A 288,358-nucleotide genomic window follows, 5' to 3' on the forward strand; every position below is an offset into this window, starting at 1 on the left:
ATTTTGTACTTACAAGAGTTGGTTTTATTATCTGGAAAATGTGGTTAATAACAGTACTTACTAATTTTTTTAAAGGTTTGTTTATTTATTATGTATACAGCGTTCTATCTGTATCCTTGTTGGCCAGAAGAGGGCGCCAGATCTCATTACAGATGGCTGTGAGCTACCATGTGGTTGCTGGGAATTGAACTCAGGACCTCCGGAAGAGCAGTCACTGCTCTTAACCTCTGAGCCATCTCTCCAGCCCACTTACTAATTTTTATAGAAAAATTAAAAAACACTTAATATAGTATAACCACATAGAAACGCTTCATGAAATATTAGTAATCAAAGAACTATTTTAACAGGCAAGTTTACTTCCCTAATATCATTTTACTTCTTTCTTTGAACTTTTCACTTCCTCTGAAATCTACATTGTAGTTATCATTTCTGTGTGAAACAGGAACTAACCAAAGAGCATCAGATCAGGGTTCCTTAAGAAAAACCAGGGTAAAGCAGAATTTCTATGCTGCTGTAAGGTAATCTGGGCTCCTATAGTAACACAGGCATCTTTCCATTTGGATGTCGATTTACCAGAGTCAGCAGCTAGAATGAAATGAAGGGATTTAACAAAGCAAGATAAGGAAAAGGAGGAAAGAAGAATTTGGAAAGGAAAAGAGAGTGGAGTGACCTTGTAGGATGTGAATTAGATGTAGGGCAGAAGGGGAGAAGGTGACAAGGGAGGAACGAGAACGGAGAAGAAAATATGATGGGGAGAATGAAGCAAAACCAACTGCAAAGATGACATATGGATTAAGAAACTGGCATATACAGTTAGATGACTATTGTATGGTGTTTATGCTTCAAAGATATTTGCACTGTAAGTTATAGCTGGAAGAGAACATTACAAATTCAAAATTGGAGAGTCTGAGAAAGAAGCCACCTAGACTTCTGGACTCCTTAACTACAAAATGTGAAAGGTGAGTCCTCAGGATTAGAATTTCATGACATAATCAAAGCATCTAAGAATTTAAAGCATGCACTGTGCTTCCAAGGTTTATATTAAGGCATTTGGGAAGGGGGAACCTCAACTGAGAAAATGTCTCCATGAGATTGGGCTTTATGAATCCTGTGGGGCATTTTCTTAATTAGTAAATGAAGTCGGCACAATGATTGTGCTCAGTGCATTGTGGGTTGTTCTACCCATGGCCTAGTGGTCTTAGGTTTTATAAGAGTGCAAGATGAGCAAGACATGAGGAGCAAGCCAGTAGGCTCTCTTCCATAGCCTTCGTGGCCTCTGGATTAGCTTCTGCTACCAGATTCCTTCTCAGTTTGAGTTCCTACCCTGACTGCCTTCAATGAGGATTTATGATATAAAAATGTAAGTAAAATGAACTTTTTCCTCCCCAAGTTGCTTTTGCTCCTTGTATTCTATCACAGCAATAGAAACCCTAATACAGTCACTCTATGGAATAAGTTTTTTTTTAAAGATTTATTTATTATTATGAATACAATACTCTGCCTGCATGTGTACCTGCACCCCTGAAGAGGGCACCAGATCTCATTACAGATGGTTGTGAGCCACCATGTGGTTGCTGGGAATTGAACTCAGGACCTCTGGAAGAAGAGTCAGTCCTCTTAACCGCTGAGCCATCTCTCCAGCCCTGGGATAAGTTTTTTTGGCAACATATTTAACATACAGACATGCAGATCTAGTACAGACATGAAAGTTCGTTTTAGTTAGGGTTTTTATTGCTGTTAAAAGACACCATGACCACAACAACTCTTATAGGGAAAACTTTTAATTGAGGAGACTCACCATGTCAAAGGTTCAGTCCATTATCATGATGGCAAGGAACATGGCGGCATGCAGACAAACATGGTACTGGAGGAATAGTTGAGAGTCCTATGTCTTGCAGGCAATAGGAAGTCAACTGAGTCATGCTGAAGGAAGCTTGAACAAAAGAGACCTCAAAGTCTGTCCCCAATATGACACACTTCCTTCAACAAGGCCACATCTCCTCATAGTGCCACTCCCTTTGGGAGCCATTTTCTTTCAAGCCACTGCAAGGCCCAATATAGACATTCCTATTAGCAGAGCTCATAAAAATCAAATCATTCTTTACTGGACAACTCCAATACAAATGTCTTTTGGTAACTTTCATACTAGTCCTAATGCTATTAGTCAAGGCAATGATTTTCCATTTCTTTGTCATAGATCTTCAAACACTGGCTAGACATCAAACACTACAGTCCCTTAATACTCAGGCATCCTAGAACAAAGCAACATCAAGCATCACAGTACATAATTTCTTTTTAAATTAATTTTTATATAATAAATACTATATCTTAATCATGTTTTTCCCTTATACCAATTTCTCCTAGATGGTCCCATCTCTACCACTCAAATTTATGTTTTCTTTCTCTCAAAAGAAGAACCAAAAAACAAACAAGAAACAAGCTAAATAAACAAAATCTCCCACAAAAAAAGGAAAATAAAAGCAAACAAAAGATCAATAAGACAAAAATATTGCCCAAAGAAATAAACAATACAATAAATACAATTGAGATTATTTCCTGTTGGATATCTATTGACTCCTGAGCATGGGGTCTGCCCTGGATTGTGGTTGACATATGAAGTAAGGCTTCACTGGAGAAAATTGATTTTTTCATTTTTTCATTACCAGTGGGTATCAATTGCAGATGTCTTCTTGGATAGATTGAGAGCCTATGCCCGCTTCCCCTTCTCAGTGTTGGGATTCTGTCTGTATTGAAGCTGTAGAACTTGTGTGTGCTACCACAGTCTCTATGAGTTCACATGTGCATCAGTGCTATTGTGTCTGAAAAAGAATGTTACCTCGCAATCATCTGGTACTTACAATCATTATGTCTTGTTGGGGGCTGTGAACCCAGACCCTGAATTTCCTGTAAACAACCTGTTATTCTTATAGCTGCTTTGAGCAAAACAACTTGTTTTTCCTGTGTTTGTAGCTACTCTGAGCATGAGACTCTCAGGAGTTCCTGATGGCAGGGGAGTGGTTTCTAGTGGGTTTGGCTGGGGCATGGCTATCCAGATATAAGCTGCTCTGGTATACAATAAAAGGGGCACTCTTGTTTCAAGAATGGCCAATGTCTCTGTCTGTGTGTCTTGGTGTGTTTAAATCTCCAGGCCCTTGCCCGGCTCGGGAATGGTCCTATAGTGCAGGCTCCACACTAAAGGTGTAGTACTGTAATACATTAGTAGTATTGACTGTACAATGCCTCCTCTTCTGCATAGGTTCCTGAAGCCTGAGGGGAGGGGGTTGGTGATGACATCATATTTAGGACTAAGTGCTCCAGTATCTCACACTCTTTTCACATTGTCCACTTGTGAGTTACTGTGGTAATTCCCATCTACTGCAAGAAGCTTCTCTGATGGCTGAGCAAGATACTGATGTATGGTGGTCCTATGTCTTCAAGAGTCATGTTATTGCTATGTTTCTTTAGCATACTAGTAGTAGGTTTTCCCCCAGGTTCATGATCTATCTAGTTTCAAGTTCTTTTTTTTTAAGATTTTACTTATTTGGGCTAGAGAGATGGCTCAGCGGTTAAGAGCACTGACTGCTCTTCCAGAGGACCCGGGTTCAATTCCCAGCACCCACAAGGCAGCTCACAACTGTCTGAAAATGCAGTTCCACGAGATCTGACACCTTCACACCAATGTACATAAAGTTAAATAAATCATTAAAAAATTAAAAAATAAGATTTTATTTATTAATTATGTACACAGTATTCAGCCTCCATGTATGCCTACAGGCCAGAAGAGGGCACCAGATCTCATTACAGATGGTTGTGAGCCACCATGTGGTTGCTGGGAATTGAACTCAGGACCTCTGGAAGAACAGTTAGTGATCTTAACCTCTGAGCCATCTCTCCAGCCCCTAGTTTCAAGTTCTTAGAGATAATAGCACTGTCAAGTATGAGTTCTAGACATGAGCATTAAATCCAATCAGAAAATGGTAGTTACTCCCACAACATTTATGAGACTATTGCACCAGTATATCTTGAAGATAGGTAATCCTGGTAGGTATCAGGGTTTGTAGCTGGGTAATATTGGTGATTACTTTCAAGTAACATAAATTCTAGTCAGAAGGAGTGAAGGTTTTAGCTATCTACCAGCACAACTTCTCCATGTTACATGACATAAGTATTATTTTTTTCCTCATTTTTTTATTAGAGATTTCCATCTCCTCCCCTCCTCCTCCCCCTTCCCTCCCCTCCCTTCCACCCATACCCCCACTCCCTCCCTCTCCAGGCCAAAGAGCCATCAGGGTTCCCTTCACTATGTTAAGTCCAAAGTCCTCCCAGCTCCCCCTAAGTCCAGGAAGGTGAGCAACCAAACTGACAAGGCTCACAGTGAGCCCGTCCATGCTGTAGAGTCCAAGCCCATCACCGTTGTCCTTGGTTTCTCAGTCCTCCTCCACTGTCAGCCACATTCAGAGAGTCTGGTTTGGTCGCCTGTTCCATCAGTCCCATTCCAACTGGACTTGGTGGTCTCCCATTAGTTCTGTCCCACCGTCTCAATGGGTGAACACACCCCTCAGGGTCCTGACTTCCTTGCTCATGATCTCCCTCCTTTTGCTCCTCATCAGGACCTTTGGAGCTCAGTCTGGTGCTCCAATGTGGGGCTCTGTCATTTTCTCCATCCAACGCCAGGTGAAGGTGCTATGGTGATATGCAAGATATTCATGAGTATGGCAATAGGATCTGGACATTTCTGGCTCCCTCTCCTCAGCTGCCCAAGGAACTAGCTGGGGGCATCTTCCTGGACACCTGGGAACATGGGTATTATTATCTTCAGCAGCAGGGACTTACCATCATGGAAAAATCAACACCCTTGGCAATAACCTGCTTGGGAGATACCATGGGATCCCTTTGGCTAGTGACTCAACAAAATGTACCTCACTAATGACACTGGAAATTTTACTTGGTGACATAAACATTTAAGTATTAGAGATCTTTTCCCATTTTACGGGCTGACATTTTGTGCAAATGATAGTGTCCCTTGCCATCCATATAGAAGATTTTCAGCTTTATGAGGTTCTATTTATTAATTGTTGTTGTTAGTATCTATGCTATTGTAGTGCTGTTCATAAAATCCTCCCTGTGCCAATGCATTCAAGACTATTCTCCACTTTCCCTTCTGTACCTGGCTTTATGTTGAGGTCCTTGGAACTGGGCTTTGTGTAGCATGCAGATATCCTGTTTGACATGCACTATTTGTTGAAGATATCTATTTTTCCAGTGTGTATTTTCAGCTCTTTGTCAAAATACAGTTGTCCATGGGTGTGTGGACTTAGGTCTGAGTCTTCAATTCAATTGAAGTATACCCTTTTGTTCAATCAGCCCCACCCACAAAACGATCATTGCAATGAGTCATTGGTCTGGCTCAAGGCCTCTAGAAAACCATCATCACTGGACCCTCATTGAAATTCCTCTCGGATATCTTGCTACTGTCTTGAGTCATGGAGATCCTGCAGTTATCAATGCATGAAACCAGTCCCTTCACAAACTCAAGCAGGTTATAGATGGAGTAGATGTTATACCCAGGATGTGGTTCTGAGTGGTAACTGAAATCATTGGTCAGAGCCACTGGGACCATTCTCTCAGTTGAGTGACAGAGCCAGTTCTCTTAGGCCCATGCCATTGGGGCCAACTCTACTGAGTGCAGGGGCAAGCTTCTCATGGAGGGGGAGGGCAGGGGCAGCTCCCTTGCTCAAGTGTTCAGCAACGGGTAGGACCAGCTATCCCAGGGCCAGTAAGGGACAGAGCCATCTCAGAATAGCCATTGGATTCCAACACACATGGTTCCTATTACCCCCATGGTAACATGGGCCATGAACATCATCACAGACCTCAGATGCAGCAAGAACACAAATCCATAAATGCCCTTGGTAGCAGCTTGGGCCTGGACATCACCATGGCCCTGGCAGTAACACAGGCCACCCAGATGGGTATGGTTTTGTTAGCAGCAAGGCCCTTGGAGACCAAAATAGTGTCAAGTAGCTGTCTAGACCTTGGGCATCTGCTCAGTCCCTGGTGGCAACAGGAGACATGGACATCAACCCAGACCCTGGCTACTGCTCGTCTATGGCCTCAGACAATTAACTCATGGCAGCAACATGGCCCTATGTTGCAGTGCAGGACACCCAAATTGTCACAACCCCAGAGGTAGCAAGGCCCTCAGACATCACCAATATGGCCACAGGTTACAGTCTAGACCCCAGGCATCCATTGGACCTTTGGTGGTATGATGGGTCACAGACATCAACATAGAATCTGGCTGTGGTAGGACCACAGGCTCAGACATGGCCCTCAGCAGTAGCCCTGTCCAGGACAATCAATACCATGGTCCCAGGTAACAGTGTGGACCACTCAGATGAGCATGGTCCCAGTGGTGGCACAACCCTTGGGCACCAGCATGGCCACAGAAAGCAGCCTAGACCCCAGACATTTGTGTGGCCTTTGGTGGCACCATAGGTCCCTGATATCACAAACACCAACTGTGGTAGGATCATGGACCCAAACATGATGCCCAAGCTCAGATGTCACCATGACCCCAGGCAGGAGCACAGGCTACTCAGATCAGGATGGCCCCCAAAACAGAGTGGCCCTTGGGCAACAAACATGGTCCCAAGTGGTAGCCCATACCCTTGTCATCGGGATGGTCTTCAATGGTATAAAAAAACCAAAGGCATCAACACAGACCCTGGGTATGGTAGGGCCATGAACCCAGACATGTTCCCAGTTGCAGCCCAGACCTGAACATCACCATGGCACTTCCTGGCTACAAAAGCCACTCAGGTCTGTAGTATGACCCTCAGATCCCCACCTGGCCTCAGATAATTTTCCAGACACCAAGTATTTGCATGGTGTTCAATGGTATAAGAAGCCACAGATATAAATCCAGACGCTGATTGTGGTATGTAGGGCCATGGATCAAGACGTGGCCCTATGCCACAGTCTGGGCATGGAGGCCACCATGGCCCCAAATGGTAGCATGAGCCATCCAGATTAGCATGGTCCTGCTGGCAGGATGGTCCTCAGACACCAACATGGACTCAGGTGTTTGACCACAACCCAGTCATACACATGGCCTTCAGTAGTTACTGAAGTCATGGACATCAACACAGACCCTGGCTGTTGCTGGGATATGGACCAAGACATGGTCCCTGGCAGCAGCCCAGGCCCAAATGCCACCTGGTAGAGTGGCAAGCAGGCTGTCAACATCAGCCCATTCCTCAGCACCCTCACTTCTTCAGAGCTCCCTCTTAGCACAGCACACAAACCATCCTGCCTCTCTTTCTCTCCCACCTCTACCGTATACTTGTTCACCATAATGGCACTCATCCAACCAGCACTGCAAGGCACCAGGGGGCCTGCAGATGCTTCAGGCAGGCCAGACCCATGAGGACCCAGATGGCCCCAATGGTGTCTTTCACCCACCTGATCCTCATGCTTCTTCAGTCTCTTTATTCAATGTCTTCAAGTTTTTATTATTCAAGTTTATCACTTGATTGGTTAGAGTTATCCGAAGGTATTTTTGAGGTTTTTGTGAAAGGTACTGTTTCCATTATTTCTTTCACACTTTGCTTGTCATTTTTATATAAAAAGGCTATGAATTTTTGTGTGTATGTTAATTTTGTATCCTGCTACTTTGCTGAAAATGTTTATCAGTTGTAGAGGATTCCTAGTGGAGATTTTATAACCTTTTGTCAGAGCCTGCCCCAACAAAGTCAGGTGGGGTGTCTGGAAGGGGGTGCAAGGTTGAGAAAATGGCAAATTGAAAGAAATTGAGACAGAAAACCAGGATAAATACAGGAGATCTGTTGGAAATACCAACCAGCCCAGAGTTTATTTCAAAGCAGGCTTATATACAAAAGCAGAACAAAGCACAGCATAGTCAGTCAGTATCTAACCACAAGACTCTTCCTGTTCTTGAGCAAGCAGTTTCTTTTACTATCTGGACATGCCTTTGGCTGGTGTTCATCAGCCTGTGTCTTTCCCATGGTCTTAATCAGAACTTTTTTACAGTTCTTGAGGAGACTGAAACAAGCAAGTGTTGTGTGGAAGTCACTTGTTTGTCCCGGCTGCTCAGAACTGAAATAATCACACAGAAACCATATTATTTAAATCACTGTTTGCTCCAGTTTCTCATTTGCTAACTCTTACATCTTAGTTTAACCCATCTCCATTAATCTGTGCATCACCACGAGGTGGTGGCCACCAGCAAAGTCTCAGCACATCAGTCTCAGACAGCGGCTCCAAGCTAGTTAGTAATAAGCCTGAGAAATAGGCCAAATAATTACAATTAATATAAGCCTCTGTGTGTTTATTTGGGACTGAATGTCTGTGGGATTGGGTGGGACAGAAACTTCTGTCTACAGCAATGAATTAAAGTATTCCCCTTTGCCCACATCCTTGACAGCATGAGCTGTCCTTTTTTAAAACCATCTGACTTTTGCAAGTTGAAATCTCAAGGTAGTTTTTATTTGCATTTCCCCTGATGAATAAGAATTTTAAACATTTCTTTTAAGTGTTTTTCAGTCATTTGTGTTGCATCATTTGAGAACTCTCTGTTTAGTTCTGTGTGTACAGTTGTCATCAAAGGCAATCTGTGATTCAGCTAATCCTCTCCTTGGCTTTCACACATTTCTGTGGAATACTGCAGGGTGATCTGATAGCCAGAAGGAAATGCATTTAGATAAGCATTTTCAGGAAGTATATTCAGGAGGTAGTTCCCAGCCAGTATGACCTCTGAAGTTCAGGGCATGGCCTGGAACTCCCAGTTACACAACTCAGTCCTTTAAATAAACCAAACTGTAAAGTTGTTGTTCCCTTTTTTCAGTGAAAGAAACCCTGGCAGTCTATGTGACTCTCTGCCTTCAGGGCTATTGAGCTTTATCAGGTCTAAAGAAACTCCATCTCCCCAGATTCTGGCAGTTAGACAGAAGTCAACATTCCTTGGGAACTTGGGAAAAAAGTTCCTTTTTACAAAAAGATCCATTCCCTTATCACTGGCAGAAGGGACAAATGGTGCCTAATAACATACCAAAGCACATGCTGGGCTCCATGCTCCCTCAGTATTACAAGTACCTAGTTCTCCTTACCACCTAAACTTCTCCAGCTCACAGGTTTCCCTCCCTTCAGCCACTCACTTCTGCTTATAACCCTGCTATTTCAGCTATTTCTTTGTCTTCATCTCTCAATTCCACCCCCACCCTCTCTATTCAACTCCTGCTTCTCTCCTGGCCAGGTCCATGATGATGGCCATGTTGAGTCTACTCCTCTCTCTCTCCTCTCTCTCTCTCTCTCTCTCTCTCTCTCTCTCTCTCTCTCTCTCTCTCTCTCTCTCTCTCTCTCTCCTCTCTCTCTCTCCCCTCTCTCTCTCTGCTGTGGACTCTTCGAGATGTCCCCGGATGTTCTCTCCCTCATATCTGCATTAAAACCTTCCCCTTAACCATACCATGAAGTGGTCATGCCATTACTACTTACACACTCCTCTCTTCCAGAAACTCCAAGTTTGAACATTTGCTATGCTGCATATGGTTATTTTCAAATGGGTATTGGTCTTCTTGATATCTAGGTTTTTAAAAGTTCTTTATATATTCTTGATATTAATATTCTATCACATGTGTACCTGTTAAAGATCTTTCACCTTTTTTCAGGATCCCACTTTGCTTAAAGGTGTCCCTTACCATACAGAAAATTTTCAGCTTCATGAGGTTCCATTTATTAATTTCTGTTTTTAGTTACTGTGTTATTAGTATGCTGTTCATAAAGACTATTTTTGTGCCATGAGTTCAAGACTATTCCCCACTTTCTCTTCGAGGAGATTTAGAATATCTGTCCTTATATTGAGGTCCTTGATGCATATAAAGTTGAGTTTTGGGCCAGGTAATAAATATGGATCTTTTTACCTCCTTCTACATATAGCTATCCAGTCTGACCAGCACCATTTGTTGAGGATGCTGTCTTTTTTCAGTGTTTATTTTCAGCCTTTTTTTCAAAATTCAGGTATTCATAGGTATGTAGACTTATGTCTGTGTCTTAGATCCCATTCCATCAACATGTCTGTTTTTATACCAATAAATACTATGCCTTTTTATTATTACTTTAGCTTTGTGGTCCAACTTGAAATCAGGAATGTGATATCCCCAGATTTCTCTTATAATTCAGAATTGTTTTAGCTATCCTGGTAAGTGTGTGTGCGTGTGTGTGTGTGTGTGTGTGTGTGTGTGTTTGCATATGAAGCTGAAAATTGTCTTTTTAATTTCTGTGAAGAATTGTTTGGAATTGTGATGGTGATTGTGTTGAATCTATAGATTGCTTTAGATAGGATGTCCATTTTCACTATATCAATCCCTCTGATCCATGAGAATCAGAAATCTTTCATCTTGTGTCTTCAGTTTCTTTATTTACTGTCTTAAAATTTTTACTATGTAAGTCTTTTGCATCATAAGTTAGAGTTATCACAAGATACTTTATTTTTACTGAGGCTGTTGTGAAAGATGTTGTTTTCCTGATTTCTTTCTCCATCTGTCATTAATATATGGGAAGGTTACTGCTTTTTTTAATACAATTTTTTATTGTGCTACTTCACTGAAAGTGTTTATCAGCTGTAGAAGTTTCCTGTAGGAGGTCTTATATATAAATTCATAACTGCAGATAAAGATATTATGACTTCTTCCTTCCCTGTCTATATTCCCTATATTCAACAGGTCTGAAGAAAGTAGATTTTCCTGGTTTTAGTGGAAATGCTTTGAGTTTCTGTTTAGGTTGATGTTGGCTGTGGACTTGCTGTAAACTTCCTTTATTATGTTGAGGTATGTCCTTTGTATCTCCAGTTTCTCCAGAACTTTTATCACAAAGGGATGTTGATTTTGTCAAAGGCTTTTACTGCCTCTAGTGAGATGATCATGTAATTTTTATCTTTTAGTTAGTTTTATGGCAGATTATTGTCAACGTCTAGTGCGTTGGGGTCCCTGGGTAAGGGTCTCACGCAAATCAGGACACAGGGGGTGCAGAGTGTGAACAACTGCATAACAAGCTTTATTTTGTATGGCTTTTTATACAGACTAAAAAGCATTACCTCATCTCTGAAACCCCCTTTACTCACGTACATGATCATAAGAAACTCTTGCCTCACCTTGCAAGAAACAATACCTCAATTAATAACAGTGATAAAAATGAAAAGAAGTACATAGAAACAAGGCAAAATGTATACAGAAGCAAATCACTCCTTTGTAACTGGTAGAGAGTGAAGGACTGCGCTCAAAGGCCACTTCCCTATCCAGGGTACAGATTCTGACAGAACGTTTGAGAAATGGGCAGAGAAAGTTTGCTTTCATCTATGCTTGGTTTGCCAAGCAACCGTTTCCCAACTTTGTCTCATCTGTCCCAGGAGGAGCCTGCACTCTAAGCCCGTTCTGTGTCTCCACAGATTATGTTTATCGATTTATGTATGCTAAGCCATCCCCCATCCCTGGCCTGAAGCTTACTTGATCATGGTAGATAATCTTTCTGATGGGTCCTTTGATTTGGTTTCCAAGTATTTTATTGTGAACTTTTGAATTTAGAGTCATAGGTCTGTAATTTTTTTCTCTTTGTTGGATTTTTGTGTGGTTTAGGAATCAGGGCATTTTTGGCTTTGTAAAAAGAATTAGGCAATGTTCCTTCAGTTTCTATTTTGTATAATAATTTGAGGAGTATTGGCATTAATTTTTCTTTGAATGTATGGTAGAATTCTTGGCAAAATCTATCTGACCCTGAGCTTCCTTTGTTTTGGAAACTTTTAATTACTACTTCTACTTCAGTAGGGGTTCTGGGGCTGTTTAAATTGCTTATATGCTATGGAATTGCCTCTTAGAACTGCCTTCATTTTGTCCCATAGGTTTGGGTGTGTTGTGTTTTTATTTTAATTCAATTATAAAAAGGCTTTTAGTTTCCTTTTTAATTTCTGCCTCCACTTTTCCTTCAGTAGTGAGTTATATAAATCCATGAATTTGTATACTTCCTGTTATTCAGCTTTCATCCACGGTGGTCAGAATGTAGGGTATTATTTCAATTTTCTTATATCTGTTGAGACTTGATTTGTGTCCAAGTATGCTGTTAAATTTAGAGAAAGTTCTATGAGCTACTGAGAATACAGTATATTCTTTTGTGTTTGGATGAAACACTCTGTATATATCTGCTAGATGCACTTGATTTATGACATCATTCAACTCCAGCATTTCTCTGTTTGGTTTTGGTTTTTGTCCAGATGACCTGTCTATTTGGCAAAGTGTGGTATTAAAGTCACCCACTATTGGGGGCTGGAGAGATTTCTCAGTGGTTAAGAACACTGACTGCTCTTTCAGAGGACCCAGGTTCAATTCCCGGCATCCACATGGCACCCCACAATTGTTTATAACTCCAGTATCCAACATATTCATACAGATATACATGCAGGTAAAACACCAATGCACACAAAAGTAAAAATAAATTATTTTTTAAAATATGATGAAGGTAAAGTCACCCACTGTTACTGGTTGAAGGTCAACAAGTGGTTATGTTTTTGGTTTTATTTGTTTGTTTTGTTTTATAAATCCTGGGTATCTATCTTGTATTTGGTACATGAATGTTTATATCTTTTCTACCCCAAGAGTGGGGTCCTCAGAGATTTGGAAGTATTGAGGGAAAGAGGTGTAGTGATGAGCTGCAGGCAGGCCTGCTTTTCTTCCCGCCCAGGTCCCGCATGGCTAGCTTAGCCCCAGAACAATCACATGGAAACTGTATTCATTTAAACACTGCTTGGCCCATTAGCTCTAGCCTCTCACTGGCTAACTCTCACATCTTGCTTAACCTATTTCTAATAATCTGTGTAGCACCACAAGTTGGTGGCTTACCAGGAAAGATTCAGCATGTCTGACCTGGTGGCTGGCTTCATGGAGACTGTTTCACTGCCTTCTTCCTCCCAGCATTCTGTTCTGTCTTCCCCGCCTACCTATGTTCTGACCTATCAGGCCAAGTAGTTGTCTTTATTAATTAACCAATGAAAGCAACAGATAGATAGAAGACCCATCTATATCAAAGAGGAGTTCCTGCAAGTTGGTTGTAGTAAGACAAAGAATAATCTAGAGAGACGGGATAAAAGGCCTATGGGGACCCTGAGTCTGTAACAAGAACTGGAGTCTCCAGTGAACTGAGTTGAGGTGGGAGAGGGGCACCTGCAAGCATGTGGCTGATGGTGTCTGGAAGAGGCATATTGTTCCTGTTTATGGTATTTGTCCTGGCATCTAGACATCTAAAGTAATGATATTTAAAGTTTTTCTTTTTATTTATTTAATTTTTAAAGATTTTATTTATTATGTATACAGTCCTCTGCCTCTGTGTCTGCCTGTGCACCAGAAGAGGGCACCAGATCTCATCATAGGTGGTTGTGAGCCACTATGTGGTTGTGGAAATTGAACTCAGGACCTCTGGAAGAGCAACCAGTGCTCTTAACCTCTGAGCCATCTCTCCAGCCTTTGAAGTTGTGTGTGTGTGTGTGTGTGTGTGTGTGTGTGTGTGTGTGTGTGTGTATTTGGTCTTGTCTCTATTTGGTGTGCATTCTCTTCTCTGGTTCCTGTTGCCTACTCTATATCCTAGGCAAGTGGACTTCTTAGTAGAAAATGTTTCTTCCTGTCAGCCAGTGACATAAAGAATGGAGGTAGGCTAGAACAGAAGGCTGAGAAGTCCACAGTAATGAGCTATGTGGATCCTGGGTCTCCACCGAGAAGTGGAGTCTCCAGGGAATGGGAGTTAAATGCAGGGTTTCTGCAGAGTGCTACAGGACTAAGAGTAAGTCTGCAGAGACCAGAGTGGAGGGCAAAAAATATAGTGAAAATCTACTGTGTCTCAGTTTCTGTGAGTTTATATGTGCATCAGTCCTACTGTATTTAAGCCGTGTTGTTCTCCAGCTCCTCTAACTTTCATAATCTTTCTGCCTTCACTTGCACAGAGTTCCCTAAGCCCCGAGGGAACATTCCATGTAGGACTGAGTTTTCCAATGTCTGTCACTCTCTGCACATTATCCATTTGTGGGTCTCTGTTCCCATCTACTGCAGACCAAAGTTTCTCTGATGATGACTGTGCAAGACACTGACCTATGAGTAAAGAAGAATATCATTAGGAGTCACTTTATTGCTGTGTGACTTAATCATAACAGTAGAATCTTGTTTTCCCTTAGGTCCCAAGTCTACGTAGTCTCAGGTTCTAATACAGATTATTGTTTGCAACTTAGGTCAGGTAGGGCATTTATATGAGGAAACATTAGGAGACTTTAACAAGCTTTCTGTGAAGATTAAGCCATGATGGAATGGACAAGTTACATTAGAAAAAGTTAGAATATAAGCTACGAAAATTCACATTCCAAGAATTAAAGGTGACCCAACTCCAGTCTGCCCTTGGTTGCTTTCCAGGGTTCATTACCTTCTTTTAGACCCTTTCTCCTCTTTGGAATTCACCAGACCCTGTACCCCATTCTACCAGCAATCCTCTAGCCAGCTTATGTGGTGCAGAGATGCAAATAACCTACCTGCACATCAGGCAGAGCTCCACCAAACTCCAGGCACCTCCTGCTGCTGTGCCAGGCCCACCAGGCTCAGCCATGTCCACATTTCTGTGCTCTGGCCCAGCCTTATGAGTCTGGGGGAAGATACTACTGGATCTAACTTCCAGACCTACACCAGGGTCAACAAGCAGTGCCTGACCCAGCCTGATTAAGTCCTGTCTGTGTATTTCCTAACCTCCGGGTTCAGGCCAGATTGCACAACCTATGCACCAGTCCAGTCAGACACACAACCAACTCAAGAAGCATATATGCCTAAGTCTCAGCATTAAAACAATATGAAAGTCAAGACAGTACATTCCCCTAAAAATCCACCAGTCCTATAGAAGTGTTCTCCATTGAGAATTGCCCAGATGAACTCCAGTACACAGAATTTAAAAAAAAACATAAATATCATCAAAGGCTTCAAGAGGATAAAGGAGATGCAAACAGATCAATGAATATAATGAGAATAAACTCAAAGAGAAAAAATAACTAAGTGATATGTTCAACAAAACACAAACAACAAGACTAAGTGTAACAACAAAAATAATCTAAGATTGAGAATCAAGCTCAATAAAAGATAAAAATAGTGAACAGAACTGAAGCTAAAACGAAGAGGAAATTGAAGAACCTAATAACCCAACTAGAAAACTCATGGAAAAGCCTTGCAAGTACATTGGATCAAACAGAGGGCAGAATATCAGGATGTGAAGATAAAGTAGAGGAGTTAGGCCACACAAAGAAAGAGTTTGAAAAAATTTAAAAGACACAAGAAAGGAATAAGCAGAAAATGGGGTCACTAGAAAAAGACAAACTCTTTAAATTATAATCATAATAATATTGCATAATTACAATGCGTAGTCCATATCTTTAACAGGATCACTAAAGAAAACATTTCCAAAATAAGAAAGACATATCCATACAGACTCAAGAAGCACACAGAACTAGACAAGACCAGAATAGAAGTCCCTTATGGTATATCATAGTAAAAGCACTAACAATACAGAACAAAGAAAAAGTATTAAAAGCCGTGAGAAAAATACAAGTCACATAAAAAAGAAAACTCACATTTTCTCAATGGGAACTTAAAAGCCGGAAGAACCTGGAGCAATGAATTCCAAGTTCTAAAGGCCCATGACTGCCAGCCTAGAATACTATTCTCAAGAAAACTATCTGCCATAATCATAATGGAAGGAGAAAGAAAATCTTTCCATGACCTAAACATGCTAAAGCAGTTATACCCAGCTGACCATTTCTAAGCAGAACTCAAGAGACAATACTTTGGACTAGAGAGAATAAGTTCAGTGAAGGGGCTCCATAAAGAATGAAACAAAAGGCGCTCTGATTATTGAAATACAAATTACAATTAAGAACAGAAATTGCAAAAAAAAAAACCCTGCAAAGACAAAAACAAACATCAAAATGATTGTAACCAATACACACCTTTCAATAATAGCTATAAATGCTAATGGCCTTAGTTTTTAAATAAAAAAAGCCACAGGCTGTCTGCATAGATTAAGAAATTCATTTTGAGGGGCTGGAGGGATGGCACAGTGGTTGAGAGCACTGACTGCTCTTCAAGAGGAGTAAGTTCAATTCTCATCACCCATATGGCAGCTCACAACCATCTGTAACTCCAGTCCCAGGGGATTTGACACCTTCACAGGATGCACATAAAATAGAATGTAAAAGATCCATTTTCTGCTGATTACCAGAAACTCATCTTAGAATGAAAAAGAGATGCCACGTGAAAGCTTGGAAAAATCATTCCAATCAATTCAATGGGATCAGGAAGCGAGCAGGGGTCTCTTTCCTAATACAGAGCAAAATAGACTTCAAACTAAAACTAATCAGAGGAGACAAAGAAGGCTATTTCATTCAAATTAAGGGAACAATTAACAAAGAAGGCATGATGTATAGCCCTAAGAACATATACACCAAACATTTGGAGAACCCAGTTTCATAAAGGACCTTCTACTGGATTAAAGACATAGCTTAATGTCAACCCATTAACAATAATTGATTGTAATACCCCCACTTTCTCTAATGCATCTGAATAAAAAATAACAAATAAATGGTATCATATGCAATAAAAGTTAAAATGGACAGCAAACAAGTCTCTAATAAGTACACAAATTAATGGAGATTAAACAATGCATCACTGAATGATGAATAGAAAATAGAAGAAATAAGAAAAGAAAAATATCCTGGAACTAAACAAAAATGAAAATACAGCAAAATGAACCCTCTGTACTATTTTAAAAAAATATCAGAAAGAGCAAAGAAAAGACTTACTGATGCAATCCCAAAACCTGGAAAAATAAGAATAAACGAATCCAAAGTTAGATAGCAAGAAATAAATATCAAAGTAGAGACAGAAGCAAAGAGAAGAAAAAAAGAATCAGTGGATCTAAGAACAGATTCTCGAGATGATAAACAACAAAATCAACAGAACCTTGGCCCAACTAGTCCAAAGAAAAAGACAACCCAAATTATCAGAATCAGAAATAAACCGAGAAACATGGACATGAAAAAATTCAGAATATACACAGGAATAATTTAACACCATGCACTTCATTAATTAGGAAAAACTAAAATAAATGGATATATTTCTAAATTCATCCAAACCAGCAAAATTAAACCAAGAAAAGGTTAATAACCTAAACAGACCCATAATAAATGAGGAAATTGAAACAGTAATAAAAAGCCTTCCAACTAAAAGAGAAAATTCCATGTCAAAGTAGATTCATAGCGTAATTCTAACAGACTTATATAGAAGATCTCTATCCAATTCTAATTAAATTATAATTATTTTATTTTGATTTTTCAGACAAGGTTTCATGTGTAATAGCCCTAGGTATCCTTAATAAAATCATTGCAAAATGAATACCGGCAAATAAAATAAATATTATCTACCAAGACGAAGTTGAATTTATCACAGACATTCAGCGACAGTTCAGCACGAGAAAATCACTATCAGTGTAATAAGTCAAACAAATGGAATTAATGACAAAAAATCACATGGTATCACAAATACGACGTTATGTCTCACTATGGCAAACCGGTCTCAACCTTTCTTTAGTGTAAGGGAAAGAAGGTAGAGAAAAGTTGATTGCTCAGAGGTGCTGATTAAAGCTGCATTCCAACACTCAACCACGAGGGGGCGACTTTGTAAAAGAATAATTCCTTTGCCAGAGCTCGCTCTTCCGGATTTGGCTTGCGCTTTGCCAAAAACCCAGAGCTGTTGTCCTCAGGCAGTGTGAAGAGAAAAGTGGAGAAGTCGGAGCCTAGGGCTGTGTAAACTTCTCGCGCCATGTGGTACCTACCGTTGTTTTGGTTGTTCCCGTGGATCTGGGTACAACCTGAATGTGAGTAGAAGTGTGCACCCACGAAAGGGCCTAGAGAAGGAAGAAGAGAGTGCAGGGCTAGCAGCACTGTGATGGGGTGGGTGGAGGTCGACCTTGGTGGGCTTGAAGCACTATGGTGGGCAGAACATATGCTGATCCCTCTCAGAGCTAAATGCAGTTCTGAACCATAACTTCCTTTTGCAACCCAGCCCGCTGACTTGGTTGCTTACTGTGTTTATTTGGGTTTCAGCCCAGCAAAAGAATTTCCCCTTCTGCTGCCTATAGACCTCTTCCTTCCCAAACAATAGTTGCTCAAACACGAATGGCTTGGCCTGGCTGGGGGATCTGCAAACGCACCGGTGGAGTAATGCCTCGGACACCATTGACTTCGTGAAGCCTTGGTCCCAGGGCAAATTCAGTGACCAGCAGTGGGAGCACTTGCAGCGTATATTTCAAGTTTAACGATTCAGCTTTACCAGGGACATACAGGAATTTGTCAAAATGGTGCCTAATATACACTGTGAGTGGAGGGATGGAGCCCTGGAAAGGTACCTACTGGGTGATAGAGAATCCCAGACCCCAACTGTCTAGAGAGATCCTTGTCTCTTCTGAAAATAATCCCCATCTCTGTTCCAGGACACTGCAATTATTTTCTTCAACTGGGACCTAACTGTTATCTCCATGCCAGTTTCTTCTCCTTTCGTCCAAACTTCTTAACCATACTTGAATCTCTAGCCACTCTCCTTTACAGATCCCATTGAGATCCAGTTCTCTGCTGGGTGTGACCTGTACTCTGAGAACGCTTCAGAAAACTTTTTATATGCAGCATATCAAGGAGAATATATCCAGAGTTTTCAAGGAACTTCCTTTCAGAAGGCCTCAGATGCCCCACCTTGGACAGAGTTGGTCATTAAAGTGCTCAGTGGTGATCCTGGGACAACGGAAACAGCGCAAAGGCTTCTGTATGACATCTGCCCCAAGTTTGTCCATGGCCTCCAGGAGGCAGGGAAGCCAGAGCTAGAGAGAGAAGGTCAGCCTGCTAGCCTCACCCCGGCTCTCCCTATGTTTTCCCATCACTGCAAGCTTTAGAGAAAGGGTAAGGCCTAGGAGGGGGTGAATAAGGCATGTGGGGTTTATTCTTTTCACTGCCAATCACTCTGGAATCTACAAATTGAGTTAAATAAACACTGGGGATCAGAACTGATCCAGGTGGTATTTGAGACATGCTATATCAGCTGAACTCAGGGTGTTCTAGAGTACATTCATAAAACACTTGCATCAGGGAAGGGGTAGAGATGTCAGGGATGGTTTCCCTAGTCACAGTGATACAAATGGATTTAGACTAATAGGCAACATCATCTCCAGAAGTGGACCTGTGGAAAGCATGAACTTGATAGGAATTCTGGAGCCTCTACTATAAATGTTCTTGCTTTAAGATATTTTTATTCTCTCTCTGGGTACAGAGAAGCCCGTGGCCTGGTTGTCCAGTGGCCTCAGTCCTAAACATGGTCATCTACAGTTGGTGTGTCATGTCTCTGGCTTCTACCCAAAGCCTGTGTGGGTGATGTGGATGCAGGGTGAGCAGGAGCAAAATAGTCCTCAGAGGAGTGACTACCTGCCCAATGCTGATGAGACATGGTATCTCCGAGCAACCCTGGATGTGGAGGCTGGAAAGGAGGCTGGCCTGGCCTGCTGCGTGAAACAGAGCAGTCTAGGAGGACTGGATATCATCCTCTATTGGGGTAAGAAAAACAACTGTAGCCTGGGTTGAGAGCAAGTAGAGTACCATTCAAGCATGGAGTAAGAACTGAACAAACTGAGTTTCAGAAATGAAACCCCTAACTATTATAGGAGAGAGAGAACGGGGAATTCTAGATACAGAAATCAATCCCAGTAAATTTGAGGTAAGATGTTCTATATATAAGAGGAAAGTAGACCCAGAAACTCAGAAGACCCAGAGGCAAAGGGCAAATAAAGAAGTTCAGAAAGATACATGCCCCAGGATAGAGGACCCAGGGCCCGAGGTATAGCTGTAGGTTATTGATGCCTCCTGTGTGAGCACTGACCACTGTGTTACCAACATATCAGTTCATCCCTTAGCTTTGCAGCAAATACTGCTATTCTGACTTTATAGATAAAGAGGTCAGTGCTAAGATGAGGTAAGCACCCGAAGTCATTCAGAAAATTCAAGATTTGGGGGTAGACAGATTCACATCTGTCTGGATAGCATACAGTCAGATCCTGATGATAGATGGTCAGTCTAAACTCACGAAGACTAAAACGATAGAGTTTAAATAAAGAAAAAAGAATGGCATGGCTTCCTCACATGTACTTAAAATAGGGAACTTGAACTAGTTCTGGGTTCTTTGTTTAGTGATACCTTGTATTCTTCCAGAGCAGGTAGCAAACATTTATCCATGGGTTTTTTATCATCGTTCTAGTACTAATTGTAGTACTAGTACCAATATGTGTTGTAATCGGTTTTGTGATCTACACCAAGAAGCGCTAGTAAGTCTCGCCTTTCATGTGTTCCTTTCCCAACACCCCTCCTTTGTTACCTCCTTTTCTTTCCTAAGGGCCGCTTTCTTTTCTCTCAGCTCCTATCAAGACATCCTGTAGGTCTTCCTTACACCTGTCTTTCCTGAGACTCAGTCCTTCCGGCTTCTAGAACTTCATTCCTTGTTGCTGAGGAACTGAGAATAAAAGAACCTTGAAGAAAGTGAGGAACAACCAACATACTCTTTCAACATTTATTTCAAAAATTAATTTCTTTTTCATTGTATTACAAGTTTGTGAAAGCCCAGGTGGTTTAGAACAAACACAATTGCAAATACACATACCTGCCATGAACGAGCTGTGGGCAGTATTTTATGGGATTTTTACTGAACTGGAAAGCAAAAATCCTGCCCAAACCAATGGTTCCATGTTTGTTGAAAAGTGTAAAGTTCAATGCCAATATGGCTGAATTCTGCAGGTTTCAGGAAACCTAGAAATACTTATTTGGGAGGTGAGGTGACATACAGATTTTAATCTCAAATATTTACAAATATCAGCACTGTTCTTTTATCCAGATCCACACCTGATAGATGTCCATCTAATGACCACCCAAGGGCTTCCTGTTTGTGACTCTTTAAAAGAAAATATTAGTCCTACATTCCATAATGACAACCTTAGGACAGAGTCTCTATTGTAAACATGCATTTATGATTGATGGGTGTATTCTCTTTAAAATAAAATTGAGGAGGTCTCCTGAGGTTTTACTTGGAATCACTGTATTTCAAAAAAGAACTCATAGTGTATATCTACTTACCTTGAGATATTTCCCTCAAACTCTGCTATAATTTGCATTTGAAATGTATTCCAACAACCCATTTATTGAAGGTCAAGTTACCAACCCATGGCACTATCAGGAAGTAGTACGTTCATTAGCAGGTGAGGCCTAGTAGAAAGAAATTGACATAATGAGTTCATACAGTCATAGTGGAACAGAAAGTCTCTTTTGCAGTAATGTAATTCATAGATTTAGAAGGGAACTCAAGGCCTTTTTTCTTTTTCTTTTTTTCTAGTCTGAGGAAAAAGAACAGTAGGGCAGACTTAGCTTTATATATAAAGCCATGTTTATGTACATATCATCTTTGATTTCCTTGGTCTGTGTTACCTCACTCAATATGGTGTTTGCTTGATCCATCCATTTGCTCGCAATTTTCAAGATGTCATTATTTGTTAAAAATGGAATGAAATTCAAAACCTAGGAAACATTGGAAAATAAAAACAGAGATTATAATACTAATGCCTTTGAAGAAAATGAAATCTAAAATATGATAACCAATAATTGACTTCTTAAAATGATAAAAATAATTGAACACTTAGTTATGCTGACTTTGAAACAGAGTAGGCACTTCCCTGATAGGGAGAATGCCATTAGAAAGAGAACACATGACTTTGTCCCATGTAAAAAGTTAACTGCTGGGTGCTGTACACTGAAAAATGGAGTTACAGCCAAAGGCCAGTGTCTCAAGCATCTGAGCTGACTTAACTGTGTAAACCAGGATTGAACATATCTGCATGGGAGAGTTCACTAATTGGAAACTAAATATGTAGTAGTTCAAGCTATCCCCCCTAAACTGTACACCCACTGGTGTCTATCTTAATTCATATGTAAGGAATTAATGTATGATGGGAAATTACACAGAAAGTCACATACTGTGCCGAATCAGGTCCTTCTTTGTAATGGATACCACTGAAGCTCACTCCCTTAAACTTCATTCTGTGATCTAGTTATTGTCCAGTCTTTATCCCCCTTCCAGTGTACACAGTATATTGTTCCTACTCTTATGGTCTGAAGGGAGAAGCCATGCTCCATGCAAATTCTTTTATTGTTATTGCAATGGACACCCCAAGATATAACTCAAAGTGGTAATTTTAGAACTCTGTGGTGCAGCATACTTGTAATCCAGAATTTTATGGTGGTTAGCCAAAAGGATACCAAGGGTAATGCCCTGTGGGGCTACAGACAGGATTCAAGTACACCTCAATCAGTATAGGAGACATTGACTGTAAACTGCTTTTCTAAAAATGGAAAAATTCAGCTGTTCTAGAATTATAATACTTTCATGGCACACAGATTGTGACCCTGTAATGGCCCCTTGAACAGCATGTTAGGTCTTTTGACTGGGAAGTGGGTCTTTTGGCTGGTTGTAAATCATGGTTGTCTCATTTGTTATAGGAATGTACCTTAATGGCTTATTAATCCTGGTGAATAAACATTTGCATCTCATGATACTAATCTCTAATAGGCATGGTTAGCATTCTACTTATCTTTGGGGAATTTGGGATGCAGTCCTCCCTCACTTAAATTCTACTTTGTGTGACTTAATGTCTCCTAAGAACTGGTAAATTCTTATACCATTAATTCTATTATCAACTATGCTCTCCTACTTCACAGTTTAGCAGTGGAGTGCTACTCTACCCAGAAGAAACCATTTACAAGCTCCACAAAATTAACTACAGACAGATCCTAAACCTAAATGCTAAAAGTGCAGAACTTCTGAAGATATTGGAGAGACCAGTAGTCTCCAAGTTTGGAAAATTTGGTGATATCTCTCCACATGCAATAACATAAGCACTACAGGCACCACCATTTGTGGCTCCCAACTCTCTGCTCTGTGCAGACACAGCCCAGGCAGTGAAGTTATTCAGAGGCTGCCAGAAGAGTGTTGCAAGGATCACTTAGGACTACTTAGGACAAGGCAGGAACACTCTAAACTCTGTGTTTGTCCACTGGCTCCCACCCAGTCAGGGGAGGGGGCACCACACCTGCCACGAGCCTCAGCAGGCAACTCTACCTAGTTTGGGGACAGCAGCACCTCACCAGCCAAGGCCAGCCACTCCTCTGCACACGGGGAGAGCAGCCACTTGCACCAAGGCCAGCCACTCCTCCCGACCTTACTCACCTTGACCCACAGCTCCTCCCATCTGTAGAGTGCAACCACTCATTCACCATGTTGCAGCTGCTGAGCTGACAAACTTTCTCCCCACAATGGAGCCCAAGGCGCAGTACATGAGATTGTGATTTCTTCAGGAAGTGCTAAACTGGAAGCCTGGCTTCTGGAAGAACCCACCTATTTGACTGGTGGGGTCTGCTGGAGGCTCTGATTGGTTAATGAGGTCTGAGTGACCAAACCAGGTAGGCAGAAGGGACACAGCTAATCTAAAGACAGACCTATCCCAGACTGACTGCAGATCTAAGTCAAATTCAACAGCAAGTGTCTTGCTAATGTAAATCAATGGGTTAGGTTTTAAAAGGAAGTATACAAATTCAGGAGAGGATAATCAGACAATGTTGAACATGAGGAACATTGGGTAAATCAAGAACATTATAAACAAAGTCCACAATGGAGTTGGGACTGATAACCACAGTTTCTGCCCTTCTGTGAAAAGTCCTGGTTCTGATGATCTGAAACAACCCTTTTCCAAAGGCCCTGATCCCACATCTATACCAGTTCTCCCAAGCATATTCTCGAGATTAGAGACAGAGCTCTGTTGTTGCTCTATACATCAGGGCCTTAGAGAAACCACCCAAAGCCTAGGCAGATTACCAAAGTCAGAGAGGCCTAGTTTCAAATATTTTCTAGAAGTTCTGCACTTACCATTTGACATTTAGGTCTAGAGTCCATTTAGAGTTAATTTGTGGAAATTGTAAATGACATCTGATGTACTATGTAGTACTCCACTACTAAGTAGCAATGTACAAGAATAGAATTGGTGATATAAAGGATTGACCAATACTTAGGAGATAGTAAGCCACACAAAGTACAATTTAGATGAGAGGGCTGCCTCTGAAATATCCTAAAGACAAGTAGTATGTTAATCAGGACTATTAGAGATTTGGATGCTAAAATGTAAATGTTTATTTACCTTTTGTGTATACATGTCTATAGTGATAACAGCAAATGAGATGCTCACCCTTAGAAAGGAAAGAGAGTCTGCCTGTGTAACTCTCTAGAGTGAGCTGGAGCATCATAGTTTTAAGAGGGATTTCTTAGTTGTGTTGAACTGGATGCTGTAAACATCAATTCAATGATATTTTGTTATGTATTTGCTGTTTCTTGGTATCAACTACATACATTAAAACCCAAAAGCATGGTTATAGTAATGATGCCATGTATCATATGAAGAATGTGTTGTGTTTTATCTAAACTTTAGTTGAATAGTTTGTACCTAGGAAATACTAATTTATTACATTATCATATAGTTTCTATTCAGTTTTCTTTTATTTGTAGTTGCTCAGCACTATCTGAAGACAAACAATTGGTACCTTCCTGTGATAACCTGTGACTGCTTACAAAGGATGACCACCACCAGGTTTGCTGACTGTTAATACTCTATCGTGAAAGAAAGTATCCCCTACATCAGATTACACAGCCTCTTTTCCAGGCAACTGTATTCAATTCATCCCTAATGACATGTGACCTTGTGGTTTTAGGAATGAGGTAGAGTACATAGCCTGGGAAAGACTTGGCAGGATGTACATTCTGTGCATGCAGCTATGAGAAAGCTATCTTTAAAAGTGGGAATTTACATAGAGTGCTATCAGGCTGACATACTATGTCCACTGAGAACTGTATTGTAATGGAGAGTATATGGGCAGTGGAAGTGTAGAGAGAAAGTAAGCTCCACATATGCAGCTATGGGAGAGCCATTGTATATACTGGATGGAGACATGCCTGTGTGGCTGCTTTTGGATATCTTACTTAGAGCTTCTATTGCTGTGAAAAGACTCCATGACCACAGCAACACTTATAAAGGAAAACATTTGATTGAGGCTGGCTTACAGCTTCAGAGGATTTAGTCCATTATCATCATGGCAGAAAGCATGGTGGATGCAAGCAGAAATGGTGCTGGAGAAAAAGCTGAGAGTTCTACATCCAGATCAGCAGGCAGCAGAAAATGACTATGAAATACTTCAACAAGTCCACACCTCCTAATAGCGCTACTCTCCATGGGACATTGGGAGCCATTTTGATTCAAACAACCACAGAATCAAAACCCTTGTAAGTACCTTTTCAACCATGCTCAATAAGTAAGTTCAATAAACTCACTGGTTCCCCAGGATGGACTTTGGTGAAATTGTACTTTGTATCTTCAATGGGGCTTATGGTTATAAGATAGAAATTGCTTCCTCCCCCTTCACAGGGGAGAAAATTCTCACAACAGATCATAACATATTTGTTAATGTTCCTACTTACCAAGGTATTAGAAAAAGGAAGCAGTACATAAAAGGACATGTTAGAAGAATATAAATGTGTAAATGACCATAGTAAAAAAGGACTTAAATATATGAACATGATATAACTGGATTGCTCCAGGATAAAGTAGACTGGAAAGGTTTTACAAGCTATGACGGTCTGAGTAAGTTGTTTAAGGTACATAAGGATGAGACTGAGGGATCATATATTTATTAAAATTTGCAAGGTCAGATCCTAACTATTTCAAGGACTGGCTAAAAGGTATGTCAAACAAAGTTTACTGAGTTGTATCTGACTACTGAAGTATTATAAAGTAGTTAAAAGTACAAAACTAGTATAAAACTGATCTTCTAGGTGTTTAATAATCATTCTTAGAGGCTATTCTAGTGTCATTAGAGGGACCAAAAGGCGGAATATTTCTCTCATTTCTATACAAGATCAGTGACGTCCCTAGGAACAAAGGCTATTTATTGATCATTTATTGTCCTGTTCATAGAGGCAATGGATAACCCAATCAATGAATTTGAATCATTATCAAGTCTACAAAAGGAGGATCGATGTGGGAAAGATTTCTTCAAGGCTTCAAAGGAAGCCACAGTACATAAAGCAAAGCTTTTGACTTATCCTCACATTGATGGACAACTGATAATAGAGAGACTTGAAGAATCTGAGATTCCTTCCAAGCACAAGTGACCTCTCAAGACTAGATGCTCAACTGGCCTTGACAACACAGAAAGAAAGATTAATTCTGGCAACCTACATTGCTCAGTACTCAAGGAGAAAATTTAATCAAAGACTAAGAGAATTAGTAACAACACAAGCGGTCACACTCTACAAGCATTAGATGTAAGTCTACATGAGATGTTGGATAACAAATCTCACTAATATCTTCTTCTTCATTAAAAGATGTTATCCAGACGTGAGACATTAGACCTTGGAACACCTTCCCACAGTAAAGAAGGACAGGGCATTCAAGATATAGGTGAAGCTCACTACAACAGCACATGCTTGATAGGAACAAAACCATCATACAACAATATAAAAACAAGAAAGCCAGGAATGCTGGCCCACCTTTATTCCCAGCACTTGGGAGTCAGTGTTGGGGGATCTCTGAGTTTGAAGCCAGCCTGGTACATAGAGCTACTTTCAGTACAGCTAGAGCTATACAGACAAACCTTGTATTCAAAAATAAACAAACAAAGAAAAATGAAAACTGTAGGCTACCAAACTGTATTAGCAGTTAATTCTAGTTAATCATGTTATTTAGTGATAGAGTTTATAATGGTGGGAAAGTCATGACAGCAAAAGATGACACCTGACTGATTAGTTTCAACCACAATACAGCAGACACAAAGAACAGGAAATGGGTTGAGGCTATAGAAAATCATATCATATGTCCAATGAGGAATTTCATTCAGAAAGGCTCCTACTACTACTAGTTTCACAAGCAATCAAATGAAAGTTGCCAAGAAGAGGCACATGTTTAAATACATCTTCCTGTCTGGGGAGTTTTTCATTCAACCAATTATATTCTGACCCAGGTCACTATAGGCTCATGGTCACCAATGAAGAAAATGCAGTTAGTCACTTCAATGATACTCATAGTTTGCAACAGCCCCTACACTGTTGAAATGTTCAAAGTCTCTTCTGACACTCAAGACAATCTCTTGACAGTGACATTTTGTAAAATCAGAAAACAAGTTACATCTTTCCAACATACAATGGTACAGAATACCATTCACAATCCAAAATAGAGAAATGGATATATAGTGAGGGAAGATTGAACCAAGACAAGACTGAAGCATAGCAGGACAAACATCAAATCCTGTAGCTCTGTCTCAGATGCACAGAGCTTCAGTTTCAAGGGCTTAGATGGCCCTACCCCTGCATCTTCTCATAAATCTCTCTCTTTGGTTACTTCTACTCACTATATTCAGTTCTCCATAGAAGATGTCTTATAGTTTAGGCATCTCTATATTTTGTGATATAAAGATACAACCTGGCTGTTGTGGAATATTATTGTAAGATGTGTCATATTTGTTTATATTGTGAAACATTTGTTTTATTCTGTGAAACTGTGATACTTGTGAGTCTAAAATACCTGATGTGCCTAATAATAAGATGAACAGTCAATAGCTTGGCAGGAAAGAATAAGATGGGCTGGCAGGCAGAGAGAATAAATGTGAGGAGGAATCCTGGAGGGAAAAAGGAAGGATAAAAAAGGAGAGGAAAGCCAGGGCCAGCCACCTAGCTACATAGCAAGCCACAGAGTAAGAAGTAAAGAAAGGTATACAGAATAAAGAAAAATAAACCCAGAGGCAAAATGTAGATGGGACAATTAGTCAAGAAAAGCTGGCTAGAAACAAGAAAAGCTAAGGCCAGGAATTTATAAGAATTAATAAGCCTCAGTGTGCCAGGCGGTGGTGGTGCATGCCTTTAATCCAAGCACTCGGGAGGCAGAGGCAGGCGGATCTCTGAGTTTGAGGCCAGCCTGGTCTACAAGAGCTAGTTCCAGGACAGGCTCTAGGAACTACAGGGAAACCCTGTCTCAAAAAAAAAAATAAGCCTCAGTGTGTGTCATTTATTTGAGAGCTGAGTGGCAGGCCCACAAAAGAGTAAAAACAACAGGTTTTATCCTCAAAGCTTCATGAAATGAACTCTCACAATCTCTTCACTGGGTTTCTGACTCTGCCAAACATGGATGCCAGTAACAATGCTGAGTATTAACCACAAACTAAGAACCCATTACCTTAAATTTTGACTGTTTCTTGTTTCCAGGACCAGCACACGATGAGTGATCCTGAAAAGTTTAACTTCTTAATTGGGATAGACACTAACACACTTGGACCACATGTGTAGCAGATTTTGTATGAAGTTGCTTCCTGGGACTAGGACTCACTTTGTACAATGTAGTGATGAGGCGAGCAGCATACCAGCACTGGCTGATAATTATAATTCAACAGTAAGTCTCTGGCTAATGTAAATCAATGGGTTAGGTTTTAAAAGGAAGTATACAAATTCAGAAAGAGGCTAATCAGCAATGTTGCACAAGAGGAACATTGGGTAACTCAAGAACATTCTAAACAATGTCCACAGTTGTGTTGGGATGAATAACCAGTTTTCACCCTTCTGTGAAAAGTCCTGAGTTCTGAGGATCTGAAACAACCCTTTTCTAAAGGCCCTGACCTTTACCAACTCTCCCCAGCGTATTCCTGAGATTAGAGACGGAGCTCTGTTATTGCTCTATACATCAGGGCCTTAGAGAAACCTCCCAAAGCCTAGGCAGGTTGCCACACTCAGAGAGGACTGGTCACAAGTGTCTTCTAGAAGTTTTGCACTTAGCATTTGACATTTAGGTGTAAGGTCTATTTGGAGTTAATTTGTGGAAGTTGTAAATGGCATGTCGTGTACTGTGTAGTACTCCACTACTAAGTCGCAATAAAGAAGAGTAGAATTGGTGATATAAAGGATTGACCAATGTTTAAGAGATAGTAAGTCACGCAAAGTAGAATTTAGCTGAGGGAGGGCTGCTTCAGAAATACCCCAAAGACAAGTAGTATATTAATCAGGACTGTTAGAGATTTGGATGCTAAGATGTAAATGTTTATTTACCTCTGTAGTGAAAACAACAAATGAGATGCTCATCCATAGAGAGGATAGGGAGATACCTGTGTAAAGAACTCTCTAGAATAAGCTGGAGAATCATAGTTTTAAGAGGGATTACTTAGTTGTGTTGTGCTAGATGCTGTAAACATCAATTCCATGATTCTTTATTATGTATTTGTTGTTTCTTGGTATCAACTACATACTTGCATTAAAATCCAAAAACGTGGTTACAGTAGTGATACCATGTATCATATGAAGAATATCTTGTGTTTTATCTAAGGTTTAGTTGAACAGTTTGTACCTAGGAAATATTAATTTATTACATTATCTTATTTTTTTTTTTTTTTGGTTTTTTGAGACAGAGTTTCTCTGTAACTTTTTGGAGCCTGTCCTGGAGCTAGCTCTTGTAGACCAGGCTGGCCTTAAACTCACAGAGATCTGTCTGCCTCTGCCTCCCGAGTGCTGGGATTAAAGGTGTGTACCACCACCGCCCGGGTATTACATTATCTTATACAGTTTCTATTTAGCTTTCTTTTATTTGTTGTTGCTCAGCACTATCTGAAGACAAACAATTGGTACCTTGGTATGATCAGCTTTGCCTGCTTACAAAGGATGACCACCACCAGGTTTGCCGACTGTTGATATTCCATTATGAAAGAAAGTATGTATACTCGATCTGAGTACACAGCATCTTCTCCAGGCAACTGTATGCAATTCATCCCTGATGATATATGACCTAGTGGTTTTAGGGATGAGCTGCAGTACATAAAGCAAAGCTTTTGACTTATCCTCACATTGATGGACAACTGACAAAGAGGGACTTGAAGAGTCTGAGATTCCTTCCAAGAACAACTGACCTCTAAAGACTAGCTGCTCACCTGGCCTTGACAAAACAGATAAAAAGATTAATTTTTGCCCTCTGCATTGGGCTTTAGTACTCGAGAAGAAAGTTTAATCAATGGATAAGAGGATTGGTAACAACACAGGGGATCACACTCCACAGACATTAGATTGTAAGTCTACATGAGATGCTATTTAGATAGCAAATCTCACTAATATTTTCTTCTCAATAAAAAGATGTTGTCCAGATGTGAGACATCAAACCTTGGCTCCTGGAGCACCTGCGCACAGCAAAGAAGGACAGGCCCATGGTTGTTTTAACCTCCAAATTAAATGATGCTAAATACCTCTTCTCTCCCTATCCAGAAGCTGAATGGGAAGGGCACCATGCTGAATTTGGCTGATAAAACAGGTATAAAAGGGTGTGATGGTTGTGGGCTCATCACTCTGGAGTCCAACTGTAGAAGTCAAATGGAAACCTCTAACAGATGGGGTTATTGTGAGCCCATCAAGAATGTTGGCTCAGTTAAATACATTTGCTTCTATTCTCATTTTCTTCAGTGTCTCATCTTGAATTTTGTTGAATAAAAATCCTTGTGTATCTGTACATTGAAATTTCTCTTACCGGACTTCATGGAATACTTCAAACTGATTTATTCATAGGATTAATGTCCCAAATTCTGGAAAATGTTTCGAGAGAAGGCCACTGTGGCTTCTGGGAGAAATTTTGATATAACAGATAGAAAGACTTAAGGGGAAGTAATTTTCCTTTGTAGAGAACACAAGATGTCTGCATGAAATTTAAAAATACTTGTGCCATATTAGGATGACAAGGATACATGCTGATATGATGAGTTAGAAGCCAATATACAGATTTTAGATCTTTAACATCATTATTACACAACTGATGAAATCTAGAATTTTTCTGTTTCTGAGAAATGGTGGTATACTAGCTATTAAGACAGGGTTTTTACTACTGGATGCTGAAAGGATTCTAAGCAGTTCAGGATTCTCTCTCTCTCTCTCTCTCCCTGTCCCCTCTCTCTCTCTCTCTCTCTCTCTCTCTCTCTCTCTCTCTCTCTCTCTCTCTCTGTCATCTGTCTCTCTCTCTATATATATATACATATATATGTGTATATATATAAGTTTTTTTCTTTCATCTGTTGGTAAACAGCAGACAGCTCAGCTGATTCTACAATTTGACTTTTATGAATAACAAGTATTACATGCAGCATGTACAAGCAGATGTCTGAAATCTTCTGACTTAGACATCTTTGGGTATATACCCTAAAGTGTTAGAGCTAGATCATATAGCAGTTCTTGTTCTTTTTATATTTTTTTAATATTTATTTATTTATTATGTATATAATATTCTGTCTGTGTGTATGCCTGCAGGCCAGAAGAGGGCACCAGACCCCATTAGAGATGGTTGTGAGCCACCATGTGGTTGCTGGGAATCGAACTCAGTACCTTTGGAAGAGCAGGCAATGCTCTTAACCTCTGAGCCATCTCTCCAGCCCCTCTTTTTATATTTTTTAAATTACAGGCTGATTTCCACAGTGGCTTCAACAATCCACACCCACAATAAAAGTGTGTAAGGCTTACTTCTTTCTTTCATGCTCACCAGCATTTTTTATTTTCTTTTTGCTAGTTCTTCTGACTATATTAAATAAAATATCAATGGAAGTTTTGACTTTTATTTCCCTGATAACTAAGGTTAGTCAAAATTTTTTGTCATATATTATTGCCCATTTCTATCATTCTCTTTAAAAATGTCTGCTCAATTTATTTCACTATTTATTGATTTGGAATTTGATGTGTTTGTGTGTGTGAACATTTTTGAGTTCTTTATATATTCTGAATATCAATACCTTGTCTAGTTATATCTGAAACTGTCTTTCCTATTCTGTAGGCAGTTTCTTTACTTGGATAATTGTCTCTTTGCTATGTAGAAACTTTTAAGTTTCATTCAGTCTTGTCTGTCAGTTTTGGGGATTATTTCCTTTTCTATTAGACTTTTTAGAAAGTCACCACTTTTGCCTATATCTTGAAGTGTTTTTCCTCTAGCAATTCAATACTAAGATCTTACCCCAAGTTCCTTAACTTATTTTAAGTTGGTTTTATACAGGATGAGAGATACACATCTAACTGATTATATTTATAGATATACATCAAGTACTACAAACATGGACATGGACGTCCTGCTTGTATCCCAGTACTATGGATTGGAAGACAAGAGAATCAGAAGACATAGGTCATTTGTAGCTACAGAGTGAGTTGGAGGCTACATGACACACTGTATCAAAAAAAATCAATGAATAGATTAATTTATTCAACTACACAAAGATAAACTCTTGAATTGAGTGACAGGGCTAGAAAATGCTCTAGCATATTTATTTTAAAAGCAATAGCAACAATAAAAAAGGAATCCTTTATTTTCTCATTTAGTCAAAACATTTTTTATTTTATTTTTATTAAAAATTTTCACCTCCTCCCCACCTCCCATTTACCCACTTCCCCCTCCACTCCCCCTCCCTCTCTTGTCCAGAGAGCAGTAAGGATTCGCTGCCCTGTGAGAAGTCCAAGTCCCCCCCCCTCCATCCAGGTCCAGGAAGGTGAGCATCTAAACAGGCCAGGCACCCCCCCCCCAAGCCAGTATGCATAGTAGGATCCAAATCCAGTGCCATTGTCCTTGGCTTCTCAGCAGCCCTCATTGTCCGCCATGTTCAGGGAGTCTGGTTTTATCCCATGCTTTTTCAGTCCCAGTCCAGCTGGGCTTGGTAAGCTCCGAATAGATCAGCCCCACCATCTCAGTGGATGGGAGCACCCCTCGCAGTCCAGACTTCCTTGCTCATGTTTTCCCTCCTTCTGCTCCTCATTTGGACCTTGGGAGCTCAGTCCAGTGCACCAATGTGTGGATCTATCTCTATCTCCATCCATCGCCAGATGAATGTTCCCTCACTGTCCTGACTTTCTTTCTCATGTTCTCCCTCCTTCTGCTCCTCGTCAGGACCTTGGGAGCTCAGTCCGGTGCTCCAATGTGGGGCTCTGTCTCTATCTCCATCCATCGCCAGGTGAAGGTTCTATGGTGATATGCAAGATATTCATCAGTATGGCTATAGGATCTGGCCTTTTCCAACTCCGTCTCCTCAGCTGCCCATGGAACTAGCTGGGGGCATCTCCCTGGATACCTGGGAACCCCTCTAGAGTCAAGTCTCTTAATAATCCTAAGATGGCTCCCTTAATTAGGATATATGCTTCCCTGCTCCCATATCCACCTTTCCTATATCCCAAGCATCCCATTCCCCCAAGCTCTCCCCATCCTCCCCTTCACACTTTTCTTTCCCCATCTCCCCTTGCCCCCAACCCACCCCACCCCCAAGTTCCCAATTTTTGCCTGGCAAACTTGTCTACTTCCAATATCCAGGAGGATAACTTTGTTTTTCTTTCGTTTCACCTTCTTATTGTCTTCTCAAGGATCACGAATTATAGGCTCGATGTTCTTTATTTATGGCTAAAAACCGATTATGACCAGCTTCTGTAAAGCAGAGGACACTGTCACTAAGACACAAAGGCAGCCTACTGACTGGGAAAAGATCTTCACCAACCCTGCAACTGACAAAGGTCTGATCTCTAAAATATATAAGGAACTCAAGAGACTAGACTTCAAAATGCTAATTAACCCATTTAAAAAATGGGGCTCTGAACCAAACAGAGAATTCTCAACAGAAGAAGTCCAAATGGCCAAAAGACACTTAAGGTCATGCTCAACCTCTTTAGCTATCAGGGAAATGCAAATCAAAACAACTTTGAGATACCATCTTACACCTGTCAGATTGGCTAAAATCAAAAACAACAATGATAGCCTTTGCTGAAGAGGTTGTGGGGTAAGGGGTGCACTCATCCATTGCTGGTGGGAATGCACACTTGTGCAACCACTTTGGAAAGCAGTGTAGTGGTTTCTCAGGAAATTCGGGATCAACCTACCACAGGACCCAGCAATTCCACTCTTGGGAATTTACCCAAGAGATGCCCAATCATACTACAAAAGCATTTGTTCAACTATGTTCATAGCAGCATTATTTGTAATAGCCAGAACCTGGAAAGAACCTAGATGCCGTTCAGTGGAAGAATGGATGAAGAAACTGTGAAATATATACATATTAGAGTACTACTCAGCGGTAAAAAACAATGACATCTTGAATTTTGCATGCAAATGGATGGAAATAGAAAACACTATTCTGAATGAGGTAACCCAGACCCCAAAAGATGAACATGGGATAGTCAAAACATTTTAATGCATTTGCTCATCCTTCACATCTCCCATCCCTGAGGAATGTCTCACTACGTCTCTTAAGATCTTTCCTTTTAGAAAGTGACTCTCCACACACAGTCTCTCATAAAGTTTTTAGTGACAGAAACCCTGTTACCTGCCAGAACTCCTCATAATGTGTACTTTTAACACAGCTGTCAAGCTTCAGGCTGAGGACATCTGTTAGTTTTGAAGTCCAGATTTCAGTTTGTTGATGAGGGGACTCATCACTGTCCTGTTGTTGGCAGTAGCTACTATAACAATCTTCTTGGAATTTAGAAATATGTCCAAGTCTTTTGCATTTAATTATTTTTAGGTCTGACTGCTGGTTAGTGAGCAGCACAGGATCATCTGTGGATAAATCACTATAGGTTCATAGGGTTCCCTGGTAGATAAATAGATCACACAGTTGAATGAGAATATTTGACAGAAATTAAAATTTCCAAGAACAGTTAACTTCAAATATAATTGTGGTTTTCCAAAATTTCAAGAAAATACTGTCAAAAGTACAATGATTTACAATGTGCTTCCCCAGAATTCTAGGATTTTGCTTGGATAATCTTTGTTAACTCAAAAAGGAGAACAGACAAGAAAACTTTCTGATATATCACAGTCTTTTATAAAGACATATTAATAAGTTTTATATTAAATAGAAAATTACTAAATCATGTATATGTAAAGATGACACTTCCACAAGTAACCAAGTAGACATTGTACCATAAACATTTAAAGGTCAAAGTCAGGCTAGGCAATCCATCAGTCTAATCAAATCTAGTTCATGCTCTAGGTTTATCTTAAAAATAAAACTATTTTTGTTACTCTTTATTGATTTTAAAGCAGATTACATATTGCCTTTAAAATTTCCAATATTGGGGATGGAGAGGTGGCTCAGCAGTTGAGTGCTTGTTCTTTCAGAGGAATCAATTTTCATCAGCAAAACCTATAGTGGTCAGTTCATAACCATCTGAAACTACAGCTCCATGGGATGTGACACCACTCTTCTGGCTTCTTTGAGTGCCTGTACTCATGTGCACTCTCTTATATAGACATTCACACATACATATAAATAAAACTAAAATAAGTTTTAACAAACACTCAAGGGCTCTATAGGTGACATATGCTGCCCTAGAGGACATAAATTTAGTTCCCAGAGCATACAGGATGGTTGACAACAATCCAGAGCTCCAGTTCGAGGGATCTGACACCCTCTTCTGAACTTGTGTATAGTGTATATACACGTATGCAGGTTCTGGTGGTTTGAATGAGAGTGGTCCTATAGAATCTGTTGGCAGAAGTATTTGAGAAGGATTAAGAGGTATGGACTTTTGGGGGGACTAGTGTTACTGAGGGTGGGATTTGAGGTTTTTTATTTTATTTTTATTAAAAATTTCCATCTCCTCCCCTCCTCCCACTTCCCTCCCCTCCCCTCTACCCATACCCCACTTCCTCCCTCTCCAGGCCAAAGAGCAGTCAGGGTTCCCTACACTATGGGAAGTCCAAGGCCCTCCCAACTCCCCCCAGGTCCAGGAAGGTGAGCATCCAAACTGACAAGGCTCACACAGAGCCCGTTCATGTCGTAGAATCAAAGCCCATCACCATTGTCCTTGGCTTCTCAGTCAGCCTTCACCATCAGCCACATTCAGAGAGTCCGGTTTGATCACATGTTCCATCAGTCCCATTCCAACTGGCCTTGGTGATCTCCCATTAGACCTGTCCCACCGTCTCAGTGGGTGAATGTACCCCTCACGGTCCTGACTTTCTTGCTCACATTCTCCCTCCTTCTGCTCCTCATCAGGACCTTGGGAGCTCAGTTCAGTGCTCCAATGTGGGTCTCTGTCTTTATCTCCATCCATCACCTGATGAAGGTTCTATGGTAATATGCAAGATAATCATCAGTGTGGCTATAGGACAAGGCCAGTTCAGGCACCCTTTCCTCTGCTGCCTAATAAACAAGCTGGGGACATCTCCTTGGATACCTGGGAACCCGTCTAGAGTCCAGACTCTTCCCAACCCTCAAATGGCTCCCTTAATTAAGATATATACTTCCCTGCTCCCCCAACCACCCCTCCTCCATCCCAACCATCCCATTCCCTCAAGCTCTCCCCATGCCCTCCTTCTCCCTTCTCTCCCTGCATCTCCCCTTATCCCCACCTCACCCCCACCTCACCCCCACCCCGGTGCTCCCAACCCCTGCCTGGCAATTTTGTCTATTTCCAATATGCAGGATGATAACAATGTTTTTCTTTAGGTTCACTTTCTTATTTAGCATCTCTAGAATCACGAAATATAGGCTCTATGTCCTTTATTTATGGCTAGAATCCACTTATGAGTGAGTACATACCATATTCCTCTTTTTTTGGGTCTGGGTTACCTCACTCAGTAAAGTGTTTTCTATTTCCATCCATTTGCATGCAAAATTCAAGATGTCATTTTTTTTTTTTTTTTTTACCGCTGAGTAGAATTCTAAAGTGTATATGTGCCACACCTTCTTTATCCATTCTTCTATTGAGGGGCACCTAGGCTGTTTCCAGATTCTTACTATTACAAATAGTGCTGCTATGAACATTGTTGAACAAATGCTTTTGTAGTATGATTGGGCATCTCTTGGGTAAATTCCCAAGAGTGGAATTGCTGGGTCCTGAAGTACGTTGACTCCCAGTTTCCTGAGAAACCGCCACACTGATTTCCAAAGTGGTTGCACAAGTTCGCATTCCACCAACAATGGGTGAGTGTTCCCCTTACTCCACATCCTCTCCAGCATAGGATATCATTGGTGTTTTTGATTTTAGCCATTCTGAGGGGTGTAAGATGGTATCTTAGAGTTGTTTTGATTTGCATTTCCCTAATCGCTAAGGAGGTTGAGCATGACCTTAAGTATTTTTTGGCCATTCAAACTTCTTCTGTTGAGAATTCTCTGTTCAGTTCAATGCCCCATTTTTTAATTGGGTTAATTAGCATTTTAAAATCTAGTTTCTTGATTTTAGCCATTCTGACAGGTGTAAGATGGTATCTCAGCGTTGTTTTGATTTGCATTTCCCTGATTGCTAAGGAGGTTGAGCATGCCCTTAAGTGTCTTTTGGCCATTCGAACTTCTTCTGTTGAGAATTCTCTGTTCAGTTCAGTGCCCCATTTTTTAATTGGGTTAATTAGCATTTTAAAGTCTAGTCTCTTGAGTTCCTTATATATTTTGGAGATCAGGCCTTTGTCTGTTGCCGGGTTGGTGAATATCTTTTCCCAGTCAGTAGGCTGCCTTTTTGTCTTAGTGACAGTGTCCTTTGCTTTACAGAAGCTGCTCAGCTTTAGGAGGTCCCATTTATTCAATGTTGCCCTTAATGTCTGTGCTGCTGGGGCTATACGTAGAAGCAGTCTCCTGTGCCCAAATGTTGTAGAGTACTTCCCACTTTCTCCTCTAACAGGTTCAGTGTGTTCAGATTGATATTGAGGTCTTTAATCCATTTGGACTTGAGTTTTGTGCATGGTGATAGACACGGATCTACTTTCATTCTTCTACAGGTTGACATCCAATTATGCCAGCACCATTTGTTGAAGATGCTTTCTTTCTTCCATTGTGTGCTTTTAGCTCCTTTATCAAAACTAAACCTAACTCTTAAAAGTGCAGAACTTCTGAAGACCCATAAGAGACCAGTAGTCTCCGAGTTTGGAATATTTTGGTGATATCTCTCTAAATGCGACAATATAAACACTACAGGCACCACCAAAGCGACTCCCAAAGCTCTGCTCTATGCAGACACAACCCAGGCAGTGAAGTTATTGAGAGGCTGCCAGCAGAGATCACATAGCACTACTTAGGATGAGGCAGGAACACAGTAAACTCTGTGTCTGTCCACTGGCTCCCACCCAGGCAGGAGAGGACCCACCACACCAGCCACGAGCCTCAGCAGGCCCGTCAACCTAGTTTCAGGACAGGGACCCCTTACCCGCCAAGCCCAGCCACTGCTCCACTCGTGGGGACAGCAACCCCACCCCCTCTTCCGCATACCAAGGCCGGCCAATCCTCCCGCTGGGAGACATTGGTCCCTTACTCACCTTGGCCCACCACTCCTCCTGTCTGTGGAGAGGAATCCCTCACTCACTATGGTGAAGCTGCCGAGCTGACACACTCTCTCCCAACAAGGGAGCCCAAGGCGCAGTGCAGAAGCGAAACTATGATTTCTTCAAGAAGAGATAAACCAGAAGCGCTAAACCGGAAGTGCTAAACCAGAAGCCTGGTTCCCAGAAGAACCATCCCATTTGACTGGTGGGTCTGCTGACGACTCTGATTGGCTAGTGAGGTATGAGTGACAGAACCAGGTGAACAGAAGGCACACAGCACAGCATTCCCAGCACTGGCTGCTAATCTACAGAAAGACATGTCCCAGATAGACTGGAGATTTATGTCAAATTCAAAAGCAAGTCTCTTGCTAATGTAAATCAATGGTTTTGGTTTTAAAAGGAAGTATACAAATTCAGAAAGAGGCTAATCAGACAATGTTGTACAAGAGGAACATTGGGTAAATCAAGAACATTATAATCATAGTCCACAGTGGTGTTGGAACTGATAACCAGAGTTTTCACCCTTCAGGATAGCAAGGCCAGGACTAAGAATTTCAAGTCCTTTGCAGTAAGAAAAATTACATTTGAGGTATCATTTTTTGTTCCAACATTCTTCTCTGTTGCCGTGATTAAATTCTCTATCAAAAAGCAACTCAGGTAATGAGGTTTATCTGGTTGATATTCTTAGATCACAGTCCATCCTTGTGGGAGCTCAGGATAGAAACTCAAGCTATTAAATGAAGGCAAAACATGGGGAAACATTGCTTCCTAGGTTTCTCTCTTGTTTTGTCATGGTCTCATGATCTCTTCTGCAGGTCCACTCACTTAGAGATATTGTCAATTCAGTGGAAGAGCCTTCCCACATCAGTTGAAACCAATACAATCTCTCTCAGATGCAGCAATTAGATGTTCTCATCTAAGCACACCCTCAACTGATGCTCCTTCAGACAACCCTAGGCAATGTCATGTTGACAGCTGAGGCTAATTAGGAAAAGACAATAATACACAAGAAGGTTTTAAAAATACAAAGTCAATGTGTTAATCACATCCAATCACTTAAACAGCAAAAACCAAACCATGAAGATAGCAGCAACTGGAAAACACAGATATGCCAGGAAATGGAAAAAGGCAAGCCTCTAAGAACAATAAATAAATAAAAACTAAAACAGACTCTAAACAGAAACTTCTCAAACAAAAACACAAGGAACTTTAAACAAGAAATTTTCTGGATAGAAACTGTTGAAGGCTGATTATTTTCCAGAGGAACAATATAATCAGACGATAATAAAACTAACAATATAGATTGCACCACTCAAAAAAATGAGACCTAAAGACATAGCTACCAATATTGATCATAATCTCTTAAACAAAAATGCCAAGATTTTAATCCAAATCAACTACAAGAAATCACTGACCATAACTCACCCAGTACACCCCATTCTTTGGAGAGATTCACTTGAAGCCTTCTGAGGTTTTAACTTTGTAGAAAATATTGTGACTACAAAAAGGATATCATTCTATTATGATAAAGAATAGAATGTCAGTTAGGGTCACTTAGACAACATTTTGCTTACTATTGTTGGGTTCAGGTGTCATGCAATTATTGAGGAGGGGGCCGACCACTAAAATTTATTAAACATGAAGCAAACTTTATTCCAGAAAAAGGAAGGAAAAAACCTCAATGGAACACACAAAGCTTATCAGTTATATCTGACCACAGCCAGAGATTGGATTTCTATATCAGTGGCAATAGGAGATTTCCAAACTACCCTTTTTACAGCAAGAAGCAAACATTATGCATGAACAAAAGAATTTTTATAATCTCGAGGTAAAGCTCAGGTACTAATTGCTTTGTTTGTTGTTATAATTTTCACTAACAGAGTTTTTCAGTTAAACTAGTATTTGCATTTAGCCTAATGTTTCTCTCTGCCACTTTCTGATGGTGTTTATATTAAAGTTCTCCAATCCCTTGATACTGACAGTTTTGCATATCAGGAAAGGATATGGGACAATGCACAACAGAAAAGTTATGTACATCCCATCATTTAAAAGTTAACTCAGCTCATGACGGTTGTTGGTCATGAGTGGTCAGAGGGTTATCTAAAAGCTGACCCTCAGTTTGAAGTGGGACACTCAGTTCGCAGAGGGATGCTTCAGGCTTTCAGGCAGAGCTATCAGTTGTAAATCAAACTAATCCACTGTTTAATAATCCTTAATGTTGAAGAAGGCTACTGGTTGGTTCCCAGCTGCTCATCAGCTCAGACCTGAAATAATCACACAGTAACTATAGTATTTAAATTACTGTTTGGACCATTAGCTCTAGCTTGATATTGGTTAACTCTTATATATTAATTTACCCACCTCCATTAATCTGTGCATCATCATGAGGTCCTGGACTACCAAAGTTTCAGCATGTCTGTCTCCAGCAGAGGCTCAATGGCTTCTCATGACTCTGCCTTTTTTTTGCCCAGCATTCAGTTTAAATTTCCCTGCCTACTTAAGTTCTGCCCTATCAACAGGTCAAGGCAGTTTCTTTATTCAACAATGATATTTGCAGCATACAGAGGGAAATCTCACATACCTTAAGCTGCAGAGAAAGCTGCTGACAGTCTGTTCTCATTCTCCTAGGCTTACAACTTTATTTTTCATTATTTTTACATTTCTATTTCTGGAACCTAAACTTTTATATTCTTATTCTTGGACACTTCACTATGATTTTTGATTGCCAATAACTCTACTTCAAAGTGAAGAAATAAAAACATTTTAAAAATTAATACAAGATAACAGACTTTTAAAGAATTGGTATTTACCTAAAGCAACTGTTTATACTTGTTTTATAAGTCACAATCACTTTTTTCTTTTGGTTTTTAGAGACAGGGTTTCTCTGTATCTTTGGAGCTTATCCTGGAACTAGCTCTTGTAGACCAAGCTGGCCTTGAACTCACAGAGATCCACCTGCCTCCTGAGTGCTAAGATTAAAGGAGTGTGCCACCGCCGTCCAGCCACAAGCACTTTCGATAACAAGTTTATTGCTATTTTTTGCAAATCTTTGTGCATGAGAATGAATGCTCTACATATGTATACAGGATCTAGAATAATAGATATTTATGAGTCTCTGATATGGTATCTGAAATAAGAATATATGAGGAACTACCTGCAAAGACATTGTATCCAATAAACCAAAAGTCTTTCACAGATTAACAGCAACAAGAAAAACAAAACCTAAGTAAATAAAAAAGCAAATAATTAACTCTTGGGAACATGATGCTGTATATAGTAAATTTGCAGCATAAAATGAATAAAATTCAATGACAATTTCCAAAATTTATAACAGAAAGGCTGATTACAAAGCTACATTCATAGTAGGAACACTCAGAGTAATCAATGAGATTATGAAAAAATAGTACACAGATTGACATAATATGACTTCTTGCTGAAAGTGGTGGTACACATTTTTAAGCCCAGCACTTGGGAGGGAAATACAGGCAGATCTCTGTGAGTTCAAAGCCAGAAAAACACAAAACTCAAAAAAACCTTATGACAAAGCTATAACAATCAAGAATGTGAACAATATTTAGAATAAATATTTAGAAAAATATTAAGAAAAATAAAATAATTTAATATCTGCTTCCTGTCACAAGGATTGTATAACAAGATATAGATTCTGCCCTATCTGTCTGTCCAACACCATGCACACCTGAGAAACCTTGGTAGCTCCTTTAGTTGCCTAGAACTATACATCACTGAATCATATCATTGTGGCTGGTGAGAACAGAAAGTTAGAAGCATTGTAATCATGTATTGCCAAAAGACAATAAACATCACCATAATTCTACCACCTTTTAAACTATTTGAAACATTTATATTATAAACTTGAAAGTGGAATGCAATATTCAGAAATTCTAGAAACTATATCATCAGTTTTCCAGTGCACACCTAAAGCATGCCCCTGTGACATTTATGGAGCACTTAAAATTAATTACCTAGTTCCGCATTGCTAATCTCAACTACTGTTGAAGTAGGAAAGTTTTCAACCACTATCCTATCTCTCCCTTTCTGCACTGTTAATCTACCAGTTTTAAGCTTTGTCTAGGCACTCAATTCTTGCACAGATCCCTCTTCATCTATAATCACAAACTAAAAGTCAGAGAGACTGAAGGTCACTCATCAGCTGGTTTATTTTTCCTTAACACTGACCAGTCAAAGCGCAGTCCTGAAGATGTAGGACTATCTACCCAGCACTGGGCAGCAGAGGCAGGATTAATATTCAAAGCAATTCTCAATTACACAGCATGAGGCAACAACATTGCAAGCTCATAGTCTCCCATTCCAGGATAGAAAAGCCTCCCCCTCACCAAGGAATCCTCACTCAAAAAAGCTCAGAGGCCAAGAACCACTACCCAGGTCACCACAAAGAACAACAGAACCTGTTTGGCTCATGGTTCATCGCTGTTCAAGCAGCTCGGACAGCTCAGCAAACCTGTTCCTCCTAGTCTGGGAACATTCACCATGGCATGGCTTGTGGTTATCCTTACAGCTCCCTAGAGCAGAACAAGAAAATCCTAGAAAGAACCTGTAAACTACCTCCTACTGATGCTCCTACTTGCCTACAGTCCCTTATTAGCTAGGGCCGCTCAGCTGGGCTTCAAGACATTGGCAGTTACCCTACTGGGTGAACAGAGATCAAATGTCTCAGAAAGTAAAAATCCTCCAGGTTTGTCCTTTCACACTATGGTCAAACAAGATCCTAATCTGGGAAATTTGTAGTTTTGTAAAATCATCCATTCTCCCAGAGCACTTCCTGTTCCTCCTCCAATGCACAGGGTCCTATGTGTACACATTCCATTACACAATCAATGCCCAGTGTAGCCAACCCTTTACTTCATAGCTGGGAAGTCCTGCAAACATAGGTCATATTCAAACAGTAATTGTTGTTAAACAAAAAGAAGCCATGAGAATTAGAACACAACGAATGGTCTACGGGAGGGCTTAGAGGCAGGAAAGAGATAGTGGAAATAATGTATTTATAATCATGAAAAATTCTGTTCAAAAGTTGAAACAGTCTTCATGGTCATGTGCTCCAGAGACTAGGGATTTGTATTAGAGCACACCAAGTAATAGTCACATTATTTCTCTCAGAGTATACCTCTTAAACCTGGAAAATAAATCATGGTAGGCACGGCCACACCATTTTATCCAGCTCTTCTATTTTACCTAACTACTGTAACTACAGTAATTTGGTTTAAGGATAAGTTCAGTTCTTTATATAGATTCATGAATACATGGTCTGTGGACCAACAAAATGGCCAGACATAAAATTTATGGAACATCTAAAATTGATCACCTCACTACTCACTGCTAATGTCAACTGTTGTCACAGCAGGAAAGCTTTTACCCTTCTTCTTGCCCATCTTTTTCTGATGTGACTACACTGGCTTTACAGTTGGTCAGTGAACTCAATTCTTGCACAGGTTTTACTTCACTTGTAAATTCACAATAAAATCTATAGAAATTGGAGATACTCATTCGCTAATCTATTTCTCCTTCACACAGACCAGGCAAGGTCCAGCCTGGTAGGAGTTGCAGGACTGTCCAGCACTGGGTAGCAGAGGCAGGATTAGGTATTCACAGCAATTCTGTTACATAGTATGAAGTAATCCTGAGCTACAGGAGACAATAATCTAACCCACTTGTTCTCAATCTTCCTAGTGCTATGACCCTATAATACAATTACTCATGATGTAGTGAACCCCCACCTATAAAATTATTTTTACAGCTACTTCATAACTATATTTTTGCTACTGTTATGAATTATAACATAAATATCTGTAGTTTCTGATGGTCTTAGGCCAGTCCTGTGCTAGGTTCATTTGATCAATCCAAAATGAGCCATGACCCAACAGGTTGAGAACCTCTGCTCTAAACTGATAATTCAAATACTGGGAAACATTGGAAATAGAAACAAAGAGATCATAGCAGTAATGCCTTTGAAAAAAATGAAATATAAAAAATGATAAAGAATAATTGACTTCTAAAAACAATGAAAATAATTGAACACTTAGTTATACTGACTTTGAAACAGAGTAGGTACTTCCCTGGTAGGGAGAATGCCATTCATAAGAGAATGCATGACTTTGTCCCATGTAAAATGTCAGCTGCTGAGTGCTCTAAGCTGACACATGGAGTTACAGTCAATGGCCTGTGTTTCAAACATCTGAGCTGATTAACTGTGTCAACCAAGATTGAAAATATCTGCATGGGAGAGTTCACTAATTGGAAAATGGATACTTAGTAGTTCAAGTTCTCCTCCCTAAACTGTACACCCAATGGTGTCTGACTTTATTCACATGAAAGAAAATAATGTATGATGGGAAATTACACAGAAAGTAACACACTGTGCCCCATCAGGTCCTTCTTTGTTATGGAAACCCCTGCAGTCCATGACCTTAAACTTCAGTCTAAGATCTAGCTATTGTCCAGTGTGTTTACCCCTGCAGTGTACACGGTACACTGTTCCTACTCTTCTGGTCTGAAGGGAGAAGCCTTGCTCCAAACACAAATCCTTTTGTTGTTATTGATAATGGACGCCTCACCATATGACTCGAACTGGTAATTTTAGAACTCTGTGGTGCAGCAAGGGTAATGCTGTGTGGAGCTACAGACAGGATACAAGTCCACCTCAATCAGTATAGGGGACATTGACTGTAAACTGCTTTTCTAAAAGCTAAGAAATGCAGCTGTTCTAGAATTATTATACTTTCATGGCACACAGGTTGTGACACTATAATGGCCCCTTCAGCAGCATGTTAGAGGCCTTTGATCGGGAAGTGGGTCTTTGGCTGGTTGTAAATCATGGTTGTCTCTTTGTTATAGGAATGTACCTTAGTAGCTGATTAATCATGGTGAACAAATATTTGAATCTCATGATACTAATTTCTAACCAGCATGGTTTGCATATTACTTATGTTTGGGGTATCTGTGATGCGGTCCTCAATTACTTAAATTCTACGTTGTGTGACTTAATGTCTCCTAAGAATTTTTGCATCGTCAGAGAGCTTGGTTAGGAAACATTTGGAGGTTCCCACCGAGCTAGGGAAGGCCCTTTCCACGTGGGAGGCCTCGTGTTGAAAGGCCCCTAGTCTACAGTTTGAGCTCTCTATCCCAGGCTTAAAACCAGCTTCTGGGCTACAGTGGCTGCGTCTTGGTGAGTCACTTTTCTTATCTATGCTATAGGGTATGGGGGGACCCATTAGTACTTATTTTTGTCATTTTCGGATTCCCAATTAATGAACTTCCCAACCCCTCCTGTGGAGCAACATTCGTTCCCCTCCCTTTCCCCACCCCCAATTCAGAGGTTCAAGGTCAAATTCCACCTTCCCCTCTCCCTCCTTCCTCAATGCTCCACTCCTGGACCCCCTCTGCACACTGGGCTAGTCCCTCCCCTGCTCCCTTTTCTCTTCCAAATCTCTCTCAGGAAAAAAAAAGCAGCTAGCTTCCTTTTCTACTAATCATTCTGCTACCTCAGCTAGTACCAGATATTAGAAAAGAGTTTTTAAAAAAAAAGTTGAGGATGGTCCCCAAACTCCTATACGGGAATTGGTGAAAATGGCCTTTAAAGTTTTTAATGCTTGAAAAAAATCAGCTGAGTCTTCCTGACAGACAAAGCTACAACAATATACAGGCCCAGGCCTTACCAGCTGCCCTAAGGTCACAGGAAAGGGAACAAGGGAAGTCAATCACAAGACTGTATCAAGTGTGGCCTAAATGGTCACATGGCACGATATCGCACTACACCTGCCCCAAGGTTGTGCCCTATCTGCCAGCAACCTGGACACTGGAAATCCCTGTGCGGGCTTGTCCTCTATGCCAAGCCATGGAGGTCTGGCCTCATCACCATTGGCAAGTAAAACTGTGCCAGCCTTCAAACGTCTCAGCCTTGCAGAGGACTGACACTGCCCATCGCCCTCTCCTAGGCTAGGGTCAGGCTACAGTGGTGGGTAAGTCCTTTACTTTTATTTTCACTCAGGCCTTAAGTTTCCCTCATCAATTTCAGCTATAGGGGTAGAAGGGACCCATTCCTCCACACTTAAAACTATGCCAGTGCCCTACCATCTTGCAGAACATTTTTCTGCCATTCTTTCTTAGTGATACCTCCTTGCCCAACACCCTTACTGGGTGGAGATATCCTATTCCCCAAAGCTTTGTTCCACTTCTTGGAGTCCCTTTTAACACCACCCATCTCCAAGATTCTATTTTACAGGTTGACTCCTCCTGCCAGACATGTGCCCAGGCCAAACGACAAGGAGCTCTCCACATACACCAGCTTCATGGACACCAACTGGGCAAAGATTGGCAGGTTAATTTCACACATATATCTACTCATAAAAAACTTCGTTATCTCTTAACATTTGTGGACGCTTTAACAAGATGGATAGAAGCATTTCCAGTCTCCAGGGAAACAGCAGATGTGGTGGCTCGGGGTCATGGAGCTTGTGTCAGAAGCTCTCAACATCTCCTGGACAATGGGACTCATCAAACAACTAACCAAGCTCTTCACTGAACTCAGGTTAGCTTGGCCCCCGTCTCAGGGCCACCCCATGTTCCCCTATGGGCCTGAGACCTTTTGAGTTGCTTTATGGCTGGCCCTTTCTCTTTAACCATCACCTCCCAGTACAAACTCCTCCACTGGCAGGGTACCTTCCCTACCTCTCCCTCTTAAGGTCCCTTCTCCATTCACACGATGACAATTGTCTCCGTGCCCCCACACCAGTGGACCCTAATGCCCCTAAACCTACCCCGCTCTCCCCAGGGGACAAAGTACTCCTTAAACAGTTAACTCCTATGTCTCTAGAGCCTCGATAAACAGGACCTCACACGGTAATCCCCACCACCCCCTTGGCTGCCAAGGTCTTGGGACACCCATATTGGTATCATCTCTCCAGGCTCAAGCGGGCACCTACTCAAGACACTTGGTCTGTCCAGCAGACAGGACCTTCCACCCTCTGGTTTTCCAGGATGCTGCAATGAAGGGCCTACCTCCTCCTCATTCTGGCACTCTCATCTTTATCAATAACAACTTTTTTTTCCTAGACACCTGCCTTCTCATCTCCACAAGGAACAGAAGCCTGCATTCTCTGGGATGACAGTTCATGGGATGCCTTTCCAGCCACACCTCTCACTAACATAGACACCTGGCTCTCCCTTTCCCCACACTGCCCTGTGACCACAGGAAGTAGCCGGATTTGAGTCTACGCCCTTTGTTCCCAATGAGAGCCTAAGTGTTTGTCATAATTACCATTCCAATTTTCTGTCACCCCTATAGCAAAAGAGTCTGGAATGTTAGGTTGGGAGCATAGGTCACAGTCCCTCGCATCTATCCCAGCCTCCAGGCCTGGTCTGGACTTCAAATCACAGCAGGCCAGGTCCTGACCCCAGGACAACTCCCCGGGGTTTTTAAATGATCTCCCAAAAGAAAAACTCATGGTCTCTCTTTCTCCCTCCAGGGGGTCTCGTTTCCGCAGCTTCCCTGTTTACCCCTCAGGGCCATGCAAGAGCACAGTTCTCCCATTAAACATGGATATTTCTTAATTTGGCTTGTTTTGATTTGGCTTGATTGGGAATTTTTGCATCGCCAGAGAGCTCACTTAGGAAATATTCCTAACAATTTTACCATTAATTCTATTATCAATTCTACTCTTCTACATCACCATTTAGCAGTGGAGGGCTACTCTACACAGGAGAAACCTTTTACAAGCCCCACAAAATTAACTACAGATGGATCCTAAACCTAAATGTTAAAAGTGAAGAACTTCTGAAGATACTGTAGAGACCAATAGACTCCGAGTTTGGAATATTTGGTGATATCTCTCCACATGTGACAATATAAGCTCTACAGGAACCAACATTTGCAGCTCCCAAAGCTCTGCTCTGTGCAGACATAGCCCAGGCCTTGAAGTTAATCAGAGGCTGCCAGCAGGAATCACTTAGAACTAATTAGGATGAGGCAGGGCGATGCAGGAACACAGTAAACTCTGTGTCTGTCCCCAGCTCCCACCCAGGCAGGAGAAGACCCACCACACCAGCCGTGAGCCTCAGCAGGCTGCTCCATCTAGTTTCAGGACAGTGACCCCTTACCGGCCAAGCCCAGGCACTCCTCTGCAAGTGAGGACAGCAACGCCACCCTCACCCCCGCATACCAAGGCCGGCCTCTCCTCCCCTCCTGGAGATATTGGTCCCTTACTCACCTTGGCCCACCACTCCTCCTATCTGTGGAGAGCAATCCCTCACTCACCATGGTGAAGCTGCTGAGCTGATATACTCTCTCCAGACAAGGGAGCCCAAGGTGCAGTGCAGAAGCGAAACTATGATTTCTTGCAGAAGCCCTAACCAAGAAGCTCTAAACCGGAAGCGCTAAACCAGAAGCCTGGTTGCCAGAAGAACCCTCCCATTTGACTGGTGGGTCTGCTGGAGGTTCTGATTGGATAGTGAAGTCTGAATGACAGAACCAGGTGAGAAGAAGGGACACAGCTGCCAGGCCAATCACTGTTTATTTAAAACCTGATTGATAGAACACCGTCAATTCTCCAGCATCACCCCACTATATGACTCAAACTGGTAATTTTAGAACTCTCTGGTCCAGCAAGGGTAATGCCCTGTGGGGATACAGACAGTATACAAGTCCACCTCAATCAGTATATGGGACATTGACTCTAAATTGCTTTTGTAAAAGCTGAAAAATGCAGCTTTTCTAGAATGATTATACTTTCATGGCACACATGTTGTGACCCTGTAATGGCCCCTTCAGCAGCATGTTAGAGGTCTTTGATGGGGAAGGGGGTCTTTTGGCTGGTTGTAAATCATGGTTGTCTCTTTGTTATAGGAATGTACTTTAATGGCTGATTAATACTGGTGAACAAACACTTGAATGTCATGATTGAATCTCTAACCAGCATGGTTTGCACACTACTTATCTTTGGGGTATCTGGGATGTGGTCCTCCCTTACTTAAATTCTACTTTGTGTGACTTAATGTCTCCTAAGAACTGGAAAATCCTTAGACCATTAATTCTATAATAAATTCTACTCTTCTACATCACAGTTTAGCAGCGGAGTGCTACTCTACACAGGAGAAACCTTTTACAAGCCCCACAAAATTAACTACAGATGGATCCTAAACCTAAATGTTAAAAGTGAAGAACTTCTGAAGACCCAGAAGAGACCAGTAGTCTCCATGTTTGGAATATTTGGTGATATCTCTCCACATGCAACAATATAAGCACTACAGTCACCACCATTTGCTGCTCCCAAAGCTCTGCTCTGTGCAGACACAGCCCAGGCCTTAAAGTTATTCAGAGGCTGCCAGCAGGGTTCAAGTGACACTTAGAACTACTTAGGATGAGGCAGGACAAGGCAGGAACACACTAAACTCTGTGTTTGTCCACTGGCTCCCACCCAGTCAGAGGGGGGGAACCATTACATCAGCTGTGAGCCTCAACAGGCAGCTCCACCTAGTTTGGAGACAGAGGCCCCTCACTTGCCAAGCCCAGCCACTCCTCCACACATGGGGAGAGCAGCCCTGAGCACCAAGAGTGGCCACTTTTCCCTCCTGGGGACATTGGCCACTTACTCACCTTGGCCCACCACTCCTCCTGTGTGTGGAGAGCAACCCCTCACTAACCACGGTGCAGCTGCCAAGCTGACACGCTCTCTCCTGACAAGGGAGCTCAAGGCACAGTGAAGGAGAAAAACTATGATTTCTTCAAGAAGAGCTAAACCGGAAGCCTGGCTCCCAAAAGAACCCCCCATTTGACTGGTGGATCTGCTGGAGGCTCTGAATGGCTAGTGAGGTCTGAGTGACAGAACCAGGTGAGCAGAAGGAAGGTTCACAGTGCAGCATTCCCAGCACTGGCTGCTAATTATAATTCAACAGCAAGTCTCTTGCTAATGTAAATCAATTTTAAAAGAAAGTATACAAACTCAGAAAGAGACAATGTTGCACAAGAGGAGCATTGGGTAACTCAAGAACATCATAAACAATATCCACAGTGGTGTTGGGACTGATAACCACAGTTTTGGCCCTTCTGTGAAAAGTTCTAGATCTGAGGATAGGAAACAACCCTTTTCCAAAGGCCCTGGCCCCACATCTTTACCAGCTCTCCCAAGCATATTCCCAAGATTAGAGACAGAGCTCTGTTATTGCTCTATACATCATTGCCTTAGAGAAACCTCCCAAAGCCTAGGCAGGTTGCTAAACTCAGAGAGGACTGGTTACAAGTGTCTTCTAGAAGTTCTGCACTTAGCATTTGATGTTTAGGTGTAAGGTCCATTTGGAGTTAATTTGTGGAAGTTGTAAATGGCATCTCATGCACTGTGCAGTACTCCACTACTCAGTCGCAATGTAGAAGAGTAGAATTGGTGATATAAAGGATTGACCAATGCTTAGGAGATAGTGAGTCACACCAAGTAGAATTTAGCTGAGGGAAGGCTGCCTCTGAAATACCCCAAAGACAAGTAGTATGTTAATCAGGACTTTTAGAGATTTGGATGCTAAGATGTAAATGTTTATTTACCTCTGTAGTGAAAACAACAAATGAGATGCTCATCTGTAGAGAGGATAGAGAGACCCCTGTGTAAAGAACTCTCTAGAGTCAGCTGGAGAATCATAGTTTTAAGAGGGATTTCTTAGTTGTGTTGTGCTGGATGTTGTAAACATCAATTCCATTATGTGATGTATTTGCTGTTTCTTGGTATCAACTACATACTCGCATTAAAATCCAAGAGCATTGTTACAGTAGTGATGCCAGTATTATATGAAGAATGTCTTGTGTTTTTGTTTTGCAACAAAAAAAATCCCCTTTGAGTCCCATTTTTGTTGCAACTTTCTTCTATGTTGCTGTTATTAAATTATGCAATCAAAAGCAACTCAGGTAATGAACATGTTTATTTGGTTGTTAACCCTATTTCACAATTCCTCAGACAGATACTCAAGCTATTAACTAAAGGCAAAATATGTGGAACCATTGTTTTCTGGCTTTGTCACTGTCTTGTGCTCAGCTAGCTCTCCTATCTATCCCAAGGTTGCTTGTTCAGAGATATTACCAACTCAGTGAAAGAGCCTTCCTATATCAATCAAAATCAACACACTCTCCCTCAGATACCATAACCAGGTATTCTGATCTAGGCAAACTTTCAATTGGTATTTTCTTAGATAACTGTAAGCTATGTCATGCTGATAGCTGAGGCTAATTAGAAGAAAGATACAATAATGTACAACAAGGTTTTAAAGATCCAAAGGCAATGTACTAATCATACCAATCACTTCAGCAGCAAAAACACAAATGAAGATAGATATGCCAGGAAATGGAAAGAGGCAAACATCTAAGATAAAGAAGAGAAACTAAAACTATCTCTCCACAGAAACTTCACAAACCAAAAAAAAAAAAACTCAAGGAAGTCATAACATAAAAATTCTGAATACAAAATTGTTGAGACCATTATTTTCCAGAAAATAAACAACATACTTAGATAACAATGAATAAAATCAACAACATAGATGGGTAGCACTGACAAACAAAGACACAAAGACATATTATGCTCCTTTAAATAAAAACTACAAAATTCTGCTGGGCAGTGGTGGTGCACACCTTTAATTCCAGCACTTGGGAGGCAGAGGCAGGTGGATCTCTGTGAGTTCAAGGCCAGCCTGGTCTACAAGAGCTAGTTCCAGGACAGGCTCCAAAGCCACAGAGAATGGCTGTCTGTAGGCAGGCCCACAACATTTCACTCTGATCTATTTTGGTTGAACTACTGTAACTATAGCAATTTGATTTCATGATAAGTTCAGTTCTTTATCCAGATTCTTGATTGCCTGGTCTGTGGACACCAAGAAATAACCATCAAGACATCTATGGAGCATCTAAAATTGATTAACTATTCCACATTGCTAATCTCAGCTACTGTTTAAGTAGGAAAGTTCTCAACCACTGTCCTGTCTCTCCCTTTCTGCACTGTGAATCTTCCAGCTTCAAGCTTGGTATATGCACTCAATTCTTGCACAGATCCCTCTTCATCTATAATCACACACTAAAAGTCAGAGAGACTGGAGGTCACTCATTAGCTGGTTTATTTTTCCTTAGCACTGACTGGTCCAAGTTCAGTCCTGAAGAAGTTTTAGGACTATCTACCCAGCACTGGGCAGCAGAGGCAGGATTAGGTGTTTAAAGAAATTCTCAATTACATAGCATGAGGCACCAATATCACAAGCTCACAGTCTCCCACACACTCAACTGTAGAAGGGAGTGGCGGGCTGCATTCCACCTGGCTCCTGCATGGCTAGCTTTACACCCAAAATAACAACACACAAATTGTATTCATTTAAACACTGCCTGGCCCATTAGTTTCAGCCTCTTATTGGCTAATTCTCACATCTTGCTTTAACGCATATTTTGTAATTTGTGTAGCACCATGAGGTGGTGGCTTACCGGGAAGATCTTAACCTGCATCCATCTCAGAGAGGAGAGCTATGGTGACTGCCTGAGGCATCTGCCTCACTGCCTTCTTCTCAGCATTCTTTTCTGTTTACTCTGCCTACCTAATTTTCTGTCCTATTAAAGGGCCAAGGCAGTTTCTTTATTAAACAATGAAAGTAACACATAGACAGATGACCCTGCTCTATCTCTAAGCAAAGATCAGAGGCCAAGGGCCACTACCTAGGTCACCACAAAGAACAAAAGAACCTATCTGGCTCATGGTTCATCCCTGTCCAAGCAGCTCTGACAGCTCAGCCAACCTGCTCTTGCTGGTCTGGTGAAAGTGGCTCCTACATTCACCATGACATAGCTTGTGGTCCTCCTTACAGCTCCTTAGAGCAAAACAACAGAATCCCGAAAGAACCTGTAAACTACCTCCTACCCTCATTAGCTAGGACCACCCAGCTGGGCTTCAAGACATTCGCAGTTACCCTAATTGGTGAGCAGAGATCAAATGTCTCAGAAAGTAAAAATCCTCCAGGTTTGTCCTTCTACACTATGGTCAGATAAGATCATAATCTGGGAAATTCGTAGTTAATCTATTATCACAGAGCACTTCATGTTCCTCCTCCTAAAAAAAAAAAAAAAAAAAACGGGTCCTATGTATACATATTCCATTCTCCACTTAAGGTCCAGTATAGCCAACCCTTTACTTCATAGCTGGGAGGTCCTGCAACCAAATACAGGTCACATTTAAACAGTAATTGTTAAACAAAAAGCCATGAATTAGAACACAATGAAGGGTCTATGGCAGGGCTTAGAGGCAGGAAAGAGATAGTGGAAATAATGTATGTATAATCATGGAATAATATAATGAATAATTCTGTTCAAAAGTTGAAACAGGCTTTATGGTCATGTGCTGTAGAGACCAAGGATTTGTATTAGAGCACACCAAGTACTACTTACATCATTTCCTCAGAGTATACATCTTAAACCTGGTAAATAAATCAAGCTTAGGCAGGGCCACACCATTTTATTCAGTTCTTCTGTTTTATTTGAACTACTGTAACTACAGTAATTTGGTTTAATAATAAGTTCTTTATATAGATTCTTGTATGCATGGTCTGTGGACCCACGAAATGCCAGTCAGCACATTTATGGAATATCTAAAATTGGTTACCTCACTACTCACTGCTAATGTCAACTACTGTCACAGTAGGAAAGCTTTTACCCTCCTTCTTGCCCATCCTTTGTCTGTTGTGACTACAGTGGCTTTACAATTGGTCAGGGAACTCAATTCTTACACAGGTTACACTTCACTTGTAAATTCACAATAAAATCTAGAGAAGTTTGAGGATACTCATTCACTGATCTATTTCTCCTTCACACAGACCAGTCAAGGTCCAGCCTCATAAGAGTTGCAGGACTGTCTTTGCAGTACTAGGTAGCAAAGGCAGGATTAGGTATTCACATCAATTCTCAGTTACATAGTATGATGCAAGCCTGAGCTACAGGAGGCATTAATCTCAATATTAATATTAATCTCAATATTCCTAGTGCTGTGCCTCTTTAATACAGTTACTCATGATGTAGTGATCTCTCCACCTATAAAACTATTTTCACTACTACTTCATAACTATGTTTATTTTAGTTATGAATTATAAATATCAGTACTTTCTGATGGTCTTAGGCCAGTCCTGTGATAGGTTCATTTGATACCCCAAAATGATTCATGACGTACCAGGTTGAGAATCACTGCTCTAAACTGATATAAATAAAATGATGAATAAATAAACAGCACTTAAAAATGGAATGAAATTCAAAACCTGGGAAACATTGGAAAATAGAAACAAAGAGATTATAGCAGTAATACCTTTGAAGAAAATGAAATCTAAAATATGATAACCAATAATTGACTTCTTAAAATGATAAAAATAATTGAAAACTTAGTTATATTGACTTTGAAACAGAGTAGGTACCTCCATGGTAGGGAGAATGCCATTAGTAAGAGAATGCATGACTTTGTCCCATGTAAAATGTTAGCTGCTGAGTGCTCTAAGCTGAAACACAGAGTTACAGCCAATGGCCTGTATCTCAAGCATCTGATCTGACTTAACTGTGTCAACCAGGATTGAACATATCTGCATGGGAGAGTTCACTAATTGGAAACTAAATATGTAGTAGTTCAAGCTCTCCTCCCTAAACTGTATACCCACTGGTGTCTGTCTTCATTCACATGCAAGGAATTAATGTATGATGGAAAATTACACAGAAAGTCACACACTGTGCCCAATCAGGTCTTCATTGTAATGGATTGTTGAAGGAAACGGCGGGCTGTGTCCCGCCACCCGGCTAGCTTTACCCAAAATAATTACACGGAAACTGTATTCTTTTAAACACTGCCTGGCCCATTATCTGTAGCCTCTTATTGGTTAATTCTCACATCTTCTTTTAACCCATATTTAGTAATCTGTGTAGCACCACGAGGTGTGGCTTACCAGGAGAGATCTTAACCTGCGTCCATCTCGGAGAGGAGAAGCATGGAGACTCACTATGGCGACTGCCTGAAGCGTCTTCCCAACTCTCCCAGAATTCTGTTCTGTCTATTCCACCTACCTAATTTTCTGTTCTCTTAAAGGGCCAAGGCAGTATCTTTATTAATAATGAAAGTAACACATAGACACTCCTCCATCAATGGATACCCTAGAAGCTCACTCCCTTAAACTTCATTCAGTGACCTAGTTTTTGCCCAGTCTTTTTCCCCCTTCCAGTGTACACAGTATACTGTTCCTACTCTTGTGGTCTGAAGGGAGAAGCCATGCTCCATGAAAATTTTTTTATTGTTATTGCAATGGACACACAAAGATATGACTCAAAGTGGTAATTTTAGAACTCTGTGGTGCTGCATACTTGTAATCCAAAAATATATGGTGGTTAGTCAAGAGGATAGCAAGGGTAATGCCCTGTGGGGCTACAGACAGGATTTAAATCCACCTCAATCAGTATAGGAGACATTGACTGTAAACTGTGTTTCTAAAAACTGTAAAATGCAGCTGTTCTAGAATTATTAAACTTTCATGACACACAGGTTGTGACCCTGTAATGGCCCCTTGAGCAGCATGTTAGAGGCCTTTGATTGGGAAGAGGGTCTTTTGGCTGGTTGTAAATCATGGTTGTCTCATTTTTTTATAGAAATTTACCTTAATGGCTTATTAATCCTGGTGAACAAACATTTGTATCTCATAATACTAATCTCTAACAGGCATGGTTAGCATAATACTTATCTTTGGGGAATTTGGGATGCAGCCCTCTTTCACTTAAATTCTACTCTGTGTGACTTCATGTCTCCTAAAAACTGGTAAATTCTTATACCATTAATTCTATTATCAATTATGCAATCCTACTTCAGTTTAGCAGTGGAGTTCTACTCTACACATGAGAAACCATTTACAAGCTCCACAAAATTAACTACAGATGGATCCTAAACCTAAATGTTAAAAGTGCAGAATTTCTGAAGATACTGGAGAGACCAGTAGTCTCTGAGTTTGGAAAATTTGGAGATATCTCTCTAGATGCAACAACATAAGCACTTCAGGTACCACCATTTGTGGCTCCCAATGCTGTGCTCTGTGCAGACACAGCCCAGGCAGTGAAGTTATTCAGAGGCTGCCAGAAGAGTGTTGCAAGGATCACTTAGGACTACTTAGGACAAGGCAGGAACACGCTAAACTCTGTGTTTGTCCACTGGCTCCCACCCAGCCAGGGGAGAAAGCAACACACCAGCTGCAAGCCTCAGCAGGCTGCTCCACCTAGTTTGGGGACAGTGGCCCCTCACCTGCCAAGCCCAGCCACTCCTCTGCACATGGGGAGAGCAGCCATGTGCACCAAGGCTGGCCACTCCTCCCCACCTGGGGACATTGGCCCCTTAATCATCTTGGCCCACCACTCCTCCCATCTGTGGAGAGCAAACACTCACTCACCTTGGTGAAGATGCCTATGTGATAAACTCTCTTTCCCAACAGGGGAGCCCAAGCCACAGTATGTGAGACTGTGGTTTCTTCAGGAAGCACTAAACCAGAAGCCTGGCTCCTGGAGAACCCTTCCATTTGACTGGTGGGTCTGCTGGAAGCTCTGATTGGTTAGTGATGTCTGAGTGACAGAACCAACCAGGTGAGCAGAAGGGACACAGCACAGCATTTATATCACTGGCTGCTAATCTGAACACATACCTATCCCAGATTGGCTGGAGATTTATGCCAAATTCAACCTCAATCTCTTGCTAATGTAAATTAATGGTTTGGTTTTAAAGGGAAGTATACAAATTCAGAAACAGGATAATCAGACAATGTTGCACAAAAGGAACATTGGGTAACTCAAGAACATTATAAACAAAGTCGAAAATGGTGTTGGAACTGATAACCAGTTATCACCCTTCTGTGAAAAGTCTTGGGTTCTGAGGATATGAAACCAGCATTTTCCAAAGGCCCTGGCCCCACATCTTTACCAGCTCTCCCAAGCATATTCCAGAGATTAGAGACAGCTGTTATTGCTCTATACATCATTGTCTTAGAGGAAAACTCTCTATATATCATTGTCTTAGAGAAAACTTTCAAAGCCTAGGCAAGTTGCAAAACTCAGAGAGGCCTAGTTTCAAGTATTTTCTAGAAGTTCTGCACTTAGCATTTGACATTTAGGTCTAAGGTCCATTTGGAGCTAATTAGTGGAAGTTGTAAATGGCATCTCATGTATCGTGCAGTATTCATAGAAACAATTGGTACCTTCCTATTATCTACGGCTCCTGCTTACAAAGGATGACCACCACCAGGTTTGCTGACTGTTAATATTCCATCACGAAAGAAAGTATCCACTCCATCTGAGTACACAGCCTCTTTTCAAGGAAACTATAGGCAATTCATCCCTAATGACATGTCACCTTGTGGTTTTAGGATTGAGGTAGAGTACATAGTCTGGGAAAGACTTGGGAAGATGTACATTCTGTGTATGCACCTAAGAGAAACCCATCTTTAAAAGTGGGAATTTACCTTGAGTGCTATCAGGCTTACATACTATGTCCACTGAGAAATGTATTGTAATGGAGAGTATATGGGCAGTGGAAGAGTAGAGAGAAGGTAAGCTCCACATATGCAGGTATGGGAGAGCCATTGTACATACTGGATGGAGACATGCCTGTGTGGCTGCTTTGGAGTATCTTACTTAGAGCTTCTATTGCTGTGAAGAGACACCATGACCATAGCAACACTTATAAAGGAAAACACTTGATTGAGGCTGACTTACAATTTCAGAGGATTTAGTCCATTTTCACATGGCCAAAAGCATGGTGGATGCAAGCAGAAATGATGCAGGAGAAAGAGCTGAGAGTTCTACATTCAGATCAGCAGGCAGCAGAAAGTGACTATGAAATACCTCAACAAGGCCACACCTCATAATAGTGCCACTATCCATGGGACTTTGGGGGCCATTTTGATTTAAACAACCACAGAATCAAAACCCTTGTAAGTACCTTTTCAACCATGCTCAATAAGTAAGCACAATAAACTCACTAGTTACCCAGGATGGACTTTGGTGAAACTGTACTTTGTATCTTCTTTGGGGCTTATGGTTATAGGCTAGAAATTGCTTCCTCCCCCTTCACAGGGGAGAAAATTCTCACAACAGATCATAAACATATTTGTTAATGTTACTACTTATCATGGTATTAGAAAAAGGAAGCAGTACATAAAAGAACATGTTAGAAGAATATAAATGTGTAAATGACCATAGTTAAAAAAGGACTTAGATGTATGAACATGATTATGACTAGATGGCTACAGGAAAAGAAGACTGGAAAGATTTTACAAGCTATGAAGGTCTGAGTAAGTTGTTTAAGGTACATAAGGATGATACTTAGGGATCATATATTTATTAAAGTTTGCAAGGTCAGATTCCAACTATTTCAAGGACTGGCTAAAATGTATGTCAAACAAAGTTTACTGAGTTGTATCTGACTATTGAAGTATTATAAAGTAGTTAAAAGTACAAAACTAGTATAAAACTGATCTTTTAGGTGTTTAATAATCATTCTTAGAGGCTATTCTAGTGTCATTAGAGGGATCAAAGGGGGAATATTTCTCTCATTTCTAAGCAAGGTCAGTGATGTCCCAAGGAACAAAGGCTATTTATTGATCATTTATTATCCTGTTCATGGATAACCCAATCAATGAATTTGAATCATTATCAAGTCTACAAAAGGAGGATCAATGTGGAAAAGATTTGTTCAAAGCTTCAAAGGAAGCTATAGCACATAAAGCAAAGCTTTTGACTTAGCCTCACATTGATGGACAACTGATAATAGAGAGACTTGAAAAAATCTGAGATTCCTTCCAAGCACAAGTGACCTCTAAAGACTAGCTGATCAACTTGCCTTGACAACACAGAAAGAAAGATTAATTTTTCCACCTGCATTGGTATTCAGTACTCAAGAAGAAATTTTAATCAAAGGATAAGAGGATTGATAACAACAAAAGGGTTCACACTCCACAGACATTAGATATAAGTCTACATGGGATGTTAGTTAGATAGCAAATCTCAGTAATATTTTCTTGATAAAAAGATTCTGTTCAGATGTGAGACATCAGACCTTGGCTCCTAGAGCACCTACACACAGCAAAGAAGGACAGGCCCATGATTGTTTTAACCTCCAAATTATGTGATGCTAAATACCTCTCCTCTCCCTATCCAGAAGCCACATGGGAAGGGCATCATGCTGACTTTTGGCTGATGAAACAGTTATAAAAGGATGTGACAGTTGGCTGTGGGCTCATCACTCTGGAGACCAACTGTAAGAGTTGAATGAAAACCTCTAACAGATGAAATCTATTGTGAGTCCATCAAGAATGTCTTATGGACTTTGGATATGTTAATGCTTCCCAGACAACAGTATATCTTCCCAGACAACTCTGTCTACATCTGAGAGTTTGGTCTTTATGAGAGGCTCTATGGAAGGGTATCATAAAACTACCATCTGATGCCCCAAATTCAGCTGAAACAAACCAGATCAGTCATTGCCCCAGTCCTGATGGAGGAGAGTTATCTGTCTATGTTTCTTTCATTGGTTAATTAATAAAGAAAACTGCCTTGGCCCTTTAAGAGACAGAAAATTAGGTAGGTGGAGTAGACAGAACAGAATTGTGGGAACAAGGAAGTAGAGTGGGGGAGACGCTTCAGGCAGTCGCCATAGTGAGTCACCATGATTCTCCTCTCTGAGATGGACGCAGGTTAAGATCTCTCCTGGTAAGCCACACCTCGTGGTGCTACACGGATTGGATTACTAAATATGGGTTAAAGGAAGATGTGAGAATTAACCAATAAGAGGCTACAGGTAATGGGCCAGGCAGTGTTTAAAAGAATACAGTTTCCGTGTAATTATTTTGGGTGTAAAGCTAGCCGGCGGCCGGGTGGCGGGATGCAGCCCCGCCGCTTCACACTACACAGTCCCATAATGTTAGTTAGTGTTACCTCTTCAGAGGAAGGAGGGATAAGAACTGGAGGTAGAAATCAACTATACAATTTAGGGAAGATGAAAAACAACTCTCATGGCTCCCTATTGCCTCCCTCATGGCTCACAATCTACTTCCCAATGGTGCTCCTGATTGCTAGGCTTGCCCGGAGTCCCTCAATAGCTAGAATTTCCCAGCTGAGCCTCAAGACAGTAGCAGTTCCCCTACTAGATTAGTAGAAATCAAATGACTAAGCCAGCACAGCCCTTCCCAGCTCTGCCATTCCACCCTAGTGGAACACAGGGCTCTAGTCTGGAAAATTGGTCTTCCAGTCTCTCAGAACACTTCCTGTTCCTCTTCCAAAATATGGCGTCCCTTGTGTGTGTGTGTTCCATTACAGAGTCACTGACCAGTGTAATCAACCCTTTCCGAGACTCAGGTATTCTGAAGCCAAGCATAGGTCACATTCAAACAGCAACCCTTGATAAAGCAAAATTCATGATTTTTCTCATTTCTGGAAAGTCTTAGAGGAAAGAAAGTGATGAAATAAATGATGTAATTATAATCCACAAAAATTAATCTGAAAAGGTGTAACAGGTTTATGGTCATGTGCTCCAAAGTTTAGTGATTTATATTAGAGCACACCAAGTATTAGTAACACATTTTACCTCAGGCTGTACAGCTTAAATATGTAAAATAACAGTTCTTTTAGGCAGGGAAACACCATTTTACCCAGTTCTATTTTGGTCAGACTAGTGCACTAGTGCAATTTCTGTAATTTGGTTTCATAAGTTTGGTTCTTTATCCCAGTTCTTGATTCCTTACTCTGTGGATGCAAGAAATGGCCAGTCAGAACATTTAGCAATCATCTAAATTTGATTGACTAACTACCTACATCTTATGTGAGCTATGGTCTAAGGGGGAAAGCTTTCATGTTCCTTCTTGCCTATACCTCTCTGTGCTGGGACTATACCTGATTTATAGTTTGTCAGTGAACTCAGTTCTTACATGAGTCACTTTTTATTTGCAAATTCATAATAAAATACAGATTAGTTTGAGGCCACTCATCTACTTTCCTTCTCACTGACCACTTAAGGCCCAGCCTTGAAGCAGTTGCAGGACTCTCTCTCCAGCACTGAGCAACAGAAGCAGGATTAGGTGTTGAAAACAATTCTAAACTACATAGTGTTAGAAAGGTAGGTCTCTATAAATTCAAGGTCTGCCTGGTCCTCAAAGCTAGTTGCAAGACAGCCAAAGCTTCACAAAGAAACCCTGTCTTGAACAACAAAAATGAACTAATTTAGTTGTCTGTGGTGTGCCCAACTATAATCCAGGTATATTGGAGATAAGGTGGCCAAATCTCTCCGATTTTCTACAAGATCCTAGTCTATACACTGAGTTACAAGACAGCCAGAGATTCATAATGAGGCTATATTTAAGATAAAAAATAGAAAAGAAAAAAAGAACAAATTATTAATAAAATAAACATATTTTTGGTGTGACTAATTTGGAACAGTGATGAAGATATAAAGTGGTTAATTTATCTTTGGGGTCCTAACAGATTTAGATAAATGACAAGGGATATACACAACTAAGGTAATATAACTAAGTCATATAATGAAAGCATTCTCATCTCTAAAACCCTCCCCAAACCTCAGCTCTTGTCTCTCCTCTAAGGTGGTCAGATAAGGAGTAAATGTTTCTTCAGTAGACATGGTCTCACCTGGAGGAGTCCACAGTGAAATCCCCAGGGAAACTCAAATTTCATAGTGTCTATTATTTCAATGGTTGTTAGCCAAAGGGAGAAATTTAAATGTATCTTAGAATATCCTTATTCTTGCCAGGAAGATAAGTATTGGGTATTGATGGGGTGGAGACTAAAGAGCTTTACGTTCCCATGGAGACTGCAAAATGGGGGCTGTAGGATACTATCACTGACAGTTACATAAGTTGCCAAAAAAAGTAAATAGTGGAAGACCTGGAGGAGTGGGCACAGAGTACAGATGGTGCCAACTTACTTAAGTTGCACTCTATGCACTGCTCTTTGGCATTTGATCCTTGGGCTTTTGCAAAGCTCCCTCCCTAACAATTCTTTCAACCACAGCTCCATGTAAGTATCTGCTTAACTTAGCCTTACAGTGACTTCAGTTCAAGTCTCAGGATCTCCCTACAACCTGGATGTCATCTGGTCACCACCATTCAAAACTCCTAAGTAGAGATTTTGTAGGCATTAGGGAAGCACAATATGATTCGATTCAGATAAGTCAGACTTCATGCCTACAAATTCCTTTTCTCTCCTTCACAGAAGGTAAAAAACTCGACCTGGGGTCCATATGACATGTGAGCTTACAGGTTACAATAGATGCCTATTTACCACATTGGAGACAAGCTCATTATAAATATCCATATATTATATATTTATTTGTGTGTTTGTGTATATTAGGATATATACATATATTGATGTTCCATGCTTCTCCCTGTCCCCATAGTTAACTATTTGGTATTTCCTCTTGAAGAACATGAGTTTGTAAGTACAAACAGTATAAAAAGTACATCATAATGCTTGAAAAGATTGTTAACACAGTCAAATTTATTTCTACAGAGAAATAGTCTTGTGCTGTAGGTGGAGGATTCTTGTTCGTTCCTGGCTGCCCAAAATAATCACACAGAAACTATGTTAATTAAAATACTCTCTGGCCTATTAGCTCAGTATTCTTATTAACTAACTCTAACATCTTAAATTAACCCATTCCTATTATTTTATATTTTACCACAAGACTTGTGATTTACCAATAAGTTTCCAAGACATCTGTCTTCTTCAGCAAATACATGGAGTCTGACCCCACTTTCTTTTCTCCTCCATCTTTGCTTGGAATTCCTGCCTTGCTCTATTCTGGCCTGCCATAGGCCCAAAGCAGCTTCTTTATTAAGCAGTAGTAACAAAATACATTCACAGCATACAGAGGGGAATCCCATATCATTGTGTAGCTGATTATAAGTGTTTTGGCTAAAGATCTTACAAAATACTTTATAATAGGAAGTACTCAGTATCTTTTTCATGTTGTTAATGTCTATTGTAATATGCAAAGATTTTAACAGATTGATGTACATGAAAAGTTTTACTTCTATATAAAGTACAAAACTTTATCATACTGAATACATTTATAGGGTTTCTCGGCAGTATGATTTTTCTCGTGATTTAGATTATTCATACATACAAATGCTTTACTACACTGATTACATTCATAAGAGTTTACCTCCAGTGTGTGATCTTTCATGCATTTGAAAGAGTACTGTGAAGTGCAAAGGCCTTACCATACTCATTACACTCAAAGGGTTTCTCTCCAGCATGTGTTAGTTCATGCCTTTGAAGATTACTATGATAAACAAAGCCTTTACCACACTAATTACATTCTTGATGTTTCTCTCCAGTATGTTTTTTTTTTATGTTTTCAGAGGCTACTATGACAATGCAAAGGCTTTACCACACTGATTACATTCATAGGGTTTCTCTCCAGTATGGGTTCTTTCATGACTTTGTAGATGACTGTGCCATGCAAAGGCTTTACCACACTGATTACATTCATAGGGTTTCTCTCCAGTATGGGTTCTTTCATGACTTTGTAGATGACTGTGCCATGCAAAGGCTTTACCACACTGATTACATTCATAGGGTTTCTCTCCAGTATGGGTTCTTTCATGACTTTGTAGATGACTGTGCCATGCAAAGGCTTTACCACACTGACTACATTCATACGGTTTCTCTCCAGTATGGGTTCTTTTATGTTTTCGAAGACTATTGTGACATGCAAAGGCTTTACCACACTGATTACATTCATAGGGTTTCTCTCCAGTATGGGTTCTTTCATGACTTTGTAGATGACTGTGCCATGCAAAGGCTTTACCACACTGACTACATTCATACGGTTTCTCTCCAGTATGGGTTCTTTTATGTTTTCGAAGACTATTGTGACATGCAAAGGCTTTACCACACTGATTACATTCATAGGGTTTCTCTCCAGTATGGGTTCTTTCATGACTTTGTAGATGACTGTGCCATGCAAAGGCTTTACCACACTGATTACATTCATAGGGTTTCTCTCCAGTATGGGTTCTTTCATGACTTTGTAGATGACTGTGCCATGCAAAGGCTTTACCACACTGACTACATTCATACGGTTTCTCTCCAGTATGGGTTCTTTTATGTTTTCGAAGACTATTGTGACATGCAAAGGCTTTACCACACTGATTACATTCATAGGGTTTCTCTCCAGTATGGGTTCTTTTATGTGTTTGAAGACTACTGTGACATGCAAAGGCTTTACCACACTGATTACATTCATAGGGTTTCTCTCCAGTATGGGTTCTTTCATGACTTTGTAGATGACTGTGCCGTGCAAAGGCTTTACCACACTGACTACATTCATACGGTTTCTCTCCAGTATGGGTTCTTTCATGTCTTTGTAGATGACTGTGCCGTGCAAAGGCTTTACCACACTGACTACATTCATACGGTTTCTCTCCAGTATGGGTTCTTTTATGTTTTCGAAGACTATTGTGACATGCAAAGGCTTTACCACACTGATTACATTCATAGGGTTTCTCTCCAGTATGGGTTCTTTTATGTCTTCGAAGACTACTGTGACATGCAAAGGCTTTACCACACTGATTACATTCATAGGGTTTCTCTCCAGTATGGGTTCTTTCATGACTTTGTAGATAACTGTGCCACGCAAAGGCTTTACCACACTGACTACATTCATACGGTTTCTCTCCAGTATGGGTTCTTTTATGTTTTCGAAGACTATTGTGACATGCAAAGGCTTTACCACACTGATTACATTCATAGGGTTTCTCTCCAGTTTGGGTTCTTTTATGTCTTTGAAGACTACTGTGACATGCAAAGGCTTTACCACACTGATTACATTCATAGGGTTTCTCTCCAGTATGTGCTCTTTTATGCACTTGAAGATGACTGTGATGTGAAAAAGCTTTACCACACTCATTTTCTTCATAGGGTTTCAATCTAGCATGTGTTTTTTCATGCCGGTGAAGATGACTGTCACACGCAAAGGCATTAACACATTGAGTATATGCAGAAGTTTTCTCTCTAGTTTGAATTTTTTCATGCCTATAATGATAATGGTACATTTAATACATTGTTTTTAATACTTTTTATCTGTATAAATTAATTTTACAATTTAGTCCTATTTTAAAGAGGAATTATATGTTAAGGTTTTATAACCATGTTTACATTCTTGTTTTTCCCCTTCATTAAGGCTTGCTTTTCATCTTTGAAGATAACTGATAACAGCCTTTAATACATGGTTCACATTTACAGAATCTTTTTTTCTGTATGAGAATTTTCATGTATTTGAAGAGAACTGAAAAAACTCAGAGCTTCACCACTCTTATTGCATTCATAAAGCTTCCTACACTGTGAGTGATACTACATTTGCTAAGTGAACTAGGACAAACAGAAGTATTTACACAGTCCTAGTACTCATAGTGCTTTTCTGAAATGTGACCTTATTGATATATTAACAATGAGATTAGAAAACCAATTACTTATATGTGTGTACATCAAATTCAACAAGTATACTCAACATGGTAACTGCTACATATCTTCTGTTTGTTCTGAGAGACAGAGGTATGTTTCACATCACTATGCTCATGTGGCTTGTGTCCAGAGTAACATATGATATACCTAGTAAAGGAAGAATAACAAATATAAGGTTTCTACATTGAGTTCACACAGTTTGACTTTGTGTCCTCATAGACTTGTGGTATCTGAATTAAGGCCTCTCCACAACAGCTGCCCCTTGATTCGTAACTCTAACTGCCCCCTCATTAAACTTAACAAGTATATGGGTTAAACTACCTTTTCTATGAACTATTAGTGTAATAGAGAATTTTAAAAATATACTTATCACCTTTTCAACATGTATATCTTTTATAATATGAATAATATGAAATAAATGGAATGGCAATTTTACAGTATAGCTCTCATTGTATTATGATTCAAATGGTAATATAGGTTAGGACATTGTTTCCTTGATTTCTTTCTTAAAAAAATGACTTGCAAATGAAGTTCACCTATATGAAATTAAGGTTTATGATTTTGTGAGATTTTAAATGCACTTTATTATTTACACTGTTGCTTTTCTTTAAAACACATAGGATACATTACAAATTCTTCAGAGGTACATTTGTATCAGCTTATATATGAAAATTACCTTTCATGTCTTCTAGAACTTTGACAATGTTCTTCAATATTATGGTCTTCCCAACTGTATCCTAAAATATAGTGCCAGAAAAAAAATGTATGTTATATAATAAATATTGTAAAAAATTTAGTCACCATTTGAAGCAAACCTTACAACCATGCCTGATTTATTTACTCCATTCTTCTTTCTCAATCATATTACAAAAGAGCATCATTAACCAATGAACAGTTGTCCCCTTATTTGAAACATGAAAGATAATTCAGTCTTACCTATAGTAGTGAGGTTTCTGTAGGTCTCCACCATCACATCTTTGTAGAGAATCTTCTGAGAAGGATCCAGCAAAGCCCATTCTTCCAAAGTGAAGTTGATATACACATCATCATAGGTCACTGCATTCTAAAATATCCCATACATATGTAAAACAGAAAGCATGAGTTTGACAACACTGTAAATATATACTTCTTTGACAGTATAGTCATATAATTCTTGTGCTCCCCGTACTTATTCCATGACATAGACATTATAATTTAATCACCAAGTCACTTTAGAAGCAAAATGACTAGGAGGTTCACTTCTGTCATTTCTGAACCCTTTGAATGGGATATCACATTGCAAGAGAAATGCCTACTAACCAATAATGAAAGATGTGTAAACAGATCAAAAGTACAGAGTACAGATAAGAGAAATTGTATAAATGATTAATTCCTAACTACAAAAAAGAAAAGAAGATGAAAAAGCTGAATGCATTGAATCATGTCTCTAATCCTTGCACTCAGAAGGCAGAGGCATGTATATCTATCTGCCTCTGAGTTGAATACCAGCCTAGTCCATGCAATCACTTCTAGGAAAGCCCAGAAATACATATTAAATACCTGTTTCACATGAAAAAAATTAATCAAACAAACATAAAAAGTAGAAATAACTCATAGATTTTTGCTGAAGTTTCAACAAAGAGTTATGCACTTACTTAAACTCTTTATTCATCTACCAGAAACCTGAAGTGCCCCATAAATAAACTGCAACATAAATAAAATTTTACTAAAAGGCACTGTGTTTAAAAAGTTACCAATGGACAATTGAAAACAATAGCAATTAATATGCTTATTACAAATAATCAACACAGAGCAGAAAGATAGTTCAACAATACAGAGTCCTCCTGGTCTTGCATACAGGTGGGCTCAAGGACTTACATGGGGGATCATAACTCTCCATTATTCCAAGTTCAGGGTTTCTAGTACCATCTTCTGATCAAGGTACGAACTAGGTACTCACATGGTGCATATCCATGAATACAGGTAAAATACTCTTTTTAAAATAAAAATTCAAAACAAACAAAAACAGACAGGAAGAAGGTTATGCACCTGCAACCAATGACTGAGAAGGTACAGGCAGTATTAATGTTATGAATACATGCCATTCTGGGAAAAATAATGATACACTCTGTAAAATTTTAAAATTCAATATATGGGTGAAGCTCAGTTCAACAGCATATGCTTGATAGGAACAAAGCCATCATACAACAATATAAAAACAAAAAAGCTGGAAATGCTGGCCCACCTTTAATCCCAGCACTTAGGAGTCAGAGTCAGAGGATCTCTGAGTTTGAAGACAGCCTGCTATATAGAGCTACTTTCAGGACAGCTAGGGCTACACCGACAAACATTGTCTTCAAAAATAAACAAAAATAAAAACAGTAGGCTACCAAACTCCTTAGCACCAAATAGCAGTTAATTCTACTGAATCTTATATGATTTTTTTTTTCGAGACAGGGTTTCTCTGCAGCTTTAGAGCCTGTCCTGGAACTAGCTCTTGTAGACCAGGCTGGTCTCAAACTCACAGAGATCCGCCTGCCTCTGCCTCCCGAGTGCTGGGATTAAAGGCGTGCGCCACCACCACCCAGCTCTTATATGATTTATTGATGGTAGGGAAGTTATGACAGCAAAAGAAGAAAGATGACTGATTAGTTTCAATCACAACACAGTAGGCACAAACAACAGGAAATGGGTTGAGGCTAAAGAAACTCATATTGTGGGATTCTCCTCTGTATGCTGTGATTATCATTGATTAATAAAGGAACTGCTTTGGGCCTGTAGCAAAGCTATAGGACAGAACTTAGGTAGGTGAGGAAAACTAAACTGAATGCTGGGAGGAAGAAGGCACAGTCAGACAGAGAAGTCATGTAGCCCCACTGGAGACAGATGCTGAGAACTTTACCTGGTAAGCCACAGCCACATGGCGATACACAGATTAATAGGAATTGGTTAAATCAATATGTAAGAATTAGCCAATAAGAAGCTAGAGCTAATGGATTAAGCAGTGACTTAATTAATAGTTTCTATGTGATTATTTTGGGGCTGAGTAGCTGGGAAATAACAAGTGGCTTCCCACAACAAATTGGTACCCACGTGGCCAACTAAAATCCACTTAAAATCTTAGAGAGCTTGGAAAAGTCTCTTGGAAAGGTCTAGTCTCTAGACACTAAAAACATGTCTAGCTGAATTTATTTCCCCAAATGGGCTTTGCTTACTGGTGACATGCTGAGGCTCCTTTAAGAGAGGTTTTCCTGATTTAGAGGTAGCAGAAAAAAAAAGCTGTGCCATTTTGAAATGCTGGCTTTCTAAGCCATGCTGCCAACACAAATTCTGATTCCTTCTGGAGGACCAGCTATGGGGTCTGTGAGCAGATTGCTAATGGCAACTTAACCCCCCCATGTGCCTGAAAATGGGGCAATGTACATGGCTCTTGGAGGCAACAAATGTGCCTCTGCCATGTTGGACTGGGTGGAACAAGCAGTCAGGCCATATTTGCTCTACCAATGGCATAGCTTAAGTTCAAAAAATGTGTATGATATTTGGGAAAGAATAAAGAGAAGGGAGAGAAAAAGCCAAGAACAAAGGCAGGAAAATAAAGTCAGCTAATAATCAAAAGACCAAAGGAAACTTACTCAGGAAACGTGTGATCTTGACCAATGTTATCCAGCTACCTATGATTCTATGTGTATAAAAATTAAATAAATAAAGACTTCACAATTTTCACAAAATTACCTCAAAGTGACCCTTAAACTGTTGTTTCTGACTCTCTGGCTACTGGAATTTCTTCCAGAGAGGCCCCATGCTCTAGATACCTCTCTGCAAAAAGAGATGTTCTCCTGCTATGGTTCTGCAGTCCCTTAGACCTCCTTGTGTTTTCAGGTAAACCCAGCCCCACTGATGCCCAATCCCAAAACAATATAGAAAAATTTGTGCTTCCTGTCAAATGGATTATAACACAAGGTATAGATTCTGCTTTATCTACCTGCCCAACACCATACAACCTAAGAAACCTCTGCAGCTCAGAAACTCCTTTTGTCCCCTGGAACTAAACATAACTGAATCACACCATTGCAGCTGGTGGTTGCAGAAAGTTAGAAGCATTTTAATCATGTATTGCTAAAAGACAATCAACATCGCCTTAGTTCTACCAGTTTTTAAACTATTTGAAACATTTATAATATAAACTTGAAAGTAGACTGTAACATTCAGAACTTCTAGAAACCAGATTATCAGTTTTCAAATCTGTCTTCCCACTGCCAACCAAAAGCATGTCCCTGTGTGTAAACTGGACAGTGATATTACAAGCAATATATCCTACCATGCCAGTGCTGCAGAGTCTTCCTCCCCCCCCCCCAGGAAATCCATACACAGGGAGGCTCAGAGGACAAGAAGCACTGCCCAGGTCATTACATAGAGCAACAGAACCACAGACTGGCTCATGGTCCATCCAAATCCCAGCAGAAATGACAGCTCAACAGACCTTCCTGAACACCCTACACTCACTAAGGCATAGATTGTGATCTTCCTTACAACTCATTACAACAAATGTAGAGACGAATCCTGGAAAGAACTTGAAAGCTACCTGCCACTATTATTCCTGATTGCTAAGAATTTCCAGAGTCCCTCAATGACTAAGGCCACCCTGCTGGGCCTCAGAATATTATCAGTTCCCCTAACGGGTGAGCAGAAATTAAATGACTCAGACAGCACAGTACTTCCTGTTCTGCCCTTCTAGCCCAGTAGACAGCACTTTAGTCCAGAAAGTTTGTATTTTAGTAGACATTCATCCACTATCCTAGAGCATACCATGTTCCTCATCCAAAGCACAGGGTCCTTTGTATGCACATTCCATTACTCACTCAATGTGCAATGCAGCCAACCTATCACCTCATACCTGGGAAATCCTGGAGTCAAACACAGGTCACATTCACAACTGTTGTTAAAGAAAAATGGGCCATGAATTAGAAGATAATAAGGGGTCATGGTAAGGCTTGGGGACAGGAAAGAGAATGTGGATATGATATAGTTATAATCTCAAAAAATTACTTTGAAAAGTTGAAACAGGATTTGTGGCCATGTACTTCAGAAACTAGGGATTTATATTAGAGAACATCAAAGATTTCTCAAACATTTATCTCAGGCTGTATATTTAAAATCAGTAAAATAACAGTCCTGTTAGGCAGGGCCATATTTTACTCAGATCTATTTTGGTTGAACTACTGTAACTATAGCAATTTGGTTTCATGAAAAGTTCAGTTCTTTATCTAGATTCTTGATAGCCCTGACCTGTGGATAACAAAAAAAATGGCCACAAGGACATTTATGGAGCATCTAAAATTCATTACCTAATTCCTAATTAGGAAATTAGTACATAGTTAAACATTGCTAATCTCAACTACTGTTGAAGTAGGAAAGTTCTCAACCACTGTTCTGTCTCTCCCTTCCACACTGTGAATTTACCAGCTTCAAGCTTGACCTATGTGCTCACCTTCTTCATCTATAATCATACACTGAAATTCAGAGAGACTGGAGGTCACTCATTAGCTTGTCTATTTTTCCTTCTCACAGACCAATCAAGGCCCAGTCCTGAAGGAGTTGCAGGACTATCTATCCAGCACTGGGCAGCAGAGGCAGGATTAGGTGTTTAAAGCAATTTTCAATTACATAGCATGAGGCAACAATATTATAAGCTCATAGTCTCCAACACCAGTATGACAGAGCCTCCCCCTCCCCCAGGATTCCACACTCAACAAAGCTCAGAGGCCAAAGGCCACTACCCTGGTCACCACACAAACTAACAGAACCTGTCTGGCTCATGGTCCATTGCTTTCTAAGCAGCTCTGACAGCTCAGCCAACCTGATCTTCCTGGTCTGGGGACAGTGGCACCTACATTCACTATGGCATGGCTTTGTGGTCCTCCTTACAGCTCCATTCAGTAGAACAAGAGAATCCTGTTAAGAACCTGTAACCTACCTACTACTGGTGCTCCTGATTGTCAAGTAGAGTCCTTCATTAGCTAGAACCACCCAGCTGGTCTTTAAGACATTAGCAGTTATCCTACTGAGTGAACAGAGATCAGATGTCTCAGAGAGCAAAAACCCTCCAGGTTTGTCCTTCCACACTATGATAAGACAAGACCCTAATCTAGGAAATTTGTAGTTTAGTAAAATCCTCCCTTCTACTAGAGCACTTCCTGTTCCTACTCTAAGGAACAGTGTCCTATGTGCACACATTCCATTACACACTCAATGTCCAGTGTAGCCAACCCTTTACTTCATAGCTGGGAGGTCCTGCAACCAAACACAGGTCACATTCAAACAGTAATTGTTAAAAAGAGGCCATGGATTAGAACACAATAAAGGGTCCATGGGAACAGTTGGAAGAAAGAGAAAGATAGTGAAAATAATGTAATTAGAATATCAAAATGATACAGTGAAAAAGTTGAAACAAGCTTCATGGTCATGTGCTCTAGAGACTAGGGATCTGTATTACAGCACACCAAGTACAACACACATCATCTCTCTCAGGGTATACAGTCATGTTAGGCAGGACCACACCATTTTATCCAGTTCTTCTAGTTTGCTTGAACTACTATAACTACAGTAGTTTGCTTTAATAATAAGTTCAGTTTTTATACCGATTCTTGAAGGCATGGTCTGTGGTGTGTCACTACTCATTGCTAATGACAACTACTATCACATCAGGAAAGCTTTCACCCTCTTTCTTGACCATCCCCTTTTCTGTTGTGACTATGCTTGCTTTACAGTTGGTGAGTGAACTAAATTCTTACATTGGTCCTACTTCACTTATAAATTCACAATTAAACAAGGAGAAGTTGGAGGATACTCTTTCACTAATCTATTTCACCTTCCCACAGACCTGTCAAGGTCCAGCTTGGAAGGAGTTGCAGGACTGTCTTTCCAGCACTGGGTAGCAGAGGCAGGATTAGGTGTTCAAAGCAATTCTCAATTACATAGTGTGAGGGAAGCCTGAGCTACAGGAGACACTGATATAAACCAGTTGTTCTCAATCTTCCTAATGTTGTGATCCTTTAAAACAGTTCCTCCTGATATGTTGAACCCCCAACTATAAAATTATTTTCACTGCTACTTCATAACTATATTTTTGATTCTGTTATGAATTATAATATAAGATATCTGTGCTTTCTGATGGTCTTGGGCCAGTCCTGTAATAGGGTCATTTGATCCCTCAAAGGGAGCTGTGACCTCCAAGGTTAAGAAAACCTGCTCTAAACTGCTATAAATAAATAAATAAATAAACAGCACTTAAGAAAAAATGGAATGAAATTCTTAAACTAGGAAACAGCAGTAATGCATTTAAAGAAAATGAATGTTAAAAGTGATAACAATAATTGATGCTTTAAAATTGATAAAAAAAAAAACAGTAGAACACTTATCTATACTAAATTTGAAATGGAGTAGGCCCTTCCCTGATAGAGAGAATGCCATTAATAAGAGACTGTATGACTTTAATCCATGTAAAATGTTAGCTAATGAGTGTTGTAATGTGATGGTGTTACAGTCACTTGCCTGTTTCTCAAACCTTTCAGCTGACTTAACTATGTCAACTAAGATTATACATATCTACATAGGAGAGTTCTCTAATTGGAAACTGAATACTTAGCAGTTCAAGCTATCCTCCCTAAATTGTACACCCACCAACTCTGTCTGTCTTCATTCACATGGAAGGAATTAATACATGCAGGGAAATTACAAAGGAAGTCACTCACCACGCCCCATCAGTCCTTCTTTGTAATGGAGATCCCTGCAACCCACTGACTTCAACTTCAGTCTGTGACCTAGCCATTATCTATCTAGTCTGTTTTCTCTTGCAGTGAACACAGTACAATGGTCCTCCTATTCTGGTCTGAAGGGAGAGCCATGCTTCACACACAAATCCTATGTGACTCAAACACAATTTTAGAACTGTGTGGTGCTGCAGACATGTAATCCAAGGTTTACTGTGCTTAGTCAAGAGGAGAACAAGGACAATGCCTTGTGGGGCTACAGACAGGGTTCAAGCACATCTCAATCAAAATCAGTTTCAAAAAGACTGGAAATTAATTCTAGAATTAATTTATCTTTATGGCACAACAGGACTTAATGTTGATTGTGACCCTGTAATGGCCCCTTGAGCAGCATTTACAAGCCAGTTTTTTAAAGGAGGGATGGGCATTTGTGCTAGTTGTAAATCAGGCTTGTCTCCTTTGTTATGGGAATGTAGCTGGATAATCCTGGGGGACAAACTTTTATATTTTATCATACTAATCTCTAACAGGCACCATTCGAATACCTTTGGGGTATTTGGATGCAGTTCTCCCTTACCTAAATTCTACTTTGTGACTTAATGTTTCCCAAGAACTGATAATTCCTTATACCACCAATTATATTACCATTGATTCTATTTTTCTACATCACAGTTTAGCAGTGGAGAGCTACTCTATACAGGAAATACTGTTTACAAGCTCCACAGAATTAACTCCAGATGGATCCTAAACCTAAATATTAAATGTTTAAGGTGGCGAACTTCTGGAAGATACTAGACAGTCCAGGGCTATCGGACTTTGGCAGATCTGTGTTCCATTGCGAAAATACAAACCCTAAGGGAGCTTGCATTTCACAGTGAAGTTAACAAGGGTATTTCAAAGCACAGTCCCATTCCCAAATCTCTGAACAGGCACAGTAGGGATAATGAAGTTACTCAGAGGCTGCCAGCCAGCTCAGGAATTTCAAAGATCATGCAGAATCATGCAGGATCATGCAGACCCTGCTGGGATCTGCAGGACCAGCAGGACCAGGCAGAAACATGATGAACTCTGCATCTGGTCACCAGCTCCCACCCGGCCAGAGGAGGATGAACCACACTGTCTCCCATGGCTCAACTAGCAGCTTCTCCTGGTCTGAAAATAGCCCCAAACTTACCACATCATGGTTTTCCAGCTTGCCCATGCTCCTTGCTCAGCTTTCTGCACTCACAGCAGAGCACACAAAACCACTGAAGCCGGCTTCTCTTCAAAGTCAAACTTGAAAATGGCCGCCGGCAGAAGAATCTTGCACGACTTCTGACTGACAGGTCACCTGGAGGGCCTGATTGGCTAGTGAGGCCTGGGTGACAAGAGCACCTCCCATAGAGTTATGCTGTGCTTAAAGACACAGCTCAGCCAGGTGATGATGGCGGTTCATGCCTTTAATCCCAGCACTTGGGAAGCGAATCTCTTTGATTTCTAGACCAGCCTGGTCTACAAAGAGCTATTTACAGGAATATCTACAAAGCTACAGAGAAACCCTGTCTTGAAAGACAATACATAGACAGGGAGAGAGAGAGAGAGAGAGAGAGAGAGAGAGAGAGAGAGAGAGACAGAGAGAGAGAGAGAGACAGAGAGAGGCAGAGAGAGACACAGAGAGAGACAGAGACAGAGAGAGAGACAGAGACAGAGAGAGAGACAGAGAGAGAGAGAGAGAGAGAGAGAGAGAGAGAGAGAGAGAGAGAGAGAGAGAGAGAGAGAGAGAGAGAGAGAGAGAAATCTACAAGAGCTAGTTCCAGGACAGGTTCCAAAGGTGCAGAGAAACCCTACCTCAAAAAACTAAAAATAAATTTAAAAAAAAATGAAAGAAAACACACAGGAAGAAAGAAAGAAAGAAAGAAAGAAAGAAAGAAAGAAAGAAAGAAAGATCTGCAAGAGCTAGTTCCAGGAATGGCTCCAAAACTACAGAAAAATCCTGTCTTGAAAAACAAAAAAAAATTAATTAACTAATTAAATAAAAATGTAAAAAAATAAAATTAAAGACATAGCTCAATAGTTCCTGACCCTGCTTTTCATCACAAAGACCTTTTCTAGATCAGCAGAGGTGTGTTTCCATAACACGTGCCCCTGACTCCAATAGCAGACCCTGCTATCTTCCTGCTCTCCACAGGCTCTTCCCGTTCTTCTCCTTGACACAATGTGGCTAGCCAGCTTGTACAGGCCACTACAACATATTATGTCCCTGTCCCACATGTGGAAGGATGTCTGGAATATTAACAGCTAAAGGGAGATTTAAAGATACAAAAGGAGATATTTGTTATGTGACACCATACTGAGGTCAGGTGAACTGAAGGTAATTTTTACCTGGTTGTTACAGGGACTTCATATAACCAGGAAAGAAAAGTAAGAACGAGATCACAGATTAAAAACAGATAATAAGTTTCTCCCACTAGGAAGCTGCATGATGGTTCCGTTCCTTTGGAGTTTCATTCCTGAAATTCAAAACAAACTTTTGTCAAATGGATAAAAAATAAAGAGTAGTCTTCAGGAAAAGTTGAATACTTAGAGAATAATGAGATAGGAAAAAAGTGTTTATGAGCACTAATGCCATCACATCTTCCTCAATAGGCAGGTAAGAAACCCACAACAGCATTATTCAAAGTTGTCTACATAAATAGGACTGGTAGAACAAATCTCTCCATGTATATAGAATATGGACTTATTAGAATGTCTTACAAACTGTGGTCCAGGTAATCCAAAAATGACTGCCTAACAATAGACCCAAAAAGATGAATATGGTATGTACTGACTCATTAGTGGATTCTAGCCATAAACAAAGGACATTGAGCCTATAGTTTGTGTCCTAGAGAAGCTAAATAATAAGGTAAGTACAAAGAAAAACATATATTGATCCTCCTGAAAATCGGAAGCAGAGAAGATTGCTGGGCAAAAGTTGGGAGCATGGGGTTGGGGATGGCTTGGGGGAAGGGGAGATGGGGAGAGAGAAGGGAGAAGGGAAGAATTGGGGGAGTGGGAGGGTAGAGATGGAGGAAGGGCAGATATGGGAGCAGGGAAGAAGATATCTTAATTAAGGGAGCCATTTTAGGGTTGGCAAGAGAATTGGCTCTAGAGGGGTTCCCAGGTGTCCAAGGAGATGTCCCCAGCTAGGTCCTTGAGCAGTAGGTGAGAGGATGCCTGAACTGGCCTTATCCCATAGCCACACTGATGAATATCTTGCATATCACCATAGAACCTTCATCCGGTGGTAGATGGAGATAGAGACAGAGATCCACATTGGAGCACTGGACTGAGCTCCCAAGGTCCAGTTGAAGAGCAGGAGGGAGAAGATGAGCAAGGAAGTCAGGACCACGAGGGGTTCATCCACGTACTGAGACAGTGTGATTGTTCTAAGGGGATGCAAAAATTCTCAATAAATTACTGGCAAACCAAATTCAAGAACACATTAAAAAATTATCCATTAAAATCAAGTAGGCTTCATCCCAGAGATGCAGGGTTGGTTCAACATACAAAAATATGTCAATGTAATCCATCATATAAATAAACTGAATCAAAAAATATATGATCATTTAATTAGATGCTGAAAAAGCATTTGACAAAATTCAATACCCCTTTATGATAAAGGTCTTGGAGAGATTAGGGATACAAGGTTCATACCTAAATATAATAAAAACAATATACAGCAAGCCGGCAGCTAACATAAAATTAAATGGAGAGAAACTCAAAGCTATTCCACTAAAATCAGGAACAAGACAAGGCTGTCCACTCTCACCATATCTCTTCCACATAGTACCTGAAGTTCTAGCAATACCAATAAGACAACATAAGGAGATCAAGGGGATTTGAACCAGAAAGAAAGAAGTTAAACTTTCGTTATATGCAGATGGTATGATTGTGTACATCAGTGACCCCAAAAACTCTTCCAGAGAGCTCCTAGAGCTGATAAATACCTTCAGTGATATGGCAGGATACAAGATCAACCTAAAAAAATCAGTAGCCCTCCTATACACAAAGGATAAAGAAGCAGAGAGGGAACTCAGAGAAACTGTACCTTTCACAAGAGCCACAAATTATCTTGAGGTAACACTAACCAAGGAAGTGAAATATCTGTTTGACAAGAAATTTAAGGCTTTGAAGAAAGAAATTGAAGAGGATACAAGAAAATGGAAGGATCTCCCATGCACTGGGATGGGTAGGATCAACAGAGTAAAAATGACAATTCTACCAAAGGCAATCTATAATTCAATGCAATCCCTATCAAATTCCCAACAAAATTCTTCCCAGACCCTGAGAGAACAATAATCAACTTTATATGGAAAAACAAAAAACCCAGGATAGCCAAAACAATCCTCTACAATAAAGGAACTTCCGGAGGTATTACCATCCCTGACTTCAAACTCTATTACAGAGCTACAATAATGAAAACAGCTTGGTGTTAGCATAAAAACAGACACGTCAACCAATGGAATTGAATCGAGGACCTGGATATTAACCCACAAACCTATAAACACCTGATTTTCGACAAAGGAATTAAAAGTATACAATGGAAGAAAGAAAGCTTCTTCAACAAATGGTGCTGGCATAACTGGATGTCAACCGGTAAAAGAATGAAAATGGATCCATATCTATCACCGTGCACAAAACTCAATTACAAATAGGTTAAAGACCTCAATATAAATCTGACCATGCTGAACCTGATAGAAGAGAAAGTGGGAAGTAGACTGCAACACGTGGGCACAGGAGACCACTTCCTACGTATAACCCCAGTAGCACAGACAATAAGAGCAACAATGAATAAATGGGACCTCCCGAAACTGAGAAACTTCTGTAAAGAAAAGGACACTGTCATTAAGACAAAAAGGCATCTACTGAATGGGAGTAGATCTTCACCAACCCCACATCATACAAAGATCTGATCTCCAAAATATATAAAGAACTCAAGAAACTGGACATGAAAATTCTAATTAACCCAATTAAAAAATGGGGTACTGAACTGAAAAGAGAATTCTCCACAGAAGTTCAAATGGCCAAAAGATACTTAAGGTCATGTTCAACCTCTTTAACGATCAGGGAAATGAAAATCAAAACAACTTTGAGATACCATCTTACACCTGTCAGAATGGTTAAAATCAAAAACACCAATGACAGCCTATGCTGGAGAGGATATGGAATAAGGGGAACACTCATCCATTGCTGGTGGGAGTGCAAACTTCTACAACCACTTTGGAAGTCAGTATGGTGGCTTCTCAGGAAATTGGGAATTAACCTACCTCAGGATCCAGCAATACCACTCTTGGGAATATACCCAAGTGATGCCCAATCATACTACAAAAGCTTTTGTTCAACTATGTTCACAGCAGCGTTATTTGTAATAGCCAGAACCTGGAAACAACCTAGATGCCCCTCAATGGAAGAATGGATAAACAGAGTGTGGAATATATACACATTCGAGTACTACTCAGCGGTGAAAAACAATGGCATCTTGAATTTTGCTTGCAAATGGATGGAAATAGAAAACACTATCCTGAGTGAGATAACCCAGACCCAAAAAGATGAATATGGAATATACTTACTCATTAGTGGACTCTAGCCATAAACAAAGGACATTGAGCCTATAGTTCACGAGCCTAGAGAAGCCAAATAACAAGGTGAACAGAAAGAAAGACATATATAGATCCTCCTGGGAATTAGAAGAAAACAAGATTTCTGGGCAAAAGTTGGGAGCATGGGGGTGTGGGTAGGGGTGAGGTTTGGATTGGGGGAGGGGGAGAGGAGGAGATAGAAAGGAGAAGGGAAAGACTGGGGAGAGCTTGTGGGAATGGGAGGGTGGAGATGGAGGAAGGGTGGATATAGGAGCAGGGAAGAAGATATCTACATTAAAGCAGCCATTTTAGTGTTGGCAAGAGATTTGGCTTTAAAGGAGATCCCAGGTGTCCACTGGGATGTCCCCAGCAAGTCCTTGGGCCGCAGAACAGCAGAGGGTACCTGAACTGGCCTTGTCCCACTATCACACTGATGATTATTTCAAATATCACCATAGAATCTTTGTCCGGGCACAGATGGATATAGAGACAGAGATCCTCATCAGCGCAATGGACTGAGCTCCCAAGTTCCAGTGGAAGTGCAGAAGGAGGAAGGAGACAAGCAAGGAAATCAGGACTGTGAGGGGTTGGTCCACCCACTGAGACAGAGTGCCTAATCTAATGGGAGCTCTCCAAATCCAGCAAGACCAGGACTCAAGGAGCATGTGATCAAACCAGACTCTGTGAATGTGACTGACAATGGGGACTGACTGAGAAGCCATTGATAAAGGCACTGGGACTTGTTTCTACTGAATGTACTGGGTTTTTGGGACCCTAGTCTATTTGGATACAAAGATGCCTAGGCCTGGATGTAGGCGGGATGGATGTAGGATTCCCTGCCCTCTCTTAAGGAGGGAGGAGGGAAGGAGAGTGAGTTGGGGAGCAGGAGGGGATTGGGAGGAGGGGAAGAAGTGTAAATTTTTGAATGGAAAAAAATTCCTTTGGGTTTAGAGCACACTTTAGTGAAGAGCCTTCATAAAACTTATAAAAAAAATAGTGACCTACTAGCCTTTAAAAATACAGTACCTGTTTACTTTGTAGATTATTTGCCTATTATTTTATTTGAATGAATAAAAACTGGCTTAAATTTTCATGTTGTGAATTAAAAGATAATATTTGCAGGAACTTCAAGTAGTATGTTGGATGCCTTATTTATTTATTTTTAGATTTATTTTATTTGTAGGAATGTTTTGCCTTTATTCACCACATATGTATCTAGTCCTCTTGGAGATGAGAACAGGGAATTGCTGAAAATGGAACCAGGTTATTTGGAAGAGAAGCCAATGCTCTGAACCAACTGAGTCATGTACTCAATAGAATTCCATTGTTAACCCCAGCTAGAGTTCAGGTCCTGAGATGTGGAAGGACCACTGGCACAAATTAAGAATCTGACCACCAGATGGACTGTATGCAAGTATCTCGAAATAGCTTAAACCATCTTTATTTATATTTTAACAGAGCTTGTTCTAGCAGGCTTACATGTGTTCATTTTTATTATTTTTTTTATTTTTAACTGCTAAGAATTACATCATAGTCATCACAAAAGCATCCCCTTGTTCCCCTTATGCTTCCCCAAACACATTTCCCACCCCCTACATAACCTTATTCCAGACATAGGTTTCAGCATTTTTACAGACTTAACTGATTATTGAGCCAGACACATTATGTTCTTGCAGCACTTCTGCCAGATGGTACAAAGTTAAAAGGTAACAGACAGGGGTACATTGCTTTAAGGACAACAGTATTCAAACCTAAAAAAAATCTTTCATGTATGTAAGATATGCTTTTATATACTTCCCTAGACTACAAAAGGGCCCTGCTCATCTCAATCTTTCTATGAAGGGCAGACTTTGATAAGGCGCTCTTTTCTTATCTCATCATACCATTCTTCTTCCACCAATATAAATTCCTGTGTATGATGAAGGTGAATCTACTCCTCTCACATTTTGCATTGCATTTCCCCTCTTGGAGCATAATAGATTCTACCACTGATTCTACAAGCTTAGTATCCAGGGAACTTATCTTAGCAGTTGGCATTATGTACATCACTGAGGTCTTTTCCCTTTTCTGTGTATGCATCGCCTTAATCTCCTTCCAAGAACTGTGAGACACGGTTAATGTTCCAGGTGTTTCCTCCTATGTACCCATGACTTCCTATCACTACAGGTCTATGATTCACTTTCTCCACAAGATGGTGCTATCTACCTTTTCCTTAGAACAATTATAAAACCATCACCCACTAATTTTAACTGCCTCTATTTAGTCAGAAAAGTCCCCAGGATTAGGAGTTGCAGTAATGCAAGACAAGCAATTTGAGAACCATTAGCTCTCTGCTGAATCTTAGGTGAAAATGTTGGAGAAAGAATGGTATTTCTATGGAAAATTACACCTGTTACATGCACAACATGGCAAAGTGGAAACTGAAAAATGCCAATCAATAGCATAATGAAAGAGAAACAACTTGCAAGTAACAGGAATCGACAGACTTTGCCTTGTAGATTCCTCGGATAGGCATTTGTCTGCTAATCTAGGTTGCATGACTTCAACAGGAGGAGATGACCTACTCTGCAGTGATCGGCCAGTCACTGTGGACTCTCTGGTCTGGAAACAGGTCAGACGTCTGATGTGCTGACATAAGTGTGGATGACCTACTATTCACAGATGGACCTGCCAGACACCATGGACCTTCTGACCTGTAATGGACCCATCTGATGACTCCCTGTCAAAGAAGGAACAATGACTGTTCACAGACTTACCTTCCAGTCTCTGTGTGTGCATCTACAGTAATGTAGAGGTCCACTGACCACTAAATGATCTGACCGCTCCCTTGGTATTAGCGCAGGAGTCATGAGTTGGTTAAATTGTTGGTCTGTGAATAACTGGTGTGATCCAGTGGTGTGGGAGGTTCTTCTGTCTATGTGTTGATTTTACTGGTTAATGAATAAAGAAAACTGGCTTGGCCTATAGCATGGGAGGTGGAGGGCAGAGTGAGAGAGAAGCCACTGAGTCACCACCACTAGAGATAGAAGTACTGAAACTTTGCTCATAGGCCATGACCTCGTGGTGATGCACACAGTAGTGGAGATAGGTTAAAATAAGATGTAGGAGATAGCCAATAATAAGTTAGAGATAATAGGCTAAGCAGTGTTTTAATGAATATAGTTTTTGTGTGATTATTTCAGGTCTAAGCTAGCTGGACAGCTGGGGTGAACAAGCAGCTCACTCCTCCAACAAATTGGCTCCAACATGGGTAACTACATCCATGTAAAACCTGAGAGGACTTGGAAAGGAATTAAAGATTAAAAAAAATACAGAGTTTAATATAGTTTCTTGATGTTTGCTGACGTCGTTCCATAGCTCCTTTAAGAGAGATTTTCCTGATTCAGCCATGGCAGAAAAAAAGCCAAGCCATTTTGAAATACCAGCTTCCTGGGCCATCCTGCCAATGTGAGCTCTGGCTTTTTCAGACAAGAGGTCTAGCTACAGAGCATATGAGTGTGGTTTGTGAGCAGGCCACTGCAGTTTGCTTAATGGCAGCATGGACTGGCTATGTGCCTGAGAATGGGGCTGTGTGAATGATTCAGAAGTGCAAGTACATCGACCATGCTAGACTGGACTGACAAGCAAAAGTACCATATATATCATATTAATTACACAGCTTAAGTTATAGACTGGGCCAGCAAGCAAGCAGTACCATATATACCATAATAATTGTTCAACTTAAGTTTTAAGAAGCACTTAGCATTTTAAAAAGTGCTCCTGGACAGTAAAGAATAACCGATAAGGAATAAAGACATATCCAGATTAGTCATAGTGTTGGATAAATATATATAGGCTTAAAAGAGAGAAGAAAAAGAGTATAAAGAGTCATAAAATAAAGTTAATGCTTTTTAAAAAAGGAGTAAAGTCTTTAAAGAGACAGAATACATACAGATAGTCATAGATTAAAAGTAGTAAAGAAATATAATCCACATAAAATGGAAAATTCACAGAGAGCCTGGATTATGTATATTATTGTATTATCTTTGAATTTTTTGACTATGAATGAGCTAAGTACAGAGAGATATTTCATTTTATGGACTGCTAAACTAAACTAACATATATATTATAAAAGTATCATGACTTCCAAATTTGGGTCTAAGGATATGTTGCTATGGGAAAGAGGCTCTTCCCTTGTTGCCACAGAGTAAAAGTAAAACCTGTGGATTACTTCCAGACTGCTGTGGTTTGATAGACCGTGTACCCCTAAAAGGTTGCCATGAATAGCCTCAAAAAATTACTTCACCCAAGTGCTGAATGAGATGAACCTAGCACATAGGATACACCATGAAAGACCTGATTAACTGCACTGCAATCAGCAGGAAGAAGTTTGGAAAATACTATGCCCATATTCCCAAATAATGTTTATAAATGTTTGTTTACATTTAAAGGGGGGTATGATATAGATATGAATAATTTGCATTGGTATGGATCTTAGTTTGTTGATACAAATTTGAGATCAATTTTGTTATATATGTATGTATTTCTGATCTTAATTAAGGTATTGTGCTTGCACATCTCATTTAAAAATGTAGTACATGGTTAAGAAATATAGATTAAGGCATGAGTCTGGGACCTCAGAGGGAGTAGGCTTAAGCCAGGACTTCTGTGGGTCTGGGAGTTGGTCTGGTACATCAATGGGAATAGGCAGGAACCAGAAGCCTCTGCAGGTCCAGATCCAAGAGTTAGTCTGGGACCTCTGAGGGAGTAAGCCTGAACCAGATCCACTGTGGGTCTGGGCACACCCAAGCCTGGGAACTCCGAGGGAGTAGACCAGAGCCAGAGACCTTTGCAGGATCAACTCCAAGCCAAGAACCTCTGCAGGAGTGGATCCAGACTAGAATTTACAGAAACAGGTCAAAGCTGACAATGTAGACTAGAGCAGGCCTGAGACAGCAAACTTAAAGGGAGTCAAGCAAAGCCTGGGAGTGCTGAGTAACCTCCAGGAACACAGAGTGAGCAAAGGGGTAACTAGAACCATGGCACTAACTGTACCATGAGGAACAACTATCTGAGCCTTGGATTCACTGGTAACTAGAAGATTAATCAACAGAATGACCTACAGCCCCTAACACACCTATTAGAAGAAAAGATGAGTAGAAAATGTAAGAACACATGCAACACTACAAAAAACAACACGACACCAGTAAAACCTAAGGACCCTACAACAGCAAGACTTAAAAAAAACCAAATATAGATGAAGCAGAAGAAATGACTTAAAAAATAACTTTGGGAGAATTTTGAGACTCTTAAAGAGGAAATGAGAAATTCCCTCAAAGAAATGGAGGAAAAAAAACAAAAAATAGAAGACATCAGAAAATGTCTTAAAGAAAACACAGAAAAAGCAATCACACATATGAAAGAAACTATTCAAGACTTGAAAACTGAAATAGAGACATTAAAGAATTATAGAAATAGAAATCATGAGAAAATGATCAGGAACCACAAAAGCAAGCATGAACAACAGAATACAAGAGATGGGAAAGTCTCAAGCATTGATGATACAATAGAGGCAATAGACTCATCAGTCAAAGAAAACATTAAATCTAACAAAAGCTTTTTTTTTTTTTGGTTTTTTAAGACAGGGTTTCTCTGCAGCTTTTTTAGAGCCTGTCCTGAACCTAGCTCTTGTAGACCAGGCTGGCCTCGAACTCACAGAGATTAACCCAAAAATATCCAGCAAATATGGGACACCATGAAAAGACCAAACCTAAAAATAATAGGTATAGTAGAAGTTCAACTCAAGAGCACAGAAAATATATTTAACAAAATCATAGAAGAAAATTTCCCAACTTAAAGAAAGACATGCCTATGAAGATAGAAGAAACTTGCCTATGAAGATACAGAACACCAAATAGACTGGATCCAAAAAAAGAAAAGACATGCCTATGAAGATACAAGAAACATGCCTATGAAGGTACAGAACACCAAATAGACTGGATCCAAAAAAGTCACCTTGCAACATAATAATCAAAACAGTAAACATATAGAGTAAAGAAAGAATATTAAGAGCTGCAAAGGAAAAAGGCTAATATATAAAGGCAGACCTATTAGAATTACACCTGACTTTTCATTGTAGAAAATAAAAGCCAGAAGGTCATGATCAAGTGTTATGCAGACATTAAGAGACCATGGATGTCAGGCCAGACTACTTTACCCAACAAAATTTTCAATCACCATAGAAAGACAAAACAAGATATTCCATGACGAAACCAGATTTAACTTATACCTAGCAACAAACCCAGTCATACAAAATACTAGAAGGAAAACTCCAATCCAAGAAAGTTGGCTACATCAAGAAAAACACAGACAATTGATGGTCTCACAACAGCAAATCCTAAAGAAGCAAAAAATGCACAAATTAACATCACCAACAATGAAAACAATGAAAATAGGAGATAGCAATCACTGGACATTAATATCCCTTAATATAAATGGACTCAACTTACCTATAAAAGGCACAGACTAACAAATTAGATAAGAAAACAGAATCCAGTGTGATCAAATATCCTGCAACACTCCTCTACAGATTCATCAGTCAAGTTCAGAATGTGTTTGACCCTCCATATGAAAAACATACAGCATGTTTGTATTGATACATGCTGGTAGGATACACACTACCAAGGCAGAGGCAGGACTCTCATGAGTTCAAGATAAGCCTAGAGTATTCATTTAGAACTAATGATGTGACTCAGTCGGTAGAGTGCTTGCCTAGCATACACGAAGTTCAGTTCCCAATACCACATAAACCAGATTCAGTGGCACAAGCCTACTGTCCCAATATTTGGGAAGTATAAGTAGGAGGTTCAATGATATAGTAGTTTGAATGTAACTGCCCCACATAAGCTCTTAGGGAGCATGTCACAGGATATTTGATCACACTATGACCCCTTAGATTGTGTTATTTACTGGAAAAAGCTGATGCAGGATATTTGACCACACTGTATGAAAATGTGTCACCATTTTATTCAGATTTGTTTAATAAAGAGCTGAATGGCCAATAGCTAGATGGGACTTTCAGGCAGAGACAGGACTCAGGGAAGGAGAGAGGTGGAAGATGCCAGTAGAACATGGATGGAGTGGAATATACAGAATGAAGGACAGGTGGCAGGTTAATTTAAGTTAAAAGAGCTAGTTGGGAACAAGCCTCAGCTAAAGACCTCCATGTCATTATTTGGGGGCTGGTAGTCACCAAAAGAAATCCTGACTACAGGGGAGACATTCTCTTTCCATGGAGAATTTTTGGGCCAGATGCCTGAGGTTGAAGGTCAGTGTTGGTTCCTTTCTTTGCATGTGTAAAATACTAATATCTGCTTTGATCCATCAAAAGAAGTATATCTGAATCATTATACAAATTGGGCAACTATCAAAAGTCTATTTTTAAAAGTTCTTAGAAAAGTCTGTATAATGCTATTTGATCATATTCACCCTCTTCTCCAATTCTTTCCAAATCCACCCCCATTCTCTGCCTCCACAACTTTTGTGTCCTTAAAAAAATCAAATCAAATTTGTCTGTCCATATACATTTGGATAAATGGCACAAATGTGGTGATATTTTGTTTGTGATCTAATAAAACTTGCCTGAAGATCAGAGTACAGAGGTAGCCATTGGCTAGCCATAGAGGCCAGGCAGTGGTACAGACCTTTAATCCCAGCACTAGAGAGGTGGAGACAGGATGGGCTATGGCTGGGCAGAGAGAATGTAAGGTGGGAGGAGATAGAAACTAATTGCATTCAGTCTGAGTATTCTGAGGACTTGTAGAGACAGGATACTCTCGTTGGATTTCATAGAGATAAGAACGAGTGGCTATTGGCTCTGCTCTGATCTTTCAGTTTTCACTCCCTAAAAAAAAGAAAATAGAATCCATTCTTCTTCTGCAAGATGCACACCTCAACCTTAAAAACAGACATTGACTCAGAGTAAAAGGTTGGGAAAAAATATTCCAATCAAATGGACCTGTAACATGAGGTCCTGCTTCTTGGGGTTTCTATCCCACCCAGTACTTCACAGCCAGCAAGTCCCAAAGAAAATCACACAGAGGTCTCCAGAAGATTATAAATTGATTGGCCTATTAGCTTAGGCTTCATGTTAGCTCTTATAACGTATATTAACCCATTCATTATCTATGTTAGCCACATGGCTCAGTACTTTTTTTAAAAAAATATTTATTTATTTATTTTATATGCAATATTCTGTCTGTGTGTATGCCTGCAGGGCAGAAGATGGCACCAGACCCCATTACAGATGGTTGTGAGCCACCATGTGGTTGCTGGGAATTGAACTCAGGACCTTTGGAAGAGAAGGCAGTGCTCTTAACCTCTAAGCCATCACTCTAGCCCCAGCTCAGTACATTTTTCAGTGGGGCAGATCACATCCTGCTTCTTCCGTGATCTGGGCAGGACTGCCAAGAGAGCTTCCTTCTTCCCAGAATTCTCCTGTTCTCATTGTCCCACCTCTACTTTCTGTCTGGTTTTCCCGCCTATACTTCCTGCCTGGCTTTCAGCCAATCAGCATTTATTTAAAATATAATTGATATAATATAGGATTGTCCTACACCACTTCCCCCTCCTTATTTATTTATTTATTTATTTATTTATTTATTTATTATTTATTTATTTATTTATTTGGTTTTTCGAGACAGGGTTTCTCTGTGGCTTTGGAGCCTGTCCTGGAACTAGCTCTTGTAGACCAGGCTGGTCTCGAACTCACAGAGATCTGCCCCCTCCTTTTTTTAAACAAAGTAAAATAGCCATAGTCCATTTTTTAGGAATGTGGGCATAGTATTCTAGGCTACTTCCAGCTGACTGGGGGCACTGATAATCTTTTGGGTACCTAAAGAAAATTTTGAATTATGATCAAGTCCTGACTGGAGTATCCTGTGAAGTTTGATCATCTCAGGCAGCATCTTGAATCTGTTCTGGATGTAGAACTCATACATGCAGGCCATCTATTCCTGCTGTAGATTTCTCAGGTGGTCTTCCTTGATCAAACCTGAGTCTTCTTGACTCAGAATGAATCCACAGCCTCCCATTTCCTGTGGAAACAAAGGCAAAATCTCTTCTCCAAATAAAATACATTTTGACTTCAATTTTGAAGTCAAGTTATTTTCAAAATACCTATCTTGGATTAATTCAGCAGCATTTGTAAGCAAATATCTTTTAGCAGCTGTTGCTCCTTGTTCAGCATTCAAACAATTCAAAGAGAGCACAATATCGTATACTATCAAGATTCTCTGTGTATTTTTCATCTTTATTTGGCTTCATTTTAACCTCTGTTTCTTTTATTTTTACTTTTTGGCCTTTTGAGACAGGGCTTTTGTGTATCTTTGTCCTGGAACTCTCTCTGTAGACCAGGCTGTCCTTGAACTCACAGAGATCCACCTGTCTCTGCCTCCCAAATGCTGGAATTGAAGGCATGTGCTGCCACACCTTGAATTCACAGAGATCTGCCTCTGCCTCCCAAACTTTGGGTTTAAAGGTGTGTGCCACCACACCTTGAACTCACAGAGGTCTCTCTGCCTCTGCCTCTGCCTCCCAAGCATTGAGAATAAGGTGTGCGCCACCACACCCAGCTACTCTCTTTTTTGTTTTATTTTGAGGATCTTAACCACTTTCATTACCCTCCCAAGTAAATATAAAAATTTTTAACAAGAGTAAATCATTTAGAGGTTTTTTTGTCTTTGAATCTATCTTTACTGTATCTCTCTCTCTCTTTCTGACCACATGAATCTTTAATTTACTAAGCAGTATGGGTAGGATTAAAGCCATGGCTTTGGCAGTTGGGTCCAGCCCATTCCTTAGCTTTCCAGCCTCATGGCAGAGGTACCAGCCAGAGCCATGTTTATTGCCACAATTCTATGATGTTTAAAGGTCCTTGCCAGCAAGCAAGCTCAACAGTGCATACACAAACAACACTCAAATGCTCCATAGTCAGACGACTTGCCTGAAAGACACAGAGTTCTCCCAGCCAGTATGGCCCAGAAAGCCAGCATTTTAAAATGGCACAGCCTTTTTCCTGCTCTAGCTGAAGACCAAAAAGAAGGCATTCAGCTTTTCATCAACATCATTTAAGTGTTTCACAGTAGGAACTTTTAAAGGAGCTGTAAGGTTTTCCATCTAAAGCCCAGTTAGGAAGCCTCTCTTAAATGAGAGCACTTGCTTGCCTCTAGCAAGCAGAGCAGACCCAAGAAATTGCTGCTACCAAGAAACCATGCATAATGTTGTTATTTTTGTTGTAGAATTACTTCCCAGGCTGTCTCAGGTTTTATGTGGATGCAGCTGTCCACATGGGAGCCATTCTGTAACATGTGGGCCTGTTAGTTGGGGTTTCTGTCCTGCCCAGTCCTCACAGTCTTTAGTCCCAAAGAAAATCACACAGAGGTCTCCATAAGTTACAAACTGATTGACCCATTAGCTCAGGCTTTGTACTAGCTCTTACAACTTATAATTAGTCCATTATTCTAGTATATGTTAGCCACATGGCTCAGTACCTTTTTCAGCAGGGTAGGTCACATCCTGCTTCTTGGTTATCTGGGAAGGACTGGGGAGGAATGGGCTTCCTCCTTCTTAGAATTCTCATGTTATCATCACCCTGCCTCTGCTTCCTGTCTGGTTGACCCACCTATACTTCTTGCCTGGCCAATCAGTGTTTATTTAAAATATGATTGACAGAATACAGACAATTCTCCTGCACTGTGGACTTAAGAAACAAGTGGTGTAGCTATTCTAATATCTAACAAAATAGACTTTAAGCTAAATATCAGTCAAAAGAGACAAAGAAGCACATTTCATATTAGTCACAGGAAAAAGACATCAAGAGGAAATCTCAAAACTGAACACCTATGCCCAAAATACAAAGACACCTTCATATGTAAAAGAAGCACTTCTAAAGCTTAAATTGTATATTAAACCCCACACACTAAGAGTGGGAGACTTCAACACTCCCCTCATACCACTGGACAGTTCAGTCAGACAAAAAATGAATAGAGAAATAAGGGAACTAACAGATGTTATGACTCAAAAAGACTTAACAGACATCTATAGAATATTCCATTCAAACAAAGAAGAATAATCCTCCTTCTCAGCACCTCATGGAACCTTCGCAAAAATTGACCACATACTCAGTAACAAAACAAACTTCAACAAATACAAAAAATGGAAAAACCCCATGTATCTTATCAGATCACCATGGCTTAAAACTAGAAGTCAACAGCAATAATAATTCCAGAAATCCCACACACACATGAAAATTAAACAAGGCTCACCTGATTCATCAGTGGGTCAAGAAAGAAATAGAGGGAAAAATTAAAGACTTCCTAAAATTCAATGAAAATGACCATACAACATACCTAAATTTATGGGACACAATGAAAGCAGTGTTAAGAGGAAAGTTTATAGCACTAAATGTCTACATAAAAAGCTGGAAAAATCCCACACTAGTAAATTAACAGAACATTTGAAAACTTTAGAACAAAAAGAAACAATCTTACCCAAGAGAACTAGATGTCAGGAAATAATCAAGTTGAGAGCTGAAATCAATAAGATAGAAACAAAGAAAACAATACAAAGAATCAATGAGACAAAGAATTGGTTCTTCAAGAAAATCAACAAAATAGACACACCTTTATCCAAGCTAACCAAAAGGCAGAGAGAAAATTAACAATCTAAATTAACAAAATCAGAAATGAAAACAGGGACATAACAACAGACATGGAGGAAATACAGAGAATCATCAGGTTATATTTTGAAAACCTGTATTCCACAAAATTGGAAAGCTTAAAGGAAATAGACAGCTTTCTGGATAAATATCACTTACCAAAATTAAATCAAGACCAGATAAGCAAATTAGACAGACCTGTTGAAGAAATAGAAACAGTCATCATAAGTCTTCCAATGAAAAAAGCCCAGGACCAGATGGTTTCAGCTCAGAATTCTACAATATTTTCATAGAAGAACAAATACCAATACTCCTCAAATTATTCCACACAATAGAAACAGAAGGAACATTGTCAAACCTTTTTTGATGAAGCTACAATCACCATAATACCCAAACCACAGAAAGAAATTACTAAGAAAGAGAATTACAGACCAATCTCACTCATGAACATTGATGCAAAAATACTACATAAAATACTGACAAATTGAATCCAAGAACACATCAGAACCTTCATCCACGATCCACGATCAAGTCAGCTTCATCCCAGAGATGGTTCAACATACAAAAATCTGTCAATATAATCCACCATATAAACAAACTGATAAATCAAAACCATATGAACATCTCATTAGATGCCAAAAAAGCTTTTGACAAAATTTAAAGTATACAATGGAAGAAAGAAAGCTTCTTCAACAAATGGTGCTGGCATAACTGGATGTCAACCGGTAGAAGAATGAAAATGGATCCATATCTATCACTGTGCACAAAACTCAATTACAAATAGGTTAAAGACCTCAATATAAATCTGACCACGCTGAACCTGATAGAAGAGAAAGTGGGAAGTAGACTGCAACACATGGGCAGAGGAGACCACTTCCTATGTATAACCCCAGTAGCACAGACAATAAGAGCAACAATGAATAAATGGGACCTCCCAAAACTGAGAAACTTCTGTAAAGAAAAGGACACTGTCATTAAAACAAAAAGGCATCTACTGAATGGGAGTAGATCTTCACCAACCCCACATCAGACAAAGGTCTGATCTCCAAATATATAAAGAACTCAAGTAACTAGACATTAAAATTCTAATTAACCCTATTAAAATGGGGTACAGAAACGAACAGAGAATTCTCCACAGAAGAAGTTCAAATGGCCAAAAGACACTTAAGGTCATGTTCAACTTCCTTAGTGATCAGGGAAATACAAATCAAAACAACTTTGAGATACCATCTTACACCTGTCAGAATGGTTAAAATCAAAAACACCAATGATAGCCTATGCTGGAGAGGATGTGGAATAAGGGGAACACTCATCCATTGCTGGTGGGAGTGCAAACTTCTACAACCACTTTGGAAGTCAGTATGGTGGCTTCTCAGGAAATTGGGAATTAACCTACCTCAGGATCCAGCAATACCACTCTTGGGAATATACCCAAGTGATGCCCAATCATACTACAAAAGCTTTTGTTCAACTATGTTCACAGCAGCGTTATTTGTAATAGCCAGAACCTGGAAACAACCTAGATGCCCCTCAATGGAAGAATGGATAAACAGAGTGTGGAATATATACACATTCGAGTACTACTCAGCGGTGAAAAACATGGCATCTTGAATTTTGCTTGCAAATGGATGGAAATAGAAAACACTATCCTGAGTGAGATAACCCAGACCCAAAAAGATGAATATGATATGTACTCACTCATTAGTGGACTCTAGCCATAAACAAGGACATTGAGCCAATAGTTCACGAGCCTAGAGAAGCCAAATAACAAGGTGAACACAAAGAAAAACATATATAGATCCTCTTGGAAATTAGAAGCAAACAAGATTGCTGGGCAAGTTAGGAGCATGGGGGTGCGGGTGAGTGTAGGGGTGAGGGTGGGGATGAGAGAAAGGTAGAGGTGGAGTGAGAAGAGAGAAGGGAAAGACTGGGGAGAGCTTGTGGGAGTGGGAGGGTGGAGATGGAGGAAGGGTGGATATAGGAGCAGGGAAGAAGATATCTACATTAAAGCAGATATTTTAGGGTTGGCAAGAGACTTGGCTCTAGAGGGGATCCCAGGTGTCCACTGGAATGTCCCCAGCTAGGTCCTTGAGCAGCAGAGCAGAGAGTGCCTGAACTGGCCTTGCCCCACTATCACACTGATGATTATCAAGAATATCACCATAGAATCTTTGTCTGGCGAATGATGGAGATAGAGAGAGAGACCATCATCAGAGCAACAGACTGAGCTCCCAAAGTCCAGTTGAAGAGCAGAAGGAGGGAGAAGATGAGCAAGGAAGTCAGGACTGTGGGGGGTTGGTCCACCAACTGAAACAGTGTGCCTGATCTAATGGGAGCTCACCACATCCAGCTGGGACAGGACTGAATGAGCATGTGATCAAATTGGACTCTCTGAATGTGGCTGCCAATGGAGGCAGACGGAGAACCATTGATAATGGCACTAGGACCTGTTTCTACTGCATGTACTGGCTTTTTGGGACCCTATTCTATTTGGATGCATACCTTCCTAGGCCTGAATGAAGGGCGGAGGGCCTTGGACTTCCCACAGTGCAGGGTACCCTGCCCTCTCTTAAGAAAGAGGGGGACTGGGTTTGTAGGATGGGAATGGGAGGAGTGGAGGAAGTGTAAATTTTTGAATGAAAAAGAAACTTCTTACACGTAATATGTGTGTAAGAGACTGATCAAAGATTTTCAACAACAATGTGGTAGTTTGAAAGTAATTGGCTTCCATAAGCTCATGGGCAGTGGCTTTGTTAGAGTAGGTATGGCCCTTTTGAAGGAAATGTTTAACTATGGTAGTTAGTTTTGAGGTCTAATAAATGTTCAAGCCATACCCAGTGTCTCAGACCACTTCCTATTGCCTGCAAGTCAAAATGGAGGACCCTCAGCTTCTTTCCAGCACCATGTCTGCCTGCATGTCACCAGTTTATACATAATAATAGACTAAATCTCTGAAAATGTAAATCACCCCAATTAAATGCCATGGTCATGCTATTGCTTCCCAGCAATAGAATGTAACCCCACCGGCGGGGTCAGCTATTCAGGGTCCTCTGAAGGGGCGTCATCTGAAAGAAACATGGGGGGAGAAAAGAATGAGACCAAGCTAGGTGCACTTGTCAAGGTCTCAGTTTATTGAAGCAGGCTTCTCTCTTAAGTAGATGTTCAGCTGCACTTGGGCAGAGAGGGAGGGGAAAACTTGGGCAGAGGGACTCAGCAGCTTAGGCAGCTTTGCAAGGTCAGTGGTTAGAATGTTAGCGATAAGCTACAGACAAGGGGGGCATTATATGGTGCTTTTCGGACCTTGAGTCTCTATGATTAGCACTCAATGTTTTAATTAACTTTGAGTTATGTCTCATGGTTAAAACTTCAAGGCCCTGAGAAAGAAGAGGCCTGAAATGGCCCCTAACAATAGAAGCCCTAAGACAAATAATTAAATGAAATTATGTTATTCAAAAGTAAAATTTTAATTGAAACTTAAAATATTAAATAGTTGACATTCATTATAATTTTATTGAACATTAGTATACATCTTTCTGATATTTTTGTTTATTTGGATATAAGTGAATTTTCATGTATATTATAACTGCTGTGAAAAGAGTGAACACTATTTTTTATTTCTACAGGCTAAATGAACTAGGACTGAAAGAAAATGTGATCAAGACATAGGACCTAGAGCCGGGCGGTGGGTGGTGGCGCACGCCTTTAATCCCAGCACTCGGGAGGCAGAGGCAGGCGGATCTCTGAGTTCGAGACCAGCCTGGTCTACAAGAGCTAGGTCCAGGACAAGGCTCTAGAAACTACAGGGAAACCCTGTCTCAAAAAAAAAAAAAAAAAAAAAAAAAAAAAAGACATAGGACCTAGGATATCTTTTTCATCAAACTGTCAGAAACTCAAATGATCAACAGCTAGCCTGGAATTTTCTCAAAGAAAATTGTCCAATTTTCTCCTCTCTTATTTCTTTAAAAAGTATGTGTTTGATCCTGTTATGTTCTTCCATGCAGATGAACAGCTGCATGAAGCAGTGCAGTCAAGTATTCCTCAGAGCACATAACAAAGGCCCTCTCTGTCATCTTAGACCAAATTGCTCAATGAAATCTGGCTTTAAAACTGTAATAGATTATCCTACTTGAGTACAAAGGGAAGAATGAGCGTGCAATGAGAAAAAGCATTCTCTCAATACAGACAACAATGGGCCAGATAGGACTAGTCGAGTTAAATATGGTTTTCAGTTCTATCACCCCTGTTCTGTTGCTTGACTTACACCTCAGTGTCGAAGTCTAATGACACAGAATGCATCACACATAGTTGGCCTACTTTGCAAAATCAGTTTTGTCCTAAAAATGATACTTTTAATTAACTTTTTTATTATATAAGATAATGAGACTCATTATGACGTTTTCACGTGTGTCATCGCACCTCATCCTCTCCCTGTTACCTCCTTTGCACTTTTACTTGTCACATTCCTCCCTTAAAATAGTCACACACACACACACACAAACACACACACACTTGTATGCATCTCTGTGTGCATAGATTTTGTATATGAGAAAAAGCATTGCACTTCATCTTTCTGCTATATTATATTACTTTCTCTTAGCTCCCCTTTCATTAACCCAACCCTTTGTATAGATCTCTTCTACTTGCCAGTGTAGTCTCAGTGTATGAGAGAAAACATGCAAATATTTGTCTTTGTGAGTCTTCCTTATTTCCCATAACATGATTTCTAGTTTCATTTATGTTCCTAGAAATGACAATTTCATTCTTCTTTATGTCTCAATAAAATTACATGTATGTATCATGTTTTACTCATGCATTCATTTATTGATGGGCATATATGCTACATGTGTAAGTATCTAGTTAGTATGTTGACTTAGAATTCTTCAGTTATTTAACCAGGAGTGAACAGTTAAATCAGAGTTCTGTCTTCACAACTGGGATTAAAGATGTGTGTCACTGTTGTCTGGTCTGTAAGGCTGATCAGTGTGGCTGTTTTACTCTCTGAACTTCATGCAAACTTTACTTATTAAAATACAAATGAAATATCACTGCATCATTCCTTAAAGAAAAATATTTTTATATCTTCTAACCTTTGTCCTATGATTTGTTTTCATGGTCAAAGCTGGATTCATTGTTCTGGTCACTCCTAGACTACCTAGGCTCCTTCTAGAGTAGGTAAAGTTTAACTGAAGATATGATACTAATTCAATGCCCAAGTTTGGATTCCTCAGGACATCAATTTAAGTAATCAGTTTGGAGCAATTTGCTTAGCTACACAGATTAGAAGTGGCAGAGGTAGAATTTGACCTCTGGGAACTGGCCTCTGGAACCTAGCTTTTACTTCAATCTTGGGTTACCTCTTGTGTCACCAAGAATACAAGGGCACACAGTCAACTGAATGCCACTAGCATACTCACCACCACCAAAAAATGCAGATTTTGAGCCAAATGATAGCGGCATACATCTTCAATCCCAGCATTTGGGAGACAGAGGCAGTAGATCTCTTTGAGTTTGAAGACAGCCTGGTCTATGATGTGAATTCCAACATAGTTAGGACTACACAGAGAAACCCTGTCTTAAAACAAACAAACAAACAAATAAATAATGCAGCTTTTGTTTGATAGTCTATCACAATTTGAGAGAGGCATTATCTCTTTGCATAACACAAATCCATATAAATACTTTAGATGTGTAAATGTATATATTTTAAGAAGCTTCTTCCCTGGCTATTGTGAATACAGCATCACCAAACACAGATGAGCAGGTATCTCTGCAGCAGAATATAGAGTCTTTGGAGAGTATGTCAGGAGTGATATTCTGAGTCACGTGCTAGATCCATTTCTGATTTTTAGGAAATTCCATACTGATTTCCATGGTGGTTGCACCAGTTTACACTCCCACTAGCAATGGATAAGGACCCCCTTCCCCACACCAGCATCAGCATTTGTTGTTATTTGTTTTCTTGATCTGGGCCTGCTGTGGGAACTCCTTCAGCCAATAGCCTTTAAGATACTGGTCCACTTTCACTGTGGTCTCATATACTATAAATGCGGTACATTAGACCACAGTTGTAAAAGGGTACATGAGCCCCTTGGCTGCTGGATTCAGTTCCAGTTCCCAGAGGACTGTGGATAACTACTCTTTCTGTGAGTTTACCCCCTAATGAATAAACCTTTATTATACTAAATTCTGGGCTAGTGTGGAACTACTTAATACTGCAATAGTTTGGTACCCACATGGCCAGAGTCCATGCCGTTACTGGGCCCTGACCAGAAGGTAAGCAGCCTTCTCCCACCCCATACAGTCCATGACTTAGCCAAGACATTTCTAATATAAGACTTAGACTCCTTAGGGTAGGATAACTATTGAAACATTTAGCATTACTTCTTGCTTGGTATTGTTCATGCTGGTTGTAATTCTAATTTTTAAATTTGATATTTGTTTTTATTGTATATAGTTTTGTATTAGGCTTAAAACTCTTTTATTTAGACAAAAAGGGGAGGTGGTGGGGGAACTCCTTCAGTCAATATCCATTAAGATACTAGCCCACTTAGGCTGTGGTCTTATGTACTATGAATGCAGACATAAAAGTGTGCATGTAAAAATAAATTCTTAAAAAAAACAAAAATAAATAAATAAATCCTTGGCTGCTGGATTCAGTTCCAGTTCCCATAGCACACAGAGTACTGTGGATCACTGCTCTTTCTGAGTTTACCCCCTAACAAATAAACTTTTATTATACTCCACTGTGGAATAGTATGGAACTATTTAATCACAACCTAGGCCATTCTGACTAGGGTAAGTTTCCACATTATCTCTCTGAGTTGACGGTCATTGGTTGTAACATGAGGGCTGGCTTCTTGGGGTTTCTATCCTGTTCAGGTTCCACAGCCAGTAAACCCCCAAAGAAAATCACACAGAGGCCTCCAGAAGTTTCTAAACTGATTGGCCCATTTGCTCAGGCTTCATATTAGCTCTTGTAGCTTATACTAATCCATTATTCTTATTTATGTTAGCCATATGGCTCAGTACCTTTTTCAGCGGGGCAGGTCATATCCTGCTTTTTCGGTGGTCTGGGCAGGACTGGCAAGGGAGCTTCTAGCTTCCCAGAATTCCCCTGTTCTCATTGTGCCACATCTACTTACTGTCTGGTTTTCCTACCTATACTTCCTGCCTAGCTACCAACCAATCAGCGTTCATTTAAAACATAATTGACAAATATATAAATGTTCTCCTGCACCATTCCCCCTCTTTTTTAAAAAAAACAAAGGAAAATATTCATAGTCCATTTTGGGGGAATGTGAATGTAGTATTGCAAGCCACTTCTGGCTTGTTGGGGGCACTGATAATCTTATGGGGACCTAAGGAAAATTTAGAGTTATGATCAGCTCCTGATTGGAGTATCCTGTGAGGCTTGATAGTCTCAGTCAGCATCTTGAATCTGTTCTGGACATAGATCTCAGACATTTGGGACATCTGTTCCTACTAGAGATTTCTCAGGTGGTCTTTCTTGATCAAATCTGAGATTTCTTAACTCAGAATGAATTCACAGCCTCTCATTTTCTGGGGAAACAAAAGCAAAATCTCTTCTCAAAGTAACATACCTTTGACTTCAATTTTGAAGTCAAGGTATTTTCTTTCTTTTTTTTTTAGGTCTCTATGCAGTGTTTTTTTTATTAAAAATTTCTGCCTCCTCCCTGCCTCCCATTTACCCCCCTCCACTCCCCCTCCCTCTCCTGTCCAGAGAGTAGTAAGGGTTCCCTGCCCTGTGGGAAGTCCAAGTTCCTCCCCCCCTCCATCCTGGTCTAGGAAGGTGAGCATCCAAACAGGCCAGCCCCCCACAAAGCCAGTATGTCTGTAGCACATCTATCCAAGATCTTCTGGCTTTCATGGTTTCCAGTGAGAATTCAGGTGTAATTCTGATAGGTTTCCCTTTATATGTTACTTGACATTTTTCCTTTGCAGCTCTTAATATCTGTTCTTTATTCTGTATGTTTTGTGTTTTGATTATTATATGGCGTGGGGATGCTTTCTTTTGATCCAGTCTATTCAGTGTTCTGTAGGCTTCTTGTACCTTCATAGGAATATCCTTCTTTAGGTTGGGGAAGTTTTCTTCTATAATTTTGTTGAATATATTTTCTGGGCCTTTGAGTTGTAATTCTTCTCCTTCTTCTACCCCAATTATTCTTAGGTTTGGTCTTTTCATGGTGTCCCAGATTTCCTGGATGTTTTGTGTTAAGAATTTGTTGGATTTGTTTTGTTCATTAATCTGTGAGTTTATTTCCTCTATAATATCTTCAGAGTCTGAGATTCTTTCTTCCATCTCTTGTATTCAGTTGGAAATACTTGCCTCTGTAGTTTCTGTTCGTTTACTCAGAATTTCCATTTCCAGTCTTCCCTCGGATTGTGTTTTCTTCATTACCTCCATTTCATTTTTCAGGTCTTGTACTGTTTCCCTTACCTGTTTGATTGCATTTTCTTGTTTTTCTTGGGTATCTTTGAGAGATTTATTTATTTCATCTGCCTTTTTGTTTGTCATCTCCATTTCTTTATGGCAGTTTTTACCTGCTGTTAAGGTCCTCTATTATTTTCATAAAGTACTGTTTAAGGTTGGTTTCTTCTATTTCTTCTGGAGTAGGGTGTTCAAATCTTGTTGTTTAGGGATGTCTAGATTCTGGTGATGTCATGTTGCCTTTCATGTTGTTGGAGGAGATCTTGCATTGGCGCCTGCCCATCTCTTCCTTCAAATGGAGCCAGGAGGGACTTGGTGTCTTAGACCAATCTTTGCTGTGACTGAATCTGGTTGGATCTCCTCAGTGCCAGAGTAGGAGCTATTCCTTGCAGCACAATCTGAAGGAGCCCGCACTCCATTGTCAGAATTCTCAGACCTGCCTGAAGGGCTGCCTCTCACCCCTTTGGGTGGATGGCCTTAGTACAGGAGCAGGACACTTGAATGCACTAGGGAAGGCTTTGGAGAGGCAGGGACTTGAGAACCAAAGACAACCCTGCAGCAGAAGCTGGGGGAGGGGGGCTATGCTCTCTTCCAGGGAAGGTTGCCCCAGGGTCACACACACTCACCCATCCAGATGGAACTCCACTGTACTGGATCAGGGATTCCTGGAAGCCCAGGGACCACAGGGACCAAAGTCAAGGTATTTTCAAAATACCTATCTTGGATTAATTCAGCAGCATTATAAGCAAATTTATAAGCAAATATCTTTTAGCATCTGTTGCTCCTTCCTTAGCATTTAAACAATTCAAAGAGAGCATAATAACATACAGTATAAAGATTCTCTGTGTATTTTTCATCTTTACGTGGCTTTATTTTAACCTCTATTTCCTTTATTTTTACTTTTAACTTTTGCCTTTTTGAGACAGATTTTCTGTGTATCTTTGTCCTGGAACTTCCTCTGTAGACCAGGCTGTCCTTGAACTCACAGAGATCCACTTGCCTCTGCCCCCCAAGTGTTGGGGTTAAAGGTGTCTGCCACCATACCTTGAATTCATAGAGATCTGTCTGCCTCTGCCTCTCAGGCATTGGGATTAAAGTTGTGTACCACCACACCCAACTACTCTCTTTCTTTTTTATTTTAAGGACTTTAACCTTTAGCCTACATATATTTTTAACACACTGTAAACCATTTAGAGGTTTTCCTCATCTTTGAATCTCTCTTTACTGTATATCTCTCTTTTTCTGAATCTTTAACTTACCAAGCAATATGGGTAGGATTAAAACCATGGCTTTGATGGCTGGATCCAGCCCATTCCTTAGCTTTCTGAGATTTCAGCTTCATGGCAGAGGTACTGGCTGTAGCCATGTTTATTGCCACAACTCTATGCCATTTCAAGGTCACTGCCAGCAAGCAAGCTGTAGCAGTGTGCTTACAAACCACACTTAAATTATTTGTAGTCAGTCTGCCTGCCTGAAAGAGTCAGAGTTTGCCCTAGCAAGGCGGGCCAGAAAGTAAGCATTTTAAAATAGCATGGCTTTTTTCCTGCTACAGTTGAAAACTGAAAAGCATGCGTTCAGCTTTTCATTAACACCATTTAAGAAGTGTTTCGTGGCAGGACCTCTTAAAGGCTACTTCCCACTTTTTCTTCTATCAGGTTCAGTGTGGTTGGATTTATATTGAGGTCTTTAATCCATTTGGACTTGAGTTTTGTGCATGGTGATAGATATGGATCTATTTTCATTCTTCTATGTGTTGACATCCAGTTACATCAGCACCATTTTTTGAAGATGATTTCTTGTTTTTCCATTGTATAATTTTAGCTTCTTTTTCAAAAATCAGGTGTTCATAGGTGTGTTGATTACTTTCAGATCATTGATTTGATTCCATTGGTTGACCTGGCTGTTTTTATGCCAATAACAAGCTATTTTCATTACTGTAGCTCTATAATAGAACTTGATGTCAGGGATGTTGATGCCTCTGGAAGTTCCTTTATTGTCCATTTACACACTAGAGAGTACTACTCAGCCATAAAAAACAATGGCATCTTGAAATTTGCATATAAATGGATGGAACTAGAGAAAACCATCCTGAGTGAGATAACCCAGACTCAGACAGAGACAGATGAACATGGTATATACTCATTCATAAGTGGATACTAACTGTAAAGCAAAGAATATTGAGCCTATAGTTCATGATCCTAGAAAAGCTAAGTAACAAAGAGAACCTTAAGGAAAACATACATAGATTCACTTGGAAAAGCAAAATTGATAATATCACCTGACAAAATTGGGAACATGGGGGTGGGGGGGAAAGGAGAGGGTGGAAGGAAAAGAGGAGGGGAGAAGGGGAAGGGGGAAGAAAACTTGAAGGAACAGAATAGTTGAGATGTAGGAAGGAGAGAGGTGAGAGCTGTTGTGATCTGGCTGCCCTCGCTCCCCCTGACCAACAGCTAAACTTCCTTGTAATTGATAAGGATGTTTGTGTTCTTTATGGCTGGGTGTTTTCCCCAGAAGCAGTCCAGCTGTGTAAAGGTATAAAAAGGCTTTAGCTGGGGCAAAATAAAGGTTGCTGTTCTTCCACCTGTATAGAAGCCTACGTGTCTCAATCCCAGCACCACCACCCCCGTCATTCTAGGCATCCAGGCCACCAGTGGCTCCTGCAAGTGGAGGTTCCACCAAGATCTGGGTGGGGATTTGTGAATGGGGTCGCTCCATCTGCCAGCAAAATTGAGGAATGTATTGGGGAAGGTAATGTGGTTTTTTTTTCTCATCCCCAGAGATACACTGAGGGACACCCTCCAAAAGACTAGCAAGTATAAAGAAGAGGCAGGAGGGTGAATTGAAGGCCTCAAAAAGTAACTGAAAGTTTTAAAGCAACAAGGCACGGAAGTAACACGGAAGACAGTCGAAGATTTTATACAAACAATAGCTCAAGTTAGCCCCTGGTTTATTATGGAAGGGGGTTTATATGTTCCAGACTGGGAACAAGCCAAGTCTGGGAACAAGTCAGATTAAAAGGAGTATATCGTTTTTTCATCCCAGAGATGCTCTGAGGGACACCCTGTGGAAGATTGGCCAGTAGGAAAGTAATAAAGAGGAGGCAGGAGGGTGAATTGAGGGCCTCAAAAAGATAGAATATGTACAAATGTATGTTATTGTGTTGATTGTGTTGTCTTTTGTGTTCTGAACTGAAGAAAGACATTTGATTCTGGGAACTGCTAAGAGAGGTATTTTGACTTTAAAATACAAGCCTAAGGATTTGATGCTTTGGAAAGAGGTTCTGCTTTTGTCTCCACAGAGGATGAGGATTCATTAGAAATTTATGTGGTTTGATTTACTGAGACCCCCTGAAATGTTGAAAATACCCCTCAGAATGCAGCACCTTCATTCAACAGAAAGTAGACAGGTTGACGATGGCCAAATTCCCTAAAATTAAATGGGGCCCCTTCAATGGTTCTGGGTGCAGCAAGCCTGCTTCCCTGAGTTCTGCTCTGCTCCATGCACCAGTTTGGACCCAGAGCAAGTGCATCTGGGGTCACAAGGCAAATGGAGCAGAGCTTTGCTGGATGGGTGTGGCAAAAGGCATGCTGCCTGGGGCCAGTCAGTGCCTGGCCTGGAGGATACCATGGTGGTATCAGGAGTACTGGCAAATATGCCAGTACTGCTGGACCATAGAAGACAATGTTCTCCTTGTAAGGATTCCTGCTGCCATGCCTATGCCAGTTAAGGATGAAGGGCATGTCCTTAACTGCCCTTAAGTCAGTTGTTCTGCATCGGCAGAGGAGAGACCTTGGAATCACCACTGTGGTTGCCATCATTGCTATCTCTGCCATGGCAGATACTGCTGCCAGAATTGCTCTCTCCCTGACTGTGCAGATGGCTCAAACTGTCAATCAGCTGGCTGAAAGAGTCAGCAACGCTTTGGATATTCAAAATGATCTTAATGGACATATTCAATTGGGCATATTGACTTTGAATCAACAAGTGGCTCTGGTCAAGGAGCAAGTGAACTATCTTTGGACTTTTCAACAGTTAATCATGTTATGTGTATTACTCATGCACTGTATTGCATGCTTCTGCTACTGTTATGGAACTTAACCATCATATGAGAGGGGTTTGGACTACTGCTTTTGTTAATTTTGCCACCCAGTTTGTGCATGAATGGGCCTGGATGGTTAAAGTAGAGGGATGGTTGCAGCATGCTGGTCTGGCTCCTTGGCGCTGTCGGTCCTGGGGATACTTGGTTTAGGGCTATGTGTCTGGATCCTTGGTCAATTCTGCCACCAGTATCATGACTATCACCTGATGGCTGCACAGCCTGATTCCACACAAGTTTGGTTACAAATGATGGATAGGCAGTAGCCATGGATGGGCAATACCTTGGGGGCAGGATGCCACCCAAGACAAGGAATATTAGAGGGCTATTCCCTATGACAGGCAAAGACAGGCACCTTTTAAAATAAAAAAGGGAGGAGTTGTGACCTGACTGCCCTCACTCCCTCTGACCAACAACTAAACTTCCTTGTAATTGACAAGGATGTTTGTGTTCTTTCTGGCTGGTGGTTTTCCCCAGAAATGGTACAGCTGTGTAAAGGTATAAAAAGGCTTTAGCTTGGGAAAAATAAAGGTTGCTGTTCTTCCACCTGAAAAGAAGCCTCTGTGTCTCAATCCTGGCACTTCCTGCCAATCTAGGCATCCAGGCCATGCAGGTGCAGCAAGAGCAAGGAAAGAGATATTTTGATTGAAGGAGCCATTATGGGACTAGCAAGAAACCTGGCACTAGAGAAATTCCCAGGAATCTACAAGGGTGACCTCAGCTAAGACCCTAAGCAATAGAGGAGAGGGGGCCTGATCTTGACTTGTCCTGTAGTCTGATGGAGGACTCTCATTGGTTAATAAAGAAACTGCCTTGCTGTATAAAATAAAGAGGACAATCTGATATATCAAGTCATTAAAAAAATAAATAAAATAGAAACTGCCTTGGCTTTTTGATAGGGCAAGATTTAGATAGGCGGAGTAGACAGAACAGAATGCTGGGAAGAAGGGAAGCGAGGCAATTGCCATGCTTCTCCTCTCTGGGTTGGACACCATGGATCCAGCCACCAGGTCAGACATGCTTGATGTAGAAGAGTCTTCTGTTTGTGTTGATTTCATTCATTAATAAAGAAACTGCCGGCCCATTTAATAGGCCAGCCCTTAGGTGGGTGGAGTAGACAGAACAGGAAGAAAGAAGTGAGGTAGATGGCTCAGTCAGTCGCCATGCTTCTCCTCTCTGAGATGGATGCAGGTTAAGATCTCTCCTGGTAAGCGACCACCTTGTGGTGCTACACAGATTACTAAATATGGGTTAAAGTAAGATGTGAGAATTAACCAATAAGAGGCTGAAACTAATGGGCCAGGCAGTGTTTAAAAGAATACAATTTGTGTGTTGTTATTTTGCGTGTAAAGCTAGCTGTGTGGGATCTGGGCAGGATGAAAAACAGGCCTGCTTGCCTCCTCATTACAGTAGTCAGACTGATAAATATCTTAAATATCACCACAGAACCTTGATTCCAGCAACTGATGGAAACAGAGGCAAGAGACCAACATTGGAGCACTGGACTGAGTTTCCAAAGTCCAGTTGAAGAGTGGGAGGAATGAGAATATGAGCAAAGAGGTCAAGGCCATAAAGGGGACACCCCACTGAAATAGTTTACCTTAGCTAATGGGAGCTCACCAACTCCAGCTGGACAGGGAAGGAAACAGCATAGGCCCAAACTAGTCCCTTTGAATGTGGGTGACAGTTGTATGGCTGGACAGACTGCAGAGCCACTGGCAGTGGCACCAGGATTTATCCCAACTGCTTGTACTGGCTTTTGGGGGACCTATTTTCTTTAGATAAATAACTAATAAGACTAGATATAGTAGGAAAGGCCTTGAACCTTCCCCAAAGCAATGTGCCTTACCCTCTCTGAGGAGTGGATGGGTGGTGTGGGCAGATAGGTGGAGGGAATTGGAGGAGGGGTGGGAGTGGAAACTGGAATTGGTATGTAAAATGAAAAAAAGATAGCTTGTTTTCTTTTTTAAAAAATAAAAGAAATTTTAAAAAAGCTGGATAGCCAATAACTAAGCAAAGGAGGGATACATGGGGCTGGAGGGCAAAGAGAATAAGTAGGAGTAGGGATCTAGGCTGGAGAGGAGATAGGAGCAAAAGATGAGGGAGAAAGAGAAGGGACTGCCCGGGGCCAGCCACCCAGGCAGTCACCATTCAGCCAGATAAGGAGGAAGTAGGAAAGTAGGACATATGGAAGGAAAGAAAGGTAAAAGGCCCCAAGGCAAAATGTAGACAAAGAGAAACAGGTTAAAATAGCTTATGAGCTACTGGTACAAGCCTAAATGAAGGGTGGGCATTCATAAATAATAATACTCTTCATGTCATGATTTTAGGGCTGACAGTCCAAGAAAGCCTGTTACACACAGGGGTTATCCTATCACAAGTTAAGAAACTGACAGCACCTAGAAGACAGTTCTGAAACACATCTTTCTCTAGTGTCTTCCAAGAGCGCCTGTGTTGGTGGAGGCAGTTTGTTTGTTCCCAGGCACCCAGACTCCCGAAATAATCACTCAGAAGCTATATTATTTGCAATACTGTTTGGCCAATAGTTTAAGTGTCTTTTTAGGTAGCTCATATCTTAAATTAACTCATTTATATTCATCTGTGTATTGCCACATGGCTGTGGCTTACCAGCAAGATTCTGCCTGGTATCTGTCTCTGGCAAGGCTACATGTCTTCTCCTGACTCTGCTTTCTTTCTCCCAGCATTCAGTTTAGTTTACCCCTATCCCCACTCTGCCAAGCCATTGGCCAAAAGCAGCTTCTTTATTTATTAACCAATAAAAGCAACACACATACAGGACTTCCCACACCACATCTGTTCTTAACACTACCTAGAACTTAGACTTATATCCTCTAGGAATATGTTACAACAAATTCCACAGTCATGCAGATTTCAGTGCTCTTCATGGTATGATGGAGGAGTGTCTATGTGTTACTTTTATTAATAAAAAACTGCCTTGGCCCTTTAAGAAAACAGAAAATTAGGTAGGCAGAGTAGACAGAACAGAATGCTGGGTAGCAGGAGTGGGGAGACACTTCAGGCAGTCGCCATATGCAGTCGCCATGCTTCTCCTCTCCAAGATGGATGCAGGTTAAGATCTTTCCTGGTAAGAGACCACCTCATGGTGCTATATAAATTACTAAATATAGGTTAAAGCAAGATATGAGAATCAATCAATAAGAAGCTACAGATAATGGGCCAGGGGCCAGGCAGTATTTAAATAATACAGTTTCCGTGTGATTATTTCAGGTGTAAAGCTAGCTGGCGGCCGGGTGGTGGGACACAGCCCCGCCGCTCATGCTATAATGGTAGTCCTAGAAAACTAATACTGATGCTTCTTTAGATTTATTGTTCATCTTTAGTAGTTACATTATATCAAAATTTAAGGTCTAGTTATATATGTCTTTGTAATCTTAGTTATATTATTGCTTATTTTTGTTATATTATATGCAAATTTATATTGCATTTGAAGAGCTCTACTTTAATTTTTCTATATAAGTATCATAGGACATAAAATTATCAAAATAGTACTAAAATATGTCTACCTTTAGTGGACATACATTTTAAATTTGTAGTCAAATAACCTTACCCTTCTTTTACATGAAACAAAGGCAAGCTCTAACTTCAGCCCTTCAAGACTATTGTCTAAGAAACCTCTTCATTTCTAGTGGTTTCTTTAGAAATGCACAAAATACAGATTTAGCAAATGAGACATAAGAATTTTGAGGGCTTTCTGAGGAAAGTTTTTTTTTTTCAAAAAGGAGATATGAAAGTCTCTTCTTTTGCCTGCCCTCTTGCAGCTTCTGCTATTTGGACCACATGACAGCTAGATTTTGAGAAAACTCAATCACTCTGAGGAAAGGGCAGAAGTGAGCAGCTGGGGTCCTGTTGAGGCTGAGGATCAACATGTTTCTGGAACCCTTCTGTGTAATGACATATTTTCTTATTGAATGAAAAAAGGGAAATAAAAAGGAAAGGACATGACTGGACATGACTGTTCCTAGGTGTGGTGGAGAAGAAAGTGTATTGTAGACAAAAGGGAGAGCATAAGTAGAGGGAGGGACAGGGACATCTGGGAGAGTACAGACTGGATATGACCAGACTGAGTTGGGCCATGTGGAGAGGAGATAGGGAAACCAGGTGTGGCAGTCAGGTGACAGGGGCAAGCAACCAAAATGTCTAGATTATATAGGGAAGTGCCTCTGGGGAAAGGGCAGTCCAACCCCTGGGCTGCAAAGTTCAGGGTAGGGGGTCTGTGTATACTAGCCATACTCTGTGTTAGAGAGAGACTAAGGGATGCCGAGAGAACCTGGCAACCAGATCTGCTTTGATATGTTAAATGGGCACCTCATCTGTTTGTCCCTGGTTAGAAACTTAGCACTTATGTTTTTAACTATTTTAGTTCAGGGACTTTGGATTTTGTTGTCCAAAGCAGTTGAACTACTAGGTAGTTATTTTTTCCTGATAAACCCTTTTTAAAATTGGATGAATCTTCTTGCTGATAGCAGAGCTTTACATGAGTTATTTGGATTATCCTGCTTTTATAAATATTTAAAAATTAAAAAATGACTTTAATCATCACCTGTCAATATGGATAATATCACAATAGCCATTCTTTTTTGTTAGGAAGTGGTATCTTTCATGTATTTCAATATTGTGAAACAAATAACACTTTCAAATCTGTGTAAATTTGACAGGGAATATAAATTAATTATTATTTATGGATACGCACTCCTAAGAATGACAGTCACTGACACTAACTCCCTTGTATATGTAAGCAATTTTCAGTGTACTGGTTTAGAACACAGACTGTTCAGAATCTACCTATTCTCATCTCATGATCTCTCACATACTTAATATGAGGTGTAGATTTGCTGATCCATAGTAAATCAGGCACTCTATTTTAATTTTTAAAAATTAGCATGTCTATCAAAATCTAGGTTGTTGATCTTCTATATTTTAAATTGGAATAGTTTATTTAAATGGAAAAATTCTAATTTCATCTGAAAAATTAAAATGTCATGGGTTTTAGTTTCGCATGGCATGCATGTGAAGGTGTGAGGGAAATTTCTTGGTATTGGTTTTCTCCTTCTACTATGTAGGTTCCAGAGCTTGGTGGCAAGGACCTTTCCTTACCTGCCTGCTAAACCATCTTGCAGACCCATAACTTTAAAACAGTGTATCTATGGCAGTGGTTCTCAACTTTCCTAATGTTCTGAACCTTTAATATAGTGCCTTGGGTTGTAGTGACACCCCAACCACAAAAATTATTTTTATTGCTACTTCATGGTTGGAGGTAGCCTTCTTGTTGGTACCCGACTGCTCAGCCCTGAAATAATGACACAGAAACTATATTAATTAAATCATTGCTTGGCCCATTACATTTAGCATCTTATTTGCTAACTCTTACATCTTAATTTAACCGATTTCTAATAATCTGTGTATTGCAACATGGCTGTGGCTTACCAGGTAAAGTTCCAGCATCTGTCTCTGGCAGAGATACCTGGCTTCTCTCTGATTTTGCCTCCTTTCTCCCTGTATTCAGTTTAGTTTCTCCACCTACCTCTATTTCCTGTGCAGGCCCAAGACAGTTTCTTATTAACCAATGGCATTTATAGCATACAGAGGGAAATCCAACATCACCTCCCTGTAGTGATGAGCTGTGGGCCGGCTTCCCGCCGCCCTATGCCCCAAAATAACAACACACAAATTGTATTCTTTTAAACACTGCCTGACCCATTAGTTTCAGCCTCTTAATCACATCTTGACTAACCCATATCTAATAATCTGTGTAACACCACGAGAGGTGTCTTACCGATAAAGATTCAGCATGTCTGACCTGGTGGCTGGCTCCATGGCATCTCTCTCCCTGAGGAGAGGCATGACCATCTGGCTCAGAGAGCAGAGGCATGGTGATTTATTAACTTCCCTTCCCAGCATTCTGTTCTGTTTACTCTGCCCACCTAAGGGCTGGCCAGTCAAATGGACCAGGCAGTTTCTTTACTAGCCAATGAGAGTTCTCCATCATTTCCCCTTTTTCTGTTTAAACAAAAAAGCTTTCACTTTAACATAGTAAAATTATATATAACAAAACAGTTCTCAAGTAAGAATTAGAGTTACAATATTTATATCTATTTTATCTTTTATCATAACTAAGAAAAAAATATAACTATATATAATTATCTATCTATTCTTCAACTTATTCAAAGACTCCAGAAGAACACAATATTACCTAGGTGAACAAGAAGTAAGCTATTTTCTTTTTTTTTTCTTTTTTTGGTTTTTCGAGACAGGGTTTCTCTGCAGCTTTTTTTTAGAGCCTGTCCTGGAACTAGCTCTTATAGACCAGGCTGGCCTCGAACTCACAGAGATCCACCTGCCTCTGCCTCCCGAGTGCTGGGATTAAAAGCGTGTGCCACCACTGCCCGGCTCAAAGTAAGCTATTTTCAAAACTCTAGAAATGACAGAGACATCTTGCTCCCTGGACAGTCACCCAAAGTTCTTTTGTACCGTTGGGGCATCCATCTTCGGCCTACAGGCCCATAAGTATCCAGCAGACATTTCCATGAAGCAGGAAATTTCAAAGGCAGTTCAGTCAGTATCTGCTGTGTCCTGTAGAATGTCTCGCAGACTCTTTCATGAGTCAGGAACCCCAAAGAATCATCTCACATTTAGGCAAGTTCAGCAGTCCTTTCTCTGTGGGTTCTTTGTGTCCAGTTTCTGCAATGGTCCAGACAAGAGCAGTTTCTTGTGTAAATTGCTATCAAACTCCATAAGGATCCTCTTGGATGCCCATCATCTTCTTGAAGTAGATTGGTGCTGCCAGGAGCAGACATGTCTCATTGTCATGAAAAGCCTTAAGTTATTAAAACATTTAAGTTGAATATTCTGTAGTCTTTGAAAGATATTAGAAATGCCTATCTAACTGAAATATATCTCTATATATCTAGAAAATCTAACTGACATGACTATAAGCTTTACTATTATCGATGATTATCCATTAATAACCTATATTTCTTAATTATACATTACATTTTTAAAATAAACTACACAATCACAATACCTTAATCAGTATCAGAAATACATATACGTATTACAAAATTGACCTTAAATTTAAATCACTAAAGCAAAATCCATATCAATTCAAATTACTCATCTCCATATCATATCCACCTTTAAATGTAAAAGAACACTTATAAACAATATTTGGGAACATAGACGTAGTTATTTCTCTCCAAACTGCTTCCTGCTGAATGGGGACGCTGTTAATCAGATCTTTCATGGTGTAACCTGTGTGCTAGGTTCCCCTCAGTCAGCAGTTGAGCAAAGTAATTTTTTGAGGGTGTTCACAGCAACCTTTCAGGAGGGCGTGGTCTATCATACCATATTGGGATAGAAGCAATCCACAGGGTTTCATTTTCTGTTAAAACAAAAGAAGAATCTCTTTTCCAAAGTATCATGTGCTTAGATCCAAATTCTGAAGTCAAGGTATTTTCAAAATATATATCTTGGATTAGTTCAGCAGCATTTATAAACAAATATCTTTTAGCAGCTGTTGCTCCTTCCTCAGCCTTCAAACAATTCAAAGAGAGCATAATAGTATACAGTATCAAGATTCTCTGTGTATTTTCCATCTTATATGACTTTATTTTAACCTCTATTTTGTTTATTTTTACTTTTATTTTTTGAGACAGGTTCTCCATATATCTTTGTCCTGGAATAACTCTTTAGACCAAGCTGTCCTTGAACTCAGAGAGATCCACTGTCTCTGCTTCCTAAGTGCTGGGATTAAAGGTGTGTGCTACCAGACCTTGAACTCACAGAGATCTGTCTGTCTCTGCCTCCCAGGCATTCGGATTAAAGGTGTGTGCTATCACACCTTGAAGTCACAGAGGTCAATCCACCTCCTCCTCTTGAAGTCACAGAGGTCAATCTACCTCTGCCTGTCAAATGTTGGGATTAAAGGTGTGTACTACCACACCCAACTACTCCTTTTTTCTTTTTCACTTTTAAGAACTTTAACCTTTAGTCTGCAAATATTTTAATACACTCTAAACCATTTAGAAGTTTTCTTTGACTTTTAATCTTTCTTTTACTGTATATCTCTCTTTTTCTGACCACATGAGTCTTTAATTTACAAAACAATATCGGTAGGACTAAAGCCGTGGCTTTGAGAGCTAGATCCAGCCCATTCCTTAGCTTTCCAACCACATGGCAGAGGTACCAGTTGTAGCCATGTTTATCACCACAACTCTGTGGCGGTTCAAGGTCCCTGCCAGCAAGCAAGCTGCAACAGTGTTAAGCAACAATCAAGAGCTCCATAGTCAGGACTGCCTGCTTGAAAGAGTCAGAGTTTGCCCTGGTAGGACTGCCCAGAAAGCCAGCATTTTAAAACAGCACAGCTTTTTTCCTGCTATGGCTGAAAACTGAAAAACACATGTTCAGACCCGAGAAATTGCTGCTACCAAGAAAACCTGCTTCACTCCATTTCTTCCCAAGCTTTTTCAAGCTTTCTGTGGGTTCAGCCATCCACGTCTGGGTGTGATTCTGTAGTGAGGAGGGCTGTGGGCAACTTCCCGCTGCCCTGCTTTCGGCTGGCTTTACACCCAAAATAATTACACGGAAACTGTATTCTTTTAAATACTGCTTCACCCATTAGTTTCAGCCTCTTAATCACATCTTTACTAATCCATATCTAATAATCTGTGTAACACCACGAGTGGTGTCTTACCAGGAAAGATTCAGCATGTCTGACCTGGTGGCTGGCTCCATCGCATCTCTCTCCCTGAGGAGAGAGGCATGGCCATCTGGCTCAGAGAGCAGAGGCATGGCGATTTATTAACTTCCCTTCCCAGCATTCTGTTCTGTTTACTCTGCCCACCTAAGGGCTGGCCAATCAAATGGGCCAGGCAGTTTCTTTATTAGCCAATGAGAGTCCTCCATCACCTCCCTTTTTCTGTTTAAATAAAAAGGAAGGATTTAACTTTAACATATTAAATTACGTATAACAAAACAGTTATCAAGCAATAATTAGAGGTACAATATTTATATCTACTTTATCTTTTATCAAAACTAAGGAAAGCTATAACTATCAATTCTTCAACTCCATCAAAGACTCCAGAAGGGGGGCTGGAGAGATGGCTCAGAGGTTAAGAGCACTGCCTGCTCTTCCAGAGGTCCTGAGTTCAATTCCCAGCAACCACATGGTGGCTCACAACCATCTATAATGAGATGAGGTGCCCTCTTCTGGTCTGGTGGCATACGTGCAGACAGAACACTGTATACATAATAAATAACTAAATAAATAAATAAAAGAGGAACACAGCACGCGTCCGCGCTGTGACCTAGAAAACAAAAAACAAAAAACAAAAAAAAGACTCCAGAAGGATATAATATTACCTAAGTAAACAGGAAGTGCACTGTAAGCAACTTCCAAAACTCTAGAATTTACTGAGACATCTCGTTGCCTGGACGGTCACCCAAAGTTCTTCTGTACTGTTGGGGTATCCATTGTCAGACCACAGGCACATAGTATTCAGTAGATTTTTCCATGAATCAGAAAATTTCAAAGACAGTTTTGCCTATATTTGCAGCTTCTTACTTTTATCTGTGTCCTGCAGAATGTCTAGTAGAATTTTTCATGAAGCAGAAACCCCAAAGGATCATCACACCTTTAGGCAAGTTCAATAGTCATTTCTCTGTGGGTCCTGCATGTCCATTTTATAAAGCATGCCATCAAGAAGTTCAGGCAAGAGCAGTTTCTTACCCAAATGACTAACAAACTCCATAAGGAGCCTCTTTGATGCCCATCTTCCTCTTGAAGTAATTTGTGTTGCCAGGAGCAAATGTGTCTCACTGTCATGAAAAGTCCTAACTTAAAATATTTTAAGTGTCATATTCAGAAGGTCTCTGAAAGATTTGAAGAATACCCATCTAACTGCAATATATCCTTATATATCTAGGAAGCATAAAGTGACTACAAGCTTGACTATTAAAGATGACTATATTTCTTAATCATACATTACATTTTTAAATAAACTACACAATTACAATACCTTAATCAAGAGCAGAAATATACATATAACAAAATTGATCTTAAATTTGATTCAATAGAGCAAGTTCCATACCAATGCAAATCTCTATAGCATATCCACCTTTAAATGTAAAGAAATATTTATAACAATATTTTAGAATGAGTGTAGTTCTTCTCCAAACTGCTTTCTGCTGTTTATTGGATAAAGTAATTTTTGAAGGTTGTTCAAGGAAACCTTTTAGGGGGTCTTGGCTCATCAAACCACATTAGTCTGGAATTAATCCACAGGTTCTCATATTCCATGGAAACAAGAGAAGAACCTCTTTTCCAAAGCAATATATCCTTAGATCCATATTTTGAAGACAAAATACCTTTGAAGTATATATGTTGGCTACTTAGCTCCTTTACAGTCAAAAAATTAAAAGAAAACACAATAATATACATAATCCAGATTTTCTGTGTATTTTCCATCTTTACATGGCTTATTTTTGTTTACTTCTTTTAATCTATGTCTGTCTGTACTGTCTCTGTAAATACTTTACCTTTTTAAAAAAATTACTTCTTTTTTATAACTGTCTATATTCTTTTTCTCCTCTCTCCCAAGCCTATGAACATTTATCCAACACTTTGACTCATTTAGAAATCTTTTCCATCTGAATTTGTCTTTATTGTATTTTTATAATTATTTTCTGGCCAGAAGTGCTTCTTAAAATGCTCAGCCCTTCTTATGAACTTAAGTGACACCATTGCTAGTGAAACTATGGCATTGCCTGCTTGTCTTACCCAGTTTGACATGGCAGAGCTGTTCACTGCATCCGAGAGCCATGCTCACAGCCCCATTTTTAGGCATATACCCAGTCTATGTTGCCATTAAGCAAGTTGTAGTACTCTGTTCACAAACCCCATTTAAATGCTCCATAGCCAGACTTCCAGAAGGAGTCAGAGTTCACGCTGGCAGCATAGCCCAGAAAGCCGCATTTCAAAACCACGGCTTTTTTTCTGCCACGGCTCAATTAGGAAAACCTCTCTTAAAGGAGCTGCAGCATTCCACCAGCAAACAGCAAGAAGCCTGGTCTACAGAGTGAGTTTCTGAATAGCCAGGGCTACTCAGAGAAAGCCTGTCTTGAAAAACCAAAATCAATAATGATAATAACATTAATAATAAAATAAAGAAAAGAAAATACACAGAGTTTTTGTTATTCTATTTCTAACTTAAATTAGCATAATATTTTTACCCATCATGTAGTCGAAATTTTCTTTGGGCTGCCAACTCCCAAATAAAGACATGGAGACATTATTAATTATGAAGGATTGGCATTAGCTTAGGCCACTAGCTCTTTTAACTTATTTTAACCTGTTTCTATTCAACTACATTTTGCCTTGGAGCTTTTTAACCTTTCTTTTATTCTATATGTCCTATTTTTCTGCTCCTTCCCTAGCTTTCTGTCTGGTCCCTGGAGTTTCCTTAGCATCTCTTTTCTGTCTTCCCCTGAGAATAAATTTCTCCTTTTATTTACTCTTCCTGTGCAGAAATCCTGCCTATACCACTTCCCTCGCTATTGGCCATTCAGTTTTTTATTATACCAACTAGGTACCCGAGGCAGGCAAAGTAAAAAAAGCAATACATCTTTACATAATTAAACAAATGTAACACATCTTTACATAGTTAAATATTCTACACCATTTTGCTATAAATAGTAGAATATTTCTTTTTATTTCTGAGTTATATATACATATATATATATATATGCATCCAACTATTGTTGGGTATCTAGTTTGATTTCTTAGCAAAAGAGCATGGCTGTTAAGATACCTCTTTGAAATGCAGTTATTTTCCTTTGCATATACATCTAGAAACAATACAGCCAGATTCTAGCACAGAGTATCCTAGGGATGTTCTTTACTATTTTCCATAACAGCTGTAATAATTTATGCTCTCATTTTTGTTTCTTTATAAACAAATGATAGTTATGCATGGTGCTAATATTTTTCATTTCAAATTATTAATATTTTTCTGTATTATAATTTAAATGTTAAATAATATGCAGCAATGATTCTGAAAATGGTAAGATGAATGAATTAGATAATGTCGCCCTGCCTCCTCTGATAATAAATAGTAACTTTGTAATAACCTCAACTGTTAGAACATTAAAATAAAGAGGAGAATGTGTGTGGAAGAAAGAAGGCATCAAAGAGAGAAATATAATAGATTGTAAGAGCAAAAACTCTGCAATCATTTTCTGTCAAAAAAAAAAAACCCAGTATTTGACAGGAGAGGAAAAAAATACTATAAAGCTAGGCAGGATTCTGAAATATGTTGGTTTTATTTACTATTTGCCTTCAAAACAAAGTCCTAAGGCTAAATGGTCCTCCGGTACCTTTGCTTATATTCCTGAATAGTAGAGATTGTTATTCTTTTTTAAAGATAAGGTGGGGGGAAGGCCGGTCCCACGAGGGGCAGCAGTGGGTCACCCAAGGTCTTCACAGGGCCGCTACAGGTGGGAGGCAGTGGCAGGTGAGAGAGAAGTTTGGTATAGAATTTAGTTAGTAGGTTATAGAGGGGAAAGGGGAAGGGAGAGGAAGGGGAGAGTTGGAGTGGGCAGGGCTTGTCTCTTAGAGGGACAGGGTATCCAGGTGACAGGCGAGCAGATCATTACATAGATGATGTGCAAGCGTTTGGTAAAGAAATAGCCTTCTTGTCAGAGACGTCTCTTGGTTCCCTCCAATTTATGAATGCAATTGTGAAACAGTACCGCAAGGTCTTCAGAGCTGGGAAATCAAAACAAAACCGAAGACACTGTGATTCACACTTAAAAGCATGAGATTGTAGCTTCCAGTGAGGTGAAGTGATTTAACAAGCTGTGGAGTTTTAAAAATCTCTGCTACTGAGTGCTCTGGCAACACGAATAACACCAAAGGAACATAAAATGACCTAATAAGGGAGGAGTTTCTTATTTAAGCAATACCAAATGTGAACCAGGCTCATTTCAACAAAAGTTCCTATGGTTCACTTTCTATTTTTGGTCTGAATTGCTCTGAGATGGCAACCAGCCTAAGGGCTCAGCATATCTTTCACACGGAAGCAGCGCTGAGAGATGATGACTACTTTCTCTGTATTGACCACAAACAAACCCACTGGAGACGTTCAATATAAAGACATTCACTGGAAAGGTTTTTATACGGGCAGTAAATTAGAACTCTAAACATGATATTGTAGTTATTTAAAATATTTAGGAATTAGGACACATAGTCCTAAAAAGCGAAGGCAAAGGATTGCCCCCACAGACCTTGCATTCTTAAGAGAAAGGCTGATAAACAATTAGCTTTTTAAGAGCTATGAGTACTCTGAAGAAAACTGCAGGAGAAATCTTTATAGTCTACTGTGCTTGTTGCTATTTTAGGTGTGGCCAGAGGATTCTCAGCAGGGGTGACATCTGAGCTAAGAAAATGACAGGAAGAAGCAAGCAAACAAAACACCAAGGTGTGGAACAGTTTTGCAAGGAATGGCTAACAATGCTGAATGAAACCTGGCAACTTCTAGGAGCCTCATGAAGGCCTCAGGGGCCAACAAAGGACAGGCATGTCTATGACGCCCCAGAGTTAGGTAAGGAGTTTAGGGGTTACTCCAAGTACAGCTGGTATTCATAGGACGTTGTAAATCTGGAGAGGGGAGTAAGGGGTATTGACGTCTTAAAAATATTGCACTTCGGTTTTACTTCTTTGAACGTAATTCAAGTTTCCTTACCGGGCGAACAACATCTCTGCCTCCCCTTTTTCGCCCCGGATATTTGTGCAAGTTCAGGTTTGTTTGCACCAGACGCCAGGGTTGACAGCCAGGGAGGAGTGTGTGACAGTTGGCTAGCATTGTGAGGCCTAGGCCAAACCAAGTCGCCGCAGGGGCCGAGGCAGTGCGCGGGGTGGGGGGAAGGGGAGAGGAGCTTTGCTGCAGGGTGGGAGCGTTAGAGGCCCAATCACCGGGTGCTGGCGCCCCTCAGTCGGAGAGGGAAGAGCAAACACCCTTGAGAGCCTTCTCGGGCTCTCGGGCCGCACAGTGTCTCGTCTGGTGGGGGCTGCCCCGATTTGGCGCCGGAAACACTGGAGACTCTGGGCCCGAGGCAATGGCGCGAGTACTGGGGGGGGAGGAAGAGGAAATTTAGCTCCCTCCGGTCTAGCTCCGCGGGGCCAGCCCGCGGATCCTGATGGTTCGCAAGGATATCGCAGGTGTCAAGTTTAGACTGGACTAGCGGCGGGCCTCTGCCCACAACCCCTTCGCGCACAGTCCGTTCTCCTGTATCCTGCGCCGGGTTTTGTGATCTGCTCTCATCTCTAGGCCCGGCCCTGAGCAAAAAGCTTAAAACTGGCCAGGGACCCTCCTCCCCTGCGGTAGGGGGTTTTGTAGCAGCAGCAGTTCGGCCGACAAGCGCCGCCAGGCTCACGCCAGCGGCTAGGAAGAGCGCTGTCCCGGGGTCTAGCCTCCGGCAGAGACCGACGCTCCCTCCCCCTCCCCCCGCCCTGCCCTGCACAGCTTTCAGGTTGCGAATTTAGCGACAGCCCCTCTGCTATCCATCCCATCCGTCATCACTGGCCGCGTTTCCGGGCTCAGGGCTGGGGCTGCTGCACCCGGAACACAGGCGTGCGCCGTAGGTGCACCAGTTTTTGGAACCGGGGTGCACGACGTCTCGGTGGCCTCAAGTATGCCGCGGGGAGCGGGGCCTCTCCAAGCCCCGCCCAAGCCCCGCCCCGCCCCCTCCTCCCAGCGGCGTGGGCCAGGGGTGGAGCTGAGCTCGGCGTCCACGCCTCAGTGGGTCTTCTGCAGCAGTTGCGAAAACCCGGAACGAAGGTGTTGTTTCCGCGCGGGGGAGCGGCGCCGCCCCTCGCCGCACCTCCCCGGCAGCCCTCAGAGGCCACGCTGGGCATGCTCAGTCGGCAGGGCCGCTTCGGCTCTCGTAGTTGGAAGCTTGGGGCGCTTGGCTTGGGAGGACCCGTGGTGGGGCGAAGATGGAGCCCTTTACCAATGGTGAGTGGCTAGTCCGAGACTCGGATTCCCGGGCTTTCGGGGTTCAGAGGGTCGGTTGTGGCACGGGGGTCGGGCTGCCGGGTGTCCCTGCGAAGGGTTTCCCAGGAGCATTGGAGGCGGCAGACGGGCCAGGGGCGGCTAGAGCCGGCGTGAAGGTCAGCCCGCTCCCGGGGGCCAGCACCGCGCCGCCAGGTGAGGCGGTGGCAAAGTTTGTGATGCTTGGGCGGAGGAAGGGGCGGCGGCAAAGTTGGCAACCGCGTAGGTCCCTGGGGAGGCGGCCACGGCCCGGATCAGCGGCGTCCGGGAGAAAGCCAACTCGTGCTGGGAGCCTGGAGCTGTCCGCCCGTCCTCCAGCTAGCTGCTCGCACGCCTTTCCTTAACAGGACCGGGTGGGGCCGCGGGGCTGGCAGCGTTGATTTAGTGCACCGCAGGGAAGGAAACTTACCCGAGGCCGTTGGTACTACTCCGTGCAGTGAAGGTGCCGCCGGGTATTGCCACCTTTTTCTCTGTTGCTGCTGAAGCACTCCGCCGGAAGACCAAGCTTCTTCTTCTTCTTCTTCTTTTTCTTCTTCTTTTTTTTTTTTTTAACTAGCTGGGAATATTGGTCTTCTACTCGTAGACCCATTGAATATCACTCATTTGGTAACAGGGGATGAAAGTCAAAGCAGCCCAGTCCAGAAAACAGCCCACCTTTATTCCATGACTTTTGTTTGGGCCAGAAGTGCTGGAGTCACAATATTTTAGGGGTGAGGTGTCTCATCATTTTATGATATGTGGATTCCCCGTTAGGATGTAAAATAAGAAAACTGCTAATAAACGGTAGGACGTACTGAAATTAGAGGATCCACTCTTGTAGTTGGCATATATATCCGGTGTGGTTTGTTTACTTCAGGTAGGGGAGATTAATAGGGGAGAAGTGTATTACTATTTGGGTGGGTTGTTTGCCACCTAAGGGACTGGGAGAAATGTTGCACACTATCCACTGTCCTGCCCAACTTTGTGTGTGTTTAACTTTATTCCTGGAGCTGTGACCTACTCCTTATGTTCTCCTTTCCCCTCATTCAGAATGCTTTATTCTACTGCCATCTTTCTGTCTGCAATGTTTAATTAGGCATAATGATGACAGCTTTAACTCTGTATTTTTTTTTCTCATTTATGTTCTACTTGTAATTACCAAGGCTCCAAGAATAGTATGGTAAAATTACGCAGAGAATTAAGTAAGATTTGAACTGAAAGTCACCAAAGAGACCATCTAGTAATTGAATGTAAAGTATGCTTAAAAAACCGGTATTAGGTTCTTGCAAATCGATATTTGAAGGCTTTGTCTTTCTTTTAGGGCAGAATTCTTGAAGCCCCCTTGTTTGTAGGATTTTACATTTCACCCAAATGAAAACAATGTCTACACAGCAAGCATGAGTCATTCACTTAGGTTTAAAGCTGGTTGATTTACTGAACCTTCCCCTACAGAATTAAAGTACATTCTCACACCTTAAAGTCTTTTCTCCTCCCATAGACTATCCTCCTTTAGATGTATTTGCAAACAGTCTCATTTGGGAGGACAGTGGAAAAATCGTAGAGCAAAATAAAGAGACAAAGATTCAACTTTCATATAGGAAGTTGAATTTCTAATTTTTTTTCTGTCTACCCAATTTTCATAGTTGATGCTGGAGACTAGTTGGCAGTGTGTCATTTGAGTTAATGTGGTCTTATTCCTTTCACAAGGAAAATAGCAACTGCAACATATAGAGTCAAGAACACCTTGGATAATGCTAATTTAAGGTGCTTTGAAGATTTTAAGGTGGACTAGGTATTCAAAACCTTTGAAAGTTTCTGTTGTAGAATTTTCTAGTGTCTTCAAATATAATATATAATGGAAACTTTATTTTTGTATTTAGTTGTTTTGAGTGCATAGTATGCACATATAATTCTTTTTTTTCTTTCTTTTTTTTTTTTTTTTTTTTTTTGGTTTTTCGAGACAGGGTTTCTCTGCAACTTTTTTTAGAGCCTGTCCTGGAACTAGCTCTTGTAGACCAGGCTGGCCTCGAACTCAGAGATCCGCCTGCCTCTGCCTCCCGAGTGCTGGGATTAAAGGCGTGCGCCACCACCGCCCGGCTTGCACATATAATTCTATAGGTGGTCTCTTACAGACTATTTTATCATCTTAGAATGTGTGATTGAAGGATTTATCAAGCTTAATATTGGCTTTTGTTATTCACTGTCCCTCTTTTAGTAAATCTTTCTCATTTACATGCTCTTGTATGTCCCTGCATAAAGAGATATGTATGGGTGTGTAGTAAAGGATAGTTTCAGTAACTCTAGACCCAGGGCTTTCTTAAAATACTATCAGTAGTTCATTCACTGACCTACAAGTTTGTAAAGTAAATGAATTCAGCTTTGTCATTCCAGCCTTCAGTATTCACTGGTTTCTGTAGTTTCCCTATTTTCTGTGAAATGTGTTGCTGTTGTGGCTCATTTTCTTGAGCCTGGATCTCTCCCAAAGTAATGTAATGGGTTCATGTGTTAAATATCATATGTTCATCTGTCCAGTTAATAACCGTTGGACCCATTTAAAATTCATGTTTCTAGAAAAGACCTATAAGGATGGACTTCAGTGCCAGGAATTCCTATTGGACTCAGGAAATATTTTTGGCCTTCACCTTAAGAGGGACTGTTACCACACTGAAGACTGGTCTGGCTTTGGTTCTCTGGTGACTTTTTATGGGTAGAGGAATGTGTTGACTAGTATTTAAGATTGGTTTGACAGTTGCCTCATCCTGTTCAGCAGGTATAGGTGAAACCTTTAAGAGTAGTGACTTGGTTCTTTACCAGCATCACAGAAAGTTGATGGAAACTATCTAGATTTTCTGAGAGAGATACTAGAGTAAGACAGCTAATTATTTGATGTCCATTTGCCTTTATCCTCATTTGTTCAGGATATTTCATAATAACTTAAATTTGTGTTAAGACATGCTAAAATGTCAGGACTCAATTGCAAAATCTGGCTGAGGAGGTCCAGGATCAGCTCTGGAAATCTCTGATGACATTTTGAAGCTACATGAAATACTTAATTAAAGAGAGTTTGGGGGAGATTTATCAGATTTAACAAATATACTTAACAAACATAGGGGATGAATTAATTTCCTGTTACTATTTAGTATATGTTTTGCTTACAGATGCTAGTTTGTGGTATGACTGCAAGTCAATCTAGTGGTTTGAAGTGCTGTAACAAAAAATCTAGTAGAGGTTGTCATTTTTATATGAATTATTTCTCATCCACACAAGTCATTTTATTACTGTACACTGGGTACATAATCAAACAAGGGAGACCTCCTGTCTTTCAGAATTGGGAGTGTTTATTTTTAGGTTGGTATCCAGTTGAAAGTGTTTTTTAGCTTTTAAAATGGAAAGTCTTGACAACAAATTATTTATGTATGAGTTGTAAAGCAGTATAAAGTTGTGATGCCATCTTTTATCCTATAAATAACAGCTGTCTTATAGATATGTATGTCTTTCTAAAAACAAGTTTATAGTATCATCTTAAAAATGAGAGCGTACTATGTACCATTTATGTGTACCTTTACATATATGCCAGGAAATTGCTTTTGCTCTATGGCGGATTACTTCATCGAAAGAAAACTTATTAAAGTTTTTCTGTAATGGGATATGAATTAAATGTGTATGTCTTTTCCCTTTCTGCCTTGTCCTTTAAATTTCAGTCGGGGAAATCTGATACAGAAATTAAGGGTTAGCCAGGAGTCATGGCCCATGCCTTTAATCCCAGCACTCAGGGAGATGGAGGCAGGTGAACCTCCATCTGGCTCTGGACTAACCTGGTTCACATAGCAAGTTCCAGGCTATAAAATGAGACCTTGCCTCAAACAACAATAACAACAGCAACAACAAAGAAATCAAGGATTATAAAAAAGATAGATAGAAAGGGTAGTTAGAAAGTAGTCCAGTTTAAACTAGGAAGCAGTGTTAGAACATCTTTGTTATTATGTATTGATTTTCAAATGTATCTTAAGACATAATCAAAGACAGCATATTTTAGAAACTATTATAGCAATGGTTGTTATTTATCTGTGTGTGATCTTTGAGAACTCAGTCTGAAAGAGATAGAACCAAAATGAAAAGGAGTTATTGCTGGGCGGTGTGGCACACATCTTAAATCCTAGCACTTGGGAGTCAGAGGCCGGCGGATCTCTGTGAGTTCAAGGCCAACCTAGTCTACAAGAGCTAGTTCCAGGACAGGCACCAAAAGGTACAAAGAAACCCTGTCTCAAAAATCAAAAAAAAAAAAAAAAAGAAAAAAGAAAGAAAGAAAAGAAAAGGAGTTATCATATGGAAAATCCAGTGATGATTTCTTGCTCAGTAATTCAGTCACACAGCCTCATTGAAATGCTCACTTTAGGAATAGATTTTCTGCTACATTTCATAAATGTATCATCAAATAATGCAAACCCAAATAAGAAATGAATTGAAATAATTTAGTTTTGTTTTCATGCTAGTATAAAAATGTATAAATCTCGAAAATACAAGGCAGTGGAACTTGACCTAAGGTAATATTCCAATTTTGAGAGAAATATTCATTGTTTTTCTATACTGTTCATATAACATTTGTCGCTGACAAGGTTACAGTTCACTAATGTCACATAATAGCTCTATCAGAAAACAGCATTTTTATTGTCTCCAAAGCTTAACCAAAATTACTCTGGACTTTGGGATAAAGCCATATTAGGACTGTGGTTCCTGGCAGTTAAGTTGTGTGTGGTGTAGCTATGTTCTGTCAATTACTCGGTGTCTGGAAAACTGTATGGGGTTGAATTTGAACTCCTGATGCTAAACTTTTGGTAAGGAGTCCTCCCATCCCCTTATAGATACCATTTCCGTTGATGGAAAACTATAGGAATATGAATTGTGGGAAACTTTGGGGCCCTTATGATGTGATAACTCATTTTATATCTAGTGACCTTTATAGAGAATGCTACTTGTTGCTCTAGTGTGGAGCATTGTAAGTAACAATAGTAAGGCTGTTGTGCCCATGGCAGGGACATCATCAAGGAATGAAGGTGCTTGCAGGAAATAGAAAACATTTGCTAGGAATTTAATTGTACTACCTTCTTTTCTTCTAATCAGAAAAGGTCAGTCACTTTAAGGTAGGACTATTTAGTGTCCAGCATATTCTGGATTTGAAGAAAACAAAATATAGACAAGACCATAGTTACCCTTTTCTATCATGATAGCAATCTTTTCCTGTTCTTGTTTGGTTTGTTTTGGTGGTTATGGTTGAACAGAGAGCCGATTGACTTTAATTCCAACCTTAGCATCTAAACTAGGAACCAAGCCATTTGCCAAATAAAACTGAAGCTTCCAAAGAAGTTTTCAAAAACAATGGAGTGTTAAGTTTAATTATAGGAGACCCTTTGAAGTTCTTTTCCTTCTCATATGTATTGCTTAAGGAAAGGCCTGGGCATTCCACATATTTCCAGAATGTAGTCACTGAAACAGTTTGACTCAGTTATCTGTGCTTCTGCAGGCTGGGAAGTATAAACTTTTTTGTAACTAGAGGATTCTACTGGAGGAGGCCAACTGATGAGGGATGAGGGGAGTTAGAGAACGTTTCCTGATGTTTTTGTGGGGGAAAGCTACGTCAGTCAAGGGGACAGGAGAATGGAGAATGCAATGAGAAGCCACCTGCTTGGGTTGATATTTTCCCTTTTCTTATAGCAAATGATGGTGCTCTGTGGAAGCATTTATCAGGTTAATTGCCTCAAGTGTCATAAAGGAAATCCTGATAGCAGAGGAGGCTCTGGTCATTGGTCGTGTGTGTGTGTGTGTGTGTGTGTGTGTGTGTGTTACTGTCCTGTATCAGTCTGCCTTAATTCCCTTGAGATGGTCTCTTCCTGAACCTAGCTAGAGCTCACTGTATTTTATGGCTAGGCTGGTAGCCAACAAATCCTGGGGATCCTCCTGTCTTACCTCCTGCAGAGTTAAAGGCACACATGGCCATGCCCAGCTTTTTCAGAGGGAGGAATGGTTATGATGAGTCAAACTCAGGTCCTCATGCATGTACAGCAAGTGCTCTTACGGATTTAGTTCTCTATCCAGCTGGGGGGCATGAAACTTACTTTGGAAGATTTCAAAACAACTATCAGAACATCCATCACCCAAAACACATTACATCATCCTAGGAGTGAGGAAACTTGTATGAAGATAAGTAGTATAGACTAGGGAGAGTTAAGTGCCTAAAAGACTATTCCTTAAGTGGGTATTGACACAGTTATATAAATATAGTATAATGCTTATCTAGTTTTGGTTACCAAAAAAGATTCTGCGGTTTGATTAGGGAAAGTTGCTGTGGCCCTTGAGACTTGGTGGGAAGAACTGCTTTATCTAGATTTACCAAGGCCCTGCATAGGAGCTTGAGCTGGCCTTTCTATATACTTAGTAGCAGTAATTTTTCTGCTCTTTGAAACGGGTGCTGTGTCAACCTTTGGGGTCACTGATAGCGTATCATCAGTATATAGAGTGGGTGGCTAGATTAGAAAGACAGTTTAAGATTATTTTAGAGGATTGGGTGCTACTCAGTGGGAATAAGAATGTATTATTCTTTTATACAACAGCTCTACTTATACAGTGATTCTTGAGAGGTTTGGTAAATTTTCAAGTTGGTGGTAGCATGCAGAAAAATCATTGAATCTAAATAAGAGTCTTGAAGTAGATAAGCACAAGCTTACTATGGCACTATTTGCTTTGTTCCAGTCTAGTTGTTTATTACAGATGAGCACACATTTATGTTTCAATTAATTGCCAGTTTTAGAAATACTAAAATACTGATATTAAAAATACTAAAGCTGAAGAATTCTGTTTAGTTTACATAATTGAATGACTGTGATTGATTTGTTTAAAAATATGGTTACAATTTTAGCTTTTTAATTAAAGTTATTTTAATGGGTTAAACAAACTCGCCTATAAGCAATGGTTGTAAATTGGTGAGAAAAATTACTGCTTTAGGGATTTAAAATTTTCATATACCTTGTATGTTATTAGTCTGATGAATCAGATGGAAAGTATTTCAAGATTTATCACAAAAATGTATTTCAACAAATTACCTGCAAAATAATTGCTTAGTAAAATCTTAGATTGGGCCTGGCAAACTGAAATATTTTCTCCTATGAGTTTTTGTTTAGATTGAAATGTTATTCATTTCCCTTATTGATATTTTAAAGCTCATTTTCCTGTTCTTTAGCCTGAAATCTACTTCCCTGGGTTAAAATTTCTGGAATAGTAGAGGAAATGTGAATTATATAAATGTAAAGTGTAGTTGCAAAAATCTTAAAAAGTTTATACTGTAAATTCTGAAAATTTGCTGATCAGCTACAAAATATTGGAAAATTATCATCCTGAAGTCGAGCTTCCCACCTTCCCATTCATAAGAGCAGTTCCTAAGGACATTTGTTTCTATGATGTGAAACTGGCTTTCATAAGCATGATCACAGCTTCAAAAGGAGATAATGAGAATAATAAAAATTGAAACATTAAAATTTTGATTAATATTAGATAAAGTCAACTTAAATCTAGTAAATTAGTTTTCAAGAAAACCAGTGGGTTTTTTTTCATTTAACTTTGTATCCAACAACTGTGTAGAATGGAGTTGCGGGGCTGCATCCCGCCACCTGGCTAGCTTTACCAAAAATAATTACACGGAAACTGTATTCTTTTAAACACTGCCTGACCCATTTGTTTCAGCCTCTTATTATCCAATTCTCACATCTTGTTTTAACCCATATATAGCAATCTGTGCAGCACCATGAGGAGGTTGCTTACCAGAAGAAGCATGGCGACTGCCTGAAGTGTCTCCCCACTGCCTGCTACCCAGCATTCTGTTCTGTTTACTCCGCCTACCTAATTTTCTGTTCTCTTAAAGGGCCAAGGCAGTTTTTTATTAATAAAAGTAACACATAGACACTTCTTCATCATTTCTCTTTTTTCTGTTTAAATAAAAAAGAAAGGCTTTAACTTTAACATAGTAAAATTACATATAACAAAACAGTTATCATGCAAGAATTACACTTACAATATTTAGATCTATTTTATCTTTTATCATAACTAAGGAAAACTATAACTATTGAACCATTCTTCAACTCCATCAAAGACTCCAGAACGATATAATATTACCTAAGTAAACAAGTCATATGCAACTTTCAAACTCTAGAAATGACAGAGACAACTCGCTGCCTGGACAGTCACCCGAAGTTTCTCTGTACCGTTGGGACATCCATCTTCGGCCTTCAGGCCCATAGTTTCCAGCAGACATTTCCATGAAGCAGGAAATTCCAAAGACAGTTCAGTCACTTTCTGCTGTGTCCTGCAGAACGTCTCGCAGACTCATGAATCAGGAACCCCGAAGGACCATCTCACCTTTAGGCAAGTTCAGCAGTCCTCTTTCTGCAGGTTCTTTGTGTCCAATTTATGTAACAGTCCAGGCAAGAGCAGTTTCTTGCCCAAATGGCTATCAAACTCCATAAGGAGCCTCTTCGATGCCCATCTTCCTCTTGAAGTAGATTGGTGCTGCCAGGACCATACGTGTCTCATTGTCATGAAAAACCCTAAGTTATAAAAACATTAAATGCCATATTCTGCAGTCTTTGAAAGATATGAAGAATGCCTATCTGAAATATATCCATGCACATCTAGAAAATGACTAACATGACTACAAGCTTGACTATTATTGATGATTATCCATTAACAACCTATATTTCCTAATTATACATTACATTATTTAAAATGAACTACAATCACAATACCTTAATCAAGATCAGAAATACATATACATATAACAAAACTGACCTAAAAATCCATACCAATGCAAATTATTCATCTCTATATCATATCCCCCTTTAAATGTAAAAGAACATTTATAAACAATATTTGGGAAAATGGGCGCAGTTTTTTCTCTCCAAACTGCTTCCTGCTGAATGGGGGCACTGTTATTTAGGTCTTTCATGGTATAACCTGTCTGCTAGGTTCATCTCAGTCGGCAGTTGAGTGAAGTAATTTTTTGAAGATGTTCATAGCAACCTTTCAGGAGGGCGTGGTCTATCATACCATATTGGGATAGAAGCAATCCATACTGTGTCATCCTTTGTGAAAACAAAAGAAGAAACTTTTCCAAAGCATCATGTTCTTAGATCTAAATTCTGAAGTTATACCGTTAAGATGTCCATTCTGGTCTACCCTGGCAGCCCATATAATGAAATGTCTCTCTGTATTTAGCTCCTTTACAGTCAAAAATTCCAAAGAAAACACAATAAAATACACAATCCAGACTCTCCGTGAATTTTCCATTTTTACGTGGCTTATTTTTACTCTATCACTTTACTTTATTCTGTCTCTTCAAAGACTACCCCTTTTTTTTAAGGCATTAACTTTATTCTCTATATTCTTTTTCTCTCTCAAGCCTACGTACATTCATCCAACATTGTGACCCATATGGGGGTCTTCTATGTCTGAATCTGTCCTATTGTGAATCTGTAATTTTTTTACTGTCGAGAAACATGTTTGATTTGCGCCTTTACATCACTAAGCGCTTAAGACTCTAAGCTGTGACATTCCTAGGTCAAAAACAGGTACTGTGAGCTTGCCACGCCCAGTCCAACATGGCGGAGCCGCTTATGACTCTGAATCGGTTGCAGCTCTGAGCTGCATAGCCGCTGCGCTGTTCTGGATGTTGGCTCCACCTCTCTCCAATTTCAAAATGGAAGATGTACCATTTTCTGCTAGCTCTGGGGCCGCCAGGTAGAAGCCGCATTCAGCACTTTAACTCTGAGACTGAGCATGCAGCACAGAAACTCTTTTTATCCAAGTTACAATAAAATCTGACACGCAGATCACCGCACAGTCTGAAAACATCTCTCTGTATAATGGCAGGAATCCGCCATGCTCTTCCGCCTCCCTAAGACTGATTCTGCCATCTGCCCAGATGCAGGCGGGGAGCTCTGAGCTATTGGCATGGTCTCAGAGTACTTTCTTTCCGATCCCAAGCGGGCACACAAACATCCAGTCCCATAAAAGCCATTGAAATGCTTTAAAGCCAGAGTTCGGCACAGGGCAGGAAGCTGCGTTTTTAAAACCGCACAGGTTTTTTCCTGTTACGGCAGCTGAGTCAGGGAAATTTCTCTGTGGCACGCCAGCAAACAGCAAAAAGCTGTGTTAAAGTCTCTCTCTCCTTTATTTAAAGCCCTCTCAGGTTTTTAAGTGGATTTAGTCACCACGTTGGAGCGCCAATCTGTAGAAAGGAGAGGAGGGCTGTGTTCCGCCACCCGGCTAGCTTTATACCCAAAATAATTACACAGAAACTGTATTCTTTTAAAACACTGCCGGGCCCATTAGTTTCAGCCTCTTACTCACATTTGTATTAACCCATATTTAGTAATCCATGTAGCACCACGAGGTGGATCGCTTACCAGGAGAGATCTTAACCTGCATCCATGTCGGAGAGGAGAAGCATGGCGACTGCCTGAAGTGTCTCCCCACTGCCTGCTACCCAGCATTCTGTTCTGTTTACTCCGCCTACCTAATTTTCTGTTCTCTTAAAGGGCCAAGGCAGTTTTTTATTAATAAAAGTAACACATAGACACTTCTCCATCACTACTGCATCACATTTGAGGTTGAGCCTTTGTTTTAAAACTATCAGGAACTGCTCAGAAAGGATCTTTTCTAATATAAATTTTTAAAATACTACTTTTTATTTTTCTTTGAGAATTTTATACATGTCTATACATATACATGTATTTTGGTCATATCCACTCCTTTACTCCAACTTCTTCCACCTCTCCTCCTTTTTCTTTGTCTTCCACTGCACCTTCCCCCCATAACTCACTGTGTCTAGTTAGTACTGTCCTTATAAGTATGGGCATGATCCCTTAGTGGAATATAGACAACCTACTAGTATCCACTCCTCCAAAAAAAGGCCCTATCTCTAACAGTAGCTATCAGCTCTCAATAGTTCCTAAACTGGATGTGGGGCCTTGTGAAACCCTCCCCAATCCCTGCTAGAATTTTGACTGGCTTGATCTTGTACCTGTAACCACAACTGCTTTGAGAAGCTATGGCATGTCCTGAAGATACCATTTTACAGCACGGTTCTCAGTCTTTTCCATTCTTTCTACCTCTTCTGTGGATGAGAGATGGAAGGTTGATAAAGATGTCCCATCTAGGATTAAGCATAGAACTAAATTTTGATACATCTTGGGTACTGTTTAAATTTCCTTAATTAACAAATATTCTTAGGCTGTGTGTTAATTATACAAAATAATGGGATTCATTATGACAGTTCATACATGTGTATAAGATATTTTGATTGTGTTTACCCTCTGTTGTAATTACCCCTTCCCTCACTTCTGCTTGTCTTACTTGATAGACAATTATTTTACATTTTTTGTTTTTCTTTTAGTTTGTCTATTTTCTAAGTATTATAAAAAGATACCTTCACAAATTAAAACATCAACTTCTGTCTTTAGCATATCTTAACTTGCTTCAAACTTTGTTCTTAAGTAGGGAGTCTAGGTAGGATTGTGACCTGGCTCCTGCCCTTGGAGATCTTACATTCTGGCGTGAGTAACTTTTTTAAAAGTCTATGAGCCCAAGCCAACTATTCTCCTTGAGCACGTTCAGGCTGAGAATTGTGGGTCCCCTCTCACAAGTCTCTCTTCTCTCACGCTCATTTGGTTTTGTACTTTTCTTTATTCATCATGAAACTGTGAATCAATCTTAATTTGTAAGACTTGTATTGCACTGTGTAGTTAGTGTTGTGGTGGGCAATTCAGATAGCTTCATTCAAATTCTGGCTTTTCCCAGCCTGTGCCAGTAATTTTTAACGTAACAATGTTATGGGATGTTGTTTTAGTTTGAAAACTAAGTTTTATACAGATCTCCACAGCTCTTTCTATTATGAGTAGTGGTTGAAGAAACAGTAGTTTATGTTCTAGTTGTCTTAGTCGCTGTTCTGTTACTGCAGAGCTACCATGGCCAGAGCAACTCCTACAAAAGAAAGTATTTGATTAAGACGTGTTTACAGTTTTAAAAGATTAGTCTCTGATCATGATGGAGGGAAACAGACAGGCATGGTGCTAGAACAGTATTTGACAGCTTTACATCCTCATCCATAGACAGTAGACAGATAAAGAAAGGGATTGGGCTTGTCAAGGGCTTTTGAAACATGAAAGCCCACCCCGAGTGACACGCCTGCTCCAAGGGCATCTACAAGGACATACCTCCTAATCTTTCCCCAATAGTGTCACTTCCTGGTGACTTAAACATTTAAGCTTCTGAGCCTATTGGGAGTCATTCTTATTCAAGTTACACTACACCAGCCATAGTGAGATTTTTATAAAATTTGGAATGAATCTTATTTCTCTTGTTTAATGCTTTACTGAAGCCTCTAGGCCAGAACAGTTAGACTCTTTCTGTTTTATATATATTAACTGTTAATGAATTTGTAACACCTTTTGCTGGGGACCGTCTTTGACAAGCACACCACTTACCAGGGTAGGGCAATGAGGATTAGAAAACTAAGTAAAGAGAATAAAGATGCAAGTGAAAATAATAAAACAGAAATATAGGATAGTATCAGTAGGGAGTTCCAGTGAATACTGAAATTTGCCCAATACAGCAGGGGGAATAAGACAAAAGACTGCTTTAATATGCTACAAAGGACAACTAGAACAGTTATTTGCTTCAATACTTGAGATGTCAAGTCATTAGCATTCTGTTCTTTAGGCAGTGAACCCACTATAGACCAAGTATCCTGATGGCAGCTACTCCCAAGGTCAGACTCCTATTTCAAAAGAAGGGGCAGAAGTATGCCTGAATATCCTGACCATTGTTCAGGGTGGAGCGGGTCTACTTATATGGGTTATCCTAATGTCAGAAAGACCAAATAACAACACCCTAGGTCAGGATGTGTAGCCACAACATTGAACAAGCTAAAACTCTGACCTTCAAACAAGGTCGAAATAGACTCACATTTTTGGGCCACCACACCTTTTGGGAATTTGGGCTAGAAATACAGAAACCCTTCATCCCTATTTCTAATTCTTGTGTAGATAGGTTTTTTTGGTTCCCTCAAGTGAATATAATATGAAATACCTCATTATTCAGTGAGGTAGAACCTGCTTTAATCTTAGATTAGATAGTAAATATAGTCTATATTATAGGTAGAGTTGAAATAGACCAAAATGATGGTCTTTATAAGATAATATGAAGTAAATGTATTTTATCAGCTGGCATTAAGGCCTGTGTTTTTCAGACATCAGAGATACAAGTGTTTGTAATATTAGACTCAGAGTAGCTCTCTTGCTATGTTTCCTCATAGGAGACTCAGTAAACTGGCTTTGCTGATTAATTTGTGTTTATGTTTGTGATTAACATCTTACTATTTTTGCTGAAAGAGTGTAACTTGGCAGCAGTTTTGATTCTGAGAATACATTATGAATTTTGCAATTTACCTCCCTTCCTCCATCTTACCATGGGTTTGGATCTCTATTTTCTATTTTTTTTTTTTTTTTTTTTTTTTTTTTTTTTTTTTACCAGAGATAATATTTTGAACTTAAGAAACTCAAATGCTAGTGATTTTGACCAGGAACAAAGAAGAAGGATGTTATTCTCTTATAAGTATTTGGTTGCTGGGCGGGTAGATTTCAGGGAACAGTATAAAAACTAAGGGGAAAGAGATTCCCACAGGAGAAGCGTGATGGAGGAGTGTCTATGTGTTACTTTTATTAGTAAAAAAACTGCCTTGGCCCTTTAAGAAAACAGAAAATTAGGTAGGCGGAGTAGACAGAACAGAATGCTGGGTAGCAGGCAGTGGGGAGACGCTTCAGGCAGTCGCCATATGCAGTCTCCATGCTTCTCCTCTCCGAGATGGATGCAGGTTGAGATCTCTTCTGGTAAGCCACACCTCGTGGTTACTAAATATGGGTTAAAGGAAGATGTGAGAATTAGCCAATAAGAGGCTGAAACTATGGGCCAGGCAATGTTTAAAAGAATACAGTTTCCGTGTAATTATTTTGGGTAAAGCTAGCCGGGTGGCGGGACACAGCCCCGCCGCTCCTTCTACAGAATGTAAATGGTATTTTATAAAAGCAGAGATGCTACATGACTAGGATTTTATTTGTTAAATACTTATAAATATTTGTTTGACTCAGTACACGAAATATATATGCTTATTCTTATAGGAGCCATTAAATACATACACCATATACACAAAAACATATTTTTTAGTTGAACATGAAACATATATCTATAAATCCTAGCACTTAGTGACTGAAGCAGGAGAATCTCCATTTTGAAGGCAACGTGCTGAGACCTTGTCTCAAACAAACAAAACAGATTGACAATTCTGTGTATTTTGTTACTTTTGTCATCTAACAATGTTCCAAACATGTTGAGTATTTATTGAGTATTATTTTAGATTAACATTACTTCAAAAAAAACTTTATTTGTATTCTTTTAATTTGGAGGTCTGTCTTTCCTCTTCCTTTTCTTAGAAACTTCTCCATAGTAAAGGATCTTTTTGTTTGTTTGTTTTTTGGAAGACTATCCCTCTTTGTAGCCCTGGCTGGTTGGCCTCAAATTTGTAGCAATCCTGTTTCCTGTGTGCTAGATTACATGTGTGAGCTGCCACACCCTGCTTAGAATATTCTTAACTGTTCATTCAACTTCCCTTTTCTGTGAAATATATTTATTATTCTTGTTGAACTTCAGATCATATACTTTATAGAAAAAAGACAGTATCTAATACAACACTATCTCAGTGTTCGAGAGGCGGAATGTGATGTGGGAGTGAGGCTTTTCTGTCTCTGAAAGTATTTTGAAGTTGAAGTTGGAAAGTGACCCAATATTTTCTTTTCTATTTTTCATCTTCTATACTTATTTCATGGCTAGAGAACTGCTGTCCCTTTGAGGCCCAAGTAGTGTGGTTAAATTAATTTTTCTTCCTGTGGTAATTTGGGGCCATTTAGGGACTTGAATGGGGCATTTTGCCTTTCATTAGAGAGCCACAAAATTAGTCTTGTGAATGGAGACTGCTTATGTTTCCCTGACACCCAGACCCGAATAATCACACAGAAACTATATTAATTACAACACTGCTTGGCCAATGACTCAGGCATATTCCTAGTTAACTATTACATCTTAAATTAACCCATTTCTATTAATCTGTGTATTGCCACGATGCTGTGGCTTACTGGAAAGGTTCTGGTGTCTTTCTCCTTTGGCAGCTACATGGCGTATCTTTGACTCTACCTACTCTATATATTTCTGTTCAGATTTGCCACCTGGCTTTATTCTGTCCTACCATAGGACAAAGCAGATTTCTTTATTAACCAATTTTAATAAAACATTTACAGTATGCAGAGGGGAATTCTACATCACAGCCCCCAACTGTTGTGAGATATTTGATTTCAATGTGTAAAGATATGTCACTGTAATTGGTTTAATGAAAAGCTAAACAGCCAATAGCTAGACAGAAGGTATAGGTGGGACTTCCAGACAGAGCTCTGAGAAGAAGAAAGGGAGTCACCAGCCAGACACAAAGGGAGCAGGAAATGCAGAAGGAGAGAAATTGCTTCATTTATGTTATAAGAGCTAGGTAGAAACAAGCCTAAACTAAGGCTGAGCTTTCATAATTAATAAGAAGTCTCTGTGTCATTAATTTGGGAGTTGGCTGGCAGAACAGAGAAAGACAAATTATACCCAACCAATTATACTTTGCTTTTAAAACTGAATTTTCTAATATCCCACAGAGCTAATAAGAAGGCATGAACAGATCTTACACAATCCTTGATACAACTTTATGAAAAAATTAAAAAGAGTGAAGCTATATTGTAGCTATTGATAGCAAGGCTATGGAGAGGCAAGGATGTCAATGATATAATGGAATGACTAGTAAATTCATTAGTTGAGTTTGAGCTAAGGTATGAAAGCACAAGTATGACTGACTACCCAGGATGAAAAATCAGAGGGCATTTTATCTTGATGTTAATCTAATGATAAAAATCAGTTCTGACGTTTAGCCAAGACCAAGGTACCAGCATAGTTAGATTTTAATGAGGGTTTTCTTTTTTGCTTGTAGACATCCATCTTCTTTCTATTTCCCCAAGTGTCCTTTCTTTTGCAGATGTGGAGCAAGCAAGCAAGCTTTGGTGTTTTTTCCTCTTAAAAGTATACCATTTCTGTCAGATTCAGAATTTACTCTCATGGCCTCATTAAACTTTAATTAGTAGACCACACTGACACACACCTGTGATAACAGTATTTGGCATGAGGATTGCTGTGTAAACATGAGGTCAGCCTGGTCTAAATAGCAAGTCTCAGGTAAGCCAGGGCTAAATAAGATCCTATTCAAAAAAGAACTTAAGGGGATATAATTAAATACAGAGGTGCCTTCATGTGCACACAGACACACATATACACACACACACAGTAAGAATAAGAATACTATTTTGATTTATTGTTATTCTTGTTTCTATTTATGTTTACAGGGTTTTAGCATGCTGCTTCTTTTCCAGCACTCTTGTAAAGCAGAGATTATCATTCCACTTCTTAACTCTTTTCTGTTTTTTGACTTATCTTCGTGGGATTTTAGTGAATTAAAGATCTCCATAGCTAAATTTATTTTTGTTTTCTGCATGTTCTAATATGGAACCAGGAGTGGAGGATGATCTGAAGTTCTTTGTCCCATATCTCTCTTCACACAGAAAGTTCTAGACTTTTAAGAGAATCAAAATCCATTCTCTCTCTCTCTTTCTCTCTCTCTCTCTCTCTTTCTCTCTCTCTCTCTCTCTCTCTCTCTCTCTCTCTCTCTCTCTCTCTCTCTCTGTCTGGGTTCCTTCTCACTGTAAATAACTAGGATTCTTTTGTGTTCTTAAGTTTTGCCTTGAGCCTAATCAGGTCAGCTGGGACTAGCCTGTGGGATTAGATATTACCTAGAATAGATAGCTAATTTGTCATTACCTTGTGAAAATTATAATTCTCATTTGACTGGCTATGGGGAGAGGAGGCTATTCCTGTGAATTTTGTGCTAATTTTATAAAAATACCTGACTGGTATTTTGTTAGTGGAAAATGTTGGTCAGGTATAAACAGAAACAGGTCTCGTTGCAGAAAGGCGGAAATCTTTTGTCATATCCTTCTCTTAGAGCAAATTTAATAAAAGTTTACCAATAAAACTTGCTTAAGTCCAAACTACTAATTTCTTTCTTTATATCAGCAGTACTCAACCTCTCTACCAACCACACGGGTGCCACACAAAGGTTTATGAAGTCAGTTAAGGTTCATTTAATCTCATTAAATAAGAAAATATGGAAGGGGTTTTCACTGCCTATGTTGGCTTCCTGTTTATGGAATATAAAATGTGGGCAAATAATATGTTGTCATACATGGTATTCTGGTGTAGGAGGGCCTTCTGTTTATGTATTGTTTTCATTGGTTGAATAAAGAAACTGCCATGGCCTTTTGATAGGGCAGCAATTAGGTAGGTGGAGTAGACAGAACTGAATTCTGGGAGGAAGAAAGTAGGGTTGGGGATTGCCACCATGGAGCTAGCTGCCAGGTCAGACATGCTGAATCTTTCCTGGTAAGCCATGACCTCATGGTAAAATGCAGATTATTAGAAATGGGTTAAGTCAAGATGTAATAGTTAGCCAATAAGAGGTTAGAGCTAATGGCCAGGCAGTAATTTAATTAATACAATTTCTGTGTGGTTATTTTGGGGGCTAAGCTAGCCAGGTGCTGGGAATGCAGCCTGCTTCTCCTTACTACAGTATGCAGTTCTTTATTTCATGAGTTTTGCTGTGGGATTGAAAGTTTACTCTCCCCCAATTGTATTTGGTATTTTCTTTTTTTAACTAAAAATAAAAATTTGTAAGACTTCAGTTTGTATAAACTATTGTTTATATGCTTGACTTTTTTTTTTTTTAGCAAAAGTTAGTAAATAATACTTGTAATGATTTAGGATCAAAGAAATTACTTTGGCGGGTTGGAGCCAAGGGGTGCCAAAAAGTCACACCATGCAACAGGTCTCACATGAAGGGTTTATGGGGATGGTGTTAAAGGCTGCCTCTGAGCAAGAGTGGAAGGAAAAAGAGAGCTTTTCATAAGGGGATATAGCACATGCTTATAGAAAGTGTGCATATGTAGAAGTTAGCTCGATTCTAGAAATAACCAGGCTAGCTAAAAGATAAGCAATTATGTTTTTATTTATTATAAGGGGGAAAAACTCACAAAACAGGAATGAGAAGTCCAAGCTCAGCTGTGCTGCAAGGGAACCAGAGAGAGAGAGCACCTAGGCCATGCGCCAGTTTTTCTCTGGGTCCCAGAAAGCCACACCCTAACTTGGTCCCACCTCTTGAAGATAATTGGTTAACAAAGCCTCTCCATCACTTCCCCCTTTTGTCTAAACAAGAGTGATCCAAACCGAATACAAAACTATATACAATAGGAACAGATATCAAGTATAAAATTACAACCAACATAAATAATATTAAGCAAGGAACACATGACAAATGTTTTAATAAACATTCTATTCCAAAGAGTCTGAGTCTAAGTCTCGCATTGGAAATAAGCTTAGCTAAATCATAAGAAGGTAACTATGACTATCTAATCTTCAACCCCATCAAAGGCCTGAGAAGGGAGATAATATTACTTGAGTTGAGCAGTATATGACGGAGACAATTAACTGAGCAATCACCCAAAGTCTTATTGGCAATGTTGAAGCAACCAACTTTGGTTAAGGCCTAGCATAACTGACAGACCAGTTTCAGAGGCAGGGAATTTTTCAGAACCGTCTTACCCTGTCTTGGCAAGGTTTGGCAGTCATTTTCCTTATGTCCTGCTTATCCAGTCCAGATACCATGTACTTTTTCAGTGGTTGAGGCATGGGCAGTTTTTTGCCCAAAGGCCAATTGTGCCAAGAAGAAAACAAACTCCGAGTGGAGTGTCTTCAGTGCTCAACATTCTCTCGGGAGTAGATTGGTGCTGTCAGGAGCAGTCATGTGTCATGTCCACAGAATCTTAAGTTATTTAAATGCCATGTTCTACAGATCTTTGAAGTGGTTAAAGATTACCTATCTAGGCAGAATACAATTTCTATGTATCTAAAGAACCTAATTAATCTGACTATATATATGACAAAAATGAACAACTATTGACCTATAATATTTAATACCTGTATAACTTAAGGACTAAAACTTCATGTCAGAATATTAATAATATTAAATAATCTATAAACAAATGTGCAGCAAATGAGGACATGACCTGAAAATATAAACAATGTATAAGTATCTTGTTCAGAGGTAAGAATAATATATAATGCAATATGAAAATACATTCTAAAAATTGTATTAACATATAAAATGTCCTAAACAGAGGCAGAAACATGTGTGTATACATCCTGACAGAATAACTTTGCATAGGTGTACAAATATTATAAATAGAAATAACAAATATAATTTGAACTTGTATCAATATACATAAACTATACCTATGTAAATTATCCATAAATAATAGCTCACAAGTATTCACTCTATTACCCACTATTATTATCCCCCCACTTTTTTTTAAATCTCTGAACCTACATAGTTTCCACTTCAACCCTCTACCTGATACAAATAATAATCAACAACCCCTAAATGGTGTTCCCAACCTTGAGAACAAACTTTTTTGGGAGGGGGGTGTTGTCCTCTAGAATTGCTTCCTGCTGTCATGGGGCAATGTTCTCTTTATGGGATCCTGCAAAAGTAAAGTGATGGTTAAGTTTCAAGATTACGTTTCGTGTAGTTGCAAACAATTTCTGAGCAGTTGGTAGGGATTTTTTTTCCAAAGTTATTATTTGAAGTTCTGGTCAGAATGTCAGCATCATGAGAGTGTGCACCATGTCAGCAGCTGGTATCCCAAAATCGGTTTTATAGCATCACTATCAGCATCATGATGTCATCTCTATCATGTGGAGTTGTTGCTGTGGGGCCCCATCTTTTTTCGGGAAACTTCAAAGATTATTGCAGAAAAAGGATCTGTAGGAAACTCATGTAAAATCTTGGTGGCTGATGATGACTGCCCTGCTGTTGCTTGGCCCCTGAGGGCAGACCTGTAAGAATGCCTGAATGCTAACAATATTTCCATGGCATAACTTAATAGTTATTTTTAATTCTGAGCCTGGGGCTGTTTCTAACCAGTACTTATCAGTTTATATTTGTTTTTATTGTCAAGGTTAAGGAATGCTCACTAGATAATTAAAAATATTTGTCAGGCCTCTGACTATCAGACATACTGTACAGTAAATAATATTTCATTCTATATAACTATATTAATGTGGCTGCAGCAGGTTTGTCTGTTGACTTAAGGATTTCTGCAGATGTTAATTGCATTGTAGCATGATAAAATACTGGTTGTTGAATCTGTCAAGTTCAGATTACATTATCAGTGGCTATTCTAAAACTGTCTTCCCTTCAATCTTGCTAACATTAAATGGTGTGCTAAACTGTGTTCAGATGTAAACATGTACATTCTGTAATGTGCATGTAGGTTCTGCTGATGGAAGTAGAGTCCTATAAAAGCAGATGATGTTCCTCTCCATTCTAATCCAGTCATTTAAAATAACATTGTTATATTTAGACAATTAGCCCTTCACATTGCTGGTTTTATCCTGTCAAAAAGTACTTTTATACAGAAGACTTTTTTGTGGTTTCTTTGTGTGAATGAACTGAAGGTAATTGTGAAATAAAGAATCTAGCATGTGAGTATGTAGCAATTGGTCAAGAGTACAAACCCCCCAGACTAACCTACAGTGTAATTAAAATCAGAGTACCCAAACTCCTGTTTTGGTGTTGTCGGGGGTTTCTGTCCTGCCCAGTTCCTGCAATTGTTAAGTCCCAAAGAAATCACACAGAGGTCTACATTAGTTATAAACTGATTGGCCCACTAGCTCAGGCTTCTTATTAACTCTTATAACTTATATTAGCCCATTATTCTTTTCTGTGCTAGTCACATGGCTTGGTACCTTTGTTCAGCGAGGCAGTCACATCTTGCTTCTTCTGTGGTGGGCTCACAACTGCAGAGGAATGGGCTTCCTCCTTCCCAGAATTCTCCTGTTCTCATTGACCTACCTCTACTTCCTGTCTGGTTGTTCCACCTATACTTCCTGCCTGGCTACTGACCAATCAGCATTTATTTAAAATATAATTGACAGAATATAGAATTTGGTATGTTAAACTTTCTAAAATTAAATTCAGGGCAAACTAGCAATCATAAAAAAAAAAAACCAAAAAGCTTAACAATGAATGCATCCTTCCTTTCATCCCAGTTCTTTGGCATTCAAAATAGGCTTGTTACAATTTTGCAAATTTGCAAAAACCTATAATTGTTTATAAATGTAGTAAATCTATTTTATTTAAATGTAAATAGACAGTATTTCTTTTCAGACTGGCTTCTTTCACAAGAATTTATTTTTTAAAAGTGTTGAATAGTGTTGCATTGTATAGCTGCTCCATGATTTGTCTGTTACCATTTGATGAACATCTCAGGAAGTCTTTTCTAGACCTTTACCAACTGCTTTTGGGTAAATACCTAGAAGTACTTGTTGTTGTTTTAGGGATATTTGCTCGTTGTGTTACAAGAAACAGTCACAAATTTTATATTATTTGTTTCCCTTTATATGTCCATAGGCAATAAATATATAAGGAGTGCTTATTAACTTACTATGGTTAATCTTTTAATTATAGACAACCCAGTGGGTGTGCATAATGATTATCTTAGTGTGCTTTAACTTGCATTTCCCTGAGGACATTGGTTATTATCAGATTTTTAAATGTTTGGCTATTTTAGCTTCTTTTGGAAATGGTTGTTTAATGTTTTGGCATTTTTAAAAATAGGTTACTTTGTAGTCTTTCTGAGTGATAAGAGTATTTCAGATATTCTGTATATACAAGATAATAATAAATATATGTATACGTACTTATACAAATATATGCAATAATACTTTTTGTATATACGTGTATTTGTTCATGTGGGTGTATATGTTTATGTGCACATATAAATAACAGCAGTAGATGCTGAAACTCTTAGTCACACTTCACTCAGTTTTTGTTTCATTGATTCTTTTTTTTTTTTTTTTTTTTTTGGTTTTTTCGAGACAGGGTTTCTCTGTGGCTTTGGAGCCTGTCCTGGAACTAGCTCTTGTAGATCAGGCTGGTCTCGAACTCACAGAGATCCGCCTGCCTCTGCCTCCCGAGTGCTGGGATTAAAGGCGTGCGCCACCACCGCCCCTTGAATTTGTAAATGTATGTCTTTGGTCATAATTGTAGTCTTGGGCTATTGTTTCTTCAGATTATTTTTACTGTAATATTTTTCTCTTGTTATTCTGGAACTCCAAATTACATATATTTTAGCCCATTTGGTATTATCCTACAAGTGTAAATATTTCTTTACTTCTTAGCTTTTTTACTTGGCATGATGGGCTGTCTTTCTGGACCATGGCAAGCCAAAGCAAAGTTTCTAATTGTTTCTGTCAGGTATTTGCTACACTTGTACAAAGAGTGGGTGGTGAAGGCAACAATAGAAACTTTTTTATCTGTTCTGCACATAGATAACTCACAGATTTTCCTCCAATTTTTATTGCTTCATAAAAAGGTAATGCTGGGGCTCTGATTCTCTTTCCTTTGACATCATTCCATTTGAGACTATTACTTAACATTCTGTTGTGATAAATACCATGAGCAAGACACTAAACATCATGAAGGTTTTTAGGCTTGTAGTTCCAGAGGAAGAGGGTCTCTTATGGCTGGGGGGTGGCAGGTAGCAAGTGTGCGTGCACGAGAGAGAGAGAGAGAGAGAGAGAGAGGGAGGAGAAAGAGAAGGAGGAGGGAGGGGTGTGTGCACCAGAGCACAAGAGAGCATCTGTCACACTTGGAATACTTGGAATGAGTGGCTTTTAAACATCAAAGCCAGAGTTCAGTGATAGACTTCTTCCGGTGAGGCTGCAACTCTTCAGCCTACCCAAACAGTGCCACCAACTGGGAAAGAAGTATTCAAACGTCTAAGATAGGGTAGGGAAGATGGGAGACATTCTCATTCAAACCACCACAGATACTGGTCAGGAATTTTGTTTAGGTTTTCCTTAATTTTCTTTCAATATAAAATTTTAACTTATTTTTTTTCTCCTGAAACTTTAAAAAAATATTTATATATTATGTATATAGCGTTCTGCTTACATGTATGCCTGTATGACAGAAGGGGGCACCAGATATCATTATAGATGACTGCTAGCCACCATGTGGTTGCTGAAAATTGAGCTCAGGACCCCTGAAAAAGTAGCCAGTGCTCTTAACCTCTGAGCCATCTTTCCAGTCCCTCTTCTAAAATTTTAGTCTCACTATTGCATCATGTTCTATTTTATTTCAAAACAAAGTTATAACAACAAGCTTTAAAGCTGAAAGTTTTATCAGGTCTTGATTGCCTTTTACCAGGAAAATTAACATTTTCTCAGTACTTTGTAAAGTAGTCTTGGATTATGATTTGTAGGTTGCTAATATGCAGTGTAGATTCAGTATCTGGTTCTCTGGAGAACTTTATTTCAGTATTGGGTTCAGCTCTTGAAACATGTTTCATTTTGTGTGAATACCAGTTCCAATCAATTCAGTTCTCCTACCTTTTGCATGGCAGGAGTAAATAATGGTCTTTACACATTTCCATGTTCTGTTCTTGGAGGGAGTTAAAGTTTTAGGTAGATGTTACAATTGTGTCAAATATGGTATCATACACCTACAATTCCAGCACTCAGGAGGCAAACCAATACTATATAGTAAAATACTGCTTCTAATAAACCGACAAAACATAAAAATTTTTCTTAACTCTTGAAAGAGATTATCTAGGATTATCCACTTGAGCCCATTGAAGCCATAAAGATTTCTTAAAGTGTTAATATCAGTGCTGTACTCTGTAAAACTCACTTGGCCTTTGCTGGATGCAATTTCTAGAATATGAAAAAGATAAGGAAATGAATTCATTTCTAGAGCCTTTGGAGGAATCATAGCACCATTAATACCTTGATTTTTGCCTCAGTGAGTTCCATTTTGGACTTTTTGCATATTGTAAATGGAGACTGCCTTTTTTTCTTTTCCCAGCCACCCAGACCCGAATAATCACATAAAACTATATTATTTACAACACTGTTTGGCCGATGGCTCAGGCATATTTCTAGCTAGTTCTTATATCTTAAATTAACCCATTTCTATTAATCTATGTATTGCCACGAGGCTGTGATTTATTGGTAAGGTTCTGGCATCTTTCTCCTTCAGCAGCTACATGGCGTCTGTCTGACTCTGCCTTCTTTCTCCCTGCATTCAGTTTAGTTTTCCGGCCTACCTATATTTTGCCCTGCCATAGGCCAAAGCAGCTTCTTTACTAACCAATGGTAATAAAACATATTCTTAACATACAAAGGAGAATCCCACATCCACATATAGAATTTTGCAGTAATTAATTTGTGTTCCAATAAGCTTTTCAGGTTTTTGGCAAGTGCTATAGCAGTATATGGTTTGAATGTAATATTCTCCATAGGCTCATGTATTTGAAGACCTGATCCCCAGTTGGTGATGATGTTTTGGCAAGTTAATTAACCTTATGTACATGGATGGTGGGTGTTGGCTACTAGGGGTGATACTTTGAGGTCATTGCCTGACCCTTGCTTCCAGTTCTGCTTCCTGCATCCTTTCTGCCATGATGTGAACATGGTACCCCGATGATGTGGGACAGTGTTCTGTTTGTGTTGATTTCATTCACTAATAAAGAAACTGCCTTGGCCAGCCCTTAGGTGGGTGGAGTAGACAGAACAGGAAAAGGAAGTGAGGTAGATGGCTCAGTCAGATGCCCCGCTTCTCCTAAGTTAGTCAGACTGCCGTGCCTCTCCTCAGGGAGAGATGCGATGAAGCCAGCCACCAGGTCAGACATGCTGAATCTTTCCCGGTAAGACACCATTCGTGGTGTTACATAGATTATTAGATATGGGTTAAAGCAAGAGATGTGAGAATTAGCTAATAAGAGGCTGGTATGGGCCAAGCAGTGTTTAAAAGAATACAGTTTCCGTGTAATTATTTCAGGTAAAGCTAGCCGGGCGGCCAGGAGCCGGGCGGCGGGGAGCGGCCCACAGCCCCACACTACACCCCGATTCCCTTTGTCACCAGCTGAGCACTCTTGAGTCTCAATGCCTTTCTGTTCATGATCATCTGTCCCTCTAGACACTGTGCCAAAGTCAATGTTCTTTTGTTTCTGTCAGGTATTCTGTCACAGTGATAAGAATAACAACTATTGCAAGCAGTTATAGACACTAATACACATTGCTACATTGTAGTTTTGATTATTCTGTATGTATATAGCTCTGGTTATTCTGTAATTTTTGTAGGTTCATAGACAAACATTTCTCTGATTCTCTTCTCTCTGGCATTCTCTCAACACTGTAGCCTGCAGGGACACGCCAGACTCAATGAAATTTTACCTGATTGGTACCAGCATGCTACTTTGTGACTGTTCCTGTGCTAAGGGCAGACTGGTCAAAGTAAAGAGAACAGTATTAAAATAGACACTAATCCTTATGTAGATTGCTTTGCCAAGTTTTATCTCCATCATCTACTGTAAGGTGAAGTGAAGCGTAAACAGCTATGAAGTGATCTGAGGGCAAAGCTGGTTTAGTTTAGTAGTTTTCCCAGTCTCTGAGTTTCACACATAATTCAAGAACGGGTTTAAATAAAGGACTTTCCCTTTATTGAACTTTTCCAAAGATTTTAGCCAACTTCTCAGAATGTATTTCTTCATGTTTCATAAACTAGTTGAATTACCTAATAGCTATACCAAGCAAGCATGACTGGAAATGTCACTTCTGACTTTGGGTAATCTCCCACTTACTGCCTTGTACTACAAGAGGGGAGCTGGCCAGCTGCAAATGTGGATATGCTGTGTACAGCAGTACGCTAGTTTTCCACTGCAGCCATAACAAATGATCACAGATTAGAGAATAAAATACAAACTTACTCTCTACAATTCTGTAGGTCAGATCCACCACATATTTTACCCAGGTGTTGCCAGTGCAGTAATGCTCTCTGTGGACTTTGAGTAGTAGCCATGGGCTTCAGTCTCCCCGCTTCTAAAGGCCACTTGTATTTCTTTGCTCCTGCTCCCCCTTTCATCTTCAGAGCTGCAAAAGGCAAGCCATGCCCTGTTCATATTATTTTTACTATGATCTCTGCCTCTCATCTCCACTTCTAGGGACTTATTTGATTATATTGAGTCCAGAATAATTTCTGCAGGATTGATTCTATTTTTTCATAATTATTATACAGTTAATTTTACTGTCTCTGTTTTATTGAGGTATTCTATGTACAAAATTGATGATGAGATACTATTATTGGAATTATTGTGACTTGGTTTATGTGATCACTTCGCCCAAATAGCCACTCAGTAATAAAACTCATCTAATTTAATAATTTGCTGAAATATTCATTTTAACTTTTGATAATGTGTAAAGTTTGGCTTCTTTTTGTTGTTGTTGGATTATGTTGTTTTATTTTTTATTTTGATATGGTAGTAGGAACCAAACCCAGGAATTGTGCCTGGACCTGGGAAGATAAAACAATTCCTGGTGACAGGAATTTCTTCTGTATTTAAAATCACAAGTCTTATAAATTTATAATTCTAATGGTAATAATAGTAATAAATGTATATTTGAATATATTTAATTCAGCCTATTTATTTTAAATAGTATAACTATGAGATTGCATAGACTATCAGTTAAATATTTTAAGTATAAGAAATGCTTATTACCTGATACCCTAAGCCATAAGCAAACTATAAATCTGTTGAAAAATAGAGGTACAGTAATTTAGTTCTATGAAAAAAATCTAAACTAAGACTTAAAAAATAGAAAACTATGCTGGGCATGTGGCTCACATTAGTGTTTTCAGCACTACTAATCTTTGCCAAAGCCAAGTGTATTACTACTAGATTGATACCATGAGTACATAATGAGTTCAAGGCCAGTCTGAACCAGGAGTGAAATACTGTCTATGAAAACTAATTAGCAAATAAATGCAGAATGATTTGCTATAAACTTTTAAGTTGTTAATTGGAATGATATATAAATGAAAGAAAAAGAAATGGGAATATTAAAATGTATTTAAAAGACTTTATAAAGACATTTAAGGATTTTGTGGAGTTTTATTATTTAGAAAACATTAGATTGCAGATTTTCACCCAGATACTTATTTTACTGTACCAGAAATCAGCAAGAAGTTTAGGAGAAAAAGAAACAAAAGAGTTTTCTCAAAAACATCAACTTGGTAGGATGAGCATTCTCTAAAGATATGAACCCCTCATCATGTTTACTCTGTTTTGTCTGAGATTGGTGTTGAACTTTGTTGCTTAGCTTTTACCTGTAAGTTTGGCTCTTATTGTGATTTTTATCTTTCTGATTAAATTTTAAGAATTTATTTTAGTGTAAAAGTATGAAAATACATTAAAATCTGCATTCCCATTGCTTTTTTTAAAAAAAGAATATCTCAAACAGCAGTGTCTTGTAATATCAGTGTGGATTTGCTTCCATTTGTGAATATTCAGACAATTCTAAGATATCTTATTATTTGAAGATAATTATTTTTAAAAAAATATTTGTGATACATAAACAAATGACTGCTCTGAAGTTACTTAACCATTTCCTGTGACTCTGAGAATGTGGTTGCATTCAGAATCACTGTGCTGAGTCTGTGTGGATTGAATTGTTTCACTTCCGTCTTCCTGTAGATAATTTAAATTTTACAGACTGAGCAGTTGTATTTATATATTTAGGGGTGTTTATATGTGTGTATAAGAAAAAGAGGCTGTGAATTTGAAAGAGAGTAGGAGATGGTACATGGGAAGGTTTGAAGGGAAGAATGGGAAGGAGAGAATAATTAATCTCAAAAATAAAAATTATTTATAAAAATGTTTTCTTCCTGTCATTTTTAGTAAATAGCCTTCAACAAACATAATTGTTTTATGCATAAAATTTCTTAGAATTCTCTTTAAAGGCTTATTTAAGGTCCCAATGATTGTTTTCTTCCATCAGCACTTAGTTTCCTAATGGGAAACTTGAAGTTTCAAGACAGGAGACACTAGATTTTTGTTTGTTGTAACAGGATCTCTGTCCACAGCCCCATCTGTCCTGAAATTCATTATGTAGATTTGGCTAGCCTCAAACTCAGAAATCCACCTGCCTTTACCTTTCAAGTGCTGGGGCTAGAGGTATATCCCACCGTGCCTGGTTCTAATTTCCTAATTTTAATGAGAGAGGGAGAAAATCCATCTCATTGTCACTGCTTTAGTAGACAACATAAAGAAAACATTTTTGAGTATCAATGATAGAGAAATGAGATGGATATAAAATTCTGGTCAATAATACATGAGACTAGTCATTAAGTAATTGATAGTGTGCTAGATTGTGTTCTGAATGCTTTATGTCTTATATAATTTAGTGAGTGGGGTATTTCTCATTGATTTTTAATATATGATATATATTATATAAAATATATATCACAGTGATGTATATGTATATATTTATATCATATATTATCTTCCTCCTTTTTGACATAGGTGTTATTGGTACTGCTTACAGATGAACAAACTAAACTTGGAAGGATCCCCCAGGGTTACATAGGAAGTGGCAGAACTTCCAGAGAAGTTCTTAGCTATCCTTTTCTGTTTATTCTATTGCTCAGCCCAGTGTTATTATGTGAAAGAGTCTTTGGTAAGTGTTGCTGCTCATCGTCATTGTAGTGTGGTAAGGTAGTTTTGTTGAGAATGAAGTCATATACATCAAATCCCTTAGGCTTAGGGTGAAAAACCTACATCTATATACAGGAGTTTTTGTATGAAGAATGCAGATTGTTCTAATGGTAGATGTTTTGTTCTTTCCTGTTTCTAAGTTGAGTCTGAAATAACAGCGAGACCCTGCATGCATTGCTATCTCAGATGTGCCATGGAATTATAAACTGATACGTGCAGTAAGTGTTAAGTTTGGTCTTCAGTAATAAATTGTTCTGTAAGAATATGTCAGGGGCTTGTAACTGAGTGTAGACCTTGAATCCTTCAGAAAATAAGATCACTAAAATATTGATGGTTATACTATATAAGGAATAATGAGATCATATGTTATTATGTAGATTTTTAAAAATTTATGGCTTAAAACAACAACCACTGCCGGGCGGTGGTGGCATACGCCTTTAATCCTAGCACTCGGGAGACAGAGGCAGGCGGATCTCTGTGAGTTCAAGACCAGCCTGGTGTACTGAGCAAGTAAGTTCCAGGACAGGCTCCAAAGCTACAAGAAACCCTGTCTCAAAAAACCAAAAAAAAAAAAAACCAAAAAAAAAAAAACAAAACAAACAAAAAACCAACAAACACTTTATTTGCTAATAATTCTTTAGCTCAACATTTTGGATTGGGTTTAGGTAAGTGTTTCTTCATCTCTTCCTGTCTGAAGTTACTCTTAAGCAGTCTTTGGCTGTCACCTTGACTAGGTGCTTCTAAGATAGTTTCACTTAAGTATTTGGCTATGGAGGCTGGCTGGCTGGATATCTTTCAATGTGATCCAACCCATAAGGGAGCTAGCTTGAATTCCCTCTCTAGAGCTGTAAAAGTAGTAATGAATAATAAAGTTTACACAGCTTCCCAGGGCTCACTCAGCATTAAAAATTCTGCCAACATTTTTCTACTTTATTTCATTTATTAAACCAAGTTACAAGAACTATAAAAGAAATAAAGTAGTAAAGATAAAACTCCTTCCTAATAAGAGATCCTACAAAAGAGAAATAGCAAATACTATCCTGGTATCTAGGTTTCCTGATTTCTCTCTAAGCCAATATAATTGTTTTCTCATTAATTAACTACCTTTCTTTCTTAGCATATTTAAAACATTGTATGTATATGTGTAAAAGTTTATTCCATTTACATCTAAAAGGAAAGTTGGGTAATAAAAATATCCAGCATATCTAAGCTCTATCTCTCAGGAATTAATATATATATTTTTAAATTTTCATTGTATCCTATTGGATACATGTTTATTTAAAATTCCATAGCCTGCTTTTCTTCCTTTAGATTGTATCTTGAATACCTTTCTATATTTATGGTAAATATGTATTATCTGTGTATAATACTATCTTAAGTATGAGCATACCCATCTGCTGCTAATAAACAGCTTTGTTCTATGGTTTGTCCACAAAAGTTCAGACATTCCTAAGAACTTGTTTCTTATTGTGTGAAGGGGCGTGGTCGGTCGGCAGTTATGATTAACCAGACTAGCTTTATTATAAAATATTCAGCTTTAATAAAGGAAAGAAAAGGGAACTTATAAAAGCCAAGGTTCCAGCGAGGAGCGCAGGAAAACAAAGAGGAAGCGGGCCGCACACCAGCAAGATTTTATAAGAAAATATTAGCCTAAGGGGGACACGCCTTACAAACAAGGTGATTGGCTGGGCTTCCCCTTCATCTCCCCCTTTTATCTAAATAAGACAGAACCAAACCAAATACAACTATATACAAATAATAAATATAAAATTACAAACAACAAACAATATTAAGCAAGAAACATATAACAAAAGTTTTACTAAGCATTCTATTTTCAAGGAGTCTAAATAATGTAGAGGGTAACTACAATTATCTAATCTTCAACCACATCAAAGATCTGAGAAGGGAAGTAATATTACTTAAGCAACCAGGAAGTACAAACAAGAAACTTCCAAAATGTGCAACAAATGACAGAGACAACTGACTACCTGGGCAATCACCCAAAGTCTCGTTTTGCAATGTTGAGGCAACCAACTTTGGCTAAGGCCTAACACAACTGACATAACATTTTTCAAAGGCAAGGAACTTTTTGTAGAACTATCATACCCTGTCTTGGCAAGATAAGACAATCCTGTTTTATCCACTTATGGATATTCTGTATCTTTGTCAGTAGTCGAGGTATGGGCTTTTCTTTGCCCAAAGGCCAGTTCTGCCAAGAAGAAGACAAGCTTCAGTAGAGTGTCTTTGGTGCTCAAGCTTCTCTTGGGAGTAGAGTGGTGTTGCCAGGAGTAATTGTGTCTCATAAGTACAAAACTCTAGGTTAGATTAAAGGTCATTTTCTACAGCTCTTCAAAGAGGTTGAAGATTTTACTATCTATACTAAATATAATCTCTATGTATCTAAAAAACCTGAATATCCTAAATATAAATATGACAAACATATATGACTATTGATATATAATTCTCGATACCTAACTTGGAGACTAAGAGAATAAACAACTGTGCAATAAATGAGGACAATGATCTCCAAATGTAAACAATGTCAGTACATAAATAATATCAGAGGTAGAAATGTACATTGCAATATGGTAAATATCTTAATATAACAATTGTTATAAACAGAGGTAGAAGCATACTCTCATACAGTAAATAGAGGTAGAAGCATATTCACATACAATGTTCAATATACAAGAATCAACACCAATGCAATTTTCTAAAAACAATAATTCACAAATACCAATCATTTCATCAAACCAGTTAATCCCCCTTTTTTTTCAATAAATACCCCTGAGTCCATATAATACCTCCCCCATCCCCTCAACCCTATACCAACCACTAAATGATGTCCCTAAACCTGAGGGCAAACTCTGTTGGGAGAGGGGGCATTGTCCTCTTAAGATTGCTTCCAGCTGACATGGGGGCCACGTTCTTTCTCGGGGTCCTGTGAAAGCAAATGATGGTATAATTCCCAGAATAACATTTGGTCGGAGAAAATTGTAACTAGCCTCTGAGTGTTTTGAGGAGGTCCGGCCAGAGTGTTGTCAAAATTGTGCACCATTTAAAACTGTCTTGTGCAGTTGGTACCAAAAAACAGGTCTAATTTTAGTGCTATTAAAAACATGACGTCATAGTAACCAGGTGAAGTTGATGTTGTGGGGCCCCATCTTCATCCTGGAAACTTCAAAGATTACTGAAGGAAAATTTGTTGTTTGTTACAGAAAAGGTAAACATCTACAAATACAATTACAGACATATATATTCAATGAAAGGTGTAGTAAAGACAGACACAGATATGAGGAAAGGCAAAGAAAGTTTATCAAGTATCATCATCATCATCATCATCATCATCATTATTATTATTATTATTATTCTGTCCCATATTATGGCTCCTGACCTGAGACAGAAACCCTGAGATATCTTTTATCAACAGGCTTGGAATTGAAGAGGGACTGAGCCATAGTCCAACTCCAAAACCAGCTCTACATAAGTATAAATAAAAGCACAGTATATAAATATATATATAAACATATAACCTATTCGGGTTCTGTGTTGATCCATATTGGGTTGTAACTAGTGTCCATCCATCATTCTTTAAATATCCAGGGTCCCTTAAATTCTTTGAAGATGAGTATTTTCCTGTGGAGATAAGAAAAGAACCCTGCCCCCAATCTATATGTTTTTCTTACCATCAGTATGATCGTCATCCTTGTGAATGAATTGTTATTTTACTTTTCCAAGGGGCTTCTCCTCTTCAAACCGAACCTTTATTTATTTTGACGGTATCCACAATTTTTCCTCTCCTGTGGAGACGAGCAAAACCCCTTCCCCAACACAGCACATCTCCTGGCTTCCATTATGAGGTCAGCACATCCTTGAAATAAACTGGTTGATTTAACTCAGCAGACTTTTCAATTATCCAGTGTCTTTCTGTAGTCATTGTCTCCTTCTCATTAGCATTGAGAAAGTTCAAGGTTAATAAAGCATTATGTAATCTATTTCTGGGGGTATTTTCCACCCCTTTCTGTTTGTTTAACATATCCTTTATAGTTCAATTTGATCTTTCTATGACTGCTTGACCTGTAGCATTGTATGGTATACCTGTAACATGTTTAATATTGTAATAGGCAAAAAACCCGTTTCATTTTCCTAGAGACATAAGCTGGACCATTATCCATCTTTATTTGTGTAGGTATACCCATGATGGCCATAACTTCTAATAAATGAGTGATTACTGAATCAGCTTTTTCTGAGCTTAAAGCAGTTGCCCATTGGAAACCTGAATAAGTGTCAATGGTGTGCTGTACGTATTTTAATTTGCCAAATTCTGCAAAGTGGAACACATCCATCTGCCAGATTTCATTCCTTTGAGTGCCCTTTGGATTAGCCCCTGCAGGCAGTGGTGTTTGGTTATAGAAAGAGCAAGTAGGACATTTCTTTACAATCTCCTTAGCTTGTTCCCATGTAATAGAAGACTCTTTCTTCAAGCCTTTGCTATTGACATGATTTTTTTTTATGAAATTCAGAAGCCTGCAGCACACTACTAATCAACAATTGATCAATAATTGCATTACCTTGTGCTAGAAGACCTGGCAGACCCGTATGGGATCAGATTTGTTTTTTATACATAGGGCAAAGCCTGTTCCTGATCATGTCTTGTACCTGGATAAACAATGAGGTTAGTTCTGTATCATCAGGTATAAATTCAGCAGTTTCAATATATAAGATAACTCTTTCTGCATATTGTGAGTCAGTAACTATATTAAGAGGTTCTTTAAAATCCCTTACCACCATAAGAATGGCATATAATTCTGCCTTCTGGACAGAATCATAAGAACTTTGTTCCACCTTACTCAAGTCTTCTGATTTGTAACCTGCCTTCCCTGATTTATTAGCATCAGTATAAAATGTACAGGCTCTGGTTATCGGAGCATCAGGGATGATTCGAGGAAGAATCCAAGAAGTTCTCTTTATAAAGTTAAGCCTCTTGCTTTTTGGATAGTTGTTATTGATTTCTCCCCCCCCAAAAAAATTAGCACAAGCTCTTTGCCATGGTTTGTTATCTTCCCATAATTTTTTTTTAATTCATCAGCAGTGAAAGGCACTATAATTTCTGCTGGGTGTATGCCTGCTAGTTGACGAAGTCTCAATTTATCTTATAATTAATTCAGAGACTTTTTCCACATAAGTTTTTAATTTCTTACTTGGTTTATGTGGTAAAAAGATCCATTCTAAGATAATATCATCTCTCTGCATTAAAATTCCTGTAGGAGAAATTTTGGAAGGTAATATGAGTTCTGGATTCACCCTGTCCACATGTGCCTCTTGTAATTTCTCCTCAATCATTGTCAGTTCCTTTTCTGCTTCAGCTGTTAATTCTCTGGGACTGTTCAAGTCTTTATCACCATCCAAGGTTTTGTTCAAATGAATTATTAGATCAGATGTTATCCCAACAGCTGGTCATAGGCTGGAAATGTCTCCTAACAACCTTTGAAAGTCATTAAGAGTCCGTAGCCGATCTCTCTTAATTCGTGCCTTTTGTGTCTTAATTTTTTGCAAACCTATTTTATAACCTAGATAATTAACAGAATCTCCTCTCTGAATTTTTTCAGGAGCAATCTGCAATCCCCATTTAGGTAAAAGTATTTTTACTTCTTCAAACAGTCTTTCTAAGGTATCCATGTTTGAATCAGATAACAGAATGTCATCCATGAAATGATAAATTATAGACTTGGGAAATTGCTTGCATATTATTTGCAAGAGTTGATTTACAAAGTATTGGCATAGGGAGGGACTGTTCAACATGCCCCGTGGGAGGACGGTCCACTGGTATCTCCTTGTAGGTTGAGAGTTATTATAAGTAGGCGGTGTGAAGGCAAACTTTTCTCTATCTTTTTCTTGTAAAGGTATAGTGAAGAAACAATCCTTTAAATCAATAACTATGAGAGGCCATCCTTTTGGTGATAAAGAGGGCAGAGGAATTCCAGATTGCAGAGAGCCCATAGGTTGAATAACCTTGTTGATAGCCCTGAGATCTGTCACCATTCTCCATCTACCATATTTTTTCTTAACCACAAATACAGGAGAATTCCAAGGGCTGGTAGATTCTTCTATATGTCGAGCATCTAATTGCTCTTGTACCAGCTGTTCTAAAGCCTGCAACTTTTCCTCAGCTAAAGGCCATTGCTTTGTCCATATTGGTTTCTCAGTCAACCATTTTAGAGGCAGGGCTGTTGGTATCTCTGAAGGGCCATCAATTGCTTTGCATTCTTGTACAGCCCAAATGGCCAGTTTCTGCCTTCTGTAATATCTTTTAATATTTTCCTCGGTAATATAGGCTCTAGAAGCAGCAGGAATGTTAATTTGGGTATTCCATTGCTGCAACAGGTCACAGCCCCATAAATTCACTGCAATATTGGCTACATATGGCCTTAATTTTCCTATTTGTCCTTCTGTCCCTATGCATTCAACCCATCTCGTGCTCTGCCTTACTCGAGATAGGGTTCCAATTCCCAGGAACTGAACATTTACATCCTGAAGAGGCCAATACGGATGACAAGATTCTGGAGTAATGATACTTACATCCGCACCTGTGTCCAGTAGGCCAGTAATAAAAACGCCATTTACACATACTCTTAACTTTGGTCTTTGTTCATTTATAGAAGTACACGTAACTCATCTTTCAGGCAGTTTTTGCTTTTAACAGCAGGCATGAGGCTTTCTAATTTTCCTGACGAGGCATGTTCTCTGCAGTAACCAGAAATGACTGGACCACATTCACCTATGGGGGCCTGCGAGAGGGCCCCCCCCCCCATTGCCTTTCCCAATGGCAACAGGTTGCCTTGTCTATCTCTTGTAGACCTACACTCATTCATCCAGTGTCTGCCTTTTCCACATCTCCTACATAAACCTGAAGGCTGAGTCCTCCTATGTCTGTTATTTCTAGAAGAGGCATTATTATTATCATCATCATCATCATCATCATCATCATCATCATTATTATTATTATTTCTGGAAATCTGTTGTCTGCAATTCGTTTTCATATGTCCCATTTTGCCACAATTAAAACATTTGGTAATATGATGCCTCCTTTTTGCATTAGAAATTGCTTCAGTGCCATAGTCAAATGTATCAACATTCATTGTATGCAAGAGCCATTCGTCCAAGGGCGCTGATCTGACCTTTAAAGGCCCCAGGATCCTTTTGTACTCCACACTGACATTCTCATAAGCCAAAGACTCAATTATTATATGTCTTGCTTCTGGGTCAGATATCCCTATTTGTACAGCTTTAGTTAGTCTTTGTAAAAAAATCACTAAAGGGTTCTCTCTGACCCTGTTTAACTCTGATATATGATTCCAGTCTCTGTCCTGGGTCTTGAACCCTGTCCCAAGCCTTTAAGGCTGCTGTAGTAATATGGATAAGGTGTGTTCATCATAATTAGCTTGTTTTAGAGGATCGGAGAAAAGTCCTTCACCTAGAATTTGATGTAGGGAAATCTCAATTCCCTTCGCTCTTTCCTGCTGTTCTAAAAGTCTAGCCTCTTGTCTGAACATGCATTTCCAATTTAATTGAGATCTGCTCTCTAACAGCTGATACTAATTGTACCCAATCATGGGGCATTTCCTTGTTGCTTATAGACCAAGTTTTGAGCATCTCTCTAACAAAGGATGAATGTAGCCCAAAATTCATAACGGCTTGTTTAATTTCTTTGAGATCATTCATACAGATGGGGTCCCATGTATATTCCTTGATGACCCTAGGGTTTTTGGAACCAGTCACCTTTTCTGATGTTATTATGGGAAAGGCAGGTAGAACTTTATGGAAATTCTCCCAGAGAGTTTTACTCATTGACAGAGTTAAATTTCGCCTTTCTACTGTTTACTCCTGTTCATCAGAGTCTATAATTTCCTCAATCTTTTCAAATCTGCTTACCTTTGCCTTCTGTAAGGCCTGGATCTCCTGTCCAGAAGTATTCTCCAAGGCCTTCATGGAGGATTCCAAAGAATATAGTTTGTCCAATAGAGTTAATATCTCATCCTTGGATAGAATTTTCATGGCATGAATTGTGCCTTTTTGTATTGACAATCTGTCAGCCAATCTGTCGTATCCTTTAGATAAAGTCCGATTGTCACATTCAGCAGTTTTAATTCTCTTGGATAATGTTTCAGTTCCTACAGACAGGGACTGAAGTTTACAATCCAAATCAGCTGTTTCCTCCTTCACAGAATCTCTCCTTAATATCAGACTGTACCTTTTCTAAATTTTGCTCTGTTTACAGAGTCATATCAGACAAAGACCTATTCCCTTCCTTGAGAACTTCAAACTCTGTCTTGAGGAGGTTGGTGTCAGTCTGAATTGTTTTTGCAAATACCTCAACTGACTTAAAGTTGTCACTCAAAACAGTTGTGCTCTTTCTTAAGCATTCAACCTTTGCCCTAAGAATCCTGGATTCATTCTGTAAGGACTTTATCATTTCTCTCTTATCAAACCATGTAAAGAAGAAACCAAAAATGAGAAAAATTGCAAGCCCTATAAATATCCAAGTTATGGGAATATCATATATATCCTGCAATATCTCAGTCATAGTATAAATAGGCCGCAGAAGCCTTCAACGGTGATATGGTTAGACTTTTTTTTAATCGAAAGAAATTTTACCTGTAATGACCATTGCCTGCCAGTAGGTGGCGGCGTGCACCTGGATCCATGTGGCCGAAAAATTCAGAACCGGAAAGGAAATTCTAAAAAATAGAAGCTCACAGACCATGCACTGTGTGGGTTGTAGCTGGGCGGGGGAGGGCGCCACCTGAGGGGATAGAGTGGCCACAGGAGCGAGTTCGGGTCGAGTCACGTGCCCTAGGGTCTGTTTGTGGGCTTGCTCCCTGGCTTACTTCTGCTATTGTAGCTGGGCAGTAACCGCTCCGTGGGAGTGCCAAACCGAGTCCGCAGTACTGGTGGAGGAAGCCGGGAAGCCAGTTGGGCAGCAGGGTCGCGCTCGTTCAGCAGCGGCTGCACAAACTCGAACGCCTGGATGCGGGCAGTAACTGCTTGTCCCCGGCAGGTCGGGGCCTAGGCCAAACTCAGCTGGGACTGAGCGCTAGGGCTGAGTATCCAGCGCGTCCTGTGCTCTGTACAAGCAGGGCTGGGACGGGCTAGTCTGGGAAACTGCACTGAGATCAAGTGCAGGAGCACGCAGGCAGCTGTGGCACAAAATTGAGCGCAGGGCGACCTGCTGAATCAATCAAAAGCCTAACGCTGAATCCCTGCCACTCAGCGCAGGAACCAGAGCTAAAGGCTCCCAAATACCGAGTTGGATGCCAAAATGAAGGGGCGTGGTCGATCGGCAGTTATGATTAACCAGACTAGCTTTATTATAAAATATTCAGCTTTAATAAAGGAAAGAAAAGGGAACTTACAAAAGCCAAGGTTCCAGCGAGGAGATTTTACAAGTAAATATTAGCCTAAGGGGGACACGCCTTACAAACAAGGTGATTGGCTGGGCTTCCCCTTCTGTTGTGGTGTTGGGAGGCGATAGGACTTTTAAGAGGTGGAACTTTGGAAGGCTATTGAGGGCATAGTCCTTGGAAGAGAATAATGTATTTTCCTGGAATCCTGAGTTAGCACTGAGGAGAAGGTTGTTATAGAACAAGTGAGCCTGACACCCCTTGTTCTGGCTGTCTTCCTATCTTCCTTTATGTTCCTGTCATTGTGCTGCCATCCAGCATGAGGTAATACATTCAAGGGTGCCTAATCAGAGCTACATGCTCTCTGGATTCAGCAAGATACAAAACTGTGAGCCAGACAATCCTTTTCCTTTCTTTATAAGTACTCAGCTCCAGATATTTATAGTAAGAATACATAGAATCAATGCTGTCTTTTGCCATTTTTTCTTCCTTCCTTCCTTTTTTCTTTGTGAGAATACTGCTATAAAATTTACTTAATGTTTATTTATTGTATGTGTGTTGGGTAGGGGTTGCATTTAGAGGTCAGAAAACAACTTGTGCATGTTGGTTTGATTCAATCCTTCCATACGCATGGTTCAAACTCAGGTCATTAGGCTTGGTTGCAAGTGCCTTTACTTCTGAGTTATATCACCAGCCCCTAAACATTTTTTAAGTTATTTATTACTGTTTTGTTTGTATGAAAGTGTGTGTGAATGCAGTCATGCTTGTACCACAGCTAAATATGGAATTCAGAGGACAGCTTTAAGGAGTCAGTTAATCTCTTTCTACCTTGTTGAAGCACTGAGGCAGGGTCTCTTGCTATTTCTGTTGGGCTGTGCAATCCAGTCTATCTGACCCACCAGCTTCTGGTAGATGCTCCTGTTTCTGCCTCCCATTTGCAATGTATGTGCCATTGTACCCATCTTTTTGTACCCATTGAATCCTATGTTTTCTGGGGATCAAACACTGGATATCAGGTTTGTTCAGCAAGCATCGTTACACAGTAGCCATCTCACAAACTTTTATTAAAAAATTACATATCCCCCCTCTCTCTCTTTCTGTGTGTGTGAGTGTGTGTGTGTGTGTGTGTGTGTAGTGTGTAAAAACATTCTCCGACATACATTCCTGTATAATTGATACTTTTCTCTTTTGGACTTTCATGGTGAAAAAACATTTTAGACCTTGATATGTATTAATGAAGCATGAATTTAAGAGTCCTGGTATAAGCTCATCAGTAGGTATAACTTTGCCAAACTGGATTTGTTATCTTGAGGTCATGTTAAAGAGAAATTTCTAAAAGCTAGTGAAAAATGTAAACCACAAAGAAAAATCTTCCATTAACATTTTACTTACAGATTAAAATATACAGATATAGTTGCTATGTTGGCTGATTGACTAAAATTTTATCTAATATATGGATCTACTGATGGAAGTTCCTCATCTTGTTTGTCCAGGTAGAAACCTTTTTCCTTTTTCTACAGGAAGTGACTTTTGCATTCTTTCTCTTTTGCTTGCTTCTGTTAAGGACTGCAGTATGCTGTGGATGTTTGTTGCTTCTATCCCTGATCCTCTCCTGTTCTCTTTGCAGAGCTTTCAGGCACTGATAGTTTGTGTCCTGAAGTTCTCTAGCAGATTTCTTTTCATCTCAAATGCTTCCCTATATAGATACTTAAAACATCTTTCATACGTGCAAAATTAAACCATCTAGGAATTAATCTTTGTCCTTCTCTTTTGCACAGAGGTATTAATTTTTGCTCAAAGTTGTTACTAGGTTCTTCATATAATATGATTTGCAAATGGTAGAAATCCATTGACTCAGTGTATCAGTTTGGTAAATTATGCTTGGTGTCTGTGTAATGCTGCCCTTTAGGTTATTCTAACCAGAAAAGTTTGAGAATAAATAAATTGTCTTCTTACAAATTGTAAGACTAGCTGCAAGTTACCTTTTTTGTTACATAAAGGCAAATGAGCATAGCTTTAGGTCACCCAATCCCCAGGAGTGTTAGGAACGATTGTAGCATCTTCCTTTGGCAATGCCTGGCAGATGACGTAAAGGATGACATGTGGACATTGAGATCTCCCAGACACAAACATATGAACCCATAGTTACTGAGGTCCTTTAAGAACACTGCTGTAGATCTTAAAAGGAATCAGTCTTGGTGTTTGTGGGTCTCAAGGAAAAAGTGAGGTTTCTGGACTCTTTTTTTAAATGAATTTATCTACGTATGTGATGCAAATGACATCTTAGCAGTGATCTCAAGACTTCGTATTCACTAAGTATGAAATACAGCTACAGCTCATAATCGCTGAATTATTCCTAGGTCTTCTTTAAGATTTGGTCCCATTGTAAGTGTTAAAAGGAGCTTGTTAACCTCTTAACTAGTATGTGAACTCAGTCATGACCAAGTATCAATAAACCTAAGTTCAGTTTTTGAAGAGTTAATGCATAAGCATGGGTAATTTCATTAATTATGACTTAATATTAATGTGTTAGATGCTGCTTTTATTTCAGATGTTATTGCAGGTTTCTCCCCTTTTAGACATATTTACCAAGGTGAATGACATGAATCTCTCCCTCAAAGATCTGTATGTGAGTGAAGCAAAATGTTTTAAGTACAGTTTACTTAATAGGAAAATGCCCTGTTCTAAAGAGCAAAATAGCCCTTGGAATTTTATTAATCTTACTTCCTTCAGTTTTTAATAATTACAAAGAAGTCATACATTTTTAAAGTGTGCTCATTATTCTAAAAGTAAGTGAAGGGCAGATTTTGGACTCACTATTTCATTCTAAACTCTGAAGGCCGTATAGTCCACTTTCTGTATAGTTTTCAGTGTCCGGGTTTGACAGGTAGTTAGTGATGTATAATGTGGGGAGGGAGGTGACTCATGATTCTGGAATTATTATCACACAGTCTAATTATAAACAAAACTCTATGTACAGTAGTTACCAGAAAGTAAGCCTCTGTTGGATAATCTTTCAAGTTGGCAGAGTTAATTTAGAATAATAATGTGAAGTTTACTAAAAGTCAAGTTGCTTTCCCTTGATTGACTAGGTTTACTATAGAGGGAAAGTGGATTATATGACAGTAGTTATAGTGATATTTTATTTGTGTTTTAATAAACAAAGCTTGCCTGAAGATCAGAGTGCAAAGCTAGCCACACTAGTTAGCCATACAGGCCAGGCATTGGTGGTGCATGCCTTTAATTGCCCAACACTAGAGAAGAATATAAAATGGGAGGAGACTTATGGTCTCATTTGCAGCTTGAGGAGAGCATTGCAGTCTACTTTCACTCTCAGGACAGGATCACCCCTTTGTTTGTCTGAGCCTTGGTAGAGGTAAGAACTCCCTAGTGGTTGGCTGCGTTGTTTTTCTGATCTTCAACTTGAACCTCAATATCTGTCTCTGGGTTTTTATTATTTGTGCTATGTTTTAGGAAGGCTACTTGGTTGTTCTGGTCGCTCAGCAGCTCAGACCTGAAGTAACCACACAGAAACTGTATTAATTAAATCACTGCTTGGTGTATTAGCTCTAGCTTCTTATTGACTAGCTCTTACATATTAATTTAACCCATATCCATTAATCTGTGTATCGCCACGTGGCTGTCTCTCACTGAGTAAAGTTCAGTCCAGCATCTGTCTCTGGTGGGGCTACATGGCTTCTCTCTTTCTCTACCCTCTTTCTCCAAGCATTCGCCTAGCTTTCCCCTCCTATCTAAGTTCTACCTTGCTATAGGCCAAGCCAGTTTCTTTATTCATTAACCAATAAAAGCAACACATAGACAGAAGGGCCTCCCATACGAGTGCTAACTGTGGAATATCTATGGGAACTATGGTTATTAATTTTTAGGGCTTATAACAGTTGTTTTTACCATAGTATTTCTATCCTTTTTTCCTAAGAATTATGTCTTGTATTTTATGGTATACTCATTTAAGGAATAGAGAAGAATTGGTCACAGAAAGATATTCTAAAAATAGTTGGATTGATTTTTAAAAGAAACTGTAGAGATATAAAACATTATACTGGACTGTATAATTTATGAAGAGGAGACGACAGGCAGACCAGGCAGCAAAGGAGTGAGTGCTGTGGCGGCCAGGCACCGTGCCGTGCTTGCAGCACTGTGGTCTCATTCCGACAACAGACCAGCACTGTGCATGGTGTGCACTCTGTGGAGTTCTGAAAGCTCAACTGAGACAAGCACTGACTTAGTTAGCTTATACATAGGTTTGGTCAATGGGTCTCTGAGATTCAGAGCAACGGTGCTAGCTGTGGAGATTATTATACATAGCTGTCACCTAAATTTCTGTGTAGGATGGGTGTGTGTGTGTGTGTGTGTGTTTGTGTGTGTGTGTGTGTGTATAATTTTTGCAAAAGAAAGCCTTAGAGTTGTGGTTACCTGAAATGAAGTAAGAATTTTAAAGAGGATACTTAGAAATGAGCCCCTTCGCCCTTTTCATATCAGAACTATACAGTTAAAATTTTTAAACGGGCATGTAAAATAAGTTTCCTTTTTAAGAATTAAAAGGTTAAAAAGTTAAAAGATAGAGATGGATGAGAGCTGCTTCCTGGATAGTGGGGAATGGTGGGTGTATTTTTTTAATTTTTATTTTTTATCTTGGGCGTAGTAACAATAGTCACTAGCTGGTTCTGTTTGCCAGAATGATTTGAAAGGACAGATGCTGTGTCTAGCCCAGGATTTACTTCTCATTTGCCTTCAGTTAGCTGGATGACTTTGGAGGAGTAAACTCTTGGTCTTGGAGCTGCACCAGTGTTTGAGACGTGTGGACTTTTGTGCCAGTTCCTAAGGAGGAGTTTGAGAAGCAAGGCGCTGCTTGCCTTCCCTCAAGTGGCATGCTTTGCTTTGACCTGTGGTTTCTATTTTGTATTTCACAAGTTTCTCCTCTTTGTTTCCTCTTCTACTTACTGATACTTGTTTTATTAGTCTTTCTAGCTCCTTAGAATGAAAACTTCTGCTATTAGTTTTGAACAATTTTCTAATATGGGCATTTAAAGCAAAACAAACAAACAAAAGCCCTAGAAATTTTGTGTTATTATTTGTTTTAAATGCTTTATAAATTCCTTGTGGTTTAACCTGTGGATTATATGGGAGTTTTATTTCCCCAAATATCTAGAAATTATCTAATTTTACTGCTTGAATTTTTAATTGTTTCCATTGTGATTATAGAACAAAGTCTATAATAGACGCTTTCTTAGGCTAGGGCCAGTGGTGTAGCTTAATGGTAGAGCTTGTGCTTAGCATTCATGAAGCTCTGTGGTTAATCCCTTAGCGCTACTAATACTACTACCAATAATAATAATTTTTCTGAAGTTTACTGATGCATATTTTATTCCATCTTGTTAGGCAGTCCATGTGTATTTTGCAATTGTTTGCCTCAAAGTTCTCTAGATGTCAATTAGACAGAATTATTTTTGTCTTCTTTCCCTATGAAATATGAAGAAAATCTGATAGAATCTCCAGCCATTATGATTGATAGTTCTTTTGCTTTTTTAATTTCATTTTCCTGATTGTTTTGGGAACTCTGTAATTAGGTTTATGTGTAATTAAGAAGGGTGTGTAACCCTGTTGGATTTTCAAATTGTAAGATTTCCATACAGTTTGTTAACCTATCTATGTCTTTAAATTTAATATATGTCTTACAAACAGCATTTTCTTGGTTTTTGATTCCTCTGCAGTGTAGCAATCTGAATTTAGTCCAGTGTTTAATCTGTTTAAAATTAACATAATTGTGTATGAAATTGAACTTAGTATATATTTTATTTTCTCTTTAGTATTTAAAAAATTTTTATTTTATATTATCTAATTTTAGTATTTTATCTTTTCTGCTAACTATACATTTCTAATAAATTTTTCAGTGTTGTGGCTAATAGTATTTATTTTTAACTTATTAATATCTATGTACATAGTATATTCAATAACTTCATATTTTACATTTAACCCTTTTCTCTCTTGCAATAACTCATTTATCCTCCTCAATAATCTAATTCTTGTTCAACTTCGTCCTTATCTGTGTCTTCATCCCACTTTCTTTACTCACTGTCCATCTTTTATTTATATGTTTTATAAACAATGAATGTCTACAATGTTATTTCTTTAAGCATATTGTTTTAAAAAGATTATTGATAAAGAACTTTTTTTTTAGCTTGGCCTGTCACATTTATTTTGATGTTCACAGATCAACATGAAAGAATGCATTTTTTATTTTTAGCACTCACATATCATTTCTGATGTTATTTTTCCTTCTATACATCTACTGTGTTTGATATGTGTATATCTCCCTATATAGCTAATATTTTTGTCCATTCTAAAAAAATCTCTATATTTTTTGTAGTATATAATTGCTTGAGATGAATTCTTAGCTTTCATCTATGTTGAAAGTACCTACACACTATCCTTGTTTCTGAAAAATACTCTTATTGGGGATGGAATGCAAAGTAGATGTCATAGTTTTACTCTTAGTCTGTTAAAAATTCTGTATTAATTTTTGGATCAACTATTGTAAAACATAAGTGTTGTTTTCTCTTAAAGATAATGTATTTATTTTGAGGCTTCTTTGCTTTTTTGTTTTGTTTCTTTTTGTTTAGATCATAATGTGTCTAGTATGATATTGTTTCAATTTATTATTTTCGTGGATACGCTTGACATTTTTGGATTTTTTTAACTTGGGAATTTTAACTATTATTCAAATAATTCTTTCTGTCTCATTTTTACATGAGTCCTGGGCTCTTGTTAACTTGTTATAATATTTGATATTAACCCATAAGATAACTGATGGAGTTTTAATTTTTCTTCAATATTTTACCTCTTTGTTCCTTAAATTAGTAATTTTTAATGACCTTTCAAGTTCATGTGGCTTTTTTTCCCTGCTATTTCCAGCTGCTGTTAAGTACATTCTTTTTTTTCATTTTTTAAATTAGTGAACTTGTCACTACTACAGATACCTAATTGCCTATTTTCCCCTCTCCAATCTCTCTCTCTCTCTCTCTCTTTCTGTGTGTGTGTGTGTGTGTGTGTGTGTGTGTGTGTGTGTGTGTGTGTGCGCGTGTGTGTGTATTTGGGAAAAGACAGTGTGCCTGAGAGTTTTTCTTGTTGTGAAGAGACACCATGACTACAGCAACTCTTATAAAGAAATACATTTATTTGGGAGCTATCTTACAGTTCAGAGATTTAGTCCTTGTCATGGATGGCAGAACACATGGAAGTGTGCAGGCAGACATGGTGCTGGAGAGGTAGCGAGAATTCTACGTCTGGATCCACAGGCAGCAGGAGGAAGTGACAAGACACACTGAGCTTAAACCCACCCCCTAGTGACACCCTTCCTCCAGTAAATTTACACCTTCTCCAGTAAGACCACGCCTCCTACTAGTGCACCACAGGGTGTGTTCATATGTGCATGTGCAGAGGAAGATGCTGAATGTTCTCTGTTGCTTCTTGCCTTGTTCCTTTCAGACAGGATATTTCACTGAACATGGTGTTCAGTTTTGCTAGGCTGGCAGGCTAGCAAGCTCCTGAGTTTAGCCTGTCTTCTCTTCTCTGCCCAGTGATGGGCTTACTGCAGGATCATGCCCACTTTTTTTTTTTTTTACTTGAATACTGGAGGCTTAAACCTAGGTCTTCATGATTTTGCAGCAAGTATTCTTACCCATTGAGCCATCTCCCCAGTCTCTGATTCCTTTTATTTAGCTTCAGTTTTTCTGGTGAATTTCCTATCTGTTTACATAGCCCTCTGTTTTACTTTTAAAGTTGTTTTCCTTTATTCTTTGGAACATATTTACAGCAGCTGTTCTAAAATTAAGTATGTAGCAGGTGACTTGTTTTCTTATGGGTCACATTTTCTTGTTCTATTGACTCGTGTTTTCTAGTTACATTTTGGACGGCACTGAAGACATTGTAGAAGTATTTGTTGTCGTTTGTTTTGGTTTTATTTTTCCATGGAGTGTTGATATTCTAAAGGCAACTTAGTTAACTGGCTGATCACCTGGTTATAGGCTTAGTTTTATCTCAAGGCTGTTCTCAGGTCTTGCTGACCTAACAACTTATTCTCAAATTCTTTTTCTCCTGTGGGTTTTCTTAGGCCTTGGTCTTAGACATTTTTAGTGTAATTGTACAGTCGACCTTACTTGAGGGTCTGGCTCCTGCACCCTAGTGTTAGAAGTTGATGCCAAATGAGTTCTTGCTGTGGTTGGTTTGTATGCTGTCGTTTCCCTATATTACTTGACCTCTGGTACTTCTATTTCCTTTCAGGGATATTGTTCCCCTCTTGTATGAGGGTATGTGTTGCATTTGACAAAGGGTTCTCAGGAAATCCTGTACAAGCAATGTGGTCCCTTGTACCTCGCTCCCTTTCTCCTCTGTCCCAGTCTCTGTCTGCCCGTCTTGTTCCACTTGGACTCCAGCTTGTCATTCTACTCCTGAAAAATTGTACCAAGGCAGAGAACCAGTTATTTGGGGCTCATTACTGTGTGGAACAAAGGTCACAATCTTGTGATTTAGATAAAGAATTCACTGAGAAAGGAAAATACAGAAGTAGAGCTTATTAGATAACATTGTAGTACAACTGCAGTAGACAAAAGCAAAGAGAAACTGTCTAGAGGCATTTTAAGGGGCTGCTTTTCATGGACGTGGGGTTGTGGTGGGCAGGTAAGTGGTGTTTCAGTGTCAGCATGCTCTGAAACACTTGTAGGGGATTGTTGTGGTTACCAACAATCCGGCCTAGATGCGATAATGCTCTTGCTCTGAGTCAGAAATGGGTCAGCGTAATTACCCATCCTAAATTTACATCAATACTCATCTTTTCTCCCCTTAGAAGTCACATACTTGATTTGTCTGTTGTCTGGTATGTGAAAACACTTGTATCATTTGTGCAGATGAATAACAGAGTACAAGAGGAAGAACAGCTTAGTGCCAACAGCATTTTGTCTGGTTGGGACAACAATTTTAATGTGTTGAAATGAACTTTAACTATGGTGGTAGCTTATAAGAAAAAAGCAATTCTTATTCCCTTCCCTTCATTCTCCCTTCCTTTTTTTCCCTCTTGCTTTCATAGGGTCTTGCTGTGTTTCCTATGCTGACTTTCTACTCCTGGGGTGGTCTTCCTTTCTCAACCTTGGAAGTAGCAGGACCAAGAGGTGTATGCCACTGCACTCAGATGCGAAAAGTGATTAATTCCTCCAGGACTGAATCATTTCTTCATGATTGTCTTGTCTTGCTTCACAGCTTCAGCCATATATCCAATTTCACAAAAGAAACACACTGACAGGAACATTAATGAAGTCTACAACTAGAGATAGTCTAGAATGTATTATATAAATGTTTTTCCATGTTTACAGCATTTGGCGTTGTATCAGTAGATCATGAGGGGTAGAGTCTCAGAAGCAGAGCAATACTTATTAACTATTACAACCTCTTTTGAATATAGCAAGCCTTGTATCTGCTCAATTTAAAAATACATACTATTTTATTTCCTCGGAGAATGGGGTGACTGTTTAAAGGGATTATATCTGGAAAATTTGCTTCTTTTAATTCAACTCTCTTGCTATGTTATTTGTCATGGTTTGCATTCTTTCCTGTTCCTCAAATTGTACCTCAGTTAATCACTTTCTTGCTAGCACACCCCTCTCACCCCCATACACCTCCCCTGGCCTCTTACCACATCCTCCCTGCTTATGAAGCTCTGGAGTCATGATTTGCTTCTTTTATGTTTTAATTTTTGTCTATTTTTTTACTTTAATTGTGGTGAAATGTACATTCTTTTACTCTTGAGGCCTAGGCTGGTAAGCACTGGACCATGTGGATGTCTCAGCAGCAGTCTACTGTTTAGTCAGTATTCCTTGGTCCTCTTTTACTGTTCTTCACAAATACCTTTGCCGTCTCTATTCCTGCTGTTGTGCTAAGCATATGGACTTGTTTCTCCTGTCACAGAGGAAACAGAGACTGTCAGTGGATCTCTTCTCACGGATGTGACTCTTTTCAGTCTTCACGTCCCAGGCTCAGAGGAAAACAGTCTGGTTTAGTCATGATCATCCTCCTTGGAGTTCTTGGGACCTGTTTCCATCACTCTGAGATGCTGTCTGTGTGTTTTTCCTCAGCTCTACCTCCACACCACATTTTATCTTTATTTTCCCTTTCCTTTAGCAATGCATGCTTAAGTTGCTTCCACCTTAAACCCTGGTTTTACTTGACCTTTCTAATACATTTACTGTCTGTCCCTTTTCTTGTGAAATCTTACTGTTGGCCCCAGGCATGCTCCTCTCCTGATTTCTTGATTGCTCATCTGTTCTTTTTTACTCTCCTATACTGCATTCCTTCCACTGTCCGCTCTTAGAAACTGATACTTTCTGACTCTTGTCTCCCTTTGAGTGGTTTCAGCCACTCTGTGATTTAAATTATGATTTAGTAATCTTAATCATCTATCTGCATCCTTATTTTGAGCCCAATACTCACTACATAGTCCTTATGACATCTTATAAATTCATCATATCTACACTATAGGTAAGGAGACTAAGACTAGGACAAGTCATCTCTTTCAGCTCTAGTAGTCAATAAAAGCTAAGATTTAAACATTCATCTGACAAACTATAATCTCTATATTATGCTGTTAATTAAATAGTTCTGACCAGCTATCTGAAAAGCATATTAAATATATCGTCGTTCATATGCTGTGCTTCCCTAATTCCCGTTGCTTTCTTTCATGGATATGGGGCAGTGACATAAAGGGTCAGGGAAAGAGATGAAGAAAACTACAGAAAGACAAACTGAAAACATGTATTCTCAATCTCAGGGTCTGGTTTTCCTTATTTCTTTTATTATTTATTTATTTATTTATATTAAAAATTTCCGACTCCTCCCCGCCTCCCATTTACCCCCCCTCCCCCCTCCACTCCCCTTCCCTCTCCAGTCCAGAGAGCAGTAAGGGTTCCCTGCCCTGTGGGAAGTCCAAGGTCCTCCCCCCTCCATACAGGTCCAGGAAGGTGAGCATCCAAACAGGCCAGGCCCCCCCAAAGCCAGTATGGGTAGTAGGATCCAAATCCAGTGTCATTGTCCTTGGCTTCTCAGCAGTCCTCATTGTCCGCCGTGTTGAGGGAGTCCGGTTTTATCCTATGCTTTTTCAGTCCCAGTCTAGCTGGGCTTGGTAAGCTCCGAATAGATCAGCTCTACCATCTCAGTGGATGGGAGCACCCCTCGCAGTCCAGACTTCCTTGCTTATGTTTTCCCTCCTTCTGCTCCTCATTTGGACCTTGGGAGCTCAGTCCGGTGCACCAATATGTGGCTCTGTCTCTATCTCCATCCATCGCCAGATGAAGGTTCCCTCACGGTCCTGACTTTCTTTCTCATGTTCTCCCTCCTTCTTCACCTAGTCAGGACCTTGGGAGCTCAGTCCGGTGCTCCAATGTGGGGCTCTGTCTCTGTCTCCATCCATCGCCAGGTAAAGGTTCTATGGTGATATGCAAGATATTCATCAGTATGGCTATAGGATCTGGCCTTTTCCGACTCCCTCTCCTCAGATGCCCATGGAACTAGCTGGGGGCATCTCCCTGGATACCTGGGAACCCCTCTAGGGTCAAGTCTCTTAATAATCCTAAGATGGCTCCCTTAATTAGGATATATGCTTCCCTGCTCCCATATCCACCCTTTCTATATCCCAAGCTCTCCCCATCCTCCCCTTGACACTTTTCTCTCCCCATCTCTCCTTACCCCCAACCCACCCCACCCCCAAGTTCCCAATTTTAGCCCGGCAAACTTGTCTACTTCCAATATCTAGGAGGATAACTATATGTTTTACTTTGGTTTCACCTTCTTATTGTCTTCTCAAGGATCATGAATTATAGGCTCGATGTCCTTTATTTATGGCTAAAAACCAATTATGAGTGAGTACATCCCATGTTCATCTTTTTGGGTCTGGGTTACCTCACTCTGAATAGTGTTTTCTATTTCCATCCATTTGCATGCAAAATTCAAGATGTCATTGTTTTTTACCGCTGAGTAGTACTCTAATATGTATATATTCCACAGTTTCTTCATCCATTCTTCCACTGAAGGGCATCTAGGTTCTTTCCATGTTCTGGCTATTACAAATAATGCTATTATGAACATAGTTGAACAAATGCTTTTGTAGTATGATTGGGCATCTCTTGGGTAAATTCCCAAGAGTGGAATTGCTGGGTCCTGGGGTAGGTTGATCCCGAATTTCCTGAGAAACCGCCACACTGCTTTCCAAAGTGGTTGCATAAGTGGCAATGACTGTTCTGTTTCTATATTATGAAATACCTTAAGGAGTATAGGTATTAGGTCTTCTTGGAAGTTCTGGTAGAATTCCGCATTGAAACCATCTGGTCCTGGGCTTTTTTTTTTTTTTTTTTTTTTTAGGTTTTTGATAACAGTTTCTAATTCTTTGTGACTAACAGGACTATTCAGATTGTTCACCTGGTCCTGGTTTAACTTTGGTATGTGGTACTTATCTAAAAAAATGTCCATTTCTTTTACATTTTCCAATTTTGTGGCATACAGGCTTTTGTAGTAAGATCTAATGATTCTCTGAATTTCCTCTGTGTCTGTGGTTATGTCCCCCTTTTCATTTCTGATCATATTAATTTGCTTGTTTCTCTCTGCCATTTGATTAGTTTGGCTAGGGGTTTGTCAATCTTGTTGATTTTCTCCAAGAACCAGCTTTTTGTTTCATTGATTCTTTGGATTGTTTTCTGTGTTTCTATTTTGTTGATTTCTGCCCTCAGTTTGATTATTTCCAGTCTTTTACTCCTCCTAGGTGAATCTGCTTCTTTTTTTTCTAGAGATTTCAGGTGTGCTGTTAAGTCTCCAAAGAGTGCTTTCTCCGTTTTCTTTAAGTGGGCACTTAGTGCTATAAATTTTCCTCTTAGCACTGCTTTCATTGTGTCCCATAGGTTTGAGTATGTTGTGTCTTTGTTTTCATTAAATTCAAGAAAGACTTTAATTTCTTTCTTTATTTCTTCCTTGACCCAAGTGTGGTTCAATAGTTGACTGTTCAGTTTCCATGAGTTTGTAGGCTTTCTGGGGGTAGCATTGTTGTTGAATTCTAATTTAATCTATGGTGATCCGATAAGACACAGGTGGTTACTAATTTTTGTTGTAACTGTGGAAGTTTGCTTTGTTACCAAGTATATGGTCAATTTTCAAAAAGGTTCCATGAGCCGCAGAGAAGAAGGCATATTCTTTCCTATTTGGGTGGAATGTTCTATAGATGTCTGTTAAGTCCATTTGGTTCATTACCTCCATTAGGTCTTTTAATTCTCTGTTAGGTTTCTGTCTGATTGACCTGTCCATTGGTGAGAGAGGAGTGTTGAAGTCTCCTACTATTAATGTGTGTGGTTTGATGGCTGCCTTGAGTTCTAGTAATTTTTCTTTTACATAAGTGGGTGCTTTTATATTAGGGGCATAGATATTCAGGATTGAGACCTCATTTTGATGGATTTTTCCTGTTATGAGTATAAAGTGTCCCTTTCCATCTCTTCTGACTGATTTTAGTTTGAAGTAAACGTTGTTAGAAATTAGTATGGCCACACCCACTTGTTTCTTAGGACCATTTGCTTGATATAACTTTTCCCAATCCTTTACTCTGAGTATATGTCTGTCTTTGTGGTTGAGGTGTGTTTCTTGTAAACATCAGAATGTTGGCTCCTGTTTTTGTATCCAATCTATTATCCTGTGCCTTTTTATAGGTGAATTGAGTCCATTGATATTCAGTGATATTAATGACCAGTGGTTGTTAAATCCTGTCATTTTTTTCTGGTAGTAGAGCTTGTATGTTACCCTTCTTTGAGTTGTTCTGGTGAAGGGTCGCTAGATGTCTGAGTTATTGTGGGCGTTGTTGGACTCCTTGGTTTGTGATTTTCCTTCTATTACTTTCTGCAAGTCTGGATTTGTGGCTATGTATTGTTTAAACCTGTTTTTGTCCTGGAATATCTTGTTTTCTCCATCGATGGTGAATGCTAGCTTTGCTGGGTATAGTAGTCTGGGCTTGCATCCATGTTCCCTTATTGTCTTTAGCACATCTATCCAAGACCTTCTGGCTTTCATGGTTTCCAGTGAGAAGTCAGGTGTAATTCTGATAGGTTTCCCTTTATATGTTACTTGACCTTTTTCCTTTGCAGCTCTTAATATCTGTTCTTTATTCTGTATGTTTTGTGTTTTGATTATTATATGGCATGGGGATGCTTTCTTTTGATCAAGTATATTCGGTGTTCTGTAGGCTTCTTGAACCTTCATAGGAATATCCTTCTTTAGTTTGGGGAAGTTTTCTTCTATAATTTTGTTGAATATATTTTCTGGGCCTTTGAGTTGTAATTCTTCTCCTTCTTCTACCCCAATTATTCTTAGGTTTGGTCTTTTCATGGTGTCCCAGATTTCCTGGATGTTTTGTGTTAAGAATTTGTTGGATTTGTTTTGTTCTTTAATCTGTGAGTTTATTTCCTCTATAGTATCTTCAGAGTCTGAGATTCTTTCTTCCATCTCTTGTATTCGGTTGGAAATACTTGTCTCTGTAGTTTCTGTTCGTTTACTCAGAATTTCCATTTCCAGTCTTCCCTCAGATTGTGTTTTCTTCATTACCTCCATTTCATTTTTCAGGTCTTGTACTGTTTCCCTTACCTGTTTGATTGCATTTTCTTGTTTTTCTTGGGTATCTTTGAGAGATTTATTTATTTCGTCTACCTTTTTGTTTGTCATCTCCATTTCTTTATGGCAGTTTTTACCTCCTGTTTAAGGTCCTCTATTATTTTCATAAAATACTATTTAAGGTCGGTTTCTTCTATTTCTTCTGGAGTAGGGTGTTCAATTCTTGTTGTTTCAGAATGTCTGGATTCTGGTGATGTCATGTTGCCTTTCATGCTGTTGGAGTAGTTCTTGCATTGGCACCTGCCCATCTCTTCCTTCAAATGGAGCCAGGAGGGACTTGGTGTCTTAGACCAATCTTTGCTCTGACTGAATCTGGTTGGATCTCCTCAGTGCGGGAGTAGGAGCTATTCCTTGCAGCACAATCTGAAAGAGCCCGCACTCCATTGTCGGAATCCTCAGACCTGCCTGAAGGGCTGCCTCTCACCCCTTTGGGTGGATGGCCTTAGTACAGGAGCAGGACACTTGCATACACTAGGGAAGGCGGTCCAGATGGAACTCCACTGCACTGGATCAGGGATTCCTGGTAGCCCAGGGATGCTGCAGGAACAAAGGGCCAAGGTGGGGGCAGGTTTGGATGGAGTATCACACAGTGAACCTTGCAGCACAATCTGAAGGAGCCGCTTGCACTCCCTTGCCGGACTCCTCAGACCTGCCTGGAGGGCAGCCTCTCACCCCTTTGGGTGGATGGCCTTAGTAGAGTAGCAGGACACTTGAATACACTAGGGAAGGCTTGGGAGAGGCAGGGACGTGAGTGATAAAGACACCCCTGCACCCTGAGCTGAGGGAGGGGGGCTGTATTCTCTTCCAGGGAAGGTCGCCCCAGGGTCGCACACACTCACCAGTCCAGATGGAACTCCACTACATCGGATCAGGGATTTCTCTGATTTTCCTTATTTCAATTTTCCCAGCTGTAGTGTAGGACTTTATAGATGTAGATTTCCCTCTGTGATGCTACACCACTCATTCTTCCAAGCCAAAGGAGCATCATTTTGTACTTTCTACCTCTGTCATATGACTAGTTACTCCCACCACCTGAATCATAATCTAGTACATATTTATCTGGACTTCCATAGCCCAGATCCATTGCTTTCAAACTATCTGATTCAAACACCCAGGGTATCTTCTTTTTTAATGTAGGTGTTTGTTGAAACCTTTAATCCATTGTTGATTATATAAGAAAGAATTATTAGAGAAAATGAAAAAAAAGATATGCAAAAGTAAGTTTCATTTTAATAGAATTGAATTCAACAGACATGAAATTACTGTCTGATTGTAATAAAAAGGTTTTAGATACTAATTTTCTATGACTTTTCTATCACAGAAGGGTAATAAACAGTTTGCAAATTAGCTGTGGACCATGAACATTGAGTCTAGGTACAGCATCTGAGGGATAGAAATATGTCTAGTTTTCTTAGATTACAGCTACACAGATCCATGTTATTTAGAAGTGAAATTTTAACTAGGGATTTGTTGTGTTACAGACAGTGTCTGTGTGTAGCTTTAGGAAGCTTCAGAAAACACTGATTTTGGGCTCGAGAGATGGTTCAACCAATAAAGGCCCTTCTCACAGCCAAAACGTCAAGAAAATATGCTGTTTCTTTAAGCTACTAGTTGTTTGTTTTATTTTTCAATTGTGAAATGTTTATAATATGAATTGTTAGATGTCAAGCTACTTATACATGCTAAGCAAGAAAACACATTTGTACGACAGGTAAATTATGCCTCTACTGTTTATATTTGTACATGTGAAACTTCACTTTCCTTTTTGTTTGTTTCTTTTATATTTGGAAGGGAAAGGGGGAAATAATGTAATTATATTATAGGATACTGTTTTTAGATGGGATAAGTCCAATTAAAGTATAGAGTAACCTTGTAATTATACTAAAATTAAAGTATATTGACATAATATAAAACAAACAAGCAAGTTGAGTGTGCTATCTTTTGATTGGCCCTAATAACAGTAGGTTTCCCCAAGTTGATATTTAAATGGAAAGAATTGTATACATTAGAACTGTGTGCTTGTAATACTCAGTAAAATATAACAGTTTAGTTTGCTTTTTTACTGAAAGAGTAAAGTTCTATGTAAATATTAATATGATATAGTGTTTAATAATAAAAATAAGTTATCTGCATTTTGGCAGATTACTAACTGGCCAATTCTCAGATTTGATGAGGACAGGACGTGTTAAATGTTCAACTGTTAAATATTCCTTGGCTCTAAGTAGGTCATTGCTAAGCAGTTGTGTTGGATGATTTTTATGTCAGCTTGACACAAGATATGGTTATCTGGGAAGCAGGAATTTTTTTTAAGAGACCAGATATAAATGGAGACTGCTCTTTCATTCCTGGCTGCCCTGACCTGAATAACTGCACAAAAGCTATATTAATTACAACATTGTTTGGCTTATTATCTCAGGCTTCTTATCAATGAACTCACATCTTAAATTAACCCATTTCTATTATTTTATATTTTACCACAAGGCTCGTGGTTTACCTGTAAGATTTGGCATCCTTCTCATTCAGCAGCTGCATGGTGTCGCCTGACTCTGCCTCCTTTCTCTCTTCATTCAGTTTAGTTTTCTCATCTAGCTCTATTCTGCCCTGCCATAGGCCAAAACAGCTTTGTTAGCCGATGATAATAAAACATATTCACAGTATACAGAGGGAAATCCCAAATTAACCAGGTTTCTCTGTGTAGCCCTGACTGTCCTGAAACTTGCTCTGTAGATCAGGCCTCAAACTACCTGCCTCTGATCCACTTCTAGTTGGGTAGAAGGGCTTTTAATCAAGAAAATGCCTCCATAAGATTAGCCTACAGAAACTCTAACTAAGACAGCAGTCAGAATAAAAAAAGTTTTGGTGGATCTTAGTTGTTAAATGGAAATGCTCTAATAGTAAGCTGGTTCTTCATCCATTAACATTTACTGAATAAACAATACTGACTAGAACTCATACACATCTGGCTTGGTATGAGATGCTTAAGGAGCATAATTTCATCTCACAGAAGTTTAAACACATTATAAAGGTTAATAATTTATTAAGGGCTTACAAACAATTTTTTAATAATATTTCAATGTGAGATTGCATGAATAGAATGAATACCTTTGGTGGTATGGGTGAGAAATGACCACCAAGGGCTCATATATTTGAACACTCTGTTGATGGGTGGTGCTCTTTGGGTGGTTGTGGAACCTTTAGGAGGTTGAGCCTTGCTGGAGGAAATATATCACTGGGGCATGCTTTGAGAGTTTATAGCCTCACCCCATGTCCTGCTCCCCCCCTTCCTCTCTCTCTCTCCCCTTCCTATGTGTGGATGGAAATGTAGTCAGCCAGCTTCCTGCTCCTGCAGGCATGTTATATACTACCTACCTACTTGAGTGGACTCTTAACCCTTTAGATCCTAAGCCAAAAAAACAAAAACTTTTCTTAAGTTGATATTGTTCTTGATATTTATCACAACAGAAAAGTAACTAATACAACCCCCAAACAAGTATCCATTGAATTCAACCATCACAGGCAATATGGGGTACTATATTAAAACCTAAATTCTAAAAAACAGGATACTATAACCCTATTTTCTCACATGCCATTCACAGGAGGTGGGTAGGTAGCCACTTTCTAAATCCATACCTACAAATGAGTAGAAATTTTATTCAAAGAATCTTTGTTGTTGTTATTAATTATTATTATTATTATTACAAATTTTCACCTCCTCCCATTTCTCTCCCCCTCCCCCTCCCTCTCCAGTCCAAAGAGCAGTCAGGGTTTCCTGCCCTGTGGGAAGTCCAAGGTCCTCCCCCCTCCATCCAGGTCTAGGAAGGTGAGCATCCAAATAGACTAGGTTCCCACAAAGCCAGTACATGCAGTAGGAGCAAAACTCAGTGCCAATGTCCTTGGCTTCTCAGTCAGCCCTCCATGTAAGCCACGTTCAGAGAGTCCGGTTTGATCACATGCTCCATCAGACCCAGTCCAGCTGGCCTTGGTGAGTTCCCATTAGATCAGCCCCACCGTCACAGTGGGTGGGCACAACCCTCGCGGAGCTGACTTCCTTCCTCATATTCTCCCTCCTTCTGCTCCTCATTTGGACCTTGGGAGCTCAGTCCAGTGCTCCAATGTGGGTCTCTGTCTCTATCTCCATCCATCGCCAGATGAAGGTTCTATGGTGGTATACAAGATATTCATCAGAGTGGCTATAGTATAGGGCCAGTTCAGGCGCCCTCTCCTCAGCTGCTCTAGGAACAAGCTGGGGACATCTCCTTGGACACCTGGGAACCCCTCTAGAGTCCGGTCTCTTGCCAACCCTCAAATGGCTCCCTTAATTAAGATATATACTTCCCTGCTTCCATATCCACTCCTACATCCCAACTGTCCCATTCCCCCAAGTTCTCCCCATCCTTCCCTTCTCACTTCTCTCTTTTTTTAAGGTAGCATAATTTTTACAAAATTCAGAGTGGAGAAGTAGAAAATGGTTGGCCATCTTACTTGAGTTTCTGTGTTCCCTAAGTCAGAAGTGAACAAAAGTATGAATGACAGCTAACTCTTAAAAAGAAAAAAAAAGTTTTCTTGATTAATGCTCTAGTGAATTTAGTTATACAATAACAGGTATAAACCAATGTGAATGAAGGTAGAAAGAGGAAATCATGACATTCAGCCAGAAAGAACTAAGAAATAAAAAAGACTTGTGGGGGAGAGAATGCAATATAATCGTCTGACTTGTTCTCAGATATATAAAACAGTCTGCTATGGCCTGAGCACACCCAGGATTAGTGTGATTGGTGTTCGTACCTTCTGATCAATGCTTCTGAAGTTGTATTCATGAAATTCACTGGGTAATTTCCTGAAATTCATACCTAGGAGGGAAGGAAACTGCCTATGTAAGAAGCTGCAATGTAATTAATATGGGTACTGTGGTCTTCATTCTGCATTTTGAGTAGCACAGTTTTAAACTTTACCCTAATAGTAGCAGTTCTTTTATTTTGTAAGTTATGAGTTACTACTGTTCACTTTTTATTGAGAACTATATTTTTCTGGGTATTAAGTAGTTAATGTCAGTTTTGTTCTGATGATGATGAATAATATTTTTAATAATTTCATTGCCAGATACCAAATTGTTAAAAGTGTTTCCCTTTCATTAAATTAATATGGGTCAGAAGATACGGTGCATTAGTGAGATTAAAATTTGAAATTATATATTTTTAGAATCTGGGCTCAAATATCAATTATATAAGTAAATATCTATATGGCTTTGATATTAAATCAGTCCATTTCTGTTTGTTTTTTCCTGTCTTAATTTTTGCCGCTTATAGAACTGTTGTTAAGATTAGAAAATTTAGTTGTAAAGTGCCTTGTGAGAACAAGTTAAACATGATTTCAATTTGATGAACCTTGAAATCTCTTAAAAGATGTAATTTTTTAAATACAAAATAATGAATGTCCCATTCTAAGTTATTGATAGATATGTAGTACTTTTTTTTACCCCTTTGCTTCTTGAGACCTTTCTCCTAAGTGATTCTTGGCAAATGGATCAAATGGCTCCCACCACTTTCCTGACTCGGGATATGCTGGCACTCGTGGTGCTTGTTCTGTGTTTAAGGGTGGGAAAAGTACTTGTGAAAGTTACAGAAGGTGAAAAAGCAGGTTTTTGAACTGGAGTTTGATCTGTTTTCCAAGTTTTTTGTCCATGTTACTGTTTCTCACTTATCGAAATTTCCTAAGTAATTTTCTTCTATCAGTTTACTGTAGTGCAGAAACATCCTGAGGGAAACAATAGCCCATGCTCTTGAGGAGCCATCTTTTAAGCCTAGAAGTAGGCAGACCCATTTCTAATTTGCCCAAGGGAGAGAGGGACTCAGGAAGGAGACCCACACAGACCTTACAACCTGGATTGCAGTATTTGGCCAAGAATTCCAGACCCTAGAAGAAAGACATTGACTACAGTTCTTTGGGCTCCACTGAGTTCTGTTTAAAAACAGACACAGGCAGAGATGGCCAGAGTAACATCCTCTAATGTCAAGTCTAGAACCCAGGGTATTAGGTAGGACAGTATTAAAGAATGCACCATAAAATCACAGCTGTTAAAAAAATTACTATACTTTCCTTATTAAAAGAAAAAAACTCAAGTAAAATATCACACACACCAAAATTAGCCAGGCCTCAAATCTGAATACATCCCAGCAAGCCGCTATATAGCTACAGTTCTCATTCTTTTTCACTGTCAGATATTCTATTTTTACGCACTTAGTGACCACTAACAATAAAAAAAATCTGTGACAGAAAAACAATTAGCATTATACCTTCTTTCTTTAATATTAGCCTATATGCTAGTTTTTTGTTTTGTTCTTATTTTAATTTTTTATACTATATTCATGAATATAGTATACTTTTTTATGCATGCTTGAGTTTTTAATGAGCAACTCTAGACTGTAAAGCCTCTATTTAATTCTAATAGACTTAATGTAGAAATAAGTCTTAGTGATTAAAAAAAACTTACTAAATTTGGTGTTTCTAAGAAACATTGTATTAAGAGCTCTCCCCCACTTCTGTCTTATCTTTATGTCTTAATTTTGTAGATCGACTTCAACTTCCAAGGAATATGATTGAAAACAGCATGTTTGAAGAAGAACCAGACGTTGTAGATTTAGCCAAAGAACCTTGTTTACATCCTCTGGAACCTGATGAAGTGGAATATGAGCCCCGGGGTTCAAGGCTATTAGTGAGAGGTCTTGGTGAACATGAGATGGATGAGGATGAAGAGGATTATGAGTCGTCTGCGAAGCTGCTGGGCATGTCCTTCATGAACAGAAGCTCAGGGCTTCGAAACAGTGCAACAGGCTACAGGCAGAGTTCAGACGGAACTTGTTCAGTACCCTCTGCCAGGACCTTAGTGCTCTGTGTTTTTGTCATTGTGGTTGCTGTCTCTGTAATCATGGTGATTTATCTACTGCCTAGATGTACCTTTACCAAAGAAGGCTGCCGCAAAAGAAACCAGTCAACAAGCCTAATTCAGCCAATTGCTACAAATGGGAAATTGTTCCCGTGGGCACAAATTAGGCTTCCTACTGCCATTATGCCTCAGCGCTATGAACTTAACCTACATCCAAACCTAACCTCAATGACATTCAGGGGTTCTGTGACAATTTCACTTCAGGCTCTTCAAGCCACATGGAATATCATTCTCCATAGCACAGGACATAATATTTCAAGAGTGACATTTATGTCAGCAGTTTCAAGTCAAGAAAAACAAGTTGAAATCCTGGAATATCCATATCATGAACAAATCGCCATTGTTGCCCCTGAAGCCCTTCTAGCAGGTCACAATTATACCTTGAAGATAGAGTATTCAGCAAATATATCTAACTCTTATTATGGGTTTTATGGCATCACCTACACAGATAAAAGTAATGAGAAAAAGTATGTAAACCTCCTAAATGGTTTTTGTGTCCTTCTGCTTGTAACTTCTGCAGTGCAGGTCCTTTTGCCCACACCACAAATGTTTTTACATGTTTTTAAATTTAGTAAGTTATGTGTAATATGTAAAAATATACTATTCTCTTAGGTAGATTTGTGATGGAAGAGAATAGGAGTATGGTAGAAGGGGTGAGAGATTATATTCTTTATCATCACAAACTAACAAACTTTTCTTGAGCTTTTCATATTTTATGAGATGAATAGAGCTTTTCATGTTTTATGAGATGAATAGTGTCATCTTTCCCTGAAACTGCAGACAGAAATTTTAGGAGGTACTTAATGAGTTGGAAAAAGAGGGTATGAAATGTGGCATACATATATCATTCTTAGTTTATTTATTACTGGTTTACTTTTTAAAATGCCAGTTTGACTGTGGAATCTTTAAATGTGTAGGAAAGAATCATATCTCAAAAAAAATAATACACAATATAAGAGTATTTCATAGTGTAGTTTATTATACTTTGTTGTTTAATCTTCATATTCATACCATAGATGGGTTTTCTGAAAGATGTAGTATATATTACTATGGAATATTCACAAATAATGATAATGTCATCTCTCCTCTGTGCACAAGACTACTTATGTGTCCTTTATGTTAGTAGAGCATTCTTACATAATGCACTCATAACATTCGGTAAACTAGTTTAAGAACTATTGACACTCGCCAGTTGACTAATGTATATTAATATATTGTTGTTGTTTTGTTCACTGTTTTAGAGTTTTTATTTTCAGTTTATTGAAAGAAAAGATACTTTTAAAAAATATTTTATTGTTTTTATTGAGCTATACATTTTCTACATTTCCCTCTCTTCCACCCCTCCCCTTCTACCCTCTACCATGACCTCCACATTGCCGATTTACTTATGAGACCTTGTCTTTTTCATCTTCCTATGTAGATCCTTGTATATCTCTCATAGGGTCCTCTTTGTTGTCTAGTTTCTCTAGGATTGTGGACTATAGGCTGGTTTTTCTTTGTTTTATATCTAAAAGCCACTTATGAGTGAATACATATTATATTTGTCTTTCTGGGTTGGGGTTACCTTACTCAATACAAATATGAAAAAATATTTTTAAAAGAGTAATTTTACTAATTGAAAATAAAAAGAACGTGTTAGTTCTTTTTTTCCACACAAGAGACATATCTAATTCACTATAGAATGGATGTTTCTTTCTTAGCTTTTGTCAAACAATAGAAAAAAATTCTTTTCTTTCTCAGTTATCCAAAAACACTCAAGTACTAAATAGGGGTTTTGTTTTTTTTTTAGTACAAGTCTGCAACTCTCTTTTGGGTATTAAGAATTATCAAAAGCTGCTTCAATTTTCTTTTCATATCAAATTGTGCATCTGCTCTTCACATATATTTGAGGATTTTATACTGGTAGTTAGAATTTGAAACATATGGTTATATTTTAGTGACCTCTACTTAATTTTAATGTCAGATAAATGACAATTTTTCTTTTATATATAATTTTAAAACAAATAAAATGCTGTATGTATATTTTAGTTGTTGAATGATTATCTAAAATTGAGCACAAATTTGAGATTGTAATGGTAGCCTTGTAGTTTTTAGCTTTAGTTATTGGTTTGTAATCTCTGTCATCTCTAGGAAATACAGTATTTTGCTCCCTATTTGCAGTGTACATTTTGTATGTAGAATTATCCACATATATAGATAGATAGACATACAAACAGACAGACACACCATGCACATTATAAGACAGTGGCTTAATAATTGCAAACAGAACTCTAAGACAAGCTCCAGAGCTATCTCATCAAATTAGATTATTTCTATGGAATCTTTGGGCCTATTGGTACATAATGGGAAGAATAAATGCTGTGTAGTGGAATCCAGTGATTTTTTAGTATAAGCATATGTGAATTCTTGACATGGGCTGAATTGAGTTATGGTACGTGTTAGAAAAATGTGGGACTTGAAACTAAGAAATAGAGAATTTAAAATAGTATTTTAAACTGGTTTGGAACAAACAATCTAAGTTTATTTACCTGCTTGTTAGTAACAGTGAAGGTCCCACATGATTGTCTATCTTGAGAGAGGATAAAAGTTTAATTCATTCTTACCTTCAGGATGTCTGAAAACTATTAATCCTACAAAATTTTGTGTGGGTGTGTGTCTTACAGTTTTGCTGGAGACTTTTATACTACCCTCCATTATAAATATTTAAATAAATATTTAAACTGAGGAAATGATTAGGGAGATGCATTTCTTGTTGCTTGGAAGGCAGATTTTCTCATCATTATACCACCAACACTCTTGTTGCCTGGAAAATCATAATGTCTGATGCTTTGAATAGACATTGCTTGTGGTCAGGAAATTACCTACTTTCCACACTGTTATAAATGTAGCGTAGGCCTATTTTTATCTCTGCACTTGTTTTCATTAGTAGAGGTGATTATGCTAGCTTTCGGTGTACAGTTCTTTCACACTACTTATTGCTAACAGTTTGAAGATCTTCATTATCTGGCCTTTGTTTTTTCTCATAGCCCATACTCTATTATGCTGAACTCTGTATTTCCTAAAATTAAGGATAACAGTAGCCAATACTTATTGGGAACTGAAACACTATAACTGCTCAGAGCATTTTGTTTCTTTAGTCTTCTGCCTTCCCTTGTCAAACTCACTAAGAAATACTGATATATTCATAATAGCCAAGGACAAAGGTACATATAGTAATAGACTGGCAGAGAGGGAATGCAAACCCATGTTTCTTAACCACTGAATTGAACTGCTTCCCCGGTTCACACTTCTTTTCTTTGAATGTTATTTTTACCAGTGTTAAGGATTCTCTTACTCAACCCCCATCTAATTCCTGTCTTCAAATTAGATTGAGAAAATGCTGTAACAAGTTTTTTTGAAAGCAGACATAGTCACAAGAAAGAATAGGCATCTCTTATTCATAATAGAGAACACATTGTGTCTTCAGAAAGCAGCATTCTCAGAGAAGTTTGAGTGAGTTATTATATTGCTTGAACAATAATTAAAATTTTTGTTTGTTTTATTTTTGCTTGGTTTAGTTTTTCTTAGAATGTTAGGATATATATATATATATAATGTTAGGATATATATATATAATGTTAGGATATATATATATATATATATATATATATATATAGAGAGAGAGAGAGAGAGAGAGAGAGAGAGAGAGAGAGAGAGAGAGTCAGACGTGATGGAATGTACTTGCATTCCCAGCACTTGGGAAGTAGAGGCAGCAGGAGGATCAGAATTTCAATACAGAATACAGGTGTATGTGTATGGTGTGTGTATGTGTGTACATGTGTATGTAGATATAGTGAGTATGAGGCCAATTTGGGATATTTACCACCTGTCTCAGCTGAGCAGTAGTGGCTCATGCTTTTAATCCCAGCATTTGGGAGGCAGAGGCAGGTGGATCTCTGTGAGCTTGAGGCCAGCCTGATCTACAGAGTGAGTTCCAGGATAGCCAAGGCTACACAGAGAAACCATGTCTCAAAAAACAAAAGACTGTCTCAAGCAAAGAGAAGAATGCTATGATGTAATTTTTATTCTTAAATAGACCTTCTAATGTGAATAATAGGGATAAAATTGGGCTTTATCCCATTCCTTTAACTAGGTAAAAATGTTGGCCATTAGAAATGTTGGCATAAGCCGGGCGGCGGTGGCGCACGCCTTTAATCCCAGCACTCGGGAGGCAGAGGCAGGTGGATCTCTGTGAGTTCGAGACCAGCCTGGTCTACAAGAGCTAGTTCCAGGACAGGCTCCAAAGCTACAGAGAAACCCTGTCTCGAAAAACCAAAAAAAAAAAAAAAAAAAAACCCAAAAAAAGAAATGTTGGCATGGCGGTTGGAAAGATGGCTTAGAGGTTAAGAGCACTGGCAGCTCTTCCAGAGGTACTGAGTTCAATTCCCAGCAACCACATGGTGGCTTACAACCATCCATAAATGAGACCTGGGGTCTCCTCTTCTGTCAGGCAGGAATATATACAGGCCAAACACTGTATACATAATAAAAAAATTTAAAAACAACAGAAAAATGTTAGCATGGTTATTACATGAAGTTCACGCTGGCTTTTCTGGGCCCATTCTTATCAGGAAAGACGTTAATGATTTAAGTGTGGGAAAGTTTTGTACTTTCCTAGAATTAGTAATAAGCATCTATATAGAACCACTCATGTAGTATACAAATGTTTTGTTTTTGTAGCGTTTTACTGGATTCTGACTAAACTCTGGGCTTGGTGCAGGGAATCCTGTCTAAACCATAACATCTGATAAAAAACTGATATATAAGTTGCAGACTTGACAGAGTCATATGGCTAATGAATGTGGACTCTAAATCCAGTTTTCTCTTTTTTGCTTATCTTCTAAAAGTGAAGTCTAAGTACTGAAATCAGAGGGTGCCATGCGGGTGCCTGTGGCTGCTATATAAGCTGGTACAAGAGAGGTGCACTTGCCCTGATACTCTGCATGGTCTTCCATATGGAGATCAGTTTTCTTCCTTGATTTGAAATCTACCATTAACTCATGCTTATTTTTGTGCTTTTCACATGACCAAAAGTCCAGTTTCTTTGTATGTATTGTAGTCTTAACTGCTGCTGTTGTGGTGTGGAAGGGAGCATATCCTTTCTGTTCATCCTTGAAAAGAAAAAGGAGGGCTGGAGAGATGACCCAGAGATTAAGAGCACTGATTGGTCTTCCAGAGGTCCTGAGTTAAGTTCCCAGCAACCACATGTGGCTCACAGCCATCTGTAATGAGATCTTGTGCCCTCTTCTGGTCAGCAAGCATACAGACAGACAGAACACTATACATAATAAATAAATAAATCTTTAAAAAAAAGAAAAGAAAAGAAAAAGAAAAGCAGAATACTGTTAAAGAACAAATGAAGCGAATGTTGTAGATTTGAGATTCAGTATTGTAAACCCAGATGTTTAATAGCAAATAGTGACAATCCTCCCTAAGGGCTTCATGTCGAAAACTCATTTAAGAAGCTACCTTTGTGAATCCCACCACACTCCGCAGCTGCCCCAGCTTATAGACACATACTGCCTTTTTCCTTTATGCTGCCTTCTTTTTCAAGTGTTTTTTTTCCCTTCTGTACTTTTATCAGGTATATTTGGTGTTCAAAGACCAATTCAGACTTTGTACTAGTTTCTCTACAGTTTCTTTAACTCCAGCAGAATTTCTTTTATGGCAATTGATACTCCTAATGTGTTTCCATTGTTAGGATATGATTTGAAGCCTGATTGAAGATGCCATTCTAGACTTTTGTCTCTCTTAGTTAATTGTGGGTCCTTTAAAGTCTGGAATTGTATTTGTCTTTATATCCCTAGTACTTGGCAGGGTGCCCTGTCTAGTAGATAGTCAATAACTATTGTATTGAATTTGTATTTATTTTTAGGTACTTTGCAGCAACTCAATTTGAACCTCTGGCAGCAAGATCTGCTTTTCCCTGTTTTGATGAGCCAGCATTTAAGGCCACATTTATCATCAAGATCACAAGGAATGAACATCATACTGCATTATCAAATATGCCTAAGGTACTGTGACATGAAGGTAAAATCTTTGGATGGACCTCTTATATCTAAGAACAGTTGGATTCCTTTTTTACTGTACTACTGGTAGGAATATTTAGATTCATATGTGTATATTTCTGAAATACTTAAATAAAAATGGAAAAATTTGCTAGGCTAAGGAACTCTTGAGGAAGGAAAAGACTGCAGGATTTAGAATGCATGAGTAGGAGTGTGAAGTGTTTTCTTGCTTTACAGTTGCACAAATACGAACACTATGAATTAGTACAAACCCAGGAAATTACTTGAGAAATAGTGAACTTGCTCTTCTAAGCAGTGTTGAGAGTGTGGAACTGTGATTATTCTTGGTGTTTTGGCAACTAAAACTTTGGATTGTTGTCATGTAGAAATGGACAACAAAAACAGGAGCCTCTTTCTTGAGTGTTAATTGTGTGGGAGATAGTAGAGGCAACACCCAGCAGAGGAGTTTTATGCTAATCATAACTTAGGGCTCCTTTTGTGTCTACCTGAATGGTTTTGTGTGTTCTGTGTGGTGCTTCGTAGAACCTGTGTAGCTAGGGGTGAGGAATAACCACAGCAGGCAGGTAATGCAAGCTACCCTCATAGACAGCAGACAGCACGATCCATCATTGTCACGGCCCTACTCGTAGCCAAAGTCTTCACCTTAATCATTAATCAGTCTCTTAGAGAGGTGGGCATCTACTTGTCTGATAACCCAAGTGTAACCAGATTCATGGTTGAGAAATCCTGAGAATTGCTGGCGTTTCTCACCTTCAGTCTGTTGCAGACTTCTCTAGTGACCTGACATATTTGATTCCACTAAGTTTTCCTTATGGAGCACTAGATTGTGTTAGAAGATATCTTAGCTACAGTTCCTTTTTCAAGTCAGTTGTCCTAAGGTTATGGGGTGGGGGAAGGAGTTGAGTTTTGCTACAATTTTTAAATGGAAAGACAGAACTAAAGCTCCCTGTGACTTAAATATACTGAGAGCCATGTTGGGGTTTTCATGATACTCCGTGTGTCCTCTTGATCAAGGGTGGTAGAAGAAACTGAAAGAAGAGGCTTTGTTCTCTAGAAATTTGTGTTGAAAGATTAAAATATGCAAGTATTATCTACATTAATTTTTAGTTTCTCAGTATATTTGTCATTGATTGCTTTAATTACAGAACTGTCATCTTTTTTCCCTTTGGCTATAGAAGTCATCGGTCCCTGCAGAAGAAGGACTTATTCGGGATGAATTTTCTGAAAGTGTTAAAATGAGCACATACCTGGTTGCTTTCATTGTAGGGGAGATGAGGAACCTGAGTTGGGATGTAAATGGAACCCTGGTATGTTCCTGTACTAATTCTCTGAATACCTATTTATATAGTAAGCTAGGTAGAACTAATTCTTTAATGTTTCTTGGTAGTTACCTTATGAAGACAAGCTTTTAGATCAAATTCTGATATTTTGTAACAGAAATACTACTTTTACTTAACTGTTGTGTTTATCTAAGTTGTTCTATTACCAGTAAAGACTTGGGAGTCAGATATTGAGTTGGAAACCTGAAAGACCAAAGAAGCCATGGAGGAGCAATCAGCTGACCTTCTCTACACTTCCTATACCAAAAAGAAAGTCCAAAAAACCCTGCTAATCCTGTGCCTCTGTATATGCTATGACTAGTTCTTGTCAACTAGTCACTGGCTCCACCCCTGATTCAAAGTTAACTTTATTAACACAGTCTCAGGGTGTGAATATCCCACAACACTTAACTCTTATTTATTGCCATTCATTTAATACCTGAAAATCAATAGTTTTCAAGTTCTTTATTTTATAGTAGAATCATTGTAAGACAACATAATATACTAGTATTTCTAGAACTGTACTGTAGAAAATATGATTGTCAGTAGCCTTATATAGCTCTTTAGGTTTAAACTAAAATGTATGGAGAATCTCTGCTTGCCATATTTCAAGAGTTATATTAGTTTGTGTGGCTATTTTTTTTTTTTTTTGGTTTTTCGAGACAGGGTTTCCCTGTAGTTTCTAGAGCCTGTCCTGGAACTAGCTCTTGTAGACCAGGCTGGCCTCGAACTCAGAGATCCGCCTGCCTCTGCCTCCCGAGTGCTGGGATTAAAGGCGTGCGCCACCGCCGCCTGGCTGTGGCTATTGATTATAATAGTATATTGGCTGTAAAAATTAGATGAGTACTCTTTAAAAAATTTAGTAGCCCGGCAGTTGTGGTGTGTGCCTTTAATACCAGCACTCAGAAGGCATAGGCAAGAGGATTTCTGTGAGTTTGAGGCAAGCCTGATCTACAAGAGTGAGTTCCAGGACAGCTAGGACTGTTAAACAGAGACAAAAAAAAAAAAGACAAAAAAAAAATAAACAACTTAGGTGCTGGTCTACAGATCAGCAGTGTTTCTAAGCATGTGAAAGGCTCTAGTTTCAATCCCCAAAACCAGAAGAAAAAAACAGCCCTTGTTGATTTTATTCATAGAGAATGTATACGATTGTTTAACTTAAGGGCCTAGTTTATTTCCATTTTCTCATAATTGCTGTTTTAATCAGGATATTTTGTTTTTCCTTGTCATTAGTACCCTTGTGTAAATAGTTATTTGATTTGAACTTTTATTTTATAGTAGAGATATAAACATTGATGATAGAGAAGAATTCGTTTTAAGTACCTACTTCCTATTTACTTTCCAGACCTGCCCCCAATCTGTCATTCTAGCTTGTTATTGATTACATTAAAATTTGTCATTTTGATATTTAAGACCATTCTTTACAAGCTCAACTGTATGTGCAGTTGTTCTAGAGTGAGTTCTTCCATCACTCCCAGTGTCCCAGTTTATTACCTAATATATAACCCATCGCCATGTATGCTTTACCCTGGGAGGAAAGTTTAAGAAAAGAGTTTCACAAATCTTTTTTGAATGGTAGGCAGAGGTTTTTATTCATCTGTATTAGATGGCAGAACAGTTTAACAAGAATATGTCTTTGGGGGGCTGAAGAGATGGCTCAGCGGTTAAGAGCATTGCCTGCTCTTCCAAAGGTCCTGAGTTCAATTCCCAGCAACCACATGGTGGCTCACAACCATCTGTAATGAGGTCTGGTGCCCTCTTCTGGCCTGTAGGCGTCTACATAGACAGATATTGTATACATAATAAATAAATAAATAAATAAATAAATAAATACAAAAAAAGATAGAATTGGTCCTTCATAATTACTAGCTCTAATCTCTTGAAAAGACTACATCCTGATCCCCTCTACACCTCATTTTTTAGGACTGTAATATATATACATAGATGCACAGGAAATAAAATCCATTTATATGTATATATGTATTATATATGCATAGGTAGAGTACACAATACATTTTTCCATATGTAACCATATCATTTAATCTTTTGCACACCAAGAGATTTAATCTCCTTTTTAGTGCTTCCTAGTAGTAAATTTTTTTTTAAACAGCATGAATAAACAATAGTTGTTTTTGGAGGCTGCTTGTTCATTCCCAGCTGCCCAGTCTTGAATAAGCACACAGAAATTGTATTAATTTAATCACTGCTTGGCCAATCACTTAAGCATATTGCTTAGTTCTTACATCTAGGATTAACCCATTTCCATTATTTTATATTTTACCATGAGGCTCGTGGCCTACTGACAAGATTCCAGCTAGCAGTTCACGTCTTCCCCGTCTGGCAGCTATATGACGTCTTGCAACTCCACCTTCTCTCCCAGCATTCAGTTTAGTCGCCCCCGCCCACTCGCCTAGCTCTACTCTGCCCTTTCACAGGCCAATCCAGCTTCTTTATTCTTTAACCACAGAAAACAACAGATGTACAGAAGGACTTGCCACACCAAATAGTTTTACTATTTTTCTACTTTTTTAGGAGGAAATGGATAGGGCTATACTTTGTATTAGCAGGCTGTGCTAGGAACTTCATGTTTCTCTTAAGGTTTTTTTTTTTTGTTCTGTTTGTTTCCTTGCTTCCTGCTTCTGTGTTTGTCATCGATGGGCTAGTTGGAAGAATTAATTTCATCAGTCAAATAGGAGTACCAAATCTGACATGTAGCATTTAACTAGAGCCCTCAATTGTACTATCAATATAATTTTAATTTATTCACAAACATGTTTTTGTTCAAAATTTCTAAAGTAATTTAAGTCATGTTAAGGTTCCTGTTGCTGTGATGAAACACCATAACCAAGAAACTTGAAGAGGGAAGGGTTTGTGTGGCTCACACTTTCGTAGCTCTGTTCGTCTCTGAAGGAAGTCAGGGCAGGAACTCAAATAAGGCAGGACCCTGGAAATGGAAGCTAATGGAGCTGTGGAGGGGTGGTGCTTACTAGCTTGTTTCTATGGGCGTTGATCAGCCTGCTTTCTTATATAACCTAAGGATAGCACTACCCACCATGAACTGGGCCCTCCCCTATCAATCTTTAATTAATAAAATGACCTAAAACTGGATCTTGTGGCAGCATTTACACAATTGAGGTTCCCTTCTTTCTCATGACTCTAGCTTGTGTCAAGTTGACATTAAACTAACCAGGACATATCCCAAGTGTTTTTCAATCATCCTGGTATACATTGCCCATTTGATATAATTTCCTTCTAGTTCATCTAATCAGTCATTAAGAAGAGACTCAATATATTCTTTATGTTAGGAATTCTTGCTTTTTGTAATGTGTTCAGTTAACTTGTTTTGGAAAGGCAATGGGTCCCTTAGATCCTACAGGCCATGTTATTACTTCACATGGTTCTGCTTTTGTTAGCTAGTTTTTGTTTTTATTACGTTAAGGCACAGACAGGTTAAACCTACCAGATCCTCTATTTTTCAGTTTTAAGAACCCTTTGCTCTAGATTAGCAGAGATCTCCATAGTTGTAGTTATAGAAATCTATTAAATGATCTTAGTAGTAGATGACAAGAAAGCATTTAGGCTTTAAGGCTTTAATATAGCTATTAAGGCCTACTTGCCAGTAGACTTTCATTTGACTGTGACTAATATATTTGTTTTTTTTTCTTTTTTTCTTTAATCATTTTATTAAGTTTCAACCCTTATGCTTTTTAACATCCTCCCGTACCACAAAACTGTACCCCAAATCACCATATAGTAGTAATTAGTGTTCTCTTACCCAACCCAAACTGTTGTTTAAGGCATGTTGTTTAGTGAAGACCTGTAATATTACTTACTCAGGAGGCTAAGGCAGGAGTATCACAGGTTCAAGATGTGCCTGAGCTACAAAATGAGTTCATACTGAGCCTGGAGAACTTACTGAGACCCTGTGTCCTAATAAAAAGTAGAAAGAGGCCTGGGGAAATGGCTTGAATGGTAGAGGGCTAGCCTAATATGCACATAGGCATATTTTAAATCCTTTAGACCACAAAATGGCAAAAAAAATTCTTAGATAAATTGTTCTCCTTGTTTTCCACTGTTTTATTATTATCTTAGAATAATGTTGATATAAATATAATGAAGAGATGATGTATATGTATTAAGACGTTAAAAGCACATGTTCTTTACTTTTTTTCTTTTCTGTTTCTTCTTTTCTTTTCTTTTTTTTTTTTAAGACAGAGTTACTCTCTGTAGCCTTGGCCATTCTGGAACTTTCTCTATAGACTAGGAAGCACTTTTTTTTTTCTTTAAGAAAAAGAAAAAGAATTAGAGAGTAAGAAAAAAATTCAAACTACCCCTTCTCCTAATAGTGTTCTAGGATTGAGAATAATTTCATCTCTTGGTCAAATTTCCGTTTCTTTAATAATCATATCATATGTACTTAAACTTTTCATTTGTCTACTAAATGGTAGGTAGAAAGCATAGGTATTTAAGCAACCTGTGTGCTTTTTTATATTTGCTTTTTCATGAGTGTGTACTCTGAAGTGAATGAGCAAGGTAAGATCTGAATTATAGTGAGGGTGTCTAATGATAGGATTTTTTTAATATTACATGATCCATAAAAGCAAGCCAACAACTGAAGTTAATATTTGTTTACTAATATGTATTTAGTGCCTACTGGAGTACTGGCATGATAATAGGTGCCAAAAGGATTAACACCTTAGTTTGTGCTGCAGATAACTCATCATCGCTGTAGTCCATAAATAAAAGCATTTCTATGTCATAGGAGTGTAAGATTGTAAAATTAGATAGGCTAGTGCATATAGTTTGCTCTGAGATGTAACACAGTTTATTTGAGATATTGGAAAAACTTTAAAAAATTAAAACACTAGGTTATTCTTTTGTGTGGATATGGATATAGATGACTTTTTCTGTATGGATAGGAAGAACTATAAGCAAGAGTTTCTATCCTGAAAGATCTCATAGTATGCACTTCTTGAATTTGCTGGTCCTAAGAGTGCCCAACTGAATGTCATGGCATTTTAATTTTACCTATCTTTATATTATGGATTATGTTTCTCTTTAGGTTTCTATATATGCTGTACCAGAAAAGATTGATCAAGTTCACCATGCCTTGAACACAACCGTAAAGCTCCTTGAATTTTATCAAAATTACTTTGAAATTCAATACCCACTTAAGAAATTGGGTAAGCTATTAATAGTGTCTTTGATTTTTAGTGCAATTTGTAATGAAGATTTGCTTCACAAATGATTTTTTAGAAAAAGCTTTTGCCAAAATTATTGGGGTTTTTTTGGTTTTTGTTTGTTTGTTTGTTTGTTTTGTTTTGTTTTTATTGGTTTTTTGATACTGGGTTTCTCCGTAGCTCTGGAGCCTGTCCTGGAACTAGCTGTTGTAGACCAGGCTGGCCTCAAACTCACAAACATCTGCCTGCCTCTGCCTCCCAAGTGCTGGGATTAAAGGCGTGTGCCACTACCACCAAGAAACATTGTTTATGTTGTAAAAATTGTATTTATTAAGATTATTTACAATCTATAAGTTTTTTAAACTTGAACTTTAAGTTACTTATATAACTTATAAGTTTATGGGGTTGTAGGAATTTGCTTAGAGCTCCATCTGGAGTTTAACTAACTTTCAAGAAATTTCCAATTCAAATATTAAAAAGTAAATACTGGGAGCCCATGAAAGCAAGATTTAACTTCTGTTCAGTGTGATGCTGGTTCTGAAGAACATAGTAGGATTTGACCTGGGCTTTGTCTTGCTTACTCTAGTCTGATTCACTGTGAGGGAAATGGGTCATTTTTTTCTTTGTTTGGAGACATTAGAATTGTTGATCACAAAAGGGTTCTATCATTTATTTCTTCCTCAGCTGACAGCCAGGTACATAGCATGTAGATCTAGAAAAAGGAAGATTCTCAGTGTTAAGGATCATGGAAGATCTCATTGTCTTTCCTGGGTAGAGAATCTTGACTTAGGGTGTCCCTTAGATGAGAAATTGATCTTTTCATTCTTGTTATGTCCAGATTTGGTGGCCATTCCTGATTTTGAAGCTGGAGCAATGGAAAATTGGGGCCTGCTTACGTTCCGAGAAGAGACTCTTCTGTATGACAATGCCAGTTCTTCAGTAGCAGATAGAAAACTGGTTACAAAAATCATCGCTCATGAGCTGGCACATCAGGTATCACCAACCAGTGCTCTTATGCAAAAAGCCCTAGAGTTTTAGTAAATACCTCCTGTGGTTTTAGTGTTGCTATTATATAGAAAATGATGCTTTTTAAATGCAAACTTAATTGCCAAGGGAAAATAATATCTGTTAGAACTTCATATTTGAGTCATTTTCACATCCATTATCTCATCTCACAAATGTCTAAGGTGAGTGGTAATTCCATTTTACATGTATAGAAACTGAGGCTCAGCTCTAAGAAATGATTTGTTTAAACTTATACAGCTATTAAATTTTAGCATTAAGCCTTGAAGAATAAATGTATCTTCAGATTATCTTTTTTATTACCTTAGTGCTGGGGCCAAGCTCAGAACTTTGTATTTGTTAGACAGTACTTTACTGCTGAGCTAAATTCCCTAACCATTGAATATAATTTTTTCCTTATTAATACATATCTGCATCACATCTAGCAACTACCAGCTGCTCAGTGTAACCTTGTAGGATAGAATTTCTTCCCTCAGTTACACCCTTTCCCTTATTAAGTGAAAACCTTCTTACTGTGTAGCTCAAATTTCTCTTGTCTCAACTCTTGAGTTACCAGATCATAGGTGTGGGCTCTCATACCCAACTGACCAAATTTCTTTTTCTATTTCCTGCTATAACTGGGTTCTCAATTAATATGGGAGAAGGGGCTCTCCCCAGTATAGAATGAAAGAATTATTTGTATAAGATTTAAAAAAGAAAAGACTTATTCATGTATATCCCCATTCCAAAAATATTATCTCTGTTGTGCCCTAGATATGAGATGCTTTTCAGTATAGGGTGTGATGGGAAGCTGTGACGTGGCAGTACATTAAGGAAGACAGTTAACTCTGTAGAGGACTATGTGACCCTTGTAAAAACTTGTTGGCACGCTGATAAATGAAGCTTTTTTTTCCTAATCTTGTTATTTCTGGGACCATTCATTACCACTTAGAATATTTCTCTTATTTTTTCTTTTGTTTAGAGCTTTATAACTCATCTTCCTGTTAAATATATTTTTAAGATAGTATCTTAGAAAAATTAATGATTTAACTCTCAAAAGTAATTTTGTTTTGTTGTAGTAATAACCTTATGTTTTGCTACTGATTTGAAATAAAACCCAGACTACACTGAAAAATTTGTATACCCTATGACCACTTTTTATTGCAAGTATTTTAAAAAGAAGTTTATTTATTTGTGTATGTGTATATGTGCCTGTTTGTGTCTCTGTCTGTGTGCCTGTGTGTCTGTGTGTGTGTGTGTGTATGTGTGTGCCTGTATGTGTCTGTGTCTGTGTGCCTATATGTGTCTGTGTCTATCTGTCTGTGAATGTATGAGTGTGTGGCTGCACATGTGAAGCAGAGAAGAGAGCATCAGGTGTCCTCTTCTATCCCTCTACCTGTTCTGTGGCAGGGTCTCTTTACAAACATAAAACTCACATTTAGTGAGATTGGGAGCTCACAGACCACAGTGATTTGTCTGTTTGTACCTCCCTTGAGCTGGGATTGCAGATATTTGTGTAGAATTACATGCTGGCTTGTTACATGGTTGCTGAGATCCAAACTCAAGTCCTCAGAATAGCAGGGCAAGTGCTAACTTCTGAGCCATCTCTCCATACCCAAAAGAGACCTCGGAAGATCTGTTACCTTTTGCCTTCTTTTTACTACCATATGTAAGAAAGCATTTAAAGAATTCTCTGATTTCTTCTGTGTGTGTGTGTGTGTGTGTGTGTGTGTGTGTGCGCGCGCGCGCGCACGCGCACACGTGCCAGGTTTCTATAAGAATGTTACTCGAATCTTGTGTGAATTGTGTCTTGAACTCAGGTAATAGAAGAGAAGCATGAAATCCAGACCCTCTGACAATAGGAAAATCATTAGTTGTCATAGAAGATTGCACATATAATGGAAAATAATCTTACTAACTTGGTATTAGATTAGATAATTATCTAAGAAGTCTCATTTTAATGAAGCAACTTAAAATAGTTATTATCTATATAGTTTAATGTATACTGTATGTTAAAAGTTCATACACATTTTAATAAATAAATATATTCATAATCTTTCTTGCTTCTTTTCCCATTCAGCTAAGGTAATATGTTGATGTTTTTATTTTACTTCTAAAATAAGTTTATATAACTTTTAAAAATCTTTATTTTTTTATACAGTTTATATAACGTTTATGTCTTTACATTGCTCTGGATATTTTAAGGTATTTTTATTTGATTATCTATAATTAGCTTAATAGTTAATCCAGTTAAGAAATTCCTATGAATATACTTGTCATACTGGTTACTAGCTTGTCTTTCCTACAGTGGTTTGGTAATCTGGTTACAATGCAGTGGTGGAATGACCTGTGGCTAAATGAAGGCTTTGCAACTTTCATGGAGTATTTCTCTGTGGAAAAAATATTCAAAGAGCTCAACAGTGTAAGTACTGTGTTTCATTATCCTATGAGGAGGGAAAAGGGAGATTATGAGTTATTTACCATGTATTTTCTATGTATTTGAGGTAAGAAAATATTTTTAGAAAGCTATAGCCACATCTATAATTCTGTAGATTTTACAATTAGAATCACACTCTTGCTTATTGATGTAGTTCACTGAACGTTGAAATAGTTATGTGTGATCATATTTTTTTTACTTCAGGATGAATATTTTAACTGCTACATTTTATTTTTGATGTGGTTTTTCTGTTTGAAGGAATTTAGATAAAGATGGAAAATTTGTTTTGTTAAAAAACTTAAAATATTTCTATAAAGAGAAATGAAATGAAGACTGACTTCAATATTGCTTTTCATATAGTCACTGAGTGCATTCTCCCAGCGGTTCTTAAATAGCATATAAGTTGCTAAAATAATAAATGAATGAATAAATAAATAAATTGTCCTTGCTGTGTACAAACCACGTCATCCTGTTTCAAAGACTTGAATGACATCCTCTTTTAGAGAGCTAGTACGCAGTGAGTTGTGTCACTGGAGTTTAGAGATATTTCCTATACTCACAGATGTTCAGACATAGTAGGCCATAATTTGACAGATATTGCTGAAATAATTCAAGCATTATTGGGCAGCTGAGGGAAAGCATGAACATGGGTCCCTCAAACGATAGGAAAACCTCCCACATAGAAATGTTTTCAACCCTAAAATTCTGTGACTTGCTGTTAGACTCCCTACAGACATTATTCAGGTTCTTGAAGTAAAACTCTTGAGAATTTCCAGTTTGACATTTCTGTATACAGGGCTTGTTTAAAACTTAAGTAATTTTCAGTTGGAATTCTAAGTAGTATTAAGTGTGCTACTTAATTAAGCAATGAAATACGCAGTCTCACCACTTGGGGGTGCCCAGAATGCTTAAAATTCTAATATGCATTCTAGGGACACTCTTGGCTGTGTTATGCTTTCAGACCAAGCTGTACTTTATATAAAATAACCTTAACTAAGAATTGTATATTATTTTAACAGAAACTCAAGGTAAGGACCAAGTTTCTCTCCTAAGTTTCAACTTTTATTTTAAAAGTGTGCTTTAGTCTTTGTTGAGTGAATATTTATCTTGGATATTCAGATTTAGAAATTTGCTTTCATTAGTTGTAGATTCTTAATTTTACAGTTGTGCTCTTCATTTGGAAATGCTAATTCTTATGTCCCTCAATTTTAAGTACAGTTTTAAATTTAAGTAATATTTATATACTGTATTTTCAGTAGTTTATATGCTAAAATTTAGTAAACTCAGAATTTTTTATCCTGTAGCAATTTTTATAATCTGTATAAATGTATAATTGCCTTTATACTGGTAATGACATCCTACCACTCAATTTTTTTTAATAGTATGAAGACTTCCTAGATGCTCGATTGAAAACCATGAGGAAAGATTCTTTGAATTCATCCCATCCAATATCATCATCTGTTCAGTCTTCAGAACAAATAGAAGAGATGTTTGATTCTCTTTCCTATTTTAAGGTATTACTGTGCACAAAGAAAAGTACTTTTTTTTTTTTTTTGAGACAGGGTTTCTTTGTCCTGGAACTCACTCTGTAGACCACCCTGGCCATGAACTCAGATCTGGTTGACTCTGCCTGCCAAGTGCTGGGATTAAAGAAAGGCTTGCACTACCACCACCCAGCTAAGAAGTATACTTTTAATAGACTTTAAATTCATTTTGTAAGTCAGAAAACAGCTTAATTCATATTAAAAATTGAATAAATATTGCTTTGGGGTATCCTATTATACTGTTTAAATTTTAAGCATGTCAATCTGTTTAAACTTTTGTCTTAACTTTTGTGAGTGTTTCTCTGTCTCCCTCTTAGTCACTGTGACTAGTATTCATGTGGTGAAGCAGATTCTATAATTAATCTTTCAAAGTTAGTTTTATCTATTGTTCTATAAGTAGAATGTGTTCTGAGAAAAGAAGGACCTGAGCAAAGCCCTTTATTTTGTTACTCAGAATTGAGGTATTTCCCAGAATCAAGATCACCAAAATAATTAAGCAAAAAGGTTATTTTAATAATTGACGATTATGATTCCCCTTCAGGGTGTGAAGTATAAGCACCAGGTTTGTGGATGGAAAGTAGAAGCTCTGTTGGGATCTGAGCAGGTTGGAGAACAGAGGAAGTATGGTACCAGTGTTATTCGAATTTATAATGTCAGAGGATGATGTTAAAACCAATTAGCCTTTTTTTTTTCTTGATTAGCCCTTTGTGTTTGTTTGCTAGATTACTTGGCTAGTAAATCCCTGTGCTAGATAGAGAAGAGAACACATTGAACATTTGAGGATAGAACACATATTATAAAAAAGCTCAAAATTGGGTGGTAAATACACGTGGAAGAATAAGAGAAGGTGTATGTGCTGAACTAGTACAGAGAATTTATGCATACTGAAGAGATAGTCTGAAGAAGAGATTTGAAATGTTTCTGGGAACACAAGTAACAGGGTGGGGCATGAATGGAATAGTGTTCTACGCAGAGAAGAATCAGGAGTGCTGATGGCTGGGGCAGTGACGTTTATGCAGAGATGGGGTCAGAGTGAATTGGGAAGGTAAGAAAGGAAGCATGACCCTCAGCTTCAGCAGGGCCTGAATGCCATAAGAAATCTAGGCATTTTTAAATATAAGGATGACTTATTTAAACTTGATAATTAGAAAACTTAAGTTGGATTCAATTTATAAAGTGGAGTACAGTCGGGAGGAAACAAAAATGGTTCGTGACACTGAATGTCAGACATGCAGTGGTGAACATTCAAAATGAGTGGTCATAACAATGGGAAGAAAATAGATCTAAAAGTAAGATGAGTTTTTGAACTTGAAGAACTTGGTGGGTGATAGGGTAAGGCAGAAATGTTTTCCAGATTCAAGCCTTCATCAGGAAGGAAGGAAATTATAGTACTTTTAACAAAAAAATCATCAGTTTAATTTGGTCTAAAAATATATACACTAATTTCCCTTTATCTGAAGTTTTATTTTCTGTGGCTTCAGTTACTTATTACTAACCATCCTTGAAGAATATTAAAATGAAAAGTCCAGTAATAAGCAATTCATAAATTTTAAACAGCATGTCATTCTGAGTTATAGAAAAGTTCATGCTATCCTGCCTTGGTACAAGTCAACCATTTCTCCAGTGCATCAGTGCTGTGTATGCCTCCTACCTGTTCATCACTAAGTACCATCTCAGTTATCAGATCAACTGACTCAATGGGGGCCTATGGCCAGTATCTCTTACTTTATTTATTAATGATCTTTAATGCACAAGTAGGTAGTTGAATATGAGTCTGAAATTCAGAAGTAAAATCTAGTTAGATATATAAATCAGGAGGCTAAAGCCCCCAGAGTTGGGAGCAATGAAAAAGCAAATGGCAGGGCACACCAAACTTTAATCATTGGGAAGATAAGATTCAGTAAAAAAGACCATGGATTGGAGATAAAATTAGGAACACTATCCCAAGGCTGGGTCTCTAAAGACTTTCAAGCAGGAGTGGGAAATCAATCACATTAACTTCTATCAATGCATTGTTAATAAGGCAAGTAAGAGAAGTGAGATTGATCTGGCACTAGAAATTCACCAGTGACCTTGTTATGACATTGCTAGTGGAGTAGTAGTTCATCTGTAGTATAAAAGAACATGGGAAGAGAGCAAATGTTGATGACAGTAGAGTTTTACTATAAATGAGAAGCAAGAACTAGTGTGATAATTAGAGGAGGCATGAAATTAAGGAATGGTGAGAGTCATTGATGTGTGTGTGTGTGTGTGTGTGTGTGTGTGTAAGAAAATGTTTAACATTTGTGTTTTGTTGATGGGAATATTATAGTATAGAGAAGAAAGTTCATCGTGTAGAAAAAAAGAAGGGACTATTAAGAATAAGAATGCTTAAATTTATAGAATATATATAGTTATAGAGTTAAAAGAGATTGGAATAGCTATTAAACTTATCTGTACTTATAATCTTGATGACTTGATAGCGCTACATTTTTATAACAAGTGAATTTTATTCAAACACTGTTTAATGTCTGCAGCTAAGCATTGTAGTAGGCACTATTTTCTGTAGTTGTATCTTTGAATTGTTCACCCAACTAGCCTTTAGTATAGAAGAGATAAACATAAACCAGATAAAGAAAATAATATCAATTGCAAATAGGGCGATATGTCTTCTCTCTCAATTCAGAAAAGCCACCAAACAGGTAGTTGCTTCCTGGATAGAAAAGTAACATGTGTGAGGGGTATAGTAATGCCCGAACACTTGCAAGCCCGGCTATGGAATCTTAGTGTTTGCTTGTTCCTCTATATATTCATTAGTATAGACATCCTTCAGAAGAAGAAAGATCCTGATTATTTCTGCAACATGGGAGGCTAAAATGAGAGAGATTTTGAAAGCTCTGCTAACTAATTGTGACTTTCTTGGTGTATGTAGTGGATGCAGGCAGCACTTTAAGAATTGGAGGTGGGAGATGAGATGCCATAGAAATTTGTCATGTGCTTCTACTAAAAATACACACGTTTATCATTTAATACTGACATGAAAACAACGTACACTGATAGACCACAAAGAATGGCTCATGATAGATTTAGTGTGTATAGGAATATAACTCCCTTTGTTATGTTTATACCTTTAAATAATTGTATTTGAACATGGTTTACATCTGTGTACACAAGACTAATAATGTACTATAACTATGTTGCATATATGAAATCATGTGTTTTAGAAATAATATATTTTCAATTTAGATTCTTGATCCTATGGCCTGCAATAGTCCGTTATTTTCTCCACTTTTTTTCAATTTGTGGACAGGGAGCTTCTCTCTTGTTGATGTTGAAGACTTACCTTAGTGAAGATGTGTTTCAGCATGCTATCATTCTTTACTTGCACAATCACAGTTATGCATCCATTGAAAGCGATGATCTCTGGGACAGTTTTAATGAGGTAAGTGGCCTGGATAGTTCAGTCCTGTCTGTGAACTATGAGAGGTCCTCCTTTTATATTTCTATCACATATATAAATGGTACCAATTATCACACATATACATGGTACCAATGATAGTTATTTAAGAGAGAGAAGATAGCGCTTAGCATATAAATATTTGTTATTAAAGTCAAGAAATGAAAATACTGCTTATTGTTACAAAAAAAGGATCTGGCCATGGGTAGCTATAATCATTCTGTACCTTAATCTCCATTCCTTTTGTTGGGTAAGGAAAAATTTTCTTCTCAGTATTAATGAATATTGCATATTTTTGATACTTGATTTTTTTTTGCAAAAATTTATTTTCCTATACGTTTTCTAGTTTCTCTACCTTCAGATAATGATAATGTATAAAACCTTAGGAATCTCTTGATTTGGAGGCTCAGATCCCTCTCAGGAGATGATATATCACAAGATGACATCACATCAATGAGTACCATGAGTTACATACTTCCCTTGAGTTGTTTCTCTCCTTGGAATTTGTTACACTTCTATTTTCTAACAAGCAGTGAAATTAGGTAGAATTGTTCTTCAGAGCAGTGTATGAACCCAGCATGTCTATGGTACATTTGTTGGCTGCACAATTCTCATAAGCTTGAGTTTGTTATTCTGATCTAAATTGGTGGTTCTTTGTGCTCTTCAAGATCACAGATATATCTGAAAATCTGATAAAGTTCTTGTCATTTGCCTTAGAAAAACTACATACATGCAAGACATCACACATAGTTTCAGAGTCTTATGGATGCTGAGTCAAGAACCCTTTGCTTTGAATGTGCCTCATTTATTCTTGCTTGCCCACTCTGAATTGTTGGAATTTTCTAGTATTGAGTTTTTGCCCAGAAGATAGGACTTCCCTACTGAGTTCTGTTTGAGATAAGGAATTAATTCTTATTCCCTAATACCTGCTTCTGTATTATTTTTTTCTCCAATCATATGTTGGCATTTCAGTGAAGAGCTATCACTTACGTAGTTCCCATTCATACATATTTTGACATTTGGAACATATCCCTGCCTTTATCATTCACTGCAAATAGTGATGTTGCACCATTCCAACCTAGTTACTATTTTTTTTTAGCATTCATATCAGACTGTATACTAGTCTCTTCTTTAAAGTTCTCAAAGTACCTTGCTTTTCTTCCCAGCCTCTGGTCCTGAAATAAATAGGTCAGAGCCATGAGAAAGATAAGATTAATAACTCAATGAAAATGGAAAACATTGTTCTATACTTTTGTGCTTAAGCAGCGTATGGTGCTTTAAGTAGAGCCTTCCTTAGTGACGTAATAGTGTAGGTTTTATGATGTTGTAGTGGCTTGAATTTACACCTGTATGTAATCCAGAAGAGTGAGCTAAATCATAAAATTTAGCCTTCTTGCTTTAAAGAGACCACCTTTTTTTTTTGTATGTGTGAATCTGTTCTTGATCATTGATACCTGGTGTCTTGGGGGTTCGTGAGCTTTACAGGGTCTATTGAGACATCAGATTTTAGGTTTTGCAGAAAAGTTAATTTATTTAGGGAAAATAAGAGCTATCGTTATCAAAAGGAATTTACTCGTGTTCTCTAAGAGACTCGGTTAAGGGACTAGAGTTTTCTGCAGCTGGCCCTCATAATCTTGTAGCTCTGCCCCAAGACTGGTTCTTTAAAAGATTGACACTGAAGAAGCAGAGTAGGAAGGAGGGGTCTGGGCTTGCTGGTTCTCAGGCCTGAGTGGCAGTGCGTCCATCCTGTACCGCCTCTCACTAGCTGTGTCTTTGAAACCGTAGTCCTGGGGCCTGAAAGTGCACTTTCATCTTTTATGGATTCTAATGTTAAATGATACAGGTTGGTAGCACACCTGCTGCTTTTAAGCATGGTACCACTCATGCCTTATGAAACATTCACTTAGATTCCAAGCTAGTTTATTTTTTAAATGTACACTCAACTAAGCATCGATTCTTTGTGGTCTTCATGAAGTATATTAGGGAATGAGGAAAAGGAACAGGCAAATTAAACTAAAACTTTTAAACAATTTTATCATTAAGCAAAATTAATTCTTCTTAATTTAATAGGTCACAAACAAAACTCTAGATGTAAAGAAAATGATGAAAACCTGGACCCTACAGAAAGGATTCCCAATAGTGACTGTCCAGAGGAAGGGGACTGAACTCCTTCTACAACAAGAAAGATTTTTTCTAAACGTGCAACCAGAAATTCAGGCTTCAGATGCCAGGTATTGTCCTTCTTTCTTCCCAGCCCATCTTGTTTCCACCTTCAGGTATAAGGATTTTAGATGTCTTATAACCATCATTCTTGTGAAACCTAAAGAGGGCTTTCCTCTCTGGAAGAATTTTGGAAACTTTCGGTTAGTGTCCTAAGCCATCAAATTCTAAATAAATAGGTGAAGTATTAGGAACAGAACTAACCTCCAATGTTTTACTTCTGCAGCTACCTTTGGCATATTCCAATATCCTATGTCACTGATGGAAGAAACTATTCAGAATATCGATCAGTTTCACTACTGGACAAGAAATCAGGTGTGACAATAGTTAATTCCTTTCTGATAAAAAAATTACTAGTAATGTAATTTTAAAAATTTGACCATATGGCAGATAATAGATTTTATTTACAGTGTTTAATTCTCTGATCTAGTGTCATAAATAATTATTTAACACTTTACTACAATAAGACTGACTGTTTATATATATAGAATTGGCTTTTAGTTGTAAGAAATAAGGTTAAGAAGTTGAAAAGAATATTTTGACAGTGTTTTATTGTTAAGTACTGCATAAGTATTTTATGTTTTAAAAAAAGTAAAAGAACCAGAGCATTTGCATTAAGTGTTAATATCTACTTTCAAGTCCTAGTCTGGAGCCAGTGCATTTAACAGGCATTTTATAGAGTACTTATATACATAATAAAGGTTGATTTACAACTTAGATTTACAGTAAATGCTCATTATAACATATCGTGTAGACATAGGTAGCCAGACTTTCTTTGGACCACCAGCTCCCAAATGATGACATTGAGACTTCTTATTAATTATGAAAGCTTGGCCTTAGCTTAGACTTGTTCCCAACTAGCTCTTAAAATTTAAATTAACCTGTTTATATTAATCTATGCTCTGCCACGTGGCTCAATACCTCTCCTCGGTGCAGTATGTCTGACTTCTTCTGTGCCTCCTGGTGAATTCCCCACCTCTCAGGTTCTTCCCCCAAGTTCCTCTGTCTCCCTGAAATGCTCACCTATCCTCTCCTGCCTAGCTACTTGCCATTCAGCTCTTTATTAAAGCAATCAGGAGGTGCCTTAGCAGAAACACATCTTCACATTATACAAAAAGATTTATTATCTCATAACACATGTCCCCTTTTTGGCAATAAAAAAAATGGGATAAGGAACTATCATAACAAAAAGATAATAAGTCACAACAGTGACAGAGGCTGAGTATCCCTAATTGAGCTTCATTATAACAGTCAAAATATTTCATATTTTTGATCATTTTAGGTTTCAGGTTTCCACATTGGGAATGTTCTACTATTAAAATCTGTGCAAATAGCAGAAAATCTAAATGCTCCGAGATTTGAAATACTTCTTGTCCAAAGCTTTTCAGACAAGAGGCAATTGGTTTGTATATGCTTACCCATAAGCTATCCGTAAAAAGCCACTAAAGTATAATTTCTAACCATTTGTGAAATACATCATCTGTGATACCTACACATATATCATTTTTATTTACATCCCAAAAGAACATAAGACTCTTGGGTTCTGTGAGAATCAGCCATGCATACTTTAGGATTTATGAAAAAGGGAAAGTTCTTGCTTAGGTCTGGATATGTTTTCAAATCTACATTTTTGATAGGTGAATAAAGCCCAATTGCCTGATTCACACCATGCCTCTCCCATTTACCACTTAACCGGCTTTTAGTTTAGGTATTTGGCTCAGAGCCTACTCTAAAATAGGGTTGTGATAAGGATTTTTAGAGTTTATTTATATGGAGTGCCCAAAATCATGTCTGGTGTATGTTAAGTTCATGTTAGATACCATTGCTAAGGCACTTACTAAAGAACCTTTAGGCATAGTGTATCTGCATTGCATAAATTATGGAAAAAGTTTTCTAATGCTACCATAAGTTTTTTTTGTGCTTTCTTTGTCATTTTAAAATTCTTTACTTGAAATAATTATATATATATATATATATATATATATATATATATATATATATATATGATTTCCATCTTTCCTTTAAAAACATATATGGTAATTGACAGTCTTTCATTTTTATACCCATGATTCATCAATTCTTTATTAAAAATATTTCCTAATAAAGATATCAGATGTTAAGATATTTCCCCCATTTTGTCTTTTTTCTTTTTATCAGTGCTTCTCAAAATTGAGGGCTATTACCTTTTGTGATTGGATGCTCAAAACTAAGCTACTCGTCTGTAGTATATGGTAATGAGTGGAGGCTGTCAGCTTCAATATATGAACGTGTCATTTCATTGCAGCTTTACCGCACATTGCAGAAGAGTCACAGCACCTATGCATCAGTCTCACTGCTTGAAGCCCTCAGAGCAGAAAATGATCCCACCATCTCTTTGATTAATGTGTGAAAAAGTGCTGCTTTCCCTGGTGAAACAGAACTCTAAAGATTAGAGTCCCTAAAGGGGTACTCTGAGCTGAGGAAGAGGAATACCCTTCCCCTCTGTTCCTTCAGCAGTATAATCTAAATACAACAGAGCATTTAAAAAGACCCAACAAGGACAATTTGCAGACTTATGAATAGCATTTAAATTTTTGCTGGTATTAGAAATAAGTAATAAGAAATCTGCTTCTGTCCGTTCTTTAAAAAACTCTGTTTATATGTGTATGGTGAACTCTATTTGAGATTCATGCTGTATAAAATAGTTCCAACTTCCCTACTTTGTCCTTACACTAGTCAACTCTGTTACTGAAACAGAATAACAAATAATTTAAAGGGGGGAAAGATTTATTTCAGCTCAGTGTTTCACAGGCTTTAGTTCCTGGCTCTGGGAACTAAAAGGGGAGGAGAAGAAAAACATTGATGAGTTATATCTTTTGGAAACATTCCAAAGTAGTAACCTACTTCTTCCTCTAGACCCTACCTCATAAGTGCCCATTCTCTACCAACTTATCAGTGAGTTAACTAGTGACTTCTTAATGATTAGATCCTCTAGTTTTGGACCAAGCCTTCAACTCATGAGTGTAGGAGGGTCATACTATATACACGAACCATAGTCTCCCTCCTTTCCTCTCCCCACTATGCTTTTTCTTTCCCTCTCCCCCTCTCTCCTTCCCCTTTACCTCCATCTATGTTTCCCCCTCTTTCCTCTTTCCACTACCTTCTTGCTCTTCTCCATCTATTTCTCCCTCTGTCTCCCTTTTCTCCCTTTCCCTCTTTCCTACTCCCTTTCAATCTCCCTTACCTGATGTACTCTAATTTTGCTGCACAGAAAATTTTCCAGCATCTTAACAAGCCATACTGTCTATTGTGTTTAGATCCTTTTGTGTGTTATTGTCTCTCCTTGAAGAACACCCTGACACCCCTTCCCTTGACCTCCTCCCATTCATTTCTCTGCCCTTAGCCATGGCTTGTTCCATTCTACATCCTAAGACAAGGTAGATTCCACTTTATAGTTTCAAATAACATTTTGTACTTTTCACTCAGAGTATTCTGTAAGTACTATGTACTTGTGTCTCTCTACATGTTATATTTATCTCCCATTGAGGGTAAATATTGCGGTTTATAAATTGCTTTAATGAACTTAGTATGTAGTAGTACATAAACAATTACTGAATGAATAAATGAAATCACTGAATGTTAATTTTGACTATAAAAAGTCTAAGGAAAGAACACTGAAAGCCAAAAGAAATGCCTTATTTCTCTTCATTGAAAAGACTCATAGTAAAAGGGAATATAAAAAAAAGGAATAAAATTGTTGAATCTGAGACTGGAACTGGCCCAATTTGATGTAAGCAACATCTGTTTCCTGTTAGTAAATGTAGTTCTCCGGTGGCTGTTGCTGCTTTAATTTCTGCCAGTTCAAATTTAAGAGTGCATATTGAAAGCACACTGCTCTTAGGAGAAAATGTTTGACCCTGTGGACGGTTGAATCTTCTTGGCTCCTGATACCCCAGCAGTAATTTCTCTCAATTTAGTTGCATTTTATTTTTTTCTATCCTCAAAATGTAGCAGAGAAAATGACTTTAGGCTTATTTTATTTCATGCATTGCTGCAATATAGGATCCTCTTTGGTTGCTTCAGTCTACAGTAGGGCTCTGCACTTAGCTTGCTGGTTAAATCTTGTGTAGAAGTTATATTCAATTAGTTTCCTTGCCCCCTTTTCCACTGTTGAATAATTGTTGTACATAATAACAGGATAAAGGGGATCATTTTTCAGGTTGCTCTAAAATTTTCAACCTTGTTCTTCCTACCTTTTTGTTACCTATATTTTTTTCAAACTTAAAATTCTTAACTGTAGGAGATACTTAATTTTAACTGGAAATTTTAATGTTATATTAAACTGAAACTATGCTATGAAACTAAAAGATGTATCATTGGAAGGGAAAGCAGTTAGGAAGGAAAAGAAGGGGAGGTGACTTCCTTACATACCTTCATGTGCTATTATTTGATCTTTTTTTCTACTTACTAAGATACAGAGTACAGAGTGATACAAGGATGGGGGCTTCTGCATGGAGTGCAGTAAAACTGTGTACGGTGGTCACCCCGGAACAGACTTGATGTCATATTCTAAATTTTCAGTATAAACATGTATTCTTTTTGTTTCAGTACTTCAATATTTCTTTATAAAACAGTAGTTGATTTTCATAACTTACAAATGTTTTTTAAAATCACAATTAGATTATTTTGTCTGGGTTTTGCCATTAAAATTAAATTGCTCACTCTTTATTTTTATTATACAATAGACTGAAAACTGAACTGCTAATCTGTTAATGATTATAATAAATTAAAAACATATGAGAGTATTCTCATCTCATCTACATTTGAACTGGCAACCAGTTAGGTCTCTTATTAAAACAATTATTTTTGATACCTATGATTTTGAGCTCCTGCATTCTAGTTCATTCAGAAGACATGAAAGGTCTCTCCTTCTGCTGTTGGCTGTGTTGCTTATGCTCTGGCAACTTGATGACAGTAATAATATACTTCCAGCTGCATTTCTTCTCTCTGCCATCTGGAGTTGGCCATGTTTGTAGTATAGCACATGCTCATCAGTGGAAATAGTCATATGTCACCATTTCCTGAACCTATCCAATGAAACAATTGTCATGCTTATCATTTTTAAGTCAGTGGAGATAGGGCTATGTGATCCTTCTTTCAGAGAATTTGTTTTTAAAAGCTCCATAGAAGATTCTGCTTGCAAATCCAAATGGTAAATATTGGTACTTTTTGGATTAGCTAATATACAATTATTCTCATCAGTTATAAGCCTGTTTATAATGTCCCTAACATGGAACCACGACTTTTTTCATCACAAATACTCCTCAGAACTCCATACTACTCTGGAAAAAGAAATGAATTTATTTTATCTAACTGATCTTTCCTGTCTGTTATTATGTCAAAAACAAAAGAAAAATTAATATTGAATCTTTTAATATAGAAGAATGATAGTTTTATAAGGCAAAATTAGAAACATTTCCATCTTCATAATATCCAAAATATCAGCAAAATTAGAGTAATAAAAGGAATCAGATAAATTTTAATAATTCATTCTTTTGAACTTGACGAACTATAAGTAAAGCTTCAAGTACTAATATATCTTTCATTTTTTAAATGTGTTTCTAAAACACCTACTATAAAATAATTCACTATACAAGTATTGTGATAGGGAACATTTTTAAGTAATGTTTTAAAATAGGAGATGGCTAAAGTAGGACAAGTCCCGAAATGGAAAGTTGAATAGTTAGGTATTGCATATGAAGACAATGGACGTGAAGGAGTTGGGAAGTCTTAAAGGTAAAAATGGAGGATGAGCATCAACACATGTAGGACAACTGTAGGCTGTCTACATTAATTAAAACTACATTAATTAAAACAAGTACAGGGAGAACATGACACTAAATATACTCCACTATCGTTGGTTTTGATTAGTTTTTTTTAATTAATAAAAATATTTTTTATTTTAAGATAATAATTTATCATTCAGACTTTAATACAATTTGAAACTATTTGTAATGACTTCAGTCATTTATTCGTTCATTTGGTAAAGATTTGTAATCTCCTGCTAGGTACCTCACTATATCAACTGAGAGGTTAGCATTAAAGGATCAGTGAGCACACAGGGCTTTTGTTCCAGCAAATCATCACCTCAAGGTCTTTTCAAGCATGATCTCCTGCTGAACCCACATCCTGTTGTCAACTTTTAATAACGTTTTTATTAGTAATTCTAAGCATATTGAAAATTCATCAGTATATTCTGTAGTCAGTTGCTTGTTGTTTGCATATTCTGTCCCCTCCCCCCCAAAATTGACATTTTTAACAATTCTCTCAAAACACACACACACACACACACACACACACACATATGTATGTATATTTGTGTTAATAATACTTGGCATTATTCTGTTATTTTAACTCAAATGTTTCTTAACTTGTGCCTAAAAACACCTTAAGCCTTTCCTAATTTTTATTTTGTTAGACTTGAAGTATTTTCTAAATGATATTTTTTTTCTTAACTAGTATAGTAAAAGGCAAAAGTTGAGAAGGGACATATTTTGTATAGGACATATTTTATATACCGTTGCTCTACTCTTCACACCATCCTTTCCCACCATCTCTCTTCTGTGCATATTTTCTTAAGATTTGTGTTTTCTGAAGTCACTTAAAAGAATGACATTTTAGGCATCTTTTATTTTATGAAGCCTCTCCAGACTGCCGTTCAGAGTGAAATAAATCTGTGTGCTTCCATGGAATGGTTTGTTTTCTTTTTCCACCAGTGACACTTAAGTGATATTATATCTAGGTGTTTTTATCAGACCTTAAAAACAGGTCTGTCTGCTCTCTTCATCATTTGATCTCCAGTGCCTGTCCTAGTGGTAATAATTTATGAGGATTAAATAATGTTTAAATGACTAGCAAACTTCATTGGCGTGTGAAACATACTGTACCAGCATGCAGGCATTTATTTTCTTAAAAGAATCATGGATATGAAAACATGCCTTGTTAAACAAACAAACAAAAACAAACAAACAAAAACAAAAAAAACCAAAGCCCCCTCTTGTTTTTTCTCTTGTTGTTTTAATTTTTTCTCTCTTTTAGATGTCATCAATCTTACAGAACAAGTACAGTGGGTCAAAGTCAACACAAATATGACTGGCTATTACATTGTTCACTATGCTGATGATGACTGGGCAGCTCTAATCAATCAGTTAAAAAGAAATCCTTATGTTCTCAGTGACAAAGACCGAGCCAACCTCATCAATAACATCTTTGAACTTGCAGGGTAGAGTATACTTCATTTACATTGTTATTGTTTTTTAAGATGTTATTGCAGTAAAGAACAATTCAGAAAAACATTTTGAAATAACAAGTATATATGACTGTTAAGTATAGTTTTAGAAGATTTGGAAAATGTAGGCATGTTTTTGGCTTGCAGAGATTTTATATCAGCTGTAAACACATTGAATAGATAGATAGCATAAAACAGGATCAACTATTAGTTCAAGAATAGATACCAACAAGCAGGATACATACTTTGTTCAGTAAAAATGTTGTAGGAATTCAAACTTCACATTCATTTATGAGAGAATTATCTTCAAGAAGTAGTTGGCTTCTGTCTAAAGCTTAGTGCTAACCTATTAATTGAATAGCATCTCTAATAACTGGAACATCCTTATATGTGTGTGACTTGCCTCCCCAACCACCATGTACATTATAGAAACTCAAAGCCCAAAATGGCAGTGGCCTTTAATAAAGGTATCCTCTGAGTATTTTACAATTTTAGATTGACTCTAGGCCTAGAAACACAAAGAATACTTATTATTACTTTCCATTTTTGACTTGTGTTTTAAATATGAAGTAGCCTTATTATATCCTTTCAAACATTACTGTAATAACTTCTACAAACTGCCTATTGGGTTTGTTTGTTTGAGACAAGAGTGTCACTGTGTAGCCATGGCTGGCCTGGAATTGGCTATGTAGAACAGTTTGACTTCAATATCGCAGAGGTTTACCTCTCTTCCCCACCTAACTGCTTAGTTTTTAAAAGTTACTCACTGTAAACTCACAATGTACCTTGTCTTAACAAATGTGGCAGACTTATTACAGCAAGAAATGAAATCTGTCTGTTTTCTGATTCAGATACTGACTGAGTATGACACTCCCAATCATGGGGTAAATTGAAGGGATTAGTGAAAAAAATCAATAGTAGTCATCTTTTCCAAGCCTGTGTGATACTTTTACTAAGTCAGTAGCAAATAATAGGTGACTTTTAAATCCAAAAATGAGCTGTTGTATTTCTGTTAAAATGCATCTTTACCTGTGAGCCACTTAAACATAATTACATGAGTCTAACTTTGCCTAATGTTACTATAAACGTAAGTTTCTTGTCTGCAGACTCACTGACTCACTTTAAAGTTTCCCTCCATGTTATGTGTATCTCGGCAAATTTTCACTTCCTATTCGTTTATTCTTTAGCCTTGGCAAAGTGCCTATTCGGATGGCATTTGATTTGATTGAATATCTTAGAAATGAGACCCACACTGCACCCATTACTGAAGCCCTGTTCCAGACAGGCCTCATCTATAACCTCCTGGAAAAACTGGGACATATGGACCTGGCCTCAAGATTGGTGGTAAGTCTTCCTTTTTTCAGTTTCTTTTGTGACTTACTTTTAATACTGTTATTTGAATTTCTATTCAGGTCTTCACATGCCTTTAAAGAAATGAAACAGGGCTGGAGAAATGGCTCAGCAGTTAAGAGCACACCTACTCCAGCGGACAGCAAAGGAACCAACAGAGGACCAAACTAGACCCTTGGAATGTTGGTGACAGTCGTTTGGCTGGGGCAGACTGCAGGGCCATCAGCTCAGCAGTGGCACCAGGGCTTGTCCCTACTGCTTGTACTGGCTTTTGGGGAACCTATTCTCTTTGGATGGATTACTCAGCCCAGATATAGTAGGAAGGGCCTTGAACCTTCCCCAAAGCAATGTGCCTTACCCTCTCTGAGGAGTGGATGGGGAGTAGGGTGGGGATTAGGTGGATAGAATGGGAGAAGGGGAAGGAGTAGGAACTGGGATTGGTATGTAAAGTGAAAAAAAGATAGTTTGTTTTCTTTTTAAAAAAATAGAAGAAAAGTTATTTTTAAAAAAGAAATCAAATGGTTAGATTCCAATTTCTTTATTTTACTCATTATAAAAATCTCTGCTGTGGATGAAAAATGCCAATCCTTATGATGAAGCGTTGGTTCAGCCTTTATATGTAATAGTATTGTTTGAATATCAAAATATAGACATTTGACTGCTATCAAATGGAGCCATCTAAAAGGAAAATACCTTTGGGAACCCTCTTTTGTTTTTACACACATTAAAATAAGGCCTTTTAGAAAATAGATCTCTTATTAATTTTAAAATGCAGTATGTTCTGAAAATTACCTGCTCAGGAGTTGTTACTGACCACCCTCCCACGAGTAATGCTGCTGGTATGTAGCAGTGACTGTACCAGCTTCCACAGAGTTGTCAACTTAGTATTAGACTTCACCTTAAAACCAGTCACCTAATAGTGTTCAGCTGTTACTTTTGATACTTCAACAATAATTAAGTAGTATATTAGTTTCCTAGTATTGCCTTAATTTATTACTACAAACTTGATATACAGAAATAGCAGGAATTTATTTATTATGCCTCTGTTGGCAGGGTAAAGGGTAATCTACTACCTACCTTTCTCTTAACTTTAAGTGAATGCTAGCAATCCTTGTGTTTCTTGTTTAAAATATTGTCATTCCTGTTCTATCTCTGTTGACAAGGCACTTTACTGTGTTTCTATACCCTAATTTGACAGCTGTCATAGATATACCAACCCTTAGGTTAGACCCCATAGTAACCCTGTATAGCTTCATTTTCACTTGGTTCTGTCTACAGAGACACTGTTCCCAGTTAAGGTTATGTGAACTGGGGGAAGGTACACTACTCCATGTGGTATCAGTAGTGGCAGACAATACTACTACAGATCACTCATTTTTACCACTCTTGAAGGACACTGATTGTAGTGATGAGGCGAGCAGGCCTGCTTTTCGTCCCACCCGGCTCCCGCACAACTACCTTTACACCCAAAATAATTACACAGAAACTGTATTCTTTTTTTTTTCTTTTTTCTTTTGGTTTATTTTTTTATATTTAAAAATTTCCATCTCCTCCCCTCTTCCTCCCCCTTCCCTCCCGTCCCCTCGCTTTCCCCCATACCCCCCCTTCCCGTTTCAGGCCAAGGAGCCATCGGGGTTCCCTACTCTATGTTAAGACCAAGGTCCTACCAACTCCCCCCAGGTCCAGGAAGGTAATCAACCTAGCTGAGAAGGCTCCCACAGAGCCCGTCCATGCAGAAGAGTCAAAGATCAGCGCCTTTGTCCTTGGCTTCTCTGTCAGCCTCCACCGTCGGCCACATTCAGAGAGTCTGGTTTGGTCTCATGTTCCATCAGTCCCAATCCAACTGGAGTTGTTGATCTCCCGTTAGTTCTGTCCCACTGTCTCCATGGGTGAACGCACCCCTCACGGTCCTGACTTTCTTTCTCATGTTCTCTCTCCTTCTGCTTCTCATCAGGACCTTGGGAGCTCAGTCCGGTGCTCCAATGTGGGGCTCAGTCATTTTCTTCATCTATCTCCAGGTGGAGGTTCTATGGTGATATGCAAGATATTCATCAGTATGGCTATAGGAACTGGCCTTTTCAGGCTCCCTCTCCTCAGCTGCCCAAGGAACTAACTGGGGGTGTCTCCCTGGAAACCTGGGAAACCCTCTAGGGTCAAGTCTCTTGACAACCCTCAGAAGGCTCCCTAAATTAAGATATATGCTTCCCTGCTCCCATATCCACCCTTCCTGTATCCCAAGCATCCCATTCCTCCGAGCTCCCCCCATTCTCCCCTTCACGCTTTTCTCTCCCCAACTTCCCTTGGCCGCGTCTCACCCCACCCTCAAGTTCCCAATTTTTGCCTGGCGATCGTGTCTACTTCCAATATCCAGGAGGATTACTATATCTTTTTTGGGGGGGTTCACCTTCTTATTATCTTCTCAAGAATCCCAAATTATAGGCTCGATGTCCTTTAATATGGCTAGAAACCGAATATGAGTGAATACATCCCATGTTCATCTTTTTGGGTCTGGGTTACCTCACTCAGAATAGTGTTTTCTATTTCCATCCATTTGCCTGCAAAACTCAAGATGTCATTGTTTTTTGCCGCTGAGTAGTATTCTAGCATGTATATATTCCACAGTTTCTTCATCCATTCTTCCACTGAAGGGCATCTAGGTTGTTTCCAGGATCTGGCTATTACAAATAATGCTGCTATGAACATAGTTGAGCAAATGCTTTTGTAGTATGATTGGGCATCTCTTGGGTAGATTCCCAATAGTGGAATTGCTGGGTCCTGGGGTAGGTTGATCCCGAATTTCCTGAGAAACCGCCACACTGCTTTCCAAAGTGGTTGCACAAGTGTGCATTCCCACCAGCAATGGATGAGTGTACCCCTTGCCCCACAACCTCTCCAGCAAAGGTTATTATTGGTGTTTTGGATTTTAGCCAATCTGACAGGTGTAAGACGATATCTCAAAGTTGTTTTGATTTGCATTTCCCTGATAGCTAAGGAGGTTGCTCATGACCTTAAGTGTCATTTGGCCATTTGAACTTCTTCTGTTGAGAATTCCCTGTTCAGTTCAGCTCCCCATTTTTTAACTGGGTTAATTAGCATTTTAAAGTCTAGTCTCTTGAGTTCCTTATATATTTTAGAGATCAGACCTTTGTCAGTTGCAGAGTTGGTAAAGATCTTTTCCCAGTCAGTAGGCTGCCTTTGTGTCTTAGTGACAATGTCCTTTGCTTTACAGAAGCTGCACAGCTTCAGGAGGTCCCATTTATTCAATGTTGCCCTTAATGTCTGTGCAGCTGGGGTTATGCGTAGGAAACGGTTCCTGTGCCCATTTGTTGTAGAGTACTTCCCACTTTCTCTTCTATCAAGCTCAGTGTGTTCAGATTAATATTGAGGTCTTTAATCCATTTGGACTTGAGTTTTGTGCATGGTGATAGATATGGATCTACTTTCATTCTTCTACAGGTTGACATCCAGTTATGCCAGCACCATTTGTTGAAGATGCCCTCTTTCTTCCATTGTGTACTTTTGGCTCCTTTATCAAAAATCAGGTGTTCATAGGTTTGTGGGTTAAGATCCGGGTCTTCTTTTCGATTCCATTGGTCAACTTCTCTGTTTTTATGCCAATACCAAGCTGTTTTCAATACTGTAGCTCTGTAATAGAGTTTGAAGTCAGGGATGGTAATGCCTCCAGAAGTACCTTTATTGTACAAGATTGTTTTGGCTATCCTGGGTTTCTTGTTTTTCCATATAAAGTTGATTATTGTCCTCTCAATATCTGTGAAGAATTTTGTTGGGACCTTGATGGGGATTGCATTGAATCTATAGATTGCTTTTGGTAGAATTGCCATTTTTACTATGTTGATCCTCCCAATCCACGAGCAGGGGAGATCCTTCCATTTTCTGGTATCCTCTTCAGTTCTTTCTTCAAAGACTTAAAATTCTTGTCAAATAAATCCTTCACTTCCTTGGTTAGAGTTACTCCCAGATATTTTATGCTATTTGTGGCTATTGTGAAAGGTGATACTTCTCTGATTTCCCTCTCTGCTTCCTTATCCTTTGTGTATAGGAGGGCGACTGATTTTTTTGGAGTAGATCTTGTAGCCTGCCACGTTACTGAAGGAGTTCATCAGCTGTAGGAGTTCTTTGGTGGAGTTTTTGGGTCGCTTATGTACACTATCATATCATCTGCAAATAACGAAAGTTTAACTTCTTCCTTTCCAAATCGAATCCCCTTGATTCCCTTATGTTGTCTTATTGCTATTGCTAGAACTTCAAGCACTATATTGAAGAGATAAGGAGAGAGTGGACAGCCTTGTCGTGTTCCTGAATTTAGTGGGATAGCCTTGAGTTTCTCTCCGTTTAATTTGATGTTAGCTGTCGGCTTGCTGTAAATAGCTTTTATTATATTTAGGAATGACCCTTGTATCCCTAATCTCTCCAAGACCTTTATCATAAAAGGGTGCTGAATTTTGTCAAATGCTTTTTCAGCATCTAATGAGATGACCATATGGTTTTTTTCCTTCAGGTTATTTATATGATGGATTACATTGATAGCTTTTCGTATGTTGAACCAGCCCTGCATCTCTGGGATGAAGCCTACTTGATCGTAGTAGATAATTTTTCTAATGTGTTCTTGGATTCGGTTTGCCAGTATTTTATTGAGAATTTTTGCGTCAATGTTCATGAGTGAGATTGGCCTGTAATTCTCTTTCTTGGTTGAGTCTTTGTGTGGTTTAGGTATCAGGATAACTGTAGCTTCATAGAAGGAATTTGGCAGTGACTCTTGTGTTTCTATATTATGAAATACCTTAAGGAGTATAGGTATTAGGTCTTCTTGGAAGTTCTGGTAGAATTCCACATTGAAACCATCTGGTCCTGGGCTCTTTTTCGTAGGGAGGTTTCTGATAACAGTTTCTAATTCTTCACGACTAACAGGACTATTTAGAGCATTTACCTGGTCCTGGTTTAACTTTGGTATATGGTATTTATCTAAAAAAGTGTCCATTTCTTTTACATTTTCCAATTTTGTGGCATACAGGCTTTTGTAGTAAGATCTAATGATTCTTTGAATTTCCTCTATGTCTGTGGTTATGTCCCCCTTTTCATTTCTGATCTTATTAATTTGCGTGTTCTCCCTCTGCCGTTTGATTAATTTGGCTAAGGGTTTGTCAATCTTGTTGATTTTCTCCAAGAACCAGCTTTTTGTTTCATTGATTCTTTGGATTGTTTTCTGTGTTTCTATTTTGTTGATTTCTGCCCTCAGTTTGATTATTTCCAGTCTTCTACTCCTCCTAGGTGAGTCTGCTTCTTTTTTTTCCAGAGCTTTCAGGTGTGCTGTTAAGTCACCAATGAGTGCTCTCTCCGTTTTCTTTAAGTGGGCACTTAGTGCTATGAATTTTCCTCTTAGCACTGCTTTCATTGTGTCCCATAGGTTTGAGTATGTTGTGTCTTTGTTTTCATTGAATTCAAGAAAGACTTTAATTTCTTTCTTTATTTCTTCCTTGACCCAGGTGTGGTTCAGTAGTTGACTGTTCAGTTTCCATGAGTTTGTAGGCTTTCTGGGGGTAGCATTGTTGTTGATTTCTAATTTTAATCCATGGTGATCCAATAAGACACAGGTGGTTACTAATATTTTTTTGTAACTGTGGAAGTTTGCTTTGTTACCAAGTATATGGTCAATTTTCGAAAAGGTTCCATGAGCCGCAGAGAAGAAGGTATATTCTTTCCTATTTGGGTGGAATGTTCTATAGATGTCTGTTAAGTCCATTTGGTTCATTACCTCCTTTAAGTCTTTCAATTCTCTGTTAGGTTTCTGTCTGATTGACCTGTCCATTGGTGAGAGAGGAGTGTTGAAGTCTCCTACTATTAGTGTGTGTGGTTTGATGGCTGTCTTGAGTTCTAGAAGTGTTTCTTTTACATAAGTGGGAGTTTTTATATTAGGGGCATAGATATTCAGGATTGAGACTTCATTCTGATAGATTTTTTCCTGTAATGAGTATAAAGTGTCCCTTTCCATCTCTTCTGATTGATTTTAGTTTGAAGTCAACTTTGTTAGAAATTAGTATGGCCACACCAGCTTGTTTCTTAGGTCCATTTGCTTGATAAACCTTTTCCAAACCCTTTACTCTGAGTAGGTATCTGTCTTTGTGGTTGAGGTGTGTTTCTTGCAAACGGCAGAATGTTGGATCCTGTTTTCATATCCAATCTCTTAGCCTGTGCCTTTTTATAGGTGAATTGAGTCCATTGATATTCAGTTATATTAATGACCAGTGGTTGTTAACTCCGGTCATTTTTTTGTAGTAGAGTTTGTGTGTTTCCCTTCTTCTAGTTGTGCTGGTGAAGGGCCGCTAGATGCCTGAGTTATTGTGGGTGTTGTTGGACTCCTTGGTTTGTGATTTTCCTTCTATTACTTTCTGCAAGGCTGGATTTGTGGCTATGTATTGTTTAAATCTGTTTTTGTCCTGGAATATCTTGTTTTCTCTATCAATGGTGAATGCTAGCTTTGCTGGGTATAGTAGTCTAGGCTTGCATCCATGTTCCCTTAGTGTCTGTAGCACATCTATCCAAGCTCTTCTGGCTTTCATGGTTTCTATTGAGAAATCAGGTGTAATTCTGATAGGTTTCCCTTTATATGTTACTTGACCTTTTTCCTTTGCAGCTCTTAATATCTGTTCTTTATTCTGTATGTTTTGTGTTTTGATTATTATATGGCATGGGGATGCTTTCTTTTGATCCAGTCTATTTGGTGTTCTGTAGGCTTCTTGTACCTTCATAGGAACATTCTTCTTTAGGTTGGGGAAGTTTTCTTCTATAATTTTGTTGAATATGTTTTCTGGGCCTTTGAGTTTTAATTCTTCTCCTTCTACCCCAATTATTTTTAGGTTTGGTCTTTTCATGGTGTCCCAGATTTCCTGGATGTTTTGTGTTAAGAATTTGTTAGATTTGTTTAGTTCTTTAATCTTTGAATTTATTTCCTCTATAGTATCATCAGAGTCCGAGATTCTTTCTTCCATCCCTTGTATTCAGTTGGAAATACTTGTCTCTGAAGTTTCTGTTCGTTTACTCAGAGTTTCCATTTCCAGTCTTCCCTTGGATTGTGTTTTCTTCATTACCTCCATTTCATTTTTCAGGTCTTGCACTGTTTCCCTTACCTGTTCGATTGCTTTTTCTTGTTTTTCTTGGGTATCTTTGAGAGATTTATTTATTTCGTCTACCTTTTTGTTTGTCATCTCCATTTTTTATGGCAGTTTTTTTACCTCCTGTTTAAGGTCCTTTATTATTTTCATAAAGTACTGTTTAAGGTCGGTTTCTTCTATATCTTCTGGCGTAGGGTGTTCAATTCTTGTTGTTTCGGGATGTCTGGATTCTGGTGATGTCATGTTGCCTTTCATGTTGTTGGAGGAGTTCTTGCATTGGCGCCTGCCCATCTCTTCCTTCAAATGGAGCCGGGAGGCGCTTGGTGTCCTAGAGCAATCTTTGCTGTGACTGAAACTGGTTGGATTTCCCCAGTGCCAGAGGAGGACCTATTCCTTGCGTCACAATCTGAAGAAGCCCGCGCTCCCTTGCAGGAATCCTCAAACCTGCCTGGAGGCCAGAGTCTGACCCCTTTGGGTGGATGGTCTTAGTACAGGAGCAGGACACCTGAAAACACTAGGGAAGGCAGTCCAGATGGAACTGGAAACTGTATTCTTTTAAACACTGCTTGGCCCATTAGTTCCAGCCTCTTACTGGCTAATTCTCACATCTTGATTAACCCATCTCTAATAATCTGTGTAGCACCACGAGGTAGTGGCTTACTGGGAAATATTCTAGCCTACATCCGTCTCGGGTTGAAGAATCATGGCAACTGACTCACTTCCCTTCTTTCCAGCATTCTGTTCTGTCTACTCCACCTACCTAATTTTCTATCCTATCAAAGGGCCAAGGCAGTTTCTTTATTAACCAATGAAAGTAACACATAGACAGATGACCCACCTACATCAACTGATTTGAACGGTTTAAAAAATACCCTAAAGGGAAGCAGACTGTCTGCCTATTCTAAAACTATCTAGGTAGTTAATTCCATGGTAGCAGAAGCCTTTATTCCATGTACTGTTCTCTGTTCTAAGATTAGTCTTAGGAAGCACTTGGTAATTATCTCAAGCTATTCCTTTGCTGAAATTGCAAATTGGGTCTTTGGAATATTTTCCTTTTGGTGTTCAAGTAACTTGTCTTGTTGCATCTTTATCCTCTAGGGTTTCAGGTATTTGTTTGGAAAATGTTATAGACTAGGATTCGGGGAACTGATGAATAAAGAGCTGTAGTGAGAGCTGCTGGCCGCTTTCCGCCACCCAGCTCCCGGCCGCCTGGCTAACTTATGCCCCGAAATAACAACACACAAACTGTATTCATTTAAACACTGCCTGGCCCATTAGTTTCAGCCTCTTATTAGCTAATTCTCACATCTTGCTTTAACCCATATTTAATAATCTGTGTAACACCACGAGTGGTGTCTTACCGGGAAAAATTAGCATGTCTGACCTGGCGGCTGGCTCCATGTCGTCTCTCCCAGAGAGGAGAGGCATGGAGATTGTCTAACTTCCCTTCTTCTCAGCATTTTGTTCTGTCTACTCCACCTATCTAAATCCTACCCTATCAAAAAGCCAAGGCAGTTTCTTCATTAACCAAGGAGGGTCCTCCATCAAAGAGCAAGTGTGGGAGACTTGGTGTCTGTTTCTAAGTCTTGGACCCTTTTAGTACTATTTCACCTTAAATTCGTAGTTAAGTACCAAGTTGACTTTAGTTCACAAAGAAGGGAAGCTTTAAAATTCTTGTTTATTCTTAGGGGATTTTGATAGCATCAAAACTATTACCACTTTGTAGTTAGGAAGTGGAATGGCAGGCATTTTTAAGCTCTTGAGTCAAATATTCAAGTGTATTGCTATTTAATATTGGTGTCTGATTAATATTTATGTCATTATAACCAGAACACTATGCAGATTAATTTGTCATTTTGTTACGAAAGTTATGCATGATTTATACAGCATTCTGTGGAGTATGCTGTGGTGTGGTGGGTAAGTCTGGCGGTACATTTGAATTGTGTTAAATTGTTAACATCTGAAGTTAATGTCTGGTTTTAGCCATATTCCTGTTTTTTTCTTTCTTTCTTTCTTTCTTTCTTTCTTTCTTTCTTTCTTTCTTTTTTTTTTTTTTTTTTTGGTTTTTCGAGACAGGGTTTCTCTGCAGCTTTTTTAGAGCCTGTCCTGGAACTAGCTCTTGTAGACCAGGCTGGCCTCAAACTCACAGAGATCCTCCTGCCTCTGCCTCCCGAGTGCTGGGATTAAAGGCGTGCGCCACCACCGCCTGGCTCATATTCCTGTTTTATAACTTACAAATCTGTCATTCTCTTACATATGAAGCATTGGTGGGATAAACCTTTGCAATAAAACTGACAATTCACTTTTAAGAAATTTTGTTAACTTGGGAAAGAACGTCCCTGAGTGTATTGATGTAAAATTAAAACAGTAAATCAAAATTTAATACATAGCAAGTGTCATCATCTTTTCCTGTTTTATTTTTAAAATAATTTTGTTACTATTGCTGCATTTTATTGCTTATGTGACACATTTCTTTATTACCTTCTTCTTCTTGCCATTCTTAATGAAAATAGTGTTAAATCCTGTTGTTTAATCACCTTAACTTCAAGAGGCTAATTTAGAAACCATATGAAAAGTGTATTTCATTTTATGAGACAAAGGCAACCTGAGGCACCTGCTATACTCTTATTAATATAAGTAATATTGAAGACATAACCTGATTCACTTATTTAAATAGTCACATTTAAAATAGCAGAATTTTTATGAAAGTTGAATTATGTTAGTAAAATGTTTATCATATTTTCAAATATACTTAAAATATTTTGAGAATCTCTTTAATCATTTGGTATAAGGAGACTAGCAAAATCAAGCCTTCTCATTGTGGGGTGTGGGTGCTTAAAGCTTAGTCTAAGCATCCTCAACTGTCAGGCTTTCTCTGCTCCAGTGCTTCAAAGTGCCAAGCCCACTGGTGTTGCTGTGTCTCTCCACTGAGGTTTATGAAGATAAAATTCTAAGCTGTACCTTTCCCACACATTGTTTCTTTGTTTCTGGTTATAAGTACCTTTAAATTTTCTTTGATTCTTTGTTCATTTGGGACAAAAACAGTAGACATAGGGTCTGTGTCAGTAATCAGGGATAGTGCTGTCTTTATGCTTTTGAGTGGATCAGTCAATTAAAAACAGCAGGTACCAATACAGACACAGGAGCCCAGTGGAATGCCCTGCATTGACAGTTAGCACAGCCAGTATCTTCCAATTCCACGTTCTCCCAGTAACTCTCAAACTTTGCCACCTCAAACATTCCCCAAGGTATCTAGTCTCTATTTGTCTTTAAACAAACAAAGGCAAGTTGATGTGTTATCACAAGCCTTGGGAACTTCTTATACCAATTCTTCTTGTCTTTAGGGATGGATGGTGATCTTCAAGAAGAGCATAATACTTTGAAAGAACTTAAACTGAATTTGAGGGATTAAAAGGTTTTTCATAACCCATCCGTGATACTTTACTATTGGGATGAGGTGGTGCTTGGGTTTCTGTTGCTGTGATGAAACACAGCAGTCAGAAGCAGCCTGGGCAGAATTGTTTTCACTGTATTTCCAGGTATTGGGCCATCACTGCAGAAAATCAGAAACTCAGTGCAGGAACCTGGAGGCAGGAACTAATGCAGAGCCCATGGAGTGCTGCTTACTGGCTTGCTTCTCATGACTTGCTCATCCTGTTTTCTTTAGCACCCAAAACCAATTAGCCACCAATTACTAATTAAGAAAATGCTCTGCCAGCCTGCCTACAGCCAGATCTTACGGGGATAGTTTCTCATTTGAGGATCCATATAACTATAGTTTCTGATTTGAGGATCAGACAACTATAGTTTATGTCAAATTGACATAAAAGTTGCCAGCACAGGTAGGATGGTGGTGATGATCCAAAGTAACTGGTACGGAGAAATTCACTGGTGCTGAGATACTGAGGAGAAGGGACATCAGTTGATTTTGTTTGTTTGTTTAAATTTGATCCTCCTTATGTATAGCTTGTAGATACATTCTTTACAGAGAAAAAAACTAAGCATTTTATATCAGTTTTTCTCCTCTAGGATTTCCTGGGTGCATATTTCTTACAGTATTGTTAAATCTTGTGTATCTTCTCCCTCTGTGGTGCACAATAACTTGCAACATGAAAGGACTTCCATATTCTGTGAATAGCTTTTATGCTTCTGTGTAGGAGATTAAAAGGGGGGTTGCTGATTCTATAACACATATATTTCACAATTGCTTCTCATTCAGAACTAACTAACAATGAATTGTATAGAATAGCAGATGAGATTGAACAATTGTCCACAGGGTATTTTGATCACATATAGATTAAGTACATATAAATGAAATTTTATTGTCTCTATAGTTTACAAACAATTCTTCTAAAACAAAAAAAGTACCATGGAGGCAGAGGCAGGCGGATCTCTGTGAGTTCGAGACCAGCCTGGTCTACAAGAGCTAGTTCCAGGACAGGCTCTAAAGCTGCAGAGAAACCCTGTCTCGGAAAAAAAAAAAAAAAGTACCATGTACACAAAAATGAAGAGTTAGAAACATAAATCTAGATGAATAACATTTGGATGTGCACTATACATCTATTTTTACATTTTTCTGTAACTTTGACTATTTTGCATTAAAAATGGGAATATATACTATTCCCTAGAGACCTCATTTTCTTTTAAGTTTTTTTAGGTTAATTTGCTATGACCTTAAACTAAGTGGTATGTTAAATATGTTTAAGTATTAAATCATTAGTAAAGAAATGTATTTTAGCAGAACATGGTAACATTTACTTGTAATCTCAGCAAGAAAATTGTGCATTCAGGGCCAGCCTGGTCTATATTTATTACAATAAATACTAATAGTGGTATATTCTCTCTCTTATTTTTGAATTTGTCAATTCAGAAGTCATCAGGAAAGAAAATTCCAGCAGTTGGATGATATTTTAGGTAGGAAGGAAGGTAGCTTTTAGTCAAGTACACACAGAATAAAGGTTCCCTACAGTGTAGACACCATAAAATCTTCCTGAGTTCAGTTGTATCATTCTTAAGTCTTACTTGTCTGTAGCTTTGTTATTGGGTACTTCATAACAGCTTATGTCAGTTAATATTTAATAAGTAATATCTTGTCATTTTTTCTTATTGGGTAAATCTTGGAGAAAAGATATGTAGTTGTACTGATTTCATGATTTATTGAATTATTAATATCATTATAATCATATTTTATTATTGTAGACCAGAATATATAAATTGCTCCAGAACCAAATCCAGCAGCAGACTTGGACTGATGAGGGCACGCCATCTGCTCGAGAGCTTCGGTCAGCCTTGCTGGAATTTGCCTGTGCCCATAACCTAGATAACTGTACCACTGAGGCCACAAAGCTGTTTGACATTTGGATGGCATCAAACGGAACTCAGAGGTGAAGTGCACATCTACTTGAATAGGTCTTTCCATTCATTATTTCCTAAAGAAGGAAGGAAAGATATTCCGCTATATGCATGTGCCAAATTTAATACATTTTTTTCATGAGATTTGAATTGTTTATGCTTCTTGGCATTGTAAATCTGCCATGAATTTGAGCATATAATTAGCTTTGGCAAATCTGATTTAAATTCTTTCAGTATATATTCAGAAGTGCTATTGCTGGATCATAGAGAACTTTTATTTGTTTTGTTTTATCATGTGCGCATATGTGTGTGTGTGTGTGTGTGTGTGTTTGTGTGAGAACTCATGTGTAGGGAGCCAGAAAACAATCTTTAGTGTCAAATCCTCAGAAACACTTTTTTTAGATAGTAACTTCCCCTAAATAGTCTAGATTGCATGGCCAGAGAGCCCCTGGGATCTGCCTGTCTCATGAATGTTGGGATTTCAAGTTTATACCACCCTTTGACTTTATTCTGTTGGTTCTGGAGATCAGACTCAAGTACTCATGCATGCTTGGCAAGCACTGTACTGATTTAACTATTTTCCCTAGCATTCCATTTTTAATTTTTAAGGTCTTTTATGATCTGTTTCCCATAGTAATTATGTGATTTTATGTTTCCACCAACAGAGTATAAACATTCCAGGGGTTTTTGTGTGTTTGTTTGTATTGTTTTGCTTTTGTTTTTTGTTTTTGTTTGTTTTTACACAACGTTGCCACAATGTGTTTTCTGGTTTTGTTTGGTTGATTTGGTTTTGAGATAGGGTCTCACTGTGTAACCCTTGTTGGTTTACCTCTGCCTCCTGAGTACTGAGATTAAAACAAGCACTTTCATATTTTGCCAAGTTTTCTGCTTCATTTGTTTGTATTTAAAACTTTTTTTCCCCTGTGGTGCTGAGGTTCTAACTCACAGTCTCACACTTTCTGGACAAATGTTCTACCATTGATCTCTATCCACCTGTCTCCAACTGACCAGCACTGGAATCACAAGTGCATGTCCCATACCCAGTTCTGTTGTACCTGGGTGCCAGTTACTGAGCTCAAGTCCTCACCCTTGTTGGCAAGTACTTTCAATGGTGGCGATGCATGATATCTCCACAGAAAACCCTAATTTTCTGAGGTTTTGATAACAGCTATTTCTCAGAGTATGATGGCCATCTCCTTTCATTTAGAAGTGAGACGACTGGTGGAGTGAGCAGTTAGGAGAAATGTTCTGGATATGACTAATTCTTTCCAGGTTCCTTATTGAAGCAATGATTAAAATATTTGGAAAGCTGAGACAGGGAATTTGAATAAGGTTCTGAAATCTGTCCTAGCTCTGAGACTTAAGTAAAGGCAGTTGCGTTCCATCCCCTTCCTGCCTCCCAAACATACATTTGCTGCTCTCTTTATACCATCACATTTAGCATTGTATTATAATGCATATAGTTATTCTGTGTACTTTGGGATAGCCCATGATCTCCTACAGAGAAAGGGGTATGTCTCATTCCTTCCCAGTATGCAGGTACATGTCTCCTCAGCAAATAATTATTATGTTAAATTCAACTTACATTCTTTAAGGTCATAACTATAGTAAGGTAGCAGTCATTGAATTACCTTTTTACTCATTTCTAAATTTGTATGAAGATTTACAATTATTATTTGGACCCAGAAAGACTACCAGTCAATTCCTTGCCTTTGTAGTCAGATATTTTCCTTATTATTCTCATGTTTCACTCTCTTTTGTAGCCTGCCTACTGATGTCATGGCCACTGTGTTCAAAGTTGGAGCAAGAACCGAGACAGGCTGGTCCTTCCTCTTAAGCATGTATTCCTCCATGGGCTCTGAAGCAGAAAAGAACAAAATACTTGAAGCTCTTGCCAGCTCAGAGGATGTACAGAAACTTTACTGGTATGGAACCGTTTAAAGAATACGATACAAAGAAACCAAAAGATAAAAGCACTTTGCTCTTTAGGACAGGAGCCCATTTTCCCTTGAACTCTCGCTGACTTCTTCTTAGACCTGAATTGGACAAGGTTGTGATGAGTTTTCATGAACTGGGCTTCAGCTTGAGGATTGAACCTTAACAGATGGTTCAGAATGCACTTTGTTTGAAAGATTTGAAGATATTAGTAATCATAAACCCCATCTGTGCCTTGCTGGGAAATGTTGTCCTCCCTTGGCATGATGTGCTAAAATCTGCTGTACTAGATATCAATCTACTCAAGCTGTCACTTTGCAAATGTAAACACTTCAGAAAAAAAAAGAACTATTTTTCTATCTTCCTTTGAATTTATTGCTCATACTTCTTCCTACTGTCCAACTACCTGGCCTAGGAATGGAAACATCATGTGGGTGAAAAAAAGGCAGTCAGACCTGACAAAGAGAACAGGAAGAGACAGAGTTAAAGGCTCAAGTTTCCAAGGAGATTCACAGTGCATGCACCTTAGGACATAGATACTGAAAGCCATACCAGGGATAGAGGGAGCATCTTAGCTTTCTCTTATATACGTTCACTCAGCCAAATCCTAACAGTGTCCCAGAGACATCCATGGATCCTGCCCAGATCCACATTCTAAATGATACTTTGTAAATAAGCATTATCTTTAAAGCAATGGCTAGACTCTGACCTTAGCACAGCATACTATAAACTCCCATTATACATATACAAACAGCACCTGAGCACAGAGAGTAAAATGTGAAAATGCTTCTTAGGACTCTTCACCTTGTCCTCTTTTCCTTTGTTTTTTAATAGTATCAGGTCTGTGGGTGTGCAAGCTGAAGTATACAGGCTAAGTATTCCTGACCTGAAAAACCAGAAAATATGCTAGTTTCCAAAATTGTAGTAAGTTGCAGAATTTTTTCCTTGATATATTGTAAATCGTTATATAACAACATGAGTATGTATATCATGATGATTAAAATAATTGACAGGTTTTAATTTGTGTACTAATCTTAGCCTAGTCCAACCTGATTTAGCTTGAATTGATAGAGGCTTACATTGGAACCCAGTGCTAATACAAGTTTGGTCATCACTTCAAATACAATAATTTTAAAGGCTAAATCTGTTTTTTTTTTCTTCAGGTTAATGAAAAGTAGCCTTGATGGTGATATCATCCGAACACAGAAGTTGTCACTTATCATCAGAACAGTGGGAAGGCACTTTCCTGGACACTTGCTGGCATGGGATTTTGTTAAAGAAAACTGGAATAAGCTTGTACATAAGTAAGATTCTTGGGGAATGACTGAATTCCATATCCTCAGACTGTGCATTTACAGTATAGCCCCCCCCCCCAGTGCTTTGTTGGCTCCTGGGTTCTGATTTGTCCTAAGTGGGGAAACACTTCTTAAGCAACAACTTTCTGTATTTAGAGCATTGCATTTAGCAGTGGTGTCAAGGCCAAGTACACCTTACAAGCTGTCCATCCTAGCACAGTCCCAGACTGTTTCCGAATGGTTGCTGTATGTGTTAGAACTATTTCTTGATTGCCAAGTTAAGGAACCACACTTAGCTAGGTAGCACATGTAGGTGCTTCATTATTCTCTTAAAACAATAATAATGTTTCTGGGTATAGATGATTTTTGAGAGCCAGATTAAAATTCTGTCTGAATACCCATGCTCCCACCTCCTTTCCTGCCCACTGGCAGTAGTGTGTAAAGACACCCCAACTTCTGGGCTGTATTTCCAAGAGGAAACCCCTACTCTGCCTTTACAGTATAGCATTTTCTTCATGCTCTAGAACAGTTCTTTGGTTGTCAGAACCTGCTTAATTTTTCTCTCTTATTATTTGTGTTTCTTCAGGTTCCATCTGGGCTCCTATACCATACAGAGTATTGTTGCTGGGTCAACTCACTTGTTTTCAACGAAGGCACATTTGTCTGAGGTTGGTTGTAGGAGGGAAGCTGCATGGTCCTCCCCTTAGGCTGCTCTGTTTAAGTGAAATAGAAACTTTTCATGCTGATTCCGGTTGCTTCCATCTTTTCATCAATGGTAATGATTCTACATTAAGGTAATTTTTAAACGGTTGCATGTATAGCAAGGAGGTGAAGTAAAGTTCTGGTTCTATTCTCAGCACTACTTGCTCTCTCCTCAATACAAATAATTGAAGTAGTAATGAAATTATTTTTGAAGAATTCCATTCAAAATGAGAATTTATTTATCAAGCCTAATTTTAAATTGCTTTAATTTTCTTCAGAGTTCTTTTTTATTTAAAGAAATAATATGGAAAGAAGTAATAAACACAGGAGTAAAGGCACCAGCAATGAAAAAAAGTTTTTGTTTTTAAAATCACTTCAGATATTACCACACTTGATAGATGCAAATGCTTTGGCTGTAGGGCTGCTATTTCCAAGGTGTCAGACCTTGGAGCCACCATCACAAGGTCAGGGGAACCTCGATCTCTCCTGTTTAAAATGCTTCTCTGGTGTTTGCAGGTCCAGGCATTCTTTGAAAATCAGTCAGAGGCAACCTTACAGCTTCGCTGTGTCCAAGAGGCTTTGGAAGTTATTCAGCTGAATATCCAGTGGATGTCGAGGAATCTGAAAACTCTGACATTGTGGCTGTAGCACACACAGCTGACCTTCCGGTGCCCAAAGCTCTGCTGGTTTTGTAAAGGTTGAAGTGAAGGCAGGCATGCTACTGGGTTGTTTTGCACTATTAGGAGTTCTAGTTAGCTCAGGGCCCAATTGTGTTTTTCATGTCTTTTCTGAAATGTGTTTAGGCAGTAAGTAATTATTTATTACAAAGTTATATTCACCTGTATGCCGACCATCTACAAAAACAATGAGTAATTTTGCTTTGGACACACAAATGGAGAAAAAAGTCATATTTGAAATTGTGTTCCATTTCTTAGTGTCCGGAGAGTTGCTGACACAGTGCAACCAAGGAAACTCTACTGTAAGAACTACCATATTTGTAGGCTGTTGATTGATCAGCTATTTGCTGCGTCTTGTTGATGGATGTACCTGGAATGTAGTAGTTAGCCTGGAAGAGTCAAGCAAAAAAGGCATTGAAGATACAGCTGTAGACAACTGACCTCAGGTGTGCAGGTCTGCCCTGATTGGCGGTCTTTTAAAAATGTTTATATCTATATTATAATTTTTCCTGCAGAATAACCAGGTTCTAAAGATTTTTCTTGTTTCTGTTGAATTGAACAGATGAACGCACAGGTCCAAAATCTCAGTTTTCCAAATATTTAACACTTTCAGCTTCATCTTTATGGCACTACTGTAAGAAGGTGTTCTGAACTGAGTTACTGTTCATTATTTTATTCATGAGTTCCAGTACCTTCCACCTCTATACACTTGCTAGGCCTGCTGGTGGACTCTCTGCTGTAGGGGATTTTCACGCTTTGGCAAGTTTGTGTTAAGCAGCACTGGTGTGTTTGTCGTTATTTCCCCACCAAGAATGCAATTTGTTTAAGTTGCCTTTTGACCTAACAAATAATACCATTTTCTCTGTGAATCATACCCATGTGTGTTTTTTTTATTTTATGTTAGGGTATTAGAAGCATTTCTCAAGAAATTAAAGCATTTTATTTTGATGTTCACCATAGTACCTTAAAGGGACAATGAGAATGTGGAAAAGGAATAGTTGAACATATGGTGGGCTATGAATTCTTTCTTTTCACTGTTTAAAACAGTGATTTTGTTTAGTTGAAAAAAAAATAGCTTTTTTCTTTTCTTTTGGTCAAATTAATATTAAACAGTGGCCAAGGACAAGCAAAGGAATAGTGAGGGAGGGTATCCAGAGCAGAATGTGGGCGTTTTCACTCCTTTTGAAGGAGAAATACTGTACTTGAATTTTTGAGCTATGCAGACTTATTCCTAGGTTGTTTTGTTTCTTTGATTCTTAGGAGAGAAATTTTCTTCTTAATAACTCATGAGAATTCTATATTTTGTTTAAAAACTGTCCATGTACATAAAAAGGGAATTACTCATTTGTGAACACTGAAAACACCCCACAGTCAGACCATAGAAAGACTACTTTTTTTATTCAGCTGTTGTAAAGTTAGAATACGTGGAGTTGAAAACAAAGTTATAGTTTATTTTATGAAAATATTTTTATATAACAAAATTTTAATGGCTGACAATCTGAAAATAGCCTACTGTAATCCTAGTGTTTGCTCCCAGTTTAGTCTTTTCTAAACATTTTTGTGTTTTTGAGTAGAAAATATTATTCCTGAGAATCTCAGAATCATCTTGATATCTTCGTGAAATAGTTAATTATAGATCTTCATTTCCTTTGTGCTTTTGGTAAATGAATGGTAGTTTAGCTGATACTGAAGGTTAGGGGTTTTTTGTATTTTTGGAGTGAAGGAAAATACTCCTGTGGGCTTGGTTGCCTCTTTTTGGTTTTTTTACCATGTTGTATTACTAAATTCTACTTTGATACAGTTTAACTTTTGCTACTTCTCAAGACCAGTTCAGTCTTGAGATTTACCTGCCCATCTTGGTATTGATCCTAAAATCTATGTAACTCTGCATATGGCAAATCTTGTCTTAAATAACACTTTCTTCCATGTATGAATGTGAATGTGTGTGGTGTGCAGTGTTGTACATAGAGTCTTATGCGGATATGTGCAGAAAAAAAGAAGAAGAGGTAATTCTTGATTTATTGCTGTCAGAAGCTATTCATTCCCAGGATACTGGAGCCATAATATTTTCACTCTTACCAATAATCTTCACCTAGATTGTTTATAATTTTGATAGACCTCCTCTTAATTTCCCCACAGAATTCTGTAAATTTTCATGTTTTGTTAGCCTGCGTATGTGCATCTTTTTACAGATAACTCAAAGTCAAGAATGTAAGGCTGAGAGGTAGCATTTATAGTCTCATAAGTATATTGGTAGCATTCAGATTTTCCTTCTCCAAAATTTACCTTGCATTCTGTACTTCTAGGAAGGAAGATTGACTCACAGGGGTCAGCTTGTGCTTTGAGTATATACCTGACATCACTGGGTAGCAGTGAGGAGTGTTCTGTTGACTACAGAGAAAGGGTGTACTTGAATGTAATGTGAAGGCATATATTGATTATTAGGAAAAATAGAACTGGAAAAATAGAAATTATAGATTTGTGGAAAAAATTCATTTGGAGATCTAAAAGTTAGGAATCGTAAGAGGTAAATTTACTCTACTAATATGGAGTTAGCTATGATAAAGTAATGACAGTTTACCCCAGAAACTTGTGCCTTCTCTGTCTCATTTTGTCTTTAAAAATGAAATTGTATTTGTCAGTGTTCAGTGTTTACAAACTTTCTTGCTATCACAGGTTCTACCTAACTAGTTTTCTTTGCTATGTGTGTTTTCATTTTATGAGACTTTAGCCACTATTAGAACAAAAGCTTTCAGAAGAGTCCTGGGTATAAAAAACAAATCTAGCTGCATCAGGTTTACTGGGTACCAAACAATTCTTTCTGATTGATTACTGGGAAGAAAGAAATAAAAATTAAGTTTTGTGTTTGTTGCATGATTGATATTCTGTTGTTGAATTGGATTTTAAAGGTATTTAATCTAAAGAACCTAGAATGATAATTTTCAGCCCGACTGCTGAGCACGTACATATGAACATGTGCTCCGTGAGTTTCAGGGATGGCACAGCACATCTCAAGTGCACTATTGCTGAGGACTGCAGTCGCAGACTGAGTTCACGGATAGGAAAGGGTTGATTTATATGGGCCTCTAAGAACTGGGATCATTGGTATAATGTAGATTCCCCCTGCCCCGACCTTACTTTTATTTATACAGAATGAATTCTCTTTTTTGGAAATGTTCTGCCTTCTTAGATTTGTAGTTCTTAAAACTCAGGTATATATTTTTCTGGGTTTGTGTTCTTTTATTTTGTTCTTAAATCTGTGAAATATCAAAGAAGTACAAAATGAAAAGTGGAAGACTCAAAGTGTGACAAATCTACTCTTTTCCCCATCCCTTACTGCCTAATTGGGCAATTATTAGCAGAATAAGTGATCGATTTTTAGAGGGTTTGTGGGAATTTGAGGGGGTGATGGATACTTTTGAGACATACACATGTACTTTTGTATGTTTTATATTTTGTTTTACAGATTTTGTCCTAGTAAAGAGTGAAATACTGCTCTCTGATAATCTCTCCTCTTCCCATGTTGCCTACTGTAGGTAACAGCTATAGAATAATTAGGTTTTAATTTTTGAAATGATGTCATGAGTTTCAAAAGGGGAGCAAGGTAGCTTCTTTTAAAAGTGTGTAGCAACAATTTTGCTGTTATTTGGGACTTACTTATTGCTGCCCTCTATACATTCTTGTGGACATGTGCATAAACTATGCAAGTCCACACCGATGCATTGGAATAACAGAGTAGTAATAGTGCCTACTGTTTTGTTCTAGTCTTAGGAACATAAGTTGCCTCTTATCCTTCCAAGCACATTTATAAATGCAATACTACCTTTTATATATTTTATTTAGACTTTTTTCTTTGCATAGAAAACTTAATAACCATTGTGATGGAGTATGACCGATTTTTACCTTTTCCTTGTTGCCTCTTAAGACAGTAGCTAACTGTTTTGTTTGGGATAGAGTGAGAGAGAGTAGAGTACTGCTTGCTGTGACTTTTTATTACTAATTTTATTTGGTCCTATACCCTTGAAATGCATGTGAAAATATCTGATGAAATGTGGAAGACTAGATGTAAACAGTCACATCTTCTCACCTCTTATTGCCTGTTGGCAATAGCCATTAGAATGGCTATATGAGTGTGTGCAGGGAAGTGTACTTAATGTCTGTATATATGTTCTTACTACTGTGTTATATTAATTCACTGGGTGCTCAGAGTGGAAGGTACCAGTGGGGTTCAGATGTATAACAATGTCCTCTTTTCCTTTCTCTTATTGTCTGGGTGCAATACTTTTTAAAGTATTTTGAGTTTTTTGAAAGTTGGATTTGGGTGTTGAGGATTGTTGTTTGATTGGTTGGTTTTTGCTAGGCTGGAAAAGTAGTTTGGGGCAATAGTATATACTTTTTTAATATAAACATGCTATTGCTGCATTTTTACTTTCTTGCTTTCCCTGTCCTTTCTGTGGATTGATGAGGAAAGTTGGGGATCTCTCTAAGAAGTTTCTTCCTTCTCTTGCATTGGACATGCATTGCAGTGAGTGTCAAGTAGCACAGACAGTGCTTTGGGGCTGCTACTGAAGGTGGAGGTCTGGCATATGCTTTCACTGTGTTTTTGCTATGTGCTTCTTGGTCACTGAATTTCGTTGCGTAGCTGTCCTTCACTTGGACTTGGTTCCTGACAAAGCACTGAGCTCTTAATTTAGTGTCCTATCATTATTATTCCATCAGTGTGGGAAAGATTTTCTTTTTCTTTTTTCTTAGCTTTAGGGGGGATTAAGGGCGGGAAATACACTCTTACAAATGTATATAATTTTGTTACTATACTATATTATTTCATTTGGTACTGCGTCCTTTACATGGACATATAGGTACCTAATGAGACGTGGAGGTCCGGATGTATGAAAACTTCCTCTTTCCCCTTTCCTCATTGCCTCTGTAGGCAATTGTAGAATAGCATAGATTTTCTAACTCTGTTCCACCCGGAGGGGTGGAATATGTATATACTTTTAAAATGTAAATATAAATTTTTAATTCTTTTTGTTGTTGTTAACTTCATTTGTACCTAAATCTGTCTGTGGACACTTAGGTACATAAGAAATATCGAGGTTCATTCTATGAAAAATCTCCCCATCCCCTTCCCTCATTGCCTGTCTGGGCAATAGCTTTTTAGAGTAGTTGTGTAGCTTTGGCATAGGGGTATGAGGTGAAAGAGTTCTGGGTTTTTACTTTTTAAAATGTAAATGTTTGCCAACAGTTATTTCATTATTTCACTTCCAATGTGCTTTTGTGTTTCAAATTATTGTCAAATGAAATGAGTCTATACCCAGAGTCATGGAACATCTTTCTTCACTCTGTCCCTTGTGCCATACTGTAGTAGTGTACGAGTACTATAGGGCTTGGGTCTTTGTTTTGTCCGTCTTGTTGCTTATAACACAGTTTGTTAGAGAAAAAGTTAACTGTGTGTGTGTGTGTGTGTGTGTGTGTGCGTGTGTGTGTGTTGAAAATACCTTGTGGTGTTAACATCATTTTGAACCTGGTCCTTGTCATAACTATTTTTTATATATTACTTAATGAACACTGAGATTGATTCTATGAAAACTCTCCACACTCCCTATCCTTCATTGCCTGATGGGCAGTGGTAGACTAGCTCTTTTGTTTGCTTGGGGGGAGGGTCTGGCTGTACATATATTTTGAATGTATATAAATAATTGCTACATTCTATATGTTACTCCACATAGCACCAGTTCTTTGCTGGGTTTGTAGATACAGAATGGAACACGGAGGTCCAGACGTATGATAGCTCTCCCCTCTCCCTTTTCCTCATTGCCTAGACAGGCAATAATTTTATAACTTGGGGTTTTTTTGGCAGGGGAGGAGGGATTTCTTAGGTGGGTAGTGATTAGGAAAGGGATAGAATGCATGCTTTTAAAGTATATTTTTATGGTACTGATTAGGCCCCTAGTCCTTTGCATGAATAAATGGGTACCTAATCAGAACTGAGGATCGGTATATAACATACTTCTGATTCTCCCCATCCCCTTATGCCTGTTGGCAATTGTGAGTAAAGCAGTTTTGTGTTTTTTACTTAATTGTTTTGAATTTATATTTTTGGTATGAGACTATTCCTAGTATAAATATTTTTTTCTTTATTTTATTTTGTAGTTGTTTGCCTAACTGTTAAGGCCATAGTGAAAATGACTTTTGTCATATGATAGAGCATATCCTTTCTTGCCTATTTCCTCACTTAGCACTAACTAGTTTGTGGTTTGTTTTTTTTCTGGTTATTCTCTAGGATATATATTTTTAAGGATACAAATATATACACATACATACTCAATTTTCTCCCTTGCCTTCATTGTTTCCCTTAATATCTATTCCCCTGAAGATTTCTACATGAACCTAGGAAAAAACAAAGACTTGTTACATCTTGAGCACCTGACTGGAAGTGTAGCCCTGTGACTCCATGTCAAATAGTGGCAATGCGTATGCACCAAGTAAGATGGGAGAAGATGCTTAGATGTGGCTGCATTGTGGAAATTAATCAGACCAAGTAATTCTAGTGTTGATTTAACCTGAGATGGTGAAAGGCCAGCTTTGGTTTTGTAAATACCAGAAAAAAAATAGAGGGCAGTGCTGAGTAAAAGTGTGTTTAAATCTCCTCACTGCTTGAGGTAAGTTATTGAAGTTCATGAGCCAATATTAGTATTTCCTGCAACTTATTTGAAGAGCTCTTAAGAATGGTGTTGCTGTGAGGCCTAAAATTCAGATTTATCTCCAGAGTTCTGTTGCATGTTCTTGTATATCCAGGAGAAGTCATTGTGACTATTAGAAATGACCATTTGAGTGATTGCTACTCCTCTGGTGACTGACAGACAACATGGTCCCAAAAAGAATTTCAGAAGCAAGACCTTTCTATCTTAGATCATCCACAGATGGCAGGGCAAATTGGCCCCTTCTTACCCAGAACTCTTTTGTGTGGCTTTATCTCTTTCCCTAGTTCTCTATTAATTGAATCATCCCTATTCTGTTTTGTTTATTTCCTTTTGCCTTCAGTGCCTTTATTGTTGTTAGTTTCTGTCTTAAGTTGTACTAACAAATTTCAGCTAATGCTGCATCCTAGTTAGCTTTGTGTTTCTGTGTGCATCTCATGCAACCAAGCCTGTATGTTTGCTCTCAGCATTTTTAGATTTCACATTGTCTTTCCATTCACCACATGGTAAAAGTTATGACTACACATTTATTTGCATCAAAGAAAATTCATGTACATGCCTCCCCCATCCTTCCTATGTCTTAGCTTTGTTTTGTTCTCACTTTTTTAAACCAATATTCCATGAAGAAGATTTGCCATATCCATTTAAGAAACATTGAGTGATAGATAGGACTCCTAGAAATTCTCAAAGACGTCTTATTTACCATATCAGATTTCTCAGGAATGTGTTGGAAATTAGCCTAGTAACATTGTTGTTACTTATACCTGCTGCTGTAGGAAAAAGTTATTCGCGACACATTTACCTTTGATCATAAATAAAAGAGAAAGGGCCACATTTTTGGAGTTAGTCATGGTAGTCATTAGTGATATTTTTGAATTGCTTTTAATTTGAAATACTTCAAAGGAAGTAAAGGTCATGGCTTAGCTCAAAGAAATGCTCCAGAAGTTGGGCTGTATAAATCATCAGTAAAATAATTGTGTGTGTGTGTGTGTATGAGAGAGAGAGGGAGAGAGAGGAGAATTGCTACATAATTGGAGCATTTGCCTTCGTCAACAAATCACATTAAGACAAACTGTAGTCGGGGCTGTCTTGATTAAAGCCAAGTGTTCCTCGTGGCTGTGAGGAAGAGTCTCTTGCAAATACTTTGGAAAGTAATTACTTGGAAACTTAAAAAAGGTATTACTTTTTTAAAAAAAAAATTTAAACACCACTAGAGACCTTCAGTTCCTTCAGTCTGAGTTTGTGGGTAGAATTCTAAATTTGTATTCTAATCTGTTTTTTTTGTGGAAAATTTTGAAAATAGTATGTATGTGTAATATTGTATATGCAAATTGTGTTGTTTTACTTGTAAAGGGAAAATGCTTATTTTTCTTTGTACTTGTTTTGCATATAACCAGCACTAATTAAACGGCATGTTTAACTGCAAACACTTGCTTTCTTTGTGAAATAAAAATAAAGTATTTAAATATAAACATTGTGTGGATTCATCTAATTAGACAGAATATATGTTGTATTTCATCCTAGATTCTGAGTTCCATCAGAGCTGCTCCCATATACACTAATGTATCTAATTTGCTTCCTACCTCACCTAGTGTCTTTAACACATAAAACTCAAAGATAACTCAAACTGACACTGTCAATATTTTGGGCTGAATAATTATTTGCTTTGAGAGACTGTTGTGCACACCATAGATTTTTCAACACCCACCCTGACTATTGATGTCAGTAGCATCTACAGATAATCAGCTGCCCATGGCAACCTCTCATTCCCCTGGCCCTTGTGAGAACAACAAAAGAATGTTTATTTCATATATAGACGATTGTTCTCGCACTGGTAATTATACATGTGAATGTTTGGGACAATAGGCTCAGTAACGGTTAGGGGGCTGGTTTTAGGACAGTTACTTTTGCACAGCAGCAATTCTTTTTTTTAAGATTTATTTATTATGCATACAATGTTCTGTTAACATATATACACCAGAAGAGACACCAGATCTCATCACAGATGGTTGTGAGCCACCATGTGGTTGCTGGGAATTGAACTCAGGACCTCTGGAAGAACAGCTAGTGCTCTTAACCTCTGAGCCATCTCTCCAGCTCTCACAGCAGCAATTCTTATGAACACTCAGATCCTGAAAGTAGCAATGAGCTCCATATCAATTACTACACTACCTAGGTTAGTGTTAATCCATTGAAAGCTAGGAGTTCCCCCTGCTTTGATCATGCAAGTAGGAATACAGGTACCAGCCCTTCTGGAAGGACTCTTACAACTATGTTCCTAACTAGGGTCACAAAAGTAGCCTTCCCTCTCCATGAGTAGTCTTGAATTAAGAATTGGGAATTTTTTAGGTTTCCAAATAGGGAATGAAAACTAGTGTTCTTTTACAGTAATTATTAGAGTTAATGTTGGGCATTTGAAGACAAATTTAATGAGTCTTTTAATTCCCACCCAGAGCCCTGCTGTGGGAATTTAAAAGCTGTTATGCTGTGCCTTTTTAAAAAGAAAATTCTGATGATCATTGCCAGTATTTACAGAATGCTCAGAAATTGCAAGAATTTTTATTTTTAAAAGCTGGCTATATGCTTTATGTTTACAAATATCAACAGTAAATAATTTAAAATTCAGAAGTATAAAGAACACTTAATTCCACTAGATTTGGGGGGTGGATAATGGGTTTAATAAACTCCCCATTTAAAAAAATGGCCCAAAAGAATTTGATTTAATGTTGGCCTTCTGCTTTTCTTTCTTTCCATAAAGTCTCCCCTTTTCCATCACACACAAAGCCTCCAGTGTTTACTTAGATTTGTGTGTGTGGATTGAACAGTTGACATATGCTATAGAGTGGTGTTTTATTACCAGAACAAAAACATCCCTTTAAATTACCAATTTCATTCACCTCAATCTGATAATTGGTGGTAAGTTTCCAATGCCTGTGCTTGTGTGCTTTTATTTTCCCTTGTGTATGACATCCAGCTAACTGGTCAAAGTCTAGTTGAGGTTAAATGCAATTTTGAGAACATATTTTTGGTTTGGGCTGAGCTGAATTATATGCAAGACCTTTACTTATAGTAATTTTCAGTCTTTCCAACTCATTTTTATAAAAGAACATAATGCAAGTAAAATAGTTATCAAAATTAAGCTGTTGACAAGCACCAGGTGGCTATAGTTTGAAGGGAAGAGTGGGTATTTAGAAGAGGCCAAAGAAGGGTAGGAGACCTAGGGTGCCAGTGTTTATTAGTCGATAAGTTGGTGTATTGCTGAAGCTGGGAATGGGAAGCCTTTTTTGTTTTCAGTATCTCTTGTCCACACATGGTGCTGCCATGTGCAGCTTTGTATAGTAACTGCCCTATCTTGATATCATCTTGTCTACGTCAAGGGTGTCAACTTTTATTTCAGCAGAAGTTATTGAGATATTACTGTTACTACATGGTTAACTAAAGCTTCGTGATTTAATGAAATTATAATGTTGAAAAACTTCAGAACAGAGGGACACTAGTCAGAACCAGGACTTCTTTCACACCTGTTTTTCCCTACTTTAAGGGAAAAAATGATTTTAGTTCTACTAGTTAGGATACTTCTCACCTACCTACCTTGCAGGAGTGTTAACATGAAATAAAAACATCTGGAACATTCCATAAAAAACATTCTGCCCATCCCTGGAAAGCATAAATTCAACCCTGGTGGTTAAAAGTATGAGATGTGTGTTAACATCCTGTAACAAATGGAAGTGTTTCCTGTAAATTGAATAAGGTTATACAACATACTAGCTAAAATATTATAGGAATAAAGTCTAAAATATGCTTTTTGCAATTTGAAGCCTTGAATTTGCTTATATTTTATTTAAGAGAGTATTATATGTTAAACACACAGGCCAGTGAGATGGCTTAGTCAGTAAAGGCATTTACTGTCAGCCGTGGCAACCTGAGTTTCAGCCACATTGTAGAAGAAGAGAATTGATTTCCACAAGTTGTCCTCTGACTTCCACACGAGTTGTGGTATGTACATCCTGTTCCCACACATACTCATAACTAAGAAAAGAGAAAATGCATGTAGTTATGTTGGTTTCACAATTGAAATAAAACCTTCACTGTTGGTGAATTTTGGTTAATTATAAGGAAATTACAAACCAAACTCTTGATTGATTTATAATGAAGGTAATTATTTACTTGACCATCAAAGCATGAGGCACAAATATGTGGGAAGATGGGCCTGGTACTTGAAAGGTATTCAAGAAATGTACTACTTCTCAACTTATTTGCTTTTAATAGGTAAAAGAATCAGATTCTAACTAAGACAAAAAATCATATACAGAGAAATTGGCCAAATGTCCTAGGCTCTCTGATTGCTAGTACTGGAAGAAATCTCCTTAATGATCTAGTCTCCCTACACCAATTTGTAGACTAAGGGTACCAGAGATTACACTTTAGCTAAAATCTCACATACATTTAATTTATATGTATCTAACATAGAGGCAGATGATGTGCAGTTGCCCATAGGACACTGGTTTTTTTTTTTTTTTGGAAAAGAATTATTTCAATAAAATGTTATCCTATTATGATTTCACTATCAAAAGAGGTGGCACGTTACTATAAAGTTGAACTTGGAGCTAAATTAAATGGTTTAAACTTATTGATAATTTAAATGAACCAAATATCATGACTTTGCAAGGGTAGCTCTATTTGTATGTATTTGGATGAAGTGTATTGCACTGAAGCAACAATGTCGCTGTAGGAGGCACAAAGTCAGTAGCTTCCAACTCTGTCACCAGCAAATCATACATAGGGAGGAGAGTAATTGTCACTGGTAAAGTGGCAAGTGCCAAGCCAAGCAGAAGGAAACAAAATGTGATAAAGCCAACATATTTCTGAACAATGTAGTGTTTGGAATATTATTTTAAGGTGTGTTGCTTTTGTTTATGCTGCATTTGTTTAATTCTGAAGCTGTGATTCTTTGTCTAAAACACCTGATCGTCTAATAAAGAGCTGAATGGCCAATAGAAAGGTCGGAGCAAGGATAGGTGGGGATGGTAGGCAGAGAGTATAAATAGAAGGGGAAAACAAGGAAGAGGAACAAGAGAAGGAAAAGACACCAGGGGCCAGCCACCCAACTACATAGCAAGCCACAGAGAAAGAAGTAAAGTATACAGAAATAGAGAAAGATAATAGCCCAAAGACAAAAGGTAGATGGGATAATTTAAGAAAATCTGGCAAGAAACAACCCAAGCTAAGGCCAGGGATTTATAAATAATAATAAGCCTCCATGTATTTATTTAGGAGCTGGGTGGTAGTAAAACATCCCACTACAATGTAGGATTTCCCAGACATCCAAAAGAAAATTTACCATTCTGAGCCTCTTGATATTTATCTTCTCTAGAGCCTCTCGTTTACCTGGGCATTTCTCAGGAATCTTCTTACATAGACATGAAATGCACATATTATCACAGACATTCATGTGTGTGCACATAAGGGCACACAGACAAACACACAGAACAGACCCCTTTGCTGACTCCTCACTTTTGAACACCTTGAACTTGAAGTATTTTTTTTCTTTAAAGTATTGTGGGTTTCAAATGTACATGGCCAATATGTCAGGACTTCAACAAAATTGGCCCTACAATTTTAAAAAACTAGTTTGTATCCTTTTGTACTTTGGTCATATCTTGGTGTCACTTGTTACAAGCCCCTAAGTATTTATTATGAGGAAACCTATTGTTCTCAGAGGAAACTTCAGATCTTTATATTGGCAAGGATTTTTCTTATGATTTTCTAGGATAACAGGAAAATTGGCTTATAATCTCTGAGCACACCCAGACTTTAAGTGAGAGAAACCAGTCTCAGATTGCAGAGGCATGCAGGATGTACTTGTAAATGTTTTTTCATGGGTAATTTATTCCATACCTGTTGTGATATATCTACTGTGCATAGACAGGGTGCTAGGTAGGTCCATGAGGCTTAGCTACAATATGAGCTGCAAGTGCCTCCTGGGTTTTATAAATGTAGACTGTGTGGTGAATATATCTATCAAGGGCATCTGAGTTCATGAGGAGCAGATACAAGGGGTGCAAAATGGAAGGTTGTAAGCTATATGAGGCTGGTGTTGCTGTACTCTCTTTACTTAAATGCCAGAGTATAGGGGGCACAGAATTATTCCCCAGCCAGTGTTCCTCTCTACTCATATGGGGGTTCAGTTGGATGACCAGAAGTTGAGTTCTCAATACAGAGGCTACATACATTCCATATTTAGCATCTGCATCATTGACTAGGATCTAAAGGCACTTTGTTTCTCATTGAGTAAACCACACAGTTGAGTATTGGTTCCTGACGGTGTTCCAAGTGAATGACAAGAGGCAAGGAGTTGACTAAATGCTGCAGTTTTACCCCATGGCTTTCTTCAATTCCAGTTAGTTAGCTTGGCTCACCTCAGTCTGAGCTATGACAGTGTCTTTCTCCTCTGCCTTCCTGTGTGGTAAAGCAAGAATAAAGACAGCATTTCAAGACTGATTCACAAAGCAGATAATCTTGAGTTTAAGGGAAGAGGGGTCTGCAAACACTTGAATATAGTCAGTTAAATGAATCAAACAGGAAATGTTCCTTCCCATCAGCTTGGTTTCTGGATGACAAGCACAACTGCCTGCCTTGTTTCCTTGACCTCTAGCCTTAGTAATAAGGGAAGCACTCTGCTTGGGGTGTAGCTAGATGGTATTGGGGGTGTTGGAGGAGGAGTTGGTAGTTTTGTCCTTATCTAAACCTCACCATAGCTGGATGGAAAGGTAAGGATACCTGGTTCTTGAGAAGGCTTAGAGTTCACATAGCCCTCATGGAAGCAGGCCCAGACTCAGAGACTGGAAGAGACTCAGGAATCGAAGGAATCCTGACAAAAGTGCTCGTGTATGTACTTTTTACGTGAAGCTTTTAAAATCTTTTAAAAATAAAGGCAATGCTCTTATTTGAGAAGATGGTTAAGAAGGAATTTCAAATAAAGTAATCTAAAATAAACACTTTTTCTTTTACATTTTAAAGGGAAATCTTTTTTTAAAAAAGGGAGCCTATACCTTCCTAGAACATAGCTGAACTGACCTATAGTCCAATTTACATAGCTTAGAAATTGTCACCAGCCAGAAAATGAGCAGTAAGGGAAGCCAATCCGCTTGGGTAAAGTTACATTCAGCAGGAACTATGTAAGGTGATACCTTCCCAGGGGGTGGGGAGCAGAGAGTTTTCTGAGAGGATATAGAGCAGGCAGGGATCACTACATCCCAAAACAGGCCCTTGAAACAAGAGGGAAATAACAACCTCCACATAGTAAACTCACCAGAAACCAAGGAGATCAAAAGTAGTGTAATAACATGTTGAGAGAATGACAGGAAAAAAAAAATTCTATGCTCCACAAAACTATTCTTCAGAAACAAGGAAAAGAAATTCCCAGATGATGAACAATTGGGAGTTTGTTATTAGCATAACCATTATACATGAATCACTAGAAGGACTTTTTGAGTTGAAATAAAAAGACCAAAGCAAAAAACAATACCGCATAATTAACTGCATAGGCACCTGTAAAAGACAGTACAAATAATTATTTATTTGTTAATCTTTTCATCTTTTTCTATTTGTTAATATTCTTTTTTATTTGTTAATTTTTTCTTCTTTTATATTATTGACCCCACAGGTGGGCCTCACAGAAATGAGGCAGATGGGAATAGGATGAACATGACCAAAATACATTGTAAACATAGATAAAACTCAAAGAATATGTAAATTCTATATTTTTAAAAAATAAAAACAACCACATTATTACTAGTATTATAAATCAAAGCTGGCAACACATAAAGACAGTATTATGAGAAAGGGACTGGGACTATGCAAGGAGACAGATTTTCATACTATTTGAATTAAATAGGTATTGTTTCCAAACTGTTAGATTGTTTTATATTAATATGCAATTATTAAGTAAAAGAAACAAAATTTAATTATTATGTGTATTGGTGTTTTGCTTCCATGCATTTTTGTGCACTGTGTATGTGCCCAGTGCCTGCAAAGTTCAGAAGACATCAGACTGAAACTGAAGTTAGAGGTGGTTGTGAGCCACTATGTGGGTTCTAGGAATAAATTCCAGATCCTTCTGGAAGAGCAGCTGGTGCTCTTAACTGCTGATCATGTCTCCAGCCCATGAACAATATTTGAAATAGTACACTAAAATATGTACATTAACACAGAAGTACACAATGATGAGGGAACTGAAGTACAAAAGGGCAAAATTCATAGAAAATAAATGGTAGCTAGAAATAGTACTTTATCATCATAGGTCATATAAAATATAAGTAAATTAAGCCCTCCAATTGAAAATCAAAAATTGGTAGACTAGATTAGATGACCCAACTCTATAATGTCTATAAGAAACACACTTTGATTCAAAGACACAAATAGATTGATAGTCAAAGGAGGAAAAAATATAATAATCACCAAATAAAGCTAAAGTACTTAAACTGATAAAAATAACATAAATTGAATACCAAATTTTTACTAAAGACACAGTATTCTACTTTATGTAAAATACCAAGAAATAAGAATTATAAACAATATTCCCTTTAAAACACAGCCACAAATTGCAAGAAGCAAAAACTAATTGACTTAAAATAAGAAAAAAATCCAATAATAGCTAGAAATTTTAAACTGTACTTCCAATGATGGCTAGAAAAATGGCATAGAAAGCAAAGCTACAGAGAACTTGAAAACAGCACAAACTGACTTGGCTTAGAAGATTGCCATAATACATCCCAATATACAATCTTTGCAAGTGCACATAAAGCATTATCTAACACAGACCACATTGAAGTTATAAAACAAACCTAATGAAGATATGAATTATGTCTTTTTTATCACATTGGAATTAAATTATTAATGAGAAAATATGAAGGAGTTGAAGATGTGCAGAAACTTAAGTACAACACTCATAAATATCCAAAGGGTTATTTAGGCTAAACAAGAATAAAGAATAAAGACTGATTGCTAAAGTCAGGAATTAAAGGAGGTACATTGCAAAGGACTTAACAGAATAAAAAAGATTGCAAGGAATAGTATGAACAATTGTGTGCAGCAAGTCAGATAGCTTTATGAAATGATCAAAACCCTAGAAATACACAAACTACTAAACTAAACTTCAGAATAAATAGAACATTTGAATAAGCCTATAATAAGTAGAAAGTGAGATATTGCTCAAAAAATCTGCCTGCACAAGTAAATCCATAACCAGACGTGAAATTTGTTGTGAAGTATATCAAATACTAAATAGCAATTTTTGCAAACTCTTAAGAAAAGCAATAAATATCCAGGTGGTAATGGCACATGCCTTTAATCCTTGCACTCAGGAGGCAGAGACAGGTGGATCTCTGTGAGTTTGAGGCCAGCCTGGTCTACAGAACAAGTTCCAAGACAGGCTCCAAAGCTTGTCCTGAAAAACAAAAATAAATAAATACATAAATAAATGAAAAAGAAAGAAAAAAATAAAAGTGTTGGAGAAGGTTCAACTCCCTAACCAATTTTGTGATGCAACCATTACACGGACACCTAGTCAAAACAAAGAAATAAAGTACACACACACACACACACACACTACAGGTAAATGTCCTTGGTAAAGGTAAGTAAATATATAGATACAGGCACAAAAATACCAAATGGAGTGATGACTAATTGAAATCAACAACACAGGAAAAATTACACATCACTACAAAGTAAGACATACCAGAAGTGAGAGGATGGATTGCACCTAAAAGCCAATTAATGTAATATATCATACTAAAGAATTAAATATAAAACCCATGCATTTTGTCTAGATGCTAATAAATCATTTCATGTTTAAAAACACAAGTTGTAGAAGAGAGCCTCTGATGTAGAAGGGTCATCTGTCTATGTTTTACTTTCATTGGTTAATAAAGAAACTGCTTTGGCTTTTGATAGGGCAGAATTTAGATAGGTGGAGTAGACAGAACAGAATGCTGGGAGAAAGAAGCAGAGTCAGGAAGACGCCATGATTCTCCGACCCAAGACGGATGCAGGTTAGGATCTTTCAGGGTAAGCCACCACCTCATGGTGATACACAGATTACTAAATATAGGTTAAAGCAAGATTTGAGAATTAGCCAATAAGAGGCTGAAACTAATGGGAAAGGTAGTGTTTAAATGAATACAGTTTCCATGTAATTATTCTGGGGCTAAGCTAGCCATGCAGAAGCCGGGCGGGACAAAAAGCAGGCCTGCTTGCCTCTTCAGTACAAGCCTCCTCAACTTTTAAAAGGAAACTGTGAAAACCCCACAGTTAGAATCATCTTTAGTGTTGAAAAAATGAAATATATTCCTTTAATGTAAGAGACAAAGGCATCTTTTCTAGCTACTTCTATCCAACATCATTTGAAAGTTCAATCCAAGAAATTATGTCAAGAAAAAATAAAGAAAAGGTATCAATATTAGAAAACAACATATCAAATAATATTCATTACAAATGACATGATTATATATATAATAAGAGCCCCAAAGTGCAGCTCCACCAACCCAAATACGAACCTATTACAGGTATAAGCTCGAAGAGGATACCATTAGTATATAAAAGCAGTATTATTTTTAAACACTAATAATGGGTAATATCAGTATGAATGAAAAATTATCCTACAGGCTAAATATGTACTTCAATCCATGTTTAATGTGCATGTAGTCCAGAATTCAATCCCTAGGACCATGACAAAAGAGAAGAGTATGGGGAAGAGAAGGAGGTTATTCAGCATTTGTCCATTGAAAGCTATTGTAGACAGAATTTTCTGTCCTACCTGGTCCCACAGTTGTTCTATCCCAAAGAAACACATAGAGGCTTATATTAATTATAAACTGTTTGCCCTATTAGCTCGGGCTTATTATTAACTAGCTCTTACAACTCAAATTAACCCATAATTCTTATCTATGTTTAGCTACATGGCTTGGTACCTTTTCTCAGTGGAGCATTTTCATCTTGCTTCTTCTGCATCTGGGTGGCGACTGCAGACTAAGACTTTTCTCTTCCCAGAATTCTCCTAGTCTGGTTGCCCTACATATACTTCCTGCCTGGCTAAGGCCAATCAGTGTTTTATTAAACCAATACAAGTGACAAATCTTTACATGGTACAAGAGCATTATCCTACAGCAATCTATTAAACATTGCTCAGATAAAGAATGTGATAGATGTAAATGGTCTGTGTGTTTATGAATGAGACATTGAATAGAGTGGAGATGAAAATATCTCTAAATTGATCTGTTGAGTCAATACAATTTCTATCAGAATCCTACATGGTACCTTTGTAGAAACTTCCAAACTAACTCTAATGTTCCACAGAATCTCAAAGAACCTAGAAAAAACAAAACAAGTCCTCAGTTAAGAGAAAGTCAGAGGACTTAGACTCACACACTCTCAACCTCACCATAAAGCAATAGTAGTTAGAATAATGAAGGATAGGCAGGTCAATCAACAGCACATACTGAAAACCCTAAATAAACCATTACATTTAAAGACAGTGATTTTTGATGAGACAATTCATTGGGGGAAGGTTCTTGGCAACAATATTACACCAACTTGGTAGCCACATGTGAAAGAATAAATTGGGATCACTTTCTCATGTTCTATAAAAAATTCAAAATATTTAAATAAAAAACACAATTTTAGTGACTAAAATTATGAAATTCTTAAAAATGGGAATAAACTTCATGACCTTGTATTAAGAAACAGTTATTAATATATGACAATGAAAGCATAAATAGCAAGACAACATAGGTAAGAAGAAAGTACACAAAAGTTAAAAGTTTTCTGAACCACAGGACACTTTCAAGAAAATGAAGGAACAACAAAGAATGCCACAATATATTTCAAAATCTTTCATAATGACTTACAATAAAAAGATAACTCAGATTAAACAGGCAAAGAGGGGTTGGAGCAACAGCACAGCGGTGAAGAAAGAACACTTTGAGGTTCGATTCCCAGCATCCACACGATGATCCACAACCATCTGTATGGTCTCATGGAATGTAGCACTCTCTTCTGATGTCCAACAGTACCACAAACACCTGGTACACAGACATATGCAAAAAAAACATCAAAAGCTGCAGAGAAACCCTGTCTCGAAAAAAAAAAAAAAAAAAAAAAAAAACAAAAACAAAAACAAAAAAAAAAACAAAAAAAAAACAAAAAAAACCATCAAACACACATAATAAATTTTTAAAGAGAAAAAGTTAGAGAATAAAACAGGCAAAAATCTGGACATTTTTCCACAGGAAATAAGCAAATGGACAGTAAATATATAATACTAAACTTAATTAGTCACTAGAAAATACAAATAAAAACTTATGTCAAATACCTTGGATTTAGACAATAACATACATCAATACATTAAAATAGTATTCATTGTAAGAGATAATGCTTCAATCTGAATGAACCTTGAAAGTTTTGTGCTAAATGTAAAAAGATATGCACAAAAGCCCACATATTACTTAGAACTATTCATTTGAAAGCAGATTTGTTTCTGCCAGATGGAGGGAGGAAGGTGTATGTAGAATGATTTTTAGTGAGCATGAGGTTTCCTTATGGGGTGATGAGAATGTTTCTGGAATTAGACACAGGTGATTATTCTACAATCTTATTAACTCAAAACTATTGAATTTTATACTTTATCCACATTTTATAGTGTGTGAATTTTATCTCAATAAAAACTAAAATTACAAATAGCAGAATAGCAAGTCTCAGACTCTTTGTTCAATGAACTGCTTTACACTCTTCAAGTTATTTTAAGACCCTCAGTAAGAGTTTATTTATATGGATTAGAACTAATACTAATCCTATTTTAAATTAAAACTAAGATTTAAAAAATATATCTTATTAGAAACTTATTTTGTAACAGAAGTATCTAATTACTGACTAACATAAATTACATTTTATGACAAATAACTACATTTTCCAAAACAAAAGGCTATTGCTTTTCATTTTTTTTAAATCTCGTTCAATGCCTGACCTAATAGAAGGCAGCTGGATTCTCAGGTCTGCTTCTTCATGGGTCTGTAACATATATTTTTGGTTGAAGTATAAAAGAAGATCCAGGGCCCTTAGGGGTCACAAAACCATCCTGCTCGGCCCATTTGGGGCTGGGGGCCAGTAGGTCCTGAGGGGCGGGGGAACGCAGCTTGCCGGTGGCAAGCTGGGTCTTTTGTCTGAGATACCTGCAGACCAAGGAGCCATTAGCCTGAAACAGAAGAATCAGCGGAGGGAAAGGGGTGAGAGGCTGCCCTCCACGCAGGTCTGAGGATTCTGGCAAGGGAGTGAGGGCTCCTTCAGATTGTGCTGCAAGGTTTACAGTGTGATACTCCACCCTACCCTGCTGCCTCCTTTGCCCTTTTGTCCCTGCGGTGTCCCTCGGCGACCAGGAATCCCTGATTCAGTGCTGTGGAGTTCCATCTGGACAGGTGAGTGTGTGCTATCCTGGGGCGACCTGCCCTGGAAGAGAGCACAGCCCCCGTCCCCCAGTGACTGGTGCAGGGGTGTCTTCGGTACACATGCCCCTGCCTCACCCAAGCCCTCCCTAGTGTATTCAAGTGTCCTGCTCCTGTAACAAGGCCATCCACCCAGAAGGTGAGAGTCTGCCTTCCAGGCAAGTCTGAGGTTTCCAGCAAGGCAGTGATGGCTCCTTCAGATTGTGCTGCAAGGAATAGCTCCTGCTCTGGCACTGAGGAGATCCACCCATATTCAGTCACAGCAAAGATTGGAACAAGTCACCAAGTTTCTCCTAGCCCCATTTGAAGGAAGAGATGTGCAGGCGCCAATGCAAGAACTCCTCCAACAACCCGAAAAGCAACATGACATCACCAGAATCCAGGCATCTCGAAACAACAAGAATTGAACACCGTACTCCAGAAGAAATAGAAGAACTCGACCTTAAACAGTACTTTATGAAAATAATAGAGGACCTTAAACAGGGGGTAAAAAACTGCCATAAAGAAGTGGAGATGACAAACAAAAAGGTAGAATAAATAAATAAATCTCTCAAAGATACCCAAGAAAAAGCAAGAAAAACGAGAAAAAGCAATCAAGCAGGTAAGGGAAACAGTACAAGACCTGAAAAATGAAATGGAGGTAATGAAGAAAACACAATCCGAAGGAAGACTGGAAATGGAAATTCTGAGTAAATGAACAGAAACTACAGAGACAAGTATTTCCAACAGAATACAGGAGATGGAAGAAAGAATCTCAGACTCTGAAGATACTATAGAGGAAATAAACTCACAGATTAAAGAACAAATCAAATCCAAAAAATCTTAACACAAAACATCCAGGAAATCTGGGACACCATGAAAAGACCAAACCTAAGAATAATTGGGGCAGAAGAAGGAGAAGAATTACAACTCAAAGGCCCAGAAAATATATTCAACAAAATTATAGAAGAAAATTTCCCCAACCTAAAGAAGGATATTCCTATGAAGGTTCAAGAAGCCTACAAACACCAAATAGACTGGATCAAAAGAAAACATCCCTGCCCCATATAATAATCAAAACACAAAACATACAGAATAAAGAACAGATATTAAGAGCTGCAAAGGAAAAAGGTCAAGTAACATATGAAGGGAAACCTATCAGAATTACACCTGACTTCTCACTGGAAACCATGAAAGCCAGAAGGTCTTGGATAGATGTGCTACAGACACTAAGGAAACATGAATGCAAGCCCAGACTACTATACCCAGCAAAGCTAGCATTCACCATCGATGGAGAAAACAAGATATTCCAGGACAAAAACAGATTTAAACAATACATAGCCACAAATCCAGCCTTGCAGAAAGTAATAGAAGGAAAATCACAAACCAAGGAGTCCAACAATGCCCACAATAACTCAGACATCTAGCGACCCTTCACCAGAACTCAATGAAAGGTAACACACAAACTCTACTACCAGAAAAAAACTGACAAGAGTTAACAACCACTGGTCGTTAATATCACTGAATATCAATGGACTCAATTCACAAAGGCACAGGCTAAGAGATTGGATATGAAAACAGGATCCAACATTCTGCTGTTTACAAGAAACACACCTCAACCACAAAGACAGATACCTACTCAGAGTAAAGGGTTTGGAAAAGGTTTATCAAGCAAATGGACCTAAGAAACAAGTGGGTGTGGCCATACTAATTTCTAACAACGTTTACTTCAAACTAAAATCAGTCAGAAGAGATGGAAAGGGACACTTTATACTCATAACAGGAAAAATCCTTCAGAATGAAGTCTCAATCCTGAATATCTATGCCCCTAATATAAAAGCACCCACTTATGTATAAGAAACATTGCTAGAAATCAAGGAAGCCATCAAACCACACACACTAATAGTAGGAGACTTCAACACTCCTCTCTCACCAATGGACAAGTCAATCAGACAGAAACTTAACAGAGAATTAAGAGACCTAATGGAGGTAATGAACCAAATGGACTTAACAGACATCTATAGAACATTCCACCCAAATAGGAAAGAATATACCTTCTTCTCTGCGGCTCATGGAACCTTTTCGAAAATTGACCATATACTTGGTAACAAAGCAAACTTCCACAGTTACAAAAAAATATTAGTAACCACCTGTGTCTTATCGGATCACCATGGATTAAAATTAGAATTTAACAACAATGCTACCCCCAGAAAGCCTACAAACTCATGAAAACTGAACAGTCAACTACTGAACCACACCTGGGTCAAGGAAGAAATAAAGAAAGAAATTTAAGTCTTTCTTGAATTCAATGAAAACAAAGACACAACATACTCAAACCTATGGGACACAATGAAAGCAGTGCTAAGAGGAAAATTCATAGCACTAAGTGCCCACTTAAAGAAAACGGAGAAAGCACTCATTGGAGACTTAACAGCACACCTGAAAGCTCTATAAAGAAAAGAAGCAGACTCACCTAGGAGGAGTAGAAGACTGGAAATAATCAAACTGAGGGCAGAAATCAACAAAATAGAAACACAGAAAACAATCCAAAGAATCAATGAAACCAAAAGCTGGTTCTTGGAGAAAATCAACAAGATTGACAAACCCCTAGCCAAACTAATCAAATGGCAGAGAGAGAACAGGCAAATTAATATGATCAGAAATGAAAAGGGGGACATAACCACAGACACAGAGGAAATTCAGAGAATCATTAGATCTTACTACTAAAGCCTGTATGCCACAAAATTGAAAAATGTAAAAGAAATGGACACTTTTTTAGATAAGTACCACATACCAAAGTTAAACCAGGACCAGGTGACCAATCTAAATAGTCCTGTTAGTCACAAAGAATTAGAAACTGTTATCAAAAACCTCCCTACCAAAAAAAGCCCAGGACCAGATGGTTTCAATGCAGAATTCTACCAGAACTTCCAAGAAGACCGAATACCTATACTCCTTAAGGTATTTCATAATATAGAAACAGAAGAGTCATTGCCAAATTCCTTTTAGGAGGTTACAGTTACCCTGATACCTAAACCACACAAAGACTCAACCAAGAAAGAGAATTACAGGCCAATCTCACTCATGAACATTGACGCAAAAATTCTCAATAAAATACTGGCAAACCGAATCCAAGAACACATCAGAAAAATTATCCACTATGATCAAGTAGGCTTCATCCCAGAGATGCAGGGCTGGTTCAACATACGAAAAGCTATCAATGTAATCCATCATATAAATAAAAGGATAAAAACCATATGATCATCTCATTAGATGCTGAAAAAGCATTTGACAAAATTCAACACCCCTTTATGATAAAGGTCTTGGAGAGATTAGGGATACAAGGGTCATTCCTAAATATAATAAAGGCTATTTACAGCAAGCCGACAGCTAACATCAAATTAAACAGAGGCAAACTCAAGGTCATCCCACTAAATTCAGGAACACGACAAGGCTGTCCACTCTCTCCTTTTCTCTTAAATATGGTGCTTGAGGTTCTAGCAATAGCAATAAGACAAAACAAGGGGATCAAGGGTATTCAAATTGGAAAGGAAGAAGTTAAACTTTTGTTATTTGCAGATGATATGATAGTGTACATAAGCGACCCAAAAACTCCACCAAAGAACTCCTAAGCTGATAAACTCCTTCAATACCGTGGCAGGATACAAGATCAACTCCAAAAAATCAGTTGCCCTCCTATATACAAAGGATAAGGAAGCAGAGAGGGAAATCAGAGAAGTATCACCTTTCACAATAGCCACAAATAGCATAAAATATCTTGGGGTAACTCTAACCAAGGAAGTGAAGGATTTATTTGACAAGAATTTTAAGTCTTTGAAGAAAGAAATTGAAGAGGATACCAGAAAATGGAAGGATCTCCCTTGCTCGTGGATTGGGAGGATCAACATAGTAAAAATGGCAATTCTACCAAAAGCAATCTATAGATTCAATGCAATCCCCATCAAGGTCCCAACAAAATTCTCCACAGATCTTGAGAGGACAGCAATCAACTTTATATGGAAAAACAAGAAACCCAAGATAGCCAAAACAATCTTATACAATAAAGGTACTTCTGGAGGCATTACCATCCCTGACTTCAAACTCTATTACAGAGCTACAGTATTGAAAACAGCTTGGTATTGGCATAAAAACAGAGAAGTCGACCAACGGAATCGAAAAGAAGACCCGGATCTTAACCCACAAACCTATGAACACCTGATTTTTGATAAAGGAGCCAAAAGTACACAATGGAAGAAAGAGGGCATCTTCAACAAATGGTGCTGGCATAACTGGATGTCAACCTGTAGAAGAATGAAAGTAGATCCATATCTATCACCATGCACAAAACTCAAGTCCAAATGGATTAAAGACCTCAATATTAATCTGAACACACTGAGCTTGATAGAGGAGAATGTGGGAAGTACTCTACAACATTTGGGCACAGGAGACCGTTTCCTACGTATAACCCCAGCAGCACAGACATTAAGGGCAACATTGAATAAATGGGAGCAGCTTCTGTAAAGCAAAGGACATTGTCACTAAGACACAAAGGCAGCCTACTGAATGGGAAAAGATCTTCACCAACCCCACAACAGACAAAGGTCTGATCTCCAAAATATATAAGGAACTCAAGAGACTAGACTTTAAAATGCTAATTAACCCATTTAAAAAATGGGGTTCTGATCTGAACAGAGAATTCTCAACAGAAAAAGTTCAAATGGCCAAAAGACACTTAAGGGCATGCTCAACCTTCTTAGCTATCAGGGAAATGCAAATCAAAACAACTTTGAGATACCATCTTACACCTGTCAGATTGGCTAAAATCAAAAACACCAATGATAGCCTTTGCTGGAGAGGTTGTGGGTTAAGGGGTACACTCATCCATTGCTGGTGGGAATGCACACTTGTGCAACCACTTTGGAAAGCAGTGTGAGAGTTTCTCAGGAAATTTGGGATCAACTTTCCCCAGGACCCAGCAATTCCACTCTTGGAAATTTATTTACCCAAGAGATGCCCAATCATACTACAAAAGCATCTGTTCAACTTTGTTCATAGCTGCATTATTTGTAACATTCAGAACCTGGAAACAACCTAGATGCCCTTCAGTGGAAGAATGATGAAGAAACTGTGGAATATATACATATTAGAATACTACTCAGTGATAAAAAACAATGACATCTTGAATTTTGCATGCAAATGGATGGAAATAGAAAACACTATTCTGAGTGAGGTAACCCAGACCCAAAAAGTTGAACATGAGATGTTCTCACTCATAATCGGTTTCTAGCCATAATTAAAGGACATTGGGCCTATTATTCATGATCCTTGAAAAGATAGTAAGAAGGTGAACCCAAAGAAAAACATACAGTAATCCTCCTGGATATTGGAAGTAGACAAGATTGCCGGGCAAAAATTGAGAACTTGGGGGTAGGGTGGGACGGGGACAAGGGGAGATGGGGAGAGAAAAGCGTGAAGGGGAGAATGGGGAGAGCTCGGGGGAATGGGATGCTTGGGATACAGGAAGGGTGGATATGGGAGCAGGGAAGCATATATCTTAATTAAGGGAGCCATCTGAAGGTTGTCAAGAGACTCGAATCTAGAGGAGTTCCCAGATATCCAGGGAGATGCCCCCAGCTAGTTCCTTGGGCAGCTGAGGAGAGGGAGCCTGAAAAGGCCACATCCTATAGCCATACTGATGAGTTTCTTGCATATCACCATAGAACCTCCACCTGGCGATGGATGGAGAAAATGACAGAGCCCCACATTGGAGCACCGGAGTGAGCTCCCAAGGTCCTGATGAGGAGCAGAAGGAGAGAGAACATGAGGAAGAAAGTCAGGACCATGAGGGGTACGTTCACCCATGGAGACGTTGGGACAGAACTAACGGGAAATCACAAAGTCCAGTTGGAATGGGACTGATGGAACATGAGACCAAACCGGACTCTCTGAATGTGGCCGATGGTGGAGGCTGCTGACTGAGAAGCCAAGGACAATGGCGATGCGCTTGGACTCTACAGCATGGACGGGCTCTGTGTAGGCCTTGTCAGCTTGGTTGCTCACCTTCCTGGACCTGGGGGGAGTTGGGAGGACCTTGGACTTAATATAGAGTAGGGAACCCTGATGGCTCTTTGGCCTGGAGAGGGAGGGAGTGGGGGTATGGGTAGAGGGGAGGGGAGGGAAAGGGGAGGAGGGGAGAAGATGGAAATTTTTAATAAAAAATAAAAAAAGATAAATTAATGTTTTCTCAAAGTAAATTTCTGCTTTTATATTTTTTTGACACCCTTGGTTATTATCACAGAATTTTTCAGGTTCTAAACATATTATTTATATTTTTCTGAAATATTAGTATATACCCAATCATACATGGAAATCCCTAGTGAATTTTATTCTAAATAAAATTGTGATAACTCCCTAATAAAAAATCCTAAAATATTAAAAAAAAAAGAAGGTCCAGCCTTATGTAAATATGCAGTTGGGTAAGGGGGGATTCAGATAGCTATTAATATTCTTTGTGGATCACCAAAGACCCACAAATTGTAATTTATAGAAAATTAATTGCAATATTAATGGGATATGAAGCCATTTCAATGAACATTTTGTCTTCTATCTGTTTAGAGACCATTTGGCATGTCTAAAACTTTAACTGAGCCTGCTACTCATGAACACTTCGAAATATATACTAGTCACTAGAATGACTTTGTTCAGAATTATGAAGATACTCCAGATGGCTACTAGTTTCATTATATCATCAAAAAGGAAGTCACACTTATTAATGTCACTATCGTTATTATACAATATTAAAAGATGTAGCTGTTGAGACGTTGTCTGTATGTCATAACAGATATACAAATGTTATCATAGGTAATACTATCTCTTAAAGTAACAAGCTTAATTCTTTCCTTTTTATTTCCTTCCTTTTCTCATCCCTTTTCCCCTCTCTTTCACACCACAAGCCCAGACTGTCCTTGAACTAGCTGTGCAGCCAAAGAAGACCTTGAACTTTTCATTTGGATGCCTTCCATCTCATCAGAGCAGCAATTGTATGTGTGCCTCACCATGCCCAGTTTATGAAATGCTCTGGATTAACACCGGGGATCAATGCATGTTAAATAAGCACTCTGCCAAGTAAGCTATATCCTCAGTACTTATTTCTATTTTTAGGCTTTAAAATTTTTAATTTTAAAATAATTGTAGTTTCACAAGAAATTCCAAAGATAGAGCAGGAAAGATCCTATATATTCTACACCTGATGTCCTCTAATGACTACTTATATAATTACAGTTCAATATCTAAGCAAGGAAACTGGTTATGTGTATAGGTTGATGTAACTAGTGATAAGCAACCTATAGATCCTTCTCATCTCTACCCTCCTCCACTAATAACCTAACTTCTAGAAAAAAATTAATCTGATTTCAATCTATAATTTGATGTTTAGAATATAAAAAAAGTACATCAGCCTTCCGCCTTTGCTTTTTTCACTCATCATGGTTCCCTTGAGAGCCGTCCAAGTATCTGCAAGTTTCAGACGCTCATTCCTTTCTTCTGACAGACAATACTGCACAGTGTGAATGCATGGCAGTTTGTTTAAACCTTTCTCTATGGGGCTTTCATTTGTTTTCACATTAGACTATTCAATATCGTCACTCTTATTTGCATTTTTTAGTGAAGAGCATCTTTTACAGGAAACATCTTTTATGTTATTTCATTAATTTGTGAGAAAGTACCCACTCAATACTAATGATTGAAAACTCATTTATTTTTAGTGTTTGTAGGCCCATATTTCTATATGGCATGGCAGCCAGGCTATCAAGCCATAGTTGCCCACCTGAAATGGTCACGTAACCTTCCAGACAGGCTATCGCTAACCTAACAAAGGGTCAGGATGCTGCTTTGCTCCTTTCTCCATAATTTGAAGGAAGCCTGAATAGGGATGCTAATTCAAGCCTATGTGACCAGGCTTAGCATAGTGACCAGGAAAACGTGACAGCAAGCACAGGTAGTTGTGGACATTACCAAAAGCCATTCACCTGGTTACCTAGGAAACAGAGTGCTGATGTATTTTCCCCTCAGTTTATATTTTGATATATAAGGCTATTTGGGAAATTCTTTAGGATGTGAATTCAGGATTTCATGAAAGATCACGGACAATCTCCCTCCCGATAAAGTCATGTGAGTTGTGTTTTTATTCCCGTACCTCCACGCTGGTCCAGAGAGAGATGTTGGGGTCTGGTCCAGAGAAATAATTTAGAGTCTGAGCTAGCACCGGACCTTGACAAGTGTTCTTTTAATTAACAACAGTGTTCTTTGACTAGTTAACCTCACTTCTTAATTGTGCAAGTAATTTGGCCTTATATATCCGTTTGTTTCAGAAATTAGTAGAAACAGCTATGTGGTAAAGCGTTTCCAGTTCACTGTGGAAAACATTTAGATTACACAAACTTAGGGATTTAGATTTGGTAAGATGAATACCTTTTACTGTGCCAAGAAACCAATATTTTGTTTGTGTTAAAATAAATTTTACTTTAAAACATTTTAAGTTTACAGAAAAAAATAGTTTAGAGAATTATAAACCAATACCCTACTGTTGTTTTCTTTTTCCTTTCTTCCTTCCTTCCTTCCTTCCTTCCTTCCTTCCTTCCTTCCTTCCTTCCTTCCTTCCTTCCTTCCTTCCTTCCTTCCTTCCTTCCTATTACCACATGTTTTTGAAAACTAAACCTACTAGAATGGTTTGGTGTCACTAACTCTTTATAAAGCACCAGTAGCTTTAACCACCAGTAATTTTACACTAAACAGCAAAAATGTCAATATAGTAAAAAGTAACAATGTTGCTAGAAAAGCAGTTGTAAGCTAGGATTTCGCCAGAAAAGACCTTGCATGTTGTCTTAGCTTCTTCTCTTGTTGCTATGATAAAATATCATGGCAAACATAACTCAGTGGAAAAGAATTGATTTTAGTTCATAGTTCCCCTTCTGGGAGGGGAGTAAAGGAAGCAGGGGCTTGAAGCAACTGATCATTTTACATTCATAATCAGTATGCAGAGAGCAATGATCATTTGTTCTCAACTCACTTTCTCCTCTCTCTGCAGTTCAGAATCCCAGCTTAAGGAATGGTGCCACCTACGGTGAGTGAGTTTTCCTACTATAATTAGCCTGAGCAAACTCTCCTGCTTGTGGTATATGTCAACCTATGTCCTCCTAGGATGTGGCCTGTTTTGGAATAGTGACATCTTTGCATTGTAATGCTTGAAAACAGTATGATTAGGCAGTCACTTTTTAATGAGAAAGCGTTCTCTAAGGAACCCTAGGTATGTCTATTGAACCACTTGTGTTTAAACCTTTTCCAGCCTGAGAAAGGCAGACTAGAAGTATGACACTTACCATTGTGGGTTGCTCTTCAGCAATGCAGTGATATTAAGCATATGTACACATATCATTTTTTAATTTGTGAACTATAAAATATATTTTTGAAAGATGCCAGAACATATATGAAGTAAACCAAATATGTAATCACACTGAAATTGATACCTGGGGGAAAAGAAGTCAACAGGGTCAAAAAACTGAGGAAAGAAATTAAGGAAGAAAAAAAAAGTTGTGCTGACCAACAGAAAACTATAAAATAGAATAACTAATATAATTCTGATGTTTTAAAATTTATTTTACTTCCCAACTCAAAATATAAACTTAGATGTAACAGTTGCTTCATAATTATTTGCCTTAACTTCAATGTTCCCCTTATTCCTGTATAATCCACTAAATGAATTTGTCATTTTCATAGTGTCACGGGGTACATATAGATAAAAATTTTTATACCACCACCCAGAAAAAAGTGCATTCCTAGGTAGCAGTTATCCCTGCTAAATCAGTTTGTCAAGGACTCCAAAATCAATTAAGCACAGAAACATTTGTAGAGAAGCAGAAAAGATATTATTGTTTTGCTATTTTATGTAGGTACATTTTAGACCCCACTCCTTTTCTTTTTTTTATTTTTGGTACTAGAGATTGGACCCAGGGCTTCACACATCCTAAGTACATACTGTACCACTAAGCAGCATTCTCTGCCTTCTCATTTCTATTTCTGATTAAGGAGGGGAGGATGGGAAGACCCTGGGGGAATGGGATGGTTGGGATGGAGGAAGGGTGGATAGGGGAGCCATTTTAGGGTTGGCAAGAGACTTGACTCTAGAGGGGTTCCCAGGTATCCATAGAGATGTCCCCAGCTAGTTCCTTGGGCAGCTGAGGAGAGGGAGCCTAAAATGGCCCTTTCCTATAGCCATACTGATGAATATCTTGCATATCACCATAGAAGCTTCATCTGGAGATGGATGGAGATAGAGACAGAGACCCACACTGTAGTGCTGGACTTAGCTCCCAAGGCCCAAATGAGTAGCTGAAGGAGGAAGAACATGAGCAAGGAAGTCAGGACTGCGAGGGGTGCGCCCAACCACTGAGACGGTGGGGCTGATCTAATGGGAGCTCACCAAGGCCAGCTCTACTGGGACTGAAAAAGCATGGGATCAAATCGGACTCTCTGAACATGGCGGACAAAGAGGGCTGACTGAGAAGCCAAGGACAATGGTACTGGGTTTTGATCCTACTGCATGTACTGGCTTTGAGGGAGCCTAGTCTGTTTAGATGCTCACCTTCCTAGACCTGGATGGAGAGGGAAGGACCTTAGCCTCCCCACAGGGCAGGGAACCCTGACTGCTCTTTGGACTGGAGAGGGAAGGGGAGGGGAGTGGGGGGAGGGGGAGGGAAATGGGTGGTGGGGAGGAGGCGGAAATTTTTAATAATAAAAAATAAAAATCCAAAAAAAGATTTAGCACTGCTGTGTGATAAACAAATGGTACGCTAAAGAAATTCACATACTTTATCCCAGAACCTGTTAATTTATTACCTGGCATAGCAAAGCAGAGTTGAGTTTGCAGATGGAATTAAGGCTGTTAATCTGCTGGCCTGAAAACAAGATTAATGTGGATTTTCTGGTTGGTCTCACTTGAATCACAAAGACCCTCAGAAGCAGACAGGAATTCAGGGATTCTGTGAATGTACCACTGAAACTCTTGGTACTTTGTTACAGTAGCAAATGTGATATTAATATGCACAATTTATCTGTTAGTATAATTAGAAAAGCTGAATATAATCACTTAGTACACTTAATACAGAGCTGTATAATCACTTAATACAGAGCTGGTTACTACAAATTCTAACACTGAGAAACTCTAAACTTCAGAAAGTTATTACTAATGCCAAGTAGAGTTGCTTGGCAACAAAAGGGGAGAAAACACTAAATAGTTTCAGATGCAGCCAGAGACTAAAATCAACCTTTTCCAGATCTGTCTCTTGGTACTAATTCCTAATGTTTTTCATCTTTAGTTATATTCCCTTTTTGTAGAAAAAAGAAAACAGAGAGAGAGAGAAAGAGAGAGAGAGAGAGAGAGAGGACTCCAGAAACTAATTCTAATGATATGTGTAAATGAGGCTGCACTTTTATTTCCCTGTCAGACCCAAATAATCACCCCAAAACTATATTAATTACAATGCTGTATGACCAGTGGCTCAGGCACATTCCTACTAACTCTAACATCTTAAATTAACCCATTTCTATTATTTTATATTTTGTCATGAGGTTCATGATTTTTTACCTCACATCTTGCTTTTGGGGGCAGCTACATGATGTCTCCCTGACTGCCTTTTTTCTCCCTGAATTCAGTTTAGTTTTCCTGCCTAGCTATATTCTGCCTTGCCATAGGCGAAAGCAGCTTATTTATTAACCAATGGTAATTAAACTTATTCACAACACACAGAGAGGAATCCCACATCAGATATGTAAGTATTACCACTTAAGCAAATTCCTCAAATATGAGAATTCACTAAGTGGTAAGAAGTAGAAAAACAATGGTACTCAGAGAAATGTTTAAGTAATAATCATATCTAAATTAGCAGTTGTCAGCATCTTTTGAGACATAGATTTATTTGAGACTCTCTGGAGAAATACAGTCAATAGACCTGAAAACAAAATGCTGCATCTATAGTGTTTATAAGCCCATACTGTGACATTGCACCAATAATTTTAAATGTTCTATTTTATTTTAGTGAGGAATAAATTCCTAATAAAAATTTATATGGAATAAACATTAGAAATGGTCTTAGTTAGGTTTCTATTGCTGTAATAATGACTATGACCAAAAGCAAGTTGGAGAGGAAAGGGTTATTTCACTTGGTAGCTCTCAGGTTATACTCCTGTGAGAGAAGTTAGGGCAGGAACTTGAAGCAGGAACCTGAAGGCAGGAACTGAACCAAAAGTCATGAAAGAGTGCTTCTTACTGGATTGCTCCCCAGTACTTGCTCAGTCTGCTCTCTTACACAACCCAGAACCACTCACTCACAGTTCCTCCAGGTTATCTATAGAATCATTCTTTCAATTGAGGTTCCTCTTCCCAGGTAATTCTAGCTGTATAAAGTTGACTGCAGGGTGTTGGGGAACCAATGAGGACAGAAATAGGACTATTTTAAATTAACTGTAAGGGACTAGATTTTCTTTAAAGGGCTAATGTTATTTTATTGCACCAATAAAATCTAACTTCGCTACTTCATTGAGCAAATATGAGGACTCTGAAACTCAGTAATTATGAGTGCTTAGGGGAGATTTTATGAGTCAGACAGCCCTAAATTATCACTTTCGATGGAGACATCTTGGAAAAATTGAATGTGAAGAACATGGCCATGAATTCCTGGGGGATAAGCTTCAAGAACACGCTAAGATAGCATTATGGGGATTTTTCCCAATTTGTCTATACAACACTTATTTGAATTTTTTAACTTCATTAACAGAAAAAATATAAAAATGAAAACGGAAACTGTGGTCATATGGCAAGTTATGAGGCATTGCAGTAAATCTAAGTTTTCTCAGCTATGAGGAATCACCTCATAAGGTTTCCTATAAAGTACTTAGCAGGCTCTGATATGCTACATACAGCATCTGATATTACTTTAACTGTTATTATGAAGTATACTCTGTAGTGACATGACTCTCAATGTTTCCTTTAATCACATCTTAGCCTTTTGCCTAAGTTCAAGGGTTGACTTTTTATACTCAGTTTGTCTTTGGAGGTAGTTTAACTCTCTATTCTCTTTCACAAGAAAATAAAAACCAGGTTTAGGTTACCTGTTTGGTCCAAAGCCAAAATTAATGCTCAGAGTACAATTCCATTGTACTTGCTTAAGAAAAAAAAAATTATCCAGTACAATGGAGACATTTACAACATTCCTGCACCTAAGACTCAGGTAACACTGCAAGAAAGGAGACAGAAAGTTGTAAGAACTAGAGAACCAGTGAGTTTGCTGTGAGATTGTATCTCTTAGTAATATCAGTAGCTATATCCACAAGGTTTCAACATGACTGCCTAAACATGAGCCATACAAGGATGACATCAGTAGATATGTCAAATGGACAGGGGATAGTCTATAAAACTTCAACCCTACACAAAGACTACAGGCAACTAAGAATGCTGGGAGTAAGAGAACTGATCTTCTCTAAGGAAGAACATCTCAATGGTTACCCAATACTAAATGGTCAGCCCTAAAAACATATATATGAACAGCAGTATGCTGTTATATTTAAGAATATATATGTTTTACATATATGCATGTAATAAAAAGGTGCCACGAATTTGAAACATAGCATGGGGGTGTATATGGTACAGTTTAGAGAGGAGAAGGGAAAGGGAGAAATGTAATTGTAATCTCAAAAAATCTAAAAGAGCTTTTTAATTCCTTTCACCATTGTTGTAGCTCACTTCTTAACAAATCTGCAGCAGTTTTCTGTGTCAGAAAAACAATGCTGTGTTCAAGAACTTTAGAGGACAAAATCAATATTCACTATGCCCATGAATGGAAGTATTTTGTGGAAACCAAAAAGACCAGCAGGCCTTTATAGTTCCTTGTTAATTCTCAGTCTGTATATGACAGGCTAGTCAGAAAGACACATAAGCTATATTGGAAAAACCTAGAAGAAAAGAACATAAAGCAAATGATTACAAAGATATTGAACACATGTAGAATGTGTTCTAAGCACTTTGTCCTTACATGGGAGAAACATGAAGAACAAGAGCCTCACTTCACAAGCAACAAAGAGATAAAAAAAAAAAAAACAAATGCCAACTGATTCCTTTTTGTTGGTTGTACATGGATTATACTCTGGTTTTCCTTCAGTATAAGATTTTGCTGGCTGTTTCTAGGAATAGGAAACAGGTAAGGGGAGGGAGAGCTAGCATGAGACTTACAACTAAGAATGGAGATAATCATAATGAGCTAGGTATAAAGAATAAGCAGACATTGCTGAAGGAAACAATGTATCAAAAGTCTAATTCTAGGAGGTCTGGCTAGAGATGAGAGAAGATTCACCAGAAAGTCAGCAATGTGGGCTAGTCCTGCAAAGTTAGTAATGTGTGCTATTACAGCAGAAGTCAGGTTTTTGGCCTATTCCTATACAAGAGACTCGGTCATTCACACTATAGCTTCAGATATTAGAGAAGCAAAAAATGTATTGTAGTGATGAGGTGCGGGCAGGTCTGCTTTTCATCCTGCCCGGTTCCCACACGGCTAGCTTTACACACGAAATAACAACACACAAATTGTATTCTTTTAAACACTGCCTGGCCCATTATTTCTAGCCTCTTATTGTCTAATTCTCACACCTCTTGCTTTAACCCATATCTAATAATCTGTGTAACACCACGAATGGTGTCTTACCGGGAAAGATTCAGCATGTCTGACCTGATGGCTGGCTTCATCGCATCTGTCTCCCTGAGGAGAGGCACGGCGGTCTGCCCCAGAGAGGAGAGGCGGGGCAACTGTCTGAGCCATCCACCTCACTTCCTTTTTCCTGTTCTGTATACTCCACCTGTCTAAATTTTGCCCTATCAAAAAGCCAAGGCAGTTTGTTTATTAGCCAATGAGAATCCTCCATTAATGTATGTCCAAGGAAAAGGACTAAGTCAGAAAAACAGGTTAAGTTTGGCCCCGCAAAAGACTTAGTATGACTGAAAGACAGGTCCTATGTCAGACATCAACTTGGTATTACAGGTACTAAACTATGACCCAGCCAAGCTGAAGTGAATATAGATGCTACAGAAATCACACACTGGCTCAGAAGTGAGAATAATAAAGGGTTATTTATTTCAGGGTAGACTCACAGATCACAATCCTCTGCATGAATGGGAAACAGGAACTGAATCCAGCAACCATAAGAGAGCAAGTGCATACTGTACATCAGCATTTATAGTATAAGAGACCATGCCCAAGGGTGCTGGTATCTTAAAGGCTACTGGCTGAAGGAGTTCCTACAGCACCTTCCCCTTTTGTTTAAATAAGAGAGTTCTAAGCATAATACAAAACTATATACAATAAGAACAAATATATAAAAATTAGAATTACAACAAGCATAAAAAATATCAAACAAGAAACATATGATAAATATCTCAGTAATTATCCTATCCTAAGGAGTCTAAGTCTTCTATTAGAAATAACTTGACCAAGTCATAAGAAAAAAGTAACTATGTCAATCTAGTCTTCAACCCCATCAAAGACCTAAGAAAGGAAATAATATTACTTGAGTAAACAGGAAGTGCAATCAAGCAACTTCCAAAATGTGCAACAAATAACAGAGACAACTGGCTACCTGGGCAATCACCCAAAGTCTTATTTGCAACATTGGAACAACCAACTTTGGCTAAGGCCAAAAGTAACTGTCATTTTCAGAGGCAGGAAATTTTTCAAAACTCTCTTACCCTGTCTTGGCAAGATTTGATAGTCTTTTATCTTATACCCTGCTTATTCTGTCTGGACATCGTGCATTTTTAGTGCATTTTTTCAGTGGTTGATGCATTGGCAGTTCCTTGCCCAAAGTCCAGATTTTCCAAGAAGAAAACAAGCTCCATGTGGAGTGTCTTAGGTGCTCAACAGTCTCTTGGAAATAGATTGGTGCTGCCAGGAGCAATTGTGTCTCATTTCAACAGAACCCTAGATTATTTAAATGTCATATTCTACAGCTCTTTTAAGTGGTTGAAGATTACTTATCTATAAAGAATACAATCTCTATGTATCTAAAGAGCTTAATTAGTCTAAGTATGACAAACATGGATCACTATTGGCCTATAATTCTTAATACCTATATAGTATTAACACTAAAACTTCACATTAGAAAATTAAACAATCTTTAAACAGCTGTGCCACAAATGAGGATATTACCTCAATATGTAAACAATGTATAAGTATCTTGATCAAAGGTAGAAATTTATAGTACAATATGATAAATATATCCTAAAATTGTATCAATATACAAAATGTCTTAAGAAGAGGTAGAAGCATGCATGTATACAATATGACAAAATAACTTTGCCTAGGTGTACAAATATCATAGATAGAAATAGGAACATTTTCAATATAATTTGAATTTGTATCAATATACAAGAATCTATACCGATATAAATTGCCTATAAATAATAGCTCACAATTATTCACTATATTACTTACTGTTATTATTAGTGTAAGCTCACACTAATCTACCTATTATCCCATTCAATATATGCTTCCTATTTCCTATTGAAATTTTTTATTAATCCTCCATGTTTGTTCCATCATCCAGAACAGTATGGTTTTTTAAAGCAGGCAAGGGATTTTTTAATTTTCCTGGTGAGATATGTCCTCTGCAGCTACTTGCAATGACTGGACCATGTTTGACTTGGGAGCTTGTGAGAGGCTGATGTGGGAGTCCCCTCTGTGTGTTGCTTGTATTGGTTAATGAATAAAGAAACTGCCTTGCCCTGATATGGCAGAACTTAGGTAGGCAGAGAAGACAAAACTGAATTCTGGGAGGAAGAAAGCAGAGTCGGAGAGACATCATGGATTCCCTAGAGACAGACACTAGGAATTTTACCTGGTAAGCCACTGTCACATGGCAATACACAGATGAATAAAAATGGGTTAAAGTAATATAAGAATTAGCCAATAAGAAGTGAGAGCTAATGGGCCAAGCAGTGTTTTAATGAATACAATTTGTGTGTTGTTATCTTGGGGTTAAGCTAGCCAGGCTACCAGGATGAACAAGCAGGCTCCTTGCAACAAGAGGCCCCCCCAAGGAGTTACCTGATGATATTGAGTTGCCTTTTCTGTCTTTCATTGATCTATATTCATTGGTTCAGTGTTGTCCTTTGACATACCTGCTACTTAATCCAGAAGGCTGATACCTTTTATTTTTGCTATTCCCAAAGGAGACATTATTTCTAGGAATTCCTTGTCTACAATCCTTCTCAGATGTCCTATTCTACCACAATTAAACATTTGGCATTTTGATGTCTCCTCAAACCATTGGAAATTGCTTCTTCTACTTAAGTCTCAGTATTATAGTCAAAGTATACAGGATCCATTCATCTATTGGTGCTGATCTAACCTTTAAAGGCCCAAGTATTTTTTTTTTTTTGGATTCTAAGTTTGCCTTTTCAAAAGCCACAGGTTCAAAAAGTATAGGCCCGTGTTTCCACATGGTATGACAGTCAGACTCTCAAGTCATAGTTAGTACCTGAAGTGGTCACATAGCCTTCCAGACAGGCTGTCACTACCCTAACAAAGGGTCGGGATGTTGTTATGCTTCTTTTTGTAATTTGGAGGATGCCTGAATAGAGATGCTAAATCATGCCTATGTGACAGAACTAGCATACAGACCAGGAAGACGTGACAGAGCAGGCATAGGCAGATGTGGACATGACTAAAAGCCACTCACCTGGTTACCTAGGAAACAGAATGCTAATGAATTTCCCCCTCAGTTTATGTTTTGGTATAAAAGCTGTTTGGAGACTAAACGAGAGGAATTTTCAGGATGTGAACTCAGGGATTTCATGAGGGATCAGGGAGAATCTCCCTCCTGATAAAGCCATGTGAGTTGTGTCTTTGTTTCTGCACCTCCATGCCAGTCCAGAGAAATAATTTATGGTCCTGGCTGCCACTGGACCACAACAAATACGTTCTTGTGTAGCTTCTGGGTCTGTTACTCCTTTTTGTACAACCTTTGTTAATCTTTGTAAATACTAAAGGGTTCTCTCTGGCCCTTTTTAGCCCTGGTATATGATTCAATTCATTTTCCTAGTTCTTGAGTCCTGTCCCAAGCATTTAAGGCTGCTGTGTGGCATAGGTACACAATTTATTCATCGTAAAAAGCTAGATCTTATGGGTCAGCATAAGTGCCCTCACCAAGATTTTGATCTTGGGAAGCCTCAGATCCTTTTGCTTTTCCGTGTTATTCTAAAATGTTAGCCTCTTATCTGAAATTTTATTTCCACAGTAGTTGTGGCCCAGCTTCCAGGACTACTGAAACTAACTGAAGCCAGTCATGTGGAGCAATTTTATTGATAGAAGCCCATGTCTTTGCCATCTCCCTAACAAATGCTAAATGCAAGCCATAAGATACTACTGCTTGCTTAATTTCTTTTAGATCATTCATTCCTATAGGTATCCATATACATTCTTTGGATCTTTTTGGGCATTTAGAACTTGATGCTTTTTCAGAGTTGATTTCAGGGTAGGAAGTCATCTCTGATAGGTACTGGCAATGTTAAATATAGTCCTTGTACCTTCTTTCCCTGCTCATTAGCTCCAATAATTTTCTCAATTGTTCAAATCTTTTAACTACTGTCTTTTGTAAAGCCTGAATCTCTTGGCCTACATATATTTCTAGTTATTTCATTGAGGCACCTAGCCTCTGGTTCTCATTCTGCACATGTGATTCAAAAGTCTGAAGTTTTTCCTTTAAAGATAACATCTCATCATTGGACATTATTTGGATAGAATGCAGATTGCCTTCCTGGAGAGATACTCTAACTGCTAACCTTTAACAACTTTTTAACAGATTTTGGTTGTCAAATTCAAAAGTATGAATTCTTTCAGATAATTTCTCAGTATCCTTTGACATGGATTGAATTTTGTCTGTAAAATTAATGTTATCCTTTTCAATATTAATTTTATTAGGTAACTTTTGATTTTTGATTGTATTAATCCTGTCAGCTAGCTGTTCATTATTAGTCTATAAAGACTGTATCATTTCTAAAAGTACCTCATTCTTGGCTCTGTTATCAAACCATTTTCTTAAAAATATAATATGAAAAAGAAAAACTGAGTCCCAATGTCCAATAAATGAATGTATCAGAAAAACTATAAAAGCCTTACAATCTATAAGCCTATATAATCCATAGTATAAGCAAAAAGGTTATTAAATTCCTGGATGATAATATTATTTGCAATTATATAACTTTTAAGTTTTGATTTATTAATTAATGAAATAGTTACCTTTGCTATGAGATTTCAGTACATTGTTGTACGTGTGTAATAATTGTCCAGCAGGTATCACAGTTGAAGCCACGTGGTGAAGAGACATGACCGGCAGGAGCATGAACAGTCCTGTATTGCTTTGTTTTTGCTCATTGATGCCTAGTTAAATACTGGCAAATAAAAGCATTTCAATTTCATACATGGAGCATGGAGTCCAGAGCTCACAAGCAGGGAGCAGAAACTAGAAGCTGCACAAGTTGCTGCTCATGGCAGGGAAAGTGGTAGGGGGAGAAGAGACTGTGCACAAGCCACGGAAATTTCCAAATCATCTCGCTTAGCTCTGCTGTGGTGGCGTTTTGGAAAAAAAATGCTTAGTAGGTGAAATCAAGCCAGGTGGGTGGGAGTGGGAGACCTTCTGGGCCGTGGACTATTTAGTAGTAGACTCACAGATCACAGTCCTCTGCATGAACAGGGAACAGAAACTGAATCCAGCAGCCAGAAGAGAGCAAGTGCATGCTTTACATTGGCATTTTTACTATAAGAGGCCATGCCCAAGTAGGCTGGTATCTTAAAGGCTACTGGCTGAGGGATTCCCACAGTGGAGAAGCATGAGGTACAATCATCTATTCATGTGTGACCATGAAGAGCAGAGAGTAAGTGGTATACCTTCATGTGTTAGGCCAAATGGGGTGCTAACATGGCGTTTTCAGGAGTCCCTCAAATCATGTAAACATGGCTGGGTTTCCAAGAGAATTCTGACCATTAGTAGATGCTTGAGGTTGGTGATCTCAGGCCTAAGGTAGCTGCTAAAGCTGTTAAGTGGCTTCCCATCACTGTGACAGAATACCTAAGATAAACAACTAAAGAAGGAAAGATTTTGTTTAAACTCAGCTTTCCAGATGTTTTAGTCCATGATTTCATGGCTATGTAGCTTTGGGCCTTTGGTTGAAGCAGATCATCATTGTAGGAATTCAAAACAGAGGTAGCTGCTGATCTCAGGCCAATCAGGAAGTGAGAGAGGCGGAGACCTGAGTCCTCAGTATATTCTTTAAGAATATGTCTCCAATGACCTTAATTTCCTTTTAAGGGATCCCATCTTCTAAATGGTTCTCTCCCATCCAAGCTCAAGGCCTTTGGGGGTTTTAAGATTCAAACCAGAAACTGGTAGGAGGTAACAGGAGCCTATGTCTGAGAATTTGTGAGAAGACACAGAACAAACAAGGAAATAGATAAGATTAAAACTGAGTGCTGAGATCAACATTTATAGAGGATTGTGAAGTTCTATATTTATCCAAAATAAGTAGTTATTATTTGTCAGACTGCCTGGGGATCTTGAAGATTGTTTTGCATATGAGTAATTAAATCACTTTTTAAAATGTTGACTTAAATGGCTTCAGTTGGGAGTCAGTTGTAAAGACAGAGGAAAGGATTATGCTAGAGTGAGGAGGAAATCATGCTAGCCTAATTGGTACTCTGCAGACAGCCCTTGGTTCAGAATTCCTCCAGGTATTTTGGTCAAGTGCCTTTGGCTCCTGCCTGCATAGATAATTCTTCAGAATGATGGCCATATTGTCTCTTTAAGGAAATTACTTACAAATACACATAAACACATTTAACTGCAGAGAAAGCTTTTGTGAATTAGTACCAACCAGCTTAGTACATTAACTCATTACTATTTTTAAAGCAGACCTCCGGGGAAACCTTTTATTTTTAATTAGGCACAAAAAAAGAAGTGCCCAGAATGATGGCTTCCAGGATTCCCCATAGGAAGCCCTTTTATTTTATCATACTCTCCATTCCTTGCAATATGATTTAGCTATAAAAACGTGTTGCTTAACTTATTGGCTTAATAAGAATTCTACTATTTTTAATCACATCCTTCTACCCCCATCTCCTAGATGTCTGACTCCTTTGCTTCAGTATGTTCGTGTTAATTTGGTTGGGAGCAGTGCATTTATAACACAAAACTCCTGTTCACTTGGTATGCTTTGAAGGCCAGGAGCTGCTCCTCTGTGGAGTATGATCAAGGCACCAGTGGAATCTTGACTCCTGAAGAGCGGGAGTCTCTGAAGACAGCAACAGTTCGAGAGTTGGGTCCCTTCCTGTGAAAGTTATGCTCTCAGTCCTGTGATAGCTCCTGGTTTAAAGCAACCACCTCTGCTGCCCAGTTTCCAAAATAATGTACACTTTCTTCATTTCCTGAGATTATGACTTGGTTATTTATACTTGAAACCCCTGTGCAGGCTAAACCTAGTCTTCTGCTAGCAGAGAAGGACTAGGACTAACAGTTTTGGAGGCTCAGACTATTTGAATTAGCTTGGAAATATTTACCCTTGGGTCATTTTATTGACAATTGTTAACATGTATTTTTTACATTGAATCTTAAAATAATTTAGTAAGCTAAAGAAGTATGTGTATGTGTGTGTGTGTGTGTGTGCGTGAGAGAGAGAGATTCTGTCAAGAAAAACCCCTCACAGATAGACCCCAAAATGTTTGAATAACCTAAGTTTTCTGAGAAATTCAGCTGTGTAGCTAAGAGTTAAAATGTCAGTTAAGCTAAAAAGAGTGAAGTCCACTGATTCAAGTGATGATCCACAACTAGGGTTGGAAGCAGGGTGTCTATGAATCTTCCAGTGATCACAACATGGCAATGCTGGTGAGAAAATAGACATAGCTTGCACACAGAATTCTATATTTGGCCTGTCTCCTCCCTCCACATACATATTTGTTTTCTGTGCGGTGAGCATCAAATGCTGATCACTCCTCTGTGTAGCTTAGTATTCACAGGATTTTCATATGTTGGAGTATAAAAGTTCCCAAGAGCTACAGAGATTTACAGATGAAAAAATTCACTCTGTCTCCAATCCTCTGAGTCTAGCTTGCACAGTTGAAACAGGCGCCGTAATCGAGTTGTTCAGGCCTGCCTTCCGATGCTGGACTCAGGAGTGATCCAGTAACCTGAGTCTCCCAGTTCTCTGGCCATCCCAGGTGGCGGAAAGAAGCCATTTCCTTTCCCTTGGAGGCAATGCTCAGCAAGTGGGTAGGACCACATGTTCAAAGATAGCTTCGCCATCTGCATGGGTGTGGGAGGGGGAGACATGATACAGGCCTGGTAGGAGCCCTTTGAAATGCCAGGACAAGCTGCAGGCTATCTGAACAGGCAACCGTCCATGCAACAGCTGGAACCCATTAGGGCTGGCAATTTTTGCTCAAGGGAAAAAAGTGCTTTTAAATAGGCATGGCCAATGATTTGTCTCACACTTGACCATGTTTGTAAAGGGATGCTGAAGGGAATTTAAGGCAAAAAAGGTGAGCTTTTCCCCTAGGGCTCTGCTGCAAACCTCAACCTGTCTATGGAAGTAATTAGGTGCTGTGTTGATGAGCTGTCAACAGCACATCACAATGTCCAGGAAAGGTGCAGGCCATTCTGTGAGAATTTCCTTGAGGAAAAATGGCCGTACATGGGAATTGTATTCAAATAATGTGACTTTCCTCCTGCTCTTGTTGTTATTGGTGGAGCTTGAACACAGGACCTCATGCATGCCGATCATAAGCTGCATCATTTAGTTATACTCCTAAACCACCACGATTATTGCTTTTAAAATTAACACTGGTAACATCATGTTTAATGTTAATATATCAGTGCATTCTTTCTAAGTTTTGTTTAGAAAATTTAACATTTGGGCTGAAGAAATATCCACTCAATAAAGTGCTTACCTTTCAAATACAGGACTAGAGTTGGATCCCCAGAATGTAGATGGAAAATGTAGGATTTGGTGCCACATGTTTATAATCCCAGCGCTGAGGAGGCAGGGACAGGTAGATCCTTGGCACTCATTGGTCAGCCAGCATAGCCTATTTAGAGAATTACAGGCCCGTAAGTAAATCTCTCATGTCCTCCACAGACACTGTGACCCACACATACTAAATAAATAAAATTTAACTTAAAAAGGGGGGGGCAATTGTTGGTGAATTAGGTTGAGGAATTATTATGTGATGGGGGATATCCCTCTATATGCTGTGAATATGTTTTATTACCACTGGTTAATAAAGAGGCTTATTCGGCCAACAACCAGGAAGAATAAATGGAGGTAGAAAATCCAAGTAAAGACACTGAGAAAAAGAAGGCAGAGTGAAGGAGACGCCACCAGCTGCCAGGGAAGCAAGATATGAGTTAACAAGCCATGAGCCCACAAGACTTGTGGTAAATATAAACTAATAGAAATGGGTTAATTTAACATATAAGAGCTAACTAGGAATACTCCTGAGCCATCAGCCAAACTGTTTGTAATTAATATGTTTCTGTGTGATTACTCAGGACTGGGCAGCCAGAAAGCGAAAGCGTAGTCTCCATTTACAGTTATGCCTAAACCCTGACCTTAGTGGATGATGGTAGAATTGAGAACATTAAGAGTTCCCAGGTAACGTTAAAAACCACATTTTCCACTTTCTTTTGATACTGTAGCTTTTTGACAAATTTAGTTCTCTTTTGCTATTGTACAAATGCAAGGCTTGTGCCCAGACTGAGTTAAGCAAAGAGGGAAGAGTGAGCAGGGAACATTCATTGTAGCAGGTACAGAATGACTTTAGAGCCTAGAGTTTGGAAAACTTATTCCCTCAATTATTCCCTCAAGGTGTGGCATTCCTGAGGCCCACAGTGCAGTGGCAGCTTCTTCATCGCTAGATTTCAGCTTAAGTTGTCTGATCCTGGGTCTAGCAGTTGCCACTGCAGCATCCAGATCCCCAGTTCTCTGACTGTAATGGAGGCAACAGTTTCCTTAGGTTACTAGTTTAGGGCACTAGGTTATCTTGTTAGTCTGAAAATCATTCTCTGAAATCTAGCCTAGAGCCTGTTCTTCTAGCTATTCCAATGATTCCCTGAATTAGATTTCTTTCTACACGAAAACAGTATGACACTATCTCCTACAGGCAACTGATTTCTGCTTAGTTCACTGTGGTCCCACTCTTGCTAAGGCTATAAGGTATCTCTCATGATCATTTGCATTGAAAAATATGTACGGTCCTTTCCCTGTGAACTTCACAGTTGTCATTGGTGGCTGGGTATTTTTTTTTCTGCTTTTAAACACAGTAAACCTTCTCATAATCTGTGAGTTCTATCTTTGTCTTAGAGCAATGTGGTCAAGACTGCCATTTCTCTGGAGAACTCCACTGAGTAGATTGAGCCAGATTCCAAGGTTTTAAAATGGCGTATTCTTGTTTATGTCAGTACTCATTACAGTCACTGACTGATATATATGTTGGGAGTCCTTTAAAAAATTAACTTTCAGCAAATAAAAAAGACCTCGGAACTTCTGAATGTTTTCATAGAATCATGAAAAATTACATTATCACTTTATGAATCTATGGACCTTTGACAGAGGGCTTCTGCTTTGTGGGCACGTAAATGTATTCCAAATCATAGGTTGTGTCCTTGTACCACCAAAGGAACTCCTTTGGAAACCAACAACCTAGATCTTTCCTTGAGTGTTAAAGAAGGCAAACATACAAAATTTATAACTTTGGACTTTTATATAGCAGAATTTAATAAGAACCACAACAAAACTCTCATTAATTATAATTATTTAGTACTTCATTAAATAACTTGTGATATTTTTGGAACATAAAAAAACTAATGTCCAGTAGAAACATTACATATAGTTCCAACTTTCACATATAGGCACAGAGGAATACCATGTGTGGTGAGTCTTGGGCTGAATTCTGGTGTATAATGGTATGATTGTCAACTGCATAACAAATACTAAAGATAAATCAAGTTAGAAGATAAAGAATTTGTTTTGGATCACATTTGCCGAGGTTTATGACTATAGCCAGTTGACCCTATTGTTTTATAGCCTGTGGCCATTAGGGAGGGCAAATGATGGCGGGAGGAAGCTGCTTACCTCATGGCATCCAAGAAACAAAGAAAGAATGAAGGACTGGGGTCTTAATATCCCCTTCCAAGGTACACCCTTTGTGACCTCACTTCAAGTATTTGGTTACCTTTCTTATTCTTGTTTTTTCTTTTTCTTTTTCCTTTTTTTTTGTCTGTGTTTTGATTGGATTTATAGGTTTAGAGGGATAATGGTTGTAAAACTAGTACAAACTTAATGTAATTTTCTTTTAAATGCTATTAATTGAAACCTCTACTTCCTTTTAGTTTCATTTATATTTCCTTATGGGATATGATATCTTTTTCTCTTCACAGGGTGAATCTTACATAAGGGGACAGGCACACAGAGGAGCTTCGAGATTGCTCTAGAGCTACTTACTGGTATGTTTACCAATAGAAACAACTTCTAAAAAACAACTGAGAGAAAGTTGGAAGTCCAAGAAAGAACTTGAATCAGTCTTCATATGATAACATGTCTGAGAAAATGTGTTTCTGTAAATTAATTTATCCTTCAGATGAGAAAGACTGTTATGAAAACACTTAGCCTTGTACAAAGGCACATTGCTGAGTGATAATCATTTTTGTAAGATGCTCATGTTGTGTTTGGGGTGAAAACCTGAAGAGATTGATAGAGTTATTTCCTTAAAGAATGATGGCTAAGTGTTTGTTAAAGTTCATGAATTTGAAATCATGTGATTTGGAGAATGTGTGTTCTCTAGTGCACTTTCATTTAATTTCCAATCCCTTAGCTGAAAACTGACTCTGAGGAATGCAAACAGAAAGGGTAGGAAAGGTACCTCTGAGCTAAGTCTCTTTGGAACACAATTGTCTGACAAGCATTCCATTCAGCAGAATCCACAGGTCTCTAGATGTTAGGCTTTCCTGAAACGGACACCTGCCACTTTGCCTCAGATGTTTAACTAATCAGTCCTATTTTATGGTGAGTTCTAAAAGCAGAATTAAATAAAACCAGAAATAAGAAAACAGAAAAGAATTTAAAACAACTCAAATATGTTATTTTTTACCTCATTTTTACATTTTTCACTTGAAGATGCAGAAAAGGGCAGATAAGTGTGTTGTAAAGTGGATAACACATTTTTATCTTGAGAAAAAACAGCTAGGCAGTGTGACACTAAAATTCCAAAATAAGAAAAAAATTTAAAACTATGTCCCCAAACTGTTTATTAACTTAAATAATAAGTCTATTAACCACATTCTGCCTCTGACTCAGTGTAGAGAACTAGCCAGAATGTGCATTATAATGAGAAACACTACCTTCAAGAGTACAAACACCTTCTAAATTTTGCCAATTAGCAAGAGATGACAAACGACTTCACTATGGTGGCCATAATTTAGTATATTGGGGCTGTTAAGGCAGAAAAGGAAATGATTGAGTTTCACTTAAAATCATACATTGAACAGGGAAAGAAAAGAAGAAAGAAGTGGTAGGCGTTTATCATTTTCCCCATTGTTTCATTCAAGTCTCTCTCTCTCTCTCTCTCTCTCTCTCTCTCTCTCTCTCTCTCTCTCTCTCTCTCTCTCTCTCTCTCTCTCTCTCTCTGTCTGTCTCACACACACACACAAGCCTTGTAAACTATAAGATTCATTATACCATTGCTATTACTGTTTACTAAACTAGGTGACTAACCTTCTCAAGATGCCTTCATGGACATGGTAAAGTATATTTTGAAACCAGAGTCCCTGCTGCTCTTGTTGTGTGTTTATCCTACACTGACTGCCCATAAAACTAAGGCTCTTACAGATGTGATCTAACTTTCCTTCTCCTCTGTAGCTCAGACACCTTTCTGTTGAATAAAATGGTACCTGAAATTTTTATTTCCTTAGAATTCTTTAATGAATTTTGAAGTAGAACCCTTGAAATAGACTTGAAAAACCTGGTCTATTTACTCTAATTGTTCCTTACTCAAAACAAACTCATTTTTTAACTGGTATTTCTTTTTCCCTTTCAACCCATTAAGTATTCTAATTTAAAAAGCTTTTAAATTGAGCAGAATCGCCAGGTAATCACTATCCTTTCCTCATACCTACAAGATGCTGACTCCTTTGTGTGAATTTTTTTCAAGGGAGTAATGCTTAAATTAACCTGAAATATATTTTATCCAATATTTTGTTTTGTGAAATGATTCTTATGGCAAGAGAGCAGCCCGTGGAGAAAGAAATGTGCTTTCAGGATGGGGAAGACAGAGAAAGAGGCTGACTGTCTAAAGATGGGTCCTCTGTACATGCAGTCAGTTGCTTTTTCTGGCTTTTTTCCCTGCCACCCAGAGCAGCCAAGACCATTCGAAGATACTGAAAGGGACACTGAAATAAGTAGAAAAGAAACAGATGTGTGAATCTGACAGCTGGTTTTGACTCCCACCCAGTGAGAGGGAGAAGAAGTTTATTGTTTCAGTTGATACCTGGTTTTTGGTGATATATTGTTTATTGCTGTTATTTTTAGAGTTATTCAGTTACTTTATTTTGAAAGTTGGGTGTCAGAAAAGTCCTTCTCATTCCTTGGAACAAGTCCACATCTTAGCCTACAAGCAACAGCGACTGTTCTGTATCACTCCCTGCATGTGAATGAAGCCTCTGGAAGGAGACTTACCCAACAACCCCAGGAACTGGACATCATTCACACCAGGGGCTGCACTCCTCTCCAGAGGCAGTGTGTTTATAATTGAAAATCAGAGTGGTGTAATAAAATCTGAACTTCTAAGCAAACAATACCATGAGGCATATGACATGCCTCTAAAATTTTCTTCTCTGAGGGCTAACCATGGTTGACTCACACCTTTAATCCCAGTGCTGGTAAGGCAGAGACAGGCAGATAACTGTGAATTTGAGGGCCAGCCTGGTTTACCTATATAACTGAGTTCTTGCTCACCTATGTAGTGAGTTCCAAGATAGTCAGAGCTACATAGAGAGCAACAACTCAAAAAGGATGTACTTGAGGGATATAAATTTTCAAAAATCTATGTTTAATTTAAACAAAATATTGGTATAAAATATTTTTATTTTATTTTGGAAGATGTCTGTTGGTCTGGCTTTTATATCATTAGTTGGGTTATTGATCTCCTTATAAATTATCTATAAAGCTCTTTGTTCATAAATTGTCCTTTCAGTTATAGTATTCTGTTAAACTCTGTATAGATAAATGCTAACTTTGATTTAATTTACCGTCACTTCTTCTATTTCATTGAACATGTGAACTACTTAAAATTCTTTGTGTGTCATGCCAATATTTAAGTCAATAAAGTGTCTGTTTCTACAATTTTTTTCTCTTGCTTAGTTTTAAATTATATGGATCTGTCTCTTGGAATTCCTTCCTGATGAGTTTTTAAAGCTTAAAACTAGAACACTGTATTTTAAAAATTACTGCTTGTAAGAGGCTGCCAGTTAGTTCCCGATTGCTCAGTTAGTTTAGACCCGAAATAATCACACAGAAACTGTATTAATTAAATCACTGCTTGGCCCATTAGCTCTAACTTCTTATTGGCTAATCTGTTACATATTCATTCAATCCATTTCTATTAATCGGCATATCACCACAAGGACATGGCCTACCAGAAGAGTTTCAGCACATCTTTCTCTTGCGGCAGCTCCATGGCATCTCTCTATTTCCAACCTTCTTTCTCCCAGCATTCAGCCTAGCTTTCCATGCCTACCTAAGTTCAGCCTTGCCATAGGTCCAAAGCAATTTCTTTATTCATTAATGGTAATCACAGCACACAGAGGGGACTCCCACATCAACTGCTGGTTCCACCAATCTTTAGCATAGAAGGTCTACTCTTTCTTTGCTAAATGAAATCATAAGGACTGAAGAGATGGCTCAGTGGTTAGGAGTCCTTGCTGTGCAAGCATGGAGATCAATGGCTCCTCAGCACATATGTAAAAGGTGCATTTAATCACGAGTTTGTGTAACTATAGCAGTTCAAATGGGATGACAGGAGCATATCTGGGCATCCCTGGTTAACTGGTCTAGTTTTAAAAGGAAGCAGCTGGCTCCATGCTCAGTGAGAGGTTGTCCTCCTCTGGCCTCTCCACTTACAAGTGCTTACACACACACATACACACTGAATGACAGGTCACAAATATCAATTATGTGAAGATATCTGTGCATGAGAGCTTGGTGATAATCCTTTTCAAGAATCAAAGTGAGTCTATTAGCAGGAAAGCTAAAGAAGTAGTTTTAACCTACTGTAGTCACCTAGGACATTTTTCTTATTATCTCTTTTTCTATGTCTGTTACTATTTTAATGATTCTAATTGGGAAGCAAACACCATTGTCTTCTGTTTTGTTCTTGTTTTTTGAGATGGGGTTTTTCTGTGTATTAGCCCTGGCCCCTGGATGTTCTGAAACTAGCTCTTGTAGACCAGGCTAACCTCAACACATCAGGGCATATTTTGAAAACCTGTACTCCAAAAAATTGGAAAACTTAAAGGAAATGGACAACTTTCTAGACAAATATCACTTACCAAAATTAAATCAAGACCAGATAAGCAAATTGAACAGACCTATAACTGCTGAAGAAATAGAAACAGTCATCAAAAGTCTCCCAACCAAAAGAGTCCAGGACCAGATGGTTTCGGCTCAGAATTCTACAAGACTTTCAAAGAAGAACGAATACCAATACTCCTCAAATTATTCCACACAAAAGAAACAGAAAGAACATTGCCTAGCTCTTTTTATGAGGCTACAATTACCCTAATACCTGAACCACAGAAAGACATCACTAAGAAAGAGAATTACAGACCAATCTCACTCATGAACATTGATGCAAAAATACTAAATAAAATACTGGAAAATCAAATCCAAGAACACATCAGAACCATAATTCACCATGACCAAGTCAACTTCATCCCAGAGATTCAGGGATGGTTCAACATATGAAAGTTTGTCAACGTAATCCACTATATAAACAAGCTGAAAAATAAAAACCACATGATCATCTGAAAAAGCTTTTGACAAAATACAATATCCCTTCATGATAAAGGTTTTGGAGAGAGCAGGGGTACAAGTAACGTACCTAAACATAATAAAGGCAATATACAGCAACCCAACAGCCAACATCACACTAAATAGAGAGAAACTCCCAGCGATTCCACTGAAATCGGGAACAAGACAAGGTTGTCCACTCTCTCCATACCTATTCAATATAGTTCTTGAGGTTCTAGTTAGAGCAATAAGACACAAAAAGGAGATCAAGGGGATACAAATTGGAAAAGAAGTCAAACTCTCACCATTTGCTGATGAAATGATAGTTTACATAAGTGATCCCAAAAATTCTACCAAGGAACTTCTACAATTCATAAACACTTTCAGTAATGTAGCAGGACACAAGATTAACTAAAAAAAATCAGTAGCCCTCCTGTACACAGATGATAAAAGGGCTGGGGAAGAAATCAGAGAATTCAGACCCTTCATAATAGCCACAAATAGCATAAAATATCTTGGAGTAACTCTAACCAAACAAGTGGAAGACTTGTATGACAAGAACTTTAAATCTTTGAAGAAAGAAATTGAAGAAAACACCAGAAAGTGGAAGATCTCCCATGCTCTTGGGTAGGCAGAATTAAAATAGTAAAAATGGCAGTCTTACCAAAAACAATCTACAGATTCAACACAATGCCCAACAAAATCCCAGCAAAATTCTTCAAAGACCTCAAAAGAACAGTACTCAACTTCATTTGGAAAAAACCCAGCATAACCAAAACAATCCTGTACAACAAAAGAATTTCTGGAGGCATCACAATCTCTGACTTCAAACTCTGCTACCAAGCTACAGTACTGAAAACAGCCTGGTACTGACATAAAAACAGACAGGAGGACCAATGGAACCAAATATAAGACCCAGATATTAACATACTCATCTTCGAACACCTGATTTTTGACAAAGAAGAAAAAATATCAAATGGAAAAAAGAAAGCACATTTACCAAGTGGTGTTGGCATAACTAGATAGCAACATGTAGAAGAATGAAAATAGACCCATATCTATCACTGTGCACAAAACTCAAGTCCAAATGGATCAAAGACCTCAACATAAAGCCAGCCACACTGAACCTTATAGAAGACAAAGTGGGAAATACACTTGACTATATTGTCACTGGAGATCACTTCCTAAATATAACCCCAGCAGCACAGACACTTGGTGTAGGAGAATGGTCTGTATTCTGTCAATTATATTTTAAGTAAATGCTGATTGGCCAGTAGCCAGGTGGGAAGTATAGGTGGGACAACCAGACAGGAAGTAAAGGTGGGTCAATGAGAACAGGGGAATTCTGGGAAGAAGGAAGCCCATGCCTCTGCAGTTATGACCAGCCACAGAAGCAAGATGTGACTGCCTCGCTGAAAAAGATAGTGAGCCATGTGGCTAACATAGACAAGAATAATGGGCTAATAAAAGTTATAAGAGTTAATAAGAAGCCTGAGATAGTGGGCCAATCAGTTTAAAGTTAATGTAGACCTCTGTGTGGTTTCTTGGGACTTAGAAACTGTGGGAACTGGGCAGGACAGGAAACCTCAGTCAATATACACTGAGAGAAATAATTAATAAATGGGACCTCCTGAAACTGAAAAGCATCTGTAAAGCAAAAGGTGTGGTTAACAAGACAAAATAGCCTACAGAATGGGAAAAGATCTTCACTAACCCAACATCAGACAGAGCTCTGATCTCCAAAATATACAAAGGACTCAAAAAATTGGTCACCAAAAGAACACAATCCAATTTAAAAATGGAGTACAGACCCAAACAGAGAACTCTCAACAGAGGAATCTAAAATGGCTGAAAGACACTTAAGGAAATGTTCAGCATCCTTACGTATCAAGAAATGCAAATCAAAACAACTATGAGATTCTATCTTACACCTGCAAGAATGGCCAAGATCAAAAGACAACTTATACTGGAGAGGATGTGGGAAAAGGGGTACACTTCTGCATTGCTGGTGGAAATGCAAGCTGGTACAAACACTCTGGATGTCAGTGTGGCAATTCTCAGAAAATTAGGAAACAATCCTCCTCAAGACCCAATAATACCACTTTTGGGTATATATCCAAAGGATGCTCAATCATGCCACAAGAACATGTGCTCAACTATGTTCATATCAGCATTGTTTGTCATAGCCAGAACCTGGAAACAAAAGCCCCTCGATCAAAGAATGGATAAGGAAAATGTGATACATTTACACAATGGAGTACTACACAGCAGAAAAGAATAATGACAGGGATGGAGAGACGGCTCAGAGGTTAAGAGCACTGGCTACTCTTCCAGAGGTCCTAAGTTCAGTTCCCAGAAACCACATGGTGGCTCACAACCATCTGTAATGAGATCTGGTGCATTCTTCTGGCCTGCAGGCATGGAGGCTGAACACTGTGTGCATAATAAATCAATAAATCTTTAAAAAAATAATGACGTCTTGAATTTTTCAGGCAAATGGATGGAGCTGGAAAACATTATTTTGAGTGAGGTAACCCAGACACAGAGAGACAATTGTCACATATACTCACTCATAGGTGGTTTTTAAACATAAAGCAAAAGAAGAAAAAGCCCACAAACCACCATCCCAGAGAACTTAGACAACAATGAGGACACTAAGAGTGACTTACATTGATCTAATCTACATGAGAAGTAGAAAGTAGAAAAGACAAGATCTCCTGAATAAATTGGGAGCATGAGGACCTTGGGGGAGGGTGGAAGTGAGGAGGTAAGAGGCAGGAAGTGGAGCAGAGAAAAATGTAGAGCTCAATAAAAATTTTAAAAAATCAATAAATAAAAACCTAAACCAAATATATATAGTCAGCCTTGAGAGAGAGCCATGGAGAGTACCAATACAGAATGAGGAAAAGAGAGTATGGATTTTTTTTGTCTTGAGCTTTGTGAAGTGATTTTGGCCCTGATAATCTTAAAATCTAATCTCATAGGCCAGAGTGGCCTAGAAGTTGTGGTATTATTCTGGCCCCACTCTTCTTATTTTTAGAGGAGGGGTTTAATCCTGGGTTTGCCTGTCACCTATTATGTAGTAAATATTATTCTCATTACCCTAAAATTGCTATATTTCATATGAAAAAGAAATCTGAAAGAACAATAGTATCTTCAGTTCAAATATTCAACAAAGGAACTTTACATGAATTAAGAAAATTGTACTGGGTTCAAGAGATTGGCATGCACAGCAAGGGCAGTCTTGTTTGATTTTTGGCTCTTGTGTAGGTGGACATGCCAGTTACAAAGGGCAGGCTACATACTGGGCTGAGAAGTAAATCCCAGCTCTATTTTCTATCATCATTTTTTCCTGTTTACTTGGAGGTGGGTCTTGAGAGAATGGAGCCAATGAATGAGACAGACTAAAGTCTCATGCAATAGCCTAATTTATAGAGAAACAAGCCAATTTATACTTTGAGGGTTAAGAGGAGTTTGTGTGGGAGGGCCTTCTGTTTATGTGTTGCTTTTATTGGTTAATGAATAAAGAAACTGGCTTGGCTTGATAGAGCAGAGGAGAGCTGTTGGTGGGGGGAAAACTACATTGAATGCTGGGAGAAAGGAGACAGAGTGAAGAGAAGCCATGGAGCTGCCACCAGAGACAGACATGCTGAAACTTTGCTGGTAAGCCACAGCCTCATGGAGATACACAGATGAATGGAAATAGGTTAAATTAAGATATAAGAGTTAGCCAGAAATACACTTAAGCTATTGGACAAACAATATTGCAAATAATCTAGTTTCTGTGTGGTTATTTTGGGGCTGAGCAGCTGGGAACAAACAGGCAGTCTTAATACAATAAGGAGTCACATAAGTGTGCAATCACAAGGGCAAGGTACATGTGGGGGATAAGCTGCACATGAACAAAAATATGTTTTTCCATGGAAGCATAGAAACTAATAACAGTAGCTACTTGTTAATAATCTGAATAATCTGAAATAACTCACCCCTCTCCACTACACCTGAGAGGAACAGGAAAGCATAATCTAAGAACAATGTTATGTTTTTGAAGAAAATGAGGTCACAAGACTCTTAGTTTTTTTTTCTTGGAGTTTTTTTACAAACAAGTACTCAGAATTCTCCTGTGACTCCATTCTTGGTCTGTGTTCTGACAATCCGTATGGCCTTGGGTAATTCATATAAAGCTCTCAGTTTTAGTTTTTATCTGTAGATCAGGAATGAAAAAGTTACATCACATGACAATTGTGATCATTTAAATGCAAATTATAATTGAAGTTATCAACAAAGTTCATAGCTTTATGAATATTATGAATATATTATGCTCTCCATTGGTGTGACTATGTCTATGACTGTGTACTTTCTTTTGTAAGCATACTTCAAAACCATATATACTTCCTAGCCAAGAGCAGCTGCTGCATAATTGTCTTGAGGATTTGAGGTTCTGTCAGTAGCTTTCAGGCTGGAAAAATCTTCTAGGACAAAAGTAGCACAGTTTTACACCAGCTTCTAAGTCCTTAAAGTTTGTAAGTGCAGCTGTATGAAATAAATTGAAAAAGACTGCAAATGCTATGTAACCCTGTTTTTTCTACTGGTGATGGTGAATGGATTTGATAGGAGACCAGAAACTTCGATAAGTCCTATGATCCCAAAGACTTTTAATGGGACAAATAAAAGATAATGATAATTGGCAGAGCAAGACTCAACATATCAGTTCCCTCCACATTTAAGATATGTATCAGAAAGCTCATCGCTTGGCCCATTGGCCTCCAGGTAGTCCAGAGCCAAGAATTCGAAAGATGTGGTTGAGAACACTCTTCTTTAAGTATGCTCTTCAGATCAATAATATCAGTGTCTCTTGGAAACTCAGATTCTTGTGTTTCATCCAGAACTACTGAATCAGAGACTGGACTTCTAAAGATCCCCAGCTGATTCTTATGTTCATGAAAGTCTGAGAAAACCTAAATTTGTCAGTGATGAGGAAGTATTTACACTCAGATCCATCTAACTTCTCATTTTATGTTTTTTAGGTCTGTGTAACCTCTCTGATTGTATTCACACTCTATAAATGGAGATAACAGTATTCCCAATATGTCAGAGCTTTTTGAAAAACGAAAAGGTTGATAATTATAAACCATTAGCATAGCATTTGATGTATAGTAAGAGAAACTGGTGTTTGTGTTTTGAAAATTCATATAACACAGACTAGAAACAGAAAATTATGAGCTTTGAACCATTAAGTAGAAATCTCTAACTCTGGTTTGTGCAGGTGAAGAAGTATGAGGAGAAATGATAATTCAGTGGCTTTGAATAGGTCAGCTATGACATCTTATCAGATAGCTTGGGAAAGGTCAGCAAACTTCTTACATACCACTTGCATGCCAAATGTGCTTGAAATATTTTTTCCATATTTTATAATCATGAACTTCAGTTTCTCTTCATATCTATTTGCTAAGAAAAGCAGAGTATTCCCCACTGAAATTGAGAGGTCTGTTTTTAACAATTTTTGTGATTGATGCCTAATAACTCTGAGATTAGAATACTTGTTATAATGACAGTTATAAGAATAACACCCATGTTTACCATAAGAATTTGATTTTACTCTCTAACCTGTTGATAACAATCTATGGTTACATCTCTGATTTGGCCCTAAACAGCTGAACCATTATAATGGTAGTATGTAGATGTACTAAAAATTAAGAATCCAGAGAAAGGCATTTTAAAAATGTACATCATATGTATGTGTGATATTTCTTCTGAGAATTGAACTCAGTATTGGGTATGCTAAGTATGCAATCTACCACTAAATGTACTTCCGGCTGTGTAAAATATAGTTTTGCAAGTTATAGAAAATTAACTTTAAAACATATCTTGTATTTTTTAATAAGGATGGTTGTAGGTGGAGATTGCTCATTTATTTCTCAGCCACCCAGATCCAAATAATCACATAAAAACTATATTAATTACAACACTGTTTGACTAATGACTCTAGTGTATTCCAGCTAGCTCTTAACATCTGAAATTGACCCATTTCTATCAGTCTGTGTATTGCCACGAGGCTGTTGCCTACCAGTAAGGTTTCTAAGGTTCCAGCATTTCCATCTGGAAATCTCCTTTGGCAGCTACATGGCCTCTCCTTGACTCCACCTACTTTCTCTTTATATCTCTATTCAGATTCTCCACCTGACTTTACTAAGCCATTGGCTAAAATAGCTTCTTCATTTTTTTCTATTTCTTTCTTTCTTTCTTTCTTTCTTTCTTTCTTTCTTTTCTTTCTAGGCGGCGTCTGTGCTGGCGCCGGAGCACGGGAGCTCCTCCCGCTCGCTCCTCCTCCTTCTTCTTCTTCTTCTTCTTCTTATTATTATTATTATTATATTATAAATTTTCACCTCCTCCCATTTCCCTCCCCCTCCCCCATTCTCCCTTTCCCCTCCCAATCCAAAGAGCAGTCAGGGTTCCCTGCCCTGTGGGAAGTTCAAGGTCCTCCCTCCTCCATCCAGGTCTAGGAATGTGAGCATCCAAACAGACTAGGTTCCCACAAAGCCAGTATATGGAGTAGAATCAAAACCCAGTGCCATTGTCCTTGGCTTCTCAGTCAGCCCTCCATGTAAGCCACGTTCAGAGAGTCCAGTTTGATCACATGTTCCATCAGACCCAGTCCAGCTGGCCTTGGTGAGTTCCCATTAGATCGGCTCCACAGTCTAACCTCCTGACTTCCTTGTTCATGTTTTCTCTCCTCCTGCTCCTCATTTGGGCCTTGGAAGCTCAGTCCAGTGCTCTAATGTGGGTCTCTGTCTCTATCTCCATCCATCGCCAGATGAAGGTTCTATGGTGGTATACAAGATATTCATCAGAGTGGCTATAGTATAGGGCCAGCTCAGGCGCCCTCTCCTCAGCTGCTCTAGGAACAAGCTGGGGACATCTCCTTGGACACCTGGGAACCCCTCTAGAGTCCGGTCTCTTGCCAACCCTCAAATGGCTCCCTTAATTAAGATATATACTTCCCTGCTTCCATATCCACTCCTCCTCCATCCCAACTGTTCCATTCCCCCAAGTTCTCCCTATCCTCCCCTTCTCACTTCTCTCTCCCCATCTCCCCTTATCCCCATCCTACCCCCACCCCCAAGCTCTCCATTTTTGCCTGGAAATCTTGTCTACTTCCAATATCCAGGAGAATAACTACATGTTTTTTTTTGGGGGGGGGGGTGTTTCACCTTCCTAATAGCTTCTTTAATAAAATAAAATAATAAAACCTATTCATCACATACAGAGGAGAATTCCACATCAGGTGGGGTCTCATTAAGTTGCCCTGGCTGGTCTCAATCAACAGGACTTAAGCAATTCCTCTGCTTCTACCTCCCAAGAAACTGAGATTATGGCTCATGCCACTGCATCTCGGTAAAATGCAACTTGTAGAATCCAAATTTGCTACAGTTATCAAGCATTACCTTAATCTTGCCTATCATTTTAGGCAGAAGGACAGAAATATAAAAATATGTATAAAATAGATTCTTAATTGAATTATGAAATATTAAGTAAAATTTTAAGATTAATTTAAAAGATTAAGTAAAAAAGACTTTTTAAAGCACATAATTAGAGCATTATTGAGTTAATATTTCAAAAACTAGAAATGTTAAGGTATAGATGACTATTTCATCACAGTTTTTAACATAGTTTTGTTTCTCCTTAATCTATGAGTAAATTGTTTTCAGTTAGATGTAAATATGTTTTTCAAATCATCTTTATCTTTATAAATATAATTCCTTCAAATATCCAAGTGGAGGTATTCTTCTATAAATCCATATGTATACCTTTATATAGATACAGGCGAGTAACTAATCACAATTCAGATACAAAATGAGGGTTACATAAATGCTCTTTTATAATTTTTATTCATGTATATCTGTGATACTAGTGCAGCTACCCTACAGGTCAGAAGATGACGTCAGATCCCCTGAAGCTAGCATTGGAGGCAGTTGTGACCTAACCAACGTGGATGCTGGGAACCTAACTCTGTGTAACAACAGCAATTCCTCTGAACTGGTAATCCAGCTTTTCAGCCCTATTAATTAAATACTTTTTAAACAGAGTCTATACTACTATTTGCCTTCTGTGTTAGATGATTTTTGCTTAAGATAATGTGATATGCTTCTGAGAAATAAATTTCCTCTGCCTGTGTAGTAATTATGTTGGTTGAGGACAATTACAGTAGTAGGTTCTCCTCTAGGGTCTACAACCTCTACAGACCTGGGTAGTAAGCCTAAAAAGATTTTTTTCTGCAACAGATGAAGATTGTTACAAAGACCAGCATGTAAAGAATAAGTGACAGTGGGAGACTTTGACCCCATTCTAAAGCTCTACCTACAATACAGCTGTTACACATAAATGTAACTGGAAATTTCTTTCTCACCCACTAGTTCCCACTCAGAGACTTAATAGTAATTATTAATGCTTGGCTCATGGCTCAGGCTTATTACTAGCTAGTTCTTACATTTAAATTAATACATTCCTATTAATCTATATATTGCCATGTAGCCATGGCTTTACCTTATTTTCTACATGTCTTTTCCTCAGTGGCTGGCTGGAATATCTCTACTTTGCCTTCTTTCTTCTTCTATTCAGTTTGGCTTTCCTGCCTAGCTATATTCTGTCCTGCTATAGGTCAAAGCAGATTCTTTATTAACCAATAGTAATAAAACTTATTCACAACATACAGAGGGGAATCCCCCATAATCTCCCATTTTCTGTCTAATTAAAAAAGGTTTTAACTTTAACATAGTAAAATTACATATAACAAAATGGTTATTAAGCAAGAATTACAGTTATAATATTTAGTCTATTTGTATTTGACAAAATAAAAAATATTCTATCATCTATTCTATATTTGTGAGTCTTAAGTTTTATATTTAATTTATCTTTTATCATAGCTAAGGAAAACTATAATTATAGCTATCTAGTCTTCAACTTCATCAAAGACCCCAGAAGGATATAATATTACCTAAGTAAAGAAGAAGTGCATTATAAGCAACTTACAAAATTCTAAAAATGACAGAAATATCTGGCTACCTGGGCAGTCACCCAAAGTTGTTCTGTAGTGTTGGGGCATCCATCTTCAACCTACAGTTCTAGAGTATCTGTCAGATTTCTCAGTGAAGCAGGAAATTTGAAGGACTGTTCCATACGTTTGGGCAAAATACATCAGTCACTTTCTTCTGTGTCCTTCAGAATATCTGTCAGACTCTTTCATGAAACAAAAACCCTGAATGACTGTCCTTCCTTGTTTTGGCAAGGTAAGAATTCATTTTTGTGGGTCCTACATGTCTAATTTATACAGCATACTGTCAAGAAGTCCAGGCAAGAGCTGTTTCTTGCCCAAATCACTAGTTATACTACATTGAAAACAAACTCCATATGGGCCTTCTTCAATGTCAATCATTCTCTTAAAATAATTGATACTGCCAGGAGCAGAATGTCTCACTATCAAGAAAAATATAAGTTCTTAAAGCATTGTAAATGCTATATTCTCTAGGTCTTTAAAATGTTTGAAGAATACTTATCCATATGAAATATATCTCTGCATATCTAGAAAATCTAGCATGACTATAAGCTTGACTATTATAGATGACTATGAATTTGTATTTCTTAACTATATATTACACTATTAAATGAACTGTATCAGCATAATACCTTAAACAAGAGTAGAAATAACATATACTATAACAAAACTTACCTTAAATTTGTATCAATAAACCCAAATCCATACCAATATAAAGTATTTTGAGATTAACAGTTTTTTTTGGATTAAAGTAGATTTAATAATCTACACCTTTACAGAGAAGTTGACCAATGGAATCGTATAGAAGACCCGGATCTTAAACCACAAACCTACGAACACCTGATTTTTGATAAAGGAGCCAAAAGTACACAATGGAAGAAAGAGGGCATCTTCAACAAATGGTGCTGGCATAACTGGATGTCAACCTGTAGAAGAATGAAAGTAGATCCATATCTATCACCATGCACAAAACTCAAGTCCAAATGAATTAAAGACCTCAATATTAATCTGAACACATTGAGCTTGATAGAGGAGAAAGTGGGAAGTACTCTACAACAAATGGGCACAGGGAATCGTTTCCTGCGCATAACCCCAGCTGCACAGACATTAAGGGCAACATTGAATAAATGGGACCTCCTGAAGTTGAGCAGCTTCTGTAAAGCAAAGGACATTGTCACAAAGACACAAAGGCAGCCTACTGACTGGGAAAAGATCTTCACCAACCCTGCAACTGACAAAGGTCTGATCTCTAAAATATATAAGGAACTCAAGAGACTAGACGGTAAAATGCCAATTAACCCAATTAAAAAAATGGGGCGCTGAACTGAACAGAGAATTCTCAACAGAAGAAGTTCGAATGGCCAAAAGACACTTAAGGTCATGCTCAACCTCCCTAGCTATCAGGGAAATGCAAATCAAAACAACTTTGAGATATCATCTTACACCTGTCAGAATGGCTAAAATCCAAAACACCAATAATAACCTTTGCTGGAGAGGTT

The 288,358-nt window shown here is 38.6% G+C and overlaps 1 protein-coding gene, 1 long non-coding RNA gene and 1 pseudogene across 2 annotated transcripts; 2 read left to right on the plus strand and 1 right to left on the minus strand.

The window, feature by feature from the left end:
• Positions 1-17,903: 17,903 nt before the first annotated feature.
• LOC119820667 lies at positions 17,904-23,459 on the plus strand (annotated as a pseudogene).
• Positions 23,460-33,612: 10,153 nt separating this feature from the next.
• On the minus strand, positions 33,613-38,583 carry LOC119821198. The gene is made up of 3 exons (XR_005286589.1): positions 38,491-38,583; positions 34,562-34,794; positions 33,613-33,669 (listed from the first exon to the last, which is right to left on the minus strand). It is a non-coding gene; the product is annotated as an uncharacterized LOC119821198 (long non-coding RNA).
• A 79,905-nt stretch (positions 38,584-118,488) lies between these two features.
• LOC119820551 (leucyl and cystinyl aminopeptidase) lies at positions 118,489-235,656 on the plus strand. The gene is made up of 18 exons (XM_038339008.2): positions 118,489-118,654; positions 178,196-179,036; positions 184,484-184,622; positions 185,813-185,944; positions 191,019-191,139; positions 191,975-192,129; positions 194,447-194,560; positions 195,958-196,089; positions 199,409-199,540; positions 201,626-201,786; positions 202,002-202,090; positions 208,853-209,036; positions 210,230-210,386; positions 222,722-222,906; positions 224,638-224,799; positions 225,973-226,113; positions 226,691-226,772; positions 227,323-235,656. The coding sequence occupies exons 1-18, from the start codon at positions 118,636-118,638 to the stop codon at positions 227,452-227,454; spliced, it is 3,078 nt and encodes a 1,025-aa protein (XP_038194936.1). The 5' UTR covers positions 118,489-118,635; the 3' UTR covers positions 227,455-235,656.
• The last annotated feature ends 52,702 nt before the right edge of the window (positions 235,657-288,358 follow it).

The sequence above is a fragment of the Arvicola amphibius genome, chromosome 8 (assembly GCF_903992535.2).
Source record: "Arvicola amphibius chromosome 8, mArvAmp1.2, whole genome shotgun sequence".
In the NCBI taxonomy this organism is placed as follows: Eukaryota; Metazoa; Chordata; class Mammalia; order Rodentia; family Cricetidae; genus Arvicola; species Arvicola amphibius.

Excerpts from the sequence above, each read along its gene's own strand:
- LOC119820551 (XM_038339008.2), top strand. Across the intron at positions 184,623-185,812 it reads CATTATCAAATATGCCTAAG|AAGTCATCGGTCCCTGCAGA; the intron begins GTACTGTGACAT and ends CTTTGGCTATAG. Across the intron at positions 185,945-191,018 it reads GGGATGTAAATGGAACCCTG|GTTTCTATATATGCTGTACC; the intron begins GTATGTTCCTGT and ends GTTTCTCTTTAG.